Source organism: Accipiter gentilis, chromosome 8 (genome assembly GCF_929443795.1).
Source record: "Accipiter gentilis chromosome 8, bAccGen1.1, whole genome shotgun sequence".
NCBI classification, from domain to species: Eukaryota; Metazoa; Chordata; class Aves; order Accipitriformes; family Accipitridae; genus Astur; species Astur gentilis.
The window spans coordinates 28,049,091-28,337,448 of record NC_064887.1 but is presented as its reverse complement, the minus strand read 5'-3'; the positions used below and the strand labels follow the sequence as shown (position 1 = coordinate 28,337,448).

The window sequence follows — 288,358 nt, the reverse complement described above, 5'->3', positions numbered from 1 at the left end:
GATTCTCTGACAAAAAAATGCAAATGTAAAAAAGGCTGTTTATGGAAGCAGAGCTGCACAGAGGAGGAGTAAAGAAGCAAAATCACCTCTGGCACTGGCAGAAATAGCACTGGAGGTTCATCTACAGGTCTTTCACCACATGTTAAAGGGTATGTTGAAGTGCTGGAGGGGATTTAGGAAAGACCACAAGGATTATTTACCGATGCAGAAAATGCCTTATAGAGAAAGGTAGGTTTACAACAGCTCAATCTGTTTAGTTTGTCAAAGAAATAAGAGATGGCTTTATTACAGGATGGAATTATTTTGTGGGGAGAAGGGCATGAAAGGCCAGACAAATTGGACTAGGAAGTAGGCCATGTTTGTACACAGAAAGGGCACAGATAATTACCAAGAACAATGGTATATTCTCCATTTGTGAGGAATTTCCAGTCAAAATCAGATTCCTTACAGGAGGACATGCTCTGCTCAGAGAAGTTACCTGGTCCAGCACAGCAGCAAGTTGATGAAGCTGAATGGCCTGCCACAGCCAGAGACACCAGGTCATTGTTTGGCCTTAAACGTCATGATCATGCCCTGCTGGTCCCTGAAACTGCAGCAAGCCTGTCCCTGCAAATACAGGGCCTCCAGTATTACCTCCAGCAGATAACAGCACCTCGGTCATGGCATGTATTAACTATTCCCTTCAGTATGCCTACAAAAATAATTTGAAAGCATTCTTGGAGAAGTTTAAAAAACTTTTCTTCTTCTGTTTGAACTTTACACTTTCAGCAAGAGCACATCCTGAACTAGCTGTGGGGAGTGAGATTTTGCAATCACCTTTTAAAATTCAGGCTCATTTTAGCATTAGCATTGCACCGTGATATTGCTGGGATAAGGCCCTGCTCTGAGGACACAAGGGCAACTGGTGTGCTTGAGCACAGGCCCAGGCAGGGGAAAACGCAACTCTGTAACCTGTGAGGTGACTTTGCAGAGAAAACTCGAGTGGACCTGTCACAGCCCTTTGCTCTACAGACCACTTTCTTGGTTGTAAAGACAGGCCCCATGGCAGGGAGTCTTGCCTAGACCTCCAGGTGGCCCTGACCCCTTCTGAAAGCACTTGCTGGGCTGGAGCTGCTGTTCATGCCTTTTTGCCAGGGCAGAAGCTCTGAATTTTGCTTGATGAGAAACAGTGCAAAGAGAAACAATATTACTTCTGTAATTTTCAATAAAAAGAGAAGCTATTTGACTGTGAACTTTTAACCTCCATAGGACTAGCTTCTGCCCAAATCATTATGTGTCCTGGAAAATACCAAGAGTCAGGCAGTAGGTGAGGAGATCCCCTGGCAAGGTCCTTCTTTGTGATCTCACTGAGAGGAAGCTTGCTCCCCACACAAGCACAGCCTCTCCTAAAACGAGCACTCTAAGTGCTATCAATTTACTTAGTGTTTCTGGCTGAAAAACTGACCCCGTTGAAATCACAGGCCAATTCCTATTGACTTAAATGACTTACTTAATACTGAGACCCTGTGAGGGCAGACAAGCCATGCAGACATTAAGGTCCGTATCTGTATCATAAATACTGGTGAAACCAGCAGCCAAAAGGATACCGGGAACCCGTGGGGGAATTTCCAGGAAAGACTACACAAGTACCAAAGTGCTGTTGCAAGATGACTCCTATTTCTCTCCCACTCATCTTTCCTCTTTTTATTCCTTCTAAGGGACTATGGGAGAGTGAAAAACAGCACAAGAACTGCTAAGCCCCTTCTCCGAGTAGGCCTGGCCCAAGGCCACTCAGAGCAGGCACAAGAAGGCAAGACATACCTTACTGGGTCTCACCAGTGATCCAGCTACCATAGTATGTCTCCAGCAGTGGGAGACACTATTTCAGGAGAGCATGTAAAACCTGGCCACTTTCTGCAGTATATTCCCTGAGGATTGCTCAGCATCAATGGCCATTGGATTAGAGATGTTATGTAGCATGTTTTTGCCTATGCCCTTTAGTATTTGTTTATGGACCTTTAGTCCCTTATCTTTTCCATTACCTTTTTGAGCCAATTGATACTGTTATCCTCCACAACCTTCTGCAGCAGCTTCCAGTAGTTCACCATTCACTGTGTAAGGAAGTATTTTCTATTATTTTTGTTAAACTGCTCTCTCCTTAGTTTGTGTGCCCTGCAGTTCTGGCATTGCATGATTTAGCAAACAGCAGTTCTGCATCTGTTGTTTGCTATCAGCTGCCTTCACAATTTGGAAAACATCAGTCACATCCCCTCCTCCTTCAGAATTCTCTCTCCAAACTGGAAAGTCCCAGGCATTTTCATTTTTCCTGTTTTTCCAGTCCTCCTTCTCTGTATCTTTTCTAACTATCCTTGCAATACAGATACCAGAACTATACCCAGTAGGCAACATGTGTGTGCACCAAAGTTTTGCACAGTGGAAAAATCATGCTTTCTGGTTTGTTCACAAGACAGCACTGAGACAGGCCTGACATTATTCTGAATAAATATGCCTGGCACCACCTCCAAGAAATTTATGTCATGGGCCTGTCAAAGCTCTCCTCCTCCTCTGTCTTCAATCTTTTCTTCACCCTCCTACTGCATGCTCACATTCCTCCAAGCCAAGTCCACACAGCTCTCCTATTTTTCTGCTACACCCCCAATTTCCAAGCCTCCCTTTCCAACTGTAGATAAGCACAGGACCCTGGATGCACTGATTTACTGTCACAAAACACTGCTGAACATGCTATGAAAAAGATATGGGAGATCCACACCACTGCCTCATCCTGCAGCTAGCTACCAAGAGACAGCTGCGTTTGTGTTGCTGTTGGGGGCAGCTGTTACCATTTGCATAATGTAAAGAAACTCTTTTCACAGATCTCTGCTTGACCTTGTGTGTGCAAGTTTGGGGGAGCCAAGCCCACCTTCCTGTGCCTAACACAGTGGCTCAGGGCTGCTGAGACAAGATGTACTTCAACATCTCAGCCACAGTGCCTGCACCTCCTACAACCTTGCCTTCAGTGCTGAACATCACCAGCCAGATGAGTCCAAGCAGCACTGCGAGCCAGGAGAAGGGATGTAAGAGAGAATACCATCAAACTCCACCTCTCCTTCCCCCTCACCTTTGCCTCTGCACAGAAAGTCCACTATTTTCACAGCCATTTTGGCAACACTGGAGAGATGTGTGGTGAAAAAAGACACTAACCAAGGTGAAACATGCAGGCACCAGTTCTCTATTAAAAGGAAAGTTGTCAGGCAAGCAATTTAGTTTTCCACAGCAAGCAACTTGGGAAGGGCATTTCTTCAGGAAACAACTCAATCACCATCACTGAGGCTGCGTAGATCTTGCCTCTCCCCCTTGCCTATGCCTTTAGGTTGCTGCCTGCCTTGCTTATGCCTTTACAGCTAGTGCTTCCCATGACAGTCGAAGCTGCTGTTGCTAAGGATAATAATTTTCACTGGTTCCTTCCATAGGAATGTGTATTCTGACATAATCTTAAGCAAGAATCACTAGGGGGATTTAGTCAAAGAAAGCTACTGGTAGTTTTATTTTGCAGTGGAAATCAATAAAGCATATTTATTGGCAGCTTATATTCTAAATGAAGTGTCTGATTTGGCTCATCACAAAATAACAGAAATCCAACACTGATTTGAGAATGATTAAACCCTACAAAAATACCTCAGCTGTCCTAAAACTAACTAAACTATAATCCCAGATACTTTCTGAATAATATTTAAAATAAAATGTTTCACTTACGAGCCTTGAGATCTTAAATTAACTTAACTAGGAAAGCACAGCCCAGTGATTGCGTAGCTTCATTGAAGGTACAGAGTTTATGGCAATATGAGTGAAAAGAGAATATTTTCCAAACATTACCATGAGTAGACAAATTGTATTAAAAACATTCACTCTGTAGAGTAATACAAAATAAAATATCATCATCTGATCAGCCCAAGTAATGCTGATTTATATCTTTGAATTAACAACATTTCTCTGTACAGTTGCAGTAAGACTGCAATTTTACAAACTGATATTCAGTTGAACATATTTATAACACAAATTATACACTATGTACAAACCTAGTTCTCCAAGGAACACTTTGTTCAGCATGCTTCAACACAGAAGTGATTTACCAGTTTCTAGGACAGGATGCTAGCATTCCCTTTAAATTAAATACTGACACACTTATCAAAACATGAAAAAAATCCATTTGCTATCACATAGCAGTGTTCTTAAGTCATTTGTTTGTTACCATATGTTATAGAATAGTGGAACCAGTCACAACAATAAATAACGTTGCTTATTATGAACTTAGACTTATATTCATGCTATCACACTTTCAGCCTGAGTGCTTTTACAAGGCTGTAGGATCCATTTATCTTTGCTTTTCTTGACAAGTAGATCAAAATTGCAACTACAGGTACTGCTATTGCTGTTACACAGGAGAATGCAATTATCAGTGGTATCATTTGATCCGTTTTTTCCAATCTTCCTGAAAATGGAGACAAAAGGAGGAAAAAATTGTGTAAAACCTGATTGAAACAGATATATATATATATATTACTGTAAAAGCAGTGTTATTAATGACCTTCATTTGGAACACTAGTTCTGTTTTCGTGCACAAAGCACATTTCAAAATGTTTTCCTTCTGCTTTTTTCTTTCATAACTCCATATTACACACTTGAATTCCTAGCCACTATCTTGGTCTTGAATTTGCTGTGCAAGTTCAGACCCATCTGATATCATCTACAATGAAGGATACAGTGGGGCTTATGAAGAATACAAGAAGAATATAATATATTTTACCCAGGAAACATCTGGGGACATTTCTACTGCCCGGAAACAACGCTTCAGGAGAAGACCCATGTTTAAAAAGTCCAAATTTTAGACCTTTTTGAGAAACAGAACTTTCTCTGGATTAGTCTCAGCATTCATGCATGTGGACAGAAGTGCAGCCAGGATCCACCTTTTTCTGGCCCTATCCTTACAGCTACTGCACCAACTTGGGTAAGAGAGATAATAACATCTACACTGTAAGGAGGTTTGTCCTGGTTTCAGCTGGGATGGAGTTAATTTTCTTTCTAGTAGCTGGTATAGTGTTCTGGTTTGGGTTCAGTATGAGAAGAATGTTGATAACACACTGATGTTTTCAGTTGTTGCTAATTAGTGTTTATACCAAGTCAAGGATTTTCCCGCTTCTCAAGCCCAGCCAGCAAGAAGGCTGGAGGGGCACAAGAAGCTGGGAGGGGACACAGCCGGGACAGCTGACCCCAACTGGCTAAAGGAATGTTCCATACCATGTGATGTCATGCCCAGTATATAAACTGGGGGGAGTTGGTCTGCGGGGATCGCTGCTTGGGAAATAACTGAGCATTGGTCAGTGAATGGTGAGGAATTGCATTGTGCATCACTTGTTTTGTGTATTCCAATTCTTTTATTACTATTGTCATTTTATTATTGTTATTATTATCATTATTATTTTCTTGCTTTCTGTTCTATTAAACTGTTCTTATCTCTACCCACGAGTTTTACCTTTTTACTTCTGATTCTCTCCCCCACCCCACTGGGTGGGGGGGGGGGAGTGAGTGAGCAGCTGTGTGGTGCTTAGTTGCTGGCTGGGGTTAAACCACAACAAGGTTAAATACAGCTTATTCTTATCAGCTGTTCTATTATTTTGTTTGATTTGGGGATTTTTTTAGGTTAACTGCAGTATTGTTGCACAAGGATCAGCCATGAGCTAGTTGTGCTCACCTTGACACAAAATTCATTAGAAAGTATGAACAAAGTAAGTTCAAGGCAATAGATCTACCTACCTACAACAGATATCTCGATCACTTTGACATTGTTTCCAGCCTCATTGAAAACATCAAGCAAATATCTGCCCGCATCATTTTTGGTGACATTGTAGAGTATAAAGGTTCCATTCACTGATGACAGAATAATTTCTTTCTCCTGATGCACTTTTTTCAGGACCATCTGTGATGGTGGGTTACTGTATGTGCTACATGTAATAGTGACATTTTCTCCTTCTTTGACATTTTCTGATGGATATACTAACACAGTAATATTTTGGGGAGGAACTGAAAAGAAAAGAAATGCAAGGTAGGATTTAGTAACAAACAAAAGTAAAAAGCTCATGAGGTATCAACAGCTTGTACACACAAAGTACTAATCCAGTTAATGGATTCACTAGAATATTCAAGTATGTAGCTTCAGACACTGCTCTGTCACTAGCTATCCTTCACACACTGCTGTCAACAGCAGCTGACAGAAAGAACATTTTATCAATTGATGGAGTATGTTGCATGTCTTTTACATTATATGGAGTCTTTTCTTCTTTTCTTATTTTAAATTCACTGTTTATTCATTTGAGTTCATGAAAGGACACAGACCAACAGACCCAGAGGTTGATGTCCTCTTTCAACAGAAGAGAAATAGGGAAGGCAAAGGAAGGAGTCCTAGAACAGTATTTTTTCACTAGGTTCCACAATTTTATATCCTGTTTTCAAAGGTGGAAGTGGAACTATGAAAAATTTTGAAGCACCAATTGTTTTGTGCATCTGCTGTTTTGGACAGTTTTCATTAGGACTAAGATCCTACCCCTTATGACAAGAACCTGTGCAACTCATCTCAGTTTTTTTAAAGACAATTCATTCTTAATGGAACTGAAGTGGAGATGTCATTCTGTCTGTCTAAAACGAATCCTAGTATTAACTCTGTACAGTAGCTATTTTAACTAACCTTTGACATAAAATACTATGTGCTGAGACTGCTCTCCCCATTTATTAATGATATGCATTCATATGTTCCTGCATCCGTTAGCTGAGCCCTGTCTTTCGTATATTTACTACCTACTGCTTCAAGAGTAGTGATCCCATCACCTATTTTCTTTCATGGAGTAGTCTGAACAGATGTAACATCTGCAGATGTGCAAGAGATGGTAACACTTTCTCCTTGTATCATTGCATTTGAAGGGAAAACTGCAAGTGTAATTTTTGGTGCAGCTACAAAAATAGTAAAGAATAAGAAAGAGGGATGGATTAGTGGCAGAAGTGATCCCTAAGCAGTACACTGTTGCCATGCAATAAACAGCAGCAGTGGGGCTAAAGCAGAGAAGTCTGCTTACTACTGAAAATGAAACTTGCTATCATTTCATGTAGGTTGAGGAACCAGCATTTGGTATAGCTTTAATGCAGCTTGCAAGAACAGGATGGACTCAAAACTTAAAGGAGAGCCAAGGGGCTGTAATACAGTCCCTCCACAGAGATTTGAGCACGTACTTTTTCTTTGAATCTTTTGTATGCAGGTATCTGGATCCTCCACTGAGACTTATTTGGAAGAAAATATGGGCACTGCATAGCTTCTTTGCCTCATGCATACATTTACCAAATAGAAGGAGTAATAGAAGCTCAGCTGACCTGAGGACTTTGCATATGCAAGACAGAGTTCACCCTTCATTGTCTGAAGCTTCCTAAATGACCTAATGACATTAGGACCACCTTTTAACTCCATTGACATCAAAGACAGAATCCCCCCATCCTTCACAGATGAGATCTGGACCTACAATACATAAAACAAAAAAACTTGTGTTCCATCTTGTTCTACTAACCTTGAACAAGTAATTTGACAGCTTTTTCTTCTCTGCCAAATTGGTTATAAGCTTCACATTCATAAAGCCCCATATCTTGACTTTTTACATTCTGTATAGGTAAAGTGGCATCTTTAAACATTTTCTCCAGCTCCCCAGTGGCCGTCTTTTTCTTCCAAGAGATCACTGGAGCTGGATTACCAGAACTAGTACACTTCATCATCACAGTTTCTCCTTCTTTAACAGCAGTAGCAGGGATAACAGAGATCATTGTATTCTTTGGTCCATCTGAAAGGAAGAATCCTGTAGTTAATCATCACTGGATTTTTTAGAGATGGATCCAACAAGTCCTACTGAATGCCAGGCTGTCAGCCTCCCAAAGTTAATTTCTTTTTCATTCTCAGAATAAGTAAAGCACACAGTATGGGAGCTTCCATACAAACTCTTTATATCCTAAACATACTAACCAAGTACTTCTAAACAAGAATGTTAAGGTAGATCAGTTTCTCATTCATTCAGATCCTGACTTAAGACTGTCATTACATTAAAGATTTCATGTCTTTCTTTTGCTCATCCACACTGCTCCTTTCCTTGGGGAATAGCAGAGGACTATGCTGATTTTTTTGTACTCACAGGGTTTTGTTTAGTTTAATGGTTACATTTATCACTGAAGTCAAGTGGACAATTAACCAATTATTTTTAAATTATTGGGAAAACATTACACATACTCACATTCCACATTAAGTGTTATTTCACTTTTACTTTTCCCAAACTTGTTTTCTGCTATACATTCGTAGTCTCCTCCATTTAGGAATGTCACAGATGGAAGAAGGAGAATTCTTCCCTCACTGTAAGACCCCATGTCTGCACTGTCAGATTTTCTCCTTAAAATAATCTTGGGAGGAGGGTTACCCTCAGCAGAACATTGTATGGAAACATTTTCTCCTTCTCGAACTGTTATAGAAGGCTCAATAGAGAGTTCTGTAATGTTTGGAGAACCTGCATGACAAAAGAAAAGGCTGTTATACTAATTAAAAGGTACTAAAGATGGAGAGGGTTTTAAGAAAGCAGGAATTGCTAGCCCAAGGATCTGTTCATTTTGGTTTTGGTCCCAGGCTCCATCTGAGACTTTGGCTCTATTGAAACCGTAGTAGTAGTAGTATCATCATCATCATCAGTAGTAGTAGTAATAATAATAGTGTCCCAAACAGTTTTACTATTAAACGACTACTAAGTGACTAAAACTAGTAGTTCAAAGAAGGAGACATGACATCACTGTGAAATTGCTATGTATATTAGCATTTCAAGGAAATAAGTGCCCCCCACACCACCACTTTCCCAGATTCTTTTATCACTTTGAGTGTTGCATTGCAGGAAATGTATAGAGTTACGCATGTACAACAGCAGTACAGAGAGAATTTGCTGAAAATTAAGCATAGAAATGAAAAGCACAGCCCATGAAGAACAGCAGTAAAATGAAAGCTAAATCCTGAATACATAATAAGGAAGGCCCCATAATTTTCTAATTTTCAGCATCCTTTAACCCAACAGGCAGCTGCCAGTTGGGTACTGGATAATACAAGTTAAATTCAAGCAGACTTGTACCTTGTATGACAATGTCCACAGTTGCTTTCTCTGTTTTATTAGTTACCAGATTAATTACTTCACAGATGTACAGTCCTGAATCAGTGAAACGGGTATGGGGAATAGAAAGGATGTTGTTTTCTATCAGATGCTGAATGCTTTCATCAGCCAAATGTTTTCTCCAAACTATTTGTGTTGGTGGATTACTCTCAGTCACACAAGTGAGTTTTAGAGGGTCTCCTTCCATTGGCGAGTTGCCTGGAGATGCAGTAATGATAGTATTTTTTGGGCCAACTGGAAGAGAACAAAAGAAAGATAAGGTCAGTAAGTTAATAAAAAATGACATGCACATCTTTAACACTAGCTTCTCTAGAGGTACATTTCACACAATATCAAGAAAAAAAAGAATAATGTGTATTCCAGTAACACAGTGGAACAATTTTTCCACACATGATGAGACATTTAGCTTGCAGCTTTGAAAGATAAACTAGACAAAATGTGTACAAATTTATTTATTTTTTTTACTCTTACATTTGTCTCCCTATTGTTTAGGACTATAAACTTGGAACTGCTAAGCATACAATGGCAATTTTAAAAATAATTTTTTATCTGCATGCTGCCATTTTTCTTCTGGTCCTTACTTTTTGACTGAGCACCAGCACCCAAAGTAAGAGAGTGAGAGAAGAGTTACTGAAGGCCTTACTTCTGTCATGAACAACAGTAGGTATTTAATGACACAGTGACTGTTACTGAATACAACAGAATTCAACTGAATACAATAGATTATCTACATAAATAACACAGATAAGAAGTTCAGATTATAAATGATTTATAGCACATGCTTTATGACCCCATTCCATGAAACTTAACATTAAACAGTACTTGGTGTGAAAGCCTTAGAATAAAAATACTTACAGTTTGTATTCAGTTTCTGAGAAGTTACTCTTTCTTTAGGTTCAAAGTCCATATAAGCAATTGGTAACTTGGCCACACAGGTAATCTCTTTCCCAATATCTTCAGCCGTGGGATTAAAAGAATAAGTCACAGTTTTGGTCTCTGTATTTGTGCTGTCATCTTCATAAAAATTTTCCTCATGAAGAATATACCCCTCTTTCTTTAGGAGTACTTCCAGGTGATCAGAAGGATACACATCTGGAATTTTACAGATGACAGTGACTGGTTCTCCAGCAACTAAGGATGGCCTGATCTCAATGATAGGATCGCTGGGGAAAGCTAAAAGAATAAAATCCATTTCCTTAGTCTAGCACAGATGAACTCTAGGGTCAACGTAAGAGCAAGATCCAGACATCAAACATCTTGAGTTTAGAGGCATTCAGAACATGATGTTACATCAACTTTATTACAAGACATATCTTGATATGAAGACATACAGGTCTTTTATAAGCAGTTCATACACTAACAGGAATTATATTTGTACAATTGTTGAAATACGATCACAAATAATCTAATAAGATTCAGCAAGGCACCTAGGCAGTGATACAGCTGCCTAAATACGGGCATTCAGAGCAAGCCATACATTGGTGGCATCCTGTTTTCTGTGCTGGTAGGTTTAGACATCTGAATCATTCCCCTGCAAACTGCAAAGGCTTTGGTTTTTTTTTGTTTTTTTCCTGTTTTGTTTTGTGTCCCCCCCCCCCCCCCCCCCCAGCTCTATGGATGTTTTGGGGAGTCTACGTTTTGGCTTTCAAGTATTACCAAGAATAAGTACTAACTTCAGTGCAGAAAGCTAAGCAGAAAGGGGCTAAGAAAGAGTCCTGAACAGACAGATAAAGGAATCTTACAAGGAAATATATGTTGAGCTATAGCAGGCTCATTATCCTAGCATTATCAGTTAACTGCCAACCACGATATCCAAAAACAATTATTGATTTTTTTATGAATGTGTACTACTTCAAGAGAATTTTACATGTTTACTTACAGTAAAGTTCGACTTTGATACTCTTCTCTTTTTTCTCTTTCTCACCACAGAAGACAGTACACAGATAATCATGAGAATTCACAATGCTAACTGGATTCATAGTCAAGGTAGAGTATGTCCTATGGTTGTTGACTGTTCCTCCAAGGGGGTTGTCCATCTGGGTTCTCCAGGAAAAACTTGGTGATGCACAGCCAGTAGTATTGCATGTGAGTATGAGCGTTTCTCCAATCTGTGCAACAATTCTGTTAGCAGGTATAATCTCCATTTCAAATGCTTTAACTACAATAGGGAGAACATACATAAACTCAGCAGCATTCTCAACTTTTATTTTCCCATTTCTTCTCACGTTCTACTGTGACATGAGGTCATCATTTTGCAAGTTTACTTTACGGTTGTGTGGAGGTTAAACTAATAAAGCTCATACAGTGGTTTACATCTCCAAAATACCCCATAAACATTGCTACTTTTGTCAAGGATAATACAGACTCAGATGACTCTAACAGACGGTTCTCATGTATAAAATGGCATAAATCCAATGCTGTCAGTGAAAATAAGTGCAGAGGCACAATATAACTTTTTTTTTGTCAGGTGGATCTGGTTCTAAAACTTTGTAACATTTGAGGGGAGGGGCGGTAAGTAAGATAGCAAGGACAACTGCAGAATCACTTTCAAGAGGACATTTAGTACCAGACTTGACTGATACTGTCAGGGATGACAGTAAAAACCAAACGTGCCGTGATATACTGCAGTTGTCTCCTAGACTGTCTTTTAGCGAACTCAGTAAGAAAATGACTGTGTCACTGCAGAGCATAGAAAAGCTCAAAGTAAACGTCAAAAAACTTTCTGACATTTTGACAAAACTACTTAATTGACAGTTACATTCACCGAAATCTAAAAGCAACCGGAACAAAGAGAAATAAAGATCAAACAGTAAATTGTAGGTGAGTTTACACTTAGCAAAATTAAAAACAAATAAAGCAAACGCCCCCATGCCCCCAACTTACCGGCGGTCATAAACACGTACAAAATCAGCAGCGGAGCTTGGCTTGCTCTTCCCATCTGTCCTAACCTTTGTAATGGCTGCTACTAGGTAAAGGAAGTAAATTCAGAAGCCGTGCTTTCTGTTTTCTGTGAAGAAGCACAGTGAGGTCCTGCTGCTCTGCAAGTTTTCCAGAAGAGAGCCAGCGCGCCGTTTATAAAGGCTCTCCTCCAGGTGGAGCGGGAAATCCCTGGACGGGGAAACCCGGGGCGGGAGGGGACCCGCCGGGCCGTGGCCCGGGCTGGGCGCCCTCTGCTGCCTCCCTCCGCGCAGAGCTCAAAGCCCGGGGCAGCGGTAACCGCCGAGGCTTGCGATGCTGGGCCTGCGAGACTCAAAACGAGCAAGTCGAGGCTCCTTGAGCCTACGGGTGACTGAATGGCGCTGTATCTCCGAGGGAGAAGTTCTTCGAGCTTGCTTTCAGCGCAAATATATTTGCAGGGCTGAGTCTTGGGCATACTTCTAACAATCCTCGGTTCTGTAAATAACTTTCCCTCGGAAAACCGCGCTACCGGTTCAAGACGTGTTCTTACTCACGTTCCTAAGTAATTTGGGCCCCTAAAAATGAAGAAACAAGTCAGATAACGGAAGTCTGGAGATCCGACTTGATCAGCTTGAATCAGGCTCATCCTGTTCTTCAGATGAATTGAATGAACTAGTTTTCCGAATGCCTCCTTAAAAGTGTCCCTAGAATGTCTCTCTCTCATTATGCATTGTGTTACTGATATGCCTCTCAGATCTCTTATGTCCTGTTTATATATAGTTGAAGTATAGCAGCTGATAACACAACTCTGGGATTATTTTCAGTATTCGGCTTCCAGTGGGTGTACGAATCCAGTTTGGAATGTCTGAGGACAACTATTACTGGCTAATATAGTGGCAATGTTATAAAAAAAGTAAAACAACATCTTCAGTGATTAATTTTCGATTGGGAAATGCTATGAATGCAAATAATGGATAAAGGTTTCCACATCTCAGTTGTTTACTTATTCAACTACTTGAGTAGTTCATATTGGTCGATTATGAATCACTAAATAAAAGCAGCAAGAAATTAAAAACAAAACATATATGCTTTTAAAATGTCTCTGGCAAATCCTTTCGTACGTAATACTTTGGTCATTTGATGTCTGTGAAATATCGTCATCATACAGTATATTTTATAAGCAGCACAGATTCAAATGTCTAGTAAATGAGTAATAACTTGGAAAAATAAACGCTGTAGTAACAATGCTGTAATGTTAAAGAAAGTTAATTGTTGAAAAGCTGGCACTACATCAACATAATACTTTTTGAGTGGAGCAGATTTTACAGTTAATAACCTAATGTTAACTCCAAAATACCATGTTCAGGCAAGAGTAGTACCAGAACATATAAGGCTCCTGCTGGCCTACAGCAAGTGTGTCTTCTTCAGGAACTATTTTCTTCTGCTTTTTTCCTGACTGCAGCTGCCCCTACATTTGCATCCTTATCAAAGGACAGCTGGACAGCACAAGCTGCTACAGAAACACACTAGGTAAAATAAGAAGTATCAACCACTTTTTTCATACACCTGTAATAAACTCCTAAATATAAAAGGGATGTCATGATTGTGGGAAGATAAAATTGTGATCTCAGGCAGAAAGTATGTCTTCAAAATAATAATAATTAATAATAACAACAATATTCAGAAATACAAAAAAAACCTAAACAAGACAACCCAAGCATTACCTAGAAGACAATAACACAGAGAAATCTGAAGAACCTAGCAACACCAAACCAAAAGTCACTAATGCCGAAATTCACTATAACTGCCACACTGGATTCTCCCATAATATATTATTACCATCATCATTGTTTTTATTAGAGGAGGAGGAGGAGGAGAAAAAAAATAAATATTCTTGTAAGTCTCAGGCAATGCAAGCAGAGTACTGTTCTGGAAGTACTATCATCAAACCCAGAAATCCCAAATCCATCCAGAGTAGGCAACAACATCTACAGAACGTGACTTTACTTCACAGAAAAGAGTTTTGTTAAAGGAAAGTGTACTCTCTTAGTTAAGGTGCAAATAAATACTGTTTAATCATAGGCAGAGAGAAGCAAGAAATGAAACTCTTCTGCTTTGACTGCTTAAATAATCATAAGCTAAACTGAAGGAGAAAAGGCAAAATTTTCCCTGTTTCTGGGAAATCAGTTTCTAGATATAAAAATAGGAGGCCATATCCTCATGCTGGAAAAATTGTAATCAAGTCCTTTATCAGATAACATGAAATAGGAAATAACTTTGATCCAGCTCTCAGTAAATTAAACTGGACAGCTGCCACTAACTTTACCGGAGTTGGATCCTTACCAGAGGGACTACTGTACTGAGCGACCAGGCAAATTTAACTCAGACAGTATAGGTAAGAGCAGGGTTAGCCGACAAACGTTATTAAAAGAAGTACAGATCTGCCAAGAAATTAAAAAATGTATTAAAACTTGCTCTTTATCCAACTTCAGATGTAAGCCTCCTATGTATTTAAAAAGAACGTGTACTTTACTGTTGCTCCTACTATCCTCAGCATCAACCCACAAATAGAAAAATGGGTATCAAGTTTGCTTATTTTCAGAACTGGATGTTCTGTCCAAAAACAAACAGACATCAGCTGACAAGTTTTAGCAGTTGACCTCAATCTAGCTTTTTTTTCAAATGGGACAGAGGAGGTTGCTGGGGATAAAAATAGAGGATGCATCTAGATTCACAGTGAGATCAAGTATTACAGGATAAACTGGAAGAAATCCTGACACATGCAGAGCATAACGAAGACTGGAATCTTAACAAGTATTACAAAAATATTACTAAAGACAAAAGAGATTAAAAGAATTAAGCACTGGCATGTAAATATATGTTTTCCAATACACCTAGTAATCAAAAGAGACTTTTCTCAGGCTTTGATGGACAAAGATAAAACAAATGTGTGTCTCAGAAGGGAGTTTGGAAATACCGAACCCATCATTTTTGGCCTGGTGTCAGAAATTACAAATGTCCTTCAGGAAACTGAAACTTACTTTAGACTTTTCTGGAACGTAAGAAAAGAAAACCATTTCAGAACTGTGCTAAGCATTTGCTTTAACTCATACTTCTACAACCCTGCCAAATACCTATATGATGAACTTCAATGAATTTCCTCTAGACAAAAGACATAATACATTCAGGTGTCAAGAACTTGTTATTTGAACAAAATGCACATTATCCTACATGTTAGTTATCCAACATTTCTAACCCTCTTCCTGCATTTTTAACGTACTGCATTGTCTCATAGGTGCTATTAGGGGAAAGCTGAAAGGCTAAACTTCATGCAGAATTTGGTCTCTTAAAACCTTCACTACTGGTTTTGTGATTTATGGCCAAGGACCTATGGGGAAGAGGGCTAATCCTTCTCTTTTGGCAGAGGAGATTATAAAAAAGGAGGTAGAAGGAAACTCATCTAATTCTACATTCTATTTCTTGTGTCACAATAAAATGCTTCATGGCACTTCATCCCAATGTCTGCATCTAGAGCCACCATTTGGGGTTTCTGCTAAAAATACCCAGTGCTGGAATAATAACTTCTATACAGGGCCCCAACACAGAAACACATGCAGCATGTTTATTACCAAGCATCTTTCTGTCCCATTAGCTTGAGAGGGCAGAATCCTGTGGAAGGCATGGCATTCAGGCGAGAATATGCAGCTAAGTCTAACTCAGCAATTCTTTAGCCTCAGATCATAGAGGTATTACAGCAAGTTCACACTTAGGTCCCCCATTCAGACTGCAGCGCTCACCCATACAATGAAAAATCTCCTTGGGGTGCACACTGAATGTCTGAGTATCAGAAAGCCTCTTACAGGATTTCTGATGTTTTATGGAAGCAGCTGGGATGGAGACTGTCTCTCCCTACACAGAGTGTCTGATACCTCCACGGTATGATCACGCAAGAGGAATATGCTGTAACTCAAATGAGAACTATTCTCAGAGGGAAAAATATATCTGCATCAGCAAAGATGGAATGCCCTTCAGGCACCAAATCCAAGGTAACACCTTTAATATGGTCATATCATGATCAAATAACTGAAAAAAACATGAACCTGGAGGACATGCATGAATGCTGATGACTATATGGCTTATACAGCAGATAATGATCTGACAGCCTCAAAATTTTCAGTTCTCGGCAACCTCAATAGCCTGCTATACGAGTTATACAGTGTCTTTCCTTCCTCAGTGCCTACTGGCTTTTTGGTTCCCTGACCCTTTGCTTTCCCTAACTCCTTCCACCTTCTTTGTCATCATCTGACAATAATACAACCTCTGTATAGCCCCCAAGAGGGGGAGGAGAGCATCACTGACTCCCTATAATTTTCATCTCTATATGGGAAGGATGAGATCTACATGCAGATCTATTTAAAGGGTTGTGTCTGTTTCAGGAATTGTAACTTTGTTCCTAGCTACAAAAAGAACACCAACGCATTACCGTGTAACCCACATCAGACCTTACAATTGTACTCCACATCTAACTTGTCATCTGTTGAAAAAAAGGATAAAAAGAAACAACTTAAGAAAGTTCTGTCATCTGCTTCTTTCCCTTTTCTGGAATTTCTGAAATACTTTATATAAAAATAAATGCATCTACTTCCTTCATTACCTTTCTCAGGCACCAGCTCCCCAGCTATGACACTTCCTGTTTTGTTAGTCTGAAGGCATCCAAAATCTACAAAAGATGCAATACAAAGATATGATAACTCACATAGACTACAAAGTAACTAATTTCTCATTTTCTTTTATTCAGAGGCATTGCCTATTTCACTTTACAGAAGGAACAAGAAGTTAATCTAAAAATTAAATAGAAGGCACTAGAGAAAAAAGTCCCTACTTTTTTTCTTAGTCTCTTGTTGCTGGCAAAAAACAAGCTGTGGAAATTCCAAATCTTATTTCCAAAAAAAAGAAAGTACGATTTTAGTGATGCTGAATCTAAAAGTGAAACTGTTGAATAGCTTTTAAATCCACATACTTAGAGTGCCAAGTACTGTACCGTAAGTCAAACTTTATTAGTTTGGGTAGCTGAGACTATGTCTTCATAGTGGCATATGTTAAAAAAAAAAAAAAACAAAAAAAAAAAAACCAAAAAACAAAACCCACAACAAAAAAAACTTTCCCTTTTGAAATACTCTCCAGTGTATATCAAGAGCCAAATTAAAATACAAGCCTTGGAGTATTCAAAATCTCTTTGGGAATTTTGAAGTGAGAGCTCATATCTACTTTTATTTTGAGCCAGATATACTGAGATGTGTCCAAGTCATTTGTTCTCACTGGAATTATAGCTTTTCAGATGAAACTCATTCAAAATAATCAGAGTAAAAAAATAAAGTGGGATTTGGGTCAAAGTGCATATGCTGGCTAGGACCTGGGATATGGCAAGATAAAGTCAGCTAAAAACTTTTAACCAGCAATATAACCAAATTAATTAATTCCTCCAGCACTCCACATGAAAGTCCAGTACCACTAAATATTGCTGTGTACCTCATTAAGGCTAGCATTTCATATGATCAGCTGAAGTTAATCAAGAAAAGGGTGGAGAACTTTTTGACCAAGCTTTGTTATTACTTAACATCTCTCTAAGGCACTTGTAGATCCTTGACTATGGGAAAATTGAGATCAGCCACTTCCCTATTTCCCACCTCCTTCCCGCTCTTCAGTCATGAGGTACATTTCTGTCCCTATGGACCCAGAAAGACAAAGGTGAACAATGAGAGCAAGGTCTGTAACAGAACATTCCAGCTGGAACAAATGCAGAACTTGGATTGTCCTAGACAGGCTACTGGTAATTGCACTGCTACTAATTGATTATCCTTCAACTTGTCCATCACAACTATATTCTTTATTCTCTTACAATGGTTCATATTCTGAAGAGCTGTGTTCAGCTGTATAGATGTTATTTTTGCTGCACTGTGTTACATAAATGCTATCTTTGTAGTTCCACAGTGGAGTGGCTCACTAACAGGCAGAAATATTACACAGATATCAACAATGAATTAAATGACTTAATGTTGCATGATTCAAGAATCATAATCTTTAAATCTTCCATATGGGTGAGGATTACAAGGATTGCTCACTTTTTAAACTCTCTTTTAAAGACATGCAAGGAAATCTTTCTTTTATCTAGATATTGTCACTTTTCCCTCTCTGGAAGTAGACTGAAAGTTCTAAAGAAAATGACCCTCCAAATAGAAACAAGAAGGAATGAACTGATTTTTACTTCCATCAAGCCAAAATGACAAGTACCCAAGAAAAAGCATTTTGCAATAGCAAAATATGTGTTTGTGTGTGGGTGTACGTATACTAATAAACTGAGTGACACTTAAAGCCAGCTGCAAGTCTGTTAAGGATCTGGCACCTTTCCTTTAACTCTTGAATGTGCTCTACCCTAAATCAACAATGCTGTTTTGCTACTCGGACTATTTCTCTCTTTCATTTTTTCCCCACAGAGTTAAGTATTATCTTAATTACTTGCTTTGTTAACACTTTCATGGAAGGAATATGCTAATGTAGGAGTAGCTAAGTGATAAAAAACCACAGGCAGCCGAGTTTTTCTACACAGGCAAGGGTAAGAAAGATACAAGTTGCTGAAATGTATTTTGCCTTTCAAGACAATTACTTGGCTAGGCATCAAAGCCCCAATCCTTGTCTGATACAGACAACTGAGCAAGAATTACTTTCATAGTTGTGTCACCCTCTATCATAAACCACATTACTCTCTAGTGATAAGAGAGGCAACTTGAGAAATGTGACGCATGTTTGAAATTGCTGTCAGACAGGATAAAGGTCTGTGCCGAATTAGCTTGACAAATGTCTGACTTTCAACATTCCCATGCTTCTTAGCCAAGGATCCCTCCTGAAATTTCCCAGAATTATATGTGAATACCAATTCATAAGGAACACATGGTTTAATGACCCTTTTGATTGGACAAGTTTTGCCTCAATTGACTTCATGTCTCACTATAATTAGCTCCACACCACGAGTAACAGGTATTAGTACCTCTCTTCCACAGCTCAGCTCCAGGCAAACGCTCTGCCGATATGGTTTTCTGGTCAAGGTTCTCTGCCTGCTGAATGAAATCACTACTGACTGGGTCAGACAACCATGCAGCTACTGCTAGGGCTTTCACTTGGAAGCTGGGACATCCTAATGGGAAACAAAACATTTCTGTGCAGCCCACAGTTTCTAAAACATAAGGAAGACATGTAAACGTTGCATATGCAGTGTTGAATCCTTTTGTGGATCAAGGACCAAATCCAGTTAAGTTCTGGTAGGCCTTGAGATTAGTTTTACCTCTGTAATGTCTTTCTGTACTCAGGATAGCAAGCAGCATGGTGACTTGGTATCTGCAAGACCATCAGGACGAAGGCACAGGAATTTCCAGGGGCATGTTCAAGGGTGAATTCATTAAGATATTGAGCAAATTATCTGTTTTACACTCAGTTTCCTGGATTATTTGAATTAATAAAATACAATTATCTCACACTGAAAAGAAATACTCTCTAGTAATTCTGTATTATTTATCTAAAGTGTTTGATATAAAACTATCAGCCTTTAAATGATTTATTATTACATTTTATTACACTGATTCATCTACTATAGTGCCACGATCCAGCTGCTGACTTTGCTTTTCTTGCACTTTCAGGTGTCTTGTGCTATGACTTTATTGAGTTTTGTGGCATGAAGAAATGTTCATTCTACCTCTAAGGTCAGCATGTGGATACTGCTGTAGCTTATGGCTTCACAAATCGTGTTTGTACATAGCAAATATATTCTATTAACAATTTAGGATCTCAAACAATTTAAGAAAAATTGCTTCCCTTTATCCTGCATATTGTATTTATTAATTAGAAGCTTTATTTTTTATTTATTTTTATATGCAATTCATTAACTGTAAAATCAATAAATAAAATTTATTTTAAAAGATGACTAGAAGGTTTTCACATTGAATGTAAAGGAGGACAAATTTTCAGGTGGATTCTATAGTACAGAATGATTACAAGAACAAACAGAAATTTATCACAAGGTTGGAAAGTAAGCAGTGTGCCTTAAAATCCATAACAATCCACAGGGAAAGCAATTACTAAATTAATCTGCATTATTTACTAGTGCCTACTAGATCATATTATTACTATTTTAATACGAGTGACAACACTGCTTTCTAAGTTGTCAAAAGGATTGGACAGTACAGTTGAGAAAGACCATTAATTTAGACTAAAGCTGCAGCTTATTATAAAGATGAATAAGTGATGAGTTGACAATTTTGTATAACATGCTTTGTGAAGTTAGTTTCATTTTTGTGAATTATCTGTAAACTTACTTTGATCTTCTATTTTCTTACTCTTCATTATAAAAATGTAATGTTTTAATGAATGCATTTCATACTATGGTATTTGTTTATTTTCCTCAGGATTTATATTATACAACATGCCATTTAAGATTCACTTTATCCTTCTGATCCTTTTTTAGATGACCAAAACTCAGACAACCAAGTTCAGTGCTTTGACTGACAGATACAATTATCTACTGGACTTGACTGGGAAAAGCACTTTTCTGGCACATAGCTATAAAGCAAACCATTGTGAATAACTGGAAATCCTGGCAGGATCTAATTAGAAGAACTAGGACATAAAAACAAGCAAAAAGTCATTGGTAATTTCTTGGTAGTCTCATAACAACCAAGTTATATCAGTTGAAACAATTTTGTAGCTACCCTTTAAGGTCACTGAAGGTGAAACGCTATGGAAGACTAACTTGATAGCCTATAGAGAACTTCCAGATTTATCTTGGCTGCAGTTGGCTGCTTCTCAAAAGAGAAATGTCTACATTATTCAGAGAGCTCTCTCAAGTACATGGAATGTCAAGAGTCTGAAGTGAAAGTGAGTATAGCCTGCATTGTCACATCTGGGTTTTACAACACACAGAAGTGTTCAGTACCAGTGAGAGCAGCTTTGTGCTTCCCAAATCAATATGCAGTAAGTGCCCAGGAGCTCAAGGCAGCTTTAAAATCTTGCTGTTAAAGAGGAATGAAATCTACCATTCCTGCCAATGTAATAGTGGTTTACAGAGAGATAATTTTCACAGGCTCTTCTCTGAGGAATTTACTACTCAGCTGAGAAATTCGCTACTCAACATAAGCAGGAATGCCAGACACTGCCACGAACTTCTTCATAAAATTTCCAAGTTCCAAATAGTGAGAGGTTATTTGAAAGGGTAGTAAAGCAAATTCTTATAAACACCATAAGTTTTTCTTACTCTAAAACTTAAAATCTTTCCTGACAAACCCCAGCTTCTGCTCAGGAATCACACAGATGCTCCACAAAGCACAATAAATAATGCAAATAGATTAAAGGACAAAAAAAAAAACAGAGAAAAAAATGGAAAATAGGAAATGGATATTAAGGAAAAAAGCTCTTCTGGAAACATTATTAAATAGTCTTAAGTATCTCACACATTTTAGGAAAAACGTTTTACCTTCTCAAGTAGTTCAAAAGGAAGGACAAATGGTGCTACCACATACAGTTCAGATAAAAGAAAATATTATAGAGATTATTCTTATTCTCATTTTCAGGTATTATAAAACACATGACGTTTTTTGGGTTGGAGGTCACACTTTTTATTTTCTTACACCAAAAGGAACCTTTCTCATCCATAAATTCTGCTGCTGCTGTTTCTCCCTTATATTTAGAACTATTTGCTTGTGATCTTCTCCATCATATATTAGAAGAAATGCAACTCTACACCAAAACTTTTGACATAAAGGTCTACTTTTGTAAGAGAAAGAGGGTTTTTCCAGTTAATCCAATATTCCTCTGAATCTTTGTAAGAATCATGGAAAGTAGGCCAGAGGATAGCTAGTACCCCAGTTCTCACTCCTCCTCCCCCATTTACCATATTTCTGAACTCAAATCCTATTTGAACGTGCTCATCAGTATAGTTTTTGTAAGGGGAGAGAGATGGCATTATCCAGGCTTTGACACACCACTACGGTTTTGGTTTATCAACTTAAATTTTTATCAGAATACATAAACACCTGCAGTGGATCAGTCAGAATTTTTTTGAACCAGAATCCCATCTCTGACACTGGCCAAAAGCAGATGAAAAGATAAAAGCTTGGGAATGGGGGAAGCACAAGCGATACAGTTGCTTACACAGGGACTCAGAGAGAGGTGGTCTCTGTGCATTTAGCTGGTGTTTTTGAGAGCATAATTCAATACAAGAAAAAAACCTATGAGTGAACAGAAAGAAATTTGAGAAACACCTAAGAGATTTGGAAATAGAAGTCTACTGACATGTATTCCTAAAACTTGTAGCCTTTGAAAATCTTATCCCAAACAGTGTAGAAAAATAGAAATCAATAGCACTAGTTAATACCAGTTCATTTAGAACTCAGGAATCACCCACTCTGTTCTGCCACTCTAAAACCAACTCTGCTGCTTTATACAGCTCTCCTCTGCACTACTACTACAACAAAATCTCTTTTTCTCCATGGAACTGCAAAACAATCTCAGTCATTCCTGAATCTAGAATGCCACTGAACTTTATCAAATGAGCTATTCTGAGCATCCCAATTTAGCACAGAGACTCTGCCAAGCTTTTGCATTGTCAAAGAGCTGTTGCTGTCTGCCAACTGCTGCTAATGCATTACTCCCAGGGCATCTCACAGTCCCGTTACCACATTTTGGCTTCCTCTACTGTGTAGCAGCTTCTCCATCCGCTGACTTTTCACTACATGCTGTTACAAAGCTGCCTGTTGACATCTACCTCTAAAGCTAAGTTCTCCCCTGGTTAATCATGTCACCTTCTTACGTTTTCATTCTGAACTAATCTAATAGAGACTCTCCTAGAGATACTATTAGATTTTGCCTTGTCCCCTTCAGTGGTGTAATGACTTACTAATTGATTTCTTAGCATTGAAAGCATCACATTTACTATGACTAAAAACTGGAATGACTGAAAGACTAAAGAGCTACTTTGCTACCAAGGATCTGTGTAACTTAAGTCACAAGGAACAAGATGGGCCACTCAGCCCAGGTCTCAAGCACAAAGAATGGCTATAGTTCAGAAGGTTGTCTTTACCATAATACAAAAGTTTGCAAACCTTATCAGAAAGAATAAACATCTTTGATAAAGACTGAAAGTTGGCTTTGCAACACAACTTGAAAATAGGTCAAAACGGATTTCAAAATAAAGAGACGTTTCAAAGGAAACACATGAAATAGTAAATCTCTAATGCACATAGTCAAAATCACTTTATTTTCTGATTTTTTTCCCATTCTCCTCTTGGGAGAAAATTGGCAGTTACCTTTTTAGTAGCACCTATTATGACTCTTTAATCATTTCTCAAATTTAGTAGAAAAATCTCTATCTTCTCCAAATACATCACAGATGAAACCTTTTCATAGCTTCGGTCCTTTTCAAAATCCCCATGTCTCACAGGGGATAAAGAAAGGGACAGGATATCCAAGTAAAATACACAAAAATAGGAAGAAGTTTGTTTATTAAATGGCAACCAGAGTCCTGACATATACAATATTCTCACTGTTTTTTTCCTTTGCCATAAGTTTTCTGACCCTTCTGCTTTGTTTTTCTGGTTGATTTATTCATCAGCTTTTTCTAACACTATGGCAAAGGCAAATATCCTTTGGAAGGAAGACCATCTTCCCTCCTCCACACTTCCGCCAGGACAGAGAAGAAAGAACACTGATTTACTGTTCTGACAAAGTTGGCCACCTGGACAGAGAGACCCATCATTCTCAGGCCAGAAGTGCAAGACTACAGTGCACTCTGGCAAAACCTGCCTGAGGAACAGATCATTTGCCACATTAGCAGCATTTACTGTTGGTCCACTGTCTAACTTACAGTGACAGTCAATAGCAGGTGCTTCAGTGGAAGATGAAGACTGCACATAACAGGCCAAGTTCACCATGCAGTGCTTTAAATAATTTCCTTATTTGCACAAAATACTATGTCTCCTTACTTGAGGTATGACTTCCTTCTTTAGCTTGGCTTACTTTACTGCAAATATTATTCCTTCAACAGTGAAAAACCACAAAATTTTTTTAAAAAGTCAAAACCCATGCAGAATGAACAAGACATACATACAAAGAGTGGTAAATACTGGCGCATATGAATTTGTATAAAATTCCAGCATTTTATCTCTGAAAACAACAAGAAACTTCCTGAAAGTTTCCCAGCTAAAAAGTATCACATAATCAGACAGTATCATTATCTGAAATCAAAACCTACTTAATTCAAGGAAATGTGAAACCTTTGACTGGAAATGAGAGGAATTCTTGATTATCAAAGCAAAGTGCTTGCTATTCTTCAGATAAAAAAAGTAATCTTCCTCATTTCATCTATGCTGTGATATTTTAACATTGGAATTGCCTGTATTTAGGCTGTGAGCTTAATATTTTACCTTTAATCAAAATAAGTTATAGAAAGACAGAAGAAAAAAAGTAAAACAAAGAAACTTAAGGTTTATGATGGTCTAGAAGTTAAAAATAATTGCCATGCAAGAATTGATTTTTTATTTTTTATACATTCCACCTAGCTGTAGGACTTAGACTGGTTTTATTGAACTTCAGTAACTATGAGTTGATATATGGACACCTACAGATATCCTGCAGATGTCTTACATTTCGGCGTTTATATCCGCAGTTTAATCCCATCCTGTTATGTCCCTTTGAAAGGATATTCACTCCCAGTTACAGTTTAAAACTCCTTACAACACAAAAATTTATGGCCTATACTAATACTATAAAAATGTTCTGTGTTATGTGAAACATGCAGATATATCACTACAATAAGGTATTAATGTCAAAGTGACATTTACACTAAATAATTATATGCAAAAGAAAAAACACACATCTGTTTCTCCATATCTTATCATTTCTTTTAGAATAATTTTTTACTTAGTGATTTCTGTATATACTGCAGATTACTACTGAAAATTTCTCCTATAAGCTATGTTTTACTAAAGCTACATAAAATACAAATGATTTGTTTCCTAGTGCCACAAGGAATGCTATATCTACATTTATTTTTTCAGTATAAAGAAACTCCTACCAAAAAGAGAAACTCAACTCATTTCAGCAATGAACTTCTTAGTTCCCTTCTCCATGAGACAAGGAATTTATAGTTGAAATTATCTCAGATTTACTGAAATTTAAGTTCATCTTTAAACATTTTTCTCACTTTGCCGGTGAATGCCATTATCACCAAGTCATTTGTATGTATACAAGTGGAGGCCATGGACTACTGTTTCTGATGGAAACTGCTATTTGACCTTGTCTAACAAGCTCAGAGAAAGTGTGTGCTGCTATTCAAACTGGGATGGAAGATACTCACTGTGAATGAACTACACGGGAAAGTTAAAGACCTAACTGTAGTATTAAAGGGAGAGAAAATAATACAACATTCCAAGTTCTACTGGAATCCTTCTAGACAATTCAAATGTTGAACCAATGTATCTACATGTGGAATTATGTCAATCTTCAGGAGTACTTTATTCTCTATAGGGCACATAAAGTCCATACACAAGTAAATAACAGTTTTAGATTTCTTTAAAAAATGGTTTAAAAACATTTTCAGTTACAAAAAATAATAATTTACCTATATCTTGTTTTGATTTTGGTTTAATTGTCATGTGTGTTCACCAACAGAACACATAAATCATCTCCCCAGTGCGGGTACACAATTGCTTTCAATATCCTAACTTGTGTGTGTGTGTGTGTGTGTGTGTAATACATTCTATTCCTTATAATAGATTTTTTGAGTTGACATTCTAGTCATATTTTTTATAAATGTCCATCCAGCATGATTATGTAGTAAAGCATCAGTGTTATTAATATTATTAATAATAGAGATAGTACTCATTGGGGAAAAAAATAAGGCAATTGAGAGACACTGCTATTTTTTATTTACTTCTCTACAGAGAAATATGTGACTGGAGTGATTTGGCCATACAAACATACATGAGAATTTCTTCATGTGGGCCCTGTAAATCTTGCCACTAATCAGGCATTGCAAGTTCTTTATTTGCAATAACTTCAGAAAGTTATTGGCAAGGATTAGTGCTAGCCATTGAATGCTATGCATTGAATTGCTTTTGGAGCAATTCAAAGAGGATGGAGCCTTGTCTTCCTTTGGAAGGACTTCATAATTATGAATGACTGCCAAGACAAGCAGCCTTTGCTAGGAAAAGTAATGTTAAAACAATGCAAGAGGTCACTGGAAGTTTCCCTCTAAATTTTTTTATACACAACATTTTGGGGAGTAGAGGGAGGTAGGGTCTTTCATTTGAAACAACAAAACCCAACTAAATATGATTTAAAATATCTTTTAAAAGTTAAAATATTCTAGGACAATTGGAAACTGACTACTGCTATGTAGCACTGGGCTGTTCTCTTAATTCACAAACAATGTTACTCTAATCAACCCTGCTGTGTGTGCCTAACTGAATGAAAATCTTCCAGGACTAACACAGCTGGAGCAACAGTAGTGAAGAATGACTTTTTTGCTCTGTTATGGAAGGCAGTATTTGGGGCAGCTGTAAGTGTATGCACTGCGGCTTGTACCATGCCCCTGCATGAGCTCTAGACAATTCAGGATGAGCTGTTCCATATGAAATACAAGCAGAAAAAATGGTTTCGGTAAAATATATAGCACATGATAACAGGTAGGACACATTTTAACAAAATGGTATTTTTGTACCATTTAAACAATATGGTAACATTTACATATGTTGCAAGACCATATAGCTTCCGGTATGTCATGCTATGCCATGGCATGTTGAATGGAGCAGTTTCTAAAAATTTTTTAGTTACAAGAGAAGACTGTCACATTTAGGGGCAAGTCAACCTGCTGTAATGCTACTTTTGCAATTAGGTTGGTTTTGTATTACTTTTTGCTGGGTATGGATACATATCAAGCTAACATACAGCCAGTTCCCAGATGCAGAATAATTTCAGTCTTGGTTTTCAGTACAGCTTTTAGGACCAATAATTTTTAATTTCTTTCTTAAGTCAGTCTTGCTTTGTACTGGCTGTACTGAGAATCAACTCTGTGATGGAAGCGTAACAAAATTCCTCCCTTTGCTATGGCCAGATTTTTTCCAAATATTTTGCTAAAGGTAATTTCCAAGCTTTTGTTTCATTTTGATGTCTATTTGAAAGGTGGTAAGAGGCAGTTACTTGATAACATCAGCAGAAGCTTAAAAATATTGAGGAAGCAGAGAAGAAAAATAAAGGACCCCAAATGCCCACATAGTGATTACAGAAACATAGGCATTTCACACAATTATGTTAAAGAACAGTAGGTGCTTTAGGAGTCCCCATCCGAAAACAGTTTCCTGTTTTTCAAAACCTCAGCTACAGATGCTAAATGCTAAAAGATTCACCTTAATGCAGTTCATCTCATTACAGCCCCTATGCCCTGTTTGTAAGTCTTCTCAATCACTGAAATTAAGCTTACAAACAGCTGTGAATGCTTTGCAAACTGACCACTGTGTACATGCCAGGTCAGAACCTGATGTGAACTTACCTGAATTAAGGACCTGTCTTCTCTATGGGGTACCTCATATTTCTGAGGTGCTATAGTGATAATTAAAAGCCTTACAAATACACCAAAAGGAAAAAAAAAAAGAAAATTGAACCATTGAACTAAACTAATTTCCTAGTTCTTGATGAGTTTGTTCATTCAGCTATAGGGTTAGCTTTAGACTTTAAAAATGCCTATTAAAACCATAAAGACACATTTACAGAAACACAGCTTCACAGGATAAAAGCAATTAGTCATGGATCAAATACTGTTAATAAAATGGAAGTGCTTTGTACTTCCAAACTTGTTCTAGTGAAGATGACTATTGATCAAAACACTTTCTTAGAAACTCCCACATCAATAGCTATATGTAGAAACAAAAAAAATTACATAGTCAGATCCTGTATTGACATCATCTGATAAAACAAAATCTGTCTCAGGGACCCTTCCAAAGTATATCTCCTGTTTTAGTCCCTTTTCTCTCTTTGGTAAAAAGAGAATGAGTCAGGATTTTAAGAAACCTGGAGAGTAGACACTTAAGGAAGTACTGCCCTTCCCAAGTTGTATCTAAGCTCTTAAGATCCTTTTTAATGATCTCAGAAATTTATTCTGGTAAAGTATGAACACTGCTTAAGAAAATTTGCCTAGAATCACTCAATTTGATTAGTGTATTTATTTTGTTTTGCTGATATCTCAAGCAATGGTTTTCAGAGTACAGGCTGCAACGCCATGAAATCTGATTAGACCTGTGCTGCTTTACTGCACTGATCTGATTCTCAGACTGTAATGACACCCCCCCTGCCCCAAAAAAGAACAACCAAAATTAAATTTGAAATGCACATACAAAGCCTCACCAGTACCCACCCATTGTCTTTACAGTACATGAGTTAAAGCAGGTTGATGGGAATGACTGTATTTTTCATATAAAGGCTTTTTGGCTTTGAGATATTGTCTGTCAATTAAGACTACTTTGGAAATGTCTGTCCCCCCTCACAACATCCACTGAATTGTGTGAATTTTCCATACTACCATCATCCTTAAAAATCACTACAGAATCATTTCCTAGGTAAAATCTGAAAATTCTCAACATCAATTTTGACCTTTTATAAAATTTTTCAATCTGTTAATCTTTGAGGCATGATCCTTGCCTATGCATATGAATGCCTGTAATCATACATATTTTACAAATACAGTGGAAAACACATTTTCAGGTTCTCATTTATTCAACTCTATTAGAGTTTAAAACACACCACCAGTATTTTAGCAACTTCCATATAAAACAGACTGGTCATAGCAAAGTCCCCAGTGGATGTAACGGTATATATGCTGCTCTTACGATATAATTTTTAATATCCTGCACTCGAAAATACATAGTTGCTCACATTACTTATTTCAAGATACTCCTTAAAACACTCACAACTCTACAAATTTTAACTTTTTTTTTTTTTTTTTTTTTGGACCCAAAAGTTCATCTATTTCCAAATGGAGCTATTACCTAACTACTGTGTATGACCAGACCATACAAACAGCACACCTTCAGAGCAAATAAACATGTTTCAGTTCTTGCTTGCACATACTCAGGATAGTCCTAAATGCACATCCATCATAGCTCAACGGCACAGCTGACCTGGTGGAGCCGCAAGTTTAAGGCATTCCCACAGACTCTGTCAACATGACACAGTATAACAGAATTTCTGCAATGAGATATTACGTTTAAAAATGCTATTAAGGTTGCAAACACACATGCTATAAAATGGGAAAGAAGAGAATTAAAGTTCACTTACATGCTCACATACTTTTTTCCCAGGAAACCTTCAGTTCCTTTACTGTAGGAGAGAGATTGACTGTAGGAATGAATGAGGAGTTGGTGGACAAGGGAGTCTTTGTACCTGAACTTTGCCTCATTTAGCCACAATTAAAGTTAGTGAGAACTATCTTTTGCCTAATTAAAGTAGTAAGGAATGCTTATTACTCTGAAAACTCCGGTGCTCAAATTAGGCATTCAAAGTTAATGGAGCAGAGGTGCTCCAGAGAAGTGGGTGGAAAAAAACAATAAATTAATCAGTGGCAGTTTTCCTCCATATTTTGGTAATCTACATCAACTATGTGGGCGTAGATACAATAAAAACACATGTGTTCAATTAAGTACATCTACTATCCTCTGAATAAGCTGCAAGGGAAGGGAAAGTTTTTAAATCCTGTTACTTGGGAATGGGAATTGCCGTAATATCCTCATGATTATAAGGAAATACTTTGAGATCACAAATGAAAAATAGAAGGCATCATAACCGAGCAACTGAAAAAAACAGCTTCAGGCTATATCCAGCTTCTAGACAGTTTTTACATGGGAAGTGACACCCATTTGTCCGATTTCTGACACACATATCCACTTACACACTGAAAGAACACCAAGCAAGACCCAGATCCTCATAGCAGTTTCCTCTTGCCAGAATTTCAGTTTTTTCTGTACTAAGTGCACCTAAATTCCAGAGAACTTGAGGGAAATAGCACTCCCAAGCAGAGACTGAGACTTTAGTCCCCGGAGCAGGACACAGGCGGAGTCCTTTAGTTACACCAAGAATACCCTTCCTTTTTAGAAATGGGCCTGATAAACAGCTTGGTCTGTGACAGTCCACCTTGTAAAACACAACGATAAATCTGAGATCAGTGAAGCTTGGATGAGCAGCGACTCACAGATAACAGTCCAGCACTTGTGGAGAACCCAGGCACCTGACCTCAAGCAGGCAGCGATGTTGCTGTGGGCTCCTCCCCAGCACAGGCTCCTCTGGGGTCCAACAAGAAAGCCTTAAAGTTGACCATGAAGAATCTATCCAGAGAGCTCATCAACCAAAGAACAACATTTGGACTATGGAGAGAAAGACCTCATGCAGAATTTAGATTCAACAGTGATTCCTAACACTGGGGGATTTCGTGTGATGTAACACTTGTAGGGAGTTACAATGGAAAAAATGAGTGGAATTAAGTTTGTTTAATATCAGATAACTTTATATTCCTTGTAACTGCAAAAAGATTTATTTACAACAAACATACAAAAGTATGTGCTCTGCAGATCTCAAAAGCTTCAGAACATTACTATTATCATCTCCATTTTCAAATGTGGATGGGCCTATGCTGCGAGGGAAACCTTTGCTCACATTAAAATCTTATGCTTCAACTAGCTGTTGTACAAATCATTCCCAGCTAGATGTCCCATGCACAACAGCCTATATTCTGCAATGCAATGGCAAAAATAATAGTCTTCCTTTTAACATGTTCACAACATACACAATTTGCTGCTCTTTCTGCATAATAGCATACTTTGTCAATAGCGTGCAGAAGTTCAACATCATCTTTCCTAAATTTCCTTTTTTCTTAAATGGTCTAACTACACCCAGAAAAAGTAAACCAGCCTACAGTAAAACATTTACTAACAACTTTTTGATAGATTGATGCACATTAATAGAGCTCCTTCCTGATAAAAATACCAATGACCAAGCCCCAATGACCTCTTTGTCACTATGTGAATATGTACATATTTTTCTTGTACATATGTACAAGTTTTTCTTATTCAGACGTACAGACAGCTGCACATCATGTTCTCACAGTAATTTCCTCTTTCCTCTTTTCCTTTTGGGCAGTCAGAAGTTGTGCAAACTCCTTCCAACTATGCTGATGGCCTCATACAGTGGGGAATAGGAAGTTATGGCATAAATACCTAATGAGCACAAACATGTAAAGAACCAGTATCTTATGAAAAGATAGCTACAAAGAGAAATTCATCCTTGGGAAGAAAGCTGCCTCTCTGCCAAGCAGTTTTGCAGTACTGCAATGGCAAATGCCCCAAGTAATTTTGGTGAGTTCGAGATTGGGGAAGCCTCACTGCACAAAGCGCTGAAACACTTTAAACACTACTGTTTGAAAAGTACCTGGAAGAGTTACTTTTCACAAGCATATAGTTCTCCATGTATACAAAATTGTTCTCAGACCCCAAGGAACTTAAAATATCTCCTCCTTCTCTATCACATGCTTATACTTCCTTCTTGATTATCACATGCCTCAGCAGCCTCTGGGTCACTGCAACTCTTTGGCACTTTTGTCCAAGGAAACAGCAATAACCTAGAATGACAAAAAACAATCTGCTGACAAAGGTAACTTGCTCTGTCATTCTATCCTTATGAGTCTGTGCAATACCAAACCTTGGCTATTATCCTGTGACAGAACAGTTGCAAGTGCTAACATTTAAATTCACACCAGGTATATGAAACTTTTGAACCTTTGTTGCAGAAGTGTCTCTTTAAGTACCTGGGCTCTCCTCTTTCAATTTCCTTTCAGTTATCAGAAAGTTCAGAGTTATTTTGAAATTCTTCTTGCTGGCAATCAATTTTTTATCTTATTTTCTGGATTTCAGTTTGACTATCTTTCTCCTTAATTATGAAATCATCTGCAACTTTATACACTAGTTTCAGCACATCCAGTTTCCCTTTGCATATTTATTTTCTCTTCCCAATTCTGCAGAGGGTAACTTCAAAACCTGCTGTTCTTTTCTTTAAGGACTCTCTTCTACACTGACAGTTCTCACATTTTCTATCATCATAACTGTTCTTGTACCTTTTTCCAGTCCTCTCAAGATCACAGGCTAAATGTTCTAATTTCTTTTCCAATATGCCTTACTTACCAAGTCAGTTTCTGACATTTTGAATTACAGCTAATCTCTTATTCAGTATGCTGAACACCTCTCTTACTCCTTTGTAAACATTTCCTCAACGTGTACCTGAAAGGAGTTAGCAATACCACTCAGCTGACTACTTTTTCGCAAGCCATTAATGGTTCAAGCCGCTATTGAATGTAGCCTGCAATGGCTCTGATAGCTAAAACTAGCAGAACTGTAAGACATTTTGTAGCATAATATTTGCAGGCATTTAACTTGTTTACATTTCTTATAACTTCCAATACTAGCTGCATTCTCAAACTCCTTGCTTCCAAATCCTTCCCAAATCTAGCCCCATATTACTCACCAGTATTGTGTAAACATGCTATTATTCTTTTCCCACCTATTTCCTGCTCTGTCATTCCCGCTAGTTCATTTGTACAAATATAGTAGAATTAAATTGGTTAAGATTTCCTACTATTCTTTCTTTCCGTTATCTTGTTGGAAATGCCCCATCTACTTAGAAACCTGAAAAAAAATTCTGAGGTATTGAAACTGAAACCTTCTACAGAAGAATAAAAAAGAAAAAGAAGAACAAAAGGGGTAAAAAAATCCTCTTATTTGTGAAATAAAACAAAAGCAGACTTTAAAAAATTCTCTTAATACTCCTCACACTAAGTTTAGTGTAGGCTCTCAGCACCTTGCAGATTCTCAAGACTGAAAAAAGTAGTATTTAGATGTTACTCTGCAGGTAAGTATTTTTGATTATTAGTTCTCCAAAATACTGAAATACATACATTACATCAGTGAAGTCATTAGTTCCAGTTAACTATGTAACTGAAGTCTTATGCTTAAGAGTTTTGCCAAAAGAGCCCTTACTATCATTAAACAGGAAGTGTAAATGAAGGTGTAAAAATGCTAGAAGATGCTCCCCTTAGTTGGTAGAACATTAACCAATGAACTCAGAGGCTCATAGGCTTTGTGTAAAAAAACTTTAACAAACTTTTACTATAGCAATCACATCTTAGTAGCTCTGTACATGTTTTGTACATATGTTCTAAGAGCAGACAGCTGTTTAATGAGGGTTTGAAAGCTGTGGAAATACCCTTGTAAAAGACAGGAAATGGAAATCCCTCCATATCCACCATTACTTCAAAAATTTATTTATATAAAATTAATATCAGAGTCATGGATGAAGTTGAATGTTGGGGGGGGGGGGGGGGGGAAGGAGGAGAAAAATCTTCCTGCATTCCTGATATTTTGTGGAGAACCACAGGGGCCTGCGTTGTTCCAAAAATATCTTGCTCATAACTATTCTTTCCCAGTAAAACATTCATCTCTGTTAGATATTGGTCCCTTCTTTATTTTTTGTTGGAATCACTCTTGTGTTTCGCAAGACTAGACTAGAACAGAAAGAAAAGGAAAAGGAACGTACATGGTCAAACTAACAGCTGCTTCACCCAAGTGCTGCAGACAGCAGAGCAGACGCATGGAGGCGAGGCTCTTTTCTCTGGCTCGTTCCACTGGTTATGAATATTCTCTTTTTTTTATGTCTTTAGTCCTCACCTATGCTGGAGCAAGTTGTTTTCAGATACTCCTGCTCGTAAGAGCAATACTGTAGTTTAGAGCTGCATTACTGGCCAAAGCTTACACTTGGAGAGGAAACAGAAAGAGAAGCAAAAGAGAGTGATGCACAAGTGAGACACAGGTAGGAATCTCTGTCCTTCCCCCACACGGCAGGCCGTGGAAGGAAGGCTGCTGCTCCCAGGAAGGTGTCTTGCGCGTGGGGAGCAATTGTGGAAGCTGCAGCTGATTTCAAAGCTGTAAAGGAAGGAGGTGGTGGGCAGACAGACTGGAGTCACTTGCATATAAGCTATTATCACAGCCAGCAAAATCAAGAGATTCAACAGGAGATGAAAAGAAAGCTGCGTGGCTTTCCATAAGCTGTCTCTTTAACTGCAAATGCAGTAGCAAGCTTGGGGGTTGCATCCTAAACTGAGGCAAGCAGAAAAACGGGTCTTTCAACCTCAGCTCTTACTGTGTTCTCTTCAGCCTGCCTTCCTCCACAAGTAGCCTGGAAGACACACTGTAGCTGAGTTACTGCAACTAAGTTAGGGTATCTCTGGAAACACTGAGGCAGGGCTGGGAATTTGTCATGTAATTTGCAATGGAATATTGCACCAAATATTCACAGAGGATTGAAATATATGTAATTAATTTGGTACTTTCCAAGAATGCTAAACAAATTAATTTACCAGAAACAGTTTTTTTAAGCAGAAGAGTGATTTACAAGTGACTACTGCAGTATAAATGCATTTATAATAATTATCTGAAATTCTAACCACTCTTCAGATCAGCATGGTGCAAAATGCTATGTCAATGGAAAGCCCATTCAACATCCCATTATAATGTTGTATATTTCTAATACATTCCTAGTATTGCTCAGAAACTATTTTCATTGTCGTAAGTAATTGTTCATTAATTCAGAGCAATTAACACCTTTAAGAAATGTTAATATTTTCATGTACTGTCTGTGTCTTCTGCTAGAAGACTTACAATGCCCTAGGCCTGTTTCATAGGCCCTGTTTGGACTTCCTGGTGAGCAGTCACCAGCCAAAATTTATCTTATTACTTTTAGTATTTTACAAATACGTTGCAGTTTTCCCTTAAAATACACTGTTTTGATGAACTGTCTTGCGGATAAATTCATCCAACCATAGTGAAGTAAAAATGAGTGGTTTCAATGTATGGTAAGCAATTAAAAAAAATCTAATTTTTAGAACAATTATTTTTAAACATTCTCACAGATTTAAAGTACATTGACTTTATCAACTTACACTTTCTTCAGTTCACCTATGATACTAAATCCAAAAAACAGTCATGTTGGATTTCTTGCTGAGTGTGCTCATTTTAGGGCAGTTGCTGCAATCCAAAATTAGTACTTTATTTAGCATCAGCACTTTCTTGAAAACAAATACAAAGTTGATGGTTATTTTTAAGAATTTGCTGCATCACACATTTAGAAAATACACATAATGCCAGAAAACATGAAGGAGATGTCCCTTATAGACTGCCACAGGAAACAGAAATGTGATAGAACAAAGAGATCTTCCTATCACCAATAACTAGAAATTGGACCTGCTATTGTTTATTTACAACACAGGGAAAACTCTGCTTCCTGTCACTATACATGTATTTTGCTCCATATACAACATGACCCTTGACTTATAATAGACATTAGAGAACTTCTTGGCTTTCATTCAGTTTAGCCGTTACAGACTGAACGTGCAGAAGGTTCAGCCAACATCCACACTACTTTAAAAGGATTTGACACATCATCAGAAAAAAGAAAATGTGAGTTTCCTTGAATTCTAGTGGGAAAACACTTGAATGGCAAAAAAAGGAAAGAACAGAAACATTGTTAGGTCACACAGTACTCTGTAGACAGTCCTCATCCTTGTTGCTGAGGCAGCACAAAGCAAAACTCACAGTTATACAAGTACTGTATCAGCACTACTGTATTTCTTAGGGCTTTTGGAGCCTGAAATCTGCAGTCAGTTCTCAGATGTTCGAAGCCAAATGGCAAACTGCACATTATGGTCCCCGTAAAGGAAAAAACTGTACGATTCCCATAAGGTTAAAAAGAAATTAAAAAATAAAGATTGGGGTTCAATAAAGCAGCAGTAATCCATGGTTAATTAAGGACAAGGCTCATGATCTTCCATGTCTTAATGTATGTTGGAGGAATGATACTACTTACTAGATGATGCTCATTTTTCTTGGTAATCTATGGCAGCTGCATATTCAATGCAAACAGAGGGCAGATCAGCAAGTAGGTGGTGTTTCCTAAAAGGCGTTAACAGGAACTAGAGTTTTTCACATGAAGTTGACAGAAGGAAAAGATTTTGTAATTTGTTATAATTTATTCTGAATTTTCTTCCTAAATCCCTCCAGTTTAGCCATTTTGGTCACGGAGAGCTTTTATGTTTTCCAACTCCTGGGAAGCATCATTTTTCCCATTTAAACTTGAAGTATGTCCTCCTAGCATACTGACGCTAAGCACAGGAGCTAAAAAGGACTCCTGAATCATTAAATACACAATAAAGCAGGAGCTGACAAATTCAGTGTATCTTGAAATGGAAGGAAAATCTCAAAAATAATTGCTGTGAAATGGATTTCATTTTTTATTTTTAAACAAAGTGCCATGTTAAAAGACATTGATTTTTTTCTCTTTGCAAGCCCAAGGAAAATTAGGTTTGCTGCTCCAGCATATGGTTGTTCTAATAGCCTGGTTCTTCACATTTCCAATCCCACTGCCAATTAATATGGACCTGCTTCTCTGCACACTTTCTACAAAACTTTTGACCTTCTTCTTCTACTATGACTTCTGTCTATACATAATTCCCTCTCTCCTAGCCTCTCTTGAAGCATCTTTGATAAACTTCCTAGTTCCTTGCCAGTACTGGCTACTTCCATTATCTCATTTTCACTTCCAAGGAGGAGTCTTGTTCTCCTGTTCATTCCAATCCCATTTTCTCCTCTTCATTCCTGCTCCTCAGCTCTATTTCTTTTCCAGCTGCTAGTTCTTTTAACACTGTCCTTGTAGGATTGCAGTTGTATGAATTTGCTTCACTGACCTTCATATGCCGTTTTGCAATTATGTAAGCATTAACTATATTAAGCTGTAATATATTAAGCTGTAATTATAGTAAGCTTTTAATTTCATCTTGCTCATTGTTTTTTGCAGGTTTCCCAGAAGTTCCTCAAGCGCTTCCCTAGCAACTACTGACCTTGAAGCTTTTCTAGCATTTCCAAATTAGTTACATGCCCATCCATACCCCTTACTGTCATGTTAATGACATACTGAACTCTGAAGGAACAGTATTCTATATATTCTATTGTATTCTATGGTTACCTTCTGCCATGATAAAATACTACAAAATCAGTCATTTATTGCATCTGTTTTGTGACAGATGTATGTTTGTGTAACTTGTCAGTTTGTATAGCAATACCTTACCTCTAAGCCAACAACTATTGAACTCCTCTAAAAAAAATCCTCTTCCTTTAGCAAAGACCTTGGTTCAAACATAGCATGCCGCAATACAGACCCCTTCATTGCATAAGCAAAATATACTAATGAAAAAGCCAACAGGCTGGCTTTACTACAGATGCAAAGTTATTTGGCTGCCTGGATTTTATTTACTTTCAAATGTTGAGACCTTTTTTAAACTCATTATTAAATAAGACCTCCCCAGACATCCAAAGCTTAGGGTTATTTTTGTTTATGTTTTGCGTTTTAATAACTTTCACATTCTTCTAAGGAATTCTTAAGCTTAACTTGCCTACTTGTACTCTTCAACACTAATCATAGGTTAGGTAAAGGCTTTGCTTCACCTTGTAATTTTCATAAAAACTATATAAATATATTCTTGTATGACTTTCATTTCTGATAAAAATACAAATGTATTAATTACATATATTAGTTAACTAAAAACTAGTACAACTTAGTAAAAAATCATTGTGTCCTAAAAATAGATATTAGGAAAACTGACATATGAAAGTGAAAATACATGTATATAAAGATAACTTAATGAGTGTCTTCCAGTAACTACCCCAGATATTTGCTTGTACAAAATTTATACTTTGGCAGTGCAGGTCCCTTTATCTCCATCCTGAAAAAATCATCAAAGAAATGCTTCTTGAGTGGATCAGGGTGGATTTTTTTCCCCTCTAGCTTGCTGGACCAAATAAGATGAGTGTGTTGGTTTCCTTTAACTGCAAACTGTTTCCTTAACATGTGGTTCATTGCTTATCTTCTTCCATACATATTAACATATTTGAGCAGAAATATCTAGGTGTATGTTTAAAAAACACAAATATGTTTAAGTTATTTTGAGGCAATGATGTACAACCCATTTCTCACAGTTTTATCTGTCTAGGCAGTCTTAAAGTTATTTTACATCTGTAGCCTTCTCTTTCATGTCTATATGCTTAAGTTTAAGCCTATTAGTGTTATAAAAACCAAAAGCTAAATAATTCTATCAGTGGAAAGCCTGTTCTCTGCCTAATTCCACTTCAGGAATTCTGACTCTGTTTTTGCTAATATCTGTTAAATTCTAGAGGCTTTTTAGACCAGATGACTTGCACATCTTCCTCTTGTTCACCAGCACCACATGATCTCTTTGGACCGTAGTGCCATCTAGCTTCTTTTTTCCTGACCTCAGTAATTCTGTGTGCTGAACACAATTGTGTCGTGTAGCAAAAGGAGGTCCAGGGAGCTACTGCCAATATAATCGTCAAGCTAGTCTTGACTATTTGTCTAGACATACAGCTGAATAAGGCGAAGAAATTACTCACTGAGCCTCTCAATAAACTCCTCTTTGATCATCCATTCAAAAACAGGAGATAAAAGTATGCATTTTCCTTTGGAATAGGTCTTATTGCTTCCCTCCGAAATGGAAAATCAAGATCCATACCAGTGGTCTAGGCAAACTACCTGTGCCTTTGCGAAAGCTCTGGCACCATACCAATACTAATACATATTTCACAGGACATCAAGGGCAATGTGGCTAAATCCTCTCACATTGCTGAAGGCATTTGTCTCTTAAAGACAAAACCCTGCTCTCAAAGGAGCAATATTTGAAAAGACTTGGAAGGTTCCCTGAGGTGCCAAGAAAGGAGAAATGCTAGAGAAAGATACTTTTTATTCACATGAAGGTGGGGTGTGTGTGTCTCTTCCTTTAGTAACAAAGACTTTTTAATGAGAATAGTAGAGCAGACATGAAATGGTCCACCATAACTCCTTGTAACAGGCTGTGTGAAGCGGGAATCCTTTTTGGATAATGGGTTTCCTTGTGTACACCTGGAATCTGAAACCCACTCAGAGATGCCTGGGTTTCATTTGCTTTTGCAATATATGCAGGACCTATCTATATGCAAGCATACAACAAATCCAATGCCCTTAACAAAGGTGTAACCTCATAACAAAGGCTGCAGTAGAAGAGCAGATAAAGTCTCTTCCACATCTGGGTCTGGCTCACGTCCTTGGCAGCTTCTGGTGAGCCAGGACTATACAAGTTCCAATCTAGTTTCCTTAATCTTTCTTCCTAATTCACTGATGTGCTCTTTACTGCTAGGAGGGATATTTCCTGCTGTGTCTCATGTGCATGGTTTGCTTCCATCAACTGGCATCATTACACAAACTTCTCACTGTTAACGCCCAGTAGTAAAACAGCTGAGTCTTCAAACTCTCACTTCAGTCTCAATGGTAAGATAAAGATTTTCCATGAGATTCTACTAATAAACCAAACATCTTAAATGATTAGGGTATAATAAGGCCTTAACCCCTAAATAATTAACAAACTAATTAAGATTCCACTGCCCTTATTCCTTTTCACATGAACCACTTGAAGTCTGTGAAGGTACAAGGATAAACATGCTACTGAATGTGTAAAGGTGGCATGTATGTGCAGCTGTTAGAGGGATGCAGTAGTTGTGACCTTTTGCAGCTGGCTTGTATGAGGGAGAATCACTCAGATCCCTGGCTGGACATGGTAAAAGAGTGAGCTGCCGGCTAGCAGTCTTCTTGTTCCTAAAGAACATACAGACACAGCTATCCTCACTGCTGACAGCATCCACTAGCATCAGACACCCTTGCTTAACATCTACAGACAGCCTTGTGATCACTGAATGTTTTAATGGACATTCTTGGCAATACTTTGTTCATAGACTATCTGAATAAAAGTACTGGCATAATAGGTACCTATGACAACGTAGGAATGGCTGGCACATAAGCAGCTTTGTACACTCGTGCTTGAAACCAAATATTGATGTCAAAATATTACCAAAAATATATTACATCAACTCACCGACTTTGTTCTCAAAATCGATTAATAAAAAGCAGTATTTCAATATAGTACTGTGTAAGTGATGAAGACACAAAGCAACACTGCAGTATTTCTACATATCTCATTTAAAGATAAAAACTTGTATGTACCATTCTATCCTCATTACGGTGATCATAATTATTTTCAAATTACAGATAAGATTAACATATAATCAGCTACTTTATTCATGAGGTTAATGTAATATTTATAGTGTTAGATGTTACTAAATGAGATAATGGTTGCAAGACCCTTAGTTTTACATGTAGTGGGGTTTTATTTTGAACTATTTGCTCCCTGAGTTGCATTCACACAGGTTCCTCAATGTGGTTTCTTTATGAATCTTTTTACATTTGGGAAGATAATTGTTTTATACATTTGTATACTTATCAGACAATATTTTTTTCTTTAGAATTAAATGAACAATTGTCTCCCAAATCTAAATGAAAATAGACCAATGATAGTAATAAAATCTATTTATTTAGAAGAAGACACCAGATAATGACTTAAAATCTGTTCTCAGAGTTCTGCCCTTATATTCTACAGAAATCAGATCACACCCTGAAAGCATGTATTTTATTTTCTGGGAAGTCACCCTCTACCTGCCACCCACGATCTGCGGTCTCATAAACATGCATCTCACAGGAGTCCTCCCTCTGGTTCCGGGATCAGCTTCTGGGCATTAGAGGTCACCAGCCTCTGCCATGAGAGAGACCTTGGGAGGTACAGCTGGAACGCCCAGGGCACCATGTATTGTACTGCAAAAGGGTATGGGCTTATCTACTACACCGAGCCTGCTGCCAAACAAACTTTCACAGGATTTCTTCAATCTCTGAGTAATAACTGCATTTTAAAAATATTCTTAAATTCCCAAACTCAGCCGAAGGGATGTTTGGCAAGGGATAAGAAGTTCTGACAAGTTTTGTTTGTCTCAAATGAAGTAAAGCCATAGCTCAAAAGGCTACATATTTTTTTATTTATATGCACATATATGTACATATAAGTATATAATTTTCCTTGAATGTTAATAAAAGGCTATATATATTTTAATATACACACATATATGTACATATAAGTATACAATTTTCCTTGAATGCTAATAACTCAGAAACAAAATATTCCCTCCCCCCCCCCCCCCCCCCCCCTCAAATCTCAAAACGTATTCATGTTTGGGCTGATACCAAGCATGGGACACTACCATCTCAAAGATACATTTTTTAGCATAGTATGACTACATTGCAGAAGGGACTATAATTATAATCTTGACATTACCATAACGACCGTGGTTGCTATCAGGTGACAGGCATAATATAGATAATCAGTAGACAGTACAATAGCAATATTTAATGATTCATGAGATAGAAGAAAATTAATTCATGCCTTTACTTCAGCTCAGAGCCATCATTTGTTACATTTGTGTGTGACTTTCCTAATCCTCTTAGTATGTACATAACAGTTACAATAAACAGCAAAGAGCCAAACAAGATATCTACTGTGGAATCCCGAGAGCTTTCATTTACTCATCATATACAATGAATAATTTTTGTGTGCCTATATATCTCTTTTTAGCATGATAGATAGTTCTACTGTCTCGTTTTAATACCATACATAAAAAGCTGATAGCCACAGTGAAAGCTATGAAAAGTGTCTTTGCCTTGAAATCAAACAGAAGCAGTAGTGAGGTTGTTCTTTTGTTTTCCCGTGTTGCAGTCTACCAATTCTCTCATTTCATCAGCCTGAGAGAAATAACGCCACAAATTGAAAAAAACTAATGTAAAGGAAGATGCTCTGTTGAATGAAAGAGGGACATTTATGCTCACTGGAGGAGCTAACATGGCTGCACATTTAAAATCCTGCAAGATTTTACCACTACCTTTATAAAAAAAAGGATTAATTGAATGAGATTTTTTTATGGAAAATGACACTCCTGCAATGAAGGTATTCCAATATGCGTATATAGCAACAGATGAAATGCAACAGAAGACAAAGGAGTAATACTCAAACATAGATATGAAGAAGTACTACTCATATCTTCACAATATTTCTGGTTATTACCTCTGTTCAAACCTTGCTGCTCCTTTCTCCACAGCTACAACACTGCTACAGCCATTTCACTGAGCCTTAGAATGAAAGTTGTGAAGTTTATAAAGAATCAGTGCTTTATGAAATGACATCAAAGTTAGTGTCCGAGGCTCTAGGGTGAGAAGAAAGCGTCCATCCCAGCACTGCAGTACCCTGATGCAAGGCCGACAAAGGGGGCAGAAGAAAACAAAGAGGACATTTCACTGTGACATCTCAGTGGAACAAACATGATGCAAAGTTTGTGTAATGCTTTGCAAAACTCTGGCTATTGTTTGATTCTCTCCTTGTCTCTCAAGCTCCCTTTCATTGTTTTCGTCTGTTGCTAATGCTCACTTCTTTGCTTTCAGACTGCCATCACACCTCCATCACATCACCAGCTTCAGAACAGATTAGGATGGATGCAGCTCTTGCCTGAAGCATATCTGCATTTTTAATTCTGCCCTGAGACTGTCACAGGACAGGTGAGCTCTCCGGACAGCCTGAAGACATCTATTAAGAAATTTCCACCTGAGATGGCAGATTCATGAAGCTACGAATAAAACAAGATATCAAATATATCTCTTCAAGGTATGGTAGTTACTGCTGTTTCTCCCCCCAGGATTGCACTTCCACTTTCCTCACTCAGCTGCTCTCTGAACTCTCACAAAGAGAGGGAACAGAAAGGCCAGGTCCCGCTGCAGTAATCAAAATTTGGCCTTACTGAGAAGCCCAAGCTGCACAGCTATATTTCACAAATATTAATACCTTCTCTAACAGCAATATCACAGGCAAACACCACCAGTGTGTCCATTCAGAAAACAGCAATGTGACAACCACCTACAGTATGGCTCTATGACAGCATTTTTCACCAGCAGCTGTTTCACTTTGTAGGGCTGCTCCTGAACACAAGGCGTCTTGGGTCTCAAGTGAAGCTTTTCAATAATAGCAGCTCCCTCTTTGTTCCTTGTACCTTGGTCATTGAACCACGGGAGCTGGTTCTGTCCAGTAAGAATAAAAATTATTCTTTCTTCCTTTGTGTTTCTTTAATACTAAATACGGTTTCCATCTGCTGTCAATTCTAGAGCAGCAGGAAAACTTTTGAAGCAGGGGATGATCTCACAGAAGTACAGAAAAAATGGAATTTAAAGAATGCTGAAAAATTGTGGCAGAGGCACATTTTTGTTATTCATCATTTCAACTCATTGTCCCACAAAGGCATAGTTCAGCATGGTGAAGCCCATGGTACTACATAGCTCCCTTGTTTGGCTTGAGCTCCCCGTCCAACAGGCAGTTTGCTTTCCTTCTGAACAACTCACAAAAGCTTGTCTCTATACTTATGATAAGCTTGGTGTGGGGTTGCAGGTTAGATATCCTAGTTTGCCCTAAACACCAGTTAACCTGCCTGGAGTGGTTATGTTTCTTCAGAAACCCAAAGCTTCAGGCCAGAAAGCAGGCACAAGTGATTTTTCTTCAGGATTATTTTGTTTCCATTTTTTTTAATTTCATGAATACCTGCCCAGACTAGGTGTAGCGTAGATGGCACAGGAAGCCTTGCCATATTGAACTTATTGACAATAAACAAACAACGTGGCCCACACTCTTAAAGCAGAGCTCTTTTCCTTTAAGGTCATGTTTTCCAAGCCAGAAGAGATCATTAGATCACCTTGTATGGTAACAGATTGATCTGAATACTTGCATAAGTGTGTGTATTCAGTAATGAGGTCACTTTTGATAAGTTAATCATAATGAGCTCTTTAGCTACGAAGTTTTTTTCTCCAGCCTTCAAACTATTTGTGACTTTTTTCTATATATTACCACTGTTTTTTACATAGCCTTAATCAAATGCAAGTATCTGTAAATACAGACACAGCATTTGTCCACTACTCTACACAGGAAAAAACCCACCTTCAAAACCTACTCAGTTTTAAGCAGAAATTCAAGCATGTGGGATTTGTCCCTCAGTTCTTTTGTCTTAGTTTACAATTGTCTCCCCAAACTTACACTGCTCAGGGAGTCATGCCCTGATCAGCACTCAGTACTTTTCCCCTAGTGAAGGAAATTACAGAAAATACTGAAGAAAGGGAAAAAGAAGGAAAGAAAATAGACTATTACCCTGGTAAAATTATGACAGTGCATGGGAAGGATTGACATAAAAGAGCAAAAAAAGGTAGCTTTCTTAGAAGTTAAACAGTCACGAGAAAAGCTATTTTCACTGCCATTTGGGAAAGGGACTTCTGAATTTAAAGAATAGTGCAATAATCTAGATATGTGATTTAAGATGAAATAGAAAGCTAAAGTATATGTTGTCACTTTTTTCTTTAATGAAATGCTACACTTAAATGTCTTCATTTGAAAATAATCTGTATGTGGGTTTTTTTAAAAATAGCATCAGTTTGGTAGTTAGAAAAAAAAGGTTCACAGTGTGCTTACGGCTGACTGAATCTGGAGGTTAGCTAAGATGTTATTTCTGCTTGTAAGTCCAGTAATGCTGTTGAATGCAGTCTCCATAAGAATGCTGATGCAATTCATACCTTTAGTCTTTTTTGATTCCAGAGCTTAAAGAAAATTTGGTGGTGTATGGAATGCTTTGTTAAAAGAAGAAATTGAGACTACAATTGCATGTTTTTATTTATTAAGAAAAGCATAGAATTCTGTTCCCTCACATATATAAAGAATCAAATAATTTGAGACAGTTTATTTCATCATAATCCCAGGCCTGTTTTGGCTTTCAGACTTTTGCCTGTTTTGGCTTTCAGACTTTTCTCTGTCTTGTTTCTCAGGACCACACTGTTAGCGCTCCTGTCATGCTATCTTTATCTCCTCTTGTTGCACCTTCCTAGTTTCACTTTGCTGCCTGTACTTTTTTTACGCACTTTTGTTTAGGGCAATGATTGTCCAATTTTGGTGGAGGCTCATATTATTGTAGCTACCTGATTCCACAAAGCAGCTCTATGGCTTTTTACAAGTATCTTAAATTAAAGGTAACTTCAAAAGATTTAATCAAAACTGTAACTTCACTAACACCCTCTGCAAGCAATTTTCACAAATAACCATATCACAATTTTACCTTCAAAAAGCAGGTCCCACATGCATTTCTGCACGGACAAACATAAACTGAGTGGCAGATTTACTTAGGCCATAATACACCAAATGGCTGTTTTCAAGCCACATCAGTACCACCAGCCACAATTTGTCCAGCCTACTACTAACTCCTAGCTGCTCTTGTTTCCAGAAACCCTGAGAAAATAGCAAAGGAATAGGCACCTATTGCACGTGAACAATGTGGCTGATCTGCACAACTGTATAATAAATCCAGTGCTTTAATGAGATCACACACCTCATCTAATATATGTGAACCCAGCTGACCAGCCATTCTAGGAAAGGCAGCTTTAGGCTGTGCTCAGACAACTTGCTTGGCACAACACCAGAGCAAAGCAGCAATTCAATTCAAGCAAACCTTGCTTGAACTGCTGACACAATTTCCCATCATCTTGATTTACACCTCTTGAAAGATTGTTTGGTTGAGATATTTTAAAGGATAATTGGCAACATATATCCCTTGCACCTGTAAATTAGTTGTTTGAGCATGACAGAAATTCATATTGAAGAAAAGTTGCCGTTAAACTAGCAGTGGACATATTTGAATCAGCTGTAAAAGTAAAGCATAGATGCCAAAAACTGAGAGTCAGATCAATTTTCTCAACCAAGAAGCAGTACCACAGAGCCAGGAGAAGTTGAGCTAAGCCGAGCTTCCATTGCAATTTACCGTGGAGTATTTACAATGTGGAAATACAAAGAATATGGCTGTAGAACAAGGCATACAGGACTTTTCTGAACAGTAATTTCTCAGAGAAACTGATCTTAAATTGAGACAATTACTCTTTCTTAATTACTTTAAATTAAACTTCTTTTCTGCGTAATGCTATTTAGGTCACCTGAGTATATTAAAACAGTCAAAGATTTACAGTCAGATGTAATTACATCAAACTTTCCAAGGGATTTCCAGCTGTTCTCTGGAACCAATGCATAGCATAAGGATAGCTGACTGCAGTTTTGTACATGATAGCATTTTTTTATACGTTTGCATCTAAAATGTAGTCTATATAAAATACAGGCATTTCAGATTTAACTTGCATGCTACTTTACAAGGGAAGAAGCCCAGAAGTTCCAGTTATCTGATGTTTGGACATTGAATTCTGAAACAGGTTATTGCTTTAATTCCAGACTAACATGCTCCATAGCCAAAAATGGGGGGCGGGGGGGGGGACATGTTGTCTAATTTTTTGTTTTAAAGTTTGTTCTTTTGCTTATGGGCCCAGCACTGAGCTTTACCAAGTGTCTTCAGTTCCTTTAGCCATGGTGGGAAGTGATGATGTGCATCCTTTTGTGGGTTCCAGCCTAAGGATTACTTTATAGTAGAACAGGGTCTTACCCCTGGATGGCCCTTGGTTTAGCTTTATTTTGGCAGTGATCCAGAGTATTTTCCAGAATTGATATAGGTGTGGTTGGAACAGTTTTCCTTCTCCATTTGCTGCAAAAATCTAGCAAAAGCACAGTCGCTGTGATGAGGATCAGAGATTACAAGGATATAGTGGCTCCTCTGCTCTCCAAGATATGTGCACAGTGTTGATAAAAATAAATCTTGCATATCTTGTATGTTCATGTTTCCTTGCGAGCCCTCCCCGTCTTTCTGATGCTGTCACTCAGTGGCACACTTGGTCTCTCACACTGTCTCCAAGATGGAAGAAGCAGCTCTCTGTAAGCCTCAGACTCCAGGAGACTTCTCTTACTTATCCACAGGTCCTTGCAAGTGGCTAAAGCTGTTTTCATGTTGATATATTTTCAGGATGTCAGGATATTTTTTTTTTTTTTTTCCTTTTGAGGCCTTGATTCCTTGTCTTTGTCAAATCCTGACCTCAAGAAGAATCTCTTCTGTGATGATGGCGAATTTTTTTATTTAGAAAAATAAAATATTGGTATGGGTATTTTAGATACATCATGGTATCACTGATGCCTAACAGGTCTAAGACTTGGGAAATAATGAAATTCTTCCCTTCCTTTTAAAGCAATTTCTGTTGAAACTCAAACCCCATCAGGTAAGGCAAGCAAAGTGTGGAGCATTATAAAATATGGCCATAGGGCCTTTTATGTTATACCCGTCATGCTTGTCTCTTCCTTGTTATTGTCCCATCATTCAAACATCCTCATGAGAGCTGCCAAGCTCATATTAGCACCTGTCACCCAATGCAACAAACTCTTGTGAAGAAATTTCCTATGTTCCCATGTGTCCGTTCTTCTTCTCAAGATAGCACAATTTAGGTGATACTGCTCACAGATGCCCATGGATTCAGAAAAGAACCACCTTCTTCCAGACTTTTGTCCCAAAAGGCAAACAGAGTGCTAAGTATCATCACCACAACAACAACAGCAACTGTGTTGGAAAAGGAGGAGGAGGTGGTCAAGCAACAGAGAAGGAAACACAAGGATTTTAGGTCCATTCTTGGGAGGAATGAGGCTGCAGCACTCACCACCGCAGTTTGTTTCCCTTGCCACCCCCAGTGCGAGGAGCTGTCGCCTTTCCAAATGCCACGCAGAATCTGTCATTTTATATTTAGCAGAGGCTGTAAAAACGCACTTCAGCAATACCGCATTTAACAGAAACACAATAAACTGGCAACTGAACAGGTGACAAGGTTAGATGGGTGACACTGGCCTCCACATCGCATTATTGTATTTTATCAAGTGCATTACCATAAGCAGAGGCCTTTGTCAAAACAGGCCTTTTATAAAGAGCTTTCAAAATAAAATACCCAAACCAGATCACCACAAAGGTGTATGTGTTTTTCTTTTTAACAGTTTCCACAGGCATCATCATCTGGAATTTTGCCGGGGGAGGCCGAAGGAGGGCCTTGCGCGGAGCACAGGGATTAGGTAACCTGGGGAAAAGGAAGCAGTTCCCGGTGGATTTATTTTTCGGCGTGTGCGTGTAACGAGACACTCGCCAGTTCTTCTCAAGTGAACCTTGTGTTCAGGGAGCTCACTTCAAAGAATTACTTCAAATGCTGAAAGAATTACATGGATTTTATAAAACCAAACTTGCGTAAGTCTCAAAAAAAGCTGCCCAGGCGCCTGTCTCACCCTGGAATCTCTGAAGCAGAACAACAGTTACGTACGTTGCCATATTTACCAGTTATCCCGGATTTCTAAATCCACCCCTTTCGGCTGAGTCCTGGCCGACGCCTGGGGGCGGGCAGCTGCCGTGGGCCGCAGCGGAGCTGAGGGGGCGACGAGGGCCGCGCTGCGGGCGGGCACGAGCCCCCACCCTCGCGCCCGTCCCGCTGCCCCGGAGAAGCAGCCGGCGCCTCGGGCTGCCCGTCAGCGCGGTGGAAGAGGGAGCGGGGAAGAAGCGCGTGGCGTCAGAAAGGAGCAACAGGAGAACGTGCAAAGGAAGGAGCGCTACCAGCGAGGGGGCCGGGGCGGCAGGAGCAAGGGGACCGGGCCTCGCGAGGGAGGGGGCGGGCGGCCCGGCTCCACGACGTGAGGTGACCGCCGGCGGGGAGGGGCCTGAGGCGACGCGGCTGTTCCCGCCCGGCACCGGACGGCCCCGCGGGCGCCGCCAGGCGGCGGGGCGGGGGGGGGGGGGGTGGGGGTGGGGCCGCGGGCCGCCCGCGGGCCCTCGCCGCCGCCCGCGGGCCCTCGCCCTCCCCCGCGGCCCCTCAGCGCGGCGCGGCGGCGGCGCCGGCGCTGCCCGCCGTCCCCCGGCGCCGCGGCAGCTGCGGGCAGGGCGGCGCGGCGGCGGCGGGGCCGGCGTCAGCGGCGGGGCGCGGGGCGGCGGCGGGGCCCTCGCCGCGGGGCAGGACGGAGCGGGCCGCCCGGCGGAACTCCTCGCTGCGCCACGTGTAGAGCAGGGGGTTGAGGGCCGAGAGGGAGCAGAGCAGCAGCCAGCTGGCGGCCTGCAGCGCCGGCGGCGCCGGCCGCAGGAAGAAGCCCAGGAGGCTCACCCACACCAGGGGCTGGGTGCCCAGGAGGAAGACGCAGCAGAGCAGCAGGACGGAGACGCTGCTGAGGCGGCGCTGGGCGCGGCGGGGTGGCGGCGGGGCGGCGGGGAAGGGCAGCTGGTGGAGGAGGTGGAAGTTGAGGACGCTGACCCGCTTGGCGCTGCCCCGCACCCGCCGCACGATGCCGAGGTAGCAGTGGAGCAGCAGCGCGGTCTGGCCCAGCACGGCCAGGGCGAGGAGCAGGGCGGTGTAGCGAGGGCTGCCGTCCGTCTGCCGCGGGGGCGGCTGCTGGGCAGAGCCCGGGGTCCAGAGCCCGGGCAGCAGCGGGACCAGGAGCAGGGCGAGGGCCCAGGAGAGCCCGATCATGCAGCCCGTGTGCCTCCGCTGGTAGAGGGCCTGGTACACGCTGGGCAGCTTGGTGATGAGCACGTACCTGTTGAAGGCCACCAGCAGGTGAGAGGCCAGGGAGACGGTGAGGCCGAGGCCGAGGAGCCCCCCTCGGAGCAGCCGGTACTCCGCCGAGCGAAGGGAGGAGGAGTTGAGAGGCAGCAGCCCCAGCACAGCCTCCTGGGGCATCCACAGGGCGCACACGCTTAGGTCTGCTGCACAGCCGTTCACAATGAAGGCATTGCTGGTAGTCTGCAGCTTCTTGAAGGAGAAGACTAAATAGATGACCATCACATTGGATAAAGTCCCTGAGATAGCTAAGACTGCATAGAGCAGCGACAGGAAGATGCGGGTCCCGGAGGAGTCCTCCCAGAGCAGCAGCAAAGGTGAGCTAGCACTCCAGGAAGAGGCGTTGGGCATCTCGCTGAATGCAGCTCAGTTTTGACTTCTCCCTGTAAATCCCATCCTTGTCCGGGTCAGAAGATCCTGCTGCAGGAGTCCCCCACCAAGCACCAGGGAGGATGTGCAGCTGAGGGACTAAGGCAGGTTTCAGTCATACAAGCTGCAAGAAAACACAGTTTGCAGTAACGATCCAGAGAACAGCAGTGTCCAAGGCAGGTAGGTAGCAAGAGAGCCCACAGATTGTAGCTAGTGAAGGTGGGTCCATAGGGAGCAGATGGCTGTTAGCAGACCAGAGCACGACTGAGGATTCTGTAGCTGTGAAAATGCCATAAGCAGCAGCACCTTGCAATCAGCAGCAGAAACGGCAGCAACCGATACAAAGCTTTGCAGTTTCTCCTGTGCCACAGTACGTACACTGTATATCATTCCAGGAAGATTCAGCCCTTCCACTCTTCATGAATTATTCAGCAGATTTTCAATTTGTTAAATCAAGAAGAAAAAAAACACCAAACCCTATCATGCTCCAGAAATACTGCAGCTACACAGTCTGACTCTTTTTCTCTTTGCCTTACCAGTTTCCTGGTTCTAACCCATTTTACACAACTTTCATTTGCAGTTACCTTTCAAACCAGTATCAGTCACTTCTGTCTGAAATACAGTCCATTTACTGTAGAAACTGCTCTGCTAGCTACTTAAACTGATTTTTTCTGATCTTATTTTTGTTCAGAGAAAGTACACCATGCTTCTGCAAGCTTAATTCTAGAACTGGTCTATAACAATATACTTTTCAAATTAAATCTTTCAAACACAATAGGTACACAGATCCTGGGTAAGATAGTACTTTTTTGAGAAAGCTGGTCCTCGGTCTAAATATTCTACATTTCTTCATAAAACTCAGCCTGTCTCAGGCCACAGGAAATCCTGCGTTGCTAACCTGCCAGAGGTGAACGCAGGTGTCAGTAAGTACACAGATAAAACAGAATCAGCACAGCATTTGAAACAGTCTCACACCAAAATTAATTCAGAGCACAATTTCCCACAAAGGTGAATTACAGGTTCTTAGGCAGACTAAAAGCTGGTTGAAGAGTAGGGCTTAACAGCCCCTTCCCAACTGGAGGAGAGCTAGTAGTGGGATTCTCCCAGTAACTCTATAGTACTTTACTCAAACAGGGACAAAGTGTTAACTGTCCTTACCCTGGACAAGATTTAGTAAGAAACTGAGTAAAAGAACTTGCATTTCCTCTCAAAAGCTTTGCTGATTAGGAATGCTGATTAATTTTGTGGTGGCTTTAGGAAAAAAAAGCAGTTTTTGCAGGTGAGTTATATGCAGGCTACAGAAGTAAGCAATCTCGGCTCATAAGGTATGATCTGTATATTGACCAAAGATGTCTTTAGGAGGTGTTTTTACATATTGTTAAACTCACAGTGCTAACAAGTTACAATACTAAAATAATATATTAGGAGGTAATTAGAGTTACAATTTACATTCTTTAAGATAATGAAGTTAATATGTGGTAAAATGGATTATTTTGTTGCAATACAGCACATCTTTTGTTTGACAGAAAGGCTCATGTTTGCAATTGACAGGACTATTGATCCAGATGTGGATTTGTTACAAACATGAATATCTGTGCTCTTTTTTAATTAATTAGATTGCTCATGTGCTTAAAAACATACCTGAGTGATTTACTTGATCAGGCCCTTAATTATAATTTTTTTTGCCTGCTGCACTTTACAGTGTAGATCTAATCAAGTGTCAAACCTTTTGAGGCCTTTCATTGTTTAGCTGTCAGTAGAGAATAGTTATTATAGAAACTAAAATCCTCCTCTTTCTGCAGTACTGCAATTGAAAAATATTCTCTAAATCTGTAACAAGAAATATCTCCCTAACCAAAAACGTTCATAAAGCATACTTTAAAGAGATGATTAAGAGTTTCATAAGGCATTAGCCACAGAATCATAGGCCCAGTAGAGATCTCTACATTTATTTAATCCATCCTTACATATTTATCAAACCTCTTTTTAAAGAACTCATGTGCTACAGCTTGTTCTCCCAGAACAAGATATATTTATATATAAAACAACAGAAATGGTAAAGTTCAAGGATAAGCGAACAGAGGATATGAAACAAATTTCAGGGCATTTCTTAAAAGCTACAAGGTTCTAAAGACCTCCCTGACCTTTGTCATGATTTAACCCCAGCCAGCAACTAAGCACCATGCAGCCGGTCACTCACTCCCCCCCCATCCGGTGGGATGCGGGAGAAAATAGGGGAGAAAGAAGGAAAACTCGTGGGTTGAGATAAGAATGGTTTAATAGAACAGAAGAGAACTAATAATGATAATACTAATAAAATGCCAACAGTAGTAATAAAAGGATTGGAATGTACAAATGATGCGCAGGGCAGTTGCTCACCACCTGCCGACCAACACCCAGCTAGTCCCTGAGCAGCGATTCCCCGCCCCCACTTCCCAGTTCCTATACTAGATGGGACGTCCCATGGTATGGAATGCCCCGTTGACCAGTTTGGGTCAGGTGCCCTGGCTCTGTCTTGTGCCAACTTCTTGTGCCCCTCCAGCTTTCTCACTGGCTGGGCATGAGAAGCTGAAAAATCCTTGACTTTAGTCTAAACACTACTTAGCAACAACTGAAAACATCAGTGTGTTATCAACATTCTTGGCATACTGAACTCAAAACGTAGCACTGTACCAGCTACTAGGAAGACAGTTAACTCTATCCCAGCTGAAACCAGGACAACCTTTCACTGTCCCCAAATTTTTTGTTGTTAAGAAGCTGATTGGTACAGAATAGAAGCTATATTTATCATTCATTTTTAAGAACAAGAAATATATTGTATATTAGCTGGCATTTACCTATTTCATGTAAGAAATCAAAAGAAGTTAAGTTTAGAAAAAGGCTAAGGGAGAGGTTGATTCCTGCGTACTAGAAACTTTTAAATTAGCTGTTCTTCCTTTATATTTACTCTACACATCCAAATCACCATCCATTAATTGAATGTAATGGCAGAAGCCTTTTATTGTGTTTTTAGATTAGACTGTCATGAGAATTTGGGCAATTTCTAAAGCATCTGCTCTATTCCTGGCTTTGCCATTCCTTTAGAGGGGCTGTATAACAGTTACATGCTGTCCGCAACATCTATTGCAGTACAGATTTATCTGACAGGAATATTAAGCACCGTGGATAAAGAATCATGCAACACAACAAATTTTCTAAAAATCAGCAGCAGAGTTAAACAATGTTAGAACAATTTGTGACTAGTTTTTAATTGAAGGAAGGATAAAAAGCTAAATGAAAGCATGATCTTTTAGGTTCTTATGGACAAAGACCATGCTGTTAGTGAGACTAAGAAACCTGTTGCATATGCAAGACAAGGTGTGTTACACCTTTAACAAGGGTCCTTGTCCAGGAAAAGAAAAAAGAAGTTTCCTCAATTCAGACACAGCTTTTAAATTATGTTATTTTGAAATACAACCTTTACATCATAATACCAACATATTGATTAAATACTTGATGTTATAAAAAGCAAATACAAGAAGGTTAGCTAGAAAGATCAGTTATAAGAGATACCTATCATACTAATGTCTTTTTACAACATCATCTTATTTATAAATACACTACATACTTTAGAAGAAAGATGGTGACTTTGGAGAGCTACTCTTCAATTAGAGATCTAATCATATTAGTTTACATCAAAGGATCTAAGTTAGAAAAGCCAAGAAACAAGGAAGCTGGCTGATATAGGCATTTTATTATCAATTAGCTGTATGTATCTCTCTCTCTACATTTCAAAATTAAACAATATTTTATTAAGGAAAACTATTTATAACAAAGTACATGACAAAATCCTTTATAAGAGGTAGAATTACCTTACCATTAATCTATAATTCATATACAGTATATTGTATATATATGCACACACATATGCTACTTTGTGTGTGTATATGTTACATATACACAGTTGTGAAAAAAGTACAGTATTTGTATGTAAATTTTATTCAGTGATTTATATAGCTGCTCTCAGTATTGCTTATTAACACTTTCAGTACAACTTTCCATAGCAATTTGTGATCTGATCTTTTTAAAAAAATAATGTGGCACTTAAGATTAACTTCAGTTGTAAAGCAAATGCAGGGCATTCACAGGTTTTCAGGAACAAAGACTGACAATTCAACCAAGTTTTATTTTCAAGTTTCCATAGATATCAGAAAAACTCATAGGTAACAATGCTGTTTTGTTTTTGTCTTCTAAAGCAGTAGCAAATCGAGTCCTCAGAGCTGCTTACATTTTTTTTGCTTACTGTGCACTTGTGGAGTTCTGAAAATTTTACACGTGATCTCTAGTACTTCACTGTAACACCACTTCATTCTAAGTCTCATTCCTGATCACACCTGATTAAACTATACCTTAAAGAGCATCTTTACTGACAAAAATACTCTGTGATACAGGAGGTTACATTAGCTGTATGTTTTAACAATAGTTTTCAAATTAAAAGGTTTATGAAGCATCCAGTTGGTAACTGAAAATTTAATATACTTCCAACATTTAGTGTGCTTTGCTAATGAAACTGTACACATACTGCCAACTGTAGGTTAAAAACATGTAAGTATGCAGCACTGCCAAATTCATTGTAAATGCACATTCTTACCAACTTAAATTTTGTCTGCCTTCATTTTTGCAGTATATATTGCATAGCAAAATGTAACATTCTACGTTGAAAAGAAAAGTTAAAACATTCCTTTAAGACAAATTGAAAGAAAGTGTTAATTGTAGAATTGAATCATCAGATAAATTACTTTCTCTTTGCAGTGGAAGATGTAAGTTACATTACATCTCAACAAATATTTTCCCTTTATTTTTCTTTCATAGTGTTTCCTTATGAAACATTAGCAGCTGAAAGTGGAAAGCAGACTACATATCAAGTGCTTTCAGTTGATAGTGTAATAACTAGTTTCTCACTAGTTAGACTTCCATTAAGTTACCAGAAGACCAATTAGTGAGAAAGTAATTACTTTGGGCTTTAAGCAATAATGATGGACCCATAAAACAAGAAAAATATCTTGTTCATAAAAAGATTTTCATATCTTTGATAAACATGTAAAAATTCTTTAAAATACACATTTTTGTAGCAAAGTGAACACTAAATTAAAATATATTCTAATTTTTACATAATTTATATATATTGCATACCAAAATATTCTCTCAATACATATTTTAACACTGTACACAAGTTAATAAATGTCTTAATAAAACTCATTAGAAATATATTCAAGTTGTCTCAACATTAAAAATTTAAATCTGTATATAACATGGGGTAATAATTTCCATAAATTCAACATCAGTGCATCTGCAGTAGTCATTAACAAGAAATTTCTGCCTGTTAAGAAGTCTCCTGTTGGTGTTAAGGTTTTAGTATGTCTTGTATTGAAGATTCCTCCTCTAAGTGAGCAGCTCTCTTCCTTAAGTTCTTCGATTTTGAGGTCAACAGGTTTCACCAAAGCAGCAAGACTTTAGTACTGAACATACTCAGACTGAAGGGACTGTGCAGAGAAGAAAAAGTGATTAAAACTCACTGGGGAGGTTATATTTGCATATAATATGCATTTTGCACTTAAGGAGTAGAGGAGGGACAGGAGGGAGAAAAATAAACAGCGTTGGAGGGGTATCTGAATCTCTGCATAGGTAAACAAAGTAACGTAGAAGAATTTAAAAAACTACATACAGTAAAGTCCAACCTTCCTGTATCTACACTTACTTTTCCAAACCAAATTCTAGAGATTCTTGAAGAAAGTGTTACAAGTCCTTTAAAACACCACCTTAAAACAATACCTTACAAACATGTTGGGAAAACATACAGTTGCAGTTACTATAATTGAATTGTTTCCATTTATCCTGAATGAGATTCAAAGTGCTACTGTAAAAAATACAGCACACTTTAGATGTTGATTCAGGTAATGACATAGGAAACATATACGGTGTAGCTAATTACTGAGAAAAAAAGCTACAGCAGCACAATTATGCACATGAATAAATTTATGATTACTAAAATCAGATGAAAATGAAGCACTGCAAATGGTTCATCTGGATTAGCAAGCAGTCAGTATAATTAAGAGGAAAGCACAACCTGGTCTACTGTATTTATTTACACTTCTGGTTCTATTTAAGTCTAAGGTTTTATGATAAAGTGATTAATCAATTTAGACAGCATCCAAACATTTTATTACCTCCTATACAGATGTGCTCAGGAAGTCATTCTGATGAATAAAAAGTCTTATCTGAGAGAGCTCTTCACTGTACTACTATGGTTATAAACAAATACCAAGTTAAAAAAAAACAAAAACAAAAACAAACCATATTTTAAAACTGCAGCAATTCATCAGAATTAGAGAACTACTGTAGAAGAACATGAATCCCAAGAAAGCTTAGAACCGTGGAGTCTTCTCTTCCATTTTCCCACTATTCCTAACTAGTCACTATAGAAATGCTCTTTGGCATCCATAGTGAAAACTATTAATAGAAGTGCATAATAGATATGTAAACCTTTAGAGCTCTAACTAATATCACAAGCCCACTTTTTTCCTGTATCTTAAGTCTCAGTGTATATTTCCAAAGTTTTCTTTTAAATGCATTTTCACATCTTGAAAGTCTGAGACCATCTGGATATTCTTTCCTAGGTTGAAAAAGAAGGGCTGTCAGCATAGAAAGATTTGAATACCACTGACTAAAAAGGGTCTGTTTTTAGTACTGAAAGGATTCAACAAGAAGGGTATAATTTAATAGAAAATACTTTACCATAAAACTAAACATGTAACAGGTATTTTTTCATTATAGGCTCAGAATCACCATGGAATACATAATCATAGAAGCTTATTTTTCTCCACTCTGTTCTCTGATAATCATTCTGGTTTATTACCTTTGTGAGAGCATTTATTATATGTGTAAGAGTGAAGCAGAAGGAATAGCCCCTCATTAATGAGCACTTGAAACGTCTGCTCTCTTAATGATCCTCAAAGCTTTCTCATTTTCAGATGTGTATTTTAACAGTCAGAAAGATGGTTACACTTAGAGCAGTATTTGAAATGGATCCTTCAAAACTGATTTCTAAGTAAGGTTAATTAACAAACATTAAAAAAATGCATGACGTTTTAACTATATACTCTCATATGTTGTACAGTAATAGATTACTTTAAGCTTGGACAGATGAAAGATGACCAGAAAGCACTGTACACTTTTGGTGATATTGAGAACAGCTAGCATTAGTTGACAAAGAACTGTAACAGCAACCCTTTACTTAGCAGACAGTAGTAACCAGGAATTCTACATCACAATTTAAATAAACAAATAAGCAAATCAGAAATTAAAGATTCTGAAGTTGAAACTAAAATTGTTAGGAATACAAGTTACAAAAATATGGAAAAAAATTAATAGCAACATATAAAAAAGAACAAATATCCATGCAGCACAGATTGCTTGGAAACAAGATAGCATGTTTTGTTAATTTTCATTACAGATGGGTAGGCAGGATTTATTTTATTTATTTTCAAATTAAGAAGTATGTTTTTCAGTGTACTGACACCCTCACCATAGCTCTACTTCACATAGCAATGATTTCTTCCTAATGTTTCAAAGCCTTTTCTGAATACAGAGAAGAACTAAATCTAAGCAGCATTTTTTCCAGATTAAGATTAATTGATGTGACTTACCATAAAGTTATTACTAAAAACATGGTGATAGCCATGATAACTGAGCTGTTGTAAAATATACAGACTAATTTTTGAGTCTCAAAAATTATATTATAGCTGGGCAGGGTTGTTTGGTTTGTTTTTGTTTTTTTTTGCTCTTTTGCAGTTAAGTGATTTGTGCTTTTAAATCTCTTCATGTTGTCCAAAGAGACTGACTGTAATATTTCAAAGCCTGTAATTGTGATATTTTTATTTTTTTAAAAAATCTTTTGAGGAGTTTTCTATTTTAAAATTTACATCCCTACCTCCTATTTGCAGTGACTCGAAGTATGGCCTGTGATTCTGAAAGCTTTATTGAAAACAAAAAGCCCCAATTCACCTTTACAAGTCATATGCTGGTATTTAACAAAATCTTAATTAAAACAGAGTTAAGAATAGAAGGAAAAAACAAAGAAAATTGACTGCTGAATTGCAGTGATGAGAATATAAAATCAGTTGAGTAGAATTCTCAATGTGTACTCCTTCATGGTCCCATGCAGTGTCAAGCTTGGCATTTTTTACCTAAGTATCAGACATTTAAACAAAAAATTAAGAATTAGATAGCTTCACTACAGTTAATGATATCTAATAAACTTCATCCTGAAGCAACTGCTTAGATTACTGTCAGCTTTCTTCTTCAACAGGTGGCACAGAAAGCCTCCTGGAAGAGAAAATAAACCACATATCCATCTGGGCACTAGAACCATATTCACATGCATTCAACTTCAAGACCAAATCAGCTCTGAGTTAACTTTTAAGAAGGAACAACCCTATAGCATTTAGGGCTATTTGTTAGGACTTGAACATGCACTTTTCCCAGATAATTGCAAAAAGTAATTTAATTTAAGTTTTTGAATTGTGTGTCAATGCTCCCAAAACATTGTTGCAGCAGAAGTGTTGCAGCAGGCAAGAAATACCGTGAATACACAGGTTCTACTAAAATAAATTAGGATATATTAATAGAAAATGCATACACACTTGAAGTGATCCTTTGAGTCTGCTAAATTTACAGATCAGTAAGATGCACTAGTGTTTGTCTCTCTTTTTGCAAAGGCTGTCCTATATTCACTAATGATAAGTTATTATTAAGAAAAACTATTCTACAAGTATAAAGATCACATATATGAATTTTAAAATACTGCTAATTTTCCATGTTGCTAGTTTCCATGACTAGCTATAGAAGCAAAAGGTGACTCATCTTAAGACTACCCAGTTACATACTGCTCAATAAAAATACATGTTACGGAGTGATATTTGGATTTATAACTGAGACAAGGGGAGTCCGGCTCCCTAAGAAAGTAGCAATTATGCATATTAAGGCACACCAGAAAGTGAGCTCAGATTTGGAAAAAGGGAATGAGCTGGTAGACAGAGAGGCAAGACAAGTGGCTAAAACAAAGGTAAAAATAGAAGGGGCCTTAATTCCTGATAGGCAAATCTCCCTACATGGTAAACCAGAATATACCAAGGAAGATCAGAAGCTTATTACAGATTTAGGAGGGTCATGTAATGAAGAAGGATAGGCTCATACCCCACAGGGAAAGCTAATCATTCCCTCTTGCTTACTGTGGCATTTGATATGGGAGGAACATAGGAAAAGACATTGGGGAACAGAGACTCTGTATAATCATTTGATAAGAGAAATCGTGGCTAGAAATTTATACACCACGGTGAGACAGGTGACTCAGTGTGATTTTTGCCTTCAGACTAATCCTAAGAATACCCCCAAACTAGAAATGGGCCACATTGGAAAAGGCAATGGGCCTAGACAACAATGGCAAATTGATTTTACAGAACTTCCAAGAAAAGGGGGGTATCGATATTTATTGGTATTAACTGATACCTTTTCAGGTTGGCCAGAAGCATTCCCAACAAGAACAGCTAAAGCTCGGGAGGTAACTAAAATACTGGTACAAGAGATAATACCACATTTTGGGGTTCCAGCAACCATATCCTCTGACAGGACCACATTTTGTCTCAAAAATAGTACAAGAAATTAGCCGCCACTTGGGTATAGATTGGCAGCTTCATACTCCATATCACCCCCAGTCCAGTGGTCAAGTGGAAAAAATGAACCACTTAATCAAACAGCAAATTGTGAAATTAGGACAAGAAGCAAATTTGACACGGCCTCAGTCTCTCCCTTTAGCCCTTCTGCATATACGAACAAGACCAAGGGCGAAAGGAGGACTGAGCCCCTTTGAAATCCTGTATGGACAACCCTATGGGATACAGCGAGGGGTGTCTGTACAAGCAGGGGATGGAATTATGACTTCTTACATGGTAGCATTAGGTAAGCAACTTAATAAAATCAGGAAGCATGTGGTAGGGACTTGAGGGAGAGGTTTGGATGGGCCTGTACATAACATACAACCAGGAGATTATGTGTATGTAAAGTCTCTTACAGAACAAACTCTGGAGCTGCAGTGGGAAGGACCATTTCAAGTATTACTTACCTCCTTCACTGCAATTAGGATCAAGGAACAGACCACCTGGATTCATCACACCAGAGTGAAAAAGACACCCAAAACTCCACGGAAAGTCACCACAAAACCCGATGGACACTTAGTTTTTACGTGGTAGTATGGGCAGCCATGGGAACAAGGAGCATAGCATGGGATGGGAATGTGTTTATTCAACTCCACGAGAGTATTGCAAAAATTAGTGAATCAAACTGATTGCTGGATACGTTCACATTTTCCTAGGGATCTTGGATGGGGCTACCCCGTAATTGCTACAGTCTTTTCTAACACCTCTGTGATAGCAGCAGCTTTTAATAACATGTCCCTCGTAATGAACGCTGCTGCACCTATGTTAACCAAGAGAGAGGAATAGAAACAGACCTCTCTCAAATTTGGAAACAAACCCAACTTTTACATTTAATGTCACAAGATGACACTTCATGGGGATTCACTGAGATATGGGAAAAATTAACCTCCTAATTGCCAAATTTGGCATGGTTGAAGCAATTGTTTGTCACTATAATAATCATCATTCTCTTGTCTGTGGTCCTTTGCATAGTGGTTCGATGTGGCTTTTGTGCTGTAAGAGTATAAGAGACTCTTACAGTGAATGGAAGAAGAATCAATTATGAGGGGAAACTCAAGTCCAACAAATACTTTGAGAGGATGCTAGATAGGGAAACAATGTATTAGAAGTATTGGGATTAGATATAGTAAAAGAATTTACTATTTTCTAGAAAAGGGGGGACTGAGACAAGGGGAGTCAAAAGAATCTCAGTAGATATAATAAAGGGGGATGAAAGATGATGTTTAGTGCTTACATTGTTGAAATTAGCTGAGGCAGAGACAGTCCTTGATAAGAAGAGCTGGTCCCAAGAACCAGCCAATGAGACAGAGACAGTTCCTGATAAGAAGCAGGAGCTGGCCCCAAGAGCCAGCCAAGACTGGTCTTGTGGCTTGGGTGAATACCAAGAAACCACTGAACCTGCGCAAGAAAAGGGGTTACTAGCGGTGATGAAGAGGAGTCATCTATCTTCATCTCTGCAACCACCAGACGACCACCATAAGGAGGCACTGCGCAAGCGCAGTTGAGAGGTGACTATGGAAATGACCTCTCGCAGCTAATTTTAATATGAAGCGGGGATAGGTCATGCATATGTATAGGCGTATTGTGAATATGTAACACTTGATTGTATAAATTTGAAGCGAACTGCCGAGTCAGACACGCACAACTTTGGTGGGACTACCCCCTGTGCTGCCCAGTGCTGAATGAAACATACCTACTTTACAATCTCACTGATTGGGGAGTCTGTTTTCTGTGCGTCATAACTATTGGAAGAACAAAGTAAAAATCTTATTGTGGTATCTTAAATGTGATTATACTCAGTAAAAATATTTCTGCAAATTATAATTGCAAGAGATTCTGTTTAATGAAAACATTGATATGTAAAATTTGGAAATAAAATATTTATTCTGTTTGGGTAGAATGACAAGTTGTCTATTCTATGAAAATCAAGCTTTTCTTCTAGTTCATCAGCATACAACAGCATAAACACAATAAAAAGGAAGTGGATTACGAGCTTACACTGATGAAGGAGAAAAACCATTAGGGAAAAATATATGGCTGACAAAAACAGGAAGTCATAGTCATGGTTATTTTTTGTTTGTTTTAAATGGAATATGGAACAATAGTATTAATAATTTTTTTAAAATGTTTCATTATGAAACAGAAGAAAAAAAAAAGAGTATTGAATAACTTGCTTTTCCATACTGGGCGGGGGGAAGATGTACTTGCATTGCATAAAAATGAAGTTCTCAATTTCCTCGCTAATGAGATTAAGGAACATTAATTAGAACTGAAAATTTACTGTCCTAACCATTGTAAAATGCTCCTGCACCACTCATGTTGATAGTTAACAAACTTAGAAAGAGAAATAAGATTCATAAGGTGATTTTCTAAAATAGAGTACTTATACAATTACAGATGGTTAGCTTGATATCTAACTCAGGTAAGTGAGATTCTGCTAATAAAAAGAAGAGGAATATAATTCCTATCATTCAAGAGTTCTTTGATGAGATGAGTTAAATGAATAAACATAATTACCAGTATATGTAATAGACCTCTGTTAGGTACATTATCTGATGTGTTCCAATTAGAAAAAAGTGCAACATAATACAAACACTGCAAGACTAAGGTTTGGCTGTCAAGACTTCCAAGCAATTTCAGCATTTAAAGCAGTGCAGTGGAAATCATTAAAGAGAATTCTGCCAGAACTGGTATTAAGGCTTGATGCTGCTCCATATTTATTCATGAGCTTAAGACCACTGATGAATATCACCAAAAGCAAAAGAGCTGGATGTCAGCGGTTGAAGTCTTCCTTGATTGGTTAATTGGTCCTATTAAGAAGAGGAAAGGGGGAAAGAAAAAAAAAAAGAAAGAAAAAAAAAAAAAGGATGACGCTTTTCCACAGAGTTCCACATTAAAAAAACAGGGAATGCAGGACATTGGACTAAAATACAAGTCAGTATCTTGGATGGCAAGAACTCTTTTTCTTTTTTTCTCCCCATGAATTCCCAATGCATTACAGTTCAAGAAGGTAACACAAGCTATGGATTTATAGGCAGGACAGCACTGAGTAGCAGCTTCCTGAACGTGAAAGATGAATGTTAGAGTGCTGCATCTATTTCTTGAAAAGGGATTTTCAAAAAATGTAAAGGATTCAAACACTTTCCAAAAGGATCTTTGAGCCAACTTAGCTTATCAAAAGACAATCAGGTTGAGATAACTAGCATGAAATATCTTCATGACAAGAAGTCATGAAGTCCTTTAATAAAGGACTATAACAGTGACATAATAAAGACATACAGCAAAATTCAGATTAAAAGTGAAATGGTTTTAAGCATGACTGTATTCAACCAGTGGGACTAATTATCAGGAAAAATTATATTGTCTTCAAAATAAACCATCAAGATGGATCTGTATTAGCCAGTAAGTCAGAGGCTCAGTACCAGACCGAAAGCATTCAGAGATTAAATGATCAGATAACCTACTTGTCTTAAACACTGTGACATCACAGTAACTGCACTCAAGTCAGTCAATTGTACATAAAACGGGTAACAATTTAGCGCATTTGACTGTGATTGTGACAAATGCACAGGGCCATACAGTTGCAACATTCAGGACAAGTTTGAAAAACATCTTCCAAGCAGGAAAGCAGTTTAACCATTATTATACTGAAATAAGATTACTTCACAGGTAAGTCAGAAACTTCTATTTTGCCACATAGACTTTGCATGGCATGATTCTTCCTAAAAAATGCTGCTTCTGCCATCACATTACATAAAATCTTTTTTTCTCTCACCTCACTCTTCCAGAGAAGACTGGATATAGCATCTTATTTAAAGATCTTGCTATATTTGACTGTGTATAACCTCTACTCCTCATCAGCAAATGATATAAAGCCAAGAATTGTTCAGAGGTTATACCCTTACATCCTTCCATGCATTAATAAGTCATTAAGATAGATAGGAGGAAGATTAAAACGTTCTTAAAGCAGGAGAAACGTGCATTCTAGAAAGCTACTTTTTCTGCAAAAATGTTTCCCATTCAACCTAAAACTTTATACTATGCCAAAACAGTGATTTAAATGAAATATGTTAAAGTCACTTAATAGTTTTAGTGCAAGATAACAAAGGTTCATTTCCCTCTTTACCAATAAGGTATTTCTTCCCCTTAGGGTTCTGCATGTAGGTTTACATACTTACGCATAATATGCAGCTGTAACTAGAATATGGAGCAAAACTCTAAGAATTGCTGCTGGCAGCATATCATTTACAGAAGGCGCAATACAAAGGAATGGGTATGAGTTGACCTTCCAATGAATTATTGTTCAAATACATTAAATACGAGACAATATTGAAGGTGAGAAACAAACAAACAAAAAAATCAGACACTTTACCACTGAGTCAGGTGAGTGATTGCTCTCTGCCATTGCTGGTGTATTGACTTTGTTTCCAGTATATTCAACTGGAGCCTCTGTCAGTCCTCCTGAGGACTCAACTTCCGTAAGCATGTTGAATAAAAGACTGGAAACACCTAAAAAGGCTGACTTTCCAGAACAGAATCAGAATTTCTGAACAAATGAAAGACTCCTGGATGTGTCTTAAAACAATTATCCTCAGCTTGCTATACAGCTTTTTACCTCTCTCCTCATCTCTACACCTGGAGGAATTAAACCGAATTAGTCAAGCTAAAACAGTTCTCTTGTTCTAGAACTGGTTTAATCATAAGAAAACTGGGAAGGTTTCTATATCCAACTTGAGAAAAATTTCCATTATATATAGTTTACCTCAATCCCATGTAGCAGGTAAAAACACAGCCAAACTAAAAGGGTAAAAACTGAAAGGATGTGGCAATATTCAAGAAGTCCCTCACAAATAAGTTACTGCCAAAGTTTAAAGTAAACTTTAAACTCAAATTTAAACTCAATGCAGAACACTCAGTGATCCTAGGATCATGGAATATTATAATTTCTTTCCAGATAAGTTGTAGTGGATAAGAAGCTAAATATACATTCAAACAAGGAGTCTGAACACATCAAGTACTTTAAAAAGTTGCTTTAGGTCAAGCACATCCTAGCACAGTAACTCTACTCCTTCTCCAGTGGAAGTATCCATTGAATTTAAGGGAATACAGAATCAAATTCCCTCAACTAACTTAATTTTCAATGTACTTTGTATACTAGTTAGGTTTCAGCCACACGTGCCATTTAATTCCTACTGTCATCCATCCTCAGAAAGTGCAATTCATACTCCCAAGCTATAAACATGTGGCTTCTGAACTGTAAGTAGTGCCACAACTGAGCTATTAACAAGAGGGTTAGAGCCCCCACTTTTTCAGGAAAAAGAAAACACAACCCATAAATGATCTTTTCAGCTGACATCCTAGTTAGGCGCAGCATGTGTATTAGTTCTTTTAAGACAGGGGACTCGCCACACTCAAAAAAACCAGTAGCAGGTATAACACTAAAACTTTATACTGAAACAATTTATCAGTGGTAAGGAAACAGAAAAGAAAGGTGTAATATTCTATAGTTAATTTTATATGAAGGCAATTTTATTGCCAGCAGCTAAAAAAATAAAAATTGGAAGTGTCAGTACTACTAGACAGAGGCTGACAGGTTCAATTAATTGTAGGCAATGTATTCTACTAGAAACACTGCACTAATTTATATAATTAGTAGGATATCAAATCTTTGGAAAGCAGATAGTTTAAATTTTTTTTAGTTTTATACTAGTAAATGTTTGGGTTTTTTCCTCTAAAATAGCTGAAGTTGTTTCTGATTTCATAACTGAAGTTTCTCTGCATTTTGTATAGAATCACTTTTAAGTTGCATTAATTTATCCATGCATCCTCTTTATACAGACTCTTCACACAGAAAAAGGGCACAACATAAGCCCAATGCAGCTGAGTTGTTGAGGAATGAAAGCTAAAATGCTGAGACCATCAGAAATATCTTGCTCTAAAATACTTCTCACATTTGGTGTTAGAAAAGGACTAGGTTGCAAGTCAAGTGGACTCATCTTTCAAGTAAGCCTTGTTTTTAAGAATGCTGTACCTTCCATTTAGTATGATATATACAAAGGCCTCTTTAAATCTGTTACTGTGTGAAGATTAAGATACATAATACACTTATAAACTATGTTATGGATAATTTGAAATAAAAAAAAAATGTAAAGGGTAAGAAGGTCCATAAAAAAAGATATCAGAAAAGGTGTTAGCTTAAGTTCAGGAGTGATTTATTTTCATGAAGCCTCCATGATCTAGGTGCTTGAAAGAGATGGAAAGAAAAGCAGCTGAAATGATAATTACTTAAAAAGGTAACAGACAAAGGTGCTGTTCAGAAACATTAAAGGAAGGCAGAGAATTATGCTGGGTTAAGGTTTTTTTGCAACAGCTTTGCTCGCAGAAGCAAGGAAGATAAGCATCGGTCAGATGCCTGAAAGTGCTGTTGTGACTATGAACTTACAGGAATTGATTGAGTCTGGTATCGTGCTGGAGGAGTTGTAAGGCCCATAAAGGAAGGTTGATGCGTACTCATCTGTCACGGTGCTGTGAAAACTGGTTTGGCTGCTCAGGTTGTTGCCACTACTGCTGTTTCTGTTGTATAAGTTGTTGTTCAGTTCATGGTTATTTCTGTGAGACAGCTGCAAGCTGCCACTCAAGTGGCTGGAGATATGGCTTACAGAAAAACCTGTCCTAGAGGACGATGATGTCATTTTGGTCTCATCATCATCTGAAGCAGCATACAGGTTCCCTAGAGAACTGGCTAGCCTGGAGTTTATGGAAACGCTGAATGGAAAACACATGCAGGGGGAAAAAAAATACACACAAGGTATGTACAGATATATATACAAAAAATAACAGACAATTCAGAAGACATTAGGTGAATAACATAGACCTTTCTGAAATAATTTGTGTTTGCACACAGGTTCATCTTCTAGCTCTCCAATAATGAAAACCAGAATTCTTTGTCAGCAGTTCCCAATGTTTATGCAAGCACTACCATGGCCAGCTTTCACTTCTATCAAACCATATGCATGTGCAGGAGATTGTGTTAAAAGGTTTAGGCAGTGGCTGATCTACACTGAAGTACTTTCTGTACATGTAATAGTTTAAGAACTCCTCTTCTGTTTCTTGAAATTAGTAATGTGATATAAGTCTTCAGGTAACCAAGAAGTAATATGATAAAATTTGAGAATAAAAATAGGGTGTCCTGAAATATGTTTTTAAGTTAGTTATTTTCTTCAAGTAAATACTTGTGCCCAGAAGTTATTAAAAATGCATCAATCATTCTAAATTTCATTTAACATACATAATTATGTAGTACAATAGTAATAATGGAATTAAATAGCAATAAATCAAGGGTTCATAAAAATCGTACTAATTACCACCCAGTATTTTTCTGAGATTAATAGTATAAAGACTTGTGGGAATACTTGCAAAACTTCTATAAACTCAGATGAGTAAAAAAACCCAAAAAACCAAAACCAAAACCTGAACAACATAATACTGTTTCTGACTTGATATAATGCCACCAAAACCCTCGTACCAGTACTATAGGTTTTGGTTTTTGTTTGTTTTATATATCTGTAGGCAACTAAAGTTTGGCTAGTGGAACAGCAAATCACTTTGTAAGTAAATTTCAGCCTTCTTACACCCAAGAACTGCAAGCGCTTCATAGACTGCATATGTGCTGAAAACCACTGTAGTATATAGTAAGTATTTGTACCAAAATGAGAAGAAGAAAAAAACCTTTTAATGTTAGAGCCTGAGGATGTGGGAATTCTGCTTATTCTTTCTGCAGATGGTGAATTAACTGCCATCACTTTGGAGGCCTTCAGAGGAGACATGGATCCTTCTGTGCTACCTGAAGTATTCAGTCTAAAAGGAGTGCAGAGTTTTAGTGAGAAGCAAGATTTTTATATTTGAAATGTACAATCTCAAACACATACAGTCTTTCAATACATAGACTAGTATTTTAAAAAGTGGGAATTCTTGAGTCTGAGTACTGAGAACTCACCAGTAAATGCCTGTTTTCAAATATTTTTTCAAAAAAACTTTTCAAATATCCCACTCCCAAGTTTTTTCCCTGCTGTACCCTATTATAGAGTTACAGGCTACTTTTCACCTTGATAATATGTGAAGACTAAGTATCTATTTTGTATCAAATTTATTATAAATTTGATTGTAAATTTTAAATATTGTAAATTTGAGAAATAATACTTTTTGTGCTTATAAAGCAAGTATGAGTGGAAAAAACCCAACACTGTAGCTTTCATGAGAAGAACATAATTTCCAAATGCCAGCAAGAACATTTTTACAAAGTTGCACAGAACATACATCTCTTTCTAGGGTGGGACCCTTAATGACCAAATTCTTCATATTTTGATAATAAGCTATAAGTATGGTACACTGGACTACTCAAAAATGTTAGCATTATAGCTGTCCTTATTAGTTTTTTAAAAACTAATAAACAAATACCCTCACAGTAGTATGAAATTCTCTCCATCCTTATACCAGGGGCTAAGACTCCAACTAAAAGCACAGAAGGAATGACATTGAGCAGGAATAGTTTTAACTTCACACTAAGAAAGAGTAAACAGACATCTCTCCAAGGTTAGACATCTGGAGTAATCCATCTCAAAAATCCAGGTTGTCACAAGACTGAAGAGAATGTGTTCTTTTCAGCATTAATGCTTTATAATGACAGATCTTTTGTCTTACATGTCTTCTAAAAAAAAAAAATAAGTACTGATTGTATCCACTAAGTAATACCTCCAGTTCATCTATTAAAACACACAGGACAAAAATTGTGATACACAGACAATATGTAGCCAATTTAGGCTTTTGAGACAAGTATTTAATTTTACAGAGAGAAAGTGGTTATGAGTTAATTAGTCATCCTTCGTTGCATAGCAGCACAGATATTAGAAAATGTGACTGAGGAAGTTACTTGTATGTGCTAATTATTTATTAAGAAGAACTCAAGGTATCCCCAAAGTAGACCTGTAGCCCTCTGTCCATTAGATTTCCCTGCCCACCCCCCACAGGTGTTTAAAAAAGTTTGTTACCTGCCACTTCTCAGAAGTCTGAAATTGCTAATCAATTGATGTGGAAGTATAATTCAAAACACTGAAAATTTAAGACCCGAGTGGTATACATTTAGAACTATAATTTTAAAGTTAATACCTGAAAGGTTGCGATAGTGACCTGGTGTGCAGTTTCATGTCTTGCAACCTAAAGAAACAAAAGCAGCAATCTTTACCAAACGATAAAAAGCTTCTCCTCTCCCCCAAAACATACTTGCATGTCTCATACTGGCTTTAAAGTACAAGCCTAACAAGAGTTAAGAATTATTGACAATCATTATTTTAATTTAGGGTTAAATAACAGAGAGGTACCCCAGGTTTGTTTTCAAACTTCACATTTTTACTAGTTCTGAAAAATTCAAAGTTTACATAAGGAGTACAGAAAAGTAATTATAGAAAAATAACTAATTTCATTGAAGAATATTTTGTTTGAGACATAGGTTTTAAGATGCTAGATAGATATAAATTTGAAGGGTTTGAAATTTTTTTTTTTACTTTCTCTTTTACTGCTACATAATAAGTAGATATCCTGAACAGGGAGACGGGGGGCGGGGAGGAATTCATAAACCAAATCTGCAACTAATACATACATACCTAGAGAAGTATCCACCACAGAAGGTGGTACAAGTAGTACCACTGCCTTAAACAAGGCCATGTACTTGCCATAAAGATCTGATACCAGAGACTGAATTTAAAATTGCAAATTACCTCAGAATAAATTAATTACCTCAGAGCTCCAGTTGTAGCAGAACATGGCCGTCTCCGACCTTTTAAGGCATTAAGCTTATCTCCCTGCGTAACGCCATTCTGAGTTTCCACACCTGTTTTGTCTTCAAAATCATTCTGGGAAACACAAAGTATGCAAGCAAGGAAATATATCAAATCCTTAGGAGTAGTGCAGTTTCAAAGTTATCAAACACCTCCTTCACAAAGATTATAATTTAAAAGGCTAATATACAGTCTTTTGCATACATGCGGCACTACTCCGTCTTTCCACAGTTCCAGTAAATTAAGTGTGTCACTGTAGGCGAACGCACATTCACAGAGGCTTTTTTCAGAATCTGACCTCAAAGTCAGTTCAGGATGCTTGAGTCTAATGCCAGTATTTATTTACTTCAAAGAAGGCTGGTTTTATAGCATGTAAACTCCAACTCCTTCCTCCCTAACTATTTTAAAAGTTAGCATCAATGTGGAAGGGAAGCAGTAACACACAATTTTGTGATATGCACAAGATGAGGAAAAAATTTAGATAAAGTTGTGTGTCCTGCAAGAGAAGCTAAAAATCAACTTCCCTAAATTACTAGATTTGTTTAAAAAATAAAAAGTTCTCATGACCTCCAGAAAAATAATTTTGAAAAAAAATTCCCTATGAGAACTTAATAAGGAATATAGGAAGACCAGATTTCAGAGTTTTCTCCTACTTCTAGCTTTAGAAAATATTATAAACTCTAAGAAATATTAAAAGTGTATGCCAACACTGTTTAAATGCCTATTTATAATTTCTGACTGATGTCAAAATAGACTTTTCTAAGTCCCAAGTATTAAGTAGAGACAGTATCTTAAGTACCAGAAGAATATGAAAATTACACAAAGCAAGAAGAGAACTGTGATTTTTTTTAAATTGCCAAATGAAAAAAACTTATACCAACGATGCTTCACTTGACCTCAGATTAAATATTTGTATTACTGCGGTTCCTATTGTGCCTAAGTGACCTCACTGCTCTGCATAAAACAGAACAATAGTTTCTGCCATTAACCAAGATAAAAGATTGACAGAAGTAATACAATAGAAGTTAATCAAATAATGTGATGGTTCAAGTGTTGCATTAATTACAGGAAAATATAAATATTTTACCTAGATTTTGTTGAAAATTATATGCTAGGCCATTTTTACCTATCATTCAGCCTCAGTGCTGATAAATTTTGTTTCACTGTCTTCACATGCCCAACAGTTACTGCAAGTAGCTGTTCTGTCCTCTGATTCTTAGACCCTACACATTTTTGGGACTGGGAACATTACTTTGTTTTAAGCTTCCAGAGAGCCTAGTATAATGAGGTCTTGAAATATAACCAAATAACCAAAGAAATAAAGAGATAAGTTGAATGTTTGAAAACTGAATGTTAAACAGCTTTAATATGACATCTGTAAAAAACTGAAACACATATTACGGACAGGGTTACAGTAGAAAAAGCAGCACTGTGGATTTATATTGTGAATCTGTACATAAGCTGCTACAGTGTACAGGTAGTTGAGTTACCTGCAAGTAAGTTGCTTTAAATACTGGAAGCAGTAAAGCTGTAGTAGTAGCTCAGATTCAAAAACATTACTTTTACTATACAGCTATGTGCCAGCTGTTTTCATTAGGCATACAAGACCATCTCTACACATTGTTATATTCTCCAGTTAGTAATCTAGATATTTAACTTTACACATTCCAAGCCAAAAATTGGACTTCCAAAAAGGAAATAATACCTTTACAGAAATGCATTCAAGGTGCTTTTCCAGATTATGACAGATCACATGATAGATGCTTATTTTAATTTATAGTAATAACTAAATGAAGAAGGTGCCTACTACATCCCTGGGCTTTTACATCAAACAAAGGATTCCATCAGCAGCATAAAAGCTCTTTAGTTATTACAGAGCTAAGAGAGGATTAATCAAATGCATAGTTCCTCTAAACTGCTTCTCTCAGATACTGTAGGAAACTACAGTTTAAGATTTTTACTAGCCCAGAGGCAGAAGTATGTTCACTTTAGTTTGCACTTCATGTCTGTGCTTCCAAGAAATAACTGTAAGGTCCTTACCCTAAATCTACACATCACATCAGTAATCCATAACACTGTGATAAAGGGATGGAAATCTACACACTCATGCATAATTAGCTAGAAACTTGGAATAAATAGATTTCCAGGAGGAAAACTGATTTTTTTTCCTCCATTCTCTAATAAACAACTGAAAACCCTGAAAGAATGACTTGAAATAATGCAAACCTTTTAAAGTTTGCAAAATGTTCTGTAACATTTTTAAATATAACCTAAGCTTTCTCTTTTCTTAGATTTTTTTAAGAGTGGAGATTTGTTCTAATTATGACCTATAAAAAAAGTTTAGCTGTGAAAAAGCAATCTAGTACTAATAAAAGCCTAAAAAACCCTAAAAATTATCTATAGCTAGTTATTAAAAGATCAGCTCTATCTCTGCTTGTTTGAAATTTTTCCTATGAACTCTTACCTCCCTGTATTGATCCAAGTCTTGTACTTTATTCAAGCTGTCACTGATTGAGATGTCATTCAAGCCACAAAGAACTCTGTTAATGTTTCCATCAACTACTCGTTGTTTCTGCTTTGATTGGATGAGATCCCCCTCCAGCCATAACATTGCTTGCTTCCTTTAGGATACAAAAGCAAATCAATTCATATCAACAAATCTGCATACATATAAAAAACAATATGAAAACACACTACTCTTACAGGTTGCCAACACTTGAATCTTCTGTACATCTTCATCTGGAAAAAAAAAATTGAATGTCTATCATAAAAAAAATAATAAATCATCATTTTCAATGGTTAAAACCAACAACCACCCACTCTCCCCCTGCGCGCCCCCCCCCCCCCCCCCAAGTCACCAAACAAGTCTGTAGCCATCACAAAAATGTTACAGGTACTAAAACTTCATTTTACAAAATCCGACTGGGAAAAGAGATTAACTAAACGGGAATTTGCAATGGTATTTTAAAGGCTTCTAAAACACAACTTAAAAATTAATATAAAATAAAGCTTTTATATATGTAATGTGTAGACTAAATGATGATACAGCACTTTCCAACTTATTAGTATGAGTTTTGTGTATACAGATACTGTGTAGTAAAACTACAGCTGACCTGCATAATGGAAGTGGTCATAATCATGTAAAGTTGAACAGGACTCTAGTATCAATTTTCAGAAAATGAAAGATTATATCCTTCAGACAGGTGGTAAAAAAAAATAATTGCTACAATGTGCATGGGCTAAGCAGGCTTTTGTTGATGAGACTGCATTTTTCCTCAATAAGGAAGTTTGCTGGGTAGGTACCAGTCATGATAATTCCATCCAAGAACTGAGACCCAATTACATATTATTGTAGCAAAATTAAATTCCTATACTGAACAGAGAAAAAAGAATGAGGAATTAAATCAGGATATACTTTCCCTGGAAACTTTTCTTTGTTTGAAAACAAAGTGTTACAGCAAAGCTTAAGAGGCAAGTAGTCTGAGCCAACTGTCTAAACTTGCTCAGTAATAAATGGGAAAGGTAAGCACTTCCAGAAAAATTTCACTACGTCCCAAGAAAACAGCAAGAGAAGGGAAAAGGAGGGGGTGGGGGGAAAGGGAGTGCCACTTATTCCATCTAACAGAAGTAGCCTAGAAAACATGCTTGAATTTAAGTACCTGTGAAATCTTTCAAGATTAATTGCATTCATAGTAACAAACTGATTCAATACATACTTGGGTGGGAGACTCTCTACAAAAACCCTACTCACACCTTATTAAACCTCAAAGAACCTAAGAGGTAAAGCTTTGACATCTGTGAAGGTTGGGAAAATCAAAGTTGCAAGATTTTACCTTTTTGTCAGATGCAACTTTGCAGCCCTGAGGGCAAGATATTTTATATTAGAATGATGCAACTGATGTTAGCTCCTTCTTTCTCAACCCCATTTTGACACTACTGGTGACATTGCTTGAATTTTATCCGATTGTCAAAACAGGTATCTATTGCCATTAGGACAATAGAAAATTCTTACTGAACAATACTACAGCTCTTAGCTATGAATAATGTAGGTATGAATGAAAAAAATCTGAAGGATCTTTGCCTAGCTATAAAATCAAACCAAGTATTTTTACACAACTGCAGAAAAGACATGGGCCCTGTTTTTCCTATCTTTCAAGTAAACAGCACTTACTAATCACACTATCACCTTTCTCTCTTAATCTTGCTCTGTTGTGAGAGTTATTTTTAAGAGTGCATCATCCAAGCATCAGCATGGTGTGGAGAAGTTTACTCTGCCTTCAGCAAGCACTTGCGGTTTGTGAAACTTTGTGATTCACAGTATTTTGAATAATGGTTGCCCACCTCTCAAATAAAGAACTGCCCATTCAGTTGCACTGGAATATAAATTAGAATTCTCATTCATGCTCAGTTTCTCTTACAAATTCCAGTAATACTCCTTCTTTCTCTCTGATATCCTATGGATCTTAAGATGCAATGTCAGTGCATGTTTTTACTGTGTATTTACACAGTATCTAGAAGAGCTGTTGCATTCTCTTTTTTCCAAAAAGACATACATTTGTGGTGGATTTTCTCAAAATATTTTTTCTCATAACAGTGAAAATTCCTCCAACTAAATATCATCACGGTGTCAACTCAAAAATATCAGCATAACTAATAGTAAATGCACAATGTAGAAACCACTACGAAATTACATCACTGAAGCCAGTGCAATTTTGTCATTCATTTCCAGTCAGAATCAAACCTTGAATCACCCATTCAAATTATCTGTACATGAAGTGTTCTCAACCCAAAGTATACAGCCAATTTTGAGAAGAAGCTGTATTAAAACCATACCTTTCTTTTGCTAAAGACTATTGTCTCGAAATCAGAAACGCTTCATACATTATGCTAGGAATCTGACAGAGATCATAAGCTGTCCAGCACATACTTATTTAATCTTTAGTTACAAGAAAGAAAAAAACGTATCCATTATACTGTTGTAAGATTCATTTTAAGTGTCATCATAGGCTATATATGAAGTATGTAAAGTCTATCCTTTCTATGGTAATATTTTAATAAATCCTTACTGTTGAGTTAATCTTTTGTCCACATCTGGACTTTACACTTCCAACACATTTGTCTAACTCCTAAATCCCCCGGAACACAAACATGCAGCCTTGAGACCCTCTACCCTGTAAGGTGACAAAATGTATAGCACTCCAGAGAAGACGATTGCTACTAAGTCTGATTTCAATCCCAAATTAACTAACCTTAAATACACTGCAACAGGCAGTAACATATGATGTCAGTACACAGAAAGTATATTCTATAAATAGTGCAAGATGGATAATATGGATGCAGAGCAGCAGTTGATTCTTAGTAGCAAAGGAGGTATACATACTCTTCCAAGAAGTGTTGCTGGGGTCCTATAATAGAGCCTGGTCGACATACTCTTATCCAAGCAATGGCTTCAGCATGTGTGAACTTGTAGTGTTTCATTATGTAACAGGCAATCAGTGTCCCTGTTCTCCCCAGGCCAGCTACAGAAACACAAACATCAACATTCATATAAGAAGTCATGGGCATTTCATAATTATCAAATTAAAGTATGGGATATGAGAAGACCTCTTTGGAATGTTATTCACCATGTCAATATTTGAAGAAAAAATTTCTGAGTCAGTATCCTGTTTATCACATAATTGGATTTCAATGCTATAGATATAAGAACAAATATATCATGCTTATAAAGTTAACAGGATTGAAGAACACATGCAACAAGTGATCACTCTTGGCACTGTATTGGGTCTGGCTGAGATGGAGTTAATACTCCCCATAGCAGACCTCATAGCACTGTGCTCTGCATCAGTAGCTAGAAAGGTGTTGATAACACACCAGTGTTTTGGCTACTGCTGAGCAGTGCTGGCACAGCATCAAGGCTGTCTCTCCAACATTTTTGCCCTCCCCCAATGGCAGGCTGGGGCAGGGCAAGATCTTGGGAGGGGACATAACCAGGACAGCTGACCTCAACTAACCAAACAGATATTCCATACCATATGACGTCAGCTCAGATATAAAAGTTAAGTAAAGGGAGACGGAAGGGGGGCATTTTTGTCTTCCGGAGCAACCACTACGCGTACTGAAGCCCTGCTTCCCGGGAAGTGGCCAGACATCGCCTGCTGATGGGAAGTAGAGAGTAACATCATTTGTTTTTCTTTGCTGTCACCCACAACCTTTGCTTTCACTTTATTAAACCATCCTTATCTTGACCCATGAGCCTTTTGTTTTCTCCCCCCTGTCCAGCTGAGGAGGGGGAGTGATAGAGCGGCTTTGGTGGGCACCTGGCACCCAGCCAGGGTCAACCCACCACAGGCACATATACAATTCTACTTCAAACGGGCTTCTGTTTTGTTTTTTTGGTTTGGGGTGGGGGTGGGGTGGTGTTAGAAAAAAAGGCTGATATTTTAAAAGAAGTCATGACCAAACTGGATACAAACTTCATATTTATAAAATCAGTAAAAAACAAAATCAAAGTACCTTTGAGAGGCCAACACACATACTCTACCAATCACAGTTCAAATACATGCAAATACATATGCATGCACATCACAAGAAATAGCAGCATGTATCCTCTCAGGCAGTGGCTTTTTCTTTTTTAATCAGTTTTGTTGTGAAACCAACCTGCAAAACTATTCACTGCTATCTGTATAAACAGCAATGAATGTTGGCCAGCTTATAATTTTATATATCAATAGCTTAAAATAATTTAACCCATTGCTTCTCAAATCACAAACTAATCCTGCTTTTAAGGGGAGAATAGAGACAGAAAAATTAGCTTTTACTATCTGACAAATCTCCAACTATAGAGTAGGAATTAATCTCTTTCTAGCCCTGTGTCTTATCTACTAGTGAAGTGTCTCTTTAAACCCTATTTTCCCACAAATACGATATTTGCAATTTACAGTCTCATGGTGGCCAGCTATTGTTTATGCAACAACAACTATCTAAATGGAAACTCTCTAAGCAGCCAGACATCCTTGCTGACAATTCTGTACACAACCACAAGCTCTTTACATTTAACCAATAATTAAACCTTGCTGTGACTTTTTGGAAAGATGATTCAACTCAGGTAAAAGGATGAAGGTAAAAGTTCACAAAGAGTGACATTCCGTAACTATATATTGGAAGACTAGCTCTGAAGAATCATTTCAAAAGGGGAAGTATTGTTAGAGAGAGAGTTTGGGGCTTGGAGTTTTGGTTTGGTTTTTTTTAAGTGCAAAAGGAATGCAACATGCAAATAGATAACCAAGACCTGTACTATGCTAAATGTACATCTGAATAAGAAAATGGTCTCTGAAAATTGCAGGTCACATCTACCAACTGCATATATTGCTAAGACTTCAGTTCTTTTCTCTAAGTTCCTGATAACATACAAACTTTCCATAGCAACCCTTTGCATTAAACCATTCTATAACTTCTGAGACAAGCCATTTCTGGTGTGGAAGCTGTGCTTGGAATAACTCTGCAATAAAACTACAGACAATACATTAACTCCAAGTTAACTGTTGATTTAACTTCATATAAGGCTTATTTAGAAGGGCGTAAAAACCCTAAAAAGAATGAGATTGTTGGTTTGCTTATTAAATGGTCAGACGAAAGACCAAAAATACTTCGGTTTAGCAAGCACATATCTAAGTCACTAGAGAAGTATATTGTATTTCTTTAGCAACTAAGCCTGGAGAGTAACAATCTACTCCCACTAATCGATAGTTTATACTCTCATTTAGTCAATTAGCAGATGTCCAGCTTATTAATGCCAGAATTTCTGGGTTCTAGCCACAGTAACAACTTGTTAGCAAATAAACGTATTTATCTTTCACATGCATGTTTATTGTTCACGGAAAAATTATGAATAGCACTATTCTTGTTTCAGATCAGCAAGACTTTTGTCTCCACCATGTCCTTATACAACTCTAAACATAAATCAAGCCAAACCCTTCAAAGCCTTTGTTAATCATTCTTGACTAAGCATGTTTTGTGTATTTTCTGGCTGATTTGCTGAAATAGGCTGGTTTGAAATGCTGGCATCACAATAACTCACATTAACTTGAAATGTGGAAGTCATACTCCACAGAAAAACATAGAACAGTCCAAAAGCACAAAGAAAACCTTTTAGTCTTTTGCATTTCATAGCCAATTATCATAATGCTGTGAAAGCATAATGCAAAAGAGAAATCTCCATCAACTAAAACTCAGGCCTTCAAGTGATATTAAAAAAAACCCCAGAACAATGAACAACAGATTGTCAGTTACTGTAAGTAGTAGTGTAGGATGAAAGAATTTAATATGCATATGAAAATAACAAATATCTGTCATATACTTAGTCAAGTATCATAAAGCAGTATTTCACAACCAGAAAGTGTTATTTTTTAAATGTTTTATTTCTGGAAAAACTCTATAGATTTATACTTATTTTGAACTGAGAAATAAATAAGTGCACATACCTTTACAATGTACAGCAACAGCACCGCCAGCATTTTCACATATGTTCAGGAACCTCTGAACTATACTGTCACTTGGTGTGCTTCCATCTATGAAGAACAGGTCATAATGCTCAAAACCAGCATCAGTAAAGCGTTTTGCCTCATAAATTTTTTTGTTTAGTCTTATGATTGTTGTGACATTATGTTTCTTGAAATAGGGAAAGTAGGCTTCAGGTGCATGAAGAGGATAACCTATGAAAAAAAAAGCTACAATTATTTAATGTCATTGATGAAGTTCAAAGTCCTACTAATCAAAATTGCCCCCAAAACCTTTTTTGAATAATAAACATGCTAATACTGAAAATGCTTTAATATTTTATTCAGAATAAACATGTTAAGTGATATAAAAATTGTCCACAAAGTGCTCATGAAGACCACTATAATTTAAAAAAAAGGATCAGAAAAAAAAAAATTGAAGCATAGTATATGTAAAACACTATCCTGTTTAGCCCATTCCTCTCTCCAAGTAGGGTTTTATAGATAAAGCTAGGCACATATATATGAATTCAGCATTCTAGAATAGCTGTTTATCTATAGTCAGGCTGCAGATCAAAGAATAAGAACATGGTTTAAGAGGAAACACTGTGTTTATGAGGAAAATAGATTGGTGACCTATACTACGGACAAGAAGAACAGTCAAAGGATAAACTGCAGTACCAGAAATACTCTTGATCCACTGTGAAGTAAAGAAGCTTTAGTGCCTTCATTCAGTTCAGAGACAAAAGGATCCTCTAGATGAAGGTGGGGGGGGCAGGAAGTCAAATACCAACCACACAACTGTTTAGGACACTTTCACCAAATAGATGTTCTCTGTCAATGAGGGTGTGACAGAGTGTGTGTACATGCACACACGTCTGTAGGATGTATGTATGTAAAATGTAGTTTATTCTTTTTCATTAACAATTAAGTCTTATAAACAAAACACAGGAACAACATAGCTACCACAAAAATCAGTTCTGTCATTGACCAGACTCACTGGTTTATTTCCAGAATTTTTATTCCTGTTAAAATAGTCCAAAAGCTTCCTCACAAAACATGGGTAATTTCCACAAGTCATATATGTATTAGTAAATGCAATTAGAGTCACAACAAATGAGAAAAACGTAGCTTTGTAATGTGTACTTACACTCACCCAGGTAAGGCTTATTTGTAGCCTCGTAACTGGATTTCAAGCATTAGTGTTAATTCAGTAATTTTCAGTTGTACACATGTTAAAAATAAAACACAGGTTTTCCAAATTCCATGGAACAAATTAAGAAATTTTTGAACAAATTCTGCAATAAGGGACTGGAACAGTAATCGCAGGAGAAACCCAAACCAACCTAAATATTTTCTCCTTGGATTTTGTTTAAATCTTCAGTGGACACTATGCAATTAGCAACATTCCAGACATAAAGGAAACATAAGAGAGCAGGGGGGGTGGGGGTGGGGGGAGAAAAAGGGGTAGATATTCAGAAAACATGCTCCCATAAACAAAGTGACATGCTGTCCTGGTTTCAGCTGGGATAGAGTTAACTGTCGTCCTAGTAGCTGGTACAGTGCTATGTTTTGAGTTCAGTATGCAAAGAATGTTGATAACACTGATGTTTTCAGGTGTTGCTCAGTAGTGTTTAGACTAAAGTCAAGGATTTTTCAGCTTCTCATGCCCAGCCAGCGAGAAAGCTGGAGGGGCACAAGAAGTTGGCACAGGACACAGCCAGGACACCTGACCCAAACTGGTCAACGGTGTATTCCATACCATGGGACGTCACATCCAGTATAGGAACTGGGGGGGAGTGGGAGGGGGGGATCACCGCTCGGGGACTAGGTGGGTGTTGGTCGGTGGGTGGTGAGCAATTGCCCTGCGCATCATTTGTACATTCCAATCCTTTTATTACTACTGTTGGCATTTTATTAGTGTTATCAATATCATTATTAGTTTCTTCTTTTGTGTTCTATTAAACCGTTCTTATCTCAACCCACAAGTTTTACTTCTTTTTCCCAATTTTCTCCCCCATCCCACTGGATGGGGGGGGAGTGAGTGAGCAGCTGCGTGGTGCTTAGTTGCTGGCTGGGGTTAAACCACGACACATGCCACAAAGAATAAGATGAAATTCAGCAAATATCTGACTGTAGTTTTTAAATGACTGACTTTCCTTTTAGCTGGTCTGCATCTCTACTTACCCTCTGTCAGTCAAGCTTCTCTTTTTTATTCCATTAGAATCACATAGGTTCTTCCTATTATCCCAAGAATCTTCATTCAGTAGTTCTTCTAAAAGCTTCTTCTAAAAGTCTTTCCTGGCCTTTTTTTACAAAAACTCTTAACACAGTCTCCTTTGCTTTAGGCAACTCACCTTTAATTCTGCATACTTATATCAGGTGTCAGGTTCCAGGAGAAAAGTAAGGAACTTGAATTTCTCAGGCACTTTGTCACTTTGTCACTGTAAGAATTTGAATTCTTCTAGCAAAAAAATCCAAAACCTTTGGAATTAAGTTCTATGATTGTATATAAAATGTTCACCATATGATTATTTCTGAAGATGAAAATTAATCTATAAACCTCTATCATCTTCTGCCCATTTGCTATGACTGTTTAACATGCTGGAAAAAAATAAGATGATAGAATAGCTTTAAAATATACACCATACCATTTTCAAGTTTGCTTTTTGGGTGTGGTCCACTAAATGCCAAAAATTTTCCTGGAACAATCCAGTTGAAGTCACCATTTTCCACTCTCTATAAAAATTTCAGAATAGCAAGAGAAAAGCATTTTAATATCTGTACATACACGTTTTAAAAAAATTACTCAAGATTTTATTTTACTTTTTACTATGTTCTTGCTGCATTAAAACAAAACACTTCAAATGTAATTAGCTAGCTTACCTATATGGGACAAACTAACTAACCATAAGCTGCTTCTCAGAAATCTCTTAATAAAATGAAATGTAAAAAATTTTGCTTAAGCTTTCCAATAAAAGCAGAAAGGTCCCACATCTAAGATATTTCTCCCTTAGAGGGTTCATCATTTTAAGACACCTACTTCTAACAAGTGACAAACACCAACATTCTTGTATGTTTTAATTAAAAAAAAAAAAAAAAAAAAAAAGAAAAATGCTTCCTTGTAAGGCACTGGCTAAAAACCCCAATTCACAGAAAACAAATTAAAAACCAATTAGCCTTCAAAAACAATCATCCTTTCCCTGTAGAAACTGAAATTTACATATTGGCATAAGCTCTGATGAGCCAGTAATCACAGAAGCAAAGTACAAGTCAAATAGACTAAATTAAAAAAACCCCAAACTTTCAAACTATGACATTTTGCATTTCTTACTCACTTTTAAACAAAAACTTTTAAAAGGCTCTGCAAATTCTGTCAGTGCCAAAATTGGAAGCTTCTTTGGAAATACATAACTGAAGTTTAAAACTGCTGCCTTTATTTTTAATTGAAGAGTGCCCATTCCTCATTTGGCAATGCAGTTATTCTCAGCATGACTTTTAAGGACATGGCACTCAGTTCAACTGCATTATTAAGCTTGTGTTTTTAGCTCTCTGCTCATGAAAACATCCTAATGAGTGAAAGGTTCTGATAATGGACATTACTGTAATCAATTCACCAACTATTTGCTTAGCTAAGCCCATTAGGCTTGCTCCAAATGTCCTCTCACAGTGAAAACTCCTGTAAGTTAACAAGGTTGCATGAGGACTAGTAAACCAATCTTACTGCCAAGTCAGGACCCCTTGCCTCCCCAGATTTATATCACAGACTGCAATCTCAACATCGTAGCACCTCTACCCCCTTTAAGTAAGAAGTCCTGTTCAGTAAGTTAAAAGTACTTTTATATTTGTATTACCAGTTTTATTTGTGAATTAAGTAGTTCTTTATAGTTACAAAGGTTATTGTGAATAATTTAACTTTTAACCAATCTGAACTACACATATGTATGTGTGTATATATGCTCAACACGCAAACAACATTATTATTAAAAAAGAGAACTTGAGTATTTTACATCTAGTTCAACAAAAGGGGAATTAGCTGTCTTGATAATGTAGTAAGATGAAAGAACTATAAACGTGAAATAGAATTTCCTTTAGCCTGCTCCATTTAAGTCTTATGCAACTTTTCTCCACATAACTACACATTTACAGACCTAACGTAGCAAAAATCTGGAACATTTAAAGTTTTAGAAATATAACACAGGACATCTCTAAACACAGATAACTGACCACGATGTGTAAAATATTAGAAGACATACCAAAAAATGGACAAAAAATTAAAGATGATTCCAAGTTCTTGCTTCTTAAACTCAGACAGCGGGCAGCATACTTTAAACATCATTCACACATACATAATTTTCACAAAATAAAATAATGTTAAGCATTAAACAAGATAATGGGATAGCTTTAGTAAATTATTTTAATACTTTTTTCAGGCAGATTAATGCCTACTGTATGTAAGAATCCTAAGAACTCCCAACCATAATTTGTTTTTAAAACAAACATTTTCCTTTGTACATAGAGTAAGCAAAAAGCAGCAATTTCATACTTTAAATTGTAGATACTGTTCATTTAATTTTGGTAATTCAGCAAAGGCTATATCAATTTGTCAACCTAGTAATTATGGAACACTACAGTATACAGAAATCCTTCTACAAATGCTTTTAAATTCTGTGAATAGCTGTATGTTATAGCATGCCTATTACAGCCAACATCTACTGTATAGATTTGTGTTGTAAATTAAGTTTTTCCACTGTTTATTCCTCTCCTGACTTCACCCTCTTTCTTGAACATTTATGAAGCAGTTCCTATAGCTGTATGTATTTCAGATATGTTCTTGCTTGTAAAACAAAATAGTAATTTATCAAAGGTTACAAAAGTTAAGAAGAGTAATTATCCTTAAAACTTGTTTGATATTAGAGATATTCAACTTAAGATAATAAATTTTAAAATGGACACTTTCAGACTTCGCAAATTTATTCTCATTATTTCCAAGTTTTCTGAAAATTGCAGTAGCGGGGCTGGGGGGAAGAATACTGGCTACAATAAAGTAACACAACTCTAAAAAGAGAGTTAACTATATATTCAAATATTTAGTATACCTCTAGTTTATATATCTTTCTTCTTAACCAATGCAACTGCAGGAACTTCAGGGAGTTCCAAAGACAAGGTCCAATACAATCACATGGTTGTCACTGACTTCAATGAAAACCCTTTCCCTTCCTTTGAGCGTGGGAAATGGTAGACCAAGATCATGCAACTATTCTGGACCAGGTATATATACATTTTCTGTGCCTTCGATTTCCTCTGTAAACAGTCCAGTTCACAGGTGCAGCATGGGCATATTTTAAAGTTCTCCGCAGCAATATAGCTTAAGATAACGGTCTACTACTAGCAGGTGAAGGTGTGTGTGTTACAAAGTCCTAGAGGCATCTAGAGTCATCCAAAGTATCTATTCTTGAGTTGTAAGAGGGTTGGCAGAACAATGAATGACATCTGTTTCTGGGAATTCATTAGGGAAATATTTTGGATGTATTTCCATTACTGGAATCCCCATATAATGCATCCTTACTAAAAAAGCTCAAAATACGCTTAATCTATGTGGCTATAAAAAATTTATCATATATTTGGGACTAAGCATCTCAAGAAGCAGCTCAACACATGTTGACAGAAAATACAGATTAAGTGGGTCAGGTGAGAGACCTTGGATTGTATCCTGGGGGAAGGTTGGGAAAGCATGAAAGAGGTCCCAGAATCCAGAAAGGGTATGAGAAGACAGTAGACTTATGTGATGCACCTAAATTGCAAGGATATTCATCCTGCCTGTTTTTCACATACAGCATACAGGTTTGGATGTACATACCTTACATATGAACACTGGGTTTTACTTGAATTAAAATGTGTTTCCAGTATGTTTTAAGTTGTGGGATACTGTATATTCTAACTTATTTTAACTAACAAATACATTCAACTCACTATTAAATGTACAAACCTCATAGTGTTCATATTCATCCACATCAAATGTCTTAAAGTCAAAAAATCCATGCTGCAAGGCCTAAAAGGCAACAAGGTGTCAGTTTATACTGAAATATGATATATGGTCTCATTTTATAATACTGCTTTTAAGAATCAAAACTAAATCACTAAATGTTTGTGCTTTTGGCTTATTTAAGCCTCTATGTTAAGACAACATTACCTTTTGCACAGATTAACAACACAGACAACAAAAACTCCAACAATGTCACTAAAGCACGTCAGGCTCATTATTTCCCCTTCAAAGACATTATGATGGAACATAAGGTTGTTGCATATCACTTAAATCCTAAAATTGATTCTCCCCACCCTGCTATGTATATTTTGTTCTGTAAGGCAGATGACAAATTAAAAAGCAATTCCCTTTTTGTCATATAGTCATTCAATGATTTCTACGCTGAATACATTTTCATGCAGTTGGACATAACAAAATAGAGAACATTAAGAGTTTACTGATTTTCCATACTTAATATGATACTCTCATTTAATCACCATAATACCCAGGCAAAATGGCATATACAGAATACAGTACTGTGTATAACCTGTACTTTATTATTTGCTTTTAATATACATTCCACTGATAGAAAGAAGTTCACTAGACTACGTTAGACTGTATTCCTTACAGGATTGAAAGAAGTCAAGTTTTGTATTTGATTACTGTACTATTACTAAATATGCCAATTTTGTACTAAAGAATTGTGCATAATACCATGTTAAAAACAATTCTATGAATAAGGAATTCATGCCCAAATTTCTTCCAAGGAATAGGTGGAAGACAGTTCTGCAGCATATATTTATACTGAACCTACTGCATTCTGAGAAGTCTAGGTATTACACGACATTCTGGGATTAAGGTGTGATAAAAAACACACCACAGATCTATGATTTAAAAAGCAATAATCATCAGTCTGCCACTATTTGGTACATATAGAGCACCTTTTTTAAGAAAAAAAAAGAAAAAAGCTTTGTTATAGACAACATAGGCTGAATGATTGGACCTGTCATGAAACCTAAGATACCGAGAGGTTTGTCCGAACAGCTGATTTTGAAAAATGTATTTCATTTAAGCATGCTTGCCTGGCTGCACTCCAGAATCTGTAGGCACCCTGAATTACATGTATATGATATATGTGCATGCAAACACCAACCTTATCCAGATAGACTAAGATTTTACTTTGGATTAAGGCATACAGTTTCCGCTCAAAGTGGTTTTATCTCTGCAGGTGAACTGGACAGAAATTCAATAATAGATTTTATGGGAACAAAGGAAGAAAAACTGATTCTCAAAGTCCTTTTGACGTGTTTGTTGCAGATAAATTACAGTGACTGCACTGACTGCTTCACAGAGCTTCAGGATCCGTAGAATGCCATGCAAATTAGAGTCTTGCTGTTAACTGACAGCTCCTTTCCCACCCCCACAGAACTAAAAATATTAAGCTTGATCTCTCTTTTTTCATTTTTTAAGAAACACTTGTTTTGCCATACTTACAAACAGAATATAAACAGTCTATAAAGTGTCTGTACAGAACTGTTCATATAGACTGCTCCCTTCATCAAGCTCAATGGGAAATCATGAACAAAATTTAATCTTTGCTTATAGTATGAAGTATATACTATAACACAACATTGCCAATTAAGACGTGAAGTAACATTTTTTAAAAAGCAATATTGAAGTTTAATATTCCCCAGGACCAGGACTGTTGAAACTGACATATCAAAACACTAGTAAGATACATTAGTTTTCAAATTTTTTTCAACAATTCTGAAAAAATTAGTGTCAAACACTGAACCAAGTGTTTTGGGGGAAAGTCAGGGCCAAGTACATGCAAAAACTGCTCAGATTAAATCACAGTATACTTAGGTGTCTGTCTCACTTTATCAACCTATGTTATACCCTTTTACCAATGGTTATAAATTATCTATTAGCAGATCTAGTGCACTGCCTTGCACTGTTAAGAACTGCCTCCAGCCAGGTCTGGTGCATTTACACATTCTGATTCATAAGGTGACGTTGAGAAAGCTCTCAAAGGCCAGGCCAGCCACGTAGAAGTGTAACCTTCTATTGTCACTACTCAAACACAGACCTCAGTAACTTAGGCTTCATGACAGCATACTAGTCAGTCACACACATTTTGCTTTGTAACCCTATTTTCTAAGGTACTTTAACAGTATTTTCCTTCACGTTTTAAAAGTCAATTTAAATCTGTTTTGCTCAGGAAAAGTGTTATTACCTTATTTATTCCCTGTAAGCAGTCCAAGATCGTAAGACTGTATGTGCAGTTCCCAAACGAAGCATCCCTATAGATTTAATACAAATTAATTTAATATACACAGAATTATTTTAAGAACTCAAGGAAAGGCAGCATGCAACAGAACATATTGAAGTTATTCAATCCCTTCTGAGAACTCTGAATTAAAGTTCAAAGTCATCTTTTTAGAAGCTCGTTCATGCTAAAGGACTACCCTACCAAAGATGTAGCTCAGTGAAAATGCAGTTAGATACTGCAAATTATTTTAAGTGCATATTTTATATCAGCTAACTACATGCCCTTCACCAAATTATTTCTGGTGTCCTGGAACAGGAAGCTTTGCATCACCTCTCAATTGTGTAAGGATAGTAGCAAATACAGCAAAACTTGCTTTACCAATTATTCAAGTCTTAATTGAGTTACACTGTCTAACAGGGAAAGGCAAATAGACTACTTGTTTGCATTTCATATACAGGCTCTCATTTTGATGTCTGATTACCGATGTGAGTAAAAATTATCCAGATATAATTAAATTTAAAATTACTTGACCTCAGTTCTGCCACTATGCAAATAACAATTTATCTTTAAAAGATGACTGGATACCCCAAAGCAAACATATTCAAATGGTAAGAGACACGAACATGAAAACAAATAACACCACCAAAAAAATAACAGCAACAAATGCATTGTGGAAAAAAGAAAAAGTACTTTTCAAAGTGTGCTTCAGACCAGTTTGCATTTTAACAAAATTCTGCCTGGACAGGTAATTTCCTAATCACTTATTAAAGAAATTTTTTATAAAAATTTTTTTATAAAATTTTATAAATTTTTTACTCTAAGCTATGTTATCCAGAGTGCCAAGAACTGTAATTAATCGGAACAGAAAAGTTTCAGGTTTCAGCCAGATACATCTTTAATCTGTAACTGATTCAAAATTTCAATCTTTCATTGAAAACTTTCCTTTTTGATAGTCTACTCACTATAAGCAGTATGATATTTGTTACATTGATATGCTTCTTCAATCGCAAGTACTTCTAAGAGTAGAATATTGTCACCCATTCTTTAAGAGCAGAATAAGTAGAGCAGTTTTGAGCAAGCAATGTTCACAGAAAATATATTTAAGAAAACTAAAAGCTACAATTATGGCAGTGTCATACTCTAGGCAGCTACAGAAAAGCTTTCAAGGTATTAGATTATTAAAAAATACTTAGCCACAATGTTTTAGAATGGGAACTTTGAAGTGTGAATAAGCCTCAATACGCAAATCCAACAAAGAAGTTTTTCAAAATGAAAAGCCATGAAGAATTTTCATCACGTTAGATAAACAGAATCCAATCATACCAAAGCTGTAAAATATAAGCTTTACAGCCAATATGTTTTTGACAGGGGAAAGTTGGATAACAGATCATTTTAGCACAAAAGCATTTTAGCAAACAAAAAGGTGTTCTGAGCAAAAAATCTTAAGGCCCCAATGGGAACATGTACATAGCAGAAAATCTTTAAAAGCTGTTACAGTTTTCTGAAGGTGACAGAAACAACAAAACCTAAACCAATGCAAACCACAAAACTAAGGATTTAGAGAAATATGAATGGAAGATAGGATTATAGCAGACGTTCTATATAACATGTTATTTTGCTATAACAAGAATATGACTTTTATTTTATCTATCTGTCTATAACTACTTCTTCAACTGATAAGGCATCTGATACTGCAGTACGTGAAAACAATACTGGCAGAAAAAGCCACATAATCTCTAATCCATTAATAAGAAGCAATATGAGAGCAAGAGAGAGAAGGGAGAGGAGAGAGGGAGGGAAGACACTGAACTTGACCTCGATTGACAAGATAAGCCTATCACAATTCCAGGTATACACAGTATTCTTAGCTACAGTTCCCACAGACAGCTATTACCAGTGACTCCTCTGGATGCTGGCAGCTAACATCTATTGCCTACATCATCCATGCCTCAAACATCCTCATTTCTGTTGCTGGGCACCTAACCATTAAAGTAGGTGTACTCTGACTGGAGAAAACAGCTCTGCTGACACTTGCCATCCACACACAGTGAAATAACAGAAAGACCAAAAGCCAGGAAAATTCCAAATAGGCAAAGTTTTAGAATGAACAAATAAGCTGTTTAAACCTAATCCCAAACTCCCAGAAACTCAAAGAATAGCAGTATTCTAATGTTTTTTTAAAGAACTGCAACACTGAATTAACATCTGAAAAACTCACACCCCCATCTATCTTCTGTGGCAGAATGCAATAATGTAATGAAACCATAAACAAACACTAGATATGAACGACAGTACAGCATGGTAGTGAAATAACACCTGGAAGTGGTTGCTTAATATTACCTAATGCTTCAAGGGAAAGTATGATGTTTGATGAACCATGGCAAATACTGAGCGTAGTATATCAGACCTTGCCATAGTCTCTCTCTTTCTCTCCCTCTGCCCCTCAAGTATCTTCTGGTAAGAAAACACAAGCAAATCATAAAAGTTCCTTCTACTGTAATTTGGAAAACAAGAAAATGGAATGAAACCTATACACTTTTTTTTTTCCCCCCTTAAAGCCACAGCCATTTTTATGTTAGCACTCCCAATCCTTTTCAGGATAAATCCAGGAATATATTTATTTTTCTTTTCTAGTTTCCAAAAGTACAGCTGGCTGATTAGAATCAATTCCATATGCAAACCCTTTTCTGAAACTTTACTGCTTTATGCTCCAGAATCTTAAACTAAGCTATCTACAGATATTAAATTTTAGGTGTAAGAACAAAGAAATTAATCTGGCAGAAGTTTTATGTATAATCCATGAGGACTCTGCATGCTGGATCCATTGATATAGTAGAGCAATATCTGAAGTACAGGTAAAGCCAGTGCTTGTGGACTCAGTATTAGGAGATGAAACCCAAGTTACTAGTTTCAGAACACACAGCAAGCAACAAAATGCACTTTACAGAGTTGTTTTAAAAATTAAAACAATGTAAAAAAAGTAGTTTATTTTTGAAGCAAAGTTGCAGTTTACTTACGAAATGACATTTTTTATATTCAATCTTCCTATCAAATAGATGATTTCATATTATTCCAGAGAAGTGTTAGTATTCCTTTAGAGTTCAGAGCATTTTGCAGAAGTATTAGAGAGGACAGATGCTTAATGCCAATCTTACTGCCAACTACACATCTGGAAAGGCCTTGAAATACGCAAAAGGCAAAGATTAAGAGTTTACTGTGACCTGATTTCCTGAATGTTTTAAATAAATTACTTGAGTAAAATATCTTTCTGTTTAGAGGGAGTTGTCTAAGGTATTTTAAGGCACTGATTATTTTGATTCTTTCTCTGTTAAAAGCAAAACCAAAACAAGTCTCCCTCCTCCCCCCCCCAGATAACTTCCTCCAGGCTGAGTTATCAAGTTCTTTTTCTATCCTAGAGAAATCTGTCAGAAGTAATGTCAAATCATTAAGTAGCTTTGTAAATATTTAAAAACCAAATTTGATCTTATTTTCTGAATCCTCCTGAATTAATGCATTTACTGGAGAAAAATAAATAATTAAAAACTAATGCAGAACAGATAGTTCAATTTCACCATTCTTTGTGTCAACACATCTTCCTACTGATTTTGTATGAGTTGCCAGACCACGGATAAAAATATTGGATACTGTCACAACTAGTACTAATCTTTACAAAAGCCCTGTTCGAAATACAGCTATTCTCATACTGCATTGACATGAGAGGTCAATTTTACAGCACTAGATCCACCAACATGCATTTTCTTTCTACCAATGACAGATATACTACAAAAGTTTTAGAGCAATAATTAATACTAATTTTAGCTTGCATAAAATGCAATCGATTCTGAATGGGTCACACACACTTTGTACCACAGTAAAAACAAATGCAAGCACTAACAGTTATGAGGAAGAGCACTGTAAAGAAAAAATACCTTTACTAACCTTGAAGAAACATATAATTTTAGATGCAATTAAAATTAATTCCAGACATTCTTCCTATTTAAACTTATTCTTCTCCTTTGTTCACTGTACATACTCAGCATCCTATCCTACAGAAAACTAATGTATGTGCTTACATTTAAGACAGTAGTCGTTTTTAACTTACTAGTACTACTTATGTGCATACAAAAAACTTATAGATGTTTTCACTGGTGGCAACCAAGCAATTTGGATTTCAAATGTTATACCTTTTTGTTCAACTCAGAAGCCTGTGTTTAAAAAAGCATAGAAGAGAAAGGAAGTCCTCTTTTCATTTCAGAACACTGGAACAGAGCACATATAGAAATCTCCTTCACAGTTTCACAATATAGGTGCTCAGACTTCTGTTGCTGATTGCATTACGGTATTATTCCAGTCTTTTATGGCCAAATACATAACCACCTTGATTTTCAAACTGTTTTACCAACTATTACCTGATAGTACTCTATTTTCTTTCAGAATGAGAAAAATTCAAATATTTCCATGAGATACAGATGTAGTATAAATCTGAGCCAGCATTAGAGCTATAAATCCCACATCCGATTTCAGTTATTGTAGCTGACCTCAATACTGCATAATGCTTTCCCTTTCACCAAACCTCTAAACACTGTCAATAAGTTTGTTTCCCCAGCACTTGCCGATAAAGAAATAAAACCCCAAAGCTACAAACTAAAACCTAGCTCTGAAATTCATGTCTTATCTACAGATTGAACATAATAGCACTAAAATATATTTGCTTTTTCTCTTTAATAGAAAGCCAATACAAAGTAGTTTGAAGTAATCTAAAACTTAGTTTCACAATAGGAAACTGGTATTTATGACAATTTTAAATGGTGTTGGCACCATTTTCTTAAATGGAAGTGAGAAGATAGAGTACAAGATCTTCAAGAGAATAGATTGTCACAAAGTGACAGTGAATCAGCAAAAAATAAAATGCAAGCGTCTCAAAGACAGTAGTGCCTTATCCTCCTGCTTTGTCTTTAGTTTTTCTATTATAAAAACAAGCCAAAAAAACTTCCATGTATCTTTTAAGAGGGGTATTCTGATTTCCTTCCATCCCTGAACAATACTTGCTGAAGCTGTCTTTAAATGAAATACCAGCTGAAGATCTAAGCCGATTAAGGGTTTTTGAGGTCACTGAGCTAGATGAAAGTAGATCAGTTTCCCAGTGATCACTTCATGTAAACATACCTCACTACTCCAGAAAGAATCTGACAATCCTGCAGCTTCTGCCTATCGAAAGTTGTCTATTTTTTTCCAAATAGAAGACACTTTGGATATCAACCCCCAAAACTTCTTAAATAGTGTAGCTGTTAACACCTAACTGATCATTGCTTACTGATAAACCCTTGCACTTGAAACCAGAGATGACCTATATATACTATGGAAGTTACATAATATCCAAGTTCCGGGGTCCAAGAATAAATTCAAGTCAATAAGTACTGAATATCAATGATCAATATCTCAAACTATTTCCTTCCTAGACCTTAGAATAGGAGGTAAGAGGTAAGACATTTGGGTTATATTTTTCATTGTACGTAAGAGTCATTCTAGTCCTTTTCAAGACATTAAAGATGTGGAAGGAGTGCAAACTTGCTCATAGCACCACCGACTACCTAAGGCAGTGCTACTGCTTCCAACATAGGTTTATTTGCTTGAGCCTCTGTATCATGCTGTATTTTGCACCAGAGTTGTCTCAAATGTCTTAGAATGGACAGGGGGAGAAAATCATGCCAAAGGCCTTGGAAAACCAGGTAAGGAGGAATAAATTATTTCTTCATCATTCCCAGCTAATCAAGGATTGTCCCACTGCGGACCCTCATCAGATCTACTTGCCTTTCTCTCAGCCCCTGTAATTCTTAAGCTCCTCATACATCTGTTCCAGCCTCTTCCTATGAATTCAACTCCCAAATATCTCCTCCCTAACTATCAGACTCCCCATTTCTTACCTAGCCTCCTATCTAGTCAGGATCCTTCAGTTTATTTCTTCAGTCCTCTTTGTCTCACTTCCTGTACAGCTAGATTACACAGCCTTCTTTCCCAGCAGGACAAACTATACCACAGGTAACAAAATCTGCTTAGGCTCTAAACCAGTGCCAAGACCTGACAGAGTCCAAAGCAGCTCCAAAAGAAACTTAAGTGCTTTCCAGCCCCACATCACGTAAGAAAGAATGCTCAAGAAATCAAGATGTTTAATTCTTCTATTCCTTCTAGAAACAGCAAGACTCTGCTCAAGATTGCTTCACTCCCATCCTCTAAAATAGCCAAGGCTGTGTGTAAAAAAAAAAACCAACAGAACCCCCAAAAATGTACCAAAACCCATCCACACCACACAAAACCCCACAACCTCCCAAGGAAGCTTTAGTTTTAGCCAATCATTTATTTCCCAGCAACCCAGGGCTTGAAACACACAGACAAAGAATGCAGAGGATTTATGTTTCAGAAGACTGCCTACTCTATCTATTGATTGACCTCTTCTCCTGAAGCTGACAAATGGAATGAAGCGATTATAGTTTTGTAATCATTTTGACAACCCAGACTGAAAAAACTGAGTAGTCCCTTTGCTGGACATTGCCTTCTTCAATGTTTTCAGTTAGTATTCTCTCCTCTCAGAAACATGAAATGCTCTTTGTATATAATATAAAGTTATCTTTGGAAAATCTTGCCGTTTCTCATATTTTTTGACCCCTCCTTTGCTGATCCCAGAGGAGCCAACTATTCTATTCTGGAATAGAATTTTCTGAGTTCAAAATCACAAGGATTTGCTTTGAATAATTACTTAACACTTAAAATGAAATTGTTTTGTGTCATTACATTTGTTACTGTGGTTGTTATTGGCCTCACAAGAAATCACAGAGCCAATTACTTTCACTGCTCCCTACCAGTCGAGCAGAAACACCATTTTTTATTATTACTACTAATATTATCATCATTATTATTATAAGGAACTGGTTGCAAGGCAAAGGTCTATAGCCTTTGGTTTGAGCAAACAGGGTCATATGAGACTGTTCTGCAAACACATCATTCCTCCCAAGTTTTCTGTCTTAGTTTTGGGATATGACAACTAAGGTTCTTTGCTTTGTCAGAACCTCCTTCCTACACACCTTAATCTTTACTTTGGCAGGGGACAAAGGAACCTAAAGATACAGCAATTTACTATAATTCCAAACAGTGTATTTCTTTAATTGGCAAACAAGATACAGCTATTCTCAGGTAACACACATCCTCCACTACTAAGAGTTTTGCTTAAGCTTAAGGTTCTAAAAATTTAAGTCACTTTAGTATTAAAAGCTCTTATATGAAAGAAATACTCCTGCCAAAGTTGAACCACTGAGAACCTGATATGAAAGGGAGAATCAAGTTTATTTTTTTTAGACTCCACTGAAATGCTACATAGTAATCCCCAGAAGGAAGGGCAAGACTGCAGGGAAATACTTCACTTGTTTCCCCAAAATGATAAGGAGACAGAAGAACGTATTGACACAGTTTCTGTGCTCAGAATAATAGAGTTTGCTTCAAAGAACTTCTTGTAGCAATTTTCCAATAGCTGAACCTTCTGTAAATGGAAAGGACCAATGTAATCATTTCAAACCGGGAGAAGGTCAGGAACCAAAGAATCTAAAAGGTGGAGAAAACTATACATTATGCTTTGTTTAACTTAGATCGTCACTCCTGTATTTTATATAGGATTTGGAGATGTTAAAAAAAAACACTGACATGTTTAAAATAGCTCATTTTTTTAATGCATTGTACCAAGTATCTTTAATTAGCTGAAAAAAATAGGGATATCAATAGCTCAGTAAACTTCTTGGGCTTTGGAGAGCTATTGATGACCAGGTCAATCTATATACTCTCTGCCAAAAAACCCTATCACTGATTAGATACCTTTTTTAAAAATCTGTTCAGTGGCTTAAGATTTCATAGTCAAACTGGTCTTCACATACAAATCTACCATCCCAACAGTTTACACTGAATCTAGCTCCTGTACAAGCTATGAGAAGATGGACAATCTGATATTCCTTTGCTAAGTGGCTGTAGAATCAGATGAATTTGATATAGACAAGGTAGGTCTACATTCACAAATGCATTGGCTGACAGTGAACACTATTTGTAAAATGCTGACTCCCCTAAAAAAGAAGGTATTGACCTTCTTGCAGTTGCCTTCTATTGCCATCATTTACATAAAAATGGTGTGAGCTATTTTCACTCATAAAGCGCAAAGGCATTTCATGGTCCACACCATGAAAAAAAACCTGGAAGTCTCTTTATTAGATAGGCATGACGGCTAAAACTCCTCAGGTTCAAGTCTCAGTATGACCTTAGCACAGAGAATAAAGACAGATTGATAGAAATTATCTCCGATTCATTGAAAACAGCAAGACAAAGCAATTTAATAACTTGAACATCAGTACTTGTTCTGTAAAATAGAGAAAAATATAACAGCATAAAATCCGTTTCATTCATTTAAGTCTAGCTGGTTAGGTACTAGGTAATTTAAAAAATCTTAATTATTTCCAAATAGTAAAACATGATACATGATGAAGAAAAGTTTTAATTGCTGAATCACAAACATGCTAAGAACTGTTTCCAAAACCTGACATTTTGCAAGACTGGGAGTTTTACTTAAGACTTAAATCAATCTAAATGGCTTTATTACTCCAACACAGAGCAAGTAATTCCACCAGAAGTAAAAAATAGTTTTTCTGGAGCTCAGTCATTTTTATACAATGTCTGTATCAGACATGAAACTTTTTTTGGGGAAGGCAATCTGAAAAATTTATATTCAGCAAATTCCAAAACACAAAAAAGTTAGGCCCATTTCTCATGTTCACATACCTAAATGGAAGATACGGTGGATTAGATCCAGACAAAAGTGTTCTGTAAGCTTCTTCTGGTGTTTTCTTCAAGTATATTACCTAAAAGAGATGGGGGGAGAGGATTAAAAAAAAAAAAATAAATCAGTCCTGAGCCTGAAAAAGTCATTAACTACACGTAATCTTCCCCCCAGCCCACTAAACTCCTAAGAATGTATACTATACTCCTTCACGACCAACTCCTATGACATTTACAGGTCAGAAAAGACATACCTACACAAAGTGAAAGATTCAGAAATCAACAGAAACTGGGATTTCTGTTTTGTGTCATTCCCCTCCTTTAAAAAAAAATTAATTAAAAAAATAAATCACATGGTGCTGCAACTGAGAGACTTTAGACAGACTCAACATCATACTAAGATGAAAAATGGGCATCTATAGAGTTCTCTGTCCAACTTCAGATAAGTCAAAATATTATCACAGCAGATGACAAAGGAAACATTTCTCCACCACAGCTCAGTGGAAGATTTTCCAACACAAATATTTTTTGATTCTTAATTGTCAATATAAAACTACAAATTAACAAGCTGAACCTGTTACTGCGAGACCAACATATAGTTAATGTAACACCCTCAGACAAGGCTCATTTTGCTATTGCTGAACACTATCAGCTGCATGGGCCTGAGTAAGAAATTAGAATACAACCACATCTTGTTGCATTTCAGTTCCGATTTGTACAGTAAAACTGGTCCTTAAAATAAATCTAATTTGGAATACATATTAAGCAAGTGCATTATTTACAAAAAAAGACTTCATCTAGTTTGGAGTGGCATATTTCATGCGCACAAATATGTTTTGCAAACAAATCCACACAATTTTCCTAGCCATTTCCCCCCAACTCACCTTACAACCAGCCCCTACATGGCTACTTTTTAGCTCTGTGCACGTTTAACTCTTGAATATAAAGTATTCTAATAATTATTTTCTTAACCAAGACATAGGTTAGTTCCTGATCTAAAAGTTTTATTCAACTTTTGACTTGAGAAAATTAGAATATAAGTAAGTGGTGGTCACTCCCAGAATATTTGCAATTCTAGAGTCATGGATTCTTAGTATTCTGTAAGATGTCAACATAGTAGGTAGATTTACTTGCATTTCTTCCTCAAGCATGGACAAGGCAGACAGAAAAGACAAGATAAGGATAAATCAAAAAATTGACTCAAGTAAAACAACCTAAAAAACTCTTTGCCATGACGCAATGAAAAGAGGGTCCAGAATCATCTGTTTTCCAACTACCACCTATTTCACTGCTTTGAACAACTGGTCTAATTTTGGACCAAACCCCTCTACACAAACTGATTTGCCTTCAAAAGATAAAATTCCCTGACATGGAGTTGTACTTCAGTCTCATTCTCCAGCACTGCTGCTCCACTCATCATGGTCACACTGATAGCATGGAACAGTATAATCAGTACCCAAAAAGACGAACAAACCTCACTTATCTTCAAATGTTAAATCTCAATACTGCAGAAGTGTCAATATTGCTGTTTCATTTAGCAGAAGTGCCCAACATGTTTCTCAAAATTAATGTCCCTGTATTTGCCAGAATTTCCATATTTCCCCCTCCTTAATCTCTGAAAGCAATGCATCCTTTCCACCATCAAAACAGACCACAATTTCTATATGAAAACCATTCCATTTATTCTGTGTTATCAGAACAATTGTTTCTAACTCAATTATTGGATTATTTGTTGTTGGGGTCAAACCAGTGATTACTAATATTGGAACAGATTGAGAGATTTACTTAATGGACAAATGTATTTACTTAATGCAAAATGTAGAGTGGCCCATTTCTTTTTATTTTTAAGCTGTAACGGTCTATCTACAGCAATGATTGCTAACTAATGGTACCAAATTCATGTTTTCAACCCCTGCAGCATAGCAATGCTATTCTGCTTTCACAGTTATTTGTAAAAGACTCTTTTAGTTTGTGACTTCTTCTTTATATTTCCTTTATAGTCCCCCTCACCACAAAGGTTTTGCATTTAAGAACAATACATCCTTGCAATAGATTTCTGTGGGGGGTGTATTTCAGAGAAAAATACTGATTTTATTAATAACAATTAATGTCAATAATCACATCAATTAGCTTACATTTAAAGCCTAAATTCCTGCTTATAGTGAAAAGATCCTTAGAGGGAAGTTCAGAGGACTTCAGGGAAAGATGAGTTTCCATCTTACACAGTTAGGGAGTCAGAAATCTGAAGTAGGGGCAAATTTGTACTACATGAATGTTTTCCCAATGCTGCAGTTTTTATTTCACAGAAGTTATGGTACTTCAAAGCTGTCTCTGCTCAAGAACCAAACACTGCTAGTTGTCCGTCCACAAAGCTCATAATAAAGACAGCAGGATGGAAACAGGAAAAAAGATATTAAGAACACAAAAGGAAGGAGGAGAGGGAAAGAAACACTGAACAGAGCTCCTGAAAAGACAAAAGTATCGCAGATGTCAAGAATAATGCAATAACTGAAGGAGGAACAACAATGAAATGGAGAAGGAAACACTACAGTACATGTCTTCAGTACTTAAAAAGTAGTGATATCCATTAAGAAAAACTGAGGAGACCATTTTCTGACTCATCTTTATCAATGAAAACTCAGCAACTGAAACTTAGCTTCATTTTTTTAATCTGATGAATCTTCAGAGTGCTTTCATTCTGCAACATATACAAATAAAAAAAAACCCAAACAACACAAAAAGCCTGTTTTGACTAGTTTGTATAAATTGAACCTGTATCTAAGAAGTAATGTGAATAAAAGCCTTTAAAAAAAAATCACTTTCCAGATAATAACTATTATAACTATTTTCTTACAAGAGTTGTTTTACAAGAGACAAGGTTCTCCTCCATTTCCCTACTGTCACTACTGCAACTCATATCATGTGACACTGCTACCTGTAAAAAAAAGACTCAGCAAATACTGAAAATTTTCAAATTTTTCTTTCTCTAACATTTCCATTCTTATGTTCTCAGCTTCCTGAATAACGAGGTGGTTGAAAGATAAAGATCTCTACAGTTGGGACACTATGCAGGCACACGACATGTAGCAATACTGGCCACATACACAATGCCAAGAAAATTCATACCATATGTTCTAAAAAGTTTACAGAACAAAAAGGGAATTACTATTTTGCAAGTCCACCTTAACACTCATCCACAATATTTCAACTACAATTTGGATTCATCTTGTTCCCACCCGTACCTGCCTTTTTCAAATTAGAAGTATAGGGAACAGAACCACCCCAGAGCTGCTAAGTTATCACAAGAATTCTGTGAAGCCCATCTAAAGCAATCTGAAGGAAAAGTGTTGCTTGAAACAGCAGAGGCTGTACACACTGCAGTCACTGAAAAGCCTTTGTACTTGCTGACCCTCCAAGGGAGGGATTATGGATTTGAGTAGCGTGATATGCTTAGATTACAAGAGAACAAACTCTTAAAGCTTCAGGTAGGGCTGAGAAGTCCAATTCATATTTTTAAATTAGGGAAAAACTCTACTGTCAGCAAATGACTGAACATGTCACAGTAGTTCACTATTACCCAGTCATTTGCTGTAATAAAATTACAAACTTAAGAATTCAACAGCTTTTCTCCCTTATTGGCATTACAGAAGTCTAATAAAAGCTGTTACTACCAACATACACGCTTAAAGTAATTGTGAGAAAGAAATATGACCCACCCATCTGCTATCTACAAGGAAAAGGAAAAAGAGCTCACTGGATCTCTTTTCAGAGTTTGCCACAGTATGAAAGCATTATGTTTCACCGGGAGTGCTCAAAAGTCAGATTTTGGTCCACTAATCAAGTTTTGATCTTTGAAAAACTGCAAGAGATAACTACTAGGTAGACTACTAGTCTTCTACAAGGGTAGAATTAAAGCTCTAGGTTTACCAGGAGGAGCAAGTGTCATACATCTATGTTCTCTCTTCCCCCTGCCCCATTTCTGTATAAGTACAAGAGCAGTCACTTGTACAAACACACTAGTATTCCTCCTGCTGTTCTCCCCCAGGGAATTCAAACCTTACTAGGTAGCAGAGTACACAACCAGGTAGGAGTTCCTTGGTTTCCAACCAGAAAAGAAACATAACATATACCTTAAGAATATGGAAAGAGGGACCCAGCCCCATTCATCCATATGTTATCAGACAGGAGAAAATGCCCTCTCCTTCACAATTTCTCCAAGAACGAATTCTTTGATGACAAGTGGGGAGTTGACGTAATCACTTCAGTATAGTTCAGTTAAACCTGCTCCCTCTCACCCCCCTTGAAACTACTAGGGACAAACTGAGTCAAACCAGACTACTTTAGTTTTGGCATGCATGAAAGTACTTTTAAAAACAATTTTTAGACTTTTTTTCTTCTTTTTTTTTTTAATCAGCTGTTGTGGAAGACTACATAAAAAATCCTAACAACTAAAATAAGTCTCCAAACAGATGAAGGGAAAAACAAAGCAATGCTACCTTTAAAATATTCTCTGTGGTGCCTGGTAAGACTTTGCAAAGCCTAGTAGCACCCTGTTTCTGACATCACTGAACAATATGTGTTGTAGTCTTGGCCTTTTAGGAGGAACCCTGAACTTCTCTGTAATATCAGTGAAGTCCATGTGTTCATTCTTCTGTTCTTGTAACACTTTAAATATTTTTTTCTTCTTAATCTGAATTTTATGACAGAAGTAATCTTTGCAGAATTCTTAAAAGCAAGAGCAATAATTTAGCAACTGGACATGATTAGCCCAAATGTACTGAAAGTCCATTGTAAAACCTGAAATTTAGAAAACGCATCTTCTTAAGATGCAACTTAAAAACAGGCAAGCTATTGCCAATAAAGTTTTAAGACTTAACTTTCACTTAAATTTATGACCCTCATTAAAGTATTTTAATAGCTATAGGGTATTTCAGTATAACATGTCTAAGAAGCTGTTTAATGGAACAATCTAAGTTGCATAACCACCACTGGAAACCCATTCCTAGAACCTGATCCACAGTTTTCCACGTTTCATTTTACACTTAATATTTTAACACCAGGACAAATAAAACAAGACTTCACAATTAACTTTCATACATTGGTAGAGTTCATAGCTATAAGACTTTCTGGTCTCAAAAAGCTTGTATAATCGAAGAAAAGACATAAAATCTAGAAGGCCTTAAATCAAGGAGTATATATGTACCCATCACAATTTGTGATATTCAAATTGTGATAGATCAAATTGCCAATTACATACAGTTCTTTTACTGAAGAATACAATTAGATTCCTTCAGGTCAGGAATCGCCCTGTCACGTAACCCAAGAGCGTACATCTACTGCATCTGACAATGTAGCATTTACAGGTAAAACACTCCAAAAATGCAAATATTATTTCTTGAGTGTAAAATGAATATGCCTGGATTACAAAAGCTAAGCTTCTGCAATTAAAAAACAAGAATTAGATTATTAGGTAGATCATAAATAACTTTTTAGAATAAACAAATATTCATTTTATGAATTGATTTGTATTAATATCAATCATAATAGAACAAGGTGCATGAACTCCCATAACACTTGCAAGTTTAGGAATATACATCTATAGAAATAATTCTGGGATGACATACTTATGTAACATATTGGATATCTTTGTGCAAACTGTTTTCCAACGTTATACTAAGTTGAGATGAATTGCAAAGTGACTGTAAGGTGTTTTCAACAAGAGAACAAATACTTTTTTTGTACTGGTAACACAGTATTAGTAAAAAAATTATTCTTGGTACACAGTATGTTCAATAATCAGAAGATACTTAAAACATCTACTAGTCTGACAGGAGAGTAACAGTATCAAATGCAGATGTAGATCACTTGCATGTGCTAGCAATTAAGAGCTATAAGCAGCAGGCTAGGGTAGGGTTAAATGTGCATGCAGTTGTGGCACACTAATTTACCTTATTGTACACATAAGCTACCAACTCCTTATGTGATGTACCATGTGATATCCATTACAAAGTACACACACAGTCACACCACGGTACACATACTATGTGCTCCCCATCTCGGCTTTCTTTAGAGGGGTTTCTGCTGCCCTCCCCCTACAGTGCATGTGCTTATCCTAGCTTTACCTGCTGAGCAGCTCCTTCAAATAAGGACTACCAAATATACCAGACTGTTCCCATGTTTAAGTCTTAAATACTGTAAATATAGCATAGTCTTACTTAGCTGAGCAGTCCTCTACTTGGAGGTCTGTCTTGCACCTTATGTACCTCCTCACTTTTCTGTTCCTACAACCTGTCTTTGCAAGAAGTTCTCTTTCAGTAGCATACTCTCCTTGGGTCTAGCTAATACTGATAAGGGCCTTTTAACCCCTTATCCAGAGAACCGCTACTTAGTTGAGATAGTCATGTAACAACAACTTCACAAGGGGAATAAAAAGATAATCTTATCCTCTTCGAAATGCCAGTGTTCTACCCTTTCCAAGGCTTCCAAGATGTATCGGAAGGTGAAGGCAGGATCAGACAAAAGCAGTCCAGTGAAGCAATTAGATGTTGTAATCTACATATGTGCTAGATTAATGTTTTCTAGCTATAGGCTTAATTAGACCAGCTTTAAGACACAAAGTGAATCTTTCTAAATACAGACTGGAGACACAATGATGCAAACAGAAAACAAAAAGCAGTCTGAATGGAATGACTGAAGTTCCTTTACAAACTATAGTGTGGGAATCATTACTGAAGATGCTACAATTTAGACAGATTTTGGATCTGAAGGGACTGCAAAGTTTATAAAGATATGCTATCAAATTTGGAGGCTCCTTAAACAGAATATAAAACACAGAATTGGAAATTTATTCCAGCATTATTAAATATAACCTTGTATGGTCAAAAACTTTAACAAACTTAGAATGTTCTAACTCATTTGTTCTTACTATTTGTTTTGCAGGGTTGTTCCATCAGGTCTACTCCCAAGGGTTAAAAATCTAATCCAAAGATTTTTGAAATTTGAACTTATCCCCATTTTTTTTTCCAAATTCCATTCCCCAATTTTTAAATTTAAATAGATCTTCTTTCTCAAGAGCATTTACACACTATCCCCACACTTGTACTAAAACATTTGGTTTAATTACAGGAGTCTGCAACGTAAATTCTTTCAATATTACCATCTGCAATTATTTAGCTTTGCTATCAGCATGACCTCAGGCCTGAAAGAAATATACCAGCTTTCACACAGCATAAAGCCTGACTTGACAGACACTTCCAGAACTCAGCTGACCATGTGGATGTCAGCTCAGGACCAGCAGCTTGTTAGGTTGAATACTTTATCAGCGTAAAACATGCTATCGCAAAGACTCTTCGAGTATTCTACATGAGTGCTCCACTTCTGGACAGTAGAGCAGGAACGTGAAATTGAAGTTTGAGCACAGTGCTATGAAGTGAGTGTGCAAGTATCAGATTGGGACTATCAAAACTTACATGATATCATAATAAATTAGGCTTGTGTAACGACAACAGCCCTGTGTATTGCATATTATCTGTAATATCAGAGGGCTGAAATCCCTCAATTTTCCCATTAGGTAGGCTATGAAAATTAACTGAGAAAATAAATCCATCCAATAATCATTATGCCTCTGGTCTAGTAACTTTAAGGAAGGCTGTGCGAAAAAGCTTTCTTCTTCCCAGTATGAATCTCACTACTACCATGAGCAGTAATTGATGCCAAGAGTGCCAAGCTTAGAGGTAAGTTTGTGGTTTGCATTTTTGACATTCAAGAAAATGGTATCCTGTGGGAAACATGCACATGGATCTGCCAAAGCCATTCCCTGTGTAGTAAAGTAAATGGAGTTAAGTGCCAAAGACAGGGCTTCCCTAAAACTCATACAGCAGAATTTTCAAAGACAGCTTAGAGAAGAATCAAATGATAATCTGCCTACCACCCTAAAGGACCATCCCTTGAGTTGCTATTTTACACATAACAGATATCTCTTAAGGAAAGTTAGAAGTATCCATATGATAAATAATACTTACAGCATATGCACCTATTAAAAATGCCGCATTTGCTCGTTTCCGCTGGTCAAAACTAGTATAGTACACTATCTTCTTTCTGGATAGACTGAAATACTGTTTAAAAAAAAAAAAAAACCAGCATATTTACTGAGAGATTAATACACTTTAAAAATACTTTAAAAAGTCATTTTTCCAAAACTGAAAAATAAGTCAGAAAAAATTCTTATAGAGAGATTCTTAAAATTAAAGGAGACAAAATTACTGATACCATGAACAATCTTCTTACATTATAGATAAGAGTGCAGGGAAACAGCCGCTGTATCAGGACAGATCTCTTAGTTTTCTTTGTGAAAATGTCCTATAAAATGCAGTGGAACCAAAACATTCAATATAAAATACTAGAAATTTTTTTTCCAAGTTTAAATATTTGAAAAATAGGTATGAACATTGATTAAAGACATTGAAATTTTCAGACTAAAACACTCTGCTATATGTTCAATCTCTTTAGCACATAATTCTGTGGAGAAGAGAAAAGCTGAAGCAAACTATCTTATAGACATTTTATAAGTTAAACACCACTCTTTCATCTATACTACCTAAAAATGGGGTGACACATCTTTAGAAAGCTTCAACAGCAAGAATTTATAAAAGAAAATGACTGCAAAAGTGAAAAGCCTGAAAAAAAAAGGTTAGGCAAAGACAAAACTAGTAACACTTGCAATTCTTCTTTAAGAAGAAAAGAAGCCTCTGTCAGAATCCTGTGGACAAAACTCCCATTGAAAACAAGACCAACAAGCACCAGAAAAAAAACAATAATGACAAACTGCAGCAAAACTATTTAAAGCTATAGAGAGATAAAATTGCCACTTAGAAATGGCAAGTTGGACAGTTTATTGGATTATTTTTTTTTAGCTTAATGAATTGCTACACCTTCATTATATTCTGCAACACTGTCACTCATGTTTTTCCTGTCAGTTTCTGCAGTACTACTACAGTTGTGAGGAAGTCATCAACAGACATACTGGATTCTGCTTCTAAATATTTGAAGCACATTTCTATTTTTAAAAGTTGCATGTTTTATAAACTGCCTTTATACCAGTGCTGCTGTTACCCACTTCAGGTTTTTAACTCCAATTTGACAATTCTAATTTACTTTCTTTTCCTACTCTTGGCACTGATGACACTTGGGGGTGGGAGATAAGGTAACTGCTGCAGAATTGTTTTATTTAAGTAGTGCCAACTGTATTTCACTTCCACAAATCTGTAAACATCGACTCTCATCTTAAATCTTGTTACAAATCTTAGGACAGCTTTAACCACAGAATCAAATTTTGCAAAAAAACAAATAGCTGATAAACTCAGGAGAAAACCAATGTATGTAGCACAGCAAATGTCTTACTCCCACCACCCCCCAGGAATAGCACCTTTAATAGCAGTTTTAACTGTACATTCCAGCCTGGTCTTATTACCCACAACTTCCATAGGTGGAAGGAGTGAGAGTTTACACAACTGAGTATATCTAAATAGGACTGTAACTCCTCAGATAGCTGGTTGCTGTTGATTGGAAGAGGTCATCTCTTGAGACCAACAGCAACATCTCCCTCAGAGTATATGCAAACATACAAAGCACAAGTAGTTATTTAATTAGTGAAGCATTCAATTATTAAAACTTGACAAAATTAATGCTGGTATTTTAAGATCCCTCCTTTCTTCCCCCTCCTCAATTTTTTAATTTTAGTGTTCTCTAACTGCAATTCCACCCATGATGTGTAGGTGGGATAAGATTACAGGAGTTATGCAACTTCAAATTATAACTTGTCGACTACTACTTCTTTTAAAGCAAAGTTCTTTCCAACAGTTTACAGTTCACCTGAAATACTATGTTAAACTGCAAAAAGCATATTCTGCTAGCTAGCCGGAAGTAAGTTCTATGTAATAAGACCATATTTCATGTTTTATTTTATGGAATGGGTTCTTTTATTCAAATAGGTATGTCAAGTCATTCCAATTTTGAGATGCTTTTGTACCTGAAGTAGCCAAAAAGTGACAGCTCACCTTAAAAGTTCCCCAAACATTTAAATGAAAGCAATGTATCATCTTCATGGCTTCATTTTCAAAATGTAAGGGTGTAATCCTTATGAGCCATATTGCTATATGAAACATGTAAATGTTTTTTGAATCCTGACTAAAATTATAACAAAAAATTGAAACCTGACATTAACAGCTTACAGCATAGCAACCAGAGGAAAACTGCATCAGGATTTTACTTTTCAGAAGCCTATAGAACAAGCCATTGTTTTTATTTGCACGAGTTACAGAAACTCAAGTTTTACAGTCAGTGTTTGCTAAACTGTCAGTGCAAAGCCTCTTTTAACATTAACACACAAATTCTCAACTCAGTACACTTTCAATATCAATACTAAGCTATATGATCTATTTTTAAAAATATTGATTTTCTGACCATGTTTAATAAGCTAAGTCTATTACTTTGGCTAGGTTCAACGATAACAAGTGCTAAAGACAGTTCTTCAAGGTGACTGTTTTTACAGCTCCAGAGCTCCACCTGAATGGATTAGGGCTTTAGTTCCCTTAGATACTGTGCAACTCAGAAGAACAAGAAAATATTTCAAATAAGAATTCTTCAATACAGGTTGTCTACAGGATAGCTATAGTTAGAGATAATATAGTAACATAGTTACAAATAATCTTCTTTCTAAAACAAAACTAATACATGCACTATTAAGCACTAAAGATACTTTTCCTTATCAGTAAGAAAATTTTAGCAGTTTCACACATCATTAAAAGATATAAGGTAACAACATAACAGAACAGTATCTATCAAGATACATCCCCGAGGAATATAGTTACGGACAATCTTTTGAACTAAAAGCAGAGGTTACATGAGAAGTGTGGCAGGTTTTGTTTCAAGTGATAAAATTAATAATTCACTGGGTACATAAAAGGGTTCCAGAACAAATTATTTTCATTGTGAAATTACTTTTTTTTTTTTTTTTTTTAATAATATATCAGTTCTTGTTTCTTGAAGACCTCAAGAGAGATTTACTTGCACAGAAATTGATGACAGGCTTAGAAGGTGACATTGTGGACAATTACTAGATTGATATCTGTTTAGAATCACCAGATTATTTGACAGTATTTTATTTAATGGATATGGTTTAATATACTTGCATTGTTCAAGCAAGAAATAACTGCAATATGTTTAATATGCCTAGATCAATGCAAATACTGTTTTTATATATATACACAGGTATATAGATGTAATGTGTACATATAAATAGCAGTGAATACAAGGCTGGCAAACTGTTGATGGAAAATTATGTATTAAAACACGTACACACAACCCTGCCTCAAAACCTAAGCTGTCCTAAAGGAGATGCATACAAATACTATAATTCCATGTGTACACCCAGCAGTTTGTTTATATTAAAACAAAAATAAACCAAACCCCTCTGTGATTCAGCAGCAATACAGTTAGCATACGTGAAATGTTAACCCCATAGTGCATAAGCCTGTCAAACCTTCCCTCTCCTGCCTTTGATCTTCTGTACTTATATCATTTATCTCAGCAACACTCCCTCTCTGATTACCCATCCTTCTAGATTTATTGAGATTGTGTAAGGCTAGACACACACAAAACACAGCAGTTTTTTTAAAGCTGTTTTTATGAAATCAGACTTGTTTAAAAAGAAGAAAAAATATTTGTTTCATAAATGAATCATGGTTGCTTAGTCAAGCATTTTTTCCGCAAACAGAACTCAAAGAACAAGTAGGAAGATAGCACGGCCAAGCATTTTTTTCTTGCTGTTGACTTGGCTGCTCAGGATCATTTCCATAGCAATCAGCAATCAAAACATTACAAATATAACAAGGTCAGAAAGGTTTTCCTGTAAAACATAACTAGGACTTCAGCTCCAACTTTCTCAGCAAATGGATACCTGAATAAATTTTTTGGCTCTTCAGAACAGAACTACTTACTGTTTTTAAAATCAGTCAGCATAAAGTTACAATAGTTTACTTTAAAATATTGGTCTGCCATTAGCGCATTTCAAACTGGTACCCTTCTCCTTCCCCACCTGTCCCCCAGGAAAGGAGGGGAAAGCAGAAGGCTGCCTCCATGCCCAATTCCTCTCCCAAAACAGAAATAAATATAGCTGAAAGACTTGGAGGAGAAGTTTTGGGGGTTGGTTTGTTTTAATGAGATCTTATACTCTCATTTCTCCTGTTCCTATTCATAGAAGTTTTAAACTTAATAAAAGCCTAAGTCTTAAATTCCTTTTGAGACACCACATACACACAAAACCCATCGTGTTCTGTGAATAACATTTTTGTGTCACGCTTCTTTTAAAGACTCTTTTCATAAGAAAAGTACATGAAGTGCATACCCAACCAGGTATATACCAAATCATGGCAGGAGTCACCTGGGCTTAAGCACTGTGATTGCCCCAGGGTCCCAAAAGTGTTGCAGTGTGGCAACAGCAACCATCCTGCAGCAGAAGCTAGATTTCCAGAGAATGATAATCTGCAGTGCCTTTTACTTCCCATGATCAGCCAACTCCTGCTGTTGATGAGGGGCACAGTTACCCTTAATGCAAGGGTATGCAAACAGCAGGTTGCACAACAGGACTCCTTCTCCATGTTATTAGTCCTATCAGCACTTCCCACCTCTGAAACACTGATCACAGGCTGCCTACATATCCCCCTGGTACCACATGAGAGTTGCCACACTTTTGCTGCTGCAGTTGCTCATTGCATCAATGCCTTGCTGGCAGGTAAGTCACAGGTCATGAACTTGTCTTACACACACTTTCTGCATGAGATTTCTCTGTCCTGTTTCTGACCATCTGTACTCTTCACTTAGCACTGCAATTATGTTTGCTTTTTTCAAAAAATAGAAAAGTTACATTAAAATGACATCACAGTTTGCTAGATCAACCCTGCAAGTGTCAGTTACTAACTTTCAATTTGGCTCCCTTGTGTATTTTTTCCATTATAATATACAATCTTTGTATCACCATGATTACAAGCTATTTATGACAAGCAGCTTGCCCCATTCAATGCAGATGATGGTCTTATAATAAGAATAATGTCTGTAGACACATTCCTGTTTAATACTGAATTGTTGAAAAAAACAAACAAACAAAAAAAACCCCAAACAACCAAGTCCTGAGGTATTTATTAGCTGTGTTCTTATTTTCTGGGTGAAACTCTTGGTACTTAGGGCCCAGTCTGAAGGCATTCTAGTTCAACTATAGAAATATGAAGGTACACTTCAACAGTAATACACAGGACTGTATTCAGGTCCCAAACTGATCACAGTCACAATTTGAATCTAGAAAAAACAGAACTAACTAGCTCTCATCGGCACAGTGAAAGTTAGAATAGTAGGTTTATCATTGGTTCTTCTCTGGAGTAACTGCTTTAAAGCGGGCATTCTCCAACGTCTTTAACTCAAATGTAAGGTCACAAACAACAGAATTAAGGTTAAAAAAAATAATAGATTGTTAGTTGGGTGAGCATCATTGGTCATGTGTTTGAATGGGATAGTGGCACTAGAAAATAAGCTGGTAAGATAACGTATTTATTTATAAACTCTATTTAGTGTTAACACAGAAATGGCAAATCCAATGTTTTCCCCAATATGAACACAGGCATTCAGAATCAGAAATATTAGAGTTTAATTTGTAACTGATTTTCTGTACTAAGCAGCAATGTAAATTTTCACTAGAAGCATTTTTTTACAAAAAGGTTATAGCAATTCTAAAAACCCCTCAATTTGCAGAACCTCCTCTTAAGACTACCTGACTTTAAGTCAGCACACCCCTGGAGGCAGCAGACTGCACGAATCAACTTGCACAATGGTTTCACTTGTGCAGCAAACATTAATCCCAAAACATAATATCATTTTTAATACAGGAATCCTCTTAACAGTGGCCAATGTAATTGCATATGCTGTCCCGTTTTCCCCTTCTGTCAGTGACAGCTCTAATATTTTATATTTCTATAGATTTTAAATGTCATATTTAGTGAAGAGTCTCCTTGATATTTGCACACAAGTGATATTAACTAGTACTTTGGAATTAAAACATGTTTCATTTCTTGCAGTTGATAAATTTTCTATACATGTTGCAAACCACTTTTTCCACAGCCATTTGGAGACCAGGTTAAATCTACAGCTATGCACTTAGCATACTGAGTCTTGCTGGAATGGAGTTCAGTTTTCTCCATAGCAGCCTGCATAGTGCTCTGTTTTTAGATTTGTGACTACAACCGCACCAATAACACACCAATGTTTTAGCTATTGCCAAACACTGCTTGCACAGCATCAAGGCTTTCTGTTTCTCACTCTGCCCCCACAGCAAGTAAGCTAGGGTGGGCAAGATGTTGGGAGGGCACATAGCCACAACAGCTGACCCAAACTGACTAGAGGGATGTTCCATACCATATATCATCATGCTTAGCAATAAAACTGAGGAGCAATCTTTCTAAATTAGCAGTTGCTCAGAGACTGACCAGGCATTGGTCTGCTGGTGGGAGGTGGCGAGTGATTGCTTTTGCACCATTCATTTTGTTCCCTGCCCCGTCTCTCCCCACTTCTTATTCCCCACTTAAATTGTCTTTATTTCAACCCACAAGTTCTACCTGGTTTTGTTCTTTTGATTCTCTACCCTGTCCCACACTGGGCGTAGGGCAGTAGAGAATGAACAGCTGCCACATGTTTAGTTTCTGGCCAGTGTCAACCCACACCAGTCTTGTGGTTTTATGATGGGACAGTGTTGTTAGAACAAAATTCAGTCATGGTGATCTTCAGAATTAACTACTGTGTTTACAGATTCTAGACAACTTTATAATAAAAGGACCAACACTTTGCAGTCAAAAGAAAAACTAATGTGGTATCCAAAGAAGATAGCAAAATTTTCTATCTTTAGTGAAGAGCAACTCAAAATTGCCTTGAATCAGCAATCATTATATGGAAGTAAGAAAGCTTCTACAAATTAATTGATAGGGAGTGACACTTCTCCAAGACAGATGGAAGGAACAATTTTTTTATGTGTAAAAACACATTTCCATAACACTTATTAGAAGCAACATTTTATTAAATTGAATGAGATTTAGAAGTTTTAACTTTTCCACTGAGTGAGACTTAGTTCAGATAGTGCAATTTCAGGGCCCATGTTTTGTTGTTCTTCACAGGTGTGAGGGTTTTTTTGGTTGGTTGGTTTGTTTTTTTAATAGCTGTTGTAGTTGTTCATACTAGCATACCCATGCTGCAAACCCATGAAATATCCAGTGTGGGTTTTGTTACTATTGTCTTGAAACTGTAAGGTTACAAAAAAAAAAAAAAGATGAACACAGCCTTCAGTGCCTCATTAAAGCAACAGTGACAGCATATTCATTTTTTTCCATTCTTCAGAGGAAAAAGAATTCAGAACAAAGAATAACCCACTTTCAAACTGGATGATACATTTAGTTGAATTTCAAAACACAAAAATATAGGAACATTGTTTTTAAACAAAGCTTACCTTTAATTTCTTATTTAGTTTACAGCAGTATCTATATAACATTGCCAAATTTAAAGGTCCAAAGTCTCCATAGAAACTGGGAGAAAAAGAACAAAAAAAAGTGTTATTTATACAAGAGCTAAGCAAATGAATGGTGTTGATAGTTAAAGCTGCAGTAACTTTGGGGGATACTGAGTAGCCAATATATATGGTACAACAGATAAGCCCTTTACTGATTCATTTAAGAGGAAGATAGTAACAATGAATTTGAAAGCATTTGTAGCTTCAGTTTAAGATGCTCTGGTAACTACCCTTCCCGTTACATACAGACACTAACTACAGAATTTTTTCTTCATCCCATGATATGCAGTCCTGTTTTGGCCAAAACTACAGAGTGAAGAACTTCAAGACATGATCTACTCCCCTTTAAGCCATGTTGATGTCATCCTAGATAAAGGTTCCGCAACTGCTGAATATGAGAATATTTCATTAAATACTATGAAGAATAAGCCAAACAGAATTTCTTGTGGGTAGTAAAATTTATTTAATAACAGCTGTCTTGATCTCCGTCTGAAATTCATTTCTTTGTATCCCATCCTCCACTATTACATATACACTTTACATATGTTTCCCTCCCCCCCCCCCCCCCCCCAATCCTCATCTCTAGGCTGTTCTTCCAATTTATTATTTATTTCATGTCTTCTGATTGTTCTTGTTTCTTCTAGATTCTTCTTAAACATTCATATTACCTTTGAAGCAGCAATCACTGTCCTTAGCATATGAGCTAGCAGCAGTAGTCTGTACAGGAAAATTATTCCACAATAAAATTAAGTTCCTGGTAGGGATTCACAGTGTTCTTCCTAGCTAACCCTTCATATAGACACCTTTACAAGTAAGAGCACTCTTTATGCAAGCAACTTATTATGAGACCTTCTAGAACTTTCTCCTTCCCCACCCACTGTGCAAGATTGCTCAAAATTTAAACTGCAAGTTTTCTCCAATATTTTTCCTTTTTGTGTAGAGAAGTCTTTACCTTGATGGTCTAAGAAAATCTATTGATGCACACGTTATAAGTTACAGTGAGAATGAACTATAACTTAAACTGTTTTAATCTGCTCTGCCTTAAGTCTTTAATAAAGGAGACAGGACACTTCTTGCTTATTGACAAACAAAACAGGCCATCAGCATCGGAATGTGTATTATTTGGGGAATGACAAAAGAAAAAGGTAACTATGTTCTATGACTTCTGGGCTTTAAAGGAGGGAAAACTTACTGAAATCAGATGATAGAGCAGGTGGTAGTACCCTTTAAGCTTTCTTCCCCCATGACAGAGGGTTTATTTTTCAGGAAAATTAATTACATTCCAGTTAAACACATGAAAACTTTTACTTTGAGGGCAGTCAAACATTGGGAAGAGGTTGTTCAGAGACGCTGTGGAGTCACAACCCAGTTGTACAAGGCTATGAGGAACCTGCTCTTGTTGACCTTGCTTTGAGCCTGGGGGTTGGATTAGATGATCTCCGGAGGTGCCTTCCAGCTTCAGCCATTCTGCTATTCTAAGTGGACACCACAACAAAGTAGGAGTTCCCTATCTTTTTGGTGCTTATAACTCTACTAATATCTTCCTCCCCACATTCTCTCAAACAAAAAAGCCAAGCCCAGTGCAAAAAAGACACTTACATCCAGGACGAGTAGCCTGCCTGCCACACCAATGCTATTTCAGAATCAGCTACTTTACAATTTCAAACAACAACATAAGTGTTTGCTAAGATTCAGTTCAACCCTTCAGTACAAAATGCTATGACATAATGCTTAATTACAGAAACTCATTAGCTGGGTCAAAGACTAAGCTGTCCAACTATTAGGACTTTATTTGTAGGGTGCACAGAAGTTAACTCACTCAAGGAAAAATTGCAGCAGCAGTAAAGCAGGGTTTAACTTCAGAATTCCTCACCTTTTCTTAGGCAAGCCTGCCAGATATGGTCAACAGTTATAGCTATTTTTAAAACAAAACCATCCACACAGTTTTAAAAAAAAATTCTAAGAAGGACAAGTATGAGTTATGACAAATAAGTTAAAGCTGGAACTCTAACAATACTAGAGTTAATGTAGCTTCTAGAAAAGCTACATAGAAGGCTTACTAACATATCTTCCCGTTCTGCTGCACCAACACCTGCTCTAAATCAAAACACGAACCCTATCTTGTTCCATTAACTTTAGAGTATTATTTCACTTAAATATATGATGGAAGAGTAGAATTTAGGATTTTAATATTATTTTGTGAAAAATACTTTTAAAAGTATTGTGAAAAAGTGTGGAATATGATAGTTACTAGAATACAGAACACTTTTTCTTAAACTAGTGTGAGCAAAGTAGCTTTGATCAGCTCAAAGACAGAACTGAATACACAGTTCATCTAAAGTACTGAAGAACTACAGCCATGCTTTCAATAGTAAGTTATTATTACTATTAATTTCCTAGAAGTACATCAGTACAAAGTCATATATCCACTTCTACTTTTCCATATGATTAAACTCAAACAGAATTGTAGGAAAAGCACATTAAAATGAATTTACAAATCAATTTATTGACAACAGACAAATTAATTACTATTTTGGTGGGGATAAGGATAAAATACATTTGAGTCTATCCATGAAGTAATTATATTCCTACAAAATAAAGCTATTCAGATTCCCTTGGCCACCAAGCTAAAGATGTAAATCTTAGACCAACTATTTCTCCATCGCCTACTACCATTAAGTATGCTGTGCTTCTCTTAACAAAGCGGGGGAAGTATCAGCGTTTAAGATTCTGGTACTACCACTGTTTGTCTATGCTGCAGGAACAAGATGTTTCTCAGGATCCAAACACAATCATAAAGGAAAGGCACTTTTGGTCGCTGTTCCACCAGCATTATTACCCATAAACCAAATACTGGCAATTCCCAAGTTATTTACATAACACTATGTAGGCAGTATAAGCCAGCCATTGGTTTCACTGATAAAACATTGTGGTAGATATGTGAGGGAAAAAGGTTATTTTTTATATGTATAATTTTAACTTTCCCCACTTAATGCCTCTAAACTGGAATAAGCTTGAATATCCTTTTTTTAATGTGTTTAAGTGAAACAAGTGCTTTACAAACCTCCAAATCAAAGAGTTCTGAAATACAAAGCTCTGTATTGAAGTCAATGAACCCTGATCTACAAAACCCTTTTTCAGTTTATATCCTTAGAACTAAATACACTTTGACACATTTAAACAGAAGGGTTTAATCTTATGCACCCTCATTGCTTTTAGTGTAACAGGCCATTTTTGTACTTGAATTAGACACACTTGATCCTGACTTACCCAGAGGATTTTCTTCCTAAGAACAGAATTTTGACAGAGTTAAATGTAAGTGGAAGATAGGAAATGGGGGCTATGGGGAATAGCGAAGAAACAACACACCAAGTTGTCATCTGAACAAAGAATTTTATCTGACAAAAGTTGAAGAGAAAAAAACATAAGAGTCATCAAACTTTCCTACGTGATACTCACTGATAACAATCTACCCAATACTATTTTACTTCCATCTCTTTTACAAGTAACAGGCTTCCTTTGTATCTACATGTTTTAATAAGCATTTATACCCAATAAGAAATCAGGACGCCTCTGACGCTTAAGCCAGTTAAGAGAGACAGTGATTTACAATGGAGGTGGGAACCAGATATGAGGAACAGAAGGCAAGTATAGTATTAATCTACATTTAATTATATTTTGTTTTAAGCAAGTACTTAGATGATAGCTTAAATTATTCTTCCCCCTCATCCCATGGAAACTTGCTATCCTTATGCTTCTCAGACTAAGCAGCAAAACCCCACAATATACTAGATGAATATTTAAATACTCTACTTCAAAAATACTACCTGGAAGCAGTAGCATAGGTTTCTTGTACCTGTGTTCTCCTTAGAATAGGCTCTGAGAACCAGCCCTTCCTATCAGTTCTTACAGCTATTCTATAGACATTATACATCTGAGGTATTTGCTGTACTGTATCATAGGAATGGTCATCCACCTAGAAAGGCCAGCCCAAAAAGAGCTCATTGGTCTACCCTGTCATGCGAGCAGTTACTGTACATTCTTCCAGGAAATTTAATGGTGAAAGAAGTGTAGTCCACAACTCTTTAGTACAGCAACTCAAGTGGTTTCTGACTGCAGTTCCATGGGATGCCACGTGAAGGTGCCGTGACTCAGCTCAAGCCTTGAGCACCTCTTCTGAATGCTAAAGTCACTTTTTACTAAGCATTTGAATACCACTGACCCTAGTACAGTAGAAGAACGATAAACAGCTTTTGTATCTTGAGCTATTGGATGGAGTCTGGTTATGGTCAATGAAGGAATCCTATAGCCTGGCAGACTTTGAAATGAATTGATAACCTCCACATTAACATCACAGCCAATCTATTTACGGCCAAGGTATCAAGTTATCTTTCAAAGATAAATTGCACTACTTATACTTTACCCCAGAAGCATGATACTTTTTCCTCAGATGTATACACCAGAGCAGTAGTTTTATACGGCCATTCATTTACAATTTTGTGATATAGCAACAGAGGTACAGATGAAAGGATAGGAGATTCCTATCTGAAAAGCTATTTCAGGATTCTTTTCTTCATGACAGACCAGTGTAAATTCAGTGTTATTGCTATGCTGAACACGAGGGTATGCACGCATTCCTACCAGGGTGTAGGCATTTCCAATGGTCTGAATATGGTCCAAAGCCTAATTACCATATTGGGAGGGGGGAAAAAAAAAAAAAGAGGAGAGATCCACCAAGTCAGTTCAATAGTGCTCAGAGGGGATGATGTTACTTGCACAGCAGCTTACTCAATAACTGGTTTAGTAACTTGAAAACAAGTTTAACAGTTTAACAATCGCAATAATTTTCTGGGGTATTACCCCAGAATTAGAGTACAACTACTCCCTTAGGTAGGAAGCTTGCCTTCTTGGAGACTAGCAACCATATAAAGTCATTTTTCTGCCAGAAAAAGAGCACTCCAAGCTTGCAATTACTCAAACCAAAACATTAACCACAGAACTTCAGGAACTAGCAGAAATACAGCTTCCTAACTGCAAAGCTACACTAATTTTTCAGCATTTTACAAAGATCCAGCTTACTATTAAAATAAAGCAATGAGAGTGAATTGAAATAAAAACATTCTCCACTTGCTTTTCTGTCCCCCTTTCCTAGGCTGGATGACTGGAATCTTCAGTTCACTGCATTCTAAGGCCCTTGGTGCATGTGCTCTGAATCTAGTCATTAAGCAGGACAAGAACCAGCTACTGCAAAAGTGGCCAACTGGCTACTATGGATAAATGCTTCAAATCATAAACTCAACGCATCTTACATGCAACAAAGTTTCTGGACGAAAGCCAAGAGGATCAGCCCACACATACATTACAACCTAACTGCTGGTCAGGAAGTATTACCTCTTCAGTATTCTTTCTCCAACTCCTGTTTCCTGAAGTGTGTTTCTCCTTCCTATTTCTCAAGCGCACGAAAAAAGGTGGGATGCTCAAAAGCACTGTCTACCTGCTTTAGCTCCATCAATTCCAGTAACACATGAATTGCTAGGAGCTTTCTTATCTGGACTGAGACACAATCCCTAACACTTATTACTAGTTAGAGATTGCACAATTCTGAGTGGACAAAGGATGATACAGCAAATATAACCCTAGAAATTATGTATCACCTCACTGCCTGCATCTGAAAGTAGGAATAATGCAGAGGCTCTGGATTATGCAAAATACCAGGTACTCACTCCATTTCTCCCTGAATGTTCCAAATCCTCAAGATCCTGATTCTTCAAAATCCAACAAGAACTCATAGATCCAAATTATAGAAAATTAAACAGCTATTCCAGATATATGCATTTTTGATACAATGCTCCATGACGTCAAGAACAAAGCATCAGCGAAGAAGTTCTCCTATTAAAAAAAGTTTCCCTATAGAAGATTCTTCCGGTCATGTTAAAAACCCACTTTCTATCGAAAAAAAAAAAGGTCATCTTAACAGAGGCCAAGTTTCTCATAAGGGGTTTCCTATATCAAGCTACACTCCTATCAAATATAAAACTGGAGGCCAGAAAACAGATCTGTTTTATCCTGGTCCCCTTTTTACTGCAAACAAAAAATCCTCAATACTTTTGGCAACTGCTTTTATCTTTTCCATACGCAGAAGAGAAGACAGATATGGTAAAGCAATGTGCGGGTATAAAATTTACAAAACTGTTGGACTGGAGAAAACAACACAGGTGTTAAGGGATAGCACTTTACAAGTTTCAAATATAATATTATGTCAGTAGTTTGTGTCTGAAGGAAAAAATTGACACTCAAGTTCTTAGATCTTCTGATTTGCTTGTTTGCAGTGAATTTAAAATCTCTCATTTCAAGATGGAAAACAAAATAAAGCTGGAGTACTACTCTTAATACTCATCTGTAAGATTTAGACATACAAAAGCTTGTATTACTATGAGGTTTTTCTGCTCTGTATTTACATTCACACTGATAGAAATTAGAAGTTGGGAAATTTCTTAAGTTTTTTTGTGTGGACTTCAGCTTACTACGTTATCTTGGTCATTCGATAGTCAGGTTCAAGTCTTCAAAAACTACTGATGTGAACAAGGAACATCCTGTTCTCCGTGTGAAGTGACAGCTCTGTTTGTTGTAACGCGGCTAAGTTTAAGTTTTCTTTTTCCTTTCAAAGGATATAAACCACAGAACAATGGAGAAGTTCAGGTTTCCTATGCAAGTACTGTTACTGGATAGCCACAGAAAAGGAGCATTTAACCAAAGTACAAACAAACAACTTAACCCTTACTCTTCTCAAAGGAAAGAGAAACTGCTTCTTTGCATATACACATGCAGTGAAGGTAACAAGTCCTACAAGCCAAAGTCCGAACAGTAGTCATTTAATATTGTTGTAGCTAAGCATGTGAGAGTTTTATTCTAGTGCTGGTCGAACTCTAAGAAGCAGCTAACATTCAGACTGCTGTGAAATGGGAAAGTAACATACCATGGCTTGAAACAAAGTTTTAGTGTAAAACATATCAGAGAATATCATATTACTTTTACAGCCATTCACAAGATGTCAGAGACTAGATCTGCAAAAGCTGTTTATACAAGAGATACAAAGCCAGAACAAATGACTGAATAAAAATATTAGGATTTATGAAAGTTGCCATTGTAATTTATCAGTAACAGATTCCTGGCTTTCATTATCTAAATTTTAATTTTGTTTGAGAAAACTACTCAACAATAAAAAGGACATCAAAAGTTGCTTTGATAAAAATATGTGAAAGCCAAGTTAACCAGTCAAGTGTAGTATTCTCAACCCAGATCTGTTTACTGAAAGGTGAAACATGAAAGACGCTATTCTTGGAGAATAAAAAGCTTCTTACTAGTGCCTAACTCATTAATTGAGGTCTTGCCAAGGCAAGGCTTGTCTATTTGCCAAATGACAGTCTTCATCAAGCTGGATTATTTCTCATTAACTGATTTTTCTTGAAGTAATAGCTACCTGCACCACGTTACCCTGAAAGATTGTATTCTCTTATTAAGCAGTAGTGCAGACTTTCTCAGGAGGGACCTCGGAGAGTTTCAGAAAGAGACTGACAATCTTACAGAAACAGAACAATCAAAAACAAGAATTCAGAAGTGGATAAATTCATTTAGGTTTCTTGTTCCCTCAACTGAGAAATTTACATACCATTTCCCTAGCGTAATAGGTTCAAGGTTAAATTGCAGCACATTTAACTGAAATGGTGACAGTTCTAGTAGCGAGTTCCTAGTCAGCCAGCATTTGAGACGTTCTTAAAAGCATTTAAGCCTATCTTTATTATTTTTAAAAGTGTGAATGTTTAAATAAGACAGTGGTATGAATTCATTAGAACAGCTGACAACTTCAAGTAGAAACTGAAGGCTAAAGTACTCAAGATTACATAACCACACTTCATGTACCATTTAGCGATAAATCACATGATAAGCTGCAAGAGCAAGTCAGGTCAAAACTTCCAAAACCATTAGATCTAGCACTACAGCTGTCTGTTTAATAAATGGGGTGTACTATTAATGTACACTATTACTTCCTTATGTCTCTTCGAGAGACGAGAGAAAAAAAAAGGGAAGCAAGGCAGTGAGATTTTAAGTACTATGTGATCCAATAGCATACTCTCTGTAATCAGACAACCCCAAATCTGCATATTCATGAGGTTTTCAGATCACATATTGCTTCAGTGAAAGCAGATTGACACCTCAGTAAAGTCAGTTAAATAAATTTCTGTAACACTTTATACTTAAGCATTATCACTAAAATTAACAGAATAACAACCCAAAGAAAAGCAGTTTACTTCCATGCACAATGAAGTTATATTTGTCTTGTCACCGGAATGATGCATTTAAACATAATTAAGTCAATAAACAGTTGTATTAACAAAATTACTTATATACATCACAGGTGCTGAGGATTTTGTGCCTGAGTCAACATCTCCTATCCTCCTCCTTGCAACAATCCGAACAATTCATTTGATTAAAAAAGCAGAAGTGGCCACAAAATTGTGATCAGCAAGAACAGCACAGGCAGGCCATTTTGATGAAGACTCTAGAAACCACTGCTCTGAGCTACAGCACTTCAAAACTCACTTCCAAATGTTTATTTTGCTATCATGTAGCAAATATTTCTAGTCATTTTCTCAGAAAGAAGGCTGCATTTTTGAGAAAATGAGCAGAATATCTGATCTGTTCCATTAAATTTACACTCCACTACTACTTATACACAACCCCTGATGTCAGACTCCTCACTTTGCTGTGCAGCCTTAAAACATAACAGACTCATATCTGGCTTGCTGATAAGCATAAGGAAGAGGAAAGTTATAGTAAAATCAGGTTCCCCAGGAACCAAGAGAGTTGCATTCTATTCCTCATTTTGTCCCTAGCTTTCCAAATTCAGAAAGACATTAAAAGAACAGATAAAGTGGTAACCCTATTGACACTTGCTTTTACTTCCCTGAGACAACAAACTTCCTTGGAGATGAGAGGGAAAAGAAAGAGGAAAAAAACAAAAATAAAATCAGGCATGGTTTTACTACCAAATATTGCATGTATTAATAATGATGGGTGCTGCAATACAAGTATCAGGGCAAAGTTTAATAACCTAACTCTTTTACAACAGTGCTAAAGAAAATTCATTCATATCACCTGGTGACTGTCACTTAATTTCTACCTCATATTATGCTTTAGTATTTTAATTTGAGAGCACAAAAGGGAGACTACTATTACAGTATCAGATATATGATGATACATTTAAAAAAGGCCACATAGATTAGGAACTATCAATTCAGAAAATACACCATGAGTTACATCCCCAAAATTTTTAGATGCGTCCTAGAAGACAAAGGGAAACTTTGCTTCCTTCCATTATCTTGTAGTTATATCTGGTATAAAGTTACACACCCTGATATGTGGTTAAGAGGTGATTGGGTTAAGGAGTATACTTACTGAATTTCCTTTACACATGTTAAAGAAAATTACTCCCCCCACCACCAGCACAATTTCTCTTTTTTTAAAAAAAAATATGATACTGTCCTCACACAAAATACCCCAGTTACAGTCCTTGGTTAGTACAATCATCTGTAACTAACAGTACAGAACTGCTCCCCCTTCCCACCCTCAAGATCAAATCCCACATAAGATTCCTTCACCCTTCTTAGAAGCTTATTAATAGTTAGAAACAAAATACCTCAGGTCAAGCATAACACAGAAGTCTTAGAAGAGATACAAGATCAAATTTTTCTTTCATTAAAGAAAGTGGAACATATTCATGTAACACAAATTACTAAGGACCTTCTCCAGTCAAATTCTGCTTTTAATATTAGGTCAACCTTGCCTTAGGGTACTCCTGAGGTCCCTTTCAATCTAAATTAGTTAATTAATTAATTACAGAAACTACTCCCAATCCAAGCAGTTCATTACAAAAGTCAACTTTGGGAATGAATCTCTGGGAACTCCAGTAGAAGACACACAGCTTAAGATAATTAAGACTCAAAAATGTGTGTAGAATAGAAACCCTAAAAACTGTAAGCTGCGCATAGAAAGTAAGCTAGAAACCAAGGAAGATAGGTTTACACCTTCACAGAAGCAGTACTGAAGTCACTGGAGAAGGGAAGGAAGAAAGGTCGATGCTCACAAGTTTAACTCATATGGAAAGAAAGTTATATTTAATAAAAGACCATATTTTTTGTTTCACCTGTGCTGCAGCAAACCCCTTGTCAAGTGGCTAGATATATCATCGCACACGAAACAGGTAATCTGGAACACAGTGTAGGGCAACTACTTTTTTAACCACAGCATAGAGCGATTACTTTGTTTAGTGCATTTTATGTCCTTTAATAGTATTCACAACTATAATCAATTCTACTTTTGGAGGACACTGACAGCACAGAGAAAGTCAAACACATGAAGCTTTTACTTCACAGAAAATACTTTTTCTGCCGTTCTAAAGCTACAAAAGCCGACAGGAAGTGCTGTCTCAAAACCTTCTGCAGACTTACAAAAAAAGGTGCAGATGTTCTTCAAAAGCACATTTAAGCTTTGCCTTCTCACGATTCTATATAAAAGATGATCACTTCATACTCTCTATACAGGAAAATACATATAAAACAAACTATTGTTTCATCTATTCATACCAAGTATGAGTCTTTAAGACACCATTTAATAAGATGTAATTAGTCTTGAGATCTTCTCCACCTTATAAACAAATCTTACAAAGCTCAGATATATTTCCCCTAGCTCAACCACAATTTAAACCATTTAACTGGCCTCATAGCTGGTTTTGTGGGTTTTTTTGTTGGTGTTCTTTAATAGCAATCTTGTTAACTAGTTTCAGCTAATGTATAAATGTATTTAGGCTATATATATTTAGGCTAACCTTATACTCGTGCTTTGTGCAAGTAGCTAAATTGAGCAAAAATACTCTAAAAAGTATTAAACTGTGTTGCGAAGAATCTCAGGCAATCACTTCGAGTATGCAAAACAGATCACAACACTTACTTTTCATAGACCAGTTCCTCATCGGTACAAAAGTAGTGGGTATTTACGGTACTTTTCGGTTTATTTCGTAAAGTAGCGAAGTACAACCGATCTGAAAGACAGATTAGGGCAACAGCGTAGGACTGACAAAGCAGACCGCCACTTCCCCACCGCACGCCCGTCACCCCGCCGCCCCACCGCGGCCCGGGAGCGGAAGAGGCACCGCTGATCCTTTTTCTCCTGCGTGAGCGGTGGCGGGAGCGCGAGCGCCCGCTCCGCCCGCGGGCCCTGCCCACCAGGACCCCCCCCCGCCCCGCTCCGACCGGCCGGGCACCCCTCGGGAGCGACTTTCAGGAGGGCGGGGGAGATTTCTGACCCAGAACACAGCAACACATACCAACAGGTGCCGGCCCCGCTTCTTACCGGAAAAGAGAGGAGGAAGGAACGGCTTAGGCGTGCCCCGCAGCAGCCGAGGGGCAGGCGGCTGGCGAAAACCGCAAGGCAGAGGGGGCCGAAGCCGAGCCAGGCACGCAGGAGAGCCCACGGAGCCGGGGGAGGGAGGTGGAGGGAAGACCGCGAAGAAGCCAGTGGGTTTCCTTTTTGAGGGAGGCTCCGGCGACCGGGACCCCCACGGCCAGGGGACGGGGAGGGCTCCCCGGCCCGTTCTCACCTTTCACGAACTCCGAGGCTCCCCCCAGCACTTCGGAGGCGGCTGCCGCTGGCTCCATCTTAAACAGGGCGCGGAGCAGCGAGGCGCGGGGCGGCTCCGAACTCATGGCGCTCCCGGGCAGCCCCGGCGTGGCCGGGGCGCGCTCGCTGGGAAGCGACCCGTTGCCCGGAGGGGTCGCCCGCCAGGAGCGCCGCTGCTGGGAGCGCCGCTGCCGCAGCCCGCATAGGAACGGGAGCGGAGACGAAAACTAGCTCCGGGACGCGGCAAGCCGCCGAGCGAACAGGCGGGCGGGCGCCCGCAGGGACTTCAGCTCCGCTCCACCCCGCCCCCAGCCAGGAGACGCCCCCGGATAAAGAGACAGCGGGCGGTTACCAGGCGACCGGCGGCGCTCTAGCAACCGCGTTAGTGAGCCTTTGTTTCGCCCGGCCCGGGGCCGCGACGTGCGAGTGACCGGCCCCCGTCACCCCCCCCTCCCGGCCCGGCAGCCCCGCCCTCCGCCTCACAGCGCCTAACTACCGGGCAGGCAGCCCGCCAGCGCCCCTGATCCGCCAGGCAGCGGCTTTGCACCCGGCACAGCTCCGCCCTCCGCCTTAGCCTTGCTCTCACGCCCACCTCCCGGTGGAACGCGGCACTCTCCGCGCCTGGGCAGCGCCTCCGCGCTGCGCTTTTCTCCTCTACCCCCGCCCGAGGCAAAAGGCCCCACGGAGACGGAGGGGGTCTTGAGGTACAGCTCGCAGGCCCTGAGGCAACGGGAAGCAGACCTGAGCCGGAGCTAGTACCTCAGCAGTGCAGGTCCAGTTCAGGATGGAGGTGAGCGAGCCGCGCAGGCTGGGCGGGAGGCCGCCTCAGGGGAGGGGAGAAGTGCTGCGCTGCGCTGCGCCGCGCCGGCAGAATTCTTTCTCCTCCACCTGGGACACTTAACTAATGCCGGACCCGGCCCGGCTGGGTCTGCACCACCTGATAGACAAACAGACTCACCAATCAAAAGCTGCTTTCCTACATCTCCAGCCAATGAGCGAGCGGTACCTGGTGAAGAGAGGGCTGCTGCCGGGCGCACATCTCGAGCGGGGATCTCCTCAGACGAGTTGCCTCCCGTCCAACGGCCGCACTCAAGCGCCTTCTTTCCCGCCCGCAGGGGTTGCTGTCACCCGCTGGGCCCTCCCTGCCTCAGGCGAGGAGTTGTATATGCCGGACGGCGGCGTCTGCTGGGGAGAACTGAGGGGGAGCAAGATCTCGGGGAAGCCGCTTGCGAACGGAAAGGGAGGACGCGCACCCCTATCGCAATAGAGTTTCTTAACGCGCTGGTTCGAGCTATGGGCTCTCGCTGTTACTGAGAAGTCATCCAGCAGTGAAGAGTTTCACTGCTGTCGTGAAGCTACACAAAATTACTTGTAGCTTGAGGTTTTAGAAAAGTGAAAGATTGACTTTCTGGTGGTTCATTTACAAAAGCTGAATTAGCTTGTAGTCTGCAATTAACTTACTGCCAAAGAAATAGAAGCATTAAAAGTGTTAGAAATGCCTTTCTTCTACCACCCTCCCCTTTAGAAAGAAGTAGTAAGCGCCAAACAGAGCAGACGGTCCATCTCTTTTTTACAACTAAACAAGCAAAAGGTTGCAAAGGAGAGGTACCTTGAGGAGAAAAGAAAAGGATGCTATTCTCCCCAAAACCAAAAAAAAACCACCCTCAAAACACCTTAAAAAAATGTAATACAAAGCAATATGAAGCCCTGAGGTCTATATTATTATCACCATGTTTTCCTAACACTATAAATAACCTACTGTAACTACCAGTTCATATAAAATTCTAGTGTGTCTGCAGATGAGGCTAAACATGACTGTGAAACACTTCTGACTCTTCAGTTTTTAACCTAGTGTCATAAACACTGGATAATCTTAAAGCCTTACAAATGCAGAAGTAGTACAGAAAACACTTCTGTGCAATTGTTTTGTAGTTGCTTACTTATTTTTGGTATTTCTAATAATTTGTACCCATGTTCTTAACATTGTTCTTTTTTTTCATAGCTCCAGAACCAATATTCCTGAATACAACTCTTTTGGGGCCTGGTCCTGTAAACTGAGGTACCAAACCTCATTTTCAGTAGCAAGTACTACTCCATATAAGATGCTTGCAAGACTGAGACCGTAGTCTTCTGTAACAGCAAACTACATAAAGGTTGTTGGACAGTATTTGCTTTTCATGGAAATCAATGTGTTTATCTTTTCCTGTATTGTTCTACAGGACTTTCACTTGTATTTAACCCTTAATTAAATATTCCATTTTTTAATTTAAAAGCAAGGGGTAAAATGTCCTGTGTAAGAAAAGAGGTATCAGTGTATTTTCTCTAGAACCATAGTTTTTTAACACCATTTTTTACTCAAACTTTCACTACAGTTCAATGTAACATACATTTCTAAGTCTCTGCTGCATTCTACTTGAAGGGACTTTGTATGAGCATACTCAAATTAGCTTTAACAAAGCTATCTTGAGCAAACAAGCAAAGATGGAGCAGTGTAACAGGCTAGCTATCCAGTATCTAGAACCCCCAGGTACATAGTTTGCGTTAAAGCCTATTATTTGTAAATCCATCCAGCTAGGCTTGTCAATCTAGGAGGTAAACATGACTAGAAACTGCAACTCCACTGTCAAATGTTGTTTGTATACTGCTTATATACCTTTTGCAAAATTACAAATATTGTTTTGGTTGCATACAAGTTCTCACTTGTGGCAATTAGCTAGAGCCTTTGCAAGAATAGAAAACACTTAAAATAATCTTTCTCCCTGTAAAAATATGTACAAAATAACCTCCACATTTTTTCAGTGCCAGTATTGTCTCATAGCTATTAGTACAATTATCTAATGAATTTCACCTTGTAAAATGCTAGCTTTAAGAATGTTTTCACCTCATACAGTTTTGTTTTTGTAATCAATTCCAATTACTATTTTTAACATTTGATGATATCAAGGCCACAGTGACATCTTGTGGCATTTCTTTAACTGTAGGTAAAGAACAATTTTCTTGTAGTCTTGCTGCATTTTAAGACTATATCCTGATTTTTTCAACAAGGATTTTTTAAATATCTTTTAGATACCACTTTTAAAGTTCTGTGTTGCATAAACATTAATTTCTACAGAACATTCAGAGGTGGTGATGAATCTGTTTAGACTCCAAAATATTTCCAAATGACATCCAGATAATCTCTTCAAAGAAATCATCACATGCCTATTATTTTGTAAAAATACAAATTCTCAGTAATATATTCCATTAAAGGATCTTAAGGCACTGTTATAGTCATCAAGGGATAAAAAGTTACTGCCTTTAAAAAATAAACAAACCAAACCCTTTTGGATCCTAAGCACAATGAATTATGGCTAGAGCTGAAGTCTTACCTTTGAATTTTCTTTGCTATCTAACTGCTTAAGGCTGTGTTTTTTGATGGCTTTTTTTTCCTCATGAGTGGGCCCTACCTAAATTCAGTGAATATATGTGCCAACAAGTTCACTTTTTTTAAAATGAAATCTTGGTGCTGCTCACCTGTATGCAAACTGTGAGCTTACTTTAGATATCTAACTGAAAAACTTAGTCAACAATCTGAAAATAAACACATCGCAAATCTGGTTTATGTATTTTATTTGACAATGGTACAAATTAAATTTACCAGTATAATAAAAGCTTGTTCTATTAATTCTTTCACTTATACAGAAGAACAAAAAAAAAAAACCCAAAACCAAAACAACTCCTTCCCCCATACAAAGAAACCAATACTAAGATTTGGCTGAATTGACAGTTCATTTCACATTTTAAAAGTAAGGTAAACAACTTCTTGAGTTTTAAGAATTCTAGTTGATACTGCACAGAACAGAAATTACAGAAGACCAGTACTAAATGAAATGCAGTAAACAGAACAGAAACTACAGAAGACCAGTACTAAATGAAATGCAGTAAACGACCTCTAGGAAAGTTGCATTTCTGGAAAGAGCATAGACCTGTTTGTATAGTACATATCACTACAGCACAATAATTAAAATCTACTTTTCACTATTACAACAAAATTAAGCAGACTTTGCATTGCCACGTTAAGATTTCGCTCTTTAAATCTTACAAAAGTACTAGGAAGACTTCACTGAACAGAAAACAAATCCTTTAACACTGATAGTACAAGGCAAAAGAATCCTCCGTTCCCCCAAAGAAACCCAAAGACTCACGCACAGATTCAGCCCTGCTTTAAAGAACTTGTCACATTTTCAACCCCTCTTTGTTCAGCTTACTATCAAAAAAAAAAAGATAAAATTATACACTATTTGTGCAGATGCTATTTGTGTACTAGGCATTACCTGTTATTGATTGCCCATATACACCTTTGAACTAAGAATCAATTAAAAGCTGATGGAGATGAAACTAAAGCTACTTTGGATTTGATTCCTCTCTCTTGTGATCCAGGAAAATCACTGTCTATTGTTCTTTCCTCCATACCACAAAAAAGTTATGTAACTGCAACAGAAAAGGTTTGTCCTGTCTATGTTAACACATTTCCAGAACTATGGAGTCCCGATCTAACAAAAGCTATTAATAGCAGCTCTGTTTCTTGCTATAGATGAAGCCAGGGAATTCAGAGACTGGTAATAGCTCAGCCCTATCAAATATCACTGTACCTTAAAATGCTTTACCCATTCATTGCACATTTTAATTCTGTTGTCATAGCCACCAAAAACAGATGAAAGGAACCAAAAAGTAAAGTAAACACTCATTTGAAAGAGTAATTAAAAAAACAGTAGACCTGTAATATTACAAAATGTACATTCTGTAATAAATGTAGAACAACTTGCTCTTAATAGGAATTGTAAATAAGACATTTTTTTAAAGGTGAAGATTTTCTTGGGCACATTTTTCTAACAATGTACATGCAAAATAACAAAATAAAATTAAGTACTAAAGAAAATATTAGTAACATCCCATCCACTTCTTCTGGCTGCTTATGTAAGTTTTGTATTTCATGTATTCATGTTTCTTACATTTCCAAGTACTAGGTTTTACCTTTCAGCTGCTTGCAGTGTTTCAGCAACTCTAGGTGAATAAATAATAGGATAAAAGCCACATCAGAGATCATTTTCCACTATTTCAGCAGTAGTAGATATTGGAGGCAATGGTTTTAGAACTATCTGCAACTAAAGTGAGGTACTCTTTCTGGCTTGTTTTCATGGCAGCTTCAGGAAAATCTCGGGATACAGAATAGCTTATATACAAACTTCAAAGAGGTTTTATACAGAGTCTAGAAGCCTGGCCAAGATTTTACAAATATAGTAATATAGATTTTCCTTCTATAGTTTCACTGGGAACTGGGTAGGAAGAGGTGAGGAGAGGAGGTGGAAGGCAAGGAAGCATCTCAACATACAACTATCAAAAATATACCTAGACCTCATTTGACTAGATACATATATTTAAAAAAAACCAAAAACAACAAAAAAAAACCCCCAAACACCAACACCCCCCCCCCCAAAAACGAACCCAAAAAACCAAAACCAAACACCAACCCCCCAAAACCCCAAACAAAACAAACAAACAACAGAAGCACTAAAGGGTAGGAGTGCATTTTTGTCTGCATGTTTCTGAAGAACTGGCCTAATTAATTGTAATAGCTTTTCAGGTTTTAAGGAAAGAAGATGATTTTTATCACAGCTAAACATTAGTATAATAAGTTTTCTCAGAACTCACCTTGGAGAATTAGTAAGAAAGGAAAAAAAAACACCTTATAAAGCACCATATGGAAAAAATTCAGAGGCTACAAATAAGGACAACCAAGATGCAGTAATTACACCTTCTTCTCTCCTTGAACTCAGTACAGTTCACTGAGTATTGTTTAACATCTAACCCCTTCAATTCATTGGCTTACATTTTATTTTTGTGATTGGCATAATTAGGAAAACCAAACTGAGAAATCATGATATTAGAATATTTTAAAGGCATGCCATCATAAATATTAACCAGTTTATTTACACAGTAAGATCTCTGTAACAAATGCTCTGCTCGGTGCCACATTCCAGAATAGCCACTGCTAGTGTCTTTTTCTAAATTTCTTATATCAACAGGCTTCACAAACACTCCTGAAGGCTTACCAGTATGCTTGGCTACGAGAAAATTCATGGCAATATCATCACAATTTTGAGTTTCATCTATTAAGGCATAAACAGCTTCTGGCTGTCTTTGAAAGTCTTCTAAATATCCACTATGAAAAAATGCTGCACCAATAAGAACCATAGAATACTGATCTCCGTTTCCAAACCCAGGATTCTGCAATTCGAAGCTGCCATAACTGTATACACCTGAAGGAGTAGAAATGTGCTTTCTAGGAACAAATCCCACTATATGCTCTGGAAATTGCTGAAAGAAAAAAGAAATTTAAAACATCAAAATGAAGTCCACACTGTGAAATATGTGCTAAGTATTTTCATAAGAGATTTTTTTTTTTTTTTTAAATGAGAGAAGCACAAGATTATTGCCAGGAAAGAATGAAAATTGCTGGCATATGGTCCTTTGATCTGCATAAATGTTGCAATTAAATACAGTTTTGCAAAACTGACACAATATGCCTCATTCCATATCATGTAGTGCCAAGAAACATCTATCCACAATTTCCAGCTGTGTATTTGGCACTCAGAGTAAGTTTACAGACAATTTCTCTCAGAGAGATAAAACCCACACAATTTTGTTTTGCAGCTTACTATAATTTAAATAAATTCAGCAGTCAGCAACTTCAGTGTTCTTGTACAAGAAGAGTTAAAAATTTGAAAGTTACAGATTACAGGTATAGCTATTATTGAAGAATATTTTTGCAATTTCTACTACTCAATGCTTCAATCCTTATAAAATCTAACTTTATAGCTAGAAAGTCAATGGTAAAACATTATGATATATTGTTACTCTAATTAAAACCATTAATCTCAATTGTAACTCACAAATACTGCCTGTCAAGGTGCAAAACATTACCTGCCAAACAGAAAAGGCAAAAGCAAGGTCATGAGCACTGACTAGTGTATCATCATCCATCATTAAAACAGCTGAAGGGGGAAAAAAAAAAAAAGAAAAATTTTAACTTCTCAAAAGATTAAACACATGAGCACAGTATGTAGCGCAGTATTTGACAAGTTAGCTGTAAAACTTCTATAACTATTAAGCTGAATTGCAGAACTGAATCGTAACTCCTTAAAAGTAGATTGAGAAAACATATTTAGATTTCAAAGCTAAAGCAAGGTTGCAGCTTTGTAGTAACTATAAGCAAACCTAAGTTTTAGATTATTTGCCAGGCTCTAGCAAAGCTCAGCAACCTTAGATCATCTGTAGTACAGCTGGACAGATGTGTGTTGGAAAACTTGGGAGTGTTTGGCAAAGCAACTTAAAATTCTACTAATCTTGTGTAAAAATACAACTAAAGAGTTAGATACCATTCTTTAGTGTATGAGATATATACGGGATTCTTAGTATAAAATTTTACCAATCTCCTCACCACTTGCAAGTTCTAAGCAGGCAGGCACAGGCAACATTCAATATGATTAACTACAAAAGGAAGAATCTTTGCCTTAAATTTTAGGCAAAAGACTATCAGAAAGTGGAAAAGGAAAGATATTCTTAGATCAGAATTCCAGATGCATTAAAACTCTTTAAGTTTACAGTCAGAATAAATCCTATTACAGTAACTAAAACACTTGGCAAGTTGAAGTTTCTAGTGTCTTCCTAGGAGTCATGGGTTTTGAGTAGCAAGGCATGTTAGGAAGGGGGCAATAAATAGAATTACCTTTACTAATCATGAGTAAGGTCAGGTCTGTAATGCAACATATGGGGTTTTTTTCCACTTGAAACAAACAGGACTTATTGTTGTGCTTCTCCTGAAAGAGCTTAGGAAGAATATTTAGATGAATAGCCAAAAGACTGGGGAAAATACTCCTAAAAAGGATGCATAATTTGAGAGACAGCCAGACAGCTAAGAAGGGAAGTTTCTCTGAAGAGCAGAACATGCTTGAGAACCTAGTCTTAAAATGAATGGATTAAATCAAGTCTTTACCAGATGACTTAAGTCCAGACTAATACAGAGACTCAACAAATACATGCACTATGAATTTCAGTTTACACTATAAAGGGAGGAGAGGCTGAACTACATATGTTTGCCTGACAAAGGAAATGGAGAACAAACGCAGTTGCAAAAGCCCATGAAATGCATTTGACATCCCTCTTTTTTTCCTTACTCTTCACTGACAGCCTGGTAGTGGTGGTGTGCATCTGGTATCATAACAGGTTTTTCCTTCTATATTACCCACATTCTATTAAGTGGCCCAACAGATCCATGGATTTATTACACAGTATAACTCAAACCATCTCTCTTTTAGCATTCAGATTTTAAGTGTGAAAATAATCTTGGTAGTAGCAGTATGAATGGCTGATTACCTTTTGTTTCCAGCTCAGGGAAATTCTGGAGTCTGTTCCTCATGCGATTTACAGTTTGAACTTTAAAGACAACAGGGACAGGATGAGGCCCCAAGGAATTCCACATTTCCTCTGGTATCTTCTCACCAATGTTGTTCCACACAACAATTACTTTATGAAGGTGGGGGATGGCTTGATAATGATTTAAAAGCTTTAGCAGTAAGTCAGTTCTATTATATGTCTGCATAATAAGAGTAAATGAATCCAAGGCAGACTGACTCTGGCTTTTTGGTTCCCTTCTCAAATTGGGCATTTTGTCATCTTTGATATTGGGAAGCAAAGCTGTTAAAGCACCTGCCACAAGAAGCAAGACAATGATCACCACAGAAGTGAAGTGTAGTAGGCGGATTCCCATAACTCTTCCTGGAAGTTTACAGAAGTGAAAATACCTTTAAAACAAGTAACAGGAAAGGAAAAGTCATTAATCACATGTATAGTTATCTCCCTTACTTGAGCAAAACTCCCACAATATTAAGTAGACTTTTGTTTCAGTAAATAAATAAGGAACATTTTAGGACTTGAGCCAATTACTTTCAACTATCAAGACAGATACTTCTGGTACTCAGTTTCTATGTTTACTTGCTTTTCACTTTTTTTGATTAACATTGGATTTCATCGTTTTGTGAAAATGAATCTAGAGTTAATTCTTTAACTCTAGATTGTTCATCATGTCTTACTTTCTCAGTGCTGCATTTTCGATTAAACATCTACATACCTCACCAAACCCATCCAGCTGAAATTAGAAAGCTAATTTGTACAGAGACTCAGTATTTTCAGCATTGCAGGAGCTCTGCCTTAGCTGGGAAACAAAAGGGGGAGAAGTTGCCTTCCTAAGAGCTCTGGCAGAAAGGAAGAAGTAAGATGCTCTTTCTTTTTCCATTGCTGAGGCACTGTACACATAAGGAATGATCTTTACCACTGATTTGCTGGACATTTTGTCAATAGTTTTTGTATCTGCTCGATAATGGATATTAATGTGGAAAATATTATTCTGATCATACTAAATGAGGCTACAACACAGGTGGAGCAAAAGAAACATGCCAAATGGAATAATGTGGGAATGCAACAACATCAGTAACAGCTTGTCTGCTAAATGTAGAACTCAGCAGAAACTGGAAACGTCAGATGCTAGGTGCTGTGTATCAGCTAACTGGGGGAGCAGCCTTAGTATAAACCAAGGGTTTCTTGATCCTCCTGATTTTGGAACTAAACAGGAGCTCTTAAAAACCACCTCCTACAAAGGTAGCACTGATATTCATGCTGCTTGAGTAGCACTCCCAATTCTCCAGACATTTATAAATCGTAAACTCAGCAGGATCCAGCAGCCACTGCATTCCACAGTTTGCCCCTCAAATGTGTCATCCACATCTCTTCTTCCTCCTTTACTTGCAAGATTAGTATTAATTGAATACAAGATGAATATTCTAACTACTAAACAGTTACTCACGTATACATATTACTCATGTTACTCCATTAATAATTTCTAAGCTTTCAGCAGAGAATTCTGATCAAATTAGCTGATCCAGGACAGCCCCATCAATTACAATTTTTGAGAGAGTATCTGCGTGTTTTTTTCACAGAAGTTTTGATCATTTTTTTTCCAAAGTGCATACACCATGCTTGAAAATATGAATGTAAATTATTTTAGTCTAAAAAAACCTCTCAACTTACCTCATTGTTGCCAAGTAGGATTGGTTTTGCCCCCCTTGTTTTTACAGGACAGTTGTTCGTGATCTTTGAATCTGTTGGAAATTAAAGGGACTGTAGAACTGAAGATCAACAGCTACCCCACATGCTACCCAGCATTCTTTTACAAGTAAACTTTCCTCTAAATTAGTGATTAATATACACATTCTTGGCAATCATCCAATCCCTCTTCCTATTGCTCAGTTGAGTAATTGTCTCTGCCTTTCAATGAACACTCCAGAAAGAAGTTATTACACCAGTTGGTTAGAAAGAAAAGCACAGCATATTCCTCTGCTTGTAAAACTGTCGCTTTGTGCCAGTGCAATGTCTGTGTGTTCCATCCTTAGGGTCAACTGCAGAGATACACGTAGGTCTCCAGAACCTCACAATCTGTTGCTTTGTTCACCAGGCACAACTAAAATATATATTTGGCTACCACAGTCAGGCAAGTAGTCCCAATAAAATTATTTCCTTTTCTGGCTCATCCCCCTCACACTCTCCTTCCACTAAGCTTACCAGTTGTGTTAGAGGTTTAAGACACAGCATTTTGTTCTTCCATCTGGTTGGGCAGCTTGGCAGAAGGGAAAGCAAATATGAGTGTAAGCACAAAAAGGAAGGATGAAAAAGATGCAGGACAGCAACTTAAGAAACCTGTGTCTGTTAAGGCTCCTAGGTTGTTAGAGGAATTTTTGTTCTTTAAAACTAGTTAAAGAAAGGGAGTTTTTATTTTGGATTTAGGAATGGTACTACGAAAGCTTAGAAAATGGTAATTTGTTGAACTTGTTGAATACTTGAACCTATGTGAAATTTTTTAAGACTGGTTTGTTTAGGTTGTATAAACTTGCTTCTTAAAAATTTGCATGTATACCAATCTGAATATGCCCACACATGCAGGTCTTCCCAAATTTGAGTTCCAGTTTTATCACGGACTTATTTTGTGAGGCTGGAGAGGTTACTGAAACTAGTTCCAGAAGCTCATCACTTGTTCTGGTTGCTTCATTTTATAGGTGTAAATAATCATGCCTGACTACTAAAAATGATGGGCAGCAGTGGCTACTCAGCATTTCTGAGGTCCACCATATCTTGGTCACACGTGCTTTTAAAAAAGGTGAACACTCAGGTTCCGTTTCCCCAGTTACAACCTAGACGCAACAATACTTACCAATCCTACTGTAATGACTAATTAGTTAAAATGTAAAAGCATACTTAAAATGAAAATATAAATATTGTTTACTGTGGTTATGAGGCTTCCTGGCTTTCCATACGTTCTTGCGTTTACTCACTTTCATATAATAGGTAAGCAAGGATGATATTATAACACACTCTTTTTTAAAAAAAAAAATGCCTACACAAAATCTTTAAAATTAGCATCCTGGCACTTTCCAGTAAGAAAGTGCCCATCAGTTTTGCCAATTAAGTCACGAGATTGCAACGCAAGACTGACCTCTTCAAAGAATTCTTACAATACCCCCTGTAGAGAATACCTCTTCAAAATAAAAACCCTGTGTCAAAATACAGTACTTTAATCCTCATTCCAAGAGAATGACTCTTCTCTTCGCGGGTTCCCCTCTCTTCGCGGGCAGCACCTCGTGCTAGCATTTCATAGTAATTAGGTGCAGCCAGACAGCAGAAGCGAACAGCTTCCCCTCCCGGGCAGAGCACGCCGTCCCCCCGCACAGCGCCCAGCCCGGCCGCCCCTCACGCACGGTTTCACTCACGTTCAGTAGGGCGCCAGTACTGCCACTTGCTTCCCCGGCGGTGCGGCGCTACCAGCGCCTGGGCTGCGCTCCCGAGGCGGCACCAGCAGCAGCGAGCGCGGCGGCAGGCCGCAGGGCAGAGGAGAAGAGAGGAGAGGAGGTGCCGGCCCGGCACCCCGCGGCGCGGCTCCGCTCGGCTCGGCCCGCCCGCGCAGGCCGCTCGGGTGACTCAGGGGCGGCCCGGGCTCGACCGCCGCAGCGCTACGGCGGCGCCACCGCCCTAGCCCGCTTCCTGTGAGGCGTCCCTCCGCTTCCTCCCGGCAGGCCCCGGTTTGTAGTTCGGGGTCCTGCCACGGGCGGGGACTTCGCCGCCGCCACCGCCCCCCCCCGCGCCCGGCTCGGGCAGCTCTGGCCGCCACGCAGCTTCCCAGAACGCGGCGTTACGCCGCAGCCTGCGTCCGGCCGCGGGGGGCCGGGCCGCCGCGCCAGACCCGTACCGAGGGCTGCCGCAGCAGCTGTGCCGGGAGCACCGGGCATCGTAAGCAGAACGCGGGCGAGCAGCTGGCGCGGGACGGATGAGAATTCATATTCTGGCGTTTGGTTTGGTTTGGATTTTTAGGCGCCCGCGGCAGCTCGGGCAGCGCGCACCCAGCTCCGTGTGACCGGTACCCCGAGCCCCGGCCGGTACCGGCCCGAGCACCATCCGCCGCCAACGCCAAACCCGGGCTCCGCCCCCTGCGCGCGAGCGGCCCGTGGCGCCCACGCCCCCGCCGCCCCTCGTGCTGTGGCGGCGCGCAGGCGCGCAGGGCTAGGCCGGAAGTGTGACTGGCGTGTGGGCAGGCGGCGGGGGGAGCGCTCCCGCCCCGTTTGGCTGCCCTGCCGGCCGGGCGCGCTGCGGCCCCGGCAAGATGCTGCCCCTCTCCATCAAGGACGATGAGTACAAGCCGCCCAAGCTCAACCTGCTCAGGAAGGTGTCGGGCTGGTTCAGGTGAGTGGGCCGGGCCGGGCCGGGCCGGGCGCAGCGGGGGCCGGGGCCGATCCCCCGCGGGAGGGACTGGGGAAGGCTGATGCCGAGGGCGCCTGGGCCGCCCGGCGAGCCGGTCCGGCCTTCCGCCGCTGCCTCCCGCTGTGCCGGCGGCGGGTGACCCGCTGTGTGCTCCGTGCGCAGGTCCATCCTGGCGGACAAGACCTCCCGTAACCTCTTCTTCTTCCTCTGCCTCAATCTCTCCTTCGCCTTCGTGGAGCTGCTTTACGGCATCTGGAGTAACAGGTACCGGGGCGGGGGAGGGGAGGCGCGGCGCGGGGCGGCCGGCGGGGCGGGAGCGGCTCCCAGCGCGCAGGAAGCGGCGCCTCCCGCCGCGGCCAGTGCCACGTCTGCCTCTCGGCGGGGCCGGCGCCGGGGCCGGAGCCGGAGCCGGAGCCGCGCGGCCGGGCCTGGCCTCCTGGCCCGCCGTCCGGAGGGGGCCGCTCGGCAGAGCGGTGGGGGCTGCTGGGGAGCTTCCCCCGAGCGGGAGCGCTCTCGTGGGTAGCCACCGGCTCTGTCACCCCCTCAGCCGGATCTCAGGGGGAAGCGCTCCTGCGTGGGGGCGCGACTCGGCGCGTGATGGAGGAACGCTGCTCTGAAACTGGTGTCTTGCTGGCCGTGCTGCTCGGCTCTTTGCTGAGGAGGAAGCCTGGCCTTGGTGTGAGTTACAGGACCCGGGGGTCGTAACCGTTTTGTGACTGCCGGTTGCCACAGAGTTCCTTTGTCTGGGGACGTGGCTTCATTTGTAAGTTGGTAGCTGGGTGGCAAAAACTAGCGGCGCACCAGACATGCATGTCCCTGAGTGAGAAACTGGATTTAACGCATCCTGGTATAGCTAAGTGGTACTTTATATAACACATAAATTCACAAAGGTGGAAGGAATAGGTGGGTCTTGACGACATTGCTACTGAAAAATCTGTAGTAAAATATAAGTGGGAATGCAAAATAGTTTCAGTACTGATGTATGGTGTACAGGTAGAGAACAGACAATGGTGGTAGTATATCCATCATGCTTTATTCTTGATAGCGAAGTTGTTTGATGTTGGTATTTTTGTCTCTATGTCAGTAGTTCAGTTCAAAGTGGAGTGGCATGGGAATGTCATTTCTTGTGGTTTAACCCCAGCCAGCAACTAAGCACCACACAGCCGCTCGCTCACTCCGCCCCCCCCCCCCCCCCCCCCCAGTGGGATGGGGGAGAAAATCGTGAAAAGTAGCAAAACCCATGGGTTGAGATAAGAACGGTTTAATAGAACACAAAAGAAGAAACTAATAATGATAATAATAACACTGATAAAATGCCAACAGCAATAATGAAAGGATTGGAATGTACAAATGATGCGCAGGGCAATTGCTCACCACCCGCCAACTGACACCCAGCTAGTCCCCGAGCGGCGATTCCCCCCCCACACCTCCCAGTTCCTATACTAGATGGGACGTCCCATGGTATGGAATACACCGTTGGCCAGTTTGGGTCAGGTGCCCTGGCTGTGTCCTGTGACAACTTCTTGTGCTCCTCCAGCTTTCTCGCTGGCTGGGCATGAGAAGCTGAAAAAGCTTTGACTTTAGTCTAAATTCTACTTAGCAACCACTGAAAACATCTGTGTTCTCAACGTTCTTCGCATACTGAACTCAAAACATAACACTGTACCAGCTACTAGGAAGACAGTTAACTCTATACCAGCTGAAACCAGGACAGTATCCACCCCTTACTCTATACCATTGACGTCATGCTCAGTTCCCATACCTTTAGTTACGTCCTGGTCAATCATCATCACCTTTGCATCCCTTTGAGACATATGAACAATGAGATATATATGTATGTATACACACACAGAGATATCATTCCTTTAGTTTATGGGTTATGTTCATAAAATGTTCATTGAGTTCATTTAGTTCCTGACTCTGGGCTCCATCTGTCATACCAGTCTTTCTGGGCAGGAGGCATGGTGCAAAGTCCTCTCAGTCAGTAGAGCAGAATTGGGCTTCAGTGCGGTATGATGAGCAGATGACATTGGACGCAGCAGGAGGATGGTGTGCACCGTTGGATTGTTGCATGCTGGAGTCAGTTCTGGTTCCATCACTACTGCACTTTGCTCAGTTTTATCACAGTTCTTTCTTGCTTGATCTAAGTAATTCTTACTATAGTACTATGGATATAGCATGTAACATTTATAGTAATGATAACATACAGTAGCAGGGTTATATAGCAACTAATATCATACAGTTTAATTCTGTCTATTCTCACCCAAAATCACATCCCCTTGAGGCACACATCGGACTTCCCCATCTTTTTGCATCAACCACAAAGTGCTCCCAGGCCCTTGAGCAAAAGCAGTCCCCCAAATGGGTTTACCTTTGCCTGAGGCAGGAGTAACCCAGACTGTCTTCCCTAATGTATTTTTTTATGTGCACTACAGGGACTTTATCCCCTTCTACAGTATGTAAAAATTCTGACTGGGCAGGACCACCCCTATTGGCAGATCCTCTGGTGTTGACTAACCAGGTAGCTTTTGCTAAATGTGTATCCCAGTGTTTGAAAGTTCCACCCCCCATTTCTCTCAATGTAGTCTTTAACAGTCCATTGTATCGCTCAATTTTCCCAGAGGCTGGTGCATGATAGGGAATATGATACACGCACTCAATGCCATGCTCTTTGGCCCAGGTGTCTATGAGGTTGTTTCGGAAATGAGTCCCGTTGTCTGACTCATTTCTTTCTGGGGTGCCATGTCGCCACAAGACCTGCTTTTCAAGGCCCAGGATAGTGTTCTATACTGGGCATGGGGTACAGAATATGTTTCCAGCCATCCAGTGGTTGCTTCCACCGTTGTCAGCACATAGCGCTTGCCTTGGCGAGTTTGTGGGAGCGTGATACAGCCAATCTGCCAGGCTTCCCCATATTTATATTTCAGCCATCGCCCTCCATACCACAGGGGCTTTAAACACTTGGCTTGCTTAATTGCAGCACGTGTTTCACATTCATGGATAACCTGTGCGATAGTGTCCATGGTCAAGTCCACCCCTCGATCACGACCCCATCTATATGTTGCATCTCTTCCCTGACGGCCTGAAGCATCATGGGCCCACCGAGCCATAAATAGCTCACCCTTATGTTGCCAGTCCAGGTCCACCTGAGCCACTTCAATCCACCTGTTGGTTATTTTGATGTTCTTCAGTGGCCCGACTCTTGGGTACATGAGCATCTACATGATGTACTTTTACAACCAGATTATCTAGCCGGGACGCAATATCTTGCCAGAGTGCGGCAGCCCAAATGGGTTTACCTCTGCGCTGCCAGTTGCTCTGCTTCCATTGCTGTAACCACCCCCACAGGGCATTTGCCACCATCCATGAGTCAGTATAGAGATAGAGCACTGGCCTCTTTTCTCTTTCAGCAATATCTAATGCTAACTGGATGGCTTTCACCTCTGCCAACTGACTTGATTCACCTTCTCCTTCAGCAGTTTCTGCGACTTGTGTAGGACTCCATACAGCAGCCTTCCACCTCCAATGCTTTCCCACAATGGGACAGGATCCGTCAGTGAACAGGACATATTGCCTCTCATTTTCTGGCAGTTTATTATACAGCGGGGCTTCTTCAGCACGTATCACCTCCTCCTCTGGCGACATTCCAAAATCTTTGCCTTCTGGCCAGCCTATGATCACTTCCACAGTTCCTGGGTGACTGGGGTTTCCTATGCGAGCTCACTGTGTGATCAGTGCGGCCCGCTTACTCCACGTGGCATCAGTCGCGTGATGTGTAGAGGAGACCCTCCCTTTGAACATCCAGCCCAGCACTGGCAGTTGGGGTGCTAAGAAGAGCTGTGTCTCAGTACCAACCACTTCTGAGGCGGCTCGAACTCCTTCATACGCTGCCAGTATCTCTTTTTCAGTTGGAGTATAGCGACCCTCAGATCCTCAATATCCTCGACTCCAAAACCCCAGGGGTTGGCCTCGGGTTTCCCCAGGTGCTTTCTGCCTGGCTCCAGGTAGGGCCATTCTCCCCAGCTGCAGTGTAGAGCACATTTTTAACATCTTGTCCTGTCCGGACTGGTCCAAGGGCTACTGCATGAACAATCTCCCGTTTAATTTGTTCGAAGGCTTGTTGTTGCTCAGGGCCCCATTTAAAATCATTCTTCTTCCGGGTCACCTGATAGAGAGGGCTTACAATCAGACTGTAATTTGGAATATGCATTCTCCAAAACCCTACGACACCTAAGAAGGCCTGTGTTTCCTTTTTACTAGTCGGTGGAGACATAGCTGCTATTTTGTTGATCACATCCGTGGGGATCTGACAATGTCCATCCTGCCATTTTATTCCTAAAAACTGGATATCCTGTGCAGGTCCCTTGACCTTGCTTTCTTTTATGGCAAAACCGGCTTTCAGAAAGATTTCGATTATTTTCTTCCCCTTCTCAAAGACTTCTTCTGCTGTGTTGCCCCATACAGTGATGTCATCAATGTATTGCAGGTGTTCCAGAGCTTCACCTTTTTCCAGTGCAGTCTGGATTAGTCCATGGCAAATAGTGGGGCTGTGTTTCTACCTCTGGGGCAATCGATTCCAAGTGTACTGGATGCCCCTCCAAGTAAAGGCAAATTGTGGACTGCTGCCAGAGGGATTGAGAAAAACGCATTAGCAATGTCAGTTGTAGCATACCACTTGGCTGCCTTTGACTCTAGCTCGTATTGAAGTTCTAGCATATCTGGAATGGCAGCACTCAGTGGTGGCGTGACTTCATTCAGGCCACGATAGCCAACTGTTAGTCTCCACTCCCCGTTAGAATTTTACACTGGCCATATGGGACTATTAAAGGGTGAGTGAGTTTTGCTGATCACCCCTTGGCTCTCCAGTTGGTCAATCAACCTATGGGTGGGAATCAGAGAGTCTCAGTTGGTGCGATGCCACTGCTGGTGCACCGTTGTGGTAGCAATTGGCACTTGTTCTTCAACCCTTAGCAACCCCACAATTGAAGGATCTTGAGAGAGACCAGGCAGAGTAGACAGCTGTTCAGTGCCCTCCATCTCCAAGGCAACTATACCAAAAGCCCATCGATACCCCTTCGGGTCCTTAAGATATCCTCTCCTGAGATAATCTATGCCAAGGATACACAGAGCCTCTGGACCACTCACAATGGGGTGTTTCTGCCATTCATTCCCAGTTAGGCTTACTTCAGCTTCCAATACAGTTAACTCTTGGGATCCCCCTGTCACACTAGAAATACAAATGGGTTCTGCCCCTTCATAACTTGATGGCAGTAGAGTGCACTGTGCGCTGGTGTCTACTAGGGCCTTATACTCCTATGGGTCTGACGTGCCAGGCCATCGAATCCACACAGTCCAATAGACCCAGTTATCCCTTTCCTCCACCTGGCTGGAGGCAGGGCCCCTCTAATTCTGGTCAGAGTATCCAGTATTCACTTCTCGTAAAATTGGCCTGGAAGTCCCTTCAAGAGGATCAGAAATAAGATCAGCCCTTCTACTCTGTTTGGAAACTGGAGCGGCATTTTTCCTGGTAGAATCCCCTTTTGTGGTGGTTTTTCCTCGCAGCTCATGTACCTCTGCATTTAGGACCAAGGTAGGTTTTCCATCCCATTTCCTCATGTCCTCTCCATGATCACATAGGTAAAACCACAGAGCATCTCGTGGTGTGTACCTTCTATATTCTCTCTCTTGGGCAGAGGAGTCCTCACACCTGATAGCTGAGACATTGGTCCTTACAGGTGGGGAATTGGACATATCCTCTTTGAATTGCTGGAAATCCTTGGACAGCTTCTCCACAGCTGAAATGCAAGCTTGTAGGGAGGAGGAGAGATTTTTTTCATATTGCTGGAGTTGGCGAGCCACTTCATCCACTGTCGGTGCCTCTTCGTCTTTCCAGGTCATTATTGCCAGTGGGTTGGCGTAGGACGATGGCGAGCTCTGTACAAACTTCCGCCACATGGGTCGTGTGCATTGGACTTCGTCTGGATCTTTGGGTAGTTGTGGGTTGTCCGGGTCATGATGAATCGTCTCTAGCACAGCTAATTCCCTCAGATATTGGATACCTCTTTCCATGGTGGTCCACTTGCTTGATTGACATATAACATCTTCCTTAAAGGGGTACCTTTCCTTCACACTTGACAGGAGTCGCCTCCAGAGGCTGATGGCTTGTGTCCCTTTTCCAATTGCCTTGTCAATGCCACCTTCCCTGGCAAGCAATCCCAGCTGCTTAGCTTCCCTACCTTCTAATTCCAAGCTATTAGCCCCATTGTCCCAGCATCAGAGGAGCCAGGTGATAATATGCTCACCTGTACGGCAGCCAAAATCTTTTCACATATCCCGCAGCTCACTCAAGGATAGGGACCAGGTTATTACCTCTGGTTCTGCCTCTTCCTCCTGTTCCCGTGATGACCCTGGTTCACCTTCATCCTTTGCTAAGAGAACTGATCTTTTTGTATATTTTTTTTCTGTACGGGGCCAACTGATACTGGTGCAGGTTGGTCTGCATGTTCAGTTGCAGTATCGCTCGCCAGGTTTTGGATAACCACAGGGTCTGTTGCCAAGGTTTGGGTAGTAGCAGTGCTCATCATTGGGGCTGGAAGGACCGCAGTGCCCGTAGCCAAGGTTTGGGTAGCTGTCGTGCTTGTTGCCATGGCTGGAGGGGCTGCAGTGCCTGTTGCTGAGGTTTGGGTAGCCACAGTTCTCATCACCAGGGCTGGAGGGGCCGCAGTGCCCATTGCCGAGGTTTGAGTGACCACAGTGCTCATCATTTTGTTGTTATGGCCAGAGACTTTCTCTTCCCCTTGAGGGTACTGAGTGGTGTTGAACAGGACTCGATAGGCATGGGCCAGGCCCCAGCACGTTGCAGTGATTTGTATCTCTCTGGAGCTGCCTGGGTGACAGCATACCTCTTCCAAATATTTTACTGGTTCTTCTGGATTCTGCACTTGTTCAGGGGTGAACTTCCAAAACGTTGGAGGTGCCCACTTTTCTAGGTACTTTCCCGTACTACACCGCACACCCTGCCACTTATAATTACCCAGCCTTGGGGCAGATCTCTGGGTGATCTTCTTAAATAGTTGTTTAACCTTAAACGAGAGCTGAACCACGTTCAGGAGCTTGCTAATTCCTAGCAGTAGGGCTAGGACCATGCAGGTCCCAACATCCCAGGAGTATTCAAATTTTTCAAAATTCTCAAACACCATTGTAACTGGACTGAAGGAGAGAGGGAGAAAGGTACCCCACCCATAGACTGGTTTTCCATGGAGGAAAGGTAAATTATTTAATTATTAATAGTTTTCCACAGATGGCTCCCGCAGTATAAAGGTGACAATGCTGAGTGCAAATAAGGGATTAATCCCACAACCGATGACTTTATCATACCATAAACCAGTGTTATACAATACATCAAAGTGAAAACCTTAATCCACCTCCCACGGATGATAAGCAGCAGAAGAGGGACTACATGCAGCAAGCGAGTTGATACATAACAGAACTTTAAAAAACAGAGCAACAACTCTAAGAACACATAAATCAACATAATGACCAGCGACTATTAGACCAATATAATGAATGCTTATAACAAATTTGTTTTAACAGGCTCTGGTCAGGTTTGTCGTTATCTCAACCCTTTGGGCCCCACATTGGGCACCAAAATGGACTGTCGTGGTTTAACCCTAGCCAGCAACTAAGCACCACGCAACTGCTCACTTACTCCTCCCCATCCAGTGGGATGGGGGAGAAAATCGTGAAAAGTAGAAAACCCATGGGTTGAGATAAGAATGGTTTAATAGAACACAAAAGAAGAAACTGGTAATGATAATAACACTGATAAAATGACAACAGCAATAATGAAAGGATTGGAATGTACAAATGATGCACAGGGCAATTGCTCACCACCCGCTGACCAACACACAGCTAGTCCCCGAGTGGCGATTCCCTGCCCCCCCACCTGCCAGTTCCTATACTGGATGTGACGTCCCATGGTATGGAATACACCGTTGGCCAGTTTGGGTCAGGTGCCCTGGCTGTGTCCTGTGCCAACTTCTTGTGCCCCTCCAGCTTTCTCGCTGGCTGGGCATGAGAAGCTGAAAAATCCTTGAGTTTAGACCAAACACTACTTAGCAACAACTGAAAACATCAGTGTTCTCAACATTCTTCTCATACTGAACTCAAAACATAGCACTGTACCAGCTACTAGGAAGACAGTTAACTCTATTCCATCTGAAACTAGGACATCATTTAAGCCCAACATTGTGTCCTTCCATGTGGAACTTAAAGTAGTCCTTATCAAAAGCTGTAATATGGACACAGATTTCTGGGACTCTTCATCAAGAGTCCTGAGTGAATGCAGCAATGCGGATTTGGAAACAGCTGCATCCTAATATTTATCGTGTTTCTCTGAATCTCCCAAACTGTACTATAAAATCCTGAACCTTGATTACAGTAGTTGCTAGTGTACTACTAGTGAGAATACAGTGCTATCCTGGGCATAGACTATATCATGGCAATGTGCTAGACCATCTCGGGTGTGCTTGGTTTTGACTTGCATGTTGATTCACTTTGATTCACTTTTCAGTTGTGTGAGGATTATTGTATGCGTAGCCGTTCTACTCGAATATGGATGTTTTTTGTAATGGCTCAGAGGATACAACAATTTTTGACAATGGTTCAGGTATAAAGAGCTTTATGTTCATATGAGTTTGTTCCAATGTCTTTCTTTTAAGCATTTTTTTTGGGGTAGTGTGACCAGAAATAAAATCTGCACCAGAAAAAGTCCTGTATGTGAGATAATTAAATGGAGAAACTGAAGTGACACTTCCGAGAAACATGTCACTGAAGAATTGGGCTTACTGGAATTGAGAAGACTCTTATTTATTTTTGTTCATTATAGAGATTAAGAATTCAGATTTGTTGGATAATCATTAGTTGGGCCTCTTGTTTCTATTTCAAGTCACTAGTGTCAGGTATCTTTACATTAAGCCTAGATTTTGGGCTAGAACAAAATAGTATCTTAGCAAGTATCTCTTTTGTAGAGAGGAGTAGCAGAGAATATGATGAGGAATGCCTTCCGTCAAAGCAGATGGTTCATGCCTTGGAAGAACAAACACATAACAAGCAAACAAGGAGCCCTATAGGGAAAATTATTTCATCAGTTTGAAGAGCACAGCTCCTTTGCTCATCACGTGAGAGATGCAGAAACGGAAAACGTTTGTGAAGGGCGTTTCCTGTATCATCTTGGAGCACTTCTTTATTCCACTGTGGTCTGTTTTGGGTATGGCCAGTGCCTGATGCCGCAAGTGTTAGAAACGTCATCTTGAATTCTGTTCTCTCTTGTGTCCTTGATGATGTCAGTGAGTGTAAGATAGCAAGGCTGACACGATTATTCAGATGATTCTTCCCTTGACTTCCACAGACTAAGGAATTTCTTTTTAATTGCGATTCTGAAAAGTACACTTCTATCCGTTTAAATTTAAGCAGATTGCTGTGAGTTCTTTGACTGGGATATTCGTATCTCAAAATCAAATCTATGATTTTAGCCCCCCAAATTTTTGTCAGCAAGTTCTAAAAGTCTTCAATTTTAATTTCTTTTTTTTTTTTTTTTTAGTTCTTAACTTCTTACATTCTCCTTAGCTTTTGTTTGCCAAGTAGGTTGTTTCCTGAAGTCATATAGCTGTTTTGTCATTTATATGATCCTCTTAGAAATACTGTGGTATGTTGGTGTTCCTGAAGCACGGACAACAAAACTGGATATGGTATTTTGCGAGCTGAGAGCTTGTTTAAAGTTGAAATCTGCTACTTGGGCTGTTCTGTTTTAAAATACTATTATGTGCATACTTGTGTAATTTGGTTTTAAACTTGTGTTATTAAATCAACTGTGGAAGCATCCTCATTTAGACATAATGTGTTTGAGTACAGGGTTTCTACTAGATTATTATACTCTGGATGATGTGTTCCAGTTCTAATGGAAGTTCTTCATGCATCCCATGTTGCTAGCAGCTGATTGGATTGCTTGTTTACTTTAGTAACTAATCACTTTGCACCCAGTTTTTTAAGGTGTCGTTAATTTACAGGTCATGTAAAAAAACCAAACCAAAACTTGGATGAAATCAGATTGGCCTCTTACTAGGCTTCCTGTTATTTGTGCAGTTGAATCAGTTATAGCTGTACATGCAATACAGAGTATGTTTATGCCATGTGGTGAATTGTGCTGCAGACACAGTCTGTACTGACCCCTGTTGATAAATCCACATGCCTCTGGCTACTTGGAGATGTTAGCTTAGGTCTTGAAAGCAGCACAGCTGTGTTGCTGTTGCACCTATGGTAAGTCTTGTCTCTGTGAGATTTGAAGGTGTGAGCGCGGTGCCATGACAATTTGCTGTATGATTTCTGGTTCTAGACCTACTATGGGATTTTGTTTCAATAACGGTCCTTACACAGTCTTCTCTTTCCCAGCAGACTCTACAAAAAAACAAAAACAAAAAAAACAACCAAAAAAAACCAAAACAAAAACCCCAACTCAGAAACCACTAGCTATCTCTGTTTAGCCATGCTTATTCCTTCCATTTCATAATCATTACAAACTTAAGGTTAACTGTCACCCTAAATACCTTCTATCTGAATGTTTGGTGTGTTGTGTGGGGTTTTTTTCCCCACTGGATCTTCCTTAATGCTCAGAACCAAACCTAAAATGAGCTGTTTCCCTATGGATGTCACCTGGTTTTGGGGAGGGGGAAGCTGTCACCTATACCCTTCAAGAATTTGATAGGGAATTCTGTTGTGCTACTTCATAGGCATCCAGCTAAAACCTTTGGTCTTCCTTTAAAGTTTGTTCAGAATGACTTCATCTGTTTCCTGCTTTGGTGGCTAGAGCACCTAAGGACAATTTATCATACCATCATCACCCTCTACCTTAAATGTGTTGTAGTTGTATGTATATATACCTCTGTATGTGTCCATAAAATATATATGTAAATCTATAGAGAGCGCAAGACTTTTGTTTTCTGTCCTCCAAACCCTCTCCTTCCACAGCTGAGTGTTTCATCTGAAACACTGCAGATTAATCTTGAAATTGATTTCTGTCAGGTTGAAATTGTTTGGTTTCTTAATGTGAAGTAGTTCAAACTTTGGTTAATGAAACTTTGTATTTGACTTAAGTGTGAAAAGGTGGCTATCCTCTAGAACTTGTTACTACCAGTAGCTGCTTTTTGTTCTTCAGTTTCTAAGAACTGAGTTGTGTACATAATTAATTGTTCTTAGACAACCAAAGGATTGGGGAAATGGAACTTTTAGGACACATGCAATAACAAATGCTCATCAGTACCTCAGTATCATACGTCTCTTCAAATATGAAGCAATTTTTGTGTTTTGATGCACACACTTCCTTGCAGCCTTACAGAACCTGTTTACGATTAGTAGTTTAGTAAAACTTGGCAACTGTTGTGGGTGGTGTTAAATCCAGTTTACATACAGCCTACAAACTGATACGAGTTCTACTGACCAGGTAACTTGTGAACTAAGTTAAGTTGCTTTGAACTTTGTAGGGTAAAACATCATGCTAAACTTTTCCTCTGTTTGTTAGTCAAGGCTGCAGTTGTGCATTGGTCATTGAAATAAACCATTTAAGAAGTGGTCTTTCAGCCTTTGCTTCCTTCAGCTTCTAGATCAGAGAGGAGTGTGTCTTCTAGTCAATACCTTGCAGATGATAAGGCAAAGATTTGAGGACTGATAAGGTTTATAAGCAATTGGTCATCATTGTTCTAATACCACTGTTTTTGAACTGGAATTAGCTTGGATCCATTCAGCTGAAAACACAGATGGAGTAAGTATTTACTTGCTTTTATTTCTCTGTGGACATATTCCAGTCAAACTAAAAGAGTAATGGTGATCACCAGCAAAAGGAGCAAATGATTGCTATCGTTACACTTAGCAAAATGAAGAGGCAGCCATCCGTTGTTATTTTTTAAAATCGTTGATAGAGCTCTGTGCTCTCAGGAGTACTATTGTTGCTTCCTTTGATTTAGTGTAGCTTCACCACAGTATGTTAACCTTGGATGTGTGTGATCCCAGCAGAGATCCGGATGCAGGAAACCTTGCTTTTTGCTGTGAAGTAATGTAGTTACTTATCCCCCTCTCATCATGGTCTGTTATAGTAAGAAGAACTAGATGCATCTTGGATAAATTCTATACCTGTTTATGATGCAGGCTAAAACACTGGCTGAAGGTTTGTGATTGGAAATTTGGAGACTGAGCAGCAATAAATTAAAAAGAATGTAGGTGTGGTGCTTTGGCAATGCTATCAGGGACTGGCTTCTCTGCTCAGATAAAATGTAAAAAACAGCCATCTTTTGCGTTTACATCTATTTAGGAAAGGTATGTAGTAGTCAAAAGCACTTAAGGAGTATATTGCTTGCTGTTCTGCTTTTATTTCAGGCAAAAAAGAATGCAATCTAAGAACTCTCTGTATACTGAAACTCCATTTTTTCAGCCTGCCCTACTCATAGAAAGTGTCAGGTAGCTGCAGTGTGAATGAACATCAAAGACAAATTCTCATCTGGTGATGCATTAGTTCTTAAATAAGATGCTTGAGAGGAAAACTGCTATGCTGAAGTAGACTTTACAGTCTTGGAATATTTGACATAATGAACTAAGATAAGTGGAAGACTTCAGTCTTTACAGGCCTAAAATACTTTGTCACAGGCATACGTTTGTCAAAATTTTATGAAACTTTATTTTGATTGATTCATTGGTAGTTTTTTACTGCAGACATTAAAGAATTTTTGACCAATTCTTCCTATGGGTCAAAACTTCCAAAGTATGAAGTTTGAAAATGGATTTGAGAATATTGCTTTTGTAATCGCTTAGTGCCATCACTATGGTGGTATTGATAGTCTTCAGCAGAACAGCTTTAGTGTTATTGAACTAGTTACCCTATATATACACTGCATATAATAGATCCTCACCCAATTGGGTTTTTACACCCAATTTTCTTTTTTAACTAGATGTGAAATACTACTTTTACAAACTTATGTGGGGTCAGTATTTAAATGCAGCTTGTGTGTATACACTTTTCTAGCTGATTTTGCTCATATGGTCAAACTGTAAATTGAAATATAAGAACAAATACCTGCCACTAGAATTGTGCTGGCTAGAGATGCGGCTGTGGGTATATCTACTCCAGGGGCTTTGGCTTGTGTGAGTGGAAACCACCCTGCACTACCATCAAAATCATATATTAGGAAGATTTCTCTTGCCAAGCACTCTTCCAAAGTGCCTTCCCAAAGCTGACAAAGGCAGTTTTGTCATCGTATTTGTGTTGGTGATCTAGTGAGGATTTCTCCTCTGTGCTAGCAAAACCACGCCTGAAGTTTAGACACACAGTATATTCTGCTATTGTATAAAAGATTAAATGCAAATGCTGTTTTTTTCATACTGAACATGTAGCATGTGGAAGATAACTTTTTCTTTTTTTTCTGTTCTTTTCCAGTTTAGGTCTAATATCAGATTCTTTCCATATGTTTTTTGACTGTACTGCTTTATTGGCTGGATTAGCAGCTTCGGTTATTTCAAAATGGAGGTCAAATGATGCTTTCTCATATGGGTAAGAAACTTCAGGCTGTTACCTTAACGTATTTTAGTAAATATCTAGGTAGTAATTTTTCACTGTATGAACAAAACCTCTTTTTGCAGAACATGGAAAAGCTATGTTGAAAGTGTGGGGTTTTAAGGTGAGTTATGTAAACCTTTAAGTTAACATCCCCTTAGAAATAGTAAAAACGTGAAGGCATTGCTTTTGGGGGGCAGATTTATCACTTCTAAGATCACTGTAATCATACTAGTGGAAACAAGTTGCACAGCAGGAAGTTGCCCTGCACTGTCATGTGTGCTAATGGCACCAGTGAAGTTAGAGCAGCTGCATCATGGGGCATCATGGGTTTGTCCTTACAGTGCAGTGAGGTGCGTTACAGGGAATTTCAGTCTGCTGATGCCCCATGTCTTCTTTCGAACAGAAAGTTGGAACTGAAAGGAGTTCAGTCTCAGTGATGCTGTACTTGAGATTATAAGCTATGCTTCTCAGAACCAGCAGGATTGAACAGCTGTGACTATCATTAACACAGATCCTCAAGGCTGAGGTATATTGTCCCATACCAACCTTCATGGATAGAGCTGCTGCAGCTGGTTCTGTTTCAAGGGCACTTGGTTCCACTGCACATTGCAGTTGTGCCCTGTAAAACAGTACTGGTGATACAATATTATTAATTAGTGATACTGATTAATTAACAGCAAATGAACTATAACGTGGGTTGTTGCATTCCCCATAGCATTATTGACCTGAATGTCAGCATTTACCTTCAGCTGTCTCACCTAAGCATGGATCATGTAGTTTGAAACTTAACAGCACTGTTTAATTAAGGTGGAAACTCCAGTGTGCCTAGAAATCAATTTAGGAAGAATTGATTGTACCATGAACTAATTGCAGTGAAAGCAGGTTCTGTATTAATTACTGCTATGCATTTAAACAGCTGGTGTTCCATTTATTAGAGAACAGCCACAGTTTATTAAAGTCTGATGTTTGCTACATTGGAATTACATGTTATTCTAACCTGGCTGATTTTAATTGAAAAAATTTCATAGCTGAAATAATTATTTTCTTCTCAAAACTTTTACTAAAAATCCCCCTACCAGAGGGGGACCGAATTACTGTATGGCTGGTTGATATTCAACAGAACTTTATATCAGCAGACTTCGACTACATCTCGTATGCTTATGTTACTTTGTGGCTTCCAAGTATAAGTTTATACCATAACTTCCAGTACAGAGGATCTTAAATGGGAAGACGTTGACATACTGAAAGTTTTCTTTCATCTAGATCTGGTAATGGCTGATCTGGATCAGGTAATTTCTATGAAAATACAACATACTGAATTTCATATACTTATCTGTAGTTTATATACTGCATCTTCCATTTGGCAAGCCCCTGTGTAATACAACTGTTTGAGATCTAGAAGACTGTACTGCAGTCTCCAAGTTCCACTTTTAATTTTCAGCATTTAAATGGAGGTGGTAATACCTGCTATTGCTTTTTTGTGTCTTGCAGGTATGTTCGAGCAGAAGTACTTGCTGGTTTTGTAAATGGTTTATTCCTCATCTTTACAGCATTCTTCATTTTTTCGGAAGGTGTTGAGGTATGTTATGAAGTCAGTTACACTATCAATTCTCACGTTTCTATTTGTAGAGCATATTTAATTGGGAAAAATGGAAAAATTGAAAAATATTGGTTAAAAATCTGTGATTTGAACAGAGAATAAGGCCATGTGAAATAGCTGTTCTGTGACCCAGAAACCCAGCTTTTTCAGTGTATCTATACTAGCTTTTTAAATAGTATATTTTGATTGTGTGTTGTCACCAGGACATGTGTAAAGACTCTGTGAGTTTTACCCTGTCCTTTCTTCAGCCAGTTAAGTATGTCATAGGAAGTTCTTTACTTCTCATTGTTAGACAATGAGTCCAAGAAGTAAAGGCCAAAACTAGTTGTTCAGAAAACAGAAGTTAGTCATAAGTCACATTCTGTGACAAAGTTGGACTAACTTGTTAAAGAAAAAGCATTATCTTCCAAATCTTGAAGTCTAATATAAATGGCAACTAGTAATAGCGCTAACATTTACAAGGGCACTTTTCTTGAATTTTTTTTGCAAGATGGTTCAGGTAATTTCAAGATTAAAATTTAGCCATCAAGGGTGTCTGCACTGAAGTGAGGTAGGAGTAAGAGTAAAATTGATAACTGATTCTAATCAGCTTGCATTAATGCTTTTACTTTTTAATAGGAGGTACACTATAAATATGTTTAGACTTCTATTTCAGAACACATTCTAGTGTGGTTTTTAATAGAGAACTGGGAAGAGCTTTCAGGAACATATCCTCTACATAAATAAGACTGTAAATACTTCAAAATCAGTACAAACTGGGCTGAAATTGCCTAAAAGCTTGGGAAAACTTCACTCCAAATCTAGAAACGGCAACAAAACTTACTAGAAAAATTTAAAAACTATTACTGGAAGGGTCAAGGGTAATGTTGAAACATCATTCTTTTCCTGCTGGTCTTAGCTCCCATGCTTAGTGTTCCCTTTGCTTGTGATGGTGACTTCTTTTCTCTCTGTCACTTCAAAATTTTACATCTGCTTGAAGTTTCATTGTCTTGCTATTGCCTGTGCCTTTCATTCCTGTGGACAGATGGTGAATGTTCCTCTCCCCTGTCAATAGTAATTTACGCTCTTCAACACAGCTTCAGATGCAAATTGTGTTAGGCTTATAAAGTCTCATTGAAAAAAACTTAAAAGAAAGTAGGGTAAAAAATAATTTAAAAAAAATAATCTAGATTTTACAAGTTTTAAAAAAAATGCCACAATTTGTTCTCAGTCTTAATTTCATTCCCCTTATCCCCTCACCCTTCTATGGTGAAAGGAAGAAATGGCGTTCTAGACTCTTAGAAGTTTTTTGGATGATTTGAACAATCCACATACTACAACAAACTTAAGTGTTTTCATATGGTGTTGAGCCACATCCCACAGCATAATGAAATCTTATGATAAAAGTTAGCTAGACTATCAGAATATTCTACTTTCACAGCTTTAACTAATTATGTCTTTATATATGCTTCTTAGTATGAGAATGCCTCTGTAACTAAGAAGTTTTTTCAGTCCCTTTTAATAATGTTAAGAGATTGTAAAATTCTACATTTGCTTCTTGGTTTGTTGTTTTGGGTTTTTTTTGTTTGGTTTCTTTTAGAGAGCACTTGAGCCTCCTGACGTGCATCATGAGAGACTTCTTCCTGTTTCTATACTAGGATTCATTGTAAATCTAATAGGAATATTTGTTTTTCAACATGGAGGTCATGGGCATTCACATGGCTCTGGTAGGATGTCTATAATTTTCCGTAGTTTCCTTTCTTGGCACCCTGTGCTCCAGGACCTTATAATCTTCCAGTGAGAACCCTAGTATTAAATTCTAATGTATTTTTAGTGGGAATCCAGCCAAATGTATGTGTGACTTGTTGCAATATTGACTTTTATTTTTTATCACTAGCTCTAGTATGTCGCTACTGTACTTTTCATGTTAATACCCATTAACTGGAAGATCTAGAACTCCAGAACCTGCTTTCTGAACATGCACTCTTCTGCACCTTATTGGAAGAGATTTGCAGAGTGTCTTTTGGACAAAATTAAGCTGGAGTTAAGCAAGGTCTTGGCTGGAAAATTTACAAAACAGTGTCTGAACCAAATTTTAAGTATGGAATGATTCAGCTTCAGGTGCTACTCAACTGAGTGTCTTGAATTTAAATGCAGAATTTATTTGCCTAAATATATATGGTAAACATTTTGGGATTGGTTTTTTTCTGCAAAGCTAATTGATATCTCTTTCAGCTTAACGCATAAACTGATACAGACTAGTAGAAGAAAATAGTCTTTGGTCTTTAAGCAGCAATTTAAGCTTGAATTTTTAACGTGTAAATGACAGCCAATTCCTGGTTTCTTAAAATAGCTGGTTTTAATGTGCTTGTATCTAATTATGTGTACATTTTTCAAATTGTACTAGAAGTGTAGCACAACTTGTCTCAGAAGTGGGAATGTATAAAAGCACTTGACTTCTCAAATCAGGTGTATGTTTTATACAGCTGCACAGCATAGATTTGGATGACAAACAGCTTGTGTTAATTGTCTTGGCTTATTTAAAGCCATACCTTAAGATGACCTAAAAGATGAATAGGTTTTAAGTAGCTTAGAAACAAATGTAAGCATAGTTTTATTCAACACTTAAATTTATACTCTGACTGTGATATTTGTTTATAGGGCATGAACACAGCCATTCTCTATTTAATGGTGGTCTTAGCCATGGACACAGTCATGGAGCTCATGGTCATGGCCATGAACATAAACATGCCCATGGACACACTCATGGTCATGGCCATAGCCATGGACACTCTCAAGGTCAGGATTATTGTCATGGTAAGTACTTAGCTAATGTCATAGACCATCTTGACTCAATTTAAATTTGCTATTAATTATTTACTGAAAAAAAAAAGAGAAGATACTGGCAGCTTGTTACAAGCATACATGGAAGTAGTTTCACTAAATGTGGTGTGCTATGCCACTGCCACGTTTTGTGCCTCATTTTGGTCAATGCTGTTTTACTTGCATTAAGTTCAGTGTTAATTTGTAAATGTTTTGCTTTACGTACGTTTTTTGAATGTTCACTGTAATGTTATGTGTTGGTGAAAGATAAAACAGATGTATTGTATAACAATATAATGAAATTAGTTGAGTGCTCTGTTTCAATTTTTCATTAAAAACAATAGACAAAATTAAGCTGCTTTGCTAGTGTTCTTCGTTTGAATAATTTTACAGATCAAGATATTAGGGAAGATGAATTGAATAATTTTACAGATCAAGATATTAGGGAAGATGAACAATCAGTTTTGCTTTGGATACTGAGGGATTGATATGTTGTACTTGGTTTGTGATCTGGGATACAAGATTCTCCCAGTTTTCTGTAGTTGTAATCTGTTTTAAAGCTGGTTATGAAAAAGGTATCTTAGCTATGCTTAGATCTTTTCTATAAAGGCAAACAATCTGTGAAGAGGCATCCATGCAAAATATGATCAGTAACCTTCACTATAGGATAAGAGACAGTATAGTTCCTACCTATTTGAAACAACGCAAATGAAAGCCTTATTGTAATGCAGGGTTGTCAATCCTTCCTGCCTAAGCCATAAACTAGAATCTGATGTGACTGAAAATGTGCACATTCAGAGCAGCAATAGTGTGGTAACTTGCAGACAGGAAGTGACAAAGAGTATAAAAATATTTACTTGTCCTTTCTATTTTTAGTAAAAAATTGGTGCTTGTTTTCCAAGTGTTCTCCTGGAGTTTGGTTGGAAAGAAGGAACTCCCCCCTTCTGCCTCTTCCTTTGTCTCCCCATGTCCCCTACCCCAGTGGAACAGCGAATGTAGCAATCTGTTTTGTGCAATTTGATATTCAAATAAGCTTTTGCTTAAATTAGTATATATCTTCATTAGCAGTCATTTGCTATCCTTTAACAAGTTTTTCTTAAAATACTTTTCTGATGTGTTCCACAAAGGCATTAATCTGCTTCAATGAGAGGATTTTTTGACTTGGTTCTACCTTCTCCAAGTGTTATCCTTGTTGTTTTACATTAGGTATAAAATGCTTGCTTAAGTGAAATATTTCTGGTTAGCAAATTTATTTGACCTTACTCTTCTTGCTTGTGTGTATTGCTTGTATTCTTGAGGGGCCCTTACTTTGCTAAATACTAGAAAGGTCTTATTTCTCAGTTTGTTTCCATTAAGAAACAAATATTGATCTTTTAATTTTTCTAAATACTTGTATAAAATCTGTTGTGTAAAGTGGTATTTTCTTTTTTAAAAAATATGTGTTTTAAGACTTCTAATTTAATTGCTGTGTTAAAAAACAGTAGCTAGAGTAAAGGCCAGTTATTGTGAGCACCTTGTCTGTTCAAGAAATTTAGAAAGGAGGACTATAACAGAATATAACACTAGAGATAGCCTTTGTGTACATTAATATGCCAATAATTGTCTTCACAGATGACCATTCTCTTGAAGGCATGGGTGGATCCAGCAAACAGATTTTACAAGGTATGATGAGAATAAGTATAGTGGTTTATTAGTTTTATCATGGTCTGCCTGCCTGTGACTGTTCGTCACACATCTGTTTTAGAAGGTGCCTTTGGGTAAATGCTACATTTTTCTTAGAGGAGCTATTTTATGAAGTCCCCTTTTGCTGTAAACAGAACAGTGCCATACACTGTGCATGGCTAGGCGTTGAGACATTCACTGAAATCCAAATGTAGTGCAGTGTCAACACAGTTTGAAAGGGAGATCCTAAAAGCAGGGATTCAGCTTCTGTTCCTGATGCTGAAAAATCAAATAATAAAAACATAGGAAAGAGTGGTTAAAAGCAGAAACCTAAGGAGCCTAATTGCAATGTAGGCTCTGGAAAGTGAAAAACAGTATTATTAATATAGAATGTATTTGAAAAATGCAGATTGAGATAATTGTTAAAGTATACCTGAGCTTAAAACTTGCATTTCATCACGCTATTGCAGTTGGTTTAGACAAGATGGTAATTCACTCTAAATTGCTTGAAGGAGTATTGGAGTCCATGATCTCCTGAGCTTTAGTATAAATAAATTACTGATAATTTAGATGTCAGTTTTGAGCTTTGATTAATTTTTTTTGAAGTGTTCAAAAGTTAGAGGGGAAAAATTATGTAACGTAAGAGATAGTAATTATTTGGCATACCTAAGTGTACATACTGTTTTATCTTATTGGATGATTTTCTGGCTTGTTTGTAGTCCTTGAAAAGGAACATTTTCAACCTCTTCCAGAATTTATTTTATACTGTATTACGTATATGTATACTCAGTACTTCACTAGAAGATATTTGAAAGTCAGTCTTTTCATGAAAGGCACATTTTAATTGAAGCACATTAAAAAGACTCAATTTCATATAATTTTAGTTTAATTTTTCAGTACTATGGTGGCTTAGCTCTAGCTGTCAACTAAGTACCCAGCAGCTGTTCTCCCACTCCTGCAGTGGGACAGGGAAGAGAATTAGAAGAGTAAGAGCAAGAACTAGTCTTGGATTGAGATAAAGTTTAATAAGTGAAGGGAAAAAAACCCAAACACCTGAGGCAAAGACAATTGCTCACCACTTTCCACCAGTATATCAATGTCCAGGAAGTCTCCGAGCAACAACTATTTTGAAAGACAACACCCCAGTTTTATTGCTGAGCATGATGATACATGGTATGGAACATCCCTCTGGTCATTTTGGGTCAGCTGTTGTGGCTATGTGCCCTCCCAACATCTTGCCCACCCTAGCTTACTTGCTGTGGGGGCAGAGTGAGAAACAGAAGGCCTTGATGCTGTGCAAGCAGTGTTTGGCAATAGCTAAAACATTGGTGTGTTATCAGTGCAGTTGTAGTCACAAATCTAAAACAGAGCACTATGCAGGCTGCTATGGAGAAAACTGAACTCCATTCCAGCAAGACCCAGTACAAATGTAGACTTGGAAAAATCACTACAGAGCTGATTGATAGTTGTGTGTTGTTTTTGTGAGGAAGGATTATCTGAGTCTGGACAATTGTATTCAAAAAGCTGTTTCTGAATGACTGTACCCATCATTGCCAGCAGAGAGCTCCAAAGGCTAAATTTTAGCTAGCTGCAAAGTGCTAGTTTCATTGTCTTTTAAGGTAACGTGTTATTCTTCAAAGTAAGAGTGAAGTTCGTGTCTGCAGTATTACTTAATTCTCAAAATCATTTGTCTTGGATTTCTTTGCCAAGTAACTTCTGCAAGATATTGTCAATGAAACATAAGCATCTTTCAAAGCTTTACAGAGCTTTCTCTTAACAGTCTTTCCATCTTATACAGTACTTATCATTGTCTGTAGGCATCAGGGAACATGAGTTTCTTTAATATGGGTGGGTATTGAAAGAAAAAAATTTAGCTACATCTGTTAATCACTGCTTAAGTTGATAGCCATGCCATGAAATAGCCTTTACTGCTAAGTGCACAAAATAATGTAAATCCTTCAAATGCTCTATATTCTCCAAATACGTTGAAATCCTGTGATCATTTTTTGTGTGTTTGAACAAAAATTGACCACAAATTTAACAAGCATAAATCATGTTGTCTAGTTCTTGCAACTCTTCTTCGTAAACTGTCTTTGAAATACTCCATTGGTTTTCAGAATACCAAGTTGTACTGATATCAATTAATCTCTTACAGGTGTATTTCTACACATTGTTGCAGACACGCTAGGAAGTGTTGGTGTAATCATATCTGCTATATTGATGCAGAACTATGGTCTAATGATAGCAGATCCTATTTGTTCAATGCTGATAGCACTACTTATAGGTGTAAGGTAAGTGTTGCTATCACTGGCATTTGGTAGTATTTTTGATGCTAGTTACAGCACAAATTACAGCTCAGAAGAAAAGGTTTGTCTGTTATGCTAATGACTTACAACATTTGCTTTTCTTCCAAAAGTGATGCGTTACCTCTGTTCCATACAGCTGTTCTGGTGTGCTCTTACATGAGTTATCTTTCTTTTCCTTTTCTACAGGTACAGCTTTTGCTCCTAAATCTGCATATTTTACCCCTGTTTGCATAATACTACAAAAATGTCTTTCAGGTTCAAACTGTAGAAAGCTTCCTCTCTGTTTTTAGTACATGCTTATATAAACCAGTGTACTCCAGTAAATGGAGCAGAATGGCTTCAGGGCAGTAGAGTTGAGCCTGCTGGCACAGGATGTGCCCTTGTCCTTGACAAATCAAGGCTGGTAACTTTTTTTATTTTTTTTTTCCCCAGCGAGAACTGTTTTTTCCTTTTGTGTTTGTATTCTGAGACATCCTTATTCCTTTTAAGATCTGATAAAAATGCTTCAAGTAGTTCTGGGCTTTCCCAGTTGTTACTTACCAAGATCACTGTAAATGTGAAGCTATTTGAATTAGACTGGACAAGCAAACATTTAATTCAGTGATGCTGAGGTTTTTCTGGCAGCAGTTTCAATGGTGGCATAGGGCAGAGTGCCACAACTACAGTTACAACCTAATAACTGAACACCTTTGTCTCTTCAGCAGTAGTGAATGTCATCTGATTAACTGCAGCTACTTGTGTTTATACCATATATGGCATCTTTATACTCTATGCGTGGCAGAGTTCACAGAATTATTGATGTGAATCTCCCTATTTATTAGAGTAGGGCAATATGCATCAGGCACTAAATGCCCACAGAGATCTGTGTGCTAGAGATCACTATTAAATTACCACTTTATATTAAACTTAATATTTTTACTTAAACTTCTTGTAATTTCATAAAGGACAAATCATTACAAACTAATTCTATTATTGAAATCTCAAAAAATGGGCAATAAAATTTGCAGGTTACCAAGGGGAAAGAAACTATTGCTGAGGCAATAGGTGAGTAAAATACAGATTTCTATACACTTTGTATTTTAAGGGTCTAGCTTTGTGTACAGCAAAGCACATGTGCAGTACTGATCCAAAAATACCATGTGAATGAGAGGTTTTTTCGTCCATTTGTACAGAGGCTGGATGAAGACTACCTTCCATAATAGAGGTTTCATAATGAAGCTGTTTATAGGTCTTCTAGCACAGTTAGGAGGAATGTCTGAGGTCCATGTTCTGTGCTGAAAATGCTGGAGAAATTCACTGATGTGTCTTTTGACCTGATACCAGACCTCAGCCTGTAACATTCCTGTGTTGGTCCACAACACTATTAAAGATCTCTAGAATCATTATGCTAACTGAATGCAGTCAGCTGCATCATAGTCAGTAGAAGCAAGCCTGCATTTCTTGCGGACTGACACATCCTGGCACAGCAGTGGAGCAAACACTAATTGCATGGCGGGGGGGTGGTGGGGGAGTGTGTGTTATTTTTTGTTTTAAGCAGTCCTACAGACAACTACTGATGGTTTTGCTTGAAATGCACTTAAATGAAATCATAAACAAGATGACTGGCAGTTTCAGGTGGATGTTCTTTGGGAGCTTGAGTCCCCTTTTGTGGTGTTTTGCTTTAGTAATCTTCATTTACACCTCTGGACATAAAACCTTTGTTTATTCTGCCTTATTCTTCACTATGCTTTGTGTGTGAAGTGCTCTTCTAGAATTAATGCAAGAGGTTTTTCAGATTTTCCTGTAAGGTGATCTTTTGTAACAATAATATGGGGGCCAAACTGACAATTGCCAGGATATATAATAGTTTTGTCCTTAATCTTTTCAGGTCACCTAAATCTAACCTAGAGAACAGATTATACTGAAATTTTGTGAAATTTAATTTGAGATGCAAAACATTTTTTGCAGAAAGACTTTAAACTGGTAGTAGCAAGAGCTGTGCCTAGTCTTTTTTAAATTGTCTGTTTGCTGATGGGGTGTGTGTGGGTTTGAGGTGGTGAGGAGGGTGATGTTCAGTATCTAGTACAGGGATTCCTGGCCACTTCCGTAGGCCTATTTGCAGCATTGGTAAGTAACTTTTGTGGGGGATTTGGCTTTAGATTAAATAACTGACTGCTGTTTCAGAGGAATATTTGTCAATTTTACTTGTGCGAAGTAGCCCACTCATGTCCCTTTTACTAGTTAAACCAACTTTGATAAGGTGGAGTGGGATAAGAATATATGTGTACCCCAGCAAGTGGACCCATGCATGTGTGTTTAAAAATCAGGATCTGTTCTTTGTGGCTGTAGTAACGCAAGCATAGTTTTGAGGCAGAGATGCAAAAGCCAGTCTGATAAAGTTGTCCAAAAGTTTTAATGCTGTCTGGGGACTTTCACCTAGTTGGGACTGTAAAGCTTTGCTGCTTTCAAATAGGGTTGTGTAAAAGCTCCAAGGTGCTGTCTCTTTGTACAGGAGTATGTTAGCTGTTTGGTTTAAATCTAAATAGTACTGTATTTTATTGCTGATCTTCCCAAGCTCTTTTGCCTGACTCCACATTTTAAGTATATGAAATTGTCCATTTCTGTTTTAATTAGCTGCTTAGACCTCTGGTTCTACATTAAACGTATTAGTTGTAAACTGATGAACTAGAGCAAGCAATACTCTTCTTTACTGCTTGTTAATGTTAACCAACAGCTCTCAGTGAAAGTGAAACCTTGAGCATGGTTCTTCTATGTCTTTGAGTATTCTGAAGCTTTAAAGTAAAGCATTGAAATGTCAAAATCTGTATGGAAACCCTTTTGCTCTTGGCTGTCAACTGTTATTTGGGAGGGAGACTTCTTTCCTAGGAGAATGTCTTTTTATGGGTGTGTGTTTCTTTGAGCTCTTGTGCTGACCTTCTGTCACTTGTTCTCAAATGCCAAATTACCGTACTGGATTACGACTTGCCTGTAGTACAGGTGGTGTTCTGTCATCAGGAAGGTATCACAGGAAATAGTTGTGAATATTGCAGATGGCTCCAGGAGTGTAAATCTAAAGTCATGGTGGGAGAGTTAATTAACAGAATTAAATTCTGTTAATTTTTGGATAACGAGGATGCACTATTGTGAATGTTACAGTCTAGAAACCCTGCTGGTTGTATATGAAAATAAAGTATACATAGACCAAATTATTCTGATAAAGTTGGAAATTCCCAATAAAATACAAACTGGTAAATTAATTTTTACTCATGTTAGTTGGTGGCTTTCTTCTCTAAGGGAAGGATCCTCAGACCAGTCTAGATTTCAGTATCAGTTTGCATCTGTGTTTAGTCTAAGTAGTTAGTAGGCTTTCCAGCTGGAACAAGCTTGCGTAGAGATGAATTAAGATAGAATTGTAGATGTAAATTTGAGGCAGGAGTCTTCTATAGGATAAACACCCATCTTGTAAACAGTATAATAAGGTACCTTGAAAGAAGTTTTTTGGATTCCTAAGTTTAATCAGTAGTTTTCTTAATCAGCTGGACAATCTGGGGCACTATCACTATTGGGATTTGGGAAAGATTATATTCTTGCAGTATGATGGGTATTATTGGAAGTGTGTATTCGGAAACATGTTTGAATTATTTTCAACAAAACCAGGTTTATTTTCTGATGCTGAGCTTTAGTTATATCTATTTAAAAGAGGAATTCTTGTGGTAAAAGTTGCAGGAGGAGCAAAGATAATGGCATGACAGTAGTTAGGTATGTGGGTTTGAGACTACGGAGGATCCATTCTGTCTTTAACAAATTAACATTGGCATGTTTTTTGGCCTGATGAGAGATTGTCATAGGAAGATCTAAGTAATGCATTAATGTGGTACCATGGTATAACTAACTCGCAGCTTTTATATCCTGTAAAGATACTATGATGCAAATAGTACAAAGTAATCTAGAAAAGTAATTAGATTAAAATAGAAAAGTAACAGATGTTGAATGTGGTATCCATTACTGGATGTGGGATAGTATTTATGAAATCACATGGCATTTTGCTCTTTCTTGAAATAAGCAAATGGGTATAGTGGACTAACAAAACTATCACCAAGAACTTTCAGGTTCCCAACTCTAGCTGCTTCGTTTCCTGAGTATGTATTGAAATTTTCTTAAAATGGAAAATAATTATCTCACTGAATTTTGTCTCAAATTGTACAAAAATAAATACTTTGCAATTCAATTTCATAATTTTCCCGAAACTGATGATTAAATGTAGTTTAATTTAAAAAATCTATATTAGTATGTTACACTTTGCCTATCCAAGCAAATATTTAATCAAAATGTGGATATCATAGTGCACTTACATTTTTAGTGTACTTTAAGGTCATTAAGTAGCTGTTGCAATTTATTTATGCCATTGCAGTAAGCTGTGTTTTGTTGAAAGTCTGATGATACTGTGTTCAGACAGGCCATTAGATTTTAAATAGAAAATGCATACATTTTAGGAATGTGTATAGACACTTTGTGTGGTCCAAATGTATCAGGCAAAGGCATAAGCTGTACAGAGTTTGTTTTAATTTACTTCAACTGTAAAAGTAATTTTTTTGATTCTTCATGTACAGTTAATGTTTGAGATACAAAGCTGAATGAGGTGATAGTGATAAGATGCCTTTAGAGATTCATGAGACCCTTTGAGAAGCATTTTAATAGCTTGCATTTTAGCAAGGAAATTTTAAAGAAAAAACTATATGAAAAATGAAAGACAAACTAAGATTAAGAAATTACTGTCTAATTGGTGAATTTAGTGTTTAATACTTGGTACATTTTTAGTTGTTTGAGGGTTTAATGAAGTTTATAATTTGTGCTTTTTTTCTGAATAAAGTGTGCGTATACCACTTAACCTGATAGTGGTTTGGCTTCAATCATGTATTTTCCAAGTTAGTTGCTTAATGGTCTGAGTTTGACTTACAGAGTGTGCAGGGCATGGGTAGGGGGTAGATTTGATCCAGGGCTTTTTCTTTTTTTCTTTTTTTCTTTTTTTCTTTTTTTCTTTTTTTCTTTTTTTCTTTTTTTCTTTTTTTCTTTTTTTCTTTTTTTCTTTTTTTCTTTTTTTCTTTTTTCTTTTTTTCTTTTTTCTTTTTTTCTTTTTTTCTTTTTTTCTTTTTTTCTTTTTTTCTTTTTTTCTTTTTTCTTTTTTTCTTTTTTCTTTTTTTCTTTTTTTCTTTTTTCTTTTTTTCTTTTTTCTTTTTTTCTTTCCTTTTTTCTTTTTTCTTTTTTCTTTTTTTCTTTCCTTTTTTCTTTTTTCTTTTTTCTTTTTTCTTTCTTTTTTCTTTTTTCTTTTTTCTTTCTTTTTTCTGTCTTTTTTCTTTTTTCTGTCTTTTTTCTGTCTTTTTTCTTTTTTCTTTTTTCTTTTTTCTTTCTTTTTTCTTTTTTCTTTTTTCTTTTTTCTTTTTTCTTTCTTTTTTCTTTTTTCTTTTTTCTTTCTTTTTTCTTTTTTCTTTCTTTTTTCTTTTTTCTTTCTTTTTTCTTTTTTCTTTCTTTTTTCTTTTTTCTTTCTTTTTTCTTTTTTCTTTCTTTTTTCTGTCTTTTTTCTTTTTTTTCTGTCTTTTTTCTTTTTTTCTGTCTTTTTTCTTTTTTCTTTTTTCTGTCTTCTTTCTTTTTCCTTCTTTCTTCCTTCTTTCTTCTTTCTTTCTTTTTTCTTCTTTCTTCCTTCTTTCTTCCTTCTTTCTTCCTTCTTTCTTCCTTCTTTCTTCCTTCTTTCTTCCTTCTTTCTTCCTTCTTTCTTCCTTCTTTCTTCCTTCTTTCTTCCTTCTTTCTTCCTTCTTTCTTCCTTCTTTCTTCCTTCTTTCTTCCTTCTTTCTTCCTTCTTTCTTCCTTCTTTCTTCCTTCTTTCTTCCTTCTTTCTTCCTTCTTTCTTCCTTCTTTCTTCCTTCTTTCTTCTTTTCTCTGTATTCTTTCTAGGATACTTATATATCCAAAGAGGGAATAAAGGCAGAGCACAAATCCTTATTCCCTTCCATGGAACTATGTATAATAAGCCAGTAGAATATCAAAGCAGTTGCATGTGAGTGCAGAGGGGAATCATTGCTCTTAATCCAAGATTGCTTGTGTCTAGATGAAATAACTGTTTGTTCATTTTATCTTGAGCGTTTGCTAGCTTCAGTGTTGGGCATCTCTCTGATTTACTTGAGTCTTGCCTGTTCCTATTAGTGGGTCTTCTGTGTTCAGTTTTCTGAAATGATGGCAACACTTGACAAAAGAAATCACAAAAATATTTGTATAGGATGACTAAAGAACTTACTGTTGCCATATAAAGCTGTACAGCCTCTAATTTGAAACCTATTTTGTCTTGTGCAGATGCATGAAGGATTGAGCAACACCTCTTCAGAGAAGTCAAGCAGTGCTTTTAATTCAAATGGTTGAGCCTTCCTGTAGGCATGTCTAATTAGTGCAAATTGTCAGCTACTGATATGGTTGCTCTATGTTGCTCCTGTGATCCTTCACTAAGGCTGCTCTAAGATGACATATTCTCTGCCTAACGCCTTGTGAGTTAGTGCAGAACATTCTGGTTGGACAGTGAAAATCCAGTGTGGGATTCTTCTGAGGTTGTTTCCACTGACAAATAAATACACTTCTAAGCTTAGTGGAAGCAGAAATCAGGTAGCTCTTGCTAGAGTATAGAGAGGTAAGATTAGTTACTTCCCTTCAGTAGACTATGACTGTCTACATCCCAGTAAAAGCCTGTCTTTAGTACAATTATATAGAAATATCATTCATACCTATTACACCTCATGCTTTGAAATTTTATATTTTTGGAGGAAGAAAAATTGCCTACATATTACTGTTCTGATATAGAGAGGCAAAGACATGAAGTCAGATACTTTCCACTTTGCAAATTTTATTATGCTTGTACTTGCTGTAGAAAGTTGTGTTTTCTCCATTTATTTATTCATCTGTTGAGCCTTGATGAACAGGGCTTGGTAGTTTGTGGTTTCTCGACTGGAGGGTTATAGCCTGTAATCTTTTAAAATCTCTGCATCATAAATCTATGGCCAATTCTGAAGGATGAAGCTGGGGGGGGGGGGGGATGTCTAGCTCTTGAGTGTTCCTGGAGGCTACCGCTAATATCTGATTAATCTTTCATTGATTACTTTCTGTACTATCTCATGCAAGTGTCCATTAATTATAAAGCATAAATAGGACATGCCTAAAAGATGAGTCTGGTTTATAGCATTTTGTTTGAAGTCTTTTTTTAAAAAAAGGCTTGGCTATTCATAGTTGTTCAGGTCGACACAAGTTTTTTTCCAAGATGTTTTCCTCATAATTTAATGTACCTGAATCAGTAAACAATTTCTCAAGTCTCTGGACTGCTTTTAATATTTAAAACTAAATGTTCCTTTATTTTTTAGTCTATGCCTTATTCTGAAATGTTGAAGCAATTTTAGTATTTCAATCAGCTATGTGAAATTAGTCATCAAGCAAAAGCCACAACTCCAGTATAAAGCAAGAAGTTTGTCCAAAACCACTATTAGAGCCACATGTTTCTAGAAAGGCACAGTAGACTAAATATGATACTAGATTGGATAGCGCATGCAGACTACATATTACGTGGTCAAAGAAATGAGGCAATTTACTTCAGTCATTTAGTGAAGTTGTTTCCATGGATTACATCATTTTTACATAAAGTCTAGAACTGCTTGAGCATGATATAAAAGAGCTTTGGGGGAGGACATGCCTGTAACGTTTGGGGTATATACCTATAATGTTTGGGTCATAACAGTATAAAAAGTTACTTTTTTAAATGAAGTTCTGCATTCACTAAGATTCAGAAAGAATGATCTGTAGGAAAACTCCCCCAAACTAGCATGCTTGTCATTGGTGGTGTTTTGAGCCATCATTGCTAAATGGCACGCCTTTTATTTACAGGGTAATGGTACCTGCCAGCCTTGTGTGAGAATCAAAGTACTACATTATTATGAGAACAGTCAATTTAAAATTGGAAAAGTAAATGTTGAACCTGTGATCCTTGTCTTGAGCAAAGCCTTCAGTCTGATTAAAATTGCCATTGCCTAATAGAAAAATTTTATTAAAGTTCTGAAATAGACTGACAGTCTTGGCACTGCAGATGTGGATGGTGGCTGGAAAAAAAAAAAAAAAAAAAGATTTTGAAATCTGGCTGTAGATTTTCATCTATGGTATTTGAAGAGCCATCACTGGTCCTGAGTCTTAGCATTGTTTGTTTACCTTCCACAACATCTGTCACAAGTATCCTCTATTTTCTGCAGTGCTGAGAGCACGAAATGAATTTCCAGCTGTGCCCTGACTACAATGACTGTGTAAAGGGTTCTTCACCCCAGAGTTGTTTTCAGCCTTTCTGTCCAAGATCATGACAATGCCAGAGTCTTGCTAGTTATGACTACAGAAACAGTGGCATAAACAGGATGGGACTGGCATGGATATGAGTATTATCTGAATGCGATGCAAGTTGATTAAGAGTCTGATGGTTTTGCTCTTCATTGTTAATCAGGATATGTGTAGTAGTGGTAGGCTGGATATATGAGACTTATGTCAATGGCTTTTATCTTTTTGAACACCTTTTGCTTCCTCTTTAACAGTGTATGTGAAAGTGTGATGTGCTGCTGACTCATTTTGCACACATTAGCTGCTTTTGATATTATGGCTTTTGTGGAGGATATGTTTATGTCCCAAGTCTTGTGGGTTAGCGCCTCGTTCAAATTCCATTGTCTTGTAAAAGTGTGATGTTTTAGATTCAAGGCTTGGTAAACAGAGACCATTGGAAAATTGCATCTGCTTTTAGCAGCAAAGCTCACAGACTGCTTATGCATGAAAAAAACTCTCCACTTGGTGAGCATTCAGCATTATTTATTTTCCTCAGTAGTCTTTCTATAGACCAAAAAAAGGAGGGGAAATACTAGTGCAATAGTTGTTGCAGAGACAACCACGTGTATTTTGCACTAATGACTAATCCAAAAACAGGAAAGCTTGGTCAAATTCTCTAACCACATTTTCAGCCTGCTTGGTATCATCATCTTTCCTAGTGTTTTCTTCAGTCACATGAGATGGAACTAATCTTTCTAGTGCCTTGTGCTGATTAAGTAATACTGGTTTTCAGTTAGTTTTTGAGAAAAGAGCACACTGTGTGGCATTTGGGGTTTTAATTAAAGGTTTTTTACTTCAGTAGTATGCATGAAACAATGGAAAACCTCAGACATCAGAGAACTGAATTCTGTAGTTTGTCATGTTAGTTTGTCTTACCGTAAAGGACAAACTCGTAAGATAGTGTCCCTTTGGATGCAGAGATGAGTGCGTAGGCTTCTGTGCTCTAACAGTGTTTGTGAGGGCATACTGCATCGCTGCTGCTCTCTTTTGGCCTTTTCAGCTTTGCGAAAGATAAATTTGTAGCTGAACAGTATGTCTAAGTTAGAGGAGGGAGATGTGAACTGGGATATGCTTCAACTTGCACCTGTAGTATCAAGGCACATCCTGATTTACTTCTATTCTTTGGACCTTTAAGATGTTGCTGTTTCAGTTAAACACCATGGCTTTAGCATTTTTGTGAAGTCTGGATAAAAGCATAACTTGTGCAGCTTTACTGCTAAAAACTTGAGCAGGAGGTTTCCCTCGTACAGCTTTAGCATAGAGCCATTACAAAAACATGACTGGGTGAAATCTTGCCAGCAGGGAGACTATCTTTTAAGCTGTACCACCTATCCTAGGAGTGGAATGTCTTCCCCATTCACCTTTTTGTATATTAGTTGATTTTGAGCTAATGGTTCCAATATGTGCTGCTTTAAACTGCACCCCATGGCCTGGCAAGGAGAGACAACCTTTGGTACTTGTACACACCTTGCTGATTGCATAGACTTAACCTTGGAAGATAAGTTTCTTAGGCAACAAGGTTTTCAGAATGAAGCAGATCTTAATTTTAAATGCATCTTCAGCTGAAGAGCTCTCTAACAGGATTGTAACTTTCTCTTTTCAATGTGCATCCTGCTACAGAATGAATTAACCAGTTTCACTGACCAAATCTGTCTTTGGAATGGGTTAACATGCCTCAACCTGCTAGTCTTAAATTTCCATAGGCTGTCTCTCCAAATCTCCTACTTGCCAATTCATTTCCATTCTATCAGATAATGTACATCCGTTTTATCAAATAATGTACATAAGTTGTGCAAATCAGACATTTTTTGGTTAGATTTCTTTCATGGATTTTTTTTCACTCTAGTGGTATGTTCCAATAAAAAGGCAAGCTCCTACGTTCTCCATTCCTTTAGTTCTTTCCCTGGGAAAAATATGCAGCCTGTACACGTGTGGTTTTTGAAGCCTTTGGATGCATATGTTAGAGGGGCCTTGTTAAATTTATGGGCATGGAGTCAGTGTTCAAAAATCTTGTATTCAGTTTGCATCCTGAACTTGTATATTGGTCTTTCAAGGTTTTTATTAAGAAGCAAACCTCCATTTTAAATAGTGAGTTAAACTGAAATTAATTCAGCAATGGAGTATTTTGGCAGCTCCAGCTCCCTTTGTAATGCTTGTGACGTGGACATTATTTGGTGAGATGGGTCTGTTGATAAGAGAACCTTTTGCCCTAAACTTTTGTAATCCACTATATGTAGAATGTGAGGCTCCAGTTAAGTTTCCTTTAGACAGATTGACAGTTATTGCATTGCTAAATGTTTAATTGTCTTGGTGACAGGTCCAGTTTAGGCAACTCCTGCCTGCTCCTAATTGCTTCTTCCTGTTTCTGAACCGATTCCTCAGTAGCAATGCAACTGTGTGAGGCCACATGATGGAGTGCATCAGGCACTGAATTTGGCTGGAATAACCGGTGTGCCTGCAGTAGACTTAATTTTAGGGTGGTGGTTTTTCCAGGGGTTCATTAGGCAAGGCATGCAGCTTCTAACTCCCTCCCACCCCTGGCTAAGCATTAGCCAAGGAGTGAGCTGAGCAGTCAATCAGCCAGCACTGCTTCCATGTACAAATGGAATCATGTCTTTAAAAATGGAAAGGAATGGTTAGGTCATGCTGTTCAACATCTGCAAATATACAGCTGGTCTATGCAGTGCATTCTACATCACTTCATGAGATTTTAAACAAAGCTGCTGTGGTTTCCTTTAACAGACAGCACAACTAATCTCCTACAAATATTTTCTGGATGCTTTTTATCCCATCACTATATACTCCAGCTGTGATGGCAGTGCTGAACACTGAAATTCAGCTTATAATTTCTGAAATATATCATCACTTTTGGTCTAGAGTGTGAGGTGACTTACATGCTCTTGAAATTAGATTGCTATTTAAGTTTTAGTGTTGGGCTATAGATATTTGTCATCTGCTTGAAGATTTTAGGATGCTCTGAGCCAGACGTGATGTGCTACTCCAAAAAAAAAAAACCCCAAACAAAAAAAACAACATACACACAAAAAAAACCCAAAAAACAAACCAAAACTTAATAAGAGTATAAATTTTTAGTGGTAGCTTCAGGGTATGGGCTTACTGGTCTCCTGTTGTTATTAAAAGAAGAAGAAAAAAAAAAAGAAAAGGAAAAATAATAAAAAAGGGTATTAGTGTGATCTTCGTTTGCTGATTAAACAAGACCATTTGGCCAGGAGGGAACCTCTAATTGCTTCCAAATGTTTAATCCTTGAGCTTGGATGAGACCCTACACTTAGTTCACTTCAAGAATATGCTAAGTTGTCTGTTTCTGACAAGTAACTTTGTTATAGCTGGACCGGTCCATACTAATTTTGTTTTAGGAACTCGCTATTATTGTCCTAGTTCATAAGAAAAATATGCCTTAAGCCAAACACAAAAGCAAAAACCATTTCAGTTGCATATTTTTATCATTGGTTGTGAGTGATTGCCATTGAAGTGGGTTTTAGTTTTGAGCAATACTTATCAGCTGCTTTGTCAGATAACTTTTAAGACACGAAGAAATTTCATCTCAAATCCCATGATTAAACTATTAAGTCTTTTGTGACTGTCCACCACTTGTCTCTGTGGAAAATCTGTGGGAAAAGTAATCCTGCCTTTAGTAAGATACCATAGCAATTTTGTCAATCCTTTTATTTTCTATATCAGGCAACTTTCTCAGCTTCTGGTGGAACAACTAAAGAAAAATTGTTCAAGAGCATTAAGGAGTATTATGTTGCTCTTTGTTCTGCATCTTTTGAAAACATAATAGTAGCTAACTTCCTTTTTTCTTTCCAGTATTGTTCCACTTTTAAAAGAATCCATTGGAATTCTGATGCAGCGAACTCCTCCTTCCTTGGAAAATGCCCTGCCTCAGTGCTACCAGAGGGTGAGCTCTTAGGCCGTTTTGCTTCAGATCAAGCTGCTGACTGAATCAGCTGTGTGTATGAGGGTATTTTGTGATGTTTTTCCAGTAATGCTTGTGAAATGTTCCTTAGATTATACAAATGGAGGTACCAGTTTGATTCTTATCTTTCTGAAGTCCTAAATTGTATATAGCTTCAACTCAGTTTGTGTTTTAAAATGTGCTCTGTTGGTTTAGAAAAAAAAATCCTGAAGCTTTTCCTCTCAAAGTACTTTGTGCTGATATAAAGTGCATGTTCTTCTGTTTCGTTCAGCTTTTGTCCCCCTCAAAATCTAGTTCTTAGTAAAGTGAGGTGGAGTAACATTGGAAGTGTATTTATAAAAACATTTAGATTACTCTGGATTTGACCTCTCCTGGTACTCTCATTTAACTTAGATAAGTTAAATAAATAGGTATTACTGTATCATGACCTGAACATTGAAGCACCTCTGCGAAGTTAATAGAAAGTACTTGTAGGAGTATCATCTTTCCTCGGGAAGTTACAGGATTGTAATCGTCATGTGGAGGTTTTGCTAAAATTGGACAGAGGAAGAAGAAGGGTTTTGACAGGACAAATCTAAGCCCTCACAAAATATTTGCAGAAATAATAATATATTACTGTTAGTAGTTAGAATCTCTCACAAATTGTTTAATGGGAAAACTCCTGCATTGCAAAAATTGCTGTTTTAATTGAATGCCCTCTCAAATTTAATAACTGTGATTTTTCTCCTTGATACCACTGTTTTCAGAAATGCTTTCGGTTAGATATATGTAGAATGTAAATGCAGGAAGATATAAAAACATGACATGTATGTACAATCTGTATGTTTTCACCTTACAATTACTGAGATAGTAATAAGGAATTTAAGTGAAATATCACAAATTGCACAGTTAGCTAGAAGTAGAAGAATGCATTGGCTTTTATAATATTTTCTGTAAAACAGTACAGACAAACATTTTCTGAAATATATTTTTTAAAATTTGACTGTATTTTCAGGTGCAGCAGTTGCAAGGAGTTTACAGTTTACATGATCCACATTTCTGGACCCTCTGTACTGATGTTTACATAGGGACTTTGAAATTATTAGTAGCTCCTGATGCTGATGGAAGGTGGATTCTAAGCCAGACTCACAATATTTTTACTCAGGTATGTCTCATCAGCAGAAATCACATCTCAAAGCGTAAATTGCCTGTCATGTGATGTGATGTAATTCTTATCAAGAAAAATTAAATGTTTCTGGTTTTGGTATCAGTATGTTTTGAAAAGCGTTGCTGCTCCAGCTGTATAGAACAATTTCAAAATACTCAGTAATGTAGATGGAATTACTGTACCTCTCCGCATTATTTTTTTGATGCCACTTAATGGAAATAACAGCTGTAATTGTCTGAGGTGTATCAAATTAAGTTGAAACCCTATATTGACCTATGAGGAACCAAGAAAATAGATGAGGCTTACCTCAAGATACAGCTTCCGACCACAGACTGGACCTACTTAAGTTTTTCATTGTGCTGCTGCTGTATTTGTCATTCATTTCTATCCCTCTAAGAATCCATGGTCTTTGCATATTTTGTCTTTTAGTAATATCCATGCTGTGGTGATCTCGTGCTTTAACCCCAGCTGGTAACTAAGCACCACACAGCCTCTCACTCACTGCCCCCCCACTCCGTGGGGTGGGGGAGAGAATAAAAAAAAAAGTAAAATTTGTGGGTTGAGAAAAGAACAGTTTAATAGAACAGAAAAGAAGAAACTAATAATGATAACAATAATAATAAATGGCTTGGCGTATACAAAACAAGTGACGCACAATGCAATGCTCACCACTTGCCAACCAATGCCCAGTTAGTCCCTAAGCAGCGATTCCCACCCAGGCCAACTCCCCCAGCTTACATACTAGACGTGACATCACATGGTATGGAATACCCCTTTGGCCAGTTTGGGTCAGCTGTCCTGGCTGTGTCCCCTCCCAAATTCTTATGCCCCTCTAGCCTTCTCGCTGGCTGGGCATGAGAAGCTGAAAAATCCTTGACTTAGTCTAAACACTACTCAGCAGTAACTGAAAACATCAACGTGTTATCAACATTCTTCTCATACCTAGCTCAAAAACGTAGCACTGTACCAGCTACTAGGAAGACAATTAACTCTATCCCAGCTGAAACCAGGACAGGTGATCACTAGTTAAAACGTAACCATCAATTGTCATGTTGTATATGACCAGTATGTTCCCATTTATTTCCTTACAGCTTATATTTTTTTATATAGATAGTGATGTATTTGATAGCACTTGTAGCTGATATGAAATGTTGGAATTCTCGTGAACAACAGAAACTTTATTAGAAGTTGATAGTTCTTGCCTTAAGATTAAAAACTTATAAATTTCAGAAAGATTTTTCTGTTGCTTCCTTATACTTTTAAGCATGAAACATGAAATTCAGTTTGGCTGCCTATCCAGTATAGCTACTGGATGTGAATGGTTTACAAGTAGAACTTAGAGTCTATTAAGATAAAATAGAAAATTTCTCTCCAAGCAAGAGAACTTTGTGAAGAATAAAGCTGGAAACTTTCTCATACCATGCAGAGCCAAACATCCTGGTTTTATCCTTGATGTTGGAGGACTGTATTTGAAAAAAACTATTACATTTTTCCATAATGTCCTTTCTGTGCTTTTGAGTAATGGAAAGTTTTGTAGCTGAAAAGGAGACAAATATTCCTGCTTATAACCAGTGTTTTAGGTAACAGAATATTATTAGCTAAAGGGTAATATTTTGGAGATATGTAAATTACTGACTTCTCTAAGTGAGCTGGACAGTGAAGAAAGGGAGCTTCTGATCAGGTATTTGATACTGTAAATAAAGACTGCTTCTGTCAACAGGTTAATTGGTGCTTGCATAAATGTTCTTTTCAAAGCTTTCTACAGTGGGGAAAGTCTGTGTGTGCTCACATGCACATTCTTTTCCTTGTCTAAATGTTGTATTGGCCCACTGCATTGGCAGCTTGCCTATGTGATGGCTTAGTGAATTTTTTATGCATCTGATAAGTGCCCCTTTTACTAACTGTTTTACAACATTTATTAAAAATTCCAGACTGGACTGGGGGGAGGGGGGGGGTGTTATGCATCTTGCCTACTAAGTTTCTGGACTTTTAGGAGAGACACCACTGAAGCCAACCCTACAATGTGCTGTGTGAGCACATGAATTCTTTTGAACTCCTTAAAGTTTAAGGAATTTTAAAGTAGTCAGTTATGGGGAACCCAATAAAAATAAACACAGGTAGTTGTTTTTATGTTAGAGACTTAGGAAAGGAGGATTTGTTGTTACAAATATTCTAAAATCAAACTTTATGAATAAAATTTGGTCCTTTTTGAGATGTTCCATCACATACAGCTTTAGATTATTGGGTAGGTAGAAATCAGTCTGTGTGGCTTATTCTGCAGACTGAGTAGTTTGAAACTAAGGGATATTTTTGGGGCAGGACTATACAGAACATCCTATTACATTAAAACTAATTTTACATCTCAAGCCTCCAAAGGATTGCATTTTCCAAGGGAGTCATTAGCTCTTCAGCTGTTTTGTAGCTGTGCAGGTATCAAGAGCCACGTGTCTATAAAGGGAATTGGGAGAACAAGGTCTATCATTTTTCTTACCTGACCTATGGTAACAAGTGGAGGAATAGTTGAAGCAAGTAGAGGTTTTTCTCCTTAGTAATATTGGCCCTCATTGATCTTAATATAATTGATAGTTGGTTTTGCCACTCAACTGAGCTAAAAGCAAGTTGATGATAGTTGAAGACAATATGATCTTTAGCAGTGTTCAGCCTAATGCTTCAAGATCTCGTTGCATAACCAGTGACCATCACAACATTGTTGCTGGCCTGCCGCTGAGGTTAAAATGAATGACTAATGATATTTTTTAATGCTGTTTTATACTGAATGATGATAAAACTAAGCAAGTCCATCTAAGCCTAGTTTAATAGGATTTCTGAGGAGACAAATACTTCCGTACAATTCACATAGGTTTACCAAAAGTTATTTTAGTGTGTCATGATGTCATGTAAATTCACTGTAGTCATCGTTTCTTGCTAAAATCTTAAGCATAGAACTGGTTCGAATAACAGATCCCATGTTACGCTCTTGTGCTTAGCTCCATTTTAAACTGACAGTTCTTTAAGCAGCTTGCTTTTCAGGAAGTTAAACTTGTACAAAATAAAGAATTGCTTTTGTGCAGTTTCACGTACGACAGTTATTTAGGATGAGCCAGACAAGGTAATGTAGCAAAGCTAATGTTGATATATAATTACATATGTGCACTTGACTGTGTGAAGAACTATGTATTCATACAGCACTCTCAAAGTTTGTAGGTTTCCAGATTGCCAGTATCTCAGTGAATGATGTGCTAAATGTGGAAAATGAATTACAGAAAAATAAGATGCTGAGGTTTTTGCTAGGTTACTTACTGACGTGGGCTGGTGTTCAGGTCAGTTAAATTGCTTTGGCCTTACAGGTTTTTTTCACTCTCTTTGTCTCTTCCATAGGCAGGAGTAAGACAGCTTTACATACAGATTGATGTCGCAGCCATGTAGTGAATTTCTGAAATCGTGCTGTTGGACCAAAGTTTTCTGTACTGTAATGGTATAACAACATACTTCTCAAGACAGAGCCTGCTACCACCACTGTTCTGGAATTGACTGAATAGATTTTTGCCCTCAGGCTATGGATGGAGTTCACTTCTAAGGAGCGGATATTGAATGAAGGTTATGGACTTTGGGTCTTGTCTTTCTGTGGCCCCTAAACTTGTACGTTTTTGAGGGCTTTTTACTTACTAAGATTGTGGTACTGGAAACCCTGTCATGTCTTCAGTAAAGCTGCTGAAACCACTGCTCATTCCCATAAAACCAGTGTTATCAACAATTGGAAACTTGTTTTGTAGATAATGTCACAATGGCTGACATGCTTCAATATAATTCTATGTTTGTACAATTGTTTGTACTTTGCAAACTTAATGAACCAAACCATATTGGGTTTTCAAGTGCCTTCTATATCAGGAGAGGTATTTGCCAGCATAAATATGGAGCATCAAAGGGTTTTATTACTTTTACAAATATCTTGTATGCAGTCTGATTATTTACTAGTGGTATATGTGGGGAGGTTGTGTACTTGCCTAACTGTAGATGTTAGACTTCCCTTATACTTGCATCTTACCAAACAGACAGAAAAATTCTAAATGTAAAAGGCAAAGCTGTTGTGAAGAGACTTGCTTCCAAAACAAGCTGGATATTTTGTTCCACATATCTTGTGGAAATTATTTCAGTCAAAATACTAGGTTTAACTCTAATTCTTAGTCTCTTCGTATTGTTGGGAGTAATCAGACATTACATGATGCTACTCATGTTCGTAGTCACTGAAACAACAGGCAGCTGAGGGAAGATGCTGTTGATGGAAGCAATGCTTGAAGTTTTTTATCTTCCAAGTTATGTGGCAGGAAAAATTAAATCCCTAAATTGTTTGTGAAAACTTAAAATCTCCTTGATTTTAATAGGTTGTAATAATTTTTATTAAAGTGATTGCTGAGATAACTTTTGCCTTTCCAAATACTTAAAATAATTGTTCCTGGTGGTAATACCTGAAATGGAAATAAGGACCATGGTTCATGCTGTTTAAGGTTATGCTTTTTCCAGGTTGACAAGTCTGGTATTTTTTACTATCTTACTATCTGTAGCCTTGTGTGTTTTCATGGGGGAAAAAAAAATTCTTAGTGCAGTAAGTAGGTTTTTTTCCAGAAACATTAGTCTGCCATATTTTTTAGCATTTACAATCATAGTACACTTCAGATCAGAGCATTATTTTCAAAGACAATCTGCTATACTTGGTATTATGGATGATAATTCCACTATGCTAGTTAACTTAGTAATGGAAGATTTTATAAGAGGACATTCTACAAACAGAACATTGTGGAATAAAAAACAAACCAGGCCTTCTTCTGATAAATCATAGCTGCTGCTGACTGGTATGGATTTTAAGTCTGGTACCCAATATGTGCTAATACTGAAATCAATGCCCTCTGAAGCTGACAATGTCTGTGTAGTAAGTGCTAGGCACTATGAAAGTACTGAAGATTCATTTGCAGAAATGGTTTGTTTGCTACTGATGTTGCTGAATTCATGATCGAGATGAAGGGTTTCTTGCATTCATTCTGTCGTTCCTATACAGCACCTGAATTTTGATCTCTCTTCATGTGAAAACACAATGGTTGCCAAATTGATAGGTGGTTCCTGAATTTTCCAGATGAGATATTGAAACATGAGTGTTGATTTTGTACAAAGCTTAGGGGTGTACTCCTGTGCTTGGAACTGAAAACTGGGTGTAAAGAAAAATAGCAGTAAAAAGCCTCATACATGTTGCTTCTGAGCTTTACAGTCTCTTCTAGTCTTCAGATCCCTCCTTCTCCCTACTGCTGGTTTCTGATCCTGCTTGCTTCTCCTGGGGATGCAGGTGCAGAGTGCCCTTTCAGCTGCCTGCACTGTTCCACATCTCTCTCTTCTGGCCTCCTGCCTTGGCACCCTGTAGGCTCCCTCCCTGTCTCACCTTGCAGATGATCTGCCAGGCCTGGAGTTCCTGACTGGAGGATGGGATCTGAAAGTTACATGGCACAGGGTAGGGTGCAAGAATCTGTCAAGCAGATTTGAGTATTGCAGTTTAAGATACCGTTTGCTTATATGTTCACAGAAAAGGTAATTAAAATATGGTTGTGACTACAGGGCAGAGATCCCTCATTGGTTTGTAGTATGTCATGTATAGACTGCTGCTTGTTGGTTTACAGCATGATTGCTTGATTTTATTTTTTTTTAATAGTTAACACTACTACTATTTGAGGCTAGAGAAGATCAACTGATACCACTTTAAAGGCAAGCATCAGCCAACTTCATTGCAATTATGACATGAACCAAGAGCAGGCTTTGGTTTAAGTCATTTTTATACCAGCACGTTTCAGGACCAAGTATTCCTGGACTTGCTGAAATACTGTAGTGCTGCCCAAATTGCTGAGCTTGGCTACTATTTTAGTTTTCATAATGAAAACACAACTGCTACAATTTGTTTCCAAGCGAGAATCTGCCTGAGTGGCAATCAGGTTTGTTGGTGGTGTGGTTTTTTGAAGATGTACATATACAAACTTTTTAAATATGGGAAATTGAGTGAAAAACCTATAAGCTGGTTATACTTATGCAATATTGGTTTTAATAACTTCTGACGTCTTTTTGTTGCTCATTATGATTTATCTGACTGTTGGAAGCATATGTACGAGTTTTCTAACCAAGGCAACACTTTCTTCGTTATTTTTAAGGACAACTTGATTTTTTTATAAGTTTATCATTTGTTAAATATAATTGAGGATAGTGTAGGGAAATCAGACTCAAAGTAGACTTTAAGCCTTTTTAGGCTTTCTGAAAAAGGGTAAGCATCACAAAATTCTACAAAACACAGCAGATGACGTCTCCAGTAGGTAACTACAATCACATCTAATACATTGGTAAACAGTGTGACATCTGATTTATGTTTTTCACCTACTAAAGGGATACTTGCTCAGCTTTTAGGAGAGTACAAATCATGCAGTTACAGGTGCAGCTTTTCTTATCCTGAGAGTCAAAGCTCCATTATTTTGTGTTTTGCTAATTACCTAACACTTGCCTGCTTATGTAACACTTCGCTTTTACCACTTCATTGGCACTGCATTGCATCATTTAAACTGACTGATATCCAGAGATGGATGAATGTCTGCAGATTATCTGCTAAAACTCAGCTTCCTGGTATCCAGTATGGAATTTTGAACCAAGTTTTCAAAGTATGATTTTTTCATGTAGCTGGTCTATCTTTGTGGGGTTTTTCTGTGACTGAAAACAGTAATGTAAAACCATATTGTCCCAAAGAGCAAGCCTGCAAACTGCATGATTTTTACAGGACCTCCAGCAAAATAAAAGTGCTACAGAGTGTCTGGATTAAAATGCCCCAAATGTTTGTCATGGTAAAAAATAGTGGAAGAAAACTACTCTTAAGAGAATGCACAGTGAAGACTGGTCCTTCGTAGGCTAATCCTCTTAAGTCTATACATATGGGTAGACTTGTTCCTTACATCAGTAGGGCCCCTACAGAGAGCTAGATTACTTGTGCGATTTGCTTAACTAAGGCAAAAAGCGCTAGTCCAAATAAATGACTCTGCTTTTTATGTAATACTGCTTACTAAAACGAAAGTTTAATTGTATCATTAGTAAGAGCTGCTGACACTATTTTTACGTAAAAATTGAAATTGCTGCTACTAATAAAATGGACCTTAGTGACTCTTAACATTCTGAATTTTTTTTCTGAAGAAGTAAAGCTGGGTTTAAAGGTGAAGGAAAGAAGGGTATCTCTTTTTAACTGTTATAAAGTGAACCTGTTTTGTGAATGTAAACAAGATACAAGAGGGGAGAGAAGCTGCTGCTGAACTGCAGTTTTGCACCCACTGTGCAATCAAATTGTAAAGTTCATAGCTTTTCTCTCACAGTGCAGAGTTCAGTTGCAGAAACCTTCATGCTTCTATAAAATGCAAATCCTAATCACTACTTGTTAAACAAGATCTTTAAATACCAGTTCAGAGCAACAGCTTTACTTACTAATTAAGCCCTGTCCTGTTTCCCCCAGTACTTGCCACTTGCTATGATTATTGATTCTCCCACCACTTTTAAGTGTGTTTGGGAATGAATATAGAGAGATTTTTTTATCCCCCCCCCCCCCCCCAATCCATTTCTCTGATCCCCAACACTGACTCAGTGGTTAATTCCTCCTTTACACTTCTGTGAAAATCCCTATCTGCAACTTGCTGGTATTCCCTTTTGGATTTCTCACCCATTCAGGCTTTGCTGCAATGACCATCCCTTTTGGGACTTCACTGGCCAGAGACTGCTATAATGTGAAAAGATGCCAGTCATGCTTCTGCTGTGCCTGGCATGTGAAGACTGCATGTCTCACTATGTGCAAATACTGGTTAATCTACTTGTCCGTTTCAGTGAGCCACAAAAGGTTCTTGCCTATGTGGTGATTGGTGAAATAATGTGTAAAAGCAGTTGTGTATTTCACTTCCCCCGTGCATTGAAGTCTTTCATGTGTATGCTGGGATCTTGTACAAGAGTTAAATGAATCACTACAGTATTTTAGCTGAAGTGTGAACTATTGTGAATGAAGAAGTTGCCCAAATCATTCCTGGTAGCATACAGCATATTGCTTGCGTTCAGCATACTGCTTGCCTTTACCTTTCAATTACAGGAATTATTCTTAGCAGTGAGCTTAAGTTGAATAGTACAGTATATCAAAATACCTGTAAAGAAATCTTAATGATAACACAAGGCAGCTCACTCAGATTCTGAAGACTATGTATGATCTTGTTTTGGAATGCTAATGTTAGTAGCTTAGCCATGACTTGTCCCAAGTGCAATATTAGAAATTTTTAATGTAATCTTTTCTACTTGAATACAGTCTATATAAAATGTTAAATATCCTATATTGCTGAAAAGATATGGGATCAAATTTCTTTCCAATAAATCTTCAGTTTAAAAAAAAATATGCATACAGGTCTGCTTTGTTGTCATACATACTGTGAAGACTAGTTGAAATAGCAACCACCATCATCCATTAGCTGATTTTAAAAAGAAGTTTTGCAGTCTGTTTTCTGAGAATTGGCTTGAGGTTCATTGTGGTTGCTGCAGTTTGAGTCCAGCACTTCATAAATGCTAACATTAACATATGAAGAAATCCAGTTCTATTCTAAGTTGCAACCTTCTGAAATAATAAATTCTGTGCAGCTTCTCCCTCTGTTTCACCAACTGTCCAAAGGGTGAGTTCTTGTTTTTCTTGGTTTAGACATAAAGAACATTCTCACCTGTCTGTATTCACTCTCCCAACTGTAAAGATGGATACAGACATAACAGGTTTCTGTTGGTGAGAGAACTACAAAACTTAACATCTAAAATGCACTTGTAACAATGTGTGCAGTAGGCTTGGTTAATGTACTACAGCAAAAGTGATGCCAGGCAGGTATCTGGTACACTGCTTCAGTTCCCTACTTGCACTTCTTATCCTAGTCATCAAGCTAAGGCTGATGTAGATGTCAATGGACTGAGTCAGACGAAGGGGTTTTTCAAGGTTTAAAGGTTTCTGGAGGCATCTACATGTTAGAAGCTGATACCAGCAGGTACAGCTTGCAGTTTGTAGCCTCAGGTAAAAGCATGTCTGTGTTCCTACAGTGTTGTCTTTTGAAGCAAGATACAATCTAACTGTACTTACACAAGCTCTAAATATTCACAGGAATAACTTTATGATGTCATGAAATTAAAGATGGAATAAAAATCTAAATGCCTCGTTTTTATTTAAGCGGTCCTTTGAAATGCATTATTTTCAAAACTGGAACTATCTACAGTAAAAAGCTTAAGCATTTCTAATTCCAGAGGATGCATAGTGCCTGTAACAATCAAAGAATGTAGTGGACCGCCTAATTCCACTGTGGACATCTGATGTAGCGTCCCTGAAGCAATCTTCTGATCCGGAGCACCCACACGTGCAAGGCCAACACAAATTGTGTTTTCAGTAACTTCTGTAAGAAAGAAGATTAAATGCTTGATTTATTGACTAATGGTCCTATCATAAAGGAAAAAGTACTCAAAACGCTTAAACCCTAACACTGCTTTCTTAAACCTCCAATTAATAAATCATTGGGCTGGCCTAGAAAGAAAATAAAGCTGTATCTTAGGGATGTTTAAATGCAAGAATGGGAAGGCAGCAGAAATAGAATATGAAATGCATTCAGGAATTGTATTCACTTTGAGGAAATTGCTGCTTCTGATTCATTCTATATAAAGGATAAAATGAAAGGATTTTTAACAGCTGCTATGATTTCACCCTTGGTCTCTAAACATCTTTCATTTTGCTCTTGACTACTGTTAAGAATTCAAGGCCAACAGTTGTGCATTGTTGGGTTAACCTAGATTCATGCTGGTATTCATGTAGAGCGGAGTGTGACCAGTAGCAGAGATTTTTGAAGCTTGACTGATCAGAATCCTTCTGTCTCTTGCAACTCTAATGGATCAAAGAGCTCATAGTTAAAGATGGATAGAAACAGCACAGGGTTACCAAACTGAGGCTTTGACTAAACCTCCAGGAGCCACTAGTGCTCGTTCGTCTGTGCTCACTGAACTACACTATGTTCAAGCTCTGCCAAGTCCATCTTGTGACTAGGATTTAAGGCAGCCCAATTCCACTGCAGAGCAAGAGAATGCTAAGATTAACAGGAAGAGAGTAGAGTTCAGAGGCTCATCAATAAGTGTGACTTGAGAGGGGTAGTAGCAGATAGAAACACTGCAGTAATAGTACCTGGTTCTTCTCCTTGGAGCCTTCTGTTTTGAATAATGGCAAGAAGCTGTTCTGCAGCTTGATTCACACTCATGTAGCGTGGTGGCTCATAAATCTTTCTTCCTCTGCAGGGAAAGACAAGTAGAGAAATTTCACATATAACCCATTTCATTATCCCTAGCATTCTTACAGTTTATTTCAAGAAAACTCTAGACCAGCAAATTGAACTTAAACAGACAAGAGTGCAATTTTTAAGGAAAACAGAAGTCTCTTGTGCTTTCACCACACCTGTGAAACAGCAGGGCCTCCAGCTGGCAGATCATTTGAGCCTTAAAAGCAAATTCAGCTGCTGGAAGCAATATGCAGGTTTTGCAGCTACTCCTGAAAGATGCATTAGACTTAAATTCAAGGGCAAACTACTGCTTTTCTGTCAAATGCCCTGCAGACAGATGATTACAGACCAGAAATACATTCTTAAATTAAATGCTGCTTTCTTTGCCAACTGTGGAGTCAAGCAGATTTTATTTTGAAACTCCAGAATAAACAAACCTCAACGATACTGTGAGACTTTACAAATGTTAATTTAGACCAGAGTTGCAGCATGCGTATAAAGTAACCATCTATAATCGCCACTGTCAAAACATACAGATTGCAGGGAGATGATTAAGATGTGGCAAGAGCCTTTATGAATACAGCTGAATGAACTTAAGAGCATTTTCCATATATTGCTTATTTAGCTGTTAAAAAGGGTGGTGTGTATTCAGTACTTCACACTGTTTCTAGCCAGTGTAAGGAAGAACGAATTCAGAACACCGTTTCAGCTCTTAATCTATTCCAGGTTGGAACAGAACAGTAGTAAAATAACACTTCATTTGCCAAGCGGAAAGCTTACCCCATTCTGACTTAATGCTTCTCTCAGCAACAAAGAAAAGATTATGCTCTGCTGCAACATCATTCAGTTACTGTAAATAAAGCCAGGTCCTATTGTCATGAACAAAAAAAGTTCCACTCCTTGTAAGAAACAAAAGACCGTGGCTACTGAGAAGTACAAGAGGAGAAGGCAGGTCAATTCAGTATTAGACTATGGGCAAAGCACCTTTGTTCCTTGTACAAAAAAACCCTTTGTAAATATACTGTGTTTCTATATATTTTCAAAATGGTGACTCACTTCATTAGATTCTCCAGAGACTGCTCCCTCACTTTAATATCTGTAGAATAAAACAGATATTAAAACACAGGTTCCCTACAAACTTCCCACTTAGTTTTCTATGTAGATAAAGCTTAATTTAATTAGCAGATTCTATAAACTTTATAACAGCATTTTAGCTATTACAGGAAAAAGGAATATGGATTACATACTATTTCATGTTAGTTAATCACAAAGTATTGTGATTTATGCATGTGATTTTTACCCAAAGATAGGGCAAGTTTCACAGATTTCAGAGCAACACAGACAAATAAAAATGCTGCTAAGTATAGAAATCGCAGGCATATTACCACAGGATAGCTAAATGACAGCATGTTTAAGCACACCAGGGCATTGGGACTACTCTTAAATTATGAGTACATTGTGGTCACATAAGGTAAAACAGTGTGACTGATCGACAGTGATTGCATCACTGCCGTGCAGGAACCTGACTTTCGTTAGCACTTCCTTTCTGTCCCAATCAAAATTTAGAACAATCTTCTTTTATGGGGGAAAAAAAAAAGATTTGGACAAAAATAAAATACAGAAGGGGTCAGGTAAGACTCTGCACATCTGCAATTTTATGAAACTCTAATTGACCACAATTTCTCTAAGAGGCATTCGAACGTTATATCTGTATTCAAATGCCCTCAAAACATTATGATAGTGAAAGCTGGATACATTTTTAATCTTGATATTAAAAAAAAGTATTGCTTAAGTTATACAATCAACTCAGTTTAAAATGCAAAGCTGCAAGGTTATTAGTGCACAGTTTACCAAATTGCTTATCTGTCCATGAAGTCACTTTGAATTCAGAAGTTCATCAGCACTAACCTTTTTATTTCACATTTGCTTATCTGGCAATCTAGACTAGTTGGATAAACAATCAATACATACCAGACTGACCAAGTAGTATTAAGGGAAGAATTAATTTGGAAATTAGTAGTTTTCAGCTGTAAGCTACAATTAGACTCAGGTACCACAACTGTCCCCAAAACATGAGATTTATAATGCAATTTTAAGGTTTCAAAATGTATACAACGGGAGACTGTAGAAATGATTATACAAAATACCTAAAGAATACTTTGTTTTAACATATAGTTGTAATAGCCCTTGTTTAAAACACTTGTGAAGTCATCCTTCTTTAAAATAAATTATCAGAATTCTGATTTTCAGTGAACTTTGAAAACAAGTTTCAAGGCATTGGAAAGTCTTATGTGCAGTGATGCTTAACATTTAAATTGTTTCCTGCTCAGGATCCTCCAGTTACCACAGACTTTGTTTTTACTCAAAATACTAATTTATTCAGCACTGAGACATCCCAACTGTGTCTAAAAGATGATACAGAAAGGTGTGTGTATATATATATATATATATATATATACACACAAATATGCAAGTGCCTTATAGTTTATATGCAGGCAGTTCCATAATCTTTAAGGAGTTACCTAGACTAGTAGAGTTACTCAAAAAGTGGCTTTCAGCTGAGGATTGTTGGGTAGTATAAAGATCAGATGGCACCATGGGAGAGCCTGGGGACAGTGGTCAGGTGGGAGCAATATTCCGTTCCAGCTCCATGATCAGCAAGGATTTTTTACACCACTGAAGCTTCTCACATGACAATCACCTTTTGCCAAAACATCCTTAGATAAGATAATTTAGAAAAAAGACTGTCACGTTACAAAATAGAAATGTGGTTAAATGTATGATTTAGCTCCCTGGAAAGTCAAATGTGTTGAGCTCTAACCTAAGTAAGTCTTAAGATAGCTGCTAGTCACTGCAATCTGATTGGATCCCGAGCTAGATCTAGCTTAAAATCACAGTGATCTTTAGAGCAAATATGGGCCTCCCGCTCTTACTTGACTTCTACAATGGCATCATTTCTTACGGATTTTCTGAAGAGGAATTAAGAAATTCCTGGCTGCTGTAGCATGAACAGTGGCTGAATTGACTCTAGGTACGTGTATACTAACATTCCAATTTTTAGTATATTTTCAAAGATACATGTTAGGTAAGAATATTTGTTTAATCACAGACTTCATCTAATGCTACCACTATTGTCTCTGGACGCTGTGGAAGATGATAGCTAAGGAGCCAGGGTAGCTGCTGCTTACCAAGTAAGCACAGTGTGTGCATTCCATTCTGCCTGTTCTTCTCGATCTTGTCAAAAAAGCTTTCTGGCTTCCACGTATCTGTCCAGAAAACTATAGAAACTGTCTCTCCAAAACTGTACAACTGTAAAACAAAGCATATGCAGTAACACATATACACAATAAGAAAAAGTAGAGCATGCAATAAAATGCTATGAAAACCATGAACAATCGGCAGCACTGAAAAGTCCTCAGCCTAGTTAAGAAAGAAGTTTCATACCACAGGGAGAGTAGTCTCCTATAAGATGCTTAAGTTTGCTCTTTCATAGATCCGTAACAAAACATCGCATTAAAAATAATGCTTCCTTTTAAAAAGGCTGCCCTGTGCTGCTCTCTCTCTTGCCTGGTTTTAGTGCATTCTGTTGCATTCCCTCCTTTCTTTTTAACAAAACCCATAATTAGTGAACTGTATTTTCTTCTTCGTAATAGAGATGTGCTGTTCTTTTACTCTCCAAACAGTAAAGCATGTTAAAGAACAACTAATGAACTACCTGTAAAGTTTTTACCTATCTCTGCATTCACCTTTCCAATGGATATTAACTAACTTTCAATCTACCTTCTATTCTTTGTTATTTAATTCTGAAGTCCTTTTAAAGGCAAAAATTTTGTAAGATTAGCACCAAAATTATTACTTATTATTTCTTATTTTGGTTAAGGCTAGGCAACTTCTAATAATGCCATAATACGTACAATGTTTTGATTCTAATGATACAGTAGTATTTGTATTAAAACAGCACTTTCCTGCAGATGAAAGCTGTATCATGCAAAAGAAGTTACAGTCTAAAGAGACGGTGGATATGAAGATCTGAAGACAGGGACAGATTGTGCATGAAGCAGAGAGATGCAACATTTTTTATGCACATATGGTAAGAAGAATATTGCTAGCAGATTCTAGGTCAAACATCCTCACTGATTTTATTCTCAATCTTAACACTGTTACTGTAAGTCCCTAATCTCGGTGAAGACATTTGAAGCAATAGTCTTGCCAATCATTCCAGTGATGCAAAAGCAAAAGTCATGTGTAACGTAAGGCAGCGTTTGGCTTGGAAGCTTTTGTAACCAACTTGAAAAAGGGCAAAACCATGCATCAATTTTGCTCATTTCAGCTCTGGAATGGTGCCATCCCAGATAGATTTTACAGCTTGCCAATATTCTGTCTGCTCAAGCCTACCAGCGAAGCCACGGCTATATGGACTAACCTCCCCACTTTCTCTGTTAATCTGGAAGGAAAAACTGCTTTTCCAAGCCCACTACAGAAGGCACTGTGTGTGCTGTTAGCAGAGAAGAGGACCCTACATAAAAGCAGCTCTGTGCCGTCTGGGGATTTCCCTATACATACTTATTTTACTGTGCCATTAGGTTGCGGTTTTAACTCCTTTACGCTGGCAGAGTAGAGTTTGAATCAAAGCAGAAACATGTTTGTTTTCAAGGGACCAAAAGCTCAAATTTTAACCATTCATGCTGAGAGGAACAGCATTTATTCAAAGGTTCCTGGAATATTACTGAAAATGTTTCCTCTTTTGAATATTTCATTCTAGCACAAGGACAAGAACACAAAGTGTACATTTCACAACCTAAAGGTTCTTCTAGTATGCTAAATATAGGTTAAACCAAATGAATTGCTCCTGATGTAACTTGTTAACTATTTCAAGGCTGCATTCTAGAGAGAGAAAAAAAAACAAGCTATGTTTTGCCTATTTTTCATGTGGCTAGCTAGAACTCTTTCCATTTTGTACCAAATCTGAAGAAAAACTATTAGAACAAGAAGTTTCTCTTTCTCCCCTTCACTGTTAGAGCATCTGGGAGCAAGTTAACCTTTAATCTCATTGGTAGTATACCTTCAGTCATCAACAACTGCTGAAATGTCCAGTATCAACCTAACTAGCTAGCTTACCATCTGCCACCTGAAGGCCACTGCAGTCATTTCCCAAAAGCAGCAGCCCTCCTTCAGTACAGAAAGTGGCCTCAGGTAACCTCAAATTTCATCTGAGTCTCTTTGGCATTTTGATAACCTGAAGGAGAGAAACTTCCACCTCTGCCTCTTAGCAAAGAAATGGATGTGCAGAAGTGGGCAAAATGTTACTATCTGATAAGTATTTTGTTGGGAATCAGATCTTTTAAACCACTCTGCCACATATTAAAAACAAGTTAGGCATTCAACTTTATACCCTACAGCACTTGTTCTGATTGTTATTTTTCTCTTTTCCATTGATCATTACAAAGATTCTCCATCATCTTTGCCAACAAGAAGTTAAGCAAGTTATCCTTTTTGTGCAAGCACTGCCAGTCAGATTCACTGAATCTGCCCTTTGTGTACCAGGTTTTGCATTAAAACTGAAGTCTGAATGTCCAAAAAGAATAAAACATTTTTGTCAGAAATGGCCTGTCTATTCAGTAGAAATAACTTCAGAATATCTTCATGAAGTATTGATATCATAGAAAACTGTACTTACAGTCTCAAAGACTCACACTTGTTATCTCAGCACCTGGACAGCACAGAAGTAGCTTCTACACCAACAAGATAGAATGGGGCTTATTTTACTAACCTCCTAGAAATGCCTTTGAAACTTATACCCCTCTACTAACTAAACTTCTAAAGAATAGATTTCCTAGAATTAATATGCACATATTTTTACTTTAAATTAAAGAGGGGAAAATACTGCTCTGGAAACTTTCTGGTACACCAACAATCTATGAATGCTGGGAAACTGAAGCAATAAATGGATACTCCTATTGTGCTTGACTACTTGTAACCAATTACCTTACAAGCACTTCTACAGACATAAACAAGTATTTCTTTCTCATTCAGCATTTGATCTCTGCAGACATTTGACATTTATGCAAACATAGGCACTGCTCTTCCACCACAGCAAGCCTGCATTAAAGCAGCAGTACATAACTGTATCAGAATTACATTTTTAACTCTCTCCCTGTACCTCATGCAGATTCACTTTGTTCCTAATAGTTTCCTGTGCTGTGTTCTAATTTCTACCTCTTGAAATCTAGCATGAAATATCAGACTTTCAAGAAAAGCCTTGCTGCAGAAAGAGCAGTAAATACCAAAAGTTCCATTACTATCCTAAGGATTCAGCAGTTACAGTGGACAGCAGGTCCACTAGAGCCAGAACCCACTGAAATTAAAAAATTAATTCTTTCCATCAACCATAGAGGACTGAATAGGGCCCCAAAATTCCAGAAATCATGCTTGTTGTTGGAATAAAACTGACACATTTGTTAACCAAGGTGTATTACAACACAACTAAGGATTAATGTCATGCTTTGAGATTGTTAAGAAGTTTAGTAAGACAATGAAGAGTTCTGTATATTTTCAGTGAAATGATCATGCTCTACAGTTGCTGGCACAGCTTTAATGAGAGGCAACAGCAAATGAGGTTTCACAGCAGTCTTCTGTGTGCTGCACTCCACATAAAGCAGCTGGGGTTTAAGAGCGGGCAAGATCTGTTCTGTACAAGCTAAAATATCTCAAGCATCACACTTGCACTAATCATCAGATTTGTTAGAGTGCCTACATTCTGCTCAGGCACAAAAGTGCCAGAATTTCAATGGAGCTCAGTTAAATGGCTGGACAGACATTTCTGCTCTCAGCTTGGAAACTAACCTTCTTACCTTCTCCCTAATGCTCAAAAACTTCACAGAAAAATTTCAAAAGGTCATTTTGAAAGACCTGTCTTTGGAAATACCCCTCCCCCCCCACCCCTCGCCCAAGTAGCAATTGGCTTAAGCAAAGCTTTGTTCACTTAAATTTTGCAATGCAATAGCTGAAGTCAGGAAACGAAGCCAGAACTCTACTCCGAGGCTCTGTCCGCTCGAGTTTTCTGCCTCTCACAAAACACTGCAGAAAGCTGTTCTTCAACTCGCGCTTTCATCACCTCAGAACAAGCTGTAACCTCCTATTTTATTTATACACATAATATGAAAGAATGTCTGACAACTTTTGGTACTAAGGTGCCTGTTTTCAGTTAGTATTTTTAACCCTTCTGTTAATGATACTTCTTATTTGTTGTTTATAGAAGCAGAATTGATTACTAATTGAGAGGCCAGAATAAACAATGAAAGAAAAAGTGCTGTACCATGATCTCAGCTTGGAAAGCCTGCACACAAGTAAAATTTCAATGAAACTACTGAACAACTCCATTAATGGCCAGCCTGAATGACATCAGACACCTGAAGCTGTCCAGATCTACAGTCCTCACTTAAAATACTGGTGTGGCAAATCACCACAAAAATATAGGGCATAAAAAGAAGGAACAAGATGAGACTAAATAGGGAAATTAAAAAAGGAAGATCCCCCAACCCCTCTAAAAAGTACTAAAGCAAGCAGGAGAGAAGATGCAAGATAATATTAAAGGTCAGTAGGGAAACAGCTGCAGAGAAACCAAGAAGTAAAAATTTCAAAATGCAGACATTTATTTTTACAGCATCTTTCCCAGAATTACTGCTGTATCAGCTGCAACGGTGACAAAGCAATTCTTCACTTACGAGCCTACCTTCTCTCCTAAAATTTCAAACAGCTTCAGAACTGGATATGTGTCAGGGGAAGAAAGTAAAAAGGAGTCTAATCATTACATTTTTCAGACCTGGCACCTGTATACACATGCAAATGCCTGTAAACCCTGTATGACTGACATGCTACTCAGCAATGTTCTGTGTTGAGATGGTCACAGGTTACACTGCAGATGATAGTCCTCACAGGATGGTACGTTCTGCAAATGAAGATACTGCACAGCCTGATCATATCCCACTCACAGACACCAAGAGGCTTTTTCTCCTAAGGCTGTTCCTCAATGGAATTTGGAGACCATAGAGCACCTTGCATTATCCCAGGTTGCTCTTGATAAATCCCAATGAACATACAAAGAAAAGCTAAGACATGTTTTGTTTATCCTTGTCACAAGTGTTTTGATGTGATGCTATACAACATTTATCCTCAAAACAAGAAACCTAACAAGTCAGATTTTTTCCCCTTATCCTCTGTAACTAGTTAACAACCCTCCAGACCATATACATCAGATTAAAGGGCTCCTGCTGTTCTTTATATTATATATTACTGCCAGAGAACAGCTTAGGAAGTAGGACAATCATCAACAAAGAGGTAGCAAGAATCAGCCAAACTTCATTTTTACTTGTAATTCATCACATGAAACAACCACAAGCCTAGCTCTAGCCCTTCACACTATCTTATTTAGTACCACAGACCTTTAGCAACTTTGAATGCCTCTCATGACAGCCTTCACATAAAATTGAAAGTTTTTACCATCCACACACACAGGGCTATGACTCCTTTTTGTACTGCAAGCCAACAGATTGGCTCAATTGTCCCCAAAACCTCCAGTTGCCTTTAGTACATGCCAGAGAGAAAGGAACTGCGAAGAAAAGGATGTTTGGCTGAGGGAAGCCCACTCCACATGATTGCAGTCTTCAGGAGGCAGCTGAGACAAATCACATAAAAGCAGCTGAAGGAAAGAACACATTTTCTCTTAGCTGCCTCTTGTATCAGCACTTAGGAAATAGCCACCCCACAAGCAGAGCAAAATTCAGCTATCAAAAGACTCAAACTCCAAGCAAACTGGAACAGGACAGGATTTTCCCTCCAAGATAATATCACCTTATCTTTAATAACTTCACAAGACTCTTCCCAGCAATATCAAATAATCATTCCTTCCCACCCTGGTCAGTTGGGTTACTAATCTGAAATGAAGATATATAAATTGAGAAAAAAATCTATTTTGATTAAATTGATGTTTCTGGGTCATGTTTGCTGGTGACAAATGGCACTAAGTTGGACAGCAATTGTGAGTAATGAAGTAGTGTCACTAGCACTGATTTAACCTTTAATTGGTTTGAGAAACAAATGCCAACATATAAAAGGCTCAGAAGCTGGTAGTAAAGGAGAAAACCAACCAGTAATGGAAAACAGTTTGTTTTAACTGTCAGTGAAAAAAACCATTTTGTGAAGAACCCCTCCTATTAGAAAAAAGAGCATTTTTGAAGATTAGGGCACATAGAGAGAGTGGAATTCAGAGGTTCTGTTCCTGCAGCTACTACAGGTTTTCTATTTGACTGTGACCACAGCAAGTAACGATAGCATCTTTCAGCTTCCTTACCTATAAGTAATATTCTTCTGCTTGACACCGAAAATGTACTCACCTGTTCAGTAAAGACTCAAAAATAACATAATAAGCACTGCTTTTGCATTTAAGTGACCAGCTAGTAGTGAAAAGACAAAACTATTTTATAACCATAATTGTTTTACAAGAATTAACTGGACTGCAAACAAACAAAAAAATCGAGATGAGTCACTGAAAGAAACAAGGGGACATGCAGATGTTTGTTCTGAAGCTATTCAGGTGGAAAGTGGGTATGTCTCAAAAGAAAGGCATGTCTTTGCCATGACATGTTTTTTTCCTAGCTACCCTACCAAAATATAAAGTAAATGCTTCTCATCCCATGGCTTGCCTCCAGCTTTGCACTTTAGTCCTCAATCCTCCTTTTTTACAGTAATACCATTATCTCAAGCCATTTCAAGTTGCATCTTTCCTTCACGTGCACGACAGGTCAGTATGATGCAGAGTCTTCCTCATGTGTTTGACCATACATACTGCTGCCTCAAAGATATGTTAACAGAACTGGGTCAGAGAGGATTCTGGCCTGAGAGCACCACTCTGGCCAGTGACCTTCCTAAACTAACCCAGATGTCATGCAGATTAGGAAGGAATGAAAAAGGTGTAAATTAGAGGTCCTGAGTGTTCTGCCTATTTATTCTAAGGCTAAAAGCCTTAGCAATCAGCCCTATTCTGAAAAACTGAGTGTGGGTGCAGATAAAGCCATCGAAGTCAGTCTAGGTTCTCCCTTTGTTCTCAGCCTGCAATGCTGAATCCTAGTCAGATAGAGCCAAGGCAATGTCTTGCTCACAGGGTAGCTGAGCAGTGGTAAAACAGAGGTAAGCCTGTTACCTAAAATACTCAGCTTTCCAAAGCTATGGAACTAAGAGCAGCTGCTGATGAGGAAAGCTGAACTGTCTCACTGGTTACCACCCACTAAAAGTGCTCTCTGAGAATTCTGGCCTTCCCCTGGGGACTTCTGTCCCCTTTTCCTGACTTCGCTGGCAGTGTGACCAGATAACAAACTGATGACTTTCTTCACCAGTGGTTGTTCCCCACTACAACAAGAGTCGGTGATCAACACACCTACATGTCAGATTCCAGGCAAGAAAGGTGAACCTGCAAAGAATGTGCTAAGAGGCACTCACACACAGGTACTTTTCCTGGCTTCTCCCCCTTGGCAGTGTTCATTTGTTTTTGAGGGAAGAGATGTTCCTCAGGCTTGAAAATAAAAATCTGACACAGTGAAGCACAGCAAGAACAGTGTAGAAGAGGGAGCCACAGCAAGTCATAGAGCCTTATGCCCAGTCAGACTAATGCTTTGCTAAGTTATACTATCCCCTGCTTTCAATAGCTATAGCTCATTGCATCAATCTGTGAGAGCTTCCTAGAAGTTCAAAAAGTTTAATTTTCAAAACTAAAAAAACCCCTGTTCTTTGTACAAATACAATCTTCACCTGTGCAGCTTTCAGAACAGCTGCATTTATTCTGTTAAATGGGCAAGACAGTAAAAAATAAAGTATTTGAAAATATATATTCACCCTTCTTTACAATTTGGCAAGAAATATATCTATGAATTGAAGGTGACAAACCATCGCTACTGCTCTACTGACTTCAGTAACTCACTGCTGTACAGGAGAAGTGCACAACTACCAGAATGTTGTTGACTGCACAGAAATATTGCTCTGATGACAAGCGACACGTTTGTTTGTGAACAGACTGGGCCGTAGCTGCATTTTACTAATCACCAGTTACAGCTCACTACGCACATGGCTTTCAGAACAGCGTATAAAGGTGTTTCCTGTTTTTGTCTAGTAAGAAAGAAAGAGGTTTTGTATCACAATCAGATTAAAACAAGAAAAAAAGCCAAGCCTTTTCTGTGGTGAAGCAAAAGAGGAATCCCTACTACACTTGACAGCAACTTTGCAGTCTGAAACACAGTAACTCCAAAACTAAATTGATGGCAGGAGACAGCCATGAATGTAAAGACTGTTGAAAGAAATTACAAACTTCCACCACAACTCTAATTAAATCACAGGCTACTTTTTTGTCAGATACCCCTCACTTGCTGTTATGCCTACAAGGAGCAATGAAGAGTTAAACACACAGCTGGTTATAGTCTGTCCGGTAATACAATATGATCACTATTTTCTAAAATGCTTTATACAACAACAGGAATGTTGAATTATGAGAAGGCAGCCCCTCCCAAGCCAGAATGGAAAAGGGGACTAATGCCAGAGTGAATAACATCACATTTCCTTCACGGTCTGTTCCCTTCAGCATGGGATAAGGAAATAGTAAACTAATCTCCAAAACTCTGTGTACGTGAAAAACCTTATGGACTGTTTGCAATATATTCCCAGTTAGTTTTCTGCTCTTGTTTTCCTTTAACCTAGAGGCTCTATATTCCTCCTTCCTATGCCTAGCTGGAGTTGTGGGGAAGCAAACTTCCAGAAAACTTAGTCACCTGGTCTCTTTGGGAATGTGAGCCTCTCATCTTCCTTCCTAATGAACTTTCAAGAACAGTAAAAAGATAGCAGGTAGCAGAAACTACTTCTCAACAGCTTGACAGCAGAAGCAAACTTTGTACCACCATGAAGCGAAAAGGGGAAAGAGTGAGCCCTGGCCTCAACTCTTGTGTTACCCGCCCCAGTAAGTGCAGTCATGCAACAGCTGCCATCTGTCTGCTGTACATGTAGATTTTAGACACCAAGGAGCCTATTTCCTTCCTAAAAGATAATTTTGCTTAAGTCTTACAGCAATAGGCAGGTATCACTAAGGAAGTGCTCACAGGAAGAATTATAAAGAATGTGAATCTTGTCCTGCATTCCCTTTAGCATTAGCATTCATATCTCAGAACAGGTGTCAATGCAGTGCTGCTGAACTGCCACATGAGACAGGGCGGTCGTATTTCTAAACCATTCAGATGTGATCAAAGCCAGAGATAATACCCAACTTATTGCAACAGATTTTCTTCTGCTGCTGGGCAGCATTGAAATAAGGCTACTGGAGCTTGTCAGTGCAAATTTGAAGGTGTCAATTGTTCGCTGAAATTAAAAAAACAGGTGTTCTTTCATGTTAAGCTAGGGAGGAATGCTTCCTCCTTCAGTGATGAAAACTTATTGTTCAAACCCTTAACTCTTGTCTGTAGTACACTTACATTCCTGTGCTTGCTTTTGGTTTTGGTAATGTGAGAGCTTGATTTAGGGGTTCCCATACACAGGGAACCATTCTAAACCTTAAGAGGGCAGGTTCTATGTTAAAGTAATGAATGAAAAGAAGAGGGGGAAGCTTCAACTAATTTATATGTGATTAGCTATGATACATACACTGCTGTAACGTTTTTCATGCACTAGAAGTAATAATGGACCTATACATGTGTAAAAGGAAGTAGTGAAGTATTTTCTTGAGGGACACTAGACCTTTTCTACTTTAGCCATTCAAGAAGCACAAAACCTGTCATTTCTTCTAGTTCTTGGCAAGGCAAATCCCTCCTCTCTCAGCAGGTGGGTAGAAAGTGAAGACAGGTCAATCTCAGAGAGAAAGAATGTATCATGTACAAGATTTTAGAATTAGTTATGATCTGAGTTGGGCATATAGACAGCCTTGTGCATGTATCCCTTTGATGACAAGACCAGCACATTTCTCAACAGGAAAACAACCTAATTTAAGAATAAACTTAATTTATAAATTTATAAATCTTTTAAAAAAAAAAAAAAATCAGGTGACCATCAGTAGTAGAAGGAAGCCAACACGAGCAAAGTTTTATCTGTAAAATAATTTAAATATCAAAGTCTCCTGGGGCAGAGGGAGGTTAGAGGGCAGAGAAGAATAGAAGTGCTACTATTCATTTTCACATGCACTCATCGAAAGGAACTTTTGCTGACATGTAGCACGCTAAAAAGGAAGTGTTAACAAATTCTGACAACAGAAGTGTATGGTTGCTACAGATCTTCAAACTTCAGATTGCAAGGTGCACTGCTACAGCAGTAGAAGAGCTCACCAATTCTAAGTTTAGCAGTTGTGGAATGGCATATATACAAAAATGTTACCTGTAAGCCACAGCAGCCCACTGCATTCATTATTGAAGCATTATGAATGACCTTGTACGGAATCCCCAATTTTACTGCACGTAGTACTAAATCACTGTGCGTTGTGGCCCTGTGTTAAGAAAAGAAAGGAATTAAAGATTGAAAAGATAAAGTGACCAAGTGTTACTAGCAATATAGTTTGTTTTGAAAGTCAAGTTAAACTCTTCGCAACTAGGGCAATGCAGAGGTGCCAAAAGGGCAGCAATAACTTGACTAATTGTTATGGGAAAGTAAAAACTCCAATAAGGCTTCCATATGTTATCTTCCCTAGCTGAAAATACAGGCACCCTCAGTATGTTACGGTTCTTTGAAGCTTTCTGGCATCATTAAAATGGTAACACCAACACAATTGTTGCTTTTTAAAGTAGCTTTGGCAAGTACTTGAAAAGGAAAGTTCCATTTATCCTTTGTCTTCTGCAGGTGTCTGTTGGACATCTGTTGAACTGTAAAGGTCAACTCTATTTGGCAACTTCAACAAAACTCGAATATTTCCTTACTCGCTACACAGCCAGGCCTTCTCCTATCTGCACCAGTGCATGCCAGGAAAGCAACACACTCAGACAAGAACTTTGAACAGACTAAGGTAAACTGCATGCAGTACTTAGAAAAAACAACCTTAGACTAAATCAACTTTTATAATATTTAAGCCAAATTACTCAAATTAACAATGCCTAAGTTTGAGTGATCAAGTTTATTATGAAATAATTAAGAAAATTCTAGTTAAGCTTAGAACTGAGCTAAATTTGGCTCCAGGTCTAATGGTCAATAAACACCTTGCAGTGACTGGTGCAAGAATCACTGGGCTTGTAAACACAGTTGGGATTAGGGTCCTTCTAAAATGCTAAGTATATACAGTTCCAGCAAATCTTTGAACTGCAACAATGTTTACATATGTATCTTGCTTGCATATATGCTTACATACATGCTAGGCACTCCATTTTCCATGTGAAATATGCAAATGCATCTGCCTGTTGCCTAAATTTACCAAACCTCAATAATGACCTTAGCCATCTCATTCCCACACATTTCTGTGTGGCCATTCCAAAGAATGAAGCAAAGAAAGAAAAAGCATATGCCGATCAGAATAATTAAATAGGAGGACTACTTTCACCCTGGCCTGGACTTTAACAGAATTCCCCTGATTTTTAGTCTGATAATCTTGACACTGCATGTCTGACTAGCACCAATCAGCAGATTAGGTGCTTCAGACTAGAACACATATGTGGCAGGACGGGGCAAGGATCAATCATTTAAAAAAGAAATCAGTTTCACTGGAGGAAGAAAAAACAGAGGAATCTGCATTTGGGAAATCAGAGACCCTGATACAAACAAGCTCCCAGACCTAGGAGAATGCAGTAAAGTGATGTAAAACACCACTATGGTTAGTAAACAAACTATGCTCCTGACTTCCGTAAGCAAAGGAGATTTAAGAATGCCTGCTCTAAGAGAAGGAGGGACTAGTTTTACAGCCTTGTATTATTCCCTTCATATACACAGGACAAGAAGCACTGGAGGATTTTGTGGTTATGATAATATCGACCAAGGGATCAGCTGGCTTTATTCACTGAAATTTGCTCCAGCCAGTATCTTCTCCCAATAGATTTGTCCATAATGACTGTAGCTAAAAGCAGAAGTGCCCTCATGAACACTTAGCTAATACCAGCAAAGGCTTCATAGAGCCAGCCCTCTGCACCCAGAGCTATACTAGTATTTTCTGTCACTGATAGAGATTTTAAGTTTTATGGGTAGTAGTAATATGAACGTTAGCACCAGGCTAGATGAAGGTGGGCTTTCCATTATACTACTGAGACTGTCAGGTTCCTGCTAGCACATCCATAGCTGTTACCATACATGCAGATAAAAGCTTGCAGTGAACAACAGCAAGGACAGGGACACAGCTTATCACTTTAACCACTAACCACCAACACCTGAGACCTCCTAGGGCTGCCAAGTACACTTCTTACCTGCAAATATACTTGAAACTCTATGATCAGCTGCAGTCACATGGTTTCTATCCTCCTCCTATATGGCTCCTCTTAGGACAGAAACATTTAGTACTCTTTCCTAGTAACCTTATGAACTCCTAAATCCTTAGGGCTCTATGTGGGCATAGGACCAGGTCTAGCTGCAATATTAAGAGCTAAGAACATAAACATTTAGAGAGAAGCAACTACAGTGATGTAGTATGTTAATCAGAGTTGAAGTATTTTGACACTGAAACTAATGATAACTGAGGCAGATTAAGATATTGCTTACAAGTAGCAATAACATTTCAATACATGTAGGCTGGTTTTCTTCATCTTGTGTACAGGTAACATGGCTCTACACTCTACATGAATCCTAATTTTAATGTTAACATGCATTGAAAGTATAATTATATTTCTGAAATACAGCATCATCTGCCCACAAGTACTAGTTTAATATAATATTCTCTTACCAATTCACTTCAACATGTATTTACATAAATTATCCGCTTTTGACAGATGTGCACACTGCTCCTCTTTTTCCATACACTCTATTTTTTCACTCACAACTAGGGTGCTCAGTGATTTGATTTTTCCTGTGCCCCTTAATACTGTGGTATAAATCTCGAATCACCAGCTGGAGACTAAAAGCTCTTCTGTATGGCTTGACATTACAGATTGATGATGCCTGAATGAAAAGACAGAAGGAGATCCTTCTGGTGATAGAAAAAGACTACACTTTTCAGCAGGAATAAAAAGCAGAAACAAAAGCCTTAATAAACCAAAATGAGAAGACATTTATAGCAACCTAAGTGATTTTAAAAACTACAATATATCAAAGCAGAAGCACTGTACAACCAACAATTAGTATTCATTCTAAAACAACTCAACATAAAAGCTGTTTATAAGTACAAATAGCAACTAAAAGAATACTCTCTCAAAACATAGCACACTTCTTAATTATGCGATATCCTAGAATTTCTTCTGTTAGCAGATAAAACCTGGAACAAAATATTCTCTATAAAAGTTAGCATGGAGAATGAAATGATAAGTGACTGCTAAAGGAATGATTTACACATCCTGAAGGGTCCACATTCCTATCTATAAGGGATATCTGGGCAAGGAAACTCCAAAGCAAGATAAAGTGTAGACAATTGCATGTACCTTTTTAACGCAAGAAAAAATATACAAAGACATAAAACGTGCTTCTGGCCTGAAAATCAGCCACTCCATAAAGAATTACAGTTATGGAGTATGGCTCCTTCCTATTGAAAAAATAAGAGTGATCAAGCTACACCAATAATTAAAATGTTGCTTTGTCTTACCCAAAAGGATCGCCAACTACAAGAAATGCGACATCACAAACATCAGCTTCTTTTAAAATGCCATCTGCTTCTTGTTCCACTGTTTCTCGGTCAGCCAAAATCAATTCTTTTCCATAAAACTCTTCCTAGAAATTGAAATTAATAAGAAACACCAAAATAAGACACACAGGAATGTTTTCGTATCTCTCTGGGCACTCACTCAGGAATGCAGACAATGGACACTGGAAAGGCCAACTTTATTATTCTCCCCAGCAGTTGGACTCACATCATATAGAACCCTGCCTCCCCTTGCAAGAACACCTAAGCTTCCCATAAAGCAGCTCCCAAGTTGACAAAAATTAGTCAAGCACATTATGCTGATACTGACTTGTTTTTTTTATGCTTTCTCTGTCAGTTGAGGAGCTGCTCCAAAGGTAGCTCAATTACACCTGCATATTGAGGGTACCTGGGTGGACTCTAGGTATCATTAATTTAACTGGTCATCCTACTGTAAGGCATCCCGTCTCACAAGTCTGAGCCTAACTGCTTAGGCTAGTTATAATACTGAAATCAAACCAGAAACAAATATAACACTAGCTATACCACAACCTAGTGTTTTAGATTCTTCCGTAGTACATTGTAACTAACCACATCTAAGGAATTACTTCATATTAATCCTTCATCTTCAGTTCTCTCTAAGAAATACTTTACTATGGATACAGGTAAACATGTATTTGATCACGTCCTTCGCTTTTCTTCAGCAGCTCAGTAATCATTGTGTCTCTTTGTATGTTTTAAATGCCTTTGTTTCTAGAATCAACCTCACGTGTAATAAAACTTCAGTTAGTAGTAGAACATGTTGTCTGACCATCCTGAACATATCTGTCTCTAAGTCATGTACCAACATACACTTCACATGCTCTTTACATGATTAGATAAAGGTTTTTTTCCAGGGCATAGACCAAAAAAGGTGGTTTTGCTCTAAATAGTATTCAGAAAATGTGGGTGGTATTACAAATATTGACAAATTGATAAAACTATTAAGTCAGTTATGGTCCAGAAAGATTTTCCTCTGACTTCTCCTGTGACTTCAGCAATAGCTTCATCTTTGCCCACAAATACTAGTAAATGGACAAGAGAACCATCATACTTGTACAGAAGCAGAGTAGTGCTTCCATAAAAAAAATCCGTCCCATAGCTAGAGTACTACATATGGGATCTCTGTTACTGGGTTCGGTTCCCTTTTCTAAAGATGACTTCCTCACCATTTTTGGTTAAGTTTCTCTACCTTTGTAAAATGAGGATATTATTTTCCCTGTGAAACAGACTGCAACCTGTACAGATTCGATAGAAAGGGGACCAAATAAATGTATAAGCAGCTCTTGTATCTGTGATTCAGAACAGCTGATGGCCACCCTGGAGTACTGCTGAGGTCTATACTAAACAAACTACAACAAATTTTGACATGCCATTTGTTTTTATTGGGTATCTTACACTAGATGTACGTTAGCAAGTAGTACAGCACAAGAGGAGCTGATCTATAAAGCAAAGCACTTGGTGCTGAGAATTCAATAACAATGCTACATACATTTTGGTGGGCTTACCATTGGACCACACTAACTTTAGTCCAATACTGTAAATGAATGCACACTATAAAGCACAATAGGTGCGTTCCCAGAAGCACACCTTCCAGTTTGTTTTTTTCTAATGGAATCTATTTGCATGCTTTGAGACTGCTCCACAATGCAAATCAAAGCACATTAATTAGAGATTATATAATAAGCACTCTCCTGACAAAAACTAAAATGTATACTCAGTGGGACGTCACTGGGTCCAAACCGTTCTTTCACCAAATTGAGGGCTGATTTAGACAGTCAACATCAAATAGCTTTTAATATATGTTTTAGGCCAACAAGATAAACTAAGCAAGTCATGTAATTTCGAGATCTGATTTTAGAAGCATCAGCACAGGAGGATTTCTAGAAAATCCCTGCAGGAAAGAATCTGTTCTTTATCTCTTCAGAGCTTTCCCATAACTTCTCATGTTGCTTAGGAGAGACTGACCTTCAGGGGCTGTATTATCAACACTTGGTGATTAATTCCTATATTCTCTCTTAGGCAGTTTCAGATAAGGCAGCAACTCTTACTTTGTTTTTATTGATCACTTTTCCCAATTAACTCATCTTTGAGACTTCAAGGTTTCCAAAAGACTTAAAACAATGAAAAACAAAATAAAGACACACACCCCCCGCAAATAACCACGCCAAAAATATTCAGCATTTTTCTATTATTCAATATTTTACTTTCAGCTGGCTAGGAATCCATCAGGTTTTTTCATAGCAAATGCAGATTCTGCAAAGTAAATATCCAAGTAATCACTTCTATTTTGCAATTTTCCAACTATCCAACAACAAAAAAAGTAACATTTTGTTCTGAATGGGTTAATTTCAATTCAGATTGCTTCATTGTACTGAAAAAAACAGAAAAACATGGATGTCCTGGTTTCAGCTGGGATAGAGTTAATTTTCTCCTTAGTAGCTGGTACAGTGTGTTTTAGATTTAGTGTGAGAATAATGTTGATAACACACTGACATTTTAGTTGTTGCTAAGTAGCACTTAAGGATTTTTCATTTCCCATGCTCTGCCAGCAAGCAGGTGTACAAGAAGCTGGGAGGGAGCATAGCAAGGAAGCTGACCCCAACTAGCCAAAGGGATATTCCATACCACAGAATGTCATGCTCAGCATATAAACTAGGGGGGAGTTGGCCAGGAGGGGTGGATCACTGCTCGGGCATTGGTCAGCAGGTAGTGAGCAACTGCATTGTGCATCACTTGTCTTTTCTTGGGGTTTATTTTTTAATTATTATTATTTTAAAATTTTATTATATTCCTTTTCATTACAATTATTATTATTGTATTTTTTAAATTATTGTTAGTATTACAGTTTATTTTACTTTAGTTATTAAATCGTTCTTATCTCAACCTATAAGTTTTACTTTTTTTTTTCTGATTCTCCTCCCCATCCCACTGGCGGGGGGGGGGGGGGCGCGGAGTAAGCGACCGGCTGTGTGGTGCCTAGCTGCTGTCTGGGCTTAAACCACGACAATGGAGTATATCTTAATTTCAAAACACAGCAGATATACCAGAAATGGCCCCAAATATTCTAGCCTAGCTTGTATCTGGAAACCACATAATGCTGACTACAAGCTAAAAGTCCAACGTGCTGTATGTACATACAGGTATGCATACAAGTACGTTATGGCTATACAGCATCCAAGACCCAGAGAGCATCTCTGGATAGTACTACACAGCTTATTCAGAGGCAAGATCCCCGTTCTGTGGGTAGGTAACCTCTTTTTCTGGTATTGTTTCAACATTAAACTTTACCTTTCTATGACCAGTGAAGCCATCAGAGTTATAATCTGTATGTTTTTACTACTGTCTTCCTCCAAAAGGCTTGTTTACTAACAAAAAACTTATCTCTGTGTTATTCAACAACTCATCTCTGACTGAACTGTATACGTTCTAGAAGTCTCAACACGGTGAGACAGCTTGGCCCACAAGGAAACATGGAAATGTGGGACAGGCAAATTATTATTCCCGGCAGGCACACCATAATAGCTCAGGCTGATACAGAGGTTCAAGGCACCAAACCATGTATTTTTCTGTTACGCCTTTTGATTTTTTTTGTTTGTTTGTTTTTAAACAGATCAGACATTTTCTAACCCAGTTCTCCAGTATTTCAGGATCTCCATGCATGGTTAGAATGTGAGATGAAAACTAGTGTTCATACTTGTAGGAACAAAAATTTTATTTTCATTCCAGTCTTCTGACAAGGTAGCGAAACGATTTCTCCTATAAAATACAGTACGTGAAGGTCACGCATGCACTTTTTTCGAGAACGTGCACCTTCAGTTTCTCCTGTTGGCCTTACTGACCGACCAACCCAGGCACCCCCCTCACTCCCCGGTACGAGAGGCGTCGGGCCTCTGGGCGACAGCAGCGGCCAGACCTACCAGCGCTTCCTTGCCCACCGTGAGGACGGACGTGTAGGCCTCCAGGTACACCCTGCGGCACCGCCTCACCGCCTCCAGCCCCTTCACTGTGATGTCCTTGGCATCTCCCAAGCCCAGACCGACCAGGTACAGCATACTTGGGGAGGCCGTTAGAGCCGCCAGGCCCGGTGCCGCCGCCACCTAGCACGGGAAGGAAACGGGCATCAGCCGGGCTGCCCCACGCCCCACCACACCGCCGAGACCTCGCCCCACGTCTCCCCGCTCCTGTCACGCCGGGGCGCACGCCTTCCCCGCCGCCCCCGCTCCTCACACGCCCCCGCGCGCGCCCACCGGCCGCCAGCGGCCCAGCTCCCATCACCTCCCTCCCGCCTGCCGCGCCGCCGCCAGCGGCCACACCCCTTCCGCGGCCCCCGGCGGCCGCAGGGTCTGCCGGGAGGTGTAGTCCCGTCGGGGAGGGCGCGGGCCGCAGCCGTTAAGTATGGCGGCGGGGGGGGGTGGTGGGGGGGAAGGTGGGCGGTTGTCCCGCGCTGCCGCTCGCCAATGGCCGGAGCATCCCGGTGCTGGGGCTCGGTAAGTGCCGCGCCTGGCGGCGGAGCCGCTTCCCTCCGAGAGACGTTGTGAGGCGGCGGGGGCCGCCGCAAGGCCGAGCCTGGGCGGCTCGTCAAGGTCCGGCTCTACCGTTGGCCCACAGCTGGGCTCGCCGCGGGGCGTTTGGGCTTGAGCCTCCTCCTGAGGCTGCCTGCGCAGAGCCAGGCAGTCCCTGCGCCCCTCCAGAGCCTTGCCTGTTACCGGGTCAATCTTCGTGGTCCTGTGAGACGGGACCTTCTGGGGCTCCTCCTGCTCCCCTGCGAATCTCTCCTTCCGCTTTCCCCACGGTATTATTCGGTGGTTTGGCGGGGTTTTGCTTGCTTGTTGTTTCTTATGAGGCTGGGGAGGAGGCTTTTCTTTAAAGCAGGCTTTCGAGCTTGAATTAATCTTACTGGAAGTCTTTTTTTTTTTTTTTTTTTTTGTCAGCTGCACCTGTTGCAGTCGAAAGCCTGTGTAGGAATCTCAGCGTCGTGAGAGTCGGAAGGCCTGTGCCTTGTGGTTGCAGGAACACGTGGCCTGCGTGTGTGTTGAAAGAATTCCAACCCTGGCAGTGTATCAGAATCTGGTGTGTGATATTTTTTTATTACTATTATTACTACTGTTATTCTTATTGAAAACCAAAGTTTGGCGACGTTATATTGAAGTTTACCAAACACACGGTTTTGGCTGTTGCTCATGCAAATATGTATGATATTTTTAATACGTTTTTGTGAGGAAAAAAAGTGTGCCTGCAAATATGCAAATGCAAAGGGAAATTGACTTTTATAATTTACATTTAATTTTATTATCAATTGTGCAGTGAGAAGTTCTGCAATACAATTCGTTAAAATCTTAAAAGAATTTGTTTTCTAAAATGTGAACATGGGGAAAATTAGAAGTCCTTACAAGACTGTGTTAGTTGTCCGAGTTATTGCTAGTGATAGTTCAGGAGCGCTACTGCATTCAGTCCTAGCAAAACAAGACTACAGGCTAACCAGAATACACTCCAGCTATGAGAACTTGAGCATGAAAGTGTCTGTGAAATTTGAAAGGTGTTTGGGGGGTTTTTCTCTCTTTTTTTTTTTTTTTTTTTCTCCACAAGGCAAGCAAAGCATTTATTTATTTTCCCTCAGCTCTTTGGGAAAAGGATTTTCTTTTTTTACGGAACTGTAGATGGTATAAACCCAAGATTGGCTTGCTGTATGTATAGTACATAGGAATGTTGGGTTTATACTATTCTGAATTCCAAATCCATCTAATCAGTTGATTTGCTAATGGTTCAAAAGAGCCAAACTATTAAATGATTGAAGGCCATTTTTCCAAGACAGCATAGGACCATGTTAGCAGAGGAGGATTAATAGCAGTAATTCTGTGGTGTCAGAGCACTGTCCATGCTGTACAAATAACAGAAACCATTAATTCCTCCAAAATGGGAGTTGTAGCAGAGTGCCTGGAAGGTATGCCACAGAGGCAAACAGGTACCATATGCATACCAATGACTGTTGCATACTTGACCAGATCTTTCTGGGTTTTTTTGAATAATTGTCCTTTTATATAGTTGACATTAGTTTTTATTTCTTGTAAAAGTAAGGAGTTAAACTCTCTCCTGATTAAAGCCTCACGTTCGTTTGGCACAGTATTTGAGCATCTCTTTCTTCTTCTTAAGAGTGTTTCCAGAAGCCTCTTTCATTCGTAACATATTCTAAAACATGAATACCCTTCCCAATCAGTCTTTCATGATGCAATTTTATCATGGGTCAATTTGATATCCCAGATTTTCTATTATTTTACATAAACATACAAATCAAAGGCACTTATTTATGTTCTTTGTCTGTGACACTGGAGTTAATCAGTCACACAAGTATCAAACTAAGCTATAAAGTAAAATGACCCTTGTGCTCTTTTTTCATCTTTATCCTATGGGTGTGTACTGACTTAAGAGCAATTATTTAGGATTTTCATTAGTATAAAGGAGAGCAAAATTGGAGCTGTGGAGCCACTTAAGTCAGTAGGAGTTGGCTTTTGACTTTAATAGGGCTGTTCTTTCAGCCAGAAACACTAAGTGAATAGGTGGAGCTTGTAAAGCTTGTTTCGAAGTACCCAAAGTCATCTGAGCTGCACTTATTAGTTAAAAAGTCTTAGCAACTCAGCATCATCAGCCAAAAGATTTAAAAAAAAAAAAAAAAGAATTTAAAAGTCTACGAAATGTTGATAACTGCTTTTACCATGTGTTTATGTGCATACACTGTTCATAAACATGTGATGTGTGTGTGCCTAATGTATGAATTTGGTATTTTAGTATCTGTTAACCTTAAGAATACTTGATGCAGCTGTCCCTTAGGCAGTCCTTATATAATGAGCAAAAAGGCCTGTGTTGTTCAAAATTACTGGGGTTTTTTTTCCTTTTGCTGTTTTTTAGGGGGAGTGGATTGATTGGTTGTTTTAACCTGCAACACTTTTTGCCACTGTAGTTCACCTGGAGATTTTTTTTTTTATAAACATTTTAAAAAATAAAAAAAAAGTAAATAGTCTTTTTAGAGAGTGGACTCAGTTGTCTTGTGTCCATTGTTTGAGTATATGCTGAACTGTATTTCAGACTATCTACAGAACCACCTTTTTTTTTTATTGGAGATTGCAATACACTTCTTAGGTTATTGGAAGAATAAGCTGACTAGAAAGTAGACAGGCAGAAAGACTCCTTTGTACTCTACCAAATAGCAGGCTGCTTGCTGTCCTTCCATTTGTCAAGCCTGAACTCAAACCACAGTAAATGGATAGTAACGTATAAGACCAAGAGAATTAAGTCTGATATTTTCCAGCCCAATAACTTCTGTCAGGTATGGCTTTCAAGGAGTGTCTCTTGACTTACAGCGGTGTCATGAACAGCAGGATTTGGTTCTTTGACTTCACTTACCTATTTTTGTCTTGCTAGAGTAACACTTGACATACTGTTTTTATGTTCTGCAGCTTTTTGAGGATCTTGTAATAGATAGGGACTAGTCAGGTAATTTTAAGAAATCCTTGACATATGTCACAAAACATTGTGGATTTAAGAAAAGGGGGGGGAGGGGGGAAGCTCAAGACTTGCCACACTTGCTTTTGTGCTCAAGCTATAAATACCATAATATGCAGCCTAACACAATGGGATCTTTATCTATGATAGGTGTTCCCACTTAACTACTCTTTTACAAATTAATGACTTATTTTTGTTACAGCTGTACTGCATTAACTAATGTTTGCACTGCAAAAAATTTACTCAGCTATAAAGTAGAGGAGAACTTTCTTCAATGAGGATGCATTTTCTGCAAGGCTGTTTTCTGGAGGATTTAATATTTGGTTGTTTCTTTGTCATTTCTTATCCCTCTAAACATGCAGACATAATTGTTATCTATGAAAAGTCCTCTTTGAGGGCTTGTATGTTGTGTCTGTTGTTAGATAATCTTTGTAAAAGCTTCAGAGAGAGATAAATATGCTGTGTTAAGACGGTTGCAACTATCCAGTCATGTCAATTGGAAGTCAGATCCGATGTCTGAGGTATGCAAGTTATTTCCAAGTGATGAAACCTCTTTTGTAGCAGCTGAGAGCTGGAGTAGGAGATATGTAAAGTGTTTCTTGGCCAGATGATGTTACTCAAGAGTGCAATAGAGCCTAGGGTAGCATTCTGTCAAAAATACCCTTTCTTTCTGTTCAAGCTTCAGTTGTCAAAAGGTGTTGTGGTGCTGTTTTTTTTAACTGGGTGTTGTGGTTTAACCCCGGCTGGCAACTAAGCACCATGCAGCCACTCACCTCCCTCACAGTGGGATGGGGGAAAGAATCAGAAGGGTAAAAGTGAGAAAACTTGTGGGTTGAGACAAAGACAGTTTAATAAGTAAAGCAAAAGCTGTGTGCACGAGCAAAGCAAAACAAGGAGTTCATTCACTACTTCCCATCGGCAGGCAGGTGTTCAGCCATCTCCAGGAAAGCAGGGCTCCATCACACATAGCGGTTACTTGGGAAGACGAATGCCATAACTCCAAACGTCCTCCTGCCTCCTTCTCCCCCCGCAAGCGGTATATGCTGAGCGTGACATCATATGGTCTGGAATATCCCTTTGGTCAGTTGGGGTCAGCTGTCCCAGCTGTGTCCCTCCCAACTTCTTGTGCACCCCCAGCCTGCTCACTGGTGGGGTGGGGTGAGAAGCAGAAAAGGCCCTGACTCCGTGTAAGCACTGCTCAGCAGTAATGAAAACATCTTGGCATTATCAACACTGTTTTCAGCACAAATACAGAATGTAGCCCCATATTAGCTAGTATGAAAAAGATTAACTCTATCCCAGCCAAAACCAGCATGCTGGGGTGGCTTTTTTTAATGGGCTTTTTTTAATGGGCTTTCATGTCACAGCTGCTTTGGCTTCCAAATTTTTGTAGGAGAATTTCAATAAGTTGGTCAAGGTTTGATGCAAAAGAGGAGATGGGAAGGAAGGAGGTTAAGTGGTCTTTCATTAGGCTACCATTCTCTTTCTCAAGCTCTGTGCTTGCTTACACAAATTATTCTTGGTGAGGAGAATCCATTTCCATTAAAATATCTAGTGAGAAGGATGAATTTGTACACCAGAGAAGGCGATGTAGTGTGCAAAATTTATAATCAGCCTGAAAGGTTACTTGAAATAACATTCAAAATTCTGTATTTACTTAGATGCATATTCATATTGTGTTGTATCTGTCTTGTGTCCAGCAGAAAGACAAACCTACTAGCAATGGTAAAACAAGCTGACTTTCCTGAGACACCTACTGATTATTATAAGGCAGCCCACCTTTATGTTAGAAATATGCTGTATAGCTAAAGTTTTAATCGGCAAACAAAAATAATCTGCATCTTGTTTATTGTATGATTATAAAAACTGTTGACAGCTTTGTATTTCTTACGGTTTGATTCTAACAATTGTGTTAGCCAATATTATTCATATGTAGAGGGTCAGGCATGTTTATGGTCAACAGCTTTCTTTACAAAGGCTGCTTTCAACTAGAGTAGGCTTAGGTCTAAAATGAGTTGGCATTTTGGCCCTAATACTTGATACAAATGTAAAGCTGTGCCCCAGAGAGTACATTACTTCATAATGGCTTTAGATTGCTTTAGAAAATGGATATATTCACTATCTTGGTAATAAAATAGCTGTAATTTCTTTCCATATTTGCAAGACTTATTTTATTAGTGTTTTAGAAATACAGGGCAAATACCTGATATAAAATGACACTGTTTTGAAGTTGATGTAGTTAACACTTTTTCATAGGAGCTACGTGTATCTGAGAATCACATACTTCGTGAGTCTTTGTACTATAGTAGAGAATTACATATTCTTACATTGTCTTAATTTAACTACAGGATGCTTGGTGTTTACCTAAAGCAACATCCTCAAAAATGGATCACTTGTGAAAATGGTACACACAATATCATCCTTTTAAAGCTTTGAAAGAAAAATACATAGTTTGTCCTGTTCATGCTTACTCCTGTTAAGTAGGAAGCCCCCACTTAAAGTTGTCACTTTTTTTTTTTTAAAGTCTGAGGGCTAAAAATGCTACCCTCTAAAGCATTTGGATATAATTTGGTAGTACAAGGGCTTTTCTTGTAACTGAAACAGGAAGCTTCTTCAAGATCACGTGCTGAATGGTTAAATTCAGCATGGCATTGCTCTTTGTTGAAAGGCTTTGTGATATGAGGGAAACTTGATAGTCTCTTAGTGGTAAAAAGTATTTGATTTGTTCATGAACGTTACCAACCCACTTCTCTTGGTTTTATAAAAAAAAACAAAAAATTGCCCTATTGCAAAAGGTCCACAAAACACCAATTATAGACATCTTTTAAGGCTTGTTCTGTGTCTCTCTAGTGAGACTGTCTTCATCCCCTTGATATGGTAGTTATATTCCCATTAGAAGAGGGGTTTTTTATGGTTTTGGTTGGTTGGGTTTTTGTTGTTGTTGGATTGGGCTTTTTTTGGACAGTAATAATAAAATTCTGGGGGGGTTGGTCAAGTAGCATGTGATTTCCTGACATGATGTGCTGGTGATACCAAAAACTCATAGAATCTTTTCATGTAAAGTTGCTTTCTGTGTAATCCTTGGGGTAGCTAGAATTAATAACAACTTGATGAGATAAAAAGTTCTCTAATGATCCCCTTCCTATTAAAGCATAAAATTAATTGCATGCTTGTTTGGGAAGGGGCTTCAGGACAGGCAATTACTAAACAAAATAATCAGGTCTTCGTACTCATTGTGTCTTGCCCATGTCACACACAGTGAGTATTTTATTAATAGTAATGATGTTCTTTATGGAAGATCATTCAAGAATGGACAGTGCCATTATGCTAGGCACTGTAACTGGGAAAGCAGTCAGGTACTGCTCTGAGCAGCTTCTAGTCAAATAGCCAAAGCCTGGGAGGAATAAAAAAATCAATCCTAACGCAGTTAACTTATAGCACTATTATCTTGCTTAAATTGCATTTTTACTGCATTTGTCAGTATGTTGCACTACTAACATAGTAAAATAATGCACACAAACACACACAGACTTCCTCCATGCTCAGGGGAAACCATTTAAAATGTCTCTGTCCTCATTTCAGGGCGTTCCATAGATAAGATTCCTGATATTCAGCTGTAGGTTTATCTAAGTAAATAAATCATAAAAGTCAGTTTTTACTGACTTCACTGATTGCATTGTTTAAGGCACTGCAATGTTTGCATTGCGACCATACAAGACTTCTTGTATTGTTCCCAATTCTTTTCGCAAGTGGGATTTTTCTGGAGAAAATCATAGAATCGGATTACTCTGCTTTCATTACATGAGGTTGTGTTGGGGGGGGGGGGGGTGTTCATCAAAATGCTACATATAACTTGAATATGAATGCTGAGTGGAAGTATTTTAACATTCATTTATATATTACTAATCCAGTTACCTACTACTTAATTATTAATCCCAGAGTTGCTCATATTCATTCTTAAATTTAGCTGTGGACAAAAAAAGACCCAGTCCTGTTGGGATTGGAATCAAATGAGATTTTGCTTTTCAATTCAATGGCAGCAGCATCAAGCCTTCACTTTTTTGTCGTTCTCCCATTACTGCCTTTTTTTATTCATGGCTCTTGTTTCTTCATGGCTTCAGTTCTTAAGGAAATTTATGGAACAGTGGTCCTGATACCAGGACCTATGGCACTCCCCCCTATTAATCTTATCCTGTAATAAGAATCGGCTGTTTATTTCTTCCCTTTGTTTTATGTCTCAACCATTTTTTTTATTCTGTTGGGACTTTGCTTCTCACCCATGGTTACCAAGTTGCCTTAATAGCCTCTTGTGATGAACAAAATGCCACATCTATAAATCTTTCTGTCTCGATTCATCCACCATTTCAGTAGATCTGACCTTAAGAAGTTCTACTTGAGCTTTGAGGGCCTCCAGATATTTAACTTCTCTCATGTACAAAATGTGGCCATATCCCAGGCAGTTGTGCATTTGTAGACAGTGGAACAAAGCAGTATCCTCTCCTAACCTGACTAAACCTGCTGAGCTCCTACCTTCCTTGCTTTCTTCTAACTTCACCTACTTCCAGTCTGGTGGTGTTTTATTCCTTAAAAAAGACCAAATGCTGTACAAATGTTGTTTCAAAGGGTACTAGTAAATGCGTCTGGGGCAAAATGTTGGGCAAATTTTTGCTTATATCAGAGTGTACCCAGTACAGAAATAATGTGTGTTTTTTTCTGGGGGAAATTGCTGCTTTGTCTCTGCTGCCTTTGTACACCTACAAATCTATGAGGTCAGCTTTTTATATTTTTGCTGGGGGTTTTACCTTATTTATATTTTGACATATGAATGTCATTTAATAGCAGAAGGATAAATTCCTTTCTCATGCTGGATTCTTTTTGGTAATGACCTTGTTGCCAATGTGATACAGATGAATCTTACATGTCCATCTCTAAGTAATAAAAAACAAATTTAGGTTTCTATCCCTGTTTAATAATTAAAGCCTTTGTCAGTATAAGCAGAGGTACTTTATGCTTTTAAATTTCTTGTTGCCATTATGTTACAAGCTTAATTGCCCACTAGATGAACAAATTATTTGTAACCAGTTTGAAATGAACAGAGAAGCAAACTCCAGCATATTTAACTTTTGTCTTTCACCATGTTTCTGTAATGTAGATAAATGATACCAAACGTGGGGGGGGGGGGGGGGGGCAGAGAGAGAAAGCTGACTTTTACCTTTCAACCTTCATGTAGCAGATTTTAGTCATCATACCTTTTTTCTTTGCCAGAGCTCCCTAGCATAGTTTTGGCAGCATTGAATGGTGATGTCACATGGTGTAACCTAAATTGCAGTAGTTCCTCTTGCCTCCAAGTGGGGAGGAGGGAGGTGCTGATTCCTAAACTTTCTTCAGTTCTTCTAATGTTTATGCCAAGAACCTCCAGCACAGAGTGATACAAAATCCTCATTATGGGGGGAGAGTGGAGAGAAAGGGTAAAGCCATCTTTGTGGCTTTACATCAGTTTCATAACTGTAAGGTCTGTTCCCCAGGCTTAAAGCCTGAATGGAAGTGCTTTGCATTTTAATACATACTATTCTAAGATTGAATGTGCTGTGTGAGAGGAGGGGCTACAAGAAATGTTGTTTGTCTTGGAAACCTTGAGAAAATATATTTTAAATTCTTAGATGATGTGGGGGGAAAGAAAAGTATTTGATCAGAAACATTCTTTATTTTGTTCAGTTTTAGTTTGCACTACAGATAGCTGTATTGCTGCTATCCTTCAAACTCATGAACACAATTAGTTAGCAGTGGGACACTGCAATTCTCAGACCTTGCAGTGTCATGTAGTATTGCAGAACTAGGATCTTGCCATGATTCGCGATTGTACTTTGTGAGTGGTCTGGTAGGTATAAAGGGCACTGTTATGATGCCAAAAATTAGCCATCAGCTTGAATGTCATCTTGAATTAGGATCTTATAATCATGAGTTATTGTACGTACATTTTCATCTTGAAATCTACAAGTCACTATAAATTGCAGTTTTTTATAATTTTTTCTATAATATTATCTTTATCATATTCAAAGTGGGTTTGAGTTATTGGTTTCATGGTCAACTACTTAAAATTGCTCTCCCTTTACTTAATTATGTTGATTTTGCTTAATCACAAATTATTTACATAATTTATTTTTAAGTCAAACTTTCACAGCAGGAATGATCATGATAATGTCATACTTAAGTACAGAGTATGGGCTTTTTTATATATTTTTTTCTTCTTTTGATCTTTTTTGTGGAAGTTGGAGAAGGAAAAAATTGTCATGTGTCTGTCTCATTTATTGTGAAGTATTTCCAAATGTCTAATGTTGTTAATCAATTAATGTAATCTTTATCAGATAAGAGTAGTTTAAGGAGGTGTATTAAAGGGCAGGAAAATAAAATTAATATTTTTATTCAGTCTATTTATTTGCTGTACATAGTGCATATCCTTATTAGTTACATAGTTGAAAGTTCTGTTCAGGTATGATAAGTACTGGAAGTAATTTCAGTTGAGTTAACAAAGGGAATAGAATGAAAATCATTTAAAACTGGTTCACACCAGCAATTCTTCGTGCACTATTAACTGCTAAGATCTAGTCACAAAACATTATTCTGAGGAGAAAAGGTTTAGTGAACCCTAGAAATTGGATTTGATTTATGCCAGAAAATCTGCCTTTTCACTGCTTGAGATTTCTATGGAAGGAAGCCACAGTCTTTTACCAAATGGTTTCTAAGGTAACATCTTATAGCAGAGCATCTGAAACCAATTTGGTTGTTAATGAGAAATAGTTCTCACGGTGGTGGGAAAGTGTGGAGTGAAAGAAAAGGCTTCAAGATTTGGCAGTCTGTCTGTGAAGGCATTTAAATAAACGTGTGCTGTTGCTCTGCTTATGAAATTTCTACATGGATTACACATTCATAATTGCCTTTCAAATGTATAGGTCACATTCCAGAGTTGTCCTTCCCTATAAATTTCAGAAGTTCTGCGTGGTAAAAATATTTGTATACAACAGCTGAATAATTTAAATAGCTGGCACTTTCTAGTGGAAATCTCTTTACTCCTACAGAAAAATATTTGTATTTTGGAGGTGATAGTGTACTTTTGCTGCCAGAAATACCTTAGTGAATTGGTGCCATATCAGAGCCATAGCATCCCAGTGATGATAGATGCTACTTGTAGACTTTCTGGGCTTGTTGTGAGACGTGTTTTGAGAAGTTGCTTTTATACCTCCCTTTCTGAAGTTCTGACTAGATAAATGATAGGTCAGTGATCAGAGTTATATGGTCATTTTACAGTAGATGATCTGAATATGCTTTTCAGTCAGAGCCTCCTTCGGGTGGCGGGTATAGAGTGCTTCTGTCAACGGTGGCTCATTGCCATTTCTTCCTTCCTCTCAGGAAGAGACAAAACTAGCAATTCTGGCTTCCCTTCCCCTGGATACATAATAAACATGTAATGTCTCTCTCCTACCCTTTTGCATTGTAGCAAGGCTGTATTCCTGCACTCTGTTCCTTGGTGCCTGTGTAGAGTTGCCTGAGTAGAATTGCAGAGCTTAAAATCATGCTTGCCTACTTTTCTTCCTCATGTTCTTGAATTCTATAAGCTTATTCTGAGTCACACAGGAGAAAAACAGTCCCAGAGTGACCCCTTTGTACTAAGCGATGGATCATATTTAGTTCAAAGAAAGGAGAAATGTTACCAAAGTAAAACATATATAAAGTAACATCCATAATCCAGATAGCTTTTACAGAGGCAAGAGAAACTTCATGGTGTAATCTCTAGACTTTACATAGACCAGGTGTATTAACAGTGTTTCACTAGCATAGTAATATTATTTAGGAACATGAAAATACCATATTCATACAGTACAGCTGTAATGCCATGAAATGTGTGTAAATGCAGCAAAGACCTCTATTGGGAATTCTCTGGTGAATCTTGTTACCAGTATGTTGTTACAGCATGGAAGTATCTGCCTTACTGCAGTGCTGGCAGAGTGGTCCTCACTGTCCTTTGAAGTTTGCAGAACAAAATTCATGCCCATACTTCAACTACACTAGCTCATGTTGCACCATGCTTGTACACAGCAACCTCTATCGACACCTGTTTATTGGAGTTACAGCACTGCATTGGCACTTTTGTGTTGTAGCCTCATAAAATGCAGTTACTCCTGCAACTTTTATACAGCCTTGATGGTCTTAAGTGACTAAGTTTTAGTTAAACATGTGTGCTGCTTTAGTTCTGCCCAAAGCACTGGTTATATAATACAAGTCTGCTCAGTGCCTTTCCGTTATCGTTGGCATTGTCCTACCCGTTCTTCTAGAAGCCCATCGTCTCTATAGGTTCCGTTCCTGCAAGGTCAGCTGCTCCATTTATATTTACATTAGGTGCCACTCTTGGACTCTGAGTGAAATGTCCAAGTTATTTTATAAAAGTGATTGTGATTAAATTTGGGTCCCGTAACTTGAAATACTCTGTAGTTGCATTATGAAAATTGTAGAGTAGAATAGCTTCATAATGAGCTTGACTTTAATTTCACCTGCTGCAGAAGAAAGTCCTACACTCTAAAAAAGAAAAGAGAATGCTATGAATACTTCTGTCATGTGATACTAAATATGATTTTCAGAGTAACTGACCCTGTTAGGTAAAAACTATGCCAAAATAGAGCAGTAAGAACACTTGGGTTCTAGTGCTGTGGTTATAGAAAGTCAGTGTGACATTATGTGGTTGTCTGAGTGCAGCTCTAGGGATGGTGTTGGGGAACATAATGGAAAGAAATGCTCCAGGAGACAAGTTTGTAGAGAAGGTCTTTCTGATCATTTGGTGGTTGACTTGAACAGAACTGTGATTTTTATTATTATTATTTTTATTTTAATAAAAACACTGACTATATTAAATTATTTAACTGCTGTTGCTAAAGGGGGAACTTTGCTTGCCCCATCCCTTGCCCAAAATTCAATGGTTTTTCCCCTGTGGGGAGTTTTTCAGGTTCATGAATAATTCTAAAACTATATGCTTTTTTTGGCCATTTAACAATCTGAATCAGCGTGTCAGAAGATCAAATGAATACAGAAGTAGGTAGAGGAAGTAAGACAGTAAGCAAGGACAGCAAGTAAGGATTATCTGTCCTTGAGCCATTCCATAGAAGAGGCATGTGGTTTTGTGAATGGATTAGCAATAAACCTTGAAATGTCTAATATGTTCATTTGCTCTATGTATAGGCAACACTTTATGTTTTACCATCAAATGTGCTCATAAGGTAATCGGTGAAATCAAACTGTTTTGGCACAAAAAACTTTAATATATTCATAAGATGCATTGTGGCCCTAATGTTGATGTAATGTTGAAATAATAGAAATAAAACTAATAGAAAAAGGTATTTCAAGCCTGTTATGGTATACGATACCATATATATACACAATGAGTATGTAAGCATTGATACAAGGATTGAGCTTTTGCTTTTGAGAGTTCTTTTCTCAAGTAATTACTTGGAGATAAAAAAAATCAGCAACGGAATGGGCATTTTTGTACTGATGTCAGAAGATCATTAATCTCTGATAGGATCTCTAAATATCCTGGCTGTAGTTTCACTAACAGGAACTCTTCTAATCTAAGTGATTCCATTCATTTCAGGTAGACAAAGGTATTAATGTCACAGATCATTTTTATATATTCAGATAAATAATACTTTCACAGAGAACATGAAGACACACTTCTCCACAAAAGGAGGGGGAAAGAAGAGAGAGAAAGTAGGTCCTGATTCTTGTTTGAAAAATTGTGGGTGCTTTGGATCTCTAACTGTAGTTCTACAGCTGCTGTGAAGGAGAACAGAAAGTTTAATGAGGCTGAGAGTCAGCTGAGATGGTGCATAAAACTTGGAGAGGGGGAGTAGCGTTTTGGTTTGTTAGTTGTTTTACATTTTGGTGAAGGGGAGGGGTGGTGGTGATTTTGTCTTTTGGGGGGAGGTTGCTGACTGGGATTCCCCCCCGCCCCCTGGTCCCTGTAGCAACTGTATTGTGAACAGGATTCTGCCTTCCTAATAATCTTTGGAACTTTTTATGGATTGCCAGAGCATGTTTCTCATCCCAGTTTTGATAGTAGTGTTCAGGATATCAACAAAGTGATGAGTAATCATGACAAAATAATAACATAGCAAATTAAGCCTAGTTTTCAATGGATTTGTGTCCTTTGATCTATCCATATTTCCACTGCAGTATCCTTGTCCCTCCCAACCACCAATTTTCACAAAATCTGTAGGAATGTAATTATCTCGGATATTTTCAGATCTGTCAGGTTTGTTAGTTCCATCAGTGAGAGAACAGTGCTGTTTGCCTAGGAAAACAAGTTAAAATACTAGCTAAAAAATAGGGAGCTTTTCTAGACTTACTTATATTTGACTTCATTTATTAAAAGGAATTCCTATTTTTTATCAGAGAATTCTAGAATTAAAATATATTAATTCAGTATTTTTAGAAACAGTAAGGGGATGGCAAGGGTGCTAGTTCATATTAGTTTTAAATGCGAGATTGGATTTTGTCTTTAAATATACATGTACAGTGTGAATTACATCTCCGTGAACAAAGAGTAGTCCCAAACATGTAAGAATGTTAATGTGTTCAAATAATGTTAAGTCTGGATTTAAAATATATTTAAAAAAAAAAATATTTAAGTTACTCTACCTTCTTTTGTCACCCTTCTGCATCTATGAATAGTAACATATTTAATCACATGAGTAAACACAAGAAAACTGTGATTTCTAAAGTCTAGAAGCTGTTATGTTAGTAGCATATTTAACTTGGAAACCTGTTGTTTAAGATTAAGTTGGCTTGCAAAGTGGTAATATTAAATAATTGTTAAGCTTACTTTTTAATTACTGTTTAGTGCATCAGGACTGTTGTAGTTCATTTTTAGGCGTAGAAATTGAGATAATTCCCTCCAGACTGATCTTGGTCTCTTTATTTCCTGTGAAACAAGTGTGCATGCCATCACTGAATGGGGAACAGTAACAAAATCATTCTGAATTTTCCTTCTTTCCCACTCTCCCTTTAACTTAAAAGGGTTAAGTTAAAAAAAAAAGTTGTTTGTCCTAAATGTTCTTACTGAAATCCATTATGCATGAAAAGAGTCCGAGTCCATTTGCAAGACCTCTAAATGAACTCCATTCATTCTGCGCTTAGAAATGTCTATTCAGCCAGAAACAGACACAATAGTTACAACCTCATTTATTTGGCACCAATACCAGCTTATTAAAAGTGAAGGGATTGTTATGAAAAAGTATAGTAATTTTTCTATGCTAGTTACATAATTCTTTAAAAAAATTCCTTTAGGATCTGAATAATGTAATAATTGCATCTATATTCTTTGCCCATATTTGCAATGTAGTAGCATTGCATTCATTTAAAGTTCTTAAACGTTCATGAAGATTTTGAAATAGCTATTTTGGAAACATAAGTTGATCTATTTTAACTTATTTTGATGTAAAACAAGTTATAGGGACATCTATTTCTAAATTACACAGAAATTAAACCAATTATCATAATTAGTGGCTGTGGAGGAAAGTTTTAAAGTTTTGTCTTTTGAAACATTAAAACTGTTTACATTTGGAAGGTAAAATACTTACAATTTGCATGTCAAAATTGTAGGAATATAGTATTATAATTTCATCACTTTAAAATCCATGAAGATAAATGAAGAATTCAATACTCCACATTTTGTAGGTCATAAACATAAAGAGGGGATTGTACCATTGTGATCAGCAGAATGTCATGATCCTCAGGTGTATGTGTGTGATATCAGACCACATTGTATCTTATTTTAAATGACTTGGAATATTGAGCAAGATTACAGAGGTATCGCTGGCTTTCCTTCTGAGATTGGGAATGAACAAAAATTATAAGCATTTAGGAGAACCTGGCTTGCCTTACATGCAAGTAAGACTTTTGCAAGTTCTCCTCATTCTTGCATGTGTTCTTACGGCATGTGTGAGAAAGTCGTGCAGACTCCTGTGGGGGTTATCCTTCCAGTTCAGGTATGGGAGGTTCTGAGGATGAGTCTAAGGCAACTGTTTTGTGTTTTCATTTGTTTGCTTTTTCTGACAGTCTGGGTGGCTATATACACTTGTTAATTTCATAATTATGTATGTAATGTAGAAATACTATGTTTGGAAGAAAAGAGAAAGTTAACAGCAGATACATATAGTCTTCTTTGACCTGGAGTCCTTTATTTGGATTCAGCAGTGGCTGAAGACCCTGTTGCTGTCAACTGTCACAACTGTACAGGGCCCTTCTGAAGTCAGTGACGTAGCCATTTGCATGCTGACTACTGTTGCACTAGGGCCTTTAAGTACTAATCAGCATCTTGGACAGTGGCTTTGGTAGCTGACTGGAACTGACTGAGCATTTCCTCCAACAAACTGTAGAAAATACTGTTTGTGGGAAGTGTGTGAGTGAGCTTGAATGGGTGAGGGGCTCATGGCAGGAGAAACAACTAACAGGAAAGGGTAAGTAGAAACATCATCCTCCTTGCTCTCAACCAGTTCTTTATCTGACAGTCCTCCTGCTGGTTGCTTTTCCTGCAGAGTCTCCTCCTCCTTCCGTCCCCTTGACATGCAAAATACACATCTAGTGAATACCTACACAATGAAAGTTACAGTACTTTGTTACTGAAACTCCCTGTATGCCTGTTCTGTAACTCTTGTGTAGGATTCCATTGTTTTGGTTACTGCTGAGCTTGACAATATGTGAATTGCACCTGCAGTATGGCCCTGTCTGGGGTTGTACAATGCAATAATAACCTGAAGCTACCAGGAGTTCAACAGAGTAAAGGTTTCAGGATATGCTTTCTGCATAGTAAATTGCTTTTTAAGTTGTATTTTATTTCTTGTTGTTAATATTTTCATCTGTAAATGTTGTGCTCCTATAAAGGATGTATTTTGTCTTTGATGTTCTTCAGCCTGACTTCTGAAATCAGTTCTTAACAGTTAAATGCTGTTGATGTTTGATTTTGGTGGAGTTATTTCTGATCAGTATCAACATTCTAGCACTTTATGTATTTTCCCAGCCTAGAGATCTGTCAGTTCCCGTTTCTTTACTATTAGGAAATTAAAATTGAATAAGAAGGTTCTGTGACAATATACAAAAAAAGGAAAACAAAAATTAATAAGAAATAAAAAATGTCCCTCATAATTCACTGCTGACAATTCATATCTGATTTGGTTTATTTAGGTACTTCCCATCAAGGTGGCTATTTCCATGATGCTGTGGTCCATGCATTACAAAAATGTGGCATTCATCATATTGACACAGCAAAAAGATATGGCTGTGAATCTCTCCTCCAAAAGGCCATCAAAGAGAGTGATGTGAAGCGAGAGGACCTCTGGATAACTACCAAACTGTGGCATAGTGATTATGGCTATGAAAGCACAAAAAAAAGCCCGCTTAGAATCATGTGAAAGACTTGGTGTTGAATATCTTGGTATGAATCTTTACATATAGCTCATTTATTGTGCCTTCTGTGTGAGTATTTGCAAAGATGAATGAATTCCTGAAAACAAATATGTAGTACAGATAGATCACAGACACCAAATTCTGCCTTTATTTATACATTTGCAGATTTCTTGTAGTGTTTCTTCTCTAGGAAGTTCACATGCATATAATTGAGACCACAGAATTTTTCCTTGTTGCAAATGTTTTAAATCAGATCAAGGTATGTTTTGTAAAGGTACATTTCATTGTTAAATCAATTTGAGGAACCACTACATGAGTTGTATATTTCGCTAAAAACACCCAAAACCTATGAAACAAGAATTCATAAACTTAACAATAATTTATTGGTAACTGGGTGACAAAACTGCCACATTTCTTCTGCAGTCTGTTAAATCTCAGGAATGGGAGTCCTTTCTAAAACTTATTTTGTAGGTATATGTTGTGGTTTAACCCCAGCCAACAACTAAGCACCTTGCAGCCGCTCACTTCCTCCCCCACCCAGTGGGATGGAGGAGAAAATCGGGAAAAGAAGTAAAACCCATGGGTTGAGGTTAAGAACGGTTTAATAGAACAGAAAAGAAGAAACTAATAATGATAACACTAATAAAATGAAAACAGTAATAATAAAAGGATTGGAATATACAAATGATGCACAGTGCAATTGCTCACAACCCACCTATCAATGCCCAGTTAGTCGCCAAGTGGCGATCTTCCCCCCCTTCCCCCAGTTCATATACTAGATGTGAAGCCACATGGTATGGAATAACCCTTTGGTCAGTTGGGGTCAGCTGTCCTGGCTGTGTCCCCTCCCAACTACTTGTGCCCCTCCAGCCTTCTTGCTGGCTGGGCATCAGAAGCTGAAAAATCCTTGACTTAGTCTAAATGCTACTTAGCAACAACTGAAAACATCAGTGTTATCAACATTCTTCTCGTACCTAGCTCAAAAACAGCACTGTACCAGCTGCTAGGAAGACAATTGACTCTATCCCAGCTGAAACCAGGACAGTCTATTAATCTTAAAAAATTCTGAATAACTGCCTTTGGTTTGGTCTGTCTCATGCAATATACTTTGAGGAAAATGTTGTATGTACCTACAAGACTTTAGAAGACTAAATCTAATTAACACTGAATTAGACTTATGCACTTTTAAACTTACCCTGATCATAAACTTCTTGTAGTCAAAGATGTCATTGTTACTGTCTTACTAGACAGGCAAAGAGCTGCAATAATGACGCCAATTAATTCTTTGCAACAAGTCATAGGAGAGGAGGTACCTGATAAAAATAAACATGATATTTTTTTAAAACGCCTTTGCTGCTTGTTCTCTAGCTGGAGCAATGAAAAGAAAGTGGATGTAGAGGAAGATGAATTTAAAGTAATAATCTAAAATAATGACACTGGTGGAGGTAGTGTTTATGCTGGTAATCAAGGAATAATTGACCTAACCATCAGACGTTATCTGTCAGTGCCTGAAAAGCCTCATTTTGCTTCTCTTTCCTCACCCTGTCCATCTGTTACTAATAAATAAACTTTTAAACAGCTTTTGTGAAGTACAGATTTTGCTGAATTAATGGCATATAATATTAATGGTAGCTGTTTACTGCATTCACTGGCTTTTTTTGCTTGATGAGGGCGGGGCGGGGGGGGAAACCTATCTCTGTTAAAGACAGATATTTGTATGCACTTCTTTGGCTTCATTCTTTCTGGAAAAGTATCCCTTAACTTCCTGCACTGTTACAGAATAATGCAAAATGAATTACCATCTGTTTTTTGTCTGTCCCATGCAAATGCAGGCCACTACAGGGAGACTTTCATAAACAAAGTTTCAAGCCCTGACTTTCTTCTCTAAATTAAGAAATATCATGTTTCCTCCCCTCTGCTTTCTGCTTGTTATGTCTTGTTTGCTTTCTTTTTTCTTCTGCTTGCTATGATGCTGGTGCTGAATGTTGATGAGAGAAAAACTTGACTGGCTTCCAGGAAATAATTTTCAGTGATTCCTTTTAGTACTGCGATTTGCTTTTATTTTCTCAGGTAGTAGACTGATTAAAGTAGGTAGTCACACAGATACTCAGTTTACATATTGCTGCTAAGCAGAAATATGTGAAACAAGGGAAAAAATATCTGAGAGCAAGAAATGCACAAATACTGTCACTATGTGAGTGAATTCTTAGACTGGCATAAACAGAACTTGAGTTTGTCAGATATGTTCAGCTCTTGAGACTTCTTTTGCTCGTATTACTAAGACAAATTAAGGAATACTACAACCGCCTGTGCAGTCTGCCTCCATACTAGATTTTTTTTCTTCTTTGTTTGGTTTTTTTAATACCCTCACCCATCTTCCCTCCTTCTTCACCTTTCTTCCACTGATGTGGAGATGTCTGAAAAATTTATAAAGCTCTTCCTGAACCACCACTTAGTCTGTCATAGTGACCTAAATCAATGCTGGCTTCATCTTGCTTTAACTTGATTTGTAAACTGTGATGACTTAGAAAATATTTCACATGCAATTCACTTACCTGTTAATGAGGATGGTGACCTCCACAAGAAGGATGGTACAGCAAGTGGAGTAACGGTTTTGGCTGCTTGAGCTTAATCTCTGTTGGATCAGCTCCACAGACCGTATTTAACACAGTACGATCTCCGCTTGTGTGAAGGAGATAAGGTTGAGTTCAATGCTTAGTGCTTATGCTGGTAAAGTAGACCCTTAGAGGAGGTACAATACATGGGGTGTTTCATGGAGTTCATAGGAAAGCATCATGCTTTAAGGAGTCCCGTACCTCCTGTCTGAAAGCACTCAGCTGGAAGGTGCTACTGGAAGGACTTTTCATGCAAAAAGTGGCAGTATCTTGAGACGTGAACTTTTCAAGTGTTTCAAGAATGCTTAGAGTAAGAGCTTTTTGTTGGAAACTGAGGCTTATCACAAGTCTAAGAAAAGTAACCGGAATGCAGAAGATTGGTTTGAAAAAATGGTCGTAGCCTTGTAGAACTAAGCTTAGATATCCTAGCTGTTTTCATTCATACCTGCATTTTGTGTCCCTTTTCTGCTGGCCAGTCTATACTGTAGAGAGGACATGAAATCCGTGACAAGAAGAGATCTGGCAATAACAGAACAATTTATGTCCAAGCTTATTTAGGAAAGGAAAGTAAATTCTTTAGTTACAAACGTGTTAAAGCTGGCAGTTTTTCTGTGGAATAGGAATGCGAAATAAACGTACATGAAAGGTACTTAAATCAGAATTTCTTTATTTCATTATATGATATTAACCAAATATGTGGGGGTTTGTAGCATTTCCATAAAGATACATGGTTCGTATAGAAAATTAAAAGATCCTAAATAATATATCTGTAATGGTAGACCTTTATGTTGGAGGGAAAGTTAGCCATTCAGAAGACTGCAAAAAGAAAAAGCTGTAGGAGCCCTGGCAGCTAAATGTGCAGCTAAGCTCTTTGTTCCAGGGAAGGTCCTGTTAATTTTGTTGAGGATCCTTATGGGCTACACAGTCCCTCCATGCAGAGTGAATTAGAGACTTGGGAAATAATCTAACAGGAATTGATAAATCTGTGCATTAGCAGTATATAGAATGGCTGTTGAAACATTAACTGTTGAAAGCAGTTGCAGCTTTTTAAGAGAAAAAGTGTTCCATGTAAAATACTGTTATGAAAGCACTTTGATAAGCGTTTTTTTGGGCAAATGGTATTAGAAGAGCAGTGTTCCAGGATTTTTATTTGAATCAGTAGATTATATATCCATGAGAAGCTGGAAACTTGTATTATTTGCGGGTAGTGGTTGTAACAGATATTCTGCTCCTTGCATTTTCTAAATGTGGTCCTTAACTAGCAGTGACAGTAAACCAATATGAAATGGCAGCAAATCTTACAGGTTTGGCAGTAGCAGAATACATTCCTTGGGATTTGGATCAAACCTCCAAAGTAACATCTTGAATGTGATTTGTGGGTTACTGAATTCATATACAATTTTATTTTCCTTTTGACTGTTCTGAGTCTGTCACATTCAGGCAAATCTAACCTATCACAAATACCCAACTGGAGTTGGACAAATGTTCTATTGGTATATTTAGTGTAGTAGATGAATCACATGAATTACGATAATACACCCAGTTCAGAGTGTGTATTAATTCAGAACACTTTGGAGGTTGCTTCACGTTGATCTTTGTTCCAATAGAATAAAAAAAACAACACAAAAAAAGATTGGGTGGGAGCAAAAAAATATATCATGTACATACTAAGTGCAGTGATGATTCAGAAAATCAGGGAAAATATAATCATTGCATTATGATAACTGTGCAAAACATTGAAAAATATACTTTTGCTTTTAGGTTTGATATGAGCCAGGGCTTGTTCTGCAAAACGAGGTTTGTTTTAGTGGATTTTGACTTTTTTTTTAATATTGTATTAGGAATTCGAATAGAATTGCAAACTTTTATTTCCATGCCAACATGCTGTGGGCTTTTAAATGTTTAAAATGTCCCTGTACTTTTAAGTTAAGAGGAACTCTGTTGATTGTAGGTGCTGCAACCACTAAGAAGTAATAAGACACTCTATTTTAAATGTATGTGTGAAAGTAGTTCATGTGTTAATTTTAGTTTTCCTGCAGCACTGTGTTTTGACATTTGAACTTCAGTTTCAGACTTTCACTTACCACTGCAAGACTACAGCTTGATTGTGTGTAATGGATGCTTTAAAAAGCTGGTAATTACAAAATTTGATTGTGAATGTTTGGAGGTTTTTTCTTCTTTCTCAAGTGCATCCTCATACTGTGAATCATTGGGGGTATTTTGTTTTGAGTTAGGATTATTTTTTAAAAATACATGGCTGGAAAACATCAAGGTATTCATTAATAGATCCCACACTACAAGGCATAACCCCATTGTTCTCAACAGATGAAAAATGTAGTCTGTTCTTAAAAACCTCCAGTGATGAAGTTGCATGTTTCTTGATTACCAGAACCGTAAGCTATTTTGATAAATAATTTAAAACTAATTTCTTCCCTCCAAAATGAAAATAAGAGTGTTTGTGTTCTTGTAATCTCCCAGGAGGGGAAATACTTTAAGCAAAAGAAAGTGTGTAGGTGTGAACGTGTGTACAAATGAAGATGAAATTGTAGACCTTGGTTTGTGAGGTGCTTACTGTTTTTATTGGCCTAAGTTTTCTAACAGATACAGAAGTAAGCAGATCCTAATTTAAAATTAAATATGCTTAGTTTATTTAAATAGAGTGGCAGCTTTGTTTCTTATTGCAAGGTACATTGTATTTCTTCTGCTTCTAGCTGTGTTGGGGTGGTTTGTGCATGACTGGCAGAAAGATGATTCTACTCTTTATCTCTGAGATAAGGTACCTTTGCCCCACATCTTTCATGAATGCTTCTTGCAGTCCAGAGTATTTCTAACTGTGAAGTAACTTTTATTTCAACAAAAAGCCTAAATTAAAATAAACAATAGGATGATATGGACATCACATAACTGATAACATCACCTTTCTAAAATAAAGGACGAACAGCTAATCATGTTTGCATTGAAGAGGTCTCAGACACTAATACAGGGAAGGGTGATATACTGCATTTTTTAAATATCCAAGGCCAGAGATCTTTCAGTTATCAAATCTGTTAAAAGTTTTTCTTCTGAGAGTACTTCAATTTCTTGGGCTGAGTACAAAGCATCTTTGTACGTGGAAAGCCGTTCTGAGGGTATTTCTGTGAACGTTTGCAAACTGTTATGTCTAACTGATTATTCAGGCTTTTGGAAAAGTAGCTTTTGGTGAAATTCTGCTGAAGTTAATGATTATTTATTGGTGGTGCTATACAACATTTTTGCATAGTTAAGCAGTTCTTATTAGTCTGATTTGGAGAACATAACAAGTAGCAATTGAAGATAGGCAATTCTTCCACTTTTATGTGAGGTAGGCATCAGATACCACTAACTTAAACCTACCTACCTATGACATTAGCTTTATCCAAGCAAAAAAGCTTAAATTAAAACATGGCAGTCTCTATGCAGTAAGTACTGACATTGGCATATATAATTTTGGTTTAAAAGGAACACTTGATATTAGCAATTCCTAATGCTAATCCTTGGGATTGCATCTAATATCAGTCAGTGGAAATTTTAAAAGAGAGTTTATTGGCAACAGAATTAGAGTAGTCCTGAGCTTTGAACATAACCTTACCAAATGCTCTAATCAATATCCTACTATTAGTTTTCACTCAAATGTCCCAGAAATTGGTATTTATTCCAATACCTTATGTTGGTATTTATTCTTAATAAATACAACTTCTTTTTTCAGAGCAATTGGGGAAGAAGTAATTATTCACAGATCAGTGATGAGCAAGACTGCATCTGGTTTTTTACTCTTCTAAATTGGGAGTGTATTTTATGTATATAAGGGCAAAGAATGAGCAACTCTCTCTTTAAACATGACATAAACACAGATGCTGCAGATCATTATATATGAGTGATATTTACTTGTCTGAGCAATTGTATTTAAAAGTCTGATGGGTTATTGATACAAGAAAGTAAAAATTTAGCTCATGATTTTTGTGATACACACAAAATAATTTTTTCCTTGATACATCTGTAATGTACCTTACTGTACAAAATTCTGTGTTGTTCTAATTAGATTCTTAATCTAAGCAAATACTCTCTTTAACAGTGTTGCAATGATGTACCCAAATGGGGACTGGTGTATTATAGTGAATTTCATGTTACCTTTTCCTCTTAAATCAAGGTTGAATTTGTATTTATAGAGATGGAAAGCTAATATACCATCCCAGTGGTATAGTAGTCATTAGTGCAGTCCTTAAATGTGAATGAAAAAAGGTATAGTAGAGGATCTGTGTTTTCACAAAGAGGTGTTGTAAATGAATGGTGCAATGCATTCAAAGAACAAATAACTCTGCTCATTGCAAACGAGTCTATCTTTTTATTCCTTAACTCAATATTTGAACTGCCAAAAAAAAAAGGAATATTATATAGCACTTAAAATTATGCACATCTCAGTCATGCATTTATTTTCTTTTCCTGTTTTGTGTCAGACTAATGATGCAGCAAAGACCAACACCTCTTTGACTGGGATGCCTGCAGTTACCTGTTTAATCTGCAGTTAGAATTTAAATAGAAATGTAGTTGTTCTCAAAGTATCTCCTAAATTTCTCCTTCAGAATGTCTAGCAGTGTCTACAAACTTACAATGGCATTACATCCTATAATTTTTGAAATTTAGATAACCTGATTTGGAACTCTTGAGTTCAATACATATGAATTTCTCATTTTTAATTTGTTGGAAATGCTTCCTTTTTCAGTAGAAGGACAGTCGTTTCTTGCGTGGAGACAACGCCAAAAAAAAAGCTTTCCTGAGACAGCCAGTTTCAGTAGCTGCTTGGATAATTTCATCACTAAATCTTAATTGTGTTTGAAATTGTGCTAACATTTCATAAAATATAGTAAAGCATGATTCTGTTCCCTTAAAAATAATATTTTTTTAAAAAAAGCTTTAAAAAAATCACAAATGCTGGCACAAAATCTTAGCCAAAAAAACCTGCATGACAATGTGCTGTAATTTCCAACAGAAATTCATTAATGGAAGTATTCTTCAGAAAGGAAAAAAACAGACCCACTGCTAAGGTTGTATAAAATATCTACAGAACTGCCAAACATATTTATCTTCTGTAAACTTAAGACTTGTAGCACTTCAGCAGTAGTCCAGTCTTAATTCCAGTGACCAAAATTGCTTTGATTTAAATGGGGCTTGTTATGTGTTGCAAGTTTAAGTGACCATATGTGACCATGGAATTCTGATTACAGTGACCTAAACCTGTGGCACATGTTGCAACTTCTGCTACCTTTAGTTGTTAAATGAAATCTACAACATCACATTATTAAAACTCAATGGATGTATACAGTGATGATCATGGAGTAGTATTTGTAACTATTTTGATGATGATATGTTAGGGGGTGTTATGGAGGGAAAATGCTGTTTCATGTGGTTTGATTTTGGGGGGGGTTTTGCACACTTTAATGAGTAGTCTGGTTCTGTTTATTTTTTATTTAATACGCTGGCCTGATACACATATTCCAGGTAATAGCAATCAAGAGGTCCAAGCTGAAACCTGCAGAGTGATGGAGGAGCTCTGTGAGAAAGGTGATATAATGATGAAAACCTATCTTGGCAGAAGGAGTTACAGTGCATTTTGGGATTTGGGGAATTTGTAGTGAGAGATGTTCAAAAACTTAATTTGAACTGGATGCTCATATTTCAGCGGGATTTGGCTGTGTAAGTTACGTGAATCTCTTTAGAAATTGCAGCATTAGCATTTTGGGAAGTTAAATAAGAGAGCTTTGGGTTGCTTGTAAATAATACATTGCCACATTCTGCCCATGAGATTAATGATGGTGCACATACTTTCTTCAGGAAATCTACAAATTGCATTGAAATCTGCATGCTACTATGGCACATCTTTGTAGTAGCCTCCTCTGTTTTAAGTATAAATCATGCTAAGTTTTACTTCCTTTAGATTTTTTTTAATTGTATGATGCCATTTTCTAATTTATCATATATTGTGGTATTTCATAGATCCTTTTCTGTTTTAGAAAAGGTCAACAAAACAAAATGGCTAGATGAGGAACAAATACTCAGCTGCAGATTCTTTGATACTAACTTTTGGGGGAAAAAAAAAAATCAAAGAAGGGAGCGATTCTCTCAAATTCTGATAACTGTCAATTTGATTTTTCATGCATTGCAAGGTTCAGTTTACATTCATAGCAATAGGAAGAGTAGACTGTCCCAATCAAAATTTATCATATAGATTTAAGAGGAGGATTTTGCTCCTGAAGTATGTAGTATTATTAGAAACAGTGTCGTAAGAGAAGATCCTGTCATGCAGTTCTTGGGCAATGTGGACCACCCTCTTTACAGCTTCAGAGAAGTTCCACTGACAGGGAGAAGACTTCCTGGATTAAGTAGTCTATATGCTAACCCAGAGTTACCAAAATAGCAATTGTCGCGGGAGAGTTGTACAAAGGCAATTACAGGCTGTGTGCCACTACCAGTTTTATCAGAGCAATAAACAAACCTGTTCTCTTACACTTCAACCCTTCAGTTACTTTTGGTCTGCCTCTGGAAACACAGAAGTAAATTATCTTTGATACATCTTTTATTCTTGTTTTTTATATTAAGCATAAGGGAAGTTGCAAAAAGTGTTTTCTGCCATGTAAGGGATTACAACATTCAGTTGTAATCACTACACCAACCTAATATTTCAAAGCATCAATGACTTTTAAGTTGGAAGATGGATTATTTGACAAGGTACTTCATCTTTCCATTGAGAATTTTTTTTCTGATGAGTATTCAAGTTAGTGCATGTAATTTGTGCCTAGATATGCCATCCTAATTTGCTGCAAACAGGTTGTATTTTCACCTTCTATTATTTTTCCTATCCTGTTGGCTTTATTCTGCTTTTGCATGTGTGTTTGTGATCTTCCCTGTCTTACACAACTATTTCTGTCTATATCTTCCTAATGGGAAAGACTGTGAGCCATTCAGTGGTCTTCCAGTAAGACACTGGAAAAACTATCACTGGCCTCATAGGCAGAGGAAAATTACTTTTGTTTTTTGTTCCTGTACGTGATACCTCTTTACAGACATGCCATGTTATATTTCTTTTTCCTGCAGTTGCATTTCTTCAGCAGTTTTGTCAATCTGCATGTTGCTACCCACAGTCTTTTTCTGTAAGCATACTGTAGACTCATGATTCCTTTAGCTGAATGTCAGCTTTCCAGCTCTGGTTGTCTAAATTACCTCAGTTAGATCATCTACAGGGCAAGGAAAATTTATTAATCTGGTTGAATCAAGTGCCTTAGAACATCAACCTCCACATTTTTGCTTTAGGGGATACAGACTGTGGATGTCCTGACCATAACTATGTGTTACTGAAATGACACACAGATGTTAACCACTCTGGAGATAGAAATGCAATGATTCCTGAGGAAAATGTTAAATAATTTGTTTCCATGGTTAACCACTAGACTTTCCACTGAAGATTAAACACTTGCTGCGTATCTTTACGTGACTTGCTATGTGTTATGTGAGCAACATGTTAGTCTTGGTCTGAATTGAATATTATATCTGGTCAAAATTCTTACTTGAGGGGAAAAAAAAGTCATCTTCATTTATTGGAGGAAAAATTTTAAGTTCCACACTAAACAGGTGAGTTCTTTGTCTTCTCTGAAGCTGACATTGCTTCAGGTAGTCATTGGTTCCTGTTTGCAATCCTGTTACTTTTGGGTTTTAGGAAATGTTTTTTCTAGGAAAAAAAAAAAAATCAGTAGAAACTAAAAGCTTACACTTAAGGATTGACCATTTAAAAGAATGATATGATTCTGCAGTCAATTCATGAAGGAAATATTGAAAATATTCAACTTGGTAGTGGGTTTAGCAGCTAGCTATGTCGACACTGAAGAGTGCCTGTAAGTGCAGTGACAATAAACACTGTTCTCTGTAGGAAAAAAAAAAAAAAAAAAAAAAAAAAAAAAAAACAACCTGGTTTCTGTTACGGGACTGATGATGCATATGTATCTGCAAGATACTTACAAGATAGTTAAAAGATCTCGATGTTGACCTAAGTCTTTGGTCTGGCTGAAGTTAACAAGATTTTCTTTAATCGCTTCTCGGTATTTGCAGATCGTTTGAGTGCAGATATTTGAAAATCTCATTCTTTCAACTTCAATTTAAATCCAGGTTAATATTTATTCTGCAAAATTCCACTTACCTGGGGCAAGCAACATTTTAAAATAATGTAAATTATTAATAGTCTTTTTTGTTATTATCAATTGCCCTAGTAGGAGGGAAATAAATTGTTAGTACCCAAGACTGTAAAAGTCTTTAATCCAGGGTTTTTTTCAGATTGTGTTAAATTTTAGAGTGGTCACAATGGTCAGAAGTTGACACAAGAAAAATCCCAACTACATCTACATTCATAGCTTCAAGACAGTTTTTCTTAGGTCATGTGTACAAAGATAGATTCGACCAGGTTTATCTGAGAGCCAGCACATAGCAGCTGAGACATAGGGCTGCACAGCTTGTAGGGCTTCTGGCCTGAAGTATCTTCTCACCCAGCTAACTGAGGAGAGACCAGAGGTTCTGGGTCTGTGCCCCTGTCTGGGTCAGCATGTACTAATTTATAAGACTCTGCCCCCAGATAATAAAAATTGTCTGACAGATAAAAAAAAAAAAATTAAAAAAAAATTATTTGTCAAAATTATTAAAATAAATATTTTAGGGAGCAAAAAGCTTGCATAAAAAGTTAAACAAAACTCCTTGGATTATAATGAGTCCAATTTTAGTAAACTCCTAAGTACCTCTGGTTGTAGAGAAAATAGCAGGTTTATTGTTATTTGAATGCAGCATGTGCCAATGAAATTGATGTGTAAACTGGTAGATGTGCATTCATTGAGATGTGTGGGCATCTGTAAGTTTACTGTTTCTTAATCCTTGACTGCTTAGTAGTGCTTCCTGTATATACTCTTAATGAAGCTTTGGAGTTGAGCTGTAACATCAGAATATTCTCATAAATAGAAAATAATAGATTCAGGTGACGAGAGAAGTCCTTTTGCTATCACTGAAAAATCCCCACTGTGGCTTACCACTATACTGTTTTTGTATTTCATCAAAAGGAATTTGAGGTTAACATTTTTCAAAAGAACCTTTTATCCTGATACGATTTGAACTGGAAATACGAACAATTTAAAATGAGAATCTGAATAGTATTTATTAGGGATCTGGTTACCCTCTCCATTTGATTACTTACCATACTGAAGTTTTGAGCTGTACTCCTTGGATTCAATGCGCTTTGTATCTTTGGATATTAAACAGAATCTGGTTACTGCCCCAAGGCTCGGGTCTCAGGAACACACTTGAAAGAGTTTCATATTTTAGCACTCTCACCCTTGTGCTTGAATCCACTGTTCAACTGCCTAATGTAACTGAGCAGCTATTGCAAGATCTCACTTAAGGTTACAAACAATTTCCCAGAATCCTGGACATTTTTCTTGAGATTTTCCATGAGGGAGACCATGACAGATATGAGAGCATGCCTAAAAACACATGTAGGAATTCTGAAGTCACTGTTGTCCTTTACTGTAACAGTATGAAATAATACATTTATTATCTATGTTAAAATAACAGACCCCAAAAGTTTTAACCACTTCAGGTGTTTTAATCCCTCTGGGTTGTGTCTGGAACATGGTCCTTCTGGTTTGCCCTTGAGCTACAGAGTCTTTGGCTAAACACACTTATTTTTTATTTTCTCCTGGGTATATCCTTCAGTATGTGTCTTACAGTCCATTAAAAGTCCTACCAGAGTCTTTCCCTCTTTAACCTTAAATTTGTATATTTTTACCCTCTATCCTCTCTTCCCTACAAACAAGGCCAGGTTATACTTTTAGTTTGACTTTGTTTTTAGTACTCCTGTTGTATAGCCAAAGCCCAGTCCCTAAATTTGCTGGCTTCCCTTAACATCTTTCCAGGGAAAAATGTCATACAATCCTGGTCAACAAAGGTAGATACGTATTTACAGTGGTATACAAACCTATAGCAATTGTATCATTCTGTAACATGAACCAAAACTTATAAATTGTATGTACATTTCCCCAAATCATACAGAAAGTGTATTGCAACACTTATTCCTCATATTAATGAATTGTAACACTGCTTGATTCATGAGGCATTCACATGCTGGTTAAGAAAGGATTCAGTGGAGACACTTTTATTTTGTCTTCCAGTCTGTTGTCTTCCACAGTCTTCAGACCCTGGGATTTGCACGCATTTAGGCCCAGCCTTACTTCCAGAGGGAGTTGTGCCATCTCTTGTGGTAGCTTGAGGATCGGAATTCGGCACCTGATCTGTGTAGTCAGCCCAAGTGATCGGAAGATTTTCTAATTTAAAAGCTCCTGAGGCACTGCAGCAATTTCCACTGCTCAGTCATTGCAGCTTCTTTATGTTGAGAATTATGAACCAGTGAATGAGGAAGGATAATTACTATTTTATTTACTGTTTTTAGAATTGTATTGTGTACTTGACAATATAGGATAAAGGCACTACCTGCACTAAAAACTCCCATTTAAAAATGCTGGGTGACTTCTGATAGACCAAGCTGATAGCTCTCTATTCATAGCAGGAAAGATCATACTGTTAAACTGATTTCTACTAGCTGAGGCAGCCTTACAGTTTCAAGAATTAGTTTCTTTAAATGCTGTTACGTCTGAGAATGTAGTTTGGGCTTTTTTTGGTTTGGGGTTGTGTTTTTTTTAATCTTCTCTGTCTTAAGGTTGCAGTCAGAGTAAAGAAGTCTCTATCTGCACTGCAGTGCTGAGAGGCAGAGAACTCTAGACTTGAATCTTTGTTCAACAGCCTGCATACATGTTTTGCTTTAAAGAGTTACAGGATAAACAGTGCTGAGGGACAAGGGAGGAAAAAAAATCTTAATGTTGGTCAGTGAGATGTTCATGTATAATAACTGGTTCTGTGTTGTAACAGCTGACATCAACTAGGATTCTTTTAATATCAAGGCTATAGTTTGAATTTTTGTGGTCTCGTACATTGTCATTTTGTGGAATTATCCTCTCCATTACCTCAGGACAGAGGCCAGACTGCCTACAGAACCCATTCCAAGATACATACATTGAGTCAAATATTCCCTTGACAGCTGCAACATTCTTGTATAGGCATTTGTCTGCTGGCAGATGAGAGCAGCGTGGCAAGCTGCTTTGACATCATGAATAGTCATTATATATGCTCACTGGTAATTGGTCTGTTTGTAGCAAAATGACCCTTTCCATATTCAGTGTCTTTAATGACCTTGATTTTGGCATTGTGGCTAGCCCATCATCTTGGCAAGCTTTTCATACACACATGCACATGATTACTTGTCCCTCTATCTAAAAATGCTGGGAAGAATGAGGGCCTCCAGCCAGCTTTTGCCTGAAGTTGGCAAGAGTAGTAACATGGTGGTTGTTCTGCGTTCAGATCCCACTGGGACTCGGTGCTATTTTACTAAGAGTAAAATTTCTTGCTAATCTTGTTAGTGTAAGCAGCGCAGCTTATGCTTACATGAAATATTCATATTTGCATCAGAAATTCCTTAATATGTTAACATGATTTTTTTAAACATAGAGAAATGCTTTTCAGAATAAATACAATTATTCCCTTTATATGTTAGTATAGTAGTCTTCATGTGTGATTTGAAGGGAGTCCCACAAAGTAATAGAAATTGTTTAGCCCAGTAACTTGATTCAAAGAAACTAACTCGATAGTTTGATTAACTATTAAGAAGGTATTCTTTACTGGCAGCGCTGGATGCACGGGGGATCGTTCCACCTATTGTGCACACCATCGGGTCTAATTCTGCAGGTTAAGTACATGTTATACTGTCCTGGTTTCAGCTGGGATAGAATTAATTGTCTTCCTAGTAGCTGGTAAAGTGCTGTGTTTTGAGTTCAGTATGCGAAGAATGTTGATAACACTGATGTTTTCAGTTGGTGCTCAGTATTGTTTTGACTATAGTCAAGGATTTTTCAGCTTCTCATGCCCAGCCAGCGAGAAAGCTGGAGGGGCACAAGAAGTTGGCACAGGACACAGCCAGGGCACCTGACCCAAACTGGCCAACGGTGTATTCCATACCATGGGACGTCACATCTAGTATAGGAACTGGGAAGTGGGGGCCGGGAATCGCTGCTCGGGGACTAGCTGGGTGTCGGTTGGCGGGTGGTGAGCAATTGGCCTGCGCATCATTTGTACATTCCAATCCTTTTATTATTGCTGTTGTCATTTTATTACTGTTATCATTACCATTATCAGTTTCTTCTTTTCTGTTCTGTTAAACCGTTCTTATCTCAACCCACGAGTTTTACTTCTTTTTTCCCCAATTTTCTTCCCCCATCCCACTGGATGGAGGGGAGTGAGTGAGCGGCTGCGTGGTGTTTAGTTGCTGGCTGGGGTTAAACCACGACATATACATACATATTCACTAGATTTCCAAGAAATGTTATACATATTCATTAGTTTTCTGGAAAACTATTAGCATATGCAAATGTCCTTTACGCAGGTGCATTGAAGGTCTCTGGTGGTCTTCAGGAGTCCTCTGGTGGTCTTCCATAGTCTTCCTCACTTGTCCACTATTTGACCCTCCTCAGGTGATGCTGCGCAGTATGATCTTTTACATGTTTTGATACATCAGTGCTTGTTAGTGCTCTTATTATCTAAGTTTTCATTAGTGGTGTAGAACCATATGGTCAGTTTAAGCTAAATTATCTACAAGGACAAGAACAAAGGCAGGAGTTCTTATCTTTTCTGGCCCTATCTATTAAAGCAAGGCCTCTACTTGTGCCTTCTCAACAAGATCGTAAACTCGTCAAACAATTAAGTTTTGTGATCGCTCATGATTCCTTCTTGCTCATCACTCCCAAGTACCAGTCTCTGACAGACTTAATCCTTGACAAACACCAGTCTTTGGTATGTAAAGTTACAGAGAGACAATCATTAAGCAATTAGCAGTTTGTTCTCTATATCAAACTGAAGCGATGCCACTATGTTCTTTGAAAAAAGTTATGTTTGGACTAATTCCAAGTGAGAGAAGAAATCTCATCAGCCTTAACAATATTCTTGTCCTTTTCATCTTTGGGCATAGGTCAGTTCAATCATCATCTTTTCTTACTCCATTTTCTATCAGTTCTTAAAACGATGAGTGAGAGTTCAGTAAAACAAATACAGTTTTTGTGTAGGTGGCATAAATTTCGAGTATGTCCTTTCCTAGATTGACATCTTCTGTTTATTCTACTGAAGAATTACTTTAAATCTATGCTTATATTGTCAAATGATGAACAGCTAACAATTCACAAATATTTGTGTTACAGCTCCACAAAATGTTTGTCTCGAGTGTTTTTGCTGGTAGAAGTCATATGTGAATATGTATACATAAGTTGCAGTAAAGTTTTAATAAGTAAAAGCAAGTAACTAATTTTCCTAGCAACACATCTTTTTCACATTGTCTGTAATAATCTGTCTGTACAGATGAAGATGTCTCATAGGCTTGTTATTTTCAGGAGCACAGTTCAGAGATGTGTTTTCATGGGTTGAAGGTGGTTGCAGTTGGTGAGGATGTTGGTTGCACCACACCCTGTTGATCAGATAAAACAGCAATTAAAGATGTATGGAAAAAAAAAAGACTACACATTTATGTTTAAGATCATAAAGAAGTCTATATTGTGCAGTATCTTATTTAAGAATAAGAAATTGCTTAGAATAAGTCATTTTGGTGCAGATGTAAAAGTGGGAACCAATCTAAACTTGCATGAATGCCTATCCTCATTTGTTATGTTTTGCTGTTTTTTCCTTTTTTTTTTTTTTTTTTTTTAATTTTAAGGACTTAATGGGTAATTCTAAGTGTAAAAATAAGCCCTCAGACTTCTTTGTTTCATGATTTATTGCAGTGTATGGATTGTGCTTTTTCTACTAGCAAGTGAATCCTTTTTGTCCAAAATTTAGATAAATCTTTTTGCTTAGCTAATGTAAAGCAAATGTACACATTTAGGTACCAACATAGAAGTACCTAGAAGTCCCACCATGAACACAAGAACTCTTGGGAAGAAGGCAATGCTGAAATACATTTCAAAGGAAAGTCCGTGTCTGAAATAACTTTTTTTTGTCTCAATAAATAATGTACATGATTTGGGGAAAAGGCATCATTTATCTGTTTTGCATATGTTGAATTCAAGCCCTAGATTCTTAGCTATTGTAAATCATTATTGCTTTATTGACATGTTAGGATGCTGTCATTCATACCAGCTGGGAATCATTATCCCCTCTGATATGCAAGTCCAAAAAATTTCCCTGTTCAGGAAACTATGCCATTACAGTTACAGGGGGGACAAACTATTTAGAATCTAACTATGCACTCTGCATAATACTTTCAAAGTGCAAGTTTTAAGGGTACAGCTGAGTTGCTGATAATTTTGATCATATTTTTACCACGTGGCATGTGGTGGCAATACTGACTTAAGGTATAGTGGGATTGATTCTGTACCATGTTGCGTTTGCACTTTTGATTGCCCAACTGTTTTTAGGAGCTGCAGAATGTTCTAGATAAAAAAGGCTGAAAATACATTTTTATAAACCTGTGTTCTGCTCACAGTGTGATTTTTTACATGCTTGAAACTGGCATAAGAGGAGGGTAAATCTGTAAAAGGGAATTTATTCAGTTTTGAAAACAACCAAACAGCCTTTTCAGTGGATTTTTTTAAATCTGATCTGGTTTGTAATGTCAACTCAAGAAAAAAATATGTAAACATAACTAAGGTAGTGCTGCATTGCAGCAGTGAGAATGAGCAGCCAGGGTCAAAGAGACAGAATACATTAAGCTAGTATTGCTGTCTTATGATATTTAGTTTGCCATTTAACAGTGGTGTAAACTGAATGTTTATAATGAGTTTTCAGTCAGTGACTTCTACTCATGCCTCCTCTCCTGTTGTCCTTACAGTTTATCATGGTTCACAGGTGATCTGTAGCAGAAGTAATGATCATGGAATTGCAGTAGCAGGAAAGTCATTTTAAGGGAGATAAGCATGTATACTGTGGTAATGAATAGGATAAAAAGAAATTCTTTCTGGGAGGAAGCATGATTTTTGTGTTTTCAATTTTGCCACAATCTTCCTGTGTGTCTTAGGACACTTAGCCTTTTGGTGACTGTGTTTTTTGAGTCTGTGAAATGGGAACAAGTGTTAATTCATAGATTTAGAAATTAATTCCTTATTGGTTCTGTCTAAGAGTCATCTGCTTTATTTATCAAGGCTTTGGCTTGCAATCTGGATGTGGGGCACACTCAGCCTACAGCTTTGATTTAGCAAGCTGTGTTAAAACCAAATCTTGGATGGTTTCTATGAGTAATACCATCTACCCACAGAGAAGTTCTTAGTGTGCGTATCAGAGAGAATGTGGACCTTTCCAACCTGTGTAACCTCCTTTAATAAAGAAACATTTGCTGCAAATGACCTCTAGTGAAAAGTGGATCTATTTGTGTTTTTTATTGTGGCCTGAATAGAAGATAGAATGGGCACTGTTCACTGGACATGGGAATTCTCACTTGCTCTGACTCATGTAGAACAACAGGGAGGGGGGAGGAAAATGGGCTCCACAAACCCAGTATCCAGTTTTGTCATTTAAAAAACCTTTTTGATCTGAACTTTGTACATTTAATATTCCAGAGGTATTTAGAAGTTTGATAAAAGTCCACAGTAGTGCTAGAGAAAGATAAGGCTCACTACTGTACTAAAACAATGTTGTGGTGCCAAGACGGTCTATTTATGCTTTTTTTGTTGCAAGACTAACAGTGCCCATCAAACTTTGTATAATATGGTATTATACTAAGTAATGGAAAAAATACCCAATCATTCTCTAGGCTGCCATAAAAAATGCTTTAAGCTTAATACACCTCTACATTGCAAACCAGTCTATTAGCATGATGTATTGCTTCACAGCAGCTGGGAGTAATACAGTGTGGTGAAATTACTGATGTGGTGGAGGCCAAGATTTTTTTTGTGTAGAATAGAAAGGATACTAATTTTTTTCCCCATTATAATCAACCGTTATTTTGCCAATGTGTATTCTAATGTGTCTTGCAGAGTTTCATGATAGTTTTTCAAAGCTGGATGAAAATTTCTGTGCTACCATTGTGGTCAGTCAATTTTTAGTATGCATAAAAGAAGCACTGTTGCCAAGTTTTCCTTCAAGCCTGTGAAGTCAGTAGCAAGGAGTAGGACAAAGCCTCAGTAAGCTTTGGGAGCTAATGGGGAATTGCAAACTTCTTGTTTATTGCACCAGGCACTTTCTCAAAATCTGCTTCATAGGGGCCAAACCACTCGTTTCCTCAGGCAGATAAGGAGGATGCTTTCTCTCCCTGAGTCAAAGCTCTGTGACTTTGTAAATAAGGCAGTATAAATGTATATTTTTAAAGTGTACTTCTAGAGGGATTGCAGCTAGCACATTGCAAACTTTTATCTCAGGAGACCTGAACTTCAGGACTAGTTAAACTGGTTAAGTTAAGAAGTATAGACTTTAAAACCACCTGCTATCAAAACAGCTAAGACATAAGTTGTGCCTCAATTATCTGAAATGGAATTTTTAAGCACACTACACAGGTATTAAATTGAAAATAAATGCTCCTCCACCCCCACCCCCTTCAGGAGCATTCTGGTGGGTTTGAGACCTGTGGCACAAATTCTGGGGAACTTACCTCTGTCAGAGCTCTATGAGAGAGGAAATATAAGGAAATGTGCTCTCCCAGTTGTTTCAAGCCAATGAGTCAGGACCCTTTTACACAAGTTTCTCAATATGTAATTTTTTTTATTTCTACTGCTGATGTGATCATTTCATGGATCTCGTTTGATATACATAGTCACAAGTGTTGATCTGTTGGATAAGGCCCAGGAGCTAATTAGACTTTCATTGTCTTGTATATCATTTTCCAACTCTTCATTCTTAAGAATTAATCCAGCAGATGTAAATGTGTAAATAATTCTGTATGATCTCCTGCTTTAAGGCAGTCTTTCCCAGATTTGGACAATGCAGAGCAAGTGTGTTAATCTTCCATCAAGCAGATGGAAGCAATGCTCTAGAGTAGAATCCATTGATTGTTCATTGAAATTTAAACTCTCTATTTTTCAGGAAATTCCAGTGTTTTGAATTCATGTTTCCACCATGCATTGCAATATTTTTAATACAGTCAGGATGTGCAATTGTTTTCATATTTATTGTATTTTATATTGTAATGTAATACAAAAGTCAAAACACTTTGACTTTCATGTATTAGACTGTAACTAAAAACAAAGCAATGGAGTCGAAACAAAGGGTCCTAACTTTACCAAAACTAAATATGTGGATTTAATGAAATGAAATGTTTTAATTGTATTCTCTTAAAAAAAAAAAAAAAAAAAATTAAGAAAATGCTGGTTCTCACAAAGACATTGGAATTCTAATTGCTATTTCTCTGTTGTGTGGGAAAACGTTTGCTTTCTTGACAATTTTGAATTTAGTTTTCTTGGTGTGGCATCACTCTAAACACAGGAATGTCATAATACTGATTTTAGTAGGAGCAACTCATTACTTTTAAGACAAAACATAACTGACCTGAAATTTCTTGATCAGAAATCTAACAAAAAACTTATCAGTGAATGCAATGAGACTATGGAACAGACTTCAAAGTCTCCTAGGAGAAGTATGCTAGAAGCAAAACATCTTAAAGTATACTGCAGGGGGGGAAATAGAAGCTTTCTGTGGAAATGGACAAGTTTAATAAGTCATTTCATATTTCATGTCTGAGTTTTGTTTTATTTCAGCCTGAAATAAAAGCTTTATTCTTCAAGGGCAATAGCAGCATGTTTTTTTGGAACTCCTTAGCTTTCAACAATAGAGTATATTTTGGTTCACCATTGTGTTAAAACTGCAAGTGGTTTTTTTCTGACTTCTTTGGCATAATGATTTATTAGAGTTGACACTCCAGGGTTGTTTCTCAGTAGAAGCTCAGGTTTTGCTCCTTCTGGCAGATTGCATAAAATTATGCAAATAGCTATAGTGCAGGTTATAACTTAATTGTTATACATTTTGAACAATTATAATTTCTGTAAGGAAAGCTGTCTAGCATTTTAGTTGCTAATGTATTTTTTTCTCCTTTTTGTATTCTACAAAAGAAACCACATTAAAAAGTGATACTATATGTGCAGGTTTTGCTGCTGTGCAGCTTATCTGGTTGTGCTGCTAAAATATGTGAAAACAACATAGCAGTCATTGCTCGTATTTATATGGTTAGTGGCTTTCCTAATGCAAAACTGGTTTGTGAGGTTTTTTTCAGGGCTTTAATAATCTGTTCATAATAATTAGCAATGAACTGTAACTTCATTTATGGAATTTCATAGAAGCCTAGAAAAAATTAATTTCTTTGTTTTGTCCAGGTAAATCTAACTTGCAAATTTAAGATACTTTGTAACCTTATAGCTTGTATTTTTATATCCCAATGTATAGTCTACTTGGGGGGGGGGGGGTGTTATACAGAAAACATAGGCATTTTAGGAATAAGTACAGTTAGTACATTTTTCTCCAACATTTTCGTTAGCTTTTGCTTCAAGTGAAATTCTTCCTTTTAATGTAATCGTGCCTCTCAGTTGCATTAATAAGTGGGTTTTATGTGTCTGTATTGCAGCTTCAAATTAAGGCAGCTCCACGGAGTTCCCTGCTGACCTCAAGAAAGTGGTGATTCTAACTGTGGAATGAGGGTAGTTTCAGTCCAGAAATCATTCCTTTGACATCAAATGGCTGAAATTGTCCAATGCTACCTTTTTTAACAGTATAACTTTTGGCTTAATTCCCTTATTATTTGCTATAGATACCTGTATTCATGTATATAGACAAGCATATGCATATATATTATATAGAACTGGCCAGCATAAAAACTGAATTAACAACAGCGCTTGGATTTCCATGTTCGCATACCTTGAGACAGACTTGCCACCTGCAGTGTTACAGATTGAAAGTCAGTCAAGATAAAGTTCACATACTGAAGAAATTACTCTGATTCATAGTCCACAGAATCTACAACCTAAGGAGACCCCTACTAGCCTGGCCGCAGTTTCCCTATCAACTGTGTTTAGCACAGAATAAGGGCCAAACTGTCTAAGATGAGTCAGGGTTGAGGTGTGGTGGAAGGCCAGTATTGGGAGTTGTGCTTTATTGTACCTGAGGTTTGAAGGAAGACATCTGATTTCAGGACTGTCAGCACTTAATCTATACACATGCATGCACACTTAAGGCTTATATAAAAAAAATAACCTTTGTATCACCTATGTGCCATTTAACTTTATTTGCATGTCAACAGGAGCTGAGAAATCTAGCTACTTTTTAAGCTTCTTGGTTCTTGTTAGATACTGCTCACTTAATTGAAGTTTTTATACTGAGATTTACATAACTTCTCATAATGATCTAATAAAAATATAACCAGTGCTACATAGTTCATTTGGGCTGCATGTTCCTGTGTTGTATTGCTCACACCTTATTAGTCTTCAGCAAATGTTCCACTTTTCTTTAGTTTTGGCAAGCTGCTCAGAACACCATTTCCTTCTTTTCATTCTGGTGGAGTCCAATTGTTCTTTGCTTATACTACATTAGCCTTTCCCAGAATTTAGCCTGGAGTTTTTATACACTGGGGAGTTTCCAGTGTGTTTAGATTATAAAATGATTTCCTAGTGTAACTGTGACGAACATGCTTTCCAGATAATACTGTCAAACTAGATTTTGGTGCTGGTTTTCTGTGTTTCTTTGCAATATTTTGCTATACAGAAATGAGTACAATCATTTTGTCTCTTGAAAGTGGTATTTTTCAAATCATGCTCCCAAATACTTAGGATTGTCCCAAAACTTTTTCTGTTTCCCATCAGATTTGTGTAGATCAATTGGTGTAAGCAACTTTCTTATCAGTCATCTTGAGCAACTAAAGGAAGACTCTGTGATTACTCCACATGTTAATTGGGTGAGTGGATAAATATATTTAAAGTATCTGGGTTTGGGTTTTTGCTTTGGTTTTTTTTGTTGTTGTTGTTAAAAATCACCACCCCTATGCCTGAAAGACTGCACCCAAACTAGCCTTAGTCATACAGTTTCTTCTCTTTCATTTCTATATATGCCTTGAAAACCATTCAGGAAGATGACACAAAGTGAGGGGAAGTCCTTCCTCCTTTCTTTCCCCCAGTTTCTCCCAGGCTACTTGTTTGTGTCTGGTTTTAAGGCACAAACAAATGGTCCACGTGCCAGTTTTTGGTGATAAAACAGTTTAGAAATAAAATTCAAGGAGCACTGAACATTTAGCATCTCCAGAGTGAACAAGGTTTTGGAGAGCCTTTGTTCAAATACTATATATAATTCCTCTAAGCAACACTGAAAGCCTCGGGTGATTACATATCCATGCAAGGGTGCTGTTTCCCTTGCTCCCCCTTTATTTCATTCATATTTCAAGTTCATATTAAATTCAGTGAACTTGTCATTTAGGAGGGTGTTTTGAGAGCCCTAGCAAAATTTTTTTGCTGTCCTAGGCAGATAAAAAATGGCCACCTACATACCAGCAGACTTCCAGGACACATAACAGCTATTCCCTTGCTGCCGTTTTCTGCTTACAGCTGTGCTGGAACTTCATGCTCCCATTCCTACCACCTCCTGCCAGTTAAAGTGTGCTTATGCTGATGTAGAACTGGGAACTGGAATGGTTGAAGGGCAGGTGCAGGCTTTTTCCCTTTGTACAGGAGGTGAGGATTTCTGGCAGCTGTTTGTGGTTTAATGTCACTAAACAGCTGTTAAAAGGTTGCTCAGAATGTGACTGTCAGAACCTGACATCTCTGATTTTTGCTGTCCACTAGACTAAAGGTTACTAAAGGACAATTATGAGTAATGTTAAATTAATGTAAAATCATATAAGCTATTTAAATTCAGTGATTCAAAATAAGCTATTGAAATATGTCTTAAGATGGGCAGGTGGATGACTGTTTAAGAATCAGTGAGTTTGCCAAGGTTCAATTCTGTCTCCTTTTCACAAATATACTTCTTCAAAGTCTTACTGGAGTTTGGCATAAGTTGTTACTGTCTGTTAAATGAGAATGGCCTACTAAATCACTGCAAGGAAAAAAAGTTATCTTGGATTTGTTTTGAAAATTCCTGTTACCCACAACATCAAAATGTTACCAGTCTTACTGTGTCAGTAGTGTTAATGGAGAAAAGTTGTTTCTTGATACTATTTGATGGCATCTCTTTTTTCTGTTGCTGAAAAAGAGGAGACAAAAAGTTGAGACAGTAGTGATACTGGGGGCTGGGAGGGTGCCCCTGCTGTATTCAAATAGTCATTTCTTTAAGGTGATGCACAGCATTGTTCCAAATGAAAAACAAAAAAAACCAGCAATATAATAAATAACCATGCCACTGCAAACTGCTCCACTTTGACCAGTTTTGTTATAGCATTAATTTACACTTCTTAGAGTTACAAGAATGTTACAAACCATAGTTCACGTTATCCTCAAAAGACTATTCTGTTTCTTGCTTAGTGTTGGAGACTTGCTGAGTCTGATAGTGAAATTACTTAAGCATTATCAAATAACTAATGAATTCCTAAATTTAAATTAGGAAGTGCTATACTGAATTCTTATTTCACTGTCCAGAATTTAAATTACAAAAGATCTTTGCTATATTTATGCATAAAATAGCATACTCTTTCAATGAACTTATTTCTAAATACAAAACATTTGCAAACAATCATTGTATACAAAGTCTATAAGTGTTGTTTAAGAAACAAGTGAAGGAAAATCACTTCCCTCTTAGCTGTGTTAAATTTGTATAGAGAATTTAGGGTGTTCTTACAATTCCAACAGTTCTTGTGATGTAAAAATTTAAAGGGGTTTTTGTTTTCTGTGAAGAGGAAGAAGTAGGAAGGCAGGAGAAAGGAGGTTATTTATTAGACTTTTATAATCTTTGCAAACCAGGTAGTAAGCAATGCTTCTATTTTACAGACCAAGTTGTAAGTACTGCCTCTCTTGGTTCCTGAAAAAACAGTATTATCATGGCTTTTAAAGAAGTAGGGAGGGCCTGTCTTTTCAAGAGTACAGTATTGTTAAGGTATTTAGTAGTAAGTAAGCACCTTTTAAAATTACAATCTACTGTTAAAAATACTGTTAAACACTGTAAAATTATAAGTATTCTATTGTGTAAAATGAAACTTACAACCGAGAAGTTAAAGGTTTGTATTCCAGAGCTTGTAACTGACTTTGCAGTAGTAAGCTTGGAGTTACGCTCAAGGAAGTCTTTGAAGTCTCTTTCAAGACTTCTATGCCTGTTGCTCATTAGGGAAAAAAGATTACATTTTATAAGAATTTAATTAATATATGTTTCATTTAATAAAGTGATACAGTGAAACCAAGTATAAACTGTTTGTCCCTGAATTCCATGTAGGAATGCTCATCAAAATTTTTTCTACTTTTAAAGAAGTGCAAAGTACTGTGTAATGACCTCAGAGAGGTTTAGTAATGTTGTTAATATTGCCTTTAATATTGAGGTCTATTATGTAAATTTGTTAAAGGTAGAAAAATGTATTTTAGTGTACTGAAGCATTAGGAAACAAACCCTTTGTACATAAGCTCATCTGAACTGTTCCTCTATAGAGAAAACATTTCTAGCCTTGTATTTCAGTTTTATAAAGAGAAATAATTGTAAGATTCTGCATTCCCATTGAGAAACTGACTGAAGTCCAAATTCAGAGAAAGTTTACCAGATGAAAAGAACCCATAGCAGGGTGGAAAGAGTAAGGCTTTTGTATACCATCATCTGGGTTATGACCTTTCTAGGACCATGTGTCAGGATTGTTATTAAGCTCAACTTTTCCCAATTGCGCTATGACTGTCATAAAAAACAGTGCTTATTTAGAGTTCCCCTGTGGCTGACCAAGTAGCAGCTGTGAAGAGTTCTGTCATGTGAACTGCAAACTGTTTTATTAAACAAATGCCAGTTACGCACAAATCACTCAGGGTAGAGTGCCAGAAAAGATCGAGATCTTCCTCTACCACCATATGACGGACAGCCCTCGCCTGAGAAAAGTTTGGGGACTAAAATAGCAAGGGTGGGGCAAGCCAGGAAGTAGGAATTATTATTTTGAGGGGAAGCACATGCTGGCCACTCACCCTCTGCCTCTCCTAGCTGAGGATGCTAGTCCCTTGCATTCAGATGCTGCTAGAACCTTCCAGAAAGTTTTCACAAGAAAAATAAATTCGGAAGTGCTTATTTTATTTTAGGCAGATGATTATTTTAGCAATATATTTAAGAAGAAAAATACTTGCTGCTACCAACACACAACTGCATGTGCCAAAATTCAGTTCACAAAATTTGGGAGTCTCTTGATGCAGTGAAAGGCACAAAGTATAATCTTCCCAGGTGGGCAGTAGTTGTTGCTGTATGTTCTGCTTGTGGAGCAGGCAGGTGACATCTCAGCATGCTCTTCTTGCTTTAAGTATTTCTGGTGTACCTGGAACTGTGCTGCCTAGAAATCTTATTAGACCAGCAGGTAAATTCTGCTTGCAGTTATATTAGTAGTAAATGCTGAATAAGTCACCTGATGCCATAGGAGTACTGCAGATTTTTCAGCATTTGATCCTAAATACCTCACTCTCTAATATTTTCTAGGCTATGTTATTTGTTATACTTAGCATAAAGAACGTCTACTAAAATTGCTTATTACTATTGTAATAATTGAGTAATACACCTTGCTTGCTCTTTCTCCCCCCCCCCCCCCCCCCATAGTTTTGCACAAAAACAATGTGAATATTTTCTAGTCAGCTCAGCTGCCAACACATGAATAACTGTATGACCTAAACACTGGTCTTACACATACAGACATGAAATACAAAGGCTACTCAAAGGTCAAGAAACATCAAAGGTTGAAGACATGGATGTCTGCTGCTTGAACCGTGTTCCCGAGTCCACCTAGTAATTTAGATCATAGCAGCTTTAGGCTGACTCAGCCCAGCCTTCGAGGGGCACAGTTTTTTCTTAGCACTTATTGAACGACTGCCAGCTTATTGTTCGCGACTATTGTTGTCTGAAAAGACAACATGTACTAAAGATGAGAAACAGGAAATGTTCATTTGTCCTCTCTGTGGCAGAAGAAACTTTCCAGATTCCATGTGTTGAGGTAATTGTTCAGAAGAGTATTTTTCTTCAAAATGCGCAACACTTAGATCACTGGAACAATGGTGACGGCCAGTCACAAAAATATATCACATAATTATGTATTTTATAAAAGAAAACACTACCTATTTTCATCTGAATGCAGAGGAAGGTATGCTTCTTACAACGCATAAACTGTGAAATACTTTATTTAAATGACATATTCAGGAATATTACAGAGGTTCTCTTTTGGCTTTTGCTACATGCCAGAATACATGGCTCTTCTGAGATCCTTACTTTCCAGTAACTTCTGTTTCCTTTTGCTTCCAACAACTATGTCTTTGTAGCTTGTTACTTTTCCTCTCTTAACTGGTTCTTGGCAATCTATGATCTTCCTTCCTACAAAGGGTCTCCTTCACACTTCGTTCTGCAGCATGATTGCTTCCCTGCATAAGCTGTTGGTGACACCACACACAGAATACAGGATTTTCCATGTACAATCCATGCCAATAGGCTTTGCTTCTGAGGTCAGGTCCTCATCCTAAGCAAATTGTTCTGGTTGGTCTCTTGTAAACCCAGTCCCTGCGCAGCCTTCTTCCCTTGTCTGTGCAACTCAAAGATCATTAGTAAAGAAACAGGAAAGGGAGTAGATTTGTGACAGAGAAGGTAGTCTCAAATCACCAATAAAAATGACCTGATGCTGACTTCCACTCTGCATTTTCATATATTTCTGCAAGTCCAACTGCAGGTAGGGCAGACAACTGCTCCATGCACCCTACTTCTTGGGGAAACATAAAATACATAGTAAACTGTTGTGCCAATTAATGGCAAAATGCTTGTGGATTAATATCTTTCACATGTCTTGTAAAACTGGTAACTTACATCTGTCTCCCAGAAGCAGTGTTTTTGCTCATCTTGTATTTTTAAAACAAGAGAAAAAGTATTTTCATTTATCAGTTATGTTTTCTAGTATATGTACTCTCAAGGTTTTTACTAAAAATTAAAAGTTTATTTCTATTTATCTAAGGTTGAATACTACCCTTTCCAAAGACCTTAGGAACTGGTCAGTTATTGTAGGAGCGGAGATATTGTTTTTGAAGGCTACTGTCCTTTAGCCAAAGGTGAAGTACTTACTCATCCTAGTATCATTCAGCTGGCAAAGAAATATGGCAGAACCCCAGCACAGATTTGCATACACTGGAATATAAAGGTAATGGAGGGTGGTAATAAAAACATGTCTCCTCTCTCAGGGAAAAAAAAAAAAAATGCAGATAGTTTGGGGTTTGTGCATCAAACCAGAATTTATACAGAACAAATTTTTGCCTTCAGTATGTTGATACCGTGTGAACTGTGTACTAGAAATTTGGAATGTAGTATGCAAAGCACAGTAGTATTTTAAATATGCAAATAATCTGATTGTAGAAAATAAAAAGCACCACCAATAAAAGAGATGTTTTCAAACTAAATGTTACAAGCAGTATGGTGCATCTTTCCATTTCTGTCACTCAACACAAAGTACTAAGCAGTGAAATAGTGTCTTGAGTTGACATAAACAACATAATCTGTGTTGGAATTTAATGCAATGTATATAACTGCAATTGAAAGCAGCATATAGAAATGTCAGTGTCCTCTGAAAAATGAAATTAAAACCTCAGAAGACATAAGGAGTGTCTTGAAATGTTTTGGAGAGAGATCATTTTCTTTGAAACTGTGTAAATGTCAATGACGAGAAGCATTATGTTTTTCAGAATGGGATTGTCACTATTCCAAAGTCCACAAAAGCAGAAAGGATAGAGGAAAACTGCAAGGTAAGATTTGGTTATGCATTCAAGTCTGATGAACATTCACATTACTGTTTTTAACTCTTGGTTTGCCTTCCCATTTTCCTATACCAATTTTATATTGGGGCAACTCAGTTAAACCTGCAAATTAGAGTACCATAAAATTACTACAATATATAGTAGAAAACCATAATTTACAAATGTCAGAAATCACCTGGAGAGCTAATCACTGTGTATAAAAAAGGGATCTATAGAAAGACCTTTCATAGTTGATTTTTATTATTAATATTTTTATTTATTATTTGGCTGATTGCAGAGCATCCTAATCTGGTTATGGTTAGGTCCTTCTTGTGATAGGCATACAGGTCAAACGCAAGGAGTTTGTATGCTATGGATAATACTGTATGAAAGCTGTAAAACTCCCTTGGGGATATCCCAGATAGAGACCTTCTACGGAAATCACAGTCCTGCCAGAGCTGACTCTTCCCCTACCTTTTTCATTCTACTCGACTTGCAGAGAAGGTCCCAGCATGAAAGGGGATGAACAAGGAAAAGTAGGAAATGAATGAGGATTGGCAGCATGATTCCCCTCACCCTTTTTTAATTTCCTTGTCATACCTAATATTTTTAATTCATTACTACTTTTTTCTCTTCATGCTTTCTTTGGGGGAGGGGAAACCACAACAACCTTATTGTTACTTCCAAAATATTGTAGGGTTATGAAGTGTTTGGCAAATCAGGAAGAAAGTTTGCACGTGCTAGTTAAATCTCTGTGTGTGTGCGCTGTATTGTGAACCAGATCAGAGAACAAAACCAGGTTAAAAATCCTTCCTTATTATTTTTATTTTATTGTCCCTAATGATATTTTAAATCTAGCTTAATTCTGGTTTTTTAGGGAGTTCATTCTATGGCCCCACAAATACATTTTGCACAACTGAGGGAATGCATTGCAGCAAAACTTAAAACACTTAGGCTGGAGAGGAGGAGGGGAGAACTGGCACAGTTACTGAGTGTTGTTTATCACATCTCCCTTGTTTTTTCTTTCCCCTGTGCCAGTGTGTTGGCCTGAGTCTCTACTACCTCTAGTCAAGTTGGTGAAAGCATGGGTCTCACTAAGCCCTCAGTATCTAATATAATATATAGTACTTCTAGTTCTGTGACTGGTCCCTGGCTTAGGTTTAAAAAGCTTGAGAACTGAGGTTTGACTACAAGGGTCATTCCAGCAGACAGCGATTGCTGGATAATGCAGGATGGGAGGAGCTCATTTGGCACAAGTTCAGGCTCCACAGGATCTTTTTATTGAGTATGGAGGAGCTCTGACGAAGACAACAGACCAACTTAAAGCAACTTCAGTTCTGAAGTGATGATGTCTGAATAAGACACCTGCTAAGAAAACACTGACGCCATCATTCATGTTGCAGGTCTCGCAACAGGAGAAGTCGGTGGCTGTAAGAACCTATGCATGAAGACAGGTGGTTGCTTTCAAGTTCAAGTTAGTATTGAGGCACTATAGCACTGGATCTTTTTCTGTATTAGCTGATGCATGAGTGTTTTGTCTAAGTACACATGGAAAAGATATAGCCTTTGGTTTGCTAGCTTTATGAATGTCCTGATACGTTCTAGTAATTCTCTTTGGCTAAAGTTCTGAGGAAAAGAACTCTTAACACTCAACATTGGGATGTAAGTGAAATACTGAGCTCAGGTTTCCAGAGGGATTGCAGTCAGGGTATTCATATATCTCTGGCAGTGACCATATAGAGTGCTGTTAAAAACAGCTTTGATGCTACCATTTTCTTGGACCCTTGCCTGAGGCCAGGGTGGTACAAAACCATCTTAACAAAGTCTACAAAAAAAAATTAGTCATAAAAGGAGCAAAGGACCCAGTGGAGCCTATCATCTTAATGGAATTATTTGTCTATGACAAAATATAAGAAGAATTTCCAGAAGGAAAAACACAGAAAAAGTTCTGCCTCACATTTAAATGCATCTTGGTCAGTTTAAATAACAGAAACACTCCTGATTCTGTCTGTGTTCATAATGTTAACTATATATGCATTCCCATAGGTGTTTGATTTTACAATAGCAGAAGACGATGTTGGAGTTCTGAATGGAATGCATGATGGGAGACATGTTTCCTGGGACCCAGGTCTTATCATGTGAATGAAGGTTTGAGCTCTTTCCTTTGTCAGTGATCAGTGAGTCACACCATGTAATTTAAAATCAGGGAAGGTTACAATAAGAATATAGTCATAAGATTAGTGGCTGCTATTAATCGTAACTGATTTGAAATCCTTAATATCGATAACAGACAAAAGGTGTTTTTGAGGGTAGCACTTTTGTACAGACATCTTACATTTCCATCTCAAATCCTGATCCATAGTTCATTGAAGCCCATGGAAAGCCTCTTGTTTATGCCATTGACCCTGGATCAGGCCATTTAATCAAAGAGCATGAGGAGATCTCCCTTCTTTAAAAATGTAAGAAGAAATGATACCTACTAGTGTACAACACAGGTGTTAAGGATGAAATAATTTTTCAAGTACTTTGTTAGTGGGATACAATGTACAAAGAAGAAAAAGCTGGGTGAAAAAAAGTTAATATTATTATTACAGTATTTATACTGTACAATATACTGCAAATCCCCATCAAAAATACAATCTCCCTGTAATAAGTAGTATCTGAGCATCACCAAAAAAAAGTATTATGCATATTATTGCATAATAATAGCATTGACCCGGAGAGTTCTGTGCATGTTATTTACTAGCCTGTAGATATAACAAAGTAGAAATGTCTCCAGAGAAGTCCATGTACAAATAAACTATCTGCATGGCTAAGAGTTGAGCAGCAAGTTCTAAGAGCCAAAGAGGTATCTTTGTTATTACTGATCTTTATCTCTTACTGGAAATTCTGGTGAGTTTTGTGTAGCTTTTAGTGAGAATTAGTTTAGCTTTCATTTTGGATTTGTCCAGGAAATCTCATTAAGAGACCATACTGTTCCTCAGATTTCCTTATGAAATATATATGTATATGGAGAGATAGATATAGATATATGTAGTTTACAGATCTGTTTTGAGAAATATGTCTGCAGAGTCTTTTATCGGCTGGGTATTCAACTTCTAGTCACATTGGTTTGATATTTTAGGAGTTCCTGTGTCTAGAAAGGTATGGAAAATCTGACTATGATTTATATTGTGTGTGGACTTCCTGAGGCAGTTTTCCCAGTGCTGTTCTGCTTTACTCATATTGTGAAACAGAGCTCCTTAGTTTTTTATCAAGAAGTGATTTACAGCGATCATATATTCTAGCCTGCATTGTTTATCCTCAAAGTAGAGCTTCTATACAGCTTGGCTAAAATACAGGCAAACTTACCTTTTTGATAACAGCTCCTCAAAATAATTGGCTGTTTTTTCCTGGTAAACATTTCAGCTAAAATTTGTCTAGATTTGCCTCTGGAATAATTAATGTGTTATTATTTAAAATACAAGATATTGTATGAAATGCTGCGCTCACTACCTGTACAATGTACTGTTCCAAGAAAGAGACACAATCTCCACAGTAAGGTTATTTTCTAGAGTTTCAAGTGTGGCCTGCAGTTTGGGGTGCTTCAGTATCCAGGAATGCCACTTTAGGTGTCTAAGAACAGCTACATACCTGGCTTCACTGTTGTGATGAGGGGTTCAATAGTTCCAAAAAGTAAGGCTTATTTATAAAATCAAGGTAACTTTTAGGCTTTTTTTTTTTTAGCTTTTGCAGAAAATGGTGGCAATGACTAAGTGAAAATTGGAAAGATTGCACAGAAATAAGCCTTTCTACCAGTGGTCATCAGCTAATACTGCTTTTGAAAAGTCACTTTATAGAGCAATACCTTAGAAATATGAAAAAAACCTGTTACTGTACTGTTGAGGGACTCCTTGCTACACAGCATTTCTGAATTCATAAAATGAGGACTAGAAGCGAATCATGTGCCTAGTATTCACTCAGTGTTGCTTTTTGGCAGTGAAGACTTCCTCGAAACTACAAGAGAAGTTGGAGTTTTACCTCTAGTTCTCCCTAAAGAAACAGACATCACATCAATGTACTGTTTCCAACACAAATGATGTATACAAAGTGAACCAAATCTTTACATATGCTAGCAAACTCTAGTTTCAGTATTATCAGAACAGTATCAGTTAGGACTAGCTACATAGCTAGAAGTCCCGTGTTGGTTAGAACAGCTGTTTTTTCTGCACTTATTTCTGACTGATTACCTCCCTGTTCCGAGCTAAACAGAACTAAACCAGATTTTCTTGCTAATCCCCCACATAGATGACTTTAGCCTACAGTGAGGATGGCTTCCTAATTCATTGATATATTTCATTGTTTCCTCTGTCAAAGAGATTATACGGTGTTTTTTGTGTCTGCTTTTGCTAGGAAGTCAAGCCACCATTTTCTCTGATCTAGATCATGGTATGTAAGCAGTACAATGAGTAATGAAAGGAATAATCAGATAGAAATAGTATTACTAAAAAAGTATTCTTCTTAAGGAGCATTTGTGGCAAGTTACAGTTTTAATCCAATACTGACCTAACTACCTTCAGACTTAGTAATTGTTGTTTCAGGACTTTCTCTGGGGTTTGGGGTGGGTTTGGCTTTTTTTGTGACCTTTTCTAGCAATTCCTTTGCTACCAGGTAGTGGCTGTAGAACTAAAGAGTTTAATTTAACTATGTACAAAGTCAAGTGTAATTTCAGGCAGTATAGCTTTTTAAGCGCCAGAACTCAGCTGACCCATCCTGTGGTCTAGCATGCAGTGTTGCACATTGTCCCATCACTAATAGCCATTGCTTTCGGCTAGAAGCTGTAATTGCCCCCAAGAGACTGGAACCCTGTTATCTCCTGTGAGCTTGGGATATGTCACTGGAGTCTCTTCCTTTGAATATGGTGTTCACAAGTTTTATACTACGTTAGTTAACTTAGAATCATTGAGCAAATCCTTTTTTGCTTTTGATCAGGTTGCAGAAGGAAAGGCAGACTCAGTAGATTCATATTTTATGCTCTTCTCTGCAACTCAATTGACATTACAGATGTGGTAGATAGTTTTCTTTTTAAGCAAAGGCGCTGAAGAATAAGTCGCATCACCTCATCTAAATGAACATTTCTGAAGTACTGACAACTTTGATCATAGTATAAAGAAATAAGACAACTAATAAGAAATTAGAAAGTGAACAGTAGTGAGATTTAGGGGTAGCAGTAAGGAGTGATGTTCTGTAATAAGAGCAGAACTTTGAAGACCAAAAGGATATAAAAGTGCTGAACATAAATCAGGAAGTTTAACTCCTTTTTTTATTTCTTCTTTGGTCAGTTAGCCTGCAGCTGCTCATTTTTTTTAAGAATTTTTTTTTTTAAAAACTCAAAATTCATCCCTCAATGAATTCTTGGAATTATATGCATATTCTTCCCCAGGGCTGAAATTCTTCCCCTTGTCCATGTTTCTGTAAGACAAGCTTTCTCTAGAGAGAAAACTTTTTCACCTTTCTACAGGGACCATTTTTAAGATACAGCAATGCATCCATTTTATCAGTGTAACCCATCATCTTGCCAATAGGAACAGGGTATACATCTGAAAATTGAAGGCACTTTTTCTCCCATATTATGTAGGTCATCTATGGTAGTGCCTGATTTGGCACTCCTTTCTAGTTGAGATAAACCATTATTTAAAATAAGATACAATTTATCAGTGTTATCTAGCTAAGTGCAATCAGCTGCCTTTGCAGAAGCACTGTGACTCTTAATTGAAGGGAGCTCTCTTGAAACAAGAAAAGTTAAAAAATAAACTGAAAGTCAGTGGAAAGGGTGAGGCCATTTTCTATGCAGCTAAATAGCTTCCTGTCTGAGTGGCTCCCTCTCTACTTTTTCTTGCCTATTTCTGAATTTAATCTTTTATGTTACTGGAGATGAAGGCACCTGAGAATGCTTCATTGAAAAATAATGGGAATAGTTTTGTAAAGTGCATACTTGAGAAAATTGTGTTTTTTTAATCAGGCTGCAGAAGTGTTTCTACCACACCTGACCTGCAACATAACTTTCAAGACATCATTCTTCTGACTAGCACGTGTAATAAACTGTAATACTAGGAAGTTCACAAACCCATTAAGCCCAGCAGACTGTAATATTCACCCTTTTTGCACTGTGGTTAACACCAGCTGATTTTCTTTTAAAATAGCAATGCTGAACTGTTCTGACAGGAAAGCTGACGTTAACCCCATGTTTTTGAAAATGGGGACAAAGATGGAGTGGCTCTTGCTGACACTAATTCAATCCAAGCAGTTAACTCTTTCTATGTTGCCACACCCCTTCCAAAGCTTTGAAGCTCATCTCTGACTATGGTGCATTGGGTAAAAACAACAGATACGCCAACCTTCTGGCAATCTTTCATGTTGCTGTGCTGGGAGTCGTTCTCTGTACTAAATCTTTTGGCACATTTTGCAGCCTCCATTAAGATGTCTGCACTTTTGAAAGAAAATGTTGAGTATTTACACTGCCTTGTAGTGAGCCTATGTTATATTTATGATATAAATGATGCAGCCTTACTATTTGTCTTTATGAATGGCTGCTTATCCATCTGCAACATCACATAGGACTAACTGCCAGGACATTACAGAATAGTAATGACTTCTAAGGGATCAGAGCTTGAGTACTATCTCCAAAACTGGCCACTACTCATTGGGGGGGGGGAGGGGGGAGGAGAACACAAGGCTTGAAATTAATTTAAATCAATGACACTGATGCTACTTCCCAGTGATACAACATGTATCACTGTGTAAACCATTGTAGGCATGACCAACATTATGGGATGTGCTTCTTTAAGCAGCTTTGCACAGATCCATTTTACCAATCTCAATCACTGTGCCCAAGAGGAATATTTAATAGTGGCTTTGCTAGCCGGTGCCCTTTGAGAACCATTCTGTAGCTGAACTACTAATAGGAGATTCAGGAGTATGTTAGCAGCATTATCATCCTATTAATGATTGTTCTATTTTTTTTTCTCCAGCAAAATAGATTTCCAGGACTTTCTAGATGATGCTTCAAAATTCCAGTATAATGAACTAGTGCAGAGTTCATAACTTGGCTGTGAAATTTGGAGGGGGCGGGGAGTGTACCATTAGTTTCACAATTTTCTGGTAACAAGGAGAGCAGAGATTGTTGGGTTGTTTTGTTCTGGTTTGGGTTTTTTTTCTATGAATTCATTTTTTCCTAATGGTTCTTCATGACCTGGATTAATCCCATTGAATATCCATAAGTGTAATGTTGCCAAGGTGAATTTACAGTAAATCACTTACTTTGGGTGCAGTATAAAGGTGGTGGAAGATTAATCTGAAGCATAGCTGTCAAGGTTATACATATACTTTGGTATAAATTCACTTTCCTGATGTTGAAATATATATATTTGGTGGAGTCTTTATATTCATTAAATGGCAAGCAGCTATTTTATATCACATGGTTTGTGAGATTTTTTGCATTATTATCATGAATGCCTTATAAACCAGATAGAAATGCCTTTGATTGACCTGAAAAATTATCACAGGTGGCTTTGTTGGGTTTTTTTCCAGGAAATGGTTATTTTACTACTTCCCACCCTCCCCATGTTACTGGTAAGTAATATCTGTAATCTGCCAAATAATTGCGGATTTTCCATCTAAGACTTCTGTTTCTTCAGAATAGCATGTTAAGCTCAGTTATGTCCATTAATGTCTTTACGTTTTCTTCTAGGGTAAACTAGAGTAGGACTTTAGTTGACTGATGTGTATCACTGGAATAAAAAATTAACCTTCAAAAAGTTTTCTAATGCTGTGTTATACAGTTTCGTTACTGTAGAACTTCTGCTATATTCTAATATATATGAGAAAACCATGTATCACGATTAGATATATTAAAGCATGTTATGGTTTTGGGTGCAGTGATACCCAGTAAACCTATTGCATGTCACTTTCACAACTACTTCAATTCTTTCCACTTGGACTTAAGCTTCTCCTATTGTTATATTCAGTTTAGTGATCTAAAAAAAGCACAAATTCTCACAAAAATGAATATAGCAACCTTTTTACAATAGCCTTTTAAAACAAAAATGGCCATTTAATATTAATTCATTATCAAGAACTTAAAATAAAAACAGACCACCTGAATTATAGAATGCTAATACTAAACAAATATGTGTGCTTTAGTCTTTGCAGTGTTCTCATCAGTTTGAGTTTTTTTTCCTCCAACCCAGGTTTTTGATTTTAATCTGAGGGAAGAAGATATGGAATTGTTGAACGCTATGAATACACACAGAAAATTAATTCATCTAACCTATCCACTGTGGAAAGGATAACTTAAAACCAGATTGTTCTATACATCTAGTGATGCAACTGAAACATTCATTAATTTTAAACAGAACAATAAATCTAAATTGTTTTCTTTGGTACTCAGAGTATTTAATAAATATCAATCAAAAAAATCGGTATCAATGGCTTTATGTATACTGTTATGTTAACAAATTAATAAAATAATTCATTTACTCTTTTCTTTGATGATTTTGTACAGATATAGAAACGCTTACTTCCAGCATTTTCTCTGCTTTCTTGCAACTTTCTGGCATATTCTCCCAGTATGGGTTGAGCTATCTCACAATATTATCATTAAGTTTCTTTTGCCTGCATGTACTTCATTTAAGGTGTCATTTTAACCCATTTGAACACATTTTGGGGGGAGGGTGTCCCCCATTACAGATTTTGAAAAGTATTTGTTACTTCAAGGCACATATAAGAGCATGCAACAATGCATGTAAACCTTGAAAAATTATTCAAAATATGGAATATTTGTTCTGGGGTTGCAGTAGAAATCTGAATTTTACTTTTTACACTGTTTTTTACATTTCATGTAGTCATGAGAATTTGGGGGAGCAAACCTGTTCTGTTGGTACTGTTTCAAGGATCTCCTGTCTTGACCTAGCACATCCGGGAGGAATGGCTCTAGTTTGTGGCCTAAATTCTGTCAGAATGAATAAAAGTACTTTTCACTTATATAGATGAAGATTTTTGAAGGTGCAGAAAAGTAATGTGTTGGAGAAAAATCCTTTGCTAATCTGTCTTGCAGGGATTTTTTGTATCTTTTCAAGATGGATAATGTTCAGACATTGCTCTGATGCAATCATGAGTTGTCCAGCAGTGCCAGCACTCGGAGAGTAGGGTCTTCTGGTGGTGTCAGAGTCCACTGATCCATTAGTATCCAGGCTTTGGGAGTACCCCAGCTTGCAACTTCTTTTCTGACAAGATCAAAGCATTTTCCTGCAAGGAAATTGCCCTGTGACTAGCCAGCTTTCTGAAATTCCCACTGCACTTAAGTTCTGATAGGAGGTTCCACAAGAACTTCAGTTGTCACAGGCAGTCAATTTTTTTTTCTGTTGCCATGCCCGAAAACGTGAGTTTCTGCTCATTCTAAAAACTCAAGTATCTAAGAGCATATACATATCCAAGATCCCTGTGAACAAAAGTGTCTGCCGCTTTATGCTTGTGGACATGTTGCGGAAACTTCGGGGGTTTTTAACCGGTTTACCCAAGTCAAGTTTGTCATGTATCAGTTTGGTGTCCTGATGTGCGCAGCCCTCCTGCTGGCATTCGACAGAGACCTGCATTCTGCTTATTTCTGAAATGGTGTGTGAATAACATCGTGTTGTCCTGTCTCCATATTCTGACTGTAGGCAATTCCAGAGTCGATTTTTCAAAGGAGCTATATATACCTTGGATTTCTGTAGTGTATTTCATAGAAGTACAAGCTTCCTTAACGCTGGACCTGGCAGTTGGGGAGGTACTGAGAAAAGAGTTTTTGTTCTGTTGGTGGGGATAGAGTGTAACACTGATGTAAATCACCTCATCAAGACACCAGCATACTTTTGGTAGAGTTGGCTGGGCCAACCTGACTTTACCTCTGTGTTTCAGCCCTTGTAAGCGGGCTACAACCTGTGCAGTTGAGCCACATTAACCTATCATCTCTGAGGTTTTGGACAGCCTTCAGTGCAAATCCAGCTGATCTGGCTTTATTTGCTCGAGAAGAATGAAGCTATATTTCAGTTTCCTCTCTGTTGAGATGTCAAGAGGGCTATAAATGTGTGTGGTCCTCTAATTTTAATGATGCTTTTTGGGATACAAATTCCCAAGTATTTGTAGTGGAACTGAAATTGCCCAGGTATTTTACACGGCCTTGGACAAATAATTTGTTGGATGTCACATCTCTGAGTTGGAGCCCTCTCAGTTGGTTAACCAATAACCTAAACATGAAAGCCTGTACATCTGACTGCTGAAACCCTGAGTCATTCTATCCTTTAATTAAAGCATGTTCCTTTAATATGTTCCTCTTGCTTAAAATTATGTGAGAATTGTTTCCTAGAGGAAAATGCCTAATGAATGCACTTTTATTTAGGTTTTTTTCTGTGTATTAGCTAAATAAGGGGGAAAGCTTGAAATATCTAGGGTATGTCAGGCAGTTGTAGGGGATGCATATGTCAACCTCAAGCGTGATTTATCTTGCATGCCTTTTCTGACAGTTGTAATTTAACGGCTGTATTTTCCTCCAGGCTCTCAGGAGGCTAAACATCTTTTCAAGTTTCTAGCTTTGTGGTGGAAGAGTAAATGTCTGTTTGCCAGTGTAATTCATCTGAGTCATTCTGGGAGAGGCGTGGAACAATTCAAGCATGACTATTATAAGAGGGACTCTCTTCCTGAGGGTAGAGTTACTCTTGCTGTCTTTCAGAGGAAAGTTCCCTATAACAACTGCTACTGCTAATTGACTGGTGCGATGCCATGAACTGAAAGACCTCATATATTGAGCTCTGGTCTATTGTGATATTCTTTTGCATTTCAATTTGTCATGGAGTTAAAGAGAACAGAGCAAGGAAGGAAGAGGAAAAATTACCACTAGAGTAAGCATTTCACACACACTGAGGTGGTTTTTCTTTAAAAGTTTGAAGAGAGAAGGAATTATAAAACCTAAACTCCCTTCTTTCTCAGTCTCCCTGTAATAGTACTGTTATTGTAAGTAGTCGTCATTGCCAGTTTTGTTTTAAAAAATGAATTCAAAACTTTTTTCATATTGTCAAACGCACAGGTTATCTTACAGCCTCCGCTGAAGATTTAAAGACTTTTTGGCGTTGTGGAAGCACCGGGGCAGGGTCGTGTTTGACAAGGGCCCGACTTGGGTCCCCCATCCGCCACGGGCTGGTGCTGACTTCTGCCTCCGCCCCCCCCCCCCCCCCCCCGTGCGGGCTGGCGCCCAGCCTTGCCCCACGGGGCTGGTGCCTGCTCTGGGGCAGCCGCGGGTGCGGGTGACACCCTGCACGATTGCTTCCCGCCGCCGCCGGGCCTGCCCTGCCGGGACGGCAGCACGCCCCTGCACGGCCCCACCTTGGTACAGAGGGAAGAGCCTCTTCCCCCGAGTTCCTTAAACATTACTTGTCACGTCCCCTGACAGCAAGGACTGCGGCGGCACTACTTGTGCCTGCTCGGAGGGGGAAGACAGACGGGGGGCGGGGGGGGAAGGTGCCCAGCAGCCCCCCCCCCCCCTCCCCGCCCCGAGGCGCGGGGGCCGCGCTCGGGGCCAGCGGCGTGCCGGCCGCGGGAGGAGGCGGCGGCGCCCAGGGCAGGGACCCGCGCCGGGGCGTCCCCCTCCCCGCCTCCCGCGGCCGGGCAGGGCGAAGCGGGTCCCGCGGGGGAGCTCGCCGCCTCACGCCTTCCTGGCCCCTCTCTCTTCCCCAGGCCCGCGGGGTCCGTAAAAGCCCCCGCACGGCAGCGCCCGCGGCCGCTCCCTTGCCGGCGGAGGGCCGGGGCGGGGCGGGGCGGCGGGGATGCCCCGGCCGGCGGCGGGGCGCTGCCAGCTCTCCCCTGTGCAGGTCCTTCGACCCGAGCCGCCCCGTGGCCGCAAGCAGGGAGGAGTTAGAAGGGAATAATCGGAAACGGGGTGGAGAGCAGCAGCTGCAGAAACATCAAAACCACCAAGCCCCCGGCCCGGCCGCTGGAGTCGCTCCGCGGGCACGCAAGATGCGCAGGGCCGGCGGGGGCTCCGCGCCGCGCTTGAGCGAGGTAAGGCTGGGGGAGCCGCGGCCGCGCACCGCCCCGCACCGCGCCGCAGCCCGCCGGGGCCGACCCGGCCGGAGCCCGGGGCCGCCGCGAAGTGCCAGCGCAGCGGGTCGCCTCTCGGCGCGTCCCCCCGGAGCTCCCGAAGGAGAAGAGGCGAGGCGAGGGGGCTGTACCCGGCCCCGCCGGGCCCGGCTTGGGGCTGCGTCCGGCGGAGGCGGTGCGGGACGGGAGCGGTGCGCGGTAGCGACCGAAGCGGAGCAGGAGCGGGCCGGGAGCCGTGCGGGACCGGAGCTCGGGAGCAGCGCGGCGAGCCGAGCCCACGGGCCTCGCACCTCCTGCTTTGCTCCGCTTAGGCTGTACTTTAACGACTCTGCCTGTTCTTTCCCGGTGTGATCTCATGTCTTTACTTTAAATGCCCATTGGGAAATGTTTATATGTAAAGAGGGGTTTCCTCTGCATCTGTATTCTTTAGTCACGCCCGTTTCAAAAGCTTGCAATGCTAATTATTCAAATGCGAGGTATTTTTTTGCCATCCTTTGTTTCAGACCCACGGAATGGGCTTGCTGTCTAGCTTATCTACGTAGTTTTCTTGAGTTTCTAAACTTTTTACTGCTCCGGGTTTTGTAAAGCATGTTCTTTCTTTTATTTAGCAAAGGCACCCCCTTCCTGTTTACAGCTTTGAGGTGATCTCTTGCTTATATATACATCAGTGAATTCACCACTCTTCGAGATGGCCTCAGTAAACTGCGTAACGGCCCCCTTCCAAAGCTTATTCAGACTTTATTGATGGAGGAGAATACAGGTCTTCTGCCAAGTAATTTCTGTGCAGGCTTTCACGCATTTGCAGTTAAATCAAATCAAGCCCTTTCCCTTTCTAAATCTTTGCCATTATATTACAAGGTGCGTTTCCTATTGAAGAAAAGAGATACACTAGAACTTTTTGCTGGCGAGCTTTGAGATCTTTCGCCTTGGAAGAAGTCCAGTAACGCAGCCCTTGCTGACTCCAATTTACCTGTTCAGCTCTGCACGACAGAACTTTTTTTGTCTTATTAGCTTTACTGATTGAATATGCCTAACCATCTTTTAAATGTGTTTTGGCAGCTGAACGAAACCGATTCCCGTGTGAATACACGGGTGACTCTTGACATACGATTAAACTAGCAGACTATTATAAACTGTTTATCATTTGTTACATTGTTTGCTTGCCTTCTTTTAACTGTGGGCTTTACGCCTCTTGTTCTCAGGGCTGCGGTTTCTGAGGCTGTACAGCAGCGCCAGGCAGGCTGCGGAGCCAAGGAGCTGCGGGACAGCCACCGGGTTTGCGCTCAGCGTCACCGTCCGGTGGCCGCTGGGGAGGCGGCACCCCGCCGGGCACCATGAGCTCCGGCACCACCGCCCCGCTGAAGGTCGTCGGCAACCTCGCCAGCACCGATGTCAACTATGTCATCAAAGAGCATTATAATTACACAGGAAAGCTAAATGAGAACACGGACAGTGGAATAAAAGTGACGTCGGTGGTTTTTATCATCATTTGCTGCTTTATAATCTTAGAAAACATTTTTGTCTTGCTCACCATCTGGAAAACCAAGAAGTTTCACAGACCCATGTACTATTTCATTGGGAACTTGGCTCTTTCAGACTTGCTGGCTGGTGTGGCTTACACTGCCAACCTCCTGCTATCTGGACACAAAACCTATAGCCTCACCCCCTCCCAGTGGTTTGTAAGAGAAGGCAGCATGTTTGTTGCCTTGTCAGCTTCTGTGTTCAGCCTGTTGGCCATTGCCATTGAGAGATACATCACCATGTTGAAGATGAAACTCCACAATGGCAGCAACAGCTTCCGCTCCTTCTTGCTGATCAGTGCTTGCTGGGTTATCTCTGTGATACTTGGGGGACTCCCAATCATGGGCTGGAACTGCATCAGCCTCTTGTCCAACTGCTCCACCGTGCTGCCTCTCTACCACAAGCACTATATTCTCTTTTGCACCACTGTTTTCACTGGCCTTTTGCTATCTATTGTCGTCCTCTATTGTAGGATCTACTCCATGGTGAGGACTAGGAGCCGCAGGCTGACATTTCGGAAAAATATTACCAAAGCTACTAGGAGCTCAGAAAAGTCACTAGCGTTGCTCAAGACAGTGATCATAGTCCTGAGTGCCTTCATCGCCTGCTGGGCTCCCTTGTTCATCCTGCTTTTACTGGATGTGGGGTGTAAAGTGAAGACCTGCCCAATCCTCTATAAAGCAGAATATTTCTTAGTACTGGCCGTGCTCAATTCAGCCACGAACCCTATCATCTACACCTTGACAAACAAAGAGATGCGGAGGGCTTTCATCAAGATTCTGTGCTGCTGCAAATGTCCCCCAGCAGATTCTGGGACCAAATTCAAGAGGCCGATCATTGGAGGGATGGAGTTCAGCCGGAGTAAGTCTGACAACTCCTCCCACCCACAGAAGGAAGAAGGCGACCGTCCTGAAACCATCATGTCTTCGGGCAATGTTACCTCATCTTCTTAGGAGTAACCATGGGGGTGTATTTCAGAGCTTTCCTCTGAAATCAGGGAGCTGAGACGCCTCCTGCTCACGGCAGTAGCGCTGGGCTAAGTGAGCAAGTAGCATTAGTTCTAATGAGGCAAACGGTGCACTTGTGAGGCTGGAGTTCAAGAAATGGGACAGACTGTTCTGGCTCGAAAATCTTTTTCCCTGGAACATGTTTTGTCTTTGCACTGAGGCAGCTCAGGATTGTCAGGCGCATTCATATCCTGAAATCTCCTTAGTAACTCTGAAAGACTGATGCCTTGGTGAAATGATGCCTGGTGTGTGTGAGAGAAAGAGAGAGGGGGAGGAGGGAGAATGAAGCTTTTTTTTTTTTTTTTTTTTTTCCCATGTGAGAAGAATGTGAAGTTATTTCTCCTTTACTTGCAGCAAACCACTGACACAAAGATCTTTCTGTACTGAATTTAGTGGTGGCTCTTGTATAGTTGGTCAGAAGTGTTCATTTAGCATGTAACAAGGAAAGATATCACACAAATATAACTTACACCATGTACAACCATAATTTGGCATCACTTTCCGGAGTTTTAAGTCATAAGGTTTTATTTGCAGAGTCCAAAGCTGTTGGGGTTTTATTTAGCAAGATCGTAGTTGTGAATTTTTGCTGTCAGTCCATATTACATTTGAAGACCATGAGCCAGACTCTGCAGTAACTTTCACCTGTACAATTCTATTGACTGCATCAGATTTTATGGAGTAGCTCAGAGCAGCATTTAGCCCCATATGTTGATTGCCTTGTTATTCTGTAGCATTAAATAAACTGCATTATCATGACAAATGCAAAGTAGAACTAAAGGTCATTTCTCTTTAAGATGACTGAAAGTAAATCTAATAGTATAAGATACTATTGACAACAGCAGGATTTTTGCCTAAGTAGTAAGAGTTAAACACTGAAGGGGCATGTCAGTGTCAGGTTCATAGTCTTTCCAAAGGTAAAGATCAGTTGGAAAATCTGAAAAGAGTACCTTGAGTTTCAGAAAAATAAAAGGAAAGTTGAAGTGAAATGACTATAGACAAATGCACTTCCATAACAAAATGCAATACATTTTGGCACATTTTATTAATGTTTATAATTTCAGCAAAGATGTCTGTATTTTATCAGTTCATGGAGAAAGTACCTGTCATTAAATTGAATGTATTTGTTTTACAGCATCATTTTTACTCCTCTGTTTTTCTAACCTGTGCTAATGGGGTTGAATGTGTACAATGTAAATAAGTTAATAAGATGCAGGAGTCTTCATGTGCCTAGAGTATTACTATAACAAAAGTGGTATATCTGGGATAGCTGAGAGCAATTGATTGATTTACAGTTATTGGCAATTCCTAGAAGTGGTATTTTGTAAAGAAAATTTATTGCCTTTGTAGTAAAATTTCCAGTGCAATTAAACTGTTTTGTTTTGGTTTTTTTCTGGTTTAAAAAATAGTATTTAAAATGTTTCTGACTTTTATTGTTCAATTTGCACATAGCTTTATTGACTTCTAAACATTAATAAACTGATTTTTTTTTTAAAGATTCTGTTATCAAATTACTAGTAGTTTTGCAGTATTGTGGGGGTTTCATGCCAGGTGTGGTTTCTTGTTGACAGAAGCCAGCGAAAGAATTCCTTGATTTCAGTACATTCTGGGATTAAGCCAATTCTGTGGGGACATAAGATGCATAATGCCACTTACAGGATCATGTAAAATACAAAATGAATGCTAGAATATAATTTTTCATCAGCACATGCTGTATCAATGCAATGCCATTAAAAGAATCTCTACAGTAGCAATTCTTCTCCAACAGCTAATGAAGTACAGAGGAAAAGACAGATGCCTGCCAGTTTTACCATGACTGTCTAGAGTAGAATAAGTGAAATAGTTAATTTATATCACTAACATAATTTGTAAGTTTAATACTTAGCTTATTGCAAACATCAGGGAAGTTTATGAAACGTAGAATGGCGGCCTCAGCTGTGTAACTGCTGCAGCTCTGTTGGGTCCACCAGCGAAGACTGTGGCAGCATAGTTGAATAGGTACTGCATTACTTCTTCCAAAGGCTTGACTTCCATTTCCTCTCTTGCGGCCATTCCCTCTCAGAATTACTTTTAAGTTCCATGGAGCTTGTACAGGATGCAGTTGGAGTGTGAAGATAAACCTCACCTTCTTGTACTGTATGTCATCGCCGTGCAAGGTTTACTGTGGGAAACAAGAGCCTACTCACTGAGGAAGGCTCTGGGTCATAACCTCACTTCCTGAAGGAAATTCCAAAAATGCCCCAAAGACAAAAGAGTGGAAACAGGCTGGAATTTCTCTCCATCTGTCTGCCTATACGGAAGGAATGATTTCATGTGTGCTCACTTCCTAAGCTTTTAATTAGTGACCTGAGCAGGGCTGGAAAAAATGTCAAATCTGTATTTACGCAAAAGATAAAGTCTCTCTTGGCTCAGGCCTTCATTTGGCCAGGGATGGTTTATGCTGGGTGCTGACAGTCATGAGGGAAAGCGCTGCTTTGTCCCAGGGATAAAGTCACTTCTGTGCAGAGCACCAGAAGTATATAAACCATGAAAGTCCAAGTTAAGCCCTCAATGTGCTACCAGTGAGTAAATAAAGGCAACGTAGGGGGACGAGGCAATGTACAGGGATGCCTGAATTTGTAAGGGTGTTTTTATCCAAAGGACGAGGGCCCTTCCACTCTTGAAGCCTTACAGGCATTAAGGTTGGTTGTCCCACATGGGTCTGTGGCAAGGGACGAGCTGTGTCACAGCATGGCTGTCTCACTGGCCCCTCATGACTACCACCGTCCTTTCCGTATTTGTAGCTGATAGACCACAGGTGAGTCACTTCCCTTCCCTTTGCCTTTGTTTCTGTATCCCTCACTTATCTTTCTCGTCTAATTGCACTGCGGGCCTTTGCGGAAAATGACTGTTTCCCCTATGGAGGTGACTGTGTGATGGGAGCCCAGTTTTGGTAGGGAAATCAAAGCCCTATGTAATTCACGCAATAAAAGAAATGCAAACGCCAGAGTGTGGCACTGGGCCATGGGAAGCATTTCCTATGCTCTTGATCATGATGACTGAAATCTGTTTCCTCCACAGACAGGCCACATGTATGCATGCAGACAAGATTCAGACAGGGAACAATAACTGTAATAAATAATAACAATAATAAAAGCAAGGGTTCCTGCTGAGAAAAAAATAAAAGGCCATTTGTACTGCTTTTCACTTCCTATGGGGGAACTCCACAGCTCCTTGACCACGGACATGCATTACCATACACCAGCAGGTTAGGCCAGATGTGTAGTGCACAGTTTTGCAGTGTGCGATGTAGAAAGCACCCTTCCCAGGCCCTGGACTGCCTTCTGTACACCCCAAAAGGGAGTGCGGCTTTGTTCCGTTGTTGGACATGTGACAAACGGGCAGAGAAAATGAACTGAGAACTGAAAAGGTGCATTATACCAAATGTCTACGTGAAATAAAATAGCCTGAATTATCTGGAGTAACCTGGCCCTTTCATTCTTTTTCCTAGCTGTTCTTCCAGTGTAAGGAATAGAACAGGGATCAAAAATGATCATAAAATCTGCCTGTTGCTTCCCTGGCAACTTCCTGACCAGGTATGCCTGTGTGAGACCCAGGTATAGCGGGGTGTATATTGGGCAACAGAGGGGCTGCCGCCAGAATGCCCTATAGACAGCTCAGAAGGAACAAACCTTGGGCTTGCTGTATAATGCAGGCAGCCAGGACCAAAACTAGGGGACATAAAAATGTAAAAATACTGTTATCGATCTTTTTCTTACTCTGTCAACTAAGAAATATCGGGATTGCCCATCTGTAACATTTCCTAATTCCTAATTTGGCCTGGAAGGTCTCAATACTGACTGCATTTTGTATGGGCTGAGGCATTATCAGATGTTGTAAAAAGGGTCACATTGACAAAGCATCCAAAAATGTGGATATGTAGATCAGAGCTATGTAACCTACTCAGCTCTGAAATGCTGGAAATTCCTCAAGGACAGGCTTCGTCATTTATGGGGTTCTGAAATTCCCCAGGAAAACATCTATTGTATTTCAATAATTCCCCATACCCTTTTTCTCAGAAAATGAAATTAATCCAACTACAACTGAACCTTCAAGGATTTAAGAAACAAACAAAATCCATCTAAATTCAGTTTCCACAATCAGCTTTCACAAACTTTTCTAATCCCATCTTTGCATTTACAGATGGAAAGGGTTTGCTCATTCACTATCATCTAATTTATTCTTATAGAACCTGATTTCTTTTTACACAGTCTGCAAGAATCACATTCGGTCAAGAAATCTCCCTTCAATTATTACTGTATGCCCAGGATTTTCTATTATAATTAACAGTAATCAAATTCACCTTGCACACAGGAGCTAGATATAAGAACATGGGGTACAGCTAACTTGTTCCAGTACAAGTTTTCTGCTGAAATAAGAAGTGCCTAGAGAGATCTGAAACTCAAACATCTAATATAAGTTAAGATATTAACAAAAAAAAAATGTGGTTTTTTTTTAAGTTGAGAACATAATTAGTGTACACCTATGTGATCCACTGAAGAGGACTGCAATGTTAAGGACCCTCTCCCCCGCAGGATCAGGGTGACTCATTCCTTGTGTCCCCCCTGCTCCCCCACAAATTCAGAGAGACATTGTATCAAAGCAGCAGTTTCCAAACACACACACACACACACAGACAGAGCAGGGAACTCTCTGCACAGCCACATCTCTTACCCTACCAAAAAATCTTATATGGGAGTGAAGCGGGAACCATTTCCTTGTACTTGGACCTTCTGTGCTACCTTCACAGGACAAAAAGGCAGGAAATCCCAGCAGCCACACCCAGGAATGCTCCGGCATGGAAAAGTCCTAATAAAGCAGTGCTGACAAAGCTCCGTCAACCATCTGTGAACCTTCCACCAAGCCTGGTTTAGTAGCTGCATAATGGAAACCTGATACAAAGGCCAATATTTATTTTGAGCTTTTGTGAATGATTGTTTGGAGAAGATCCATTGTTAAATACATGGTACAATAACTATACATCAAAACAGCTCATCAGAAACACGTGTGACCAAAGCCACATTAAATATTACCATGTGTATGTAGCATTTGCAGTGTTTATTTGGACTCACTCTTCTCAGCTGGAAGTGGGCTCATACAGACCACATAATTTTTGATGACTAATGAACATTTGGAAAACACAGGCTAGAAGGAAATCACTGTATAAATATTGGGTTAAAATTATCTGCTAGGGTCCATGAAATCATCAATGAAACCTGTATCACTACCTGGGAAAAATCTGTGGTTTGAATCATAGCTGACAGCTGACACTTTTTGGTGCTGACCTGACCTGTCTTATAAAGGTAGTTTTGTTCTCTTAAGCATAGGTACGCTTGACATAAGACAAAACTTCTTGGCTTAGCAGGACACTGGTATAAACTGCTGGAATACTGTCTCAGACAAATTCTTACCTATATTGAGCACCTATGGTTGTATAATGTGAAGGTGGGGGCATGAATTCCTATAAGCAATAGAAATAGAATTTATATGGTTACAGATAAAGTGCAACAACAATTTTCACAACATGAAAATTGAATTTGGCATGAGATTGTGATTGAGAGCGCACAGGAGCACAGGTTTCAGGGACAATTTGGGATTGGTGGGGGGCTGGACTACAGTCTGATATTTTCCACTTGAAATGAAGGCAAGGAATCCTCTCTGGTAATATAGACACAAAGCTGAGGATTTTCACTTGTGAACTCTAACCTTAGATCTGCAATTCTTTCCTGAGCAACTCTGGGCAAGGTCTCATGAATTCTCACCTTCCCACAAAGATAGATATCTAATATATACACAAGAATGTTTACAAGTGAATATTTTGAATTTTGTGGTACTATTCAAAGAGCTGGTATCTGTGGCATTTTGAATATGGTATATGGTCTGCCAGGTCATTTATTGCCCAGGTACTTGTAATATTTCCTTGTGCTTTGATGAGCTGAGTGCTGCTGTATCACAATTACTGTAAGGTGAGGGAAAAAAAAAATTTCTAGCAATATGTGCAAATCTGTCCTCATGGTTGGAAGAAGGAATTGAGATCTTGGTGGAAAAACACATTCTGAAGAGGTGCTATTATTGAAAAACAACTCACCAAAGCCTGCATTATTATCTTTCTGGCTTCCAGGGAAGACACAACTATGGTCTAACGATTTCTTCTAATCTGGTGACCATTCAGATGCCTGTTGCACAAGGAATACGTGAGCCGTTTCCCAAACACCAGGCACTTTTAGATGCTTTTTATTTCTATCACAACTCCCACTTCTACTGCTGGTTTAGGCACAAGATAAGAAACTGCTTGCAGCTGTTGTGTGTTTTCTCTGCACCTTTTGAACAAATCCTTAAGATCGGCACAGACATTCCTTCAAAGCAGCCTACACCTCTGTTCCAAAAATGTCTTAGCGACTCCCCCCCACACACCCCCGTCTTAGAAATTCAGTACATTTTGCATTTTATCAGCTCTCTTACTGTTTTTATACATCATATTGCAAAAGTTTCTTGATGGAATCTTTAAGATTAACTTTCATCTCAGAGGCTGTCCATTTCCCATGCAAAAGTGGTTGCATTTTATTTTTCTAATAAATAACACAGGTGTGAGGGAGAACTTGTCTGCACAATGGAGGTAATAGTGAAGGAATGCCGAATCTTTTAACTTGAAATGGTTCATCAGTGGAAGTGGCTCTAGTCAGGACTCTTCAATGATACAGGCTGAAGTTTCTCTTTCCACTAAACTTGCTGAAAAATGCAGAGGCATTAAAGAGGGTTCAGAGGACAACAAAGCAAGGCGCTTTAATAGGATGAACTAACATAAAAGGCTCAGTGAGCAAAGCCTTTTCCCACCAGAGATGAGAATGGGGAAACACAATACTCAGCCTAGCAGCTACGCCATGGAAGTGTGCTGGGCGATACAGAAAGAAAACTTTTCAAAGCTCCAGACAAAAAGCATACTCTGCCTATAGAAACCAGAACCAGCTAAACCAAGTATTTCAGATTAGGATTTACCTGAATTTTGATGTTTTAAGACTCAAAGTACCTTAGTATTTCAGGATATAATTAAGGGCGGGAGGGTGTGTGTGTCGGGGGGGGGGGGGGAGGGGGAGCGGGGGTGTTCCTTTTATTTCTTTTAAGAAGCACGACTCCTGTATTTGAACGTGAGGTCTTCCCCACTGCCCCCGAAGTCACACACCACCACCTCCCACCCCGAAACAAAATGTCGGCGGACTGCCGTTTGCCCGCCGCGGGGGAGAGCGGGGGCTCCCGGCGCCCCTCACCCGCGCCACACCACCTTCGGGGAACGACAGCTCTCAGCCGTCGGAAAGATCAGGACGGGCTCCCGGTTGCTTATTCGGAGGCAAAACCCACCCTCTTTTCCTCCCCACGCCCTTTTCGAGGCCACTGAAACGGCTGCCCTCCCCCCGGCCCCCTTCCTGTGTGCCGTTCCTGCGCTGCCCCAGGTTTTCCTGCTCTTCCCGCGCCGCGTTTCCCTTCCTTTCCGCCCCCCTCCCGCCGTGTTCTGTCTGGGTTTGCCGTCAGTCCCGCGGGCAGGGGACGGGAGCCCCGAGCTTTCCCCTTCCCAGCAGGGGAACAGCAACAACAAAAAACCAAAACCAACAGAAAAAAGAACTGAAAGACACTTTTATCTTGGTAATAAGTAAATGAATAAAAAGCGTGTGGTGTGACGGGGAGAGTAAGTAAGTTTAAAGGGTCCTGCAGTGAAGTGGGTGCCGCTGCCTGCTCGCTGGCGGGCCGCCACAGGCAGAGCCACCACCCCCGCCTCACAGCCCCCACCCGCCAGCGTTCGCAGCCTCAGAAAGCGTGAAATGCCACTCGGCCTCCATGAATGCCGGGTTAACGGGTGTTAAGCCTGAACCTTAAAGGTGAGAATTTTAAGTGCAGCAGCTGTAAAGCAGGCCAGGCCTTCACAGAGTCAGTGTTTCTGTTGGCAAGTACTTAAACGTTCCTATTTACTGCTGATTATTCCACTAGGAGCACTGAATCACCCACCTTTATCTTTAAAGCAGATACAGCCTTTAAAGCGTGGTGAGGAAACCGGTGGGCTGAGGGGATAGGTGTGTCCTCAGGAGAAGCTGAGGCCCAGTCACAGCTCCCTGTGGGCCCGACAGGCCCCGCTGCTCCTCAGGTGGTAGCAAGCTGTGTCCCCTCCCACCCCTGGACACCTCCAGCTCCACCTGACAGCTTCTCTTCGTACAAACAAGCCACCCTGGGTGAGCTTTTGGGGCAATGTGACAGCAACCGGAAGTAAGGGTTAGTTTTTATTTTGGCAGAAGTGCCTTGCAGGTCTCGGATGGTTTATGAAAGGATTTTTCTTGGAATCTCGACTTTTATTTTTATTTTCACGTAGCTGAAGCAGCACTGACTCTGCAGCCAGCTGTACGAGGTAGTATGGCTGAGGGCCTGCCAGAGAGAGCCCCCAAACCTGCCACAGTCTGGGCAGAGCTCAGCATGGGTGCTGCAGGGAGGAAGATGGGAGCCGAGAAAGCCTCTGCCTGAGGTGCAGGGCAGTCAATGGGGAAACCTGCGCCCCTGGGGTGGTAAGGAAGGAGAGCAGGTAGGGCTGAGGCCCAGCACAGGGAAGGTGGGTGAGGAAGGGCAGTGTCCCTTGGGTGTTGTGCCCAAGAGGAAGGAGGACCTTGGGTCTGCCTGATTTCTCCCCTCACACTATGGGGGGCTGTGGTGTTTGTGTGGGAACAGTGTAGACCCACAGTAGTTGTGGTGTGTTTGTGTGCTCATGTAAGTATGTGTGGCTGCAAGATACTTCCCCCGCTGAAGTGCGATAAGAGTAGATGATGCTATGTGCAATTACAGCCCAAACTAAGAAAGCCTTGGTTGCTGGAGTTTAATTACAAAATCCACTGAGGACAGGTGCAAAAGCTGTGGCACAGATCATAGACAAAGTCCTTATTTCAGTTTTTTCTTTACTGTAGTCCTCTAAACTTACCTGAGTACTGTCTGTGATCCACCTGTGGGCAGCCTTTTGGGAACAGGTTATTAAAGACACAAGGCACAGAAGAGGTTGGTACCACCCCAGCTTGACACCTTGGGAATTACCATACAAATTAATGCTTATTCAGGCAGAGGACGCAGCTTTCTCATGAAGGTTATCAAGCAGCCTTCACACTGGCATCTGTTGATCTTGCATGTGTTTATGCAGGTACTAACCTGAGTTTTGACCTTTCTTCCTGAAGAAGCTTCCTCGGGACTTGTTCATTTCATCAAAGCATTTATTTGCAGGGATAGAAGGGACTGCAAACAAACAAATCTGCTTAGGTACACTTGAGAAAGCATAAGTATTCCTAGAGGTTATGCTTTTCATCCTGTTTGACTGTGTCCTTGCACAAAATGAGGCTAGTATGGCTCTGAACCACACTTGTCTTCAGAGCAAAGTGGCACAAATAGCAAAGCATTTTTAGCTGTGTTTAAAGGCATTTTGATATGTGTCATTTGCAGCCTTAGCCCTGTGTGTGGCCTCTCTTTCTGTTATGGGAAATCAACCTAATAAAACTTCTCCTTCCCTTCTAAATGAATGTCATTGTTACAATACAGTGAGTCAGAAAATAAACAGTATTAACCACAAAACAATGGCAGTCTAACCACCAGCATGAGTTCTCGCCGTCTATCAATCAACTGCAATGCCTTAAATGTGTTTCCTCATTGTGATCATAATTTGGCAATAATTTAATGAAACTGAAAGTGGAGAAGTTCCCACAAATCAGAAGTAGGATTTTCACTGATACAATCATGTGCATGAGACCTCCTATTCAGAGCCAGGGAACTGAAGAAAGCTTGTCACCTATGAGCATTGCCTGTATATGTCAAGCAGGTCCATGTCTGCCTGGGTTTTGGAGGTAGTACAATGACAGCTTTAACATGTTCAGAGTTTTGATGACAATGAATTAAACTGTATTAGGTTTGTGTGGCAAGGTTTTGGTAGGGGGGGGGGGGGGGGTGCGGCTTACAGGGGTGGCTTCTGTGAGAAGCTGCTGGAAGCTTCCCCTATGTCCGACAGAGCCAATGCCAGCCGACTCTAAGACGGACCCACCGCCGGCCAAGGCCGAGCCAATCAGCAACAGTGGTAGCACCTTTGTGATAATGTATTTCAGAAAGAAAAAAAAGTTGAAGTAGACACAGAAACAGCAGCCAGAGAGGGGAGTGAGAACGTGTAACAGGAACAACCCTGCAGACACCAAGGTCAGTGAAGAAGGAGGGGGAGGAGGTGCACTGGAGCAGAGATTCCCCTGCAGCCTGTGGTGAAGACCATGGTGAGATGAGTTGTTCCCCTGCAGCCCAGGGAGGTCCACGGTGGAGCAGATATCCACCTGCAGCCTGGGAAGGACCCCATGCCGGAACAAGTGGGTACTCGAAGGAGGCTGTGACCCCATGGGAAGCCTGCGCTGGAGCAGGCTCCTGGCAGGACCTGTGGATCTGTGGAGAGAGGATCCCATGCTGGAGCAGGTTTTCTGGCAGGACTTGTGACCCACAGGGAACCCACACTGGAGCAGTCGGTGCCTGAAGCCCGTGGAAGGGACCCATGGTGGAGCAGTTCGTGAAGAACTGCAGCCCGTGGGAAGGACCCACGTTGCAGAAGTTCATGGAGGACTGTCTCCTGTGGGAGGGACCCCAAGATGGAGCAGGGGAAGAGTGTGAGGAGTCCTCCCCCTGAGGAGGAAGGAGCAGCAGAGACAATGTGTGATGAACTGATTGTAACCCCCATTCCCCTGCGCCGCTTCGGAGTGCTAGGTAGAGAATCCGTGAGTGAAGCTGTGCCCGGGAAGAAGGGAGAGGTGGAAGGAAGGTGTTTTAAGATTTGGTTTCATTTCTCATTACCCTACTCTGGTTGATTGGCAATAAATTAAGTTAATTTTCCCTAAGTCGAGTCTGTTTAGCCTGTGATGGTAATTCGTTGAGTGATCTCTCCCTGTCCTTATCTCAACCCACGAGCCCTTTGTTATATTTTCTCTAACCTGTCCAGCTGAGGGGGGGTGGGGAGTGATAGAATGGACTTTGGTGGGCACCTGGCATCCAGCCAGGGTCAACCCACCATGTAAGCCTATGACATCTTATGTCTGATACATAGTTTCCATTGAATTTAGAAAGCTTGCAAAACTTGCAGATTCAGGTAACACTGTAATCCCTACAATTTGTTGTGCTCTAGGAGACAAAGATTGTGAAAATACGAACTTCTTACATGAACGCAGAAACAAATGTGTCTTAGCTTTCCTCTTGGTTCTATCCCAGGGCAGCTGGCTGCTGAGCTGGCTTTGGTCTGTGACTGTGACCCTCTTCGGCACATGGCATGCTGGCCTGGAGATACTCTGTTTTAAATGACAGCCCTTGAAGGTTGGCAATACTCTGCTCTTAGCCCTGCTGTTAGACTTGGAATTTTAGACAAGCGTGGAGGTAGTGGAGGACTCAGACAAGCCCTGCAATTTAAATAAAGTTTTGGTCTAACAATGATCAGCACAAACATAATTCATAAGGGGTTCATGAACAGATTGCCCATGTTGCCAGAATGCTACTCAGGGGTTCAGTCACACTCCTGCAGGTTGTATGTTACTGCTGTGTCCATTACAAAGAAACGTCTGGCCTGTTTGACTAGTTGTGGTTGAGATACAGCAGTTTCTGTCACTGATGATACATGAGAGGAGAATGTAAGCAGTCAGTCATTTGCCTTTGACTCCTTGTTCTGAATAGCTGTGTGTGTGTTTGCATTTGAGTTAAATGAGTGTGACCTGGAGAGTGATTTAGGGAGAAGGCTTGGCCTTGCATCTGCCTTGACTCTAGCAATCTTTAAAATGCTGCCACAGTATCACGTGAATTTATTAGAGTTCCCAAAGGTGAAGTTTGTTAAGAGTAAGTGAGACGACAAGCAAAAGGAGACCAGAAGAACAGGCTGCCCTACTTGTTTCCATTTGTAGCTACACGTTTCTGGAGGTTTGTGTCTGATTTTAATTTACCTTTCACATGGAAGGTATGTCAAGTACTGACACATCTCTATACTTTGACCTGGTCATCTGAGCCTGAAAGCTGTATAGCTGGGTAACCACAAGGCAGCCTAAGCTAATGTACCGTATTTTGTGTGGCTTGCTAGTTTCAGCAGTGCTAACATGGCTAGCTGGTGGCTGGACTTGATCTGTCTTGCATCCTGCCAGCCCTAGATATTCTAATTTATCTGCCCCCGGGCATGCAGATGTACCCAGAACTGTTTTGATTGCAGAGACATTACTACAGTTCCGTTTGTGGTTGCTGTTATGTATTTCAAAAGAGACCTTTTATATTTAAAGTGCTGGGGAAGCTGAAATTACACTGTTTACTTGTCTTTTCTGGAGAACGATGAAAATTAATGCTTTTTGTCTTGCTTTTCTTAAGTGTATTATTTTGTTGTTGTTTTGGCTTTTTTTTTTTTAAGCAGGTCAGGCATCATTCTGCATTACTCCTTGTTCAGTGGTCTGTCACAGGATCCTGCTGATTGGTCTCTAAAAGGCACGTTCGCTTAGTCTTTGTTATTATACAACAGTTAATTAGCAATGGGTCTATGAATGGAAAGCATTGTAAAGCAGAAAGGAGACTGCAAGAGCTGTACGGAGACTATACTCTTTTAATGCAGATCTGTGCTCAGATCAAATTTGTTCTTGGCAAAAAGGTGGTGCAAATTCTATTAAAGTTGTTAAAAGTTCATCCCACTTATACCAGACCTGCATCTGACCCTCTCAGTGGTCACAGCCTAATACATTGATGCTGGCTCTGAGTCAGACCTTGAACTCTTGCTGTCAATAAAAGATTTATCATCAGTTTGCATGGGAGTGGTGTTGGAACTGTGGTGAAAAATGAATTATTGTTGCACTTCTTAATTTTTCCTGTGCTGCTCCTTGCATGCTGGCTCAGTCATTGCTCCCAGCATGAAAGGGAAATCCTGCAAAGTTGATCACGCCTGTAAGTTTCAGAATGACAATATGAGATGTTTAGAAAAACCAAACTGCAGCTCCACCCTGCCAGGCACGGTTGAATGTTTATTTGAGCAAACCCAGAACGTCTGTATCAGCAGAAAATAAACTGTTTTGTTCACTCATTCTTGAGAATCCAGAATAGTGTAAAACGAGTGAATGGCAGCTGTGTGAGTGTTTATTTCTGTCCATGAAATGGAATTAATGTCATAGTCATAACGGTATTTTGTGAAATAGCATTTGCCCCAATTTATGGTTCAGAACATGCACTGCAAATGGTGTGCTTCTTTCTCTGAAAGTACGAGTATTTAACAATTAAGTCCTGAGCTAACTCAGTCTCTGCTAACTCAGTTAACTTGCACAAAATCATAACCTGAAGAATGGGTTGATTGAGGGGGCAGGGGGGCTGCTGGGGAGCTGAAAGTTACAGAAGATCAGAAGAGAGAGCTGCTTGATCAGGGCAGGCTCTAAGGTAAACTTCCCATGTTATCCACACAACTAGAGTGCACTTCTCTGCAGAATTACAAGATGTTTTTTAAATAGACAAATTACTGTATTTTACATATGAAACCATGGTTTCTAATAATGTCTAAGTAATCAGTGCTATGATATGCTGCTCCTTCCATGTACCTTAAAAAAAATAAAAAAAGGTGAGTCCAGGGTGCTCACAACTCGCACCTTGTGAGAGATTAAACGCTTAACCTAATAGCCGTTTAGGAGGTGCAGTTGAAGGTTTTCCTGTGCGTCAAGGGCATCTGCACCCTCTTTCTGTGCCAGATAGAATTTTTCTGTCTCAAGTCTTCACATATCATGTGAATAATGGGAATATCCACTTAAATACATTTTAGTTTTCTTTAATATCCAATTATGTACTAGCATCTTTGAAGCTCAGGTTTTGGGGAAGATGATCTACTTCTGAGCCTGTGAGTTTTTGCTCATTCTTAAACATAGGTGATTCCTGGAACTTGGCTACTGTTTTTCTTTCACTTTTTTGGAACCAACCTCTGCCTTTCTTGATTCTGCCAGGCGTGGAAGGAGAAATGGCAAAAGTCCATGAGAAATGAATGCTCCCATGGGCTTATAGCATGACTGGACATAGGGCAAACACTGCTGTGTGTTCCATTAGGGATCAGTCAACATGACCTACAAAACTTCTATGTTATGAAACTTGCAATATCACAAAAATCTTAGTGTTGCATAGAATCATGTAACAGAAAAGATGACAGAAAAGTTGTCTAATAAATTGTTGTACCTTCAATCATAATGAGTATGCAAGGTCATCCTAGAAACATTTTTAACTTGTTTCTAAAGATCTTTCTGGGTGAAGACTTGCAAGGTCTTCAGGCCATCCATCCTAGCACTTCACTATCCTTACCACTAAATCCCCTAAAATTCTCGTTTTGCAATTTATGTCCATCACTTCTTATTCTATCTACTCTGCGTACAGATCTTAGTCTTCCATTTGCACTTGCAGAAAATTTTTATGTATTCAAAATCTGGCAGGCTGCCACCTCACTCTCTTAGTCTTTAGACTAACTGTTCCCAATTAATGTAGTCATTCCTCAAAGATTTTTTTTTCTAGACCTGCAGTGATTTTATTTTTTCCCTCTGGACTCTTTAATTGGATAATATTTGTATGTGAGCATGCATATACATGTTTTAAGAATAAAATGGAAGGTCTTACAGCTTTAAACAGATAGCATCATGCACACCAACTAACAATGTCTATGTGAAGACAGTATGTTACTAGTTTTAGAACTGTCTTTAAAAATTAATGAGTATGACCCCTTGCAACAAACAATAATGAACAGAGTATACAGGATTGTTCCAAATGTTACAGACTTTTTCATCAGCTTATCAAAAGCTGTTATAATTGTCCATTCAGGTGAATGAGAAATACTGGTTACTTAATGGGGACAGTTTTGTAATAAAAGCAGAAGAAATGTTCCAGACTGCATGTGGATTTGTGTACAGATGCTCTCTTAAAGGGTTGTCTGGTTCTTCTCTGTACTTGCAAGTGAAAACTTAAGGAAATTCTGTGCTAGTCCGAGTGAATCTTCTCTCTTCTTTGGTACTTTGCTTGCAGCCTGTCACCTGTAAAGACTGCAGAGAATTTGTTCAATCTGCTCATCTTATGGCAACTTAGCAAACAGGAACTTTTCCTGTCTTCATTGTTTTATGCCCCAAAATCTAATTTAAAACCACATTCCTCTGTGACTGCTGAGGGCAGTGGAATGTGTTTTCCTATGGACGCATGCTCTGTGCCTACCTAATGCGATCATTTCAGCTACCCTCATCTTTGCTATGGTCTCCCTGACATCTCAGTGTTCCCATGGCAACCAGGTTAGGGAAGGGCTCCTCCAGGACTGAGCAATAGTGAGAGCCCTGGAAGACCCCACTGCTTCAGGATCATCCTGTTCCTCCCACCTTCACCACCAGCCTGCACTCACCTCTCTACTACTTCTAGTCTGTTCTGCTTCTCATTTTCCATTAAAAAGTGCTTGCTTTGTATGGTAGAAGGGAGCTGCTGGGAAGGGATGCTTACAGCATTGATTTGGGGGAGGGGGAATAGAAGGGAAGTGCGTTGCCATCCTGGAGAGGGGAAAATAAATGGTCCTACCTGTCACGACCCAGAGTGGACTTGTCTTTAATTTGAAATTCCCTCGGGCTAAATTAAGGTGAAACGACACCAAACGATCAGTTAAAGATTTTATTCATGACAGAAGCAAACTGAACTGGGGAGAGGTGGTAGTAGGTGGCAGGGTTTCTCACAACGGGAATGGGCATAAGACTACTTCTGTAAACTGTATAACCATATACATCGATTCAGGGAATAAGGAGATCCCTCCCGTTGAGTCATGAGGTTCAGAGCAGACCCCCTTGCTTTCCAGACTCCTCCTCAGAGAAGGGTCTAGGGGCAGATGGATCCACTCTTAGTCTCAGACTTGGTCAACGGTTTATATCTTGAAACAGATGAGGTGTAGGGATTGTGGAAAAGGAAAGAAAGAAGACGACAGAGAAAAAGGAAGCGAGAAAGGTTTCCCTGGTCCTGGGTCCAGCGTTGGTTCAGTCAGCCGAGGGATCCAGTCCTGGTGGGCTTGCGCACCTGGGGCTTCAGTTTGTGTCCTTTTATCATCCTTGCCCCTCCTTCGGGCGGGCACCCGAACTCGTCAGGTTAGTGAACAGTGTGTGAGCCTTTGGGCTTGGGGGTCATTTGGGGAGTAACTTCTCCTTCCCTGCAGATGTGGCCATTGTTTGATCTTTGTATCAGAACAGCTTATCAGAAGAGGGAGCTGCGCACCCTCCAGCACGGCCTCCCCCTCCTGTTGCTGATGTCTGAGCTGATGGGCTTTTCACCTGGGTTCCTTGCTGTGCAGGGTTTGTCTTTAAGCAGAACTTGCCCCACCACAATGTTTGAGTCATTAACTCTTTCAGTCTCTGACTACCCTAGAAGTTCATTTTCCCAAGAGCCTGAAACCGTTCTTGGTGGTTCTTGTCCCATTTCTGTGGCACCACTGGTTTATCCTCCCACACCTCCCGAGTTCTGTCTAGAAGCAGTGTTTAGTTTGACCTTGCTTGGATACCAACTGGCCAATTTATACAACCAGCCAAAAAGCAGAGTTAATTACCGAGCCTGTGATTAGGTAACGTGTAGTCAGGTAACACGCGACTACTGGACGAATTAGTTCACCTCCGAGTTAGTATCCCTTAGAGATCTCAGGCGCTTCAGTCGTAGCGTCTCGGACGAGCTCTCGCCGCGACAGCAGCGGCAGGGAGAGGAGAGGAAGCCGAACCTGCAGCCGCGCATCCGAGCGGCCCCGCCGGCCGGGGCAGAGGCCCCGCCGGCCGGGGCAGAGGCCCCGCCGCGCGGCCGGACCGACCGCTGGGACGCTGGGGTCGGGGGAGCCGTGCGGGAGCAGAAGTGTTTCGGGACGCTTCCCAGCACACCTCCCAGCTCTGCGGAGGGACAGCGGCGCTCCCTTTGTCGCGAAACGAACTCGCGGGCTGCCGCAAAGGAGCGGAGGGCGGTTGAGCCTGCGGCCGCCGCGCGCCGGGGCCGGCGGGGGCTGCCCGGCCGGCGGGGCGCGAGGGCCACCTAGCGGCTGCCTGCCCGGCCGCCGGCGGGGAGCGCCGGGGGCGGCCGCGGGCCCAGCCCGTCCGCTCCCGCCGGCGGGCGCTTGCTGGACTCGCCATGGAATAGGACCGCTTAGGCTGGAAACGACCTTCGAGATCACCGAGTCCGTCGCCGGACACGGGCCTTCTAAACTCCCCCTTCTCCTGGCTCGCGTAGTCGAGTACCGTTAGCGCTGCGGGCAAGGAATGGCGTGGCGCAATGAATTCTGGCCAAGAAAGCGGTGCGATACCAAATCAAACGTATACGGTGAGAGGAGTTGAAACAGTCGATAGGCCACAAAGTGTCGTTGTTTACAGGGGAAGCTTTCAGACCTCTGTCCTTGGACTTGGGGTATTTAGTGTCTCTCTTACGCTGGCTATTGCGAACTAGTCAGGAAAAGAGGGAGATGGGAACAGCAGAGAGGATTCTGTCACCGGATTTTTGTTTGTAAAGGCAATAGAAAAGTTGAGACAATAGTTTTGATAAATGACCTCTGGGGTTGTGTCTGCAGACCGAGTTCTAGATTAGCCAGAACGTGCCACTGAATCTTACGGAGTCTCATTGGAGATAATAACTGTCCCAGATTCCTAGATTTTTATGGAGACTCTGTGCATGGTACCTCGATGCAGTAGTAAACTGTTAAAAATATACACAACAACTTTACGCCTCCGCTCATGACGTTTCTCGGTACTGCTACGGACCACCGTCTTTCTTAAAACAAGTAATGTTCTCACTGGAAACAGCAAGAAATAGTGAAAGCGGCAATTTGTAGTGAAATTGCCTGAAATTAAATTTGTCAGCTTCATCTGCTGGAAAAAAACACAACCAACCAAAACCACAAAAAACCCCAACCTCAAGCTATGTAGAAAATTGATCAATTATGAACAAGTTGCGTCTGAATGTTACCTAGATATACAAGTTCAGTGACATGTAAATACATAGAAGGGTTCTTCAACTCTTATTAAAACCAGGGCAAAAATAGACATGGAATTTTATAATGGATTAACTTCAATTAACCTGATCTCCAAATTAGTAAGGGTGTAGGAGGCTGATTAAGTGAAAAAAAACCCCCACCTTATTGTTAACCTAATTACAGAACAAACAGTCTTTTACACTGCACAACAACCTATGCGTAAAGAAAGATGCTAAAGGCAATAAAGGAAAGCATTAAAGATGTCAGATCTTCACCAGTTTTGAGGAGAGCAAACGTAGTCAGTGCAGATATACAGCAGTACAAAATCCTGTACACAGTATCCTTCTACCAGCACACCAAATTCAGGGAATATCGATGTGTAACAATTGAAAACAAAAAGGGTACACTAAAATGCTAGCCTGAGAATTTCACACAGACTAGCAATTATGCTAGGCTTGCTGTGTGATTCCGAACCTGTCTGAGCATCAGGTGCAAGGTGTGACACTGGGTCACTTTTTAGCGTGCGCTTAGTCAAGGTTGGCTGATGACTGGGGAGACTGCATCCAGCTCTACTCTGTCTCTGCAGCCTCTCCGGCTCCGTCCTCCGCAGAGGAGAACTGGAGGTATGTTGCCTACTGTGCCTCTGCAGAGCTTCTGGCCTAGAAGCAAGTTGCTGCTGCTGCTTTCATGTGCATGAAAGAAACAGTTGGTGTCCTGAAACTGTTGTCTGTCCCCTCCTACTAGAAATTTTGGATAACACCGCAGTAATTATAGCCGGTACCTGAGAAACATAAGACTTCACTGTCCTGACATTCTCTAGGAGCAGAGTAGATGCTATTTTCTCTGAGACCCTCTGTGTATGCACTCTTTACTCTTTTAAAACCTATGTACATTAACAGTCCTTGATGTGTACAGCTTCTCTTCTCCATGTGCAGATACATGGAAACCTGTACATACACAAATAAAGGACGATGAAGGTCACAGGATGAAATTAAAAAGGGGAAGTTTAAGCTGAACACCAGGAAAAATACCTTGCCAGTGAAACATATTCTGTAGTGAGTCCAACCTCCCCACGGGAATAGTGGAAGCTCCATCCATTGGAATATTTAAAACTAATGTAAAAGTCAAATAAATATGCAGTTAGGAACAGTTTTGCCTTGGCAATGAAATAGAAGAGATGGCTTAGCAGATATCTATCATCCATCCCTAACATCTATGGTTTTGTCTGTAAGATGTTAAGTCTCTAGAAATATCCTGCACAGGGCTTGTGTCAACTGAAGCTGTATAAGCCATTACAAAAATCTATATCCCTCTGGGTTTTATTTAATTTTCCTTTTAGAACAACAGTAATGGTTAAAGTGCAGGGCATACACTGGAGATAAGTAATTGGCTGGGATTAATGATGCTTGCTTGTATGCTGTGTCATCAGTTTTCATCAGCTGATCATGAACTGAAAGGGTATGACTTCTGCCTCAGTCACTATTACTTAAAAAAAATTTCCTTCCTTCACCTCCTGGACGCAATCAGCCTGTAAACCTCATATGCTCACTTTGGTCCAAAATTGTCAAGTCATACGTTGGACACCTGTTGTCATTTATTTATATAATTTGATTGGCCCAGACATGCTTGGCAATAGCTTAGAAACATAGTGCTGTAATAAACAGTCTTATCAAGTATTTCACAGCATTGTCCTAATGGAATAAATCCTCACTAGACCCCTAATCTTCTGCTGAGCCTCACCCATCAGTCATATCCTGCCTGGCTGCAGAGAAAAAGACAGTTTGCATTGCATTCTGACAGTTAATGCATTTACACTGTGACAGACTAAAATGGGGGAAAAAGCTCCCCAAAGGTGAGGAGCTGTGCTCCAGGATGTGTCACTTGTGTGCCTTGTTCTTTCTGTGCGGAATTTGTGTATGTCTGTAGCATTAACGTGTGCAGACAGACATGTACAGTCTGCAGTATCAAAGATTCAGTAGAGGGGTTTGCTGCTCTGAAACAGTTGTTAACCTGAAATGTTTAATTTTGTTATGGCAAGGTTTTAAAGCTTTACACTGGAAGCGACCTCATAGTGAAAGTAGCGATAACATGGAATGCTTTCGCAAAATGCATGTATGTTTTCATGCGACCTATATTGCTGTCATGTATTGTGCAATTGCATAATGAAGGCTACCTGGATGTAAAGTTGTAAAGCCAAACACTCAAGAAGTCAGAAAGCCCAGAGTACCCCTTGCACCACGGGGGACCCTTGACTTTGACAAGTGACTCCTAGGAAGTCCCACCCCGGGGGTGTTGCAGCCTTGTCTGTAGGTGGGTGTTTTTATGGTTCCTTTACCTGGTATGAAGTGCTGGAACATGCCCAGTGGGAGACACTTCTCAGATAATTCAGGTCCCAAATTCCATTAAATTTTTACTGAACTAGCACTGGTTAAGATTCTGGGAGGATTTAGGCAGATTTTGGTGGTGACAAAGCATAACAAAAGTATACTACTCAGCTGGACCCACTTCAAAGGTAGACATGTTAGAACTTCCCAGTAAATGTGATAAATTTGCAGTGATGAGAAACGTGATTTTGAGGTTTTTTGTTTGGGTGTTGCCCCCCCCCCCCCTTTTCTTCTTTTTTTTTCCCTCCAAAAAATCTTAGTCTGATGCAGACAGCCCTGTGGTGAATGAAGGCAGAATGCTTAAAGTTTGACAAATGAGAAATAAGAGGAGAATTTACAATGAAAAGACAATTGCTAAGCAGTGTTGGCTTTATATTTTGTCATTTTTCATTTGTGTATTATGAATCATGGACCTTATCCTCTCCTTTTTTGTAACAGAAATCTTCATACAGAACAGGATCAAACTGTATAGCAGCATAGCTAGCTGTTTTTTCTTTTTTATACTTGTATGTTTTAAAACAAATAAAATGTTAGGAGGAACTTTCTAAAATACATCTGGTAGATGGATTCCTAACTGTTCTTTGCAGCTTTGAAAGCCTCTTGTTTAATACAGAATCCCTTTCAGCAAGCCCAGAAGGCAGAAATGGATTGTAATCCAAAGTGCAGCTCAAATACACATCTAGGAGCTTGTAAAAAGGAAGAGAGTTGTGGTTGAGGCTGATACCAGAGATAAATGTGAATTAGAGGGCTTCTAAGGAGCAGCTTTGGCACTGTGTTTAAATTGCCCTTTTAGAAATGCTTTTAACAGTACATGATAAGTGTATGTTTAAAGGAGGAATGTATCTGGGGTAGGAACTGATTAAAAATTAATTTACAATAACAGCATGAAAGGTAGAAGAGGACAGGCTAATGTTTTATTTAAATGGCTTTACCATCTTGTGTTTCTCTAGTTTGAGTTTTGGTATGAAGGAGAAGCCCATAGGATGCAATTTAGTCAGAGCCTCCACAGGGCATGAAATGTTACTTTGAGGAAAGCAATTTAAAAAAAAAATATATTCTTTTATAGATATAAGACTAGCAGGATCAAAGCATCATGTAAAGCAATAAAATCAAAAGACAGTTGTGTTAGTTTTGAATATGATGTCATTTTCCATCAGTAAGAAAAAACCACAAACGGCGAAGGCTTTCACTAGGTAAAGCCAAGCTAAGCCCAGAAAAAGTGATACATGATGGCCAGTACAGTATTTTTGCATTTTTCATTATGATAATATACACCCTCTGAATGCTGAAGATCTGCTACCACATATGGACTAACCAAATTAATGTAAAAAGCAGATATAGTGAAGCACAAAGAGCAATGCTGCATATATGCCTTATAATCCTAAAGGTTGTCTTTGGAAAAACATCTGGGCTCTTTGAGGTTTGACTGGTCTGAATCAGCTTGGAGGAGGAGATGAGCTAAATGCAGAGTAGGCAAAAGAAGCAGTGTGATTTTTAGAATATAATCTGCATGCTAATTAGTGGATTGTTTCTGTCAGTTTTAACTAACCATGCTTTTTCCTATATGTTAGCTAGAATTCTAGGTTAGGATGATGGTCTAACAGATAACATAGCTGCACTTAGGTTAAAAAAACCCTAGTAATACTGCAAGAACATCTTCTGTCTTGTGACTCCCATCACTAATAAGTAATTGCAGAACTGCTGGAAAAATGCATGTTTCACTCAGATGCTTGAATCCCTCTATGAGTCTTCCCTCAAAAAAAAAAAAAGAAAAAGAAAAAGAAAAAAAAAAGAAAGCTAAAGCAACTGATGGAAGTCAAGAAAATAGAAGCAAATGCTTAAGGGAAAATAACATTTTCTGATAATGTTGATTATGGGGAGGAATGACTTCAGAAGAATGGTAAATATGGTAATGGGGCTGGACGTGTTTAGTGTTTTTGGCAGGTCCTTGCTTCCTCACTGTCCTAGCTGGTATAGCATAGGCCTGTCTACCCCTGGTTTTGATTAGTAGTGTCAGTTCCTTTCTGAATGTGGTGTTGTTGAGCCCTCACTCTTCTTGTGATCTTTACTTCCTCTTTAAATCAATCAATCAATCATTCCTAATGGTCCTGTAAAGTGTACGTGGCAAGCTCTTGTGAACAAGCTGGTTAGGCTCAGACACACACACAGTGTCTGCAGAAAGTTTTAAAAAAAATTCTGCTGAATAATAATCAGATTTCTGGCAACTTTTTTTTTTTTTTTTTTTTAAGTTTCAGGTGACTTAGGATTTCATCCACTTGGATCAGTACTGTATTCCCACAGACATGGATTTAGTGTATGTAAAGTGCCTCTATCTGTGAATGTGGCAATCCATATTTTACCGGGTACATTTCTAACAGTATGATTCAGCTTTCATTTAGACGGTTTTGTAATAGTATAATTCCCTTGATTTCCACAGAGATACTTTTTATTTACTCCAGTTTAAGTGGGACTAGGTTGGACCCCGGCAATTGGACTATATATAATACTTATATAGTAGAGTGAAGTCAATATTGGACAAATAAGACAAAGTTTATTTTGACTAGGTACATTAAACAAAACCCAACCCGCGTGTAACTGCTGAATTCACAATAAAGTTGGTCTTCTGTATGTGGAGGGGGAACTGTTTTTGCACTGTGCAGATAAGACAGGGCTGTATTTTTGCTGTGTGTTTCCAGCAGAGGGCAGATAAATACGCCTTTTCCAACCTCTGTAATATTTGTAAAGGAAAGTTCCACTGTAAAAACATGAGCAGCAAGTTTTATATATTGCAGCAATAAATGATGAATCTGTACAAAGAAGAAGAAATAAAGCAAGCTTTTCATGTAAAAGCAAAGACAAACAAGAGCCAAAATTTGTAACATCAGCTTTTCAGTTGATGCTTTAGCATCATCCTTTTTTTAACCTTACTCCCATGATATATTTAACCTTACTCTCATGACATCAGCTATTTTCTTTCCAGTTTTCCCCTCTTTGGTTAGTACTATAATTTTCTAGGATTATATAAATTATATATAAGGAGGGGTAAATTATATCTGCTGTCAGTGTTGTCTATTATGCAAGGTCTACTCTTTATTTTTCTTAGCTGCAGATCCTGGTTATCCACAAGTTTCTTGCCAGATTTCTTCCAGCTGGTACTGCGGTACTTATCATGTGACCCAGGCACAGCATATGCTTCTCCCTTGGACTCCCATTACTTCTTTCCTGAAGCAAAATCTGAGTAATCTCTGGATCTGAGAACTTCGGTTTGGTTAGTTATAAGCAATTTATCTGACCTGCCTTTTCAATATCTCACCAGACTGGCTGCAGGCCGTGGTATCTTCCAAAATAGAATCTGCGGCTTCTGGGAGAGTGGGAGGATGTCACTCGCAATGAAATTAATTTGCTTCCTTCAGAAAACTGATTCCCCGTCCAGGGAAAGCCCCTCTTCAGGACACAACAGAAGAAAAATTTGTAGCTACAGGAATCTCACAAGCCTGTAACTGTCATGCAGAGAAATTTCAGAGGTTCACTTCAGCCCAGTGATACCTGCTGCTTATGTCTCATTCTGACTCCTTGTCTTTTGTATACAGACCACTTTCATTTTCCTGTCATCTAATGAGAAGACTATGCAACCTTCAAGAATTTGCTTTTAGCTCTGAGAAAATATTCTGAGGAAGTGTTCACCTAAATAAATTTTCTGTTTTCTCTTATTCAGGTGTGGCACAAATGCATACAATGTGAGCACTATGATTTTTACTATGTCATTGTAGTTTGCTTCATATGTCCTGAAGTGGACATGTCCTATCATTTCTGGGACCTAAGTCAGTATAAGAATGCCTACGTGATTATTTTGTGTATTTGAAATAGACCTGAATTTCCTGTTGGATTTTAGCTAACAAAGATCACAAAAAAGAAGGAAGATACTTGACTTACAGCTCTTTAAATGTCTAGATGCAATACAGTTGTATTTTCACTGCATTCCACATCTCCAAGTGGTGTCCAGGGACCCCAGATCAAACTATATTTTATCACATTAAAGTAATTCTGTGACTTTCTGCAAAGTGTGTCACATCAGTTAACAGCTGTTGTTATAATATTGATAAATGAGTGATAATTCCAAAACCAACTGGGGTTTGCCATGTTTGTTTGCATGATGATGTCACTATTTATTTATACCATTATAAGGTCTACAAATTCCAGTGACAGACATCTCTGTCTAGGCGCAGTCCAGTGAAGAACTACAGTTAAAATCAATGAATAACTACAGATGCAGCAGAGCATCCAATGCTACTCTGCTTGGATAATCAGAGGCTTTGACAACAAGTGGATTATTTTCCTGATCAAGTATATAGTCCAAACTCATGGGCTTTGAAAGTCATGACTTCTCTCTTGGAAAAAGTGGCATATCTAATCAAACTCCCTTTGTCTTTGTGTTTAAGAAGTACTTATTCAGCATAAGGAGGGAAAGGAAAAGGGCTTGGGCTGCGCTTTCCACAGCTGGTGGTCACACAGGATTGCTGTTGAAGGGGAGTGTAGGCTAAAAGTCACTGTGTGATTGTACTCTATGGTTAGGTCAGAAATAGTATCACTGCAGGCTTCTCAGTTCCCCTCTTTTGTTAAGCTCTAAGGGCATAGTCAATGAAGTAAGGAGAATCTAGAAAATGGCAGCTTTTTCTTTTCATTTACCCTGCTGTTCTGTTTCATGTAATTATACACATAATACAAAAACAATTACAGCATAAATTACTAGCCCTTTACTGATGATTTTGTCTTTCACATGCTATTCTTTTCCCAAAGGCTAATGCCCTCCTGCATCACAGTGGATTGCTCCTGGAGCTGGCAATGAGGTTGAATATGAAGGGTCTAAACCCACAAAAGGAAGCTGGAATAGAGGATGGATGCTGGATCTGGCATAGGAGGAGGCTGTTTGGCTGGCTGCAGTCCTAGGCTGCTGTCCAAGGAGAAATTAGACATTAAATGTTAAGAAAAGCACTCCCACCCAAATTGCTCCTACAGCAGTTTTGCTTTGCTTTCCTCACAGCTCAGTTTAGCATCACGTCTGTCCCGTTTCATAGCCTGAGAGAGCTGAAACTTGAATAATTGCATGTTTACAATTCCTAAGGCATTCTGACTGTTTCTGTGGAGACGGGAGAAGAGTAAGATGTATTCTGTAATAGAAGCAAACTCCTTCAGTAAGAAAAACAGAGAAAATTTTTATGGGCCAATAGAACAGTTGGACATTAACTCATAGATGTCAAGTGATGTCACGCCTGCATGACAGAGACAGGCTGTTTGCAAGCCACAGGGCTGGTTCTTTTTTTTTCACATGGGACACGTAAGGCTGTTTGGATCATTTTGTCTGGCTTCCAGCACGGGAGTGGTGATTTCTATGCTAAATGGGACAGGGTTTTGAACTATTTGGAACAGATGGAGAGAAAATTGGACTGTTGTGATAAGAATGGGAAGTTTCAACGCAGATGGATTAAGAGGTCACCTTTATATTCTAAACTGCTCCCCCCTCCCCCCCGACCCTGTGCCCAGCACACAGCTAAAATTCTGCATAATCTATCCTAGTCATACTGACTCTTTTGCCAAACAAAATAGTTAAAAAAATCAACCTTTTCTATGAACTCATAACACCTTAAAAATTATCTTTCCACTCTGTCATAACCAAGAAATACTGCTCTGCAATGGAGGATGAAGATATTTTAGGAAAGATAATAAGGAAAAAAAAAAAGATGTTCCAGTAAAAGAAAACTTCTTTTGTCCAAAGCAAATAAAATGATCTAAAACACTTCTAATTGCCCTAT

General features: G+C 38.6%; 8 protein-coding genes and 1 long non-coding RNA gene across 23 annotated transcripts; 4 read left to right on the top strand and 5 right to left on the bottom strand.

The window, feature by feature from the left end:
- Window positions 1-3,778: 3,778 nt before the first annotated feature.
- On the bottom strand, window positions 3,779-12,294 carry VCAM1 (vascular cell adhesion molecule 1). Of its 3 annotated transcripts, none has more exons than XM_049808969.1 (8): window positions 12,093-12,293; window positions 11,089-11,367; window positions 10,065-10,301; window positions 9,171-9,443; window positions 8,298-8,564; window positions 7,587-7,853; window positions 5,791-6,057; window positions 3,779-4,468 (listed from the first exon to the last, which is right to left on the bottom strand). In XM_049808969.1, the coding sequence occupies exons 1-8, from the start codon at window positions 12,145-12,147 to the stop codon at window positions 4,308-4,310; spliced, it is 1,806 nt and encodes a 601-aa protein (XP_049664926.1). In that variant the 5' UTR covers window positions 12,148-12,293; the 3' UTR covers window positions 3,779-4,307. The 3 variants fall into 3 exon arrangements, with proteins under 3 accessions (XP_049664926.1, XP_049664924.1, XP_049664927.1); XM_049808967.1 differs by having other exon boundaries at window positions 10,065-10,382; window positions 12,093-12,292; XM_049808970.1 differs by lacking the exon at window positions 5,791-6,057 and having other exon boundaries at window positions 10,065-10,382; window positions 12,093-12,294.
- A 36,710-nt stretch (window positions 12,295-49,004) lies between these two features.
- GPR88 (G protein-coupled receptor 88) lies at window positions 49,005-50,149 on the bottom strand. The gene has a single exon (XM_049808595.1). The coding sequence runs from the start codon at window positions 50,091-50,093 to the stop codon at window positions 49,005-49,007; it is 1,089 nt and encodes a 362-aa protein (XP_049664552.1). The 5' UTR covers window positions 50,094-50,149.
- A 3,676-nt stretch (window positions 50,150-53,825) lies between these two features.
- Window positions 53,826-124,190, bottom strand: CDC14A (cell division cycle 14A). 5 transcript variants are annotated; one of them, XM_049807763.1, is made up of 16 exons: window positions 123,333-124,190; window positions 121,905-121,995; window positions 110,838-110,913; window positions 103,318-103,410; window positions 95,300-95,379; window positions 86,453-86,519; window positions 84,181-84,243; window positions 80,843-80,930; window positions 78,177-78,407; window positions 75,077-75,215; window positions 72,161-72,317; window positions 69,656-69,771; window positions 69,029-69,076; window positions 67,592-67,720; window positions 66,306-66,628; window positions 53,826-55,633 (listed from the first exon to the last, which is right to left on the bottom strand). In XM_049807763.1, exons 3-16 carry the CDS (start codon window positions 110,877-110,879, stop codon window positions 55,620-55,622), a joined length of 1,590 nt encoding a protein of 529 aa, XP_049663720.1. In that variant the 5' UTR covers window positions 110,880-110,913; window positions 121,905-121,995; window positions 123,333-124,190; the 3' UTR covers window positions 53,826-55,619. The 5 variants fall into 5 exon arrangements, with proteins under 5 accessions (XP_049663720.1, XP_049663718.1, XP_049663722.1 ...); XM_049807761.1 differs by lacking the exon at window positions 123,333-124,190 and adding an exon at window positions 122,554-122,955; XM_049807765.1 differs by lacking the exon at window positions 123,333-124,190 and adding an exon at window positions 122,307-122,544.
- On the top strand, window positions 123,053-126,325 carry LOC126041703 (uncharacterized). Its single transcript, XR_007506981.1, has 2 exons — window positions 123,053-123,363; window positions 124,576-126,325. It is a non-coding gene; the product is annotated as an uncharacterized LOC126041703 (long non-coding RNA).
- Window positions 126,166-135,129, bottom strand: EXTL2 (exostosin like glycosyltransferase 2). 6 transcript variants are annotated; one of them, XM_049807774.1, is made up of 6 exons: window positions 133,948-134,391; window positions 133,230-133,284; window positions 132,699-132,769; window positions 130,989-131,416; window positions 129,537-129,607; window positions 126,166-128,930 (listed from the first exon to the last, which is right to left on the bottom strand). In XM_049807774.1, exons 3-6 carry the CDS (start codon window positions 132,701-132,703, stop codon window positions 128,439-128,441), a joined length of 996 nt encoding a protein of 331 aa, XP_049663731.1. In that variant the 5' UTR covers window positions 132,704-132,769; window positions 133,230-133,284; window positions 133,948-134,391; the 3' UTR covers window positions 126,166-128,438. The 6 variants fall into 6 exon arrangements, 4 of the variants coding, with proteins under 4 accessions (XP_049663731.1, XP_049663730.1, XP_049663729.1 ...); XM_049807773.1 differs by lacking the exons at window positions 133,230-133,284; window positions 133,948-134,391 and adding an exon at window positions 134,432-135,129; XM_049807772.1 differs by having other exon boundaries at window positions 133,230-134,391.
- Window positions 135,130-135,211: 82 nt separating this feature from the next.
- SLC30A7 (solute carrier family 30 member 7) lies at window positions 135,212-176,084 on the top strand. 2 transcript variants are annotated; one of them, XM_049807769.1, is made up of 11 exons: window positions 135,212-135,398; window positions 135,579-135,680; window positions 148,902-149,010; window positions 150,508-150,595; window positions 152,196-152,322; window positions 153,257-153,412; window positions 155,030-155,080; window positions 157,236-157,371; window positions 169,585-169,675; window positions 170,688-170,837; window positions 174,219-176,084. In XM_049807769.1, the coding sequence occupies exons 1-11, from the start codon at window positions 135,344-135,346 to the stop codon at window positions 174,264-174,266; spliced, it is 1,113 nt and encodes a 370-aa protein (XP_049663726.1). In that variant the 5' UTR covers window positions 135,212-135,343; the 3' UTR covers window positions 174,267-176,084. The 2 variants fall into 2 exon arrangements, with proteins under 2 accessions (XP_049663726.1, XP_049663725.1); XM_049807768.1 differs by having other exon boundaries at window positions 148,897-149,010.
- A 3,858-nt stretch (window positions 176,085-179,942) lies between these two features.
- Window positions 179,943-202,863, bottom strand: DPH5 (diphthamide biosynthesis 5). Of its 3 annotated transcripts, none has more exons than XM_049807776.1 (8): window positions 202,675-202,863; window positions 201,893-202,072; window positions 197,898-198,022; window positions 194,570-194,678; window positions 184,360-184,480; window positions 182,228-182,267; window positions 181,081-181,184; window positions 179,943-180,304 (listed from the first exon to the last, which is right to left on the bottom strand). In XM_049807776.1, exons 2-8 carry the CDS (start codon window positions 202,025-202,027, stop codon window positions 180,081-180,083), a joined length of 858 nt encoding a protein of 285 aa, XP_049663733.1. In that variant the 5' UTR covers window positions 202,028-202,072; window positions 202,675-202,863; the 3' UTR covers window positions 179,943-180,080. The 3 variants fall into 3 exon arrangements, with proteins under 3 accessions (XP_049663733.1, XP_049663735.1, XP_049663734.1); XM_049807778.1 differs by lacking the exon at window positions 202,675-202,863 and adding an exon at window positions 202,251-202,270; XM_049807777.1 differs by lacking the exon at window positions 202,675-202,863 and adding an exon at window positions 202,223-202,243.
- Window positions 202,387-256,032, top strand: LOC126041596 (uncharacterized oxidoreductase ZK1290.5-like; the record flags this gene model as incomplete). Its single annotated transcript, XM_049807518.1, is given in 10 exon segments — window positions 202,387-202,462; window positions 218,703-218,902; window positions 218,904-218,955; window positions 227,018-227,116; window positions 241,450-241,541; window positions 246,735-246,917; window positions 247,456-247,515; window positions 249,553-249,654; window positions 255,076-255,117; window positions 255,735-256,032. Coding segments are annotated over 8 exon segments (858 nt in total), but the record flags the coding sequence as incomplete, so codon positions are not given.
- A 3,281-nt stretch (window positions 256,033-259,313) lies between these two features.
- On the top strand, window positions 259,314-262,452 carry S1PR1 (sphingosine-1-phosphate receptor 1). Its single transcript, XM_049807770.1, has 2 exons — window positions 259,314-259,578; window positions 260,820-262,452. The coding sequence occupies exon 2, from the start codon at window positions 260,952-260,954 to the stop codon at window positions 262,089-262,091; it is 1,140 nt and encodes a 379-aa protein (XP_049663727.1). The 5' UTR covers window positions 259,314-259,578; window positions 260,820-260,951; the 3' UTR covers window positions 262,092-262,452.
- The last annotated feature ends 25,906 nt before the right edge of the window (window positions 262,453-288,358 follow it).

Bases quoted from the DNA above. Each gene is read 5' to 3' on its own strand.
- SLC30A7 (XM_049807768.1), top strand. From the start codon at position 135,319: ATGCTGCCCCTCTCCATCAAGGACGATGAGTACAAGCCGCCCAAGCTC. The intron at 150,596-152,195 runs GTATGTTATGAA...GGTTTCTTTTAG, and splicing joins TTTTTTCGGAAGGTGTTGAG to AGAGCACTTGAGCCTCCTGA. The intron at 170,838-174,218 runs GTATGTCTCATC...TCTCTTCCATAG, and splicing joins CTCACAATATTTTTACTCAG to GCAGGAGTAAGACAGCTTTA.
- GPR88 (XM_049808595.1), bottom strand. From the start codon at position 50,093: ATGCCCAACGCCTCTTCCTGGAGTGCTAGCTCACCTTTGCTGCTGCTC.
- CDC14A (XM_049807761.1), bottom strand. From the start codon at position 122,659: ATGAGTTCGGAGCCGCCCCGCGCCTCGCTGCTCCGCGCCCTGTTTAAG. The intron at 95,380-103,317 runs GTAAGTATTATT...CATCTCTTTTAG, and splicing joins TTTTAATAGGTGCATATGCT to GTAATATACTTGAAGAAAAC. The intron at 86,520-95,299 runs GTATGTGAACAT...TTAAATCTATAG, and splicing joins CCACCGTATCTTCCATTTAG to GGATGCTTCGTTTGGGAACT.
- EXTL2 (XM_049807773.1), bottom strand. The intron at 129,608-130,988 runs GTAATCAGCCAT...TTCCCCCTTCAG, and splicing joins CCCTGAGCTGGAAACAAAAG to CTGTTTTAATGATGGATGAT. The intron at 128,931-129,536 runs GTAATGTTTTGC...TTTTTCTTTCAG, and splicing joins TTGCCTTTTCTGTTTGGCAG to CAATTTCCAGAGCATATAGT.
- VCAM1 (XM_049808967.1), bottom strand. From the start codon at position 12,147: ATGGGAAGAGCAAGCCAAGCTCCGCTGCTGATTTTGTACGTGTTTATG. The intron at 10,383-11,088 runs GTAAGTAAACAT...TTATTCTTTTAG, and splicing joins TATCAAAGTCGAACTTTACT to CTTTCCCCAGCGATCCTATC. The intron at 8,565-9,170 runs GTACAAGTCTGC...TTTGTCATGCAG, and splicing joins TGTGGACATTGTCATACAAG to GTTCTCCAAACATTACAGAA.
- S1PR1 (XM_049807770.1), top strand. From the start codon at position 260,952: ATGAGCTCCGGCACCACCGCCCCGCTGAAGGTCGTCGGCAACCTCGCC.
- DPH5 (XM_049807776.1), bottom strand. From the start codon at position 202,027: ATGCTGTACCTGGTCGGTCTGGGCTTGGGAGATGCCAAGGACATCACA. The intron at 198,023-201,892 runs GTAGGTCTGGCC...TTCAATTTCTAG, and splicing joins CGGTGGGCAAGGAAGCGCTG to GAAGAGTTTTATGGAAAAGA. The intron at 184,481-194,569 runs GTAACATTTTTG...TTTGTTTTACAG, and splicing joins TGGGCTGCTGTGGCTTACAG to TTGTACAGTTTTGGAGAGAC.